The 260478-nt window shown below is 39.8% G+C and overlaps 1 protein-coding gene and 1 pseudogene across 2 annotated transcripts; one reads left to right on the top strand and one right to left on the bottom strand.

Annotated features, from left to right (window-relative positions):
- Positions 1 to 22841: 22841 nt before the first annotated feature.
- On the bottom strand, positions 22842 to 134307 carry LOC144303166 (cytosolic beta-glucosidase). 2 transcript variants are annotated; one of them, XM_077881021.1, is made up of 5 exons: positions 134149 to 134307; positions 95580 to 95807; positions 84383 to 85179; positions 83539 to 83662; positions 22842 to 24008 (listed from the first exon to the last, which is right to left on the bottom strand). In XM_077881021.1, the coding sequence occupies exons 1-5, from the start codon at positions 134288 to 134290 to the stop codon at positions 23806 to 23808; spliced, it is 1494 nt and encodes a 497-aa protein (XP_077737147.1). In that variant the 5' UTR covers positions 134291 to 134307; the 3' UTR covers positions 22842 to 23805. The 2 variants fall into 2 exon arrangements, with proteins under 2 accessions (XP_077737147.1, XP_077737139.1); XM_077881013.1 differs by lacking the exons at positions 83539 to 83662; positions 84383 to 85179 and having other exon boundaries at positions 23018 to 24008.
- On the top strand, positions 117273 to 119036 carry LOC144291571 (tRNA-dihydrouridine(16/17) synthase [NAD(P)(+)]-like pseudogene; annotated as a pseudogene).
- Positions 134308 to 260478: the final 126171 nt, after the last annotated feature.

A 260478-nucleotide genomic window follows, 5' to 3' on the forward strand; every position in this document is an offset into this window, starting at 1 on the left:
GCTAAAACAAGGCTTATACAAAAGTAGACTTATGTAGTTTGGCACAAACTGAAACTTCCATGGGGTTTCTGAGAGATGAACTGAGAATTGTGAACTAAAAAATCCCAGACAGAGGAATATTCTGGGCAGAGGACCTAGGAATAAGCAGAAGCATGACTTCTTTTCTCTTTCTTCGTTCCTGCCTCCCATCCTCCCCCTTGTTCGTTTCTTTCCTTCTTCCAATGGATATTCATTGAACCAAGGATTTCTCTTTTAATCAAAACATATTTCTTCACAGCAAATTGCTTGCAGTTCCTTGAAGTGATACCAAAAGGAGAAACTACCCTGCCCTAATTTCCTCCTAAATCTAATTCCATCTTGTGGAGACAGGAATAGGGCATTGATCGGGGAATAGATCTCAAAAGAGGTGATGCTCAAATTAAATCGTGAAGGAGCCTGGAAGATACTCTAGGCAGAACAATAGCTCGCACCAAAGCAAAATACAGAGTGTGGCATATTCCAGGAACTACAAGGATCTGACTAGATCAGAGGCTTAGGGTGCCAGAGAGGAGTGAGGGGTGGAATCCAAGGAGCAGTGCAATAAGGACTCCCAGGACAGGAGAGAGACCAGGCTCACGGCTGGAGCAGTAGGAGGAAAGACTGAATAGGTCATCCAAGGTCCTGCTGGCTAAAAAACAGCAAACAGGCTTGACATAAACAGGTTCCTGTTAGTCCTTCAGAACTGTGTTTGCAAAGCAATTTTGCACACTTGAAAGCAATCTGGGTACACTTAGGCCTTCTGACTATAGTTGGTGTTACCTGTAATTATTATTAATTAAGGCAGAGACTCGTGTATATGAAAGGAGTGTGGAAATCTGCAGGGTTCATTTTTGTATTTGTCAACTTTTATTTGAAAACAGCAGGTGAAATTCTGATTTGAGCAATGTTTAGCCTCAAACTATCATGCAGATTGTTTTGGTATCTATGTAATTGCAAAAGGCTGCTTTGGTCGAAGCTCCTGAACACTTTTTATTGCTAATTTTGGCAATAAACCTGTTAATTAGTTAATTGTAAAACATTAGTGAATCAAGCAAAAAGAATCCATCTGTTTATAAAATTTCAAAGATCTCTTCTGGGCATAACATTTAAAAACAAGAGCTGGCTTGCACTCTCCTGCCTACTAACTACAAACCATCTCTTTGGAATATTTGTACAGTCTCTACTTAGGACTAAGAGGTGATATTTGAATGCAACCATTTGCCATATTCGAAGGCAATTTTGTAGGCACGTGGCGCTGCATACAATGTGTTTCAGGGACTGTTAGAAAATGAAAAATTAGTGAGGGATATGCAACTTTTTCATCTATATCCCTAGCTGAACCTATAAATAATTAGCCAAGCAGGAGAAAAGCAGAAAGGCATTCCACATAGAAAACACAGTTATAAAAGCAAGTAAGAGAAACAACAGAGGACTACAAAAATTCCTAACAAAGAGAATCTGTAGTCTACATAGGAAAAGCGCAACCGAGAAGACTGGTGGGTTGGATAGGGGCCAGACTCTAAATGACTTAAATTTCTGTAAAGAAGAAACTTCCTGGGGCACCTGGGTGTCTCAGTGGTTGAGCATCTGCCTTTGGCTCAGGTTGTGATCCTGGAGTCCTGGGATGGAGTCCCGAATGGGGCTCCCCACAAGGAGCCTGCTTGTCCCTCTGCCTGTGTCTCTGCCTCTCTCTGTGTCTCTCATGAATACATAAATAATATCTTGAAGAAGAAGAAGAAGAAGAAGAAGAAGAAGAAGAAGAAGAAGAAGAAGAAGAAGAAGAAGAAGAAGAAGAAAGAAGAAAAAGAAGAAGAAGAAGAAGGGGGAAGAAACTTCCTGCAACTTTACTAAGAAACTTATAGGAATCCTTTGAAAATCTTCCATCTAGTGAGTATGACAAAAGGTTTGTTTTCAGGAAATGTTGTGAATCTTCCACTTGGAAAAATGGGAAGAGTCCTAAGGTCTTCCTTGTCCCGATTTCCAGAGGAAAGGGTAGTGGGAAGCTCAGGAGAAGCCTGGGTACCCAAGAATGAAGTAGGAGAAAAGGTCACCACATTAAAAGCCAGAGATGTGGGTTTCTGAGCCAGCCCTCTACTGACTAGCTGGGGAGAAAACCACGTAATTTATCTTTTCTGGAGCTCCACTTTTCTTTATAAATGGGGAAGTCATTGGAGGACACATTTAGTCTGGGTTTAAGGGGATAGATGGATATGGTTCCCTTCGCAGTCCTTTCTGTGTATAGCTAAGTTATTGATAGCCATCAGGACCTAAGGTTGGCTTTAAGGAATTCCTCCCACCCCAAATAACAACTATTCTGATCCCCTGACATGAAGGTGTGGGGCCAGGAGACATATGGCAATATGAGCAAAAGCATCCATAACTGGAAGTATAGAGGTTTGCGTGGAGGAAACAAGGTTTGGAGTGTAAGACTACCAGAAGCTAGTCTATGGTCTAAAATCATATACAGATGATGTAGTTTGGGTGGAAACCTAATCATAATGGAAGTCACTACATTTGCTATAATCCACATTTTTGGTTATAACTTGTGCTCGCTTCAGCAGCACATATACTAAAATAACTTGTGTCTCAATATCAGAATGTTTTCTATTGTTTTGTTGCTGATCTTCATAGATTAAATTTTTTTTTGGTATTCCATTAATTATCTGAATTTGCTCTTGGATCTTTAATAAGTACATTTAAAGATAACAAAGGTACTCTTCAGGTATAGAGTCATCCAAATCACTAGTTTTCTTTCTTTCAACATCCCAAAACATCTTAAACATCTTTCTAAAATGAGTATAGAGTAGCTTCTGGGGAAGAGCATCATCAAAGGATCCCAAACTCTGAAACATTCTCCTTCCTTTATGTCCTCCCTTACTGTGGACATTATGATGTCTTGATGCAACTAGTTATTTTGACATTTTGAGGGTCCCAGCCACCAATAATTCGCATGCTCATATTTCTGGCTTGTCATAGATCACCTAGTTGTAAATCAGAATTCCACGTATTTCCTTATTTTAAGACCTTCTGGCTTTGATATTTCCCCATGGGAGGGGCGTCCTGTGGGCATCTGTTATTAAGTATTCTGATTTGTTCATGAAATCCTCACTTAAATATTCAATAGAACCTGAAGAAGATAAGGTACCATGATGTGATGAAGTAGAAGGAGCACTAAGTTAGGAGTCAGGAGGCTGGTATAATCTTGAGAGCTGGGGGGCCTTGAATAATGCATATAATCTTCTTCAGCCCTGCTTTCCCCACCTATAAAAACAGGGTTGGGCCAGTTCTCATTTAAGATTTCCTCCAGTTAAAACATTCTGAAATTTGATTTCCCAGACTGCTTTTGGGAGCATCCATTTGCTTCCAGCCTGGCAAGCAGAGGCCAATGCTATTATAACCTGACAGCTGGAGAGATAGACAAAGAATAAAAGCTTCCCTAAGTGCTCCTGATCCTCCTTTTCTGTAAATAAATGAAAAGACTTCATTTTCCAGAGCAAATCCTGAGTCACAAATGCCATTTTTTTTCTTCATGGGGAGGTAAAAAAAAAAATTAGCATTTAAAAATATGCCAGCATGTAACATTTCGTTTGTTTCCATAATGTCTGATTTAAGGATAAAGATCTTTTTTCTACACTGAAAGCAAAACCTCCTAATTCATCTGGCTTACAGGATCATTTACATATCCAATGGAACGTTTATTTTATCTGACCAGAATTGAAGATGATACAACATTCTCGGTTGAGATTAAAAATATATAAGGATGGAATATTGATGGCAATACACAATATAGAGAAGAGCAGCCCAGAAGATGCACTGTGGATGATAAGAATGAAACAGTGCCTAGCTAAAGTAAGATGATAACCTCAAAAGATATAGATTAATGACAGTAGTTTCTAAGATTGAAAAAGGAGAGGCAAGGATAAAAGAGGAATAAATTTAAGCATTTCAACAAAGGAGGGAGAAATTTAAAGGATAATGTTAATTGAATTATGTGTTGTAACCAGATAATACTCTATTATACAGAGATGAAAGCCACAGTCATATCAAACCATCTAGTCGCAAGACGCCAACTCGAATCTGCAAGGGTTATTTTTAAAGTGGCAGACTCTAATAGGAGTCTGAGTTTCAGGAGTACAATTTTAGTTTAAGCTTCTTAATTTATAATGGTGATTGACTTAGTTTGATTGCCCAGGAACATATTTCCAGATTTACGACAACACCAAGGTAACTGAATCCATTGTTACTTTTCATCGAGGATTCACTGATTCATTTTATGGCTATTTACTGAGTTCGCCTCTGAGTTCTCCATAATCCCAAATGACCCCAAGGGCCCTGTTTTTTCAACCTTCATTCATGCAATGAACCTCTCCTAAGTACCTTCTGTGTAGAAAGCACCGTGCTAAAGTTCAGAGACTAAACGACATTGATATACTTTATGAAGACAAGAGCCATGTCATCTTTAGATTTCCATGCCTAGCAGGAAGGCCTGACCTATTTTTTTTTCTTAACTAATTAGTATTAAAACAAACATTTTAGGGAAGCAGATATATATGAGACTATGAACTAAGAAAATCAAATAATATTTTATATGCCTAGATTCATGAGCTAAACAAGTTGGAAGAGTTCTTATATGTCATTTTATCTAATGTTACTTAAGTTTGTTTCATGGAATAAGGGCAATGGATGTTACTAAAACAAAAGGGGGTGGGAGGTTCCTCAGACAAGCGAGCTTAGAAGGCAGCTATGCTCACCACTATGCTACCAATGCTGCACAGCACAGGTCAAATAAGTTGGGAAAAAACAGAATCAAGCAAGTTTCTTTACTTCTCAAAGACTTCAACATGCTAAAATTTTGAATTTATCTCAAAATCAGATATAGCACATAATATTTTCAACATTTATAATATTTTTCAATATTTTCACTGTTTTCAGGAGGCACTCTTACTGAGCCACTACTTGTGAACTAACCTGGGAAACTAACCTTGTTCTGACCTGAGAAGGGTTCAACTGGTTCATTTTCTAGACTTTTTCCCTCAATCACAAACACCTTTTATCTAGCAAAAGAGAACTTTGTAACTCTGCTTAAATAATTCTATGAAGTGATTCATTCTATTTTTTAATTTAAACTCAATTTAATTAACATATACTGTATTATTAATTTTAGAGGTAGAATTTAGTGATTCATCAGTTGCGTACAACATCCACTGCTCATTACTTCAAGTGCCCTCCTTAATGCCCATCACCCAATCACCCCATCCCTCCCACCACCCCTCCAGCAACTCTTGTTTGTTTCCTAGGGTTGAGTCTTTTATGATTTGCCTCCCTCTCAAGTTTTATCTTATTTTATTTTTCCTTCCCTTCCCCTTCTTTCATCTGTTTTATTTCTTAGATTCCATATATGAGTGAAATCATATGGTATTTATCTTTCTCTGAATAACTTATTTTGCTTAGAACAATACCTTTTAGTTCCATCCACATTGTTGCAAATGGCAAGATTTCATTCTTTGTGATGGCTGAGTAATATCCCATTGTATGTATATATGTACCACTTGTTTATCCATTCATCTTTTGATGGACATCTGGGTTCTTTCCATATTTTGGCTATTGTGGACATTGCTACTATAAACATTGGGGTGCGTGTGTCCCTTTGAATCACTATGTTTGTATCCTTTGGATAAATACCTAGTAGAGATGCAGAGAAAGGAGAACCCTCTTGCACTATTTGTATGAATGCAAACCAGTGCAGCCACTCTGGAAACCAGTATGGAGATTCCTCAAAAAGTTAAATAGAGCTACCCTATGACCCAGCAATTGCACTACTAGATAGCCATCCAAAAGAGTCATCCTATTTTTTAAACAAACTGTTTCTATCATTGGATAACCATTAGAGATCTTTTGGAATTTGAGCTGAAATCACCTCACAGTCCACTAAGAACAGGTGTCAGCAAACAACAGTCTATAGGAAAAATCAGGCCCATCACCTACTTTTCCATGGCCCTCAAGCTAAGAATGGTCTTTATAATTTTTAAAGACTATAAAATAAAAAACAAGAAGAATATGCACAATGATTGTATGTGGCCCAACCAGCTTAAAATATTCACAATCTGGACCTTTACAAAAGAGTTTTCAGACCTGTCCTCTAAAGTAGTCTCCAGACTTTTTGAACATGCACTCTGCAGTAAGCAACCTCAAAGGTAGTCCCAAAAGATCTCTGCATCCTTTTTTTCATATCCTTGTATAATCTCTTCCCCTTGAGTATGGGCTAGATTTAGCAACTCACTTTTCTTTCTATTCTTCTATTCTATTCTATTCTATTCTATTCTATTCTATTCTATTCTATTCTAATTATTCCATTCCATTCCACTCTATTCAACAGACTTGCTTCTATTCTGTTGTGCTGAACAAAATACGACAAAAGTGATGGAATATCTCCTCTAAGATTAAGTAATAAGAAGGCTCGCTTCTGACCTGGATGCTCTCTTGCCCTCTCTCACTGGTCCACTCTAAGGAAGCCCAGATGCCATATTGTGAAGCACTGCCATATTTCCTACCCAATAAAAGGGCAAGGAAAGGAGAAAGTCCTTCAGCCAACAGCCAACGAGGAACTATTAGTTTCAGCCCAATAGTCTGCAGGGAACTAGATCCTACCTACAGCCAGACAAGTGAACTTGGAACTGATCCTCCCCTAGTTGATCCTTCAAATGTGACTATAGCAGTGGCCAATAGCTTTATTTCAAGTTCATGTGAGACCTTCACCTGGAGGCAAACAACTAAATTACACTCAGATTCCCAATCAATAAACACTGTAAGATAATAAAAATTTGCTATTTTAAGATCTCGTGTTTAGGGATAATTGTTACCTGCCAACAGATAACTAACACACAATCCCATTAGTAAAAATTTTCAGGGTGTATAGTCCAGTCCCAATATGTGTATTATTTACTTATGAGTTATAAACATGCACTCCTATAAACTTTTATTTTAATTACTAGTAAAGCTTACATTCTTTTTAAAAAAAAATTGGTAGAAATAAATATAGAGGTAAATTTAAATAACTTTCTATGGGCATGGACCCTCCTGGATTGGTTTGTCCATCCTCTGATGGGCCCACATCTACTTTGAAGAACACTGTGATAGAAAAACATAAAAGATCATACTAACACAACATTCCCCAAAGTTGTAAACATAAAATTTTATTTGTGTGATCACTATATCCTTTCAATAGAATCAGATTTTTTCTGTCTCAAATATCTTATTTTTTCAGAACTGTTAGTTCTTCATTCATGTTAATCAGTGGACAACTCATCCCAGATGTCACCTTGGAAACCTATACTTCGGTCTGTAGAAAATTTTCAGATGTCTGAGAGTTTGTTCCTGTCTTAAGGGTTGCTTGGCCACTGAAGAGGAATGTTAACAGCTGTGGGAGAAGCAATTAGTGTCCATTCTATCCTGATTGACAATTCTGTAAAACGCCCAGTAGCATTTTCTATGGTTTTACAAAATGGCGACCTTCTGTTTCAGAGTGCTGGGTAGCTATTGAGTTCCGGGTATAGTTATCATCATGTGGGTGCCCCATGTGGCTTCCAATTAGAGAATTGAGCCTAATTTCACTCCCCAACCAGACCGAAATATAAAAGAGACAGATAAGACCTTCATAGTGAGGCATGGGCAGAGATTTCAGGCAAGCAGAATACATGAATATCAACTTTTAGGAGCGTTCGATTAAAAATGCAGAGGCAGAGCTCTCTGAGAAACTGGGAGGCACTGGATGAAAGGAGAGAGATTAGTGAGAACCCTGCAATGAATGCACTGTTTTCATACAATGCCCTAATCAAGAGGACAAGTGGCAGTTGTTATGAAGCTGTGAGATTCAGAACAATGTCTTTCCCGAGGAAGTAGTCACTACAAAACAAGGGCTGCACTAGGACAATACTGACTTGTACACAGGAAAAAGAATAATTACTTTAAGACATTAGGCCTGATATTTGGTGAGCTTCCTTGGTCCGAAAACAAAAATACTAGAAACTGGAAAGTAGGGGGTTATTTTTCCCTTGGCCTCCAAACTTCCTATTTTTTTCTCACTATGCATTTCATATTATCCCAATTATCTAAGTTAGTGCATTAATATAGAAATACTATGATCTTCCATTTTCCCTAATTAAGACTATTAGGAAGACATTTTATGCTCTTATTTTTTTAATGAAATTCAATTTAAAGTCACTGTATCAGATCTTATTAGCTGCTGCATTATAACATATAATATTTCATTGGGGGCAAAATGCCTAAATCAAAAATTAGATCCAAACTTCAAAAATACAAACTATGATAGTAACATAGTCATGGTCCTTTGCATATATTTCATCCTGTATAAAATAAAACTTTCCTTGTGTCAAGTTTTAATCAAGAATGTCCCCAGGAAATACTATGACAGGGAAGATCTGGGAAGAAATTGTACCATTCCATCTTTTTAATAATAGGGTGTCCAAATTAAAGGTTGTGAATATTTTAAGGACAGTCTGAGAGGTGAATAAAGGAGTTGAACCACCCCATATCATTTTATTTAAAAGCAAAATGGGAAAATTTCATGTAGTTAATATAGCAAGAATACTGAAGTGTTATGTGAAGCCAATCACAGTGGGATAGGATAACGTCCTGGAGGAAAATACCTTGTGTGTCCAGCACACAGTAGTTGCTCAATACAAGACTTTTGAATAAATGGATAAAGACCTTACTCCCTTTCCCAAAGGAACACACCATCTAGTTGGAATTAATAGACATTCCTTCATGTAATCTTTGCCATATGTCTGTGAGAAAGGAAATATTTTTAAGCTAATTTTATGAAAGATTTATTTATTTATTCATGAGAGACAAGAGAGAGAGAGGCTGAGACACAGAGAGAGGGAGATGCAGGCTCCCTGCGGGGAGCCCGATGCAGGACTCAATCCCAGGACCCCAGGATTACGACCTGAGCTGAAGGCAGGTGCTCAACAACACTGAGCCATCCAGGTGTCCCTTAAGCTAATTTTTTAAACAAAGAGCCTGAAACTGGAAATCTCAAGGTCAAAGAACTAGGAAGTGGTGGAGCTGGGACTTCAACTCTGTCCATCTGCCTCTGGAGTCCAGGTATTAACTTGGACTTACATCTTCAACTACTGGTGTTTGCTCTTCTGAGAGAGAAGGACTGCCCTCAGTGATCTCCTGCTAGGCCTTCAGTCCTGGACTCTTTCTCATGTTTTCTTCCCTTGTCTATTACTCTCCCATAGAAATACTATAGAATAACAATTCAGTCTCCTGCGGGAAATCTTCCAGCCGTAATTATTAAAACACAAGTAAACATGTACTTCTGAAGCTTGAGAGAAAACCATATTTCAAGTCAAACCTTGGGGGCTACCTGGAAAGCCACTTGGCATGTACCCAGGGCTCAGAACAACTACCACCAGGACAATTGATACTCAGGGATGTTTTCTTTGTCATTGCTGGACAGGAGGGACCTTTTTCAATGATTTTCTGTCACCACATGAAAGTGATAAGTTCTATGAGCAGTTTAATGGCCAAATAAAGGATTTCTGGATACCCCATAGAGGGGATTCTCAATTTTGCCGTGCTCCCAGTACATCTCACAGATATGCTTCGAGGACACATCGATGTTCAAATTTCCACCAAGGCTCGGAATTGTCTATTTCTCTTGGAACAGCTCAGCACTGGCAGGGCTCAGCTGAGACTAAGGATAAAGCACCTTAGGAAGTTGACAGTCAATAAAATATGTAAAATATGAGGCCTTGTTTCTCACTGATGGGGACAAAAAAAAAATTCTCATATAAGTCTGATATTTTTTAAAGTCTTAATAAATTTGAATAAAAAGAATTGTACAATGGGTAAATATGCCAGAAACTCAAATTCCCTCAAGTCATGGGAATGAGTGGCTTCATGCAATCACAATAACTTCTTGCTTGATTTTTATTTTTGTTTTTGTTTTTACAATGTTAACTGCTCACATTATACCATTCCTTCTTAGCACTCTATCACTCTTGAAGAAGAGCAAACCATTCTTGGCCAACAGGCTTCATTCATTCACCCAGAATCGAAACTGACTGAGAATATGGGCAACTATGACCCCCCAAAAATTGACAGATTGCCAACTGTAACAAAGACAGGACCTTCTGGAAACATCACAGAATTGATCACATCCACATTTCTATAATATTGGATTTGTAGCATAGTGATAGTCTGCACTGCATTCTTCGTGTAACCATGGTTGTTGGAGGCTAGAGGTTTGCTCTTCACACCCTCCAGGATGCCTTGACCAATATCTGGACCTCTGTTTGTCCACATGCTAGACAGAGGGATATGATCATGAGAGTTAAGCAAAAGTTTTAAATCTCAGGAATTCTTTTCTCAGTTTACAAAATGCTTTCAGTGTACAGTTTGGTTCTGGTAACAAGTTTGTATGAGAACATGCATTCTACAGTGAGGGAAGAAATTTGGAGACATTCGATGAGAAGATTAAGATGATCAAGGCACTGGGATGATCAAGCTTACTTACTTTGTCCTTGTCGCCACAAAATCCCATGAAAATTACAGTCGGTTAAGCAGCAGACTCTTGATTTCAGCTCAGGTCAAGATCTCAGGGTCCTGAGGTTGAGGCATAGAGCCTATTTGGGATTCTCTCTCCCTCTCCCTTAGCCCTTCCCTCATTCCCACTTGTGCACTTCCTCACTTTCTCTCAAAACAAAACAAAACAAAAAGATCAAGGCATTTATTTTCTTTTTTTAAAAGATTTTATTTATTTATTCATGAGAGACACAGAGAGAGAGAGAGAGAGAGAGAGGCAGAGACACAGGCAGAGGGAGAAGCAGGCTCCATGCAGGGATCCCCACATGGGGCTCGATCACGGGTCTCCAGGATCATGCCCTGGGCCGAAAGCAGGCGCTAAACCGCTGAGCCACCCAGGGATCCCCAGTCAAGGCATTGAAGCAGTGGTGCTGGGAACCTACTTAAGTCTTTTAATTGTTAGGCCAATACTGTTTCCACCTCCCTACCACTAAGGTTAGTTGACTCCCTGGCATACACCAGGCGCTCTCGAAGTGTGAGGCAGCAGCCGCAGCATCTGGAAACTTGTGAGACATGCAAATTCTCAGATGCCTCCCCCAGACCTGCTGAGTCAGAATCTCTCAGTCTGGGCCCAGCAATCCACATTTTTACAAACTCTCCAGGTGATACTGATGCCCACTGATGTCTGAGAACCACTGGCATACAGTTCCTACTTATGGTATCATAAAGTCTTCCCCAAAACGGACCTTCTATCAGTAGTCCTTCTAAGAGCTTCCAGGAGACTTCAAAGCCATGAGGGAGCAGGGTATTTAAAGCTCATCCATAGCATCTCAGGTGCTATGGTCTTTACCTGCAGCTTTTCTCCCCACCATCCCTATCATCCGGAGAAAAAGGAAATGTTTTTTATTCCTTAAAGTCAAGATTGCCCAACTATTCAATTTTGTTAGAGTAAAAAACAACAAAACAAATCTTTAGGGATCCATGGGTGGCTCAGCAGTTTAGTGCCTGCCTTCCACCCAGGGCATGATCCTGGAGTCCCGGGATCGAGTCCCACATTGGGCTCCCTGCATGGAGCCTGCTTCTCCCTCTGTCTGTGTGTCTGCCTCTGTGTGTGTGTGTGTGTGTGTGTGTCCCTGATGAATAAATAAAAAAATCTTTTAAAAAAATCTTTATTCTGGGGATCCCTGGGTGGCTCAGCGGGTTAGCGCCTGCCTTTGGCCCAGGGCGCGATCCTGGAGTTCCAGGATCAAATCCTGTGTCGGGCTCCCGGCATGGAGCCTGCTTCTCCCTCCTCCTCCTCTCTCTCTCTCTCTCTCTCTATCATAAATAAATAAATAAATAAATAAATAAATAAATAAATCTTTAAAAAACATAAAAAAAAATCTTTATTCTATGGAAGTCCTTTCTGTAGGGTCTTCAGGTCATTCTCAGTCTGCTGGAATAGTTTTTAGCCAATTAATGGGCAGCCAGAAGGAGTGACTACTTCTCCCCACCATTCACCCACTCCTGGCACACTGTAAACACCTACTGTTTCAAGGGCTTTATTCCACTATAGTTTAAAATGTGCATGTCTTGGATTTCATCAAGAAAAAGGAAGGGAGGTTAGGCTCCCCTGTCATATGCTCCACAGCACTCTGTACTTCTCCTTTACAGTGCTCATCACATTTCTAATTACTTGTTCAATGTCACTGTCTAATTACTTGTTCCCCACATGTTCTCTATTAAGACTTTTAGAGGCCCTAAGCTCTGACAAGATAATGGTGTCTCCTCCAACACCATATGGATTTTGAAATTAGGGGAAAAAAATCAAAACTTTCAAATAAGTTGAAGGTGTCCAACAGGTTTTGATATTGCCCATGATGACTGCTTCAATGCTTTCTTCCAAATATCATAGACTGAGCATAATTTTGTTTTAAATGGGGAGGGGGTGACTCCTCCTTTGCTGGTGCCTGAAGCACAGGGATCTTCATATTGGGTAAGCCAGCACCATTTCTACATAAATTGAAGGTGTTGTGAGGATGAAACCACATCTGTCTGAGTCCCAGTGTGGTCCCAATACTGGCACGACGTCTGAGCCAAGATAAGTTCTTAAGAAAGATCCGTTGAAAGAACAGGAAGGTCGGCTAGTGGATGGATGGAGCAAGAGGAAGAGAATGAGGTAGAAAAGTTAAAGTGACGGGGAGGAAAGGCAGAGAGAGAGGAAAGTGAGGGTAGAGATGAGGCAGATGGGGGAAAAAAGCAGAAAGGCAGAGGACAAGAAATGAAGTTGGTTACTATCCTAATTTTGTGGTAGTTTAAGAGAGAAGGGGACTGGTACTAAACTCCCTAGTCTGTTGCCAGAGCTCAAAGAATCATCTGTTTCATTAATTGCTTAATTCTAGAATAAATGTTGCCATCACCCTTTTATAGAATTATGAACTGTGTCTTTATTTACTTACACGGCACAATTTTCAAATACGTGACAGCCCATTGCTCATGTCTTTGTCATGGAATTAGGGAAATGTAGCATAAGCTTTAAATTTGAAGCTGCTGTCCAATCATTGAGGAGGCCCCGTCCTACCGATAGTGCTGTGATACATGAAGTTAGCTATTCAACAGTTGCAGTCCGTGGGACTTTTGATTTCTGTCACCCTGGAAAGTGAACAGCATTTGCGCTGACAGCTTTTTTTTTTTCCAATTCACCCCTTTCTAATGAATCTATTCTAAACCATGCGATGCATTTAAATAAATTTTACACGCCGTATCAAAACAGCAATATTAACAGTACTTGTCGCCACAAAATCCCATGCAAATTACAGAGAACTTACACATGCAATACCGTTAGCCAAAATGGGGCTTTTAGATGACAGCAATCTTATAAGGTGTCAACACACAGCAATGATATGCAGACCCTACTTTCTACTTTTTCCTGATGAGAACAAAAGTATGCTTTGGCACAGCATTCAAATTCATCAAATAAGCACCCAAGAACGGATTTATTGCACAGGCTAAAGTTGAGTAAAGAAGACCCATATGCTGTGTAAAAAAGCTTCTATATCTTTAGGTCCCCAGATCCTAATGTGACAAGGATATTATTATCCACTAGAGTCATAAAGCCTTTTATAGAGATATTTTCCCCCTTAGCCCTGTTATTTTAATTTGTGCACAGATTTTAGCACAGGCAATTTCCCCCTGCAAGGGCTTTTCACTAATAGAATTATACTGTCTTAGCTCAAAATGGCCTTTGGTTCTTAGTCCACTGGGCTCAAAAGATTATTTTCTTGTGTGGAGAGCTCTCCACTCCACCCAGGAGCCCACCATTATCTGCGCCGAACACCCCAATCCTCAACATCCTTCAAGAGGCTACACAGCTGGGCCCAGCATGAAAATGACAACCATTCAAAAGCTCCACGAGTTTATTTTCCTCTGGCTGGGCATCTCGGCTTCTGGACTCCCGTCAACGCCATCACAACACATGCCTTTCAATAAAAAGTGATCCTAACAGGATTAAATGTAATTTAGAGTCAATAAGGAGAAGTTTGCCATCGGGCGGAATTATAATAGACAGTATGATCAGAAGGTAGAAAATCTGGAAGGTTTTCAAGGGTGCATTCTACTGTAAAAAAATGAAACGGAGAAAAGAAAAAAAAAATTATTCTCAGCCAAATCCTTTCGTTTGTTCCATCTCTCACGCAAATCAGTTCACAGTCTATTAAGGTAATAAGAACCATGTACTCTCATTTATAGGGAGGAAAAAAGAGAAAGAGAGAGATTTATGGGAAAATGGAAAACATAGTGTGAGCTCTCCACCAGTTCTTTGTTATTATGTAAGTGGTAAGTAAAACGTTTTCGGTTTTGTATGACATGGAGAGGGCAAAGGGCACATAAGGCCTACCACAGATGGACATTTGCTGCAGGACAGTTGCCAAATCATCACCCTGCAAGCAGCAGCGATGGGTAGGCAGTCACTCTTCCAGAAGGCAACCCTCTATCCCCTGTGCAGAGTGGGTCTAGGAAAGTAATGGGAAACTTGAGCATTGGGATGAAATCTAGCCCAGGAAAGAATAATCCTCCACAGCAAGAAGGATGAGCTTCTTTCTTGAAGCTGCCAGTGGATGCCCTTCACTGAATCACTGCTTTAGTACAGATGGAAGAAATAAGGAAGGAAGATAGGCATGTAGCAAGACTGCATTGCCTGAAATTATTTCCCTGATTTAGAACCTTCACATTAGGGATCCCTGGGTGGCGCAGCGGTTTGGTGCCTGCCTTTGGCCCAGGGCGTGATCCTGGAGAGCCGGGATCGAATCCCACGTCGGGCTCCCGGTGCATGGAGCCTGCTTCTCCCTCTGCCTGTGTCTCTGCCTCTCTCTCTGTGTGTGACTATCATGAATAAATAAATAAAATCTTTAAAAAAAAAAAAGAACCTTCACATTACTAGTAACAGAAGATAATAGCTACCCCTTACAAGACAGTGTAATTAACCACTTGGTGCAGGAGGCTCTGAGTTATCTTGCCTGTATCATCTCATCTAATTCTCACAGTAGCCCCGTAAAGAAGCTAGTTTTATTTTATTACTTTTTAAATATTTATGTATTTTTGAGAGAACAAGAGAGAGCAGGGGGCGGTGGGGAGCGGGGAGCAGAGGGAGAAGGAGAGAGAGAGTCCCAACCAGACTCCACACTGAGCAAGGAGCCTGCCATAGGCCTTGATCCCACACCCAGAGATCTTGATCGGAGCTGAAACTGAGAGTCAGATGCTTAACCAACTGTGCCATCCAGGTGCCCTGGAGCTAGTTTTGATTTAATTCTCACTTCACAGATGAGAGAAACAAAAATCAGAGAGATATGAGTGAGTTGCTTGAGGTCATGCACTCCATAAATGCTAGAGCTGCAATCAAGCCTTGGCTTATCTGACTCTTATCTCTGTGCTTAACCAGCACATCTGCTCAACTGACGACTGAAAACGAGGCTGTTCCCCCCCTCCCTTTTTTAAGCTGAAGTATAGTTGACACACCAGGTTATGTTAGTTTTAGGTGTACAACATAGTGATTCAACAGTTCTATACAATAAGCCATGTTCAACATAATGAGTGTAGTTACCATCTGTCACCACACATTATTACAATATCACTGACTATATTCCCAATGTTGTACCTTTCATCCCTGTGACTTATTTATTTTACAGATCTAAGTGTGTACCTCTTAATCCTCTTTGATTAATTGTCCACTCCCCCAATCCCCTCCCTTCTGATGACCACCAACCTGGTTCTCTGTATTTATGATTCTGTTTCTGGTTTCTGTTTGTTTGTTCATTTGTTTCATTTTTTAGATTCCACGTATAAGCGAAATCATATGATGCTGTCTTTCTCTGACTTACTTCACTTGACATACCACCCTCTGGGTTCATTCATGTTGTCACAAATGGCAGGATGTCATTCTTTTTTATGGCTGAGTACTATTCCATTGTATATGTAAACACCACATCTTCTTTGCCCATTCATCTGTCAACGGACACTTGGGTTGCTTCCATATCTCGGCTATTATAAATGATGCTGCAATAAGCATATTGCAAATTAGGATTTTTGTTTTCTTTGGGTAAATATCCACTAGTGGAATTACTGTATCATATGATGTTTCTATTTTCAATTTTTCCATACTATTTTTCCCAGGAGTTGTACTGGTTTATATTCCCACCACCAACAGGGCATGAGGCTTCCCTTTTCTCCATATCTCACCTACACTTATTTTTTTTTTCTTTTTTCTTTTAGCCATTCTGACAAATGTAAGGTGATCCCTCATTGTGGTTTTGATTGTATATGCAGCACCTTTATCATGCGAGTCTTTTATTTTCGTAAGTGCCATTGCTGGGAAAAGTAACCAGTTCTTTAAAACACCGGATTAAAAAAAAAAACATGGTCTGGATGAGTGCAGAAGCAAAAACAATGTTTGGCATGGACAGTGGTCTTAGGAAAGAAAGAAACTGCACATCCGCAACTTTGTGAAATGTGAGTACCTGTGAGGTACGGGAAGTCAGCTGAAGTTTTAGGGACACAGAGGATCTTATATTGAAATGTTGCAGTTTGTTTAAATTATGTGTAAGGGTGGCCTATTTCAAATAACCAGGGAAGCAGGTCTGATTCTGCTGCAACTGAATCAGGAAGGAATACGAAGCAGCTTTTTGAGGTTTGAAAACAGATATATGGTTTGCAATGCTGACTCTACTCTTCACTAGCTCTATGGCTTAGACAAGTTACTTATATTCTCTCTGCCTCAGCTTACTCATCTACAAAACAGAGATAATAACTATAGAATTTACCTCATATGGTTCTTGTTAGGATTAAATGAGTCAATCTAGATCTTAGATTTCCATTGCAAATAAGAATTTGGCTACCTAACATCCATTGCATCAATGACTTAATACACATCTACAAATTGCTTAGAATTTCCAGATACCATGCAAGGTACTGGAAATATTAAGATAAATAAGACCTCAAGTTGTTCACCATCTAGGAGAGCAAACAACTAAAAACATTATGTGCAGCCGAGGTATAATATATTGGTGATTACAGACAAGATGTAGCAATTAATTTTTAAATATCTCAAAACTGTAACAAGTACTTAAGAAATATTTGTTGTCATGATGCGTTTAAACTATCACCTAGATGGAGTAATGCGTATGTTTGCCAATTTTCATCAACTATGCCATTGTTCCCTTACAGCGTCATCACTGGCTTATCTACCTCTGTGACTCCAATATGCAACGAATCACCTTGACTGCTGAAGTTGGTCTTTAAAAATATTTCCTAATAATAAAAGAAAACAGAAGCTAATTAATGAAAACTTAAGAATAAATCATAAAAAAGAAAATTTAACCATAATAGCACAACTTCAAGAGAGAGGACAAAAGGAATTATCAAGACATTAACAGTGGTTATAAAAGACAGTTGACTTTTATCTCAGTATATGTATATTATAATACATACTTATATTAATATATTCTCTGAATGTGTTATTAACATGCACATTTTTAAAGACTTTTAGGAGGAACAATTTCGGATTTGTTCCAGACTCAGAAAAGTTGCAAAAAGAGTACTGAGCACTTCACACAATCTCCACCCAGCTTCCTGTAATGTGAGCATCCTGGATGACCATGTTTTATTTATTCATCAAACCCAAGGAGTTAACGTTGGCAAACCACCATTAATTAAACTGAAGACTTTATGTGAATTTCCCAGTTTTTCCACTAATCTCTTTTTCTGTTCCAGGATCTGATCCAAGCGACCATGTTGCATTTAAGTTCCTGTGTACTTTTCATACATTAATTATAATTATATATTAACTTTTCATATATGCACTTCCTACCTTAAATAGAGTCCTTCACACAGCAACTATATTCTGCTACAAGCAGCTTTCTAACTGGTTCCTACATCCTACTTTCTTTGCCATCTTTCAACAGATTGCTTTTAAATCTTCCCCACCCTGCTCAGAAATCTTCATCTTGTTCTAAGAGAAAACCAAGACCAAGAACATCAGACTGTCCACGTCCAATCTTCCCACTCCCTTCCCTCAGGTGAATGGGCCTGGGCACTACTTCCCATGCCTAAGGCTTCATGTTTTCCACTTCTGTATTTCTACTTACATTATTTATATTATTATATTTTTTAGAATATTTTTTAACATTTTAAGGATACAGTCAACAAAACTAAAAGACAACCTACAGAATAGGAGAAGATATTTGCAAATATATATCAGATAAAGGGCTAGTTTCCAAGATCTATAAAGAACTTATTAAACTCAACACCAAAGAAACAAACAATCCAATCATGAAATGGGCAAAAGACATGAACAGAAATCTCACAGACGAAGACATAGACATGGCCAACACGCACATGAGAAAATGCTCTGCATCACTTGCCATCAGGGAAATACAAATCAAAACCACAATGAGATCCCACCTCACACCAGTGAGAATGGGGAAAATTAACAAGGCAGGAAACCACAAATATTGGAGAGGATGTGGAGAAAAGGGAACCCTCTTACACTGTTGGTGGGAATGTGACCTGGTGCAGCCACTCTGGAAAACTGTGTGGAGGTTCCTCAAAGAGATAAAAATAGACCTGCCCTACGACCCAGCAATTGCACTGATACAGATGCAATGAAACGCCGGGACACCTGCACCCCAATGTTTCTAGCAGCAATGGCCACGATAGCCAAACTGTGGGAGGAGCCTCGGTGTCCATCGAAAGATGATGGATAAAGAAGATGTGGTCTATGTATACAATGGAATATTCCTCAGCCATTAGAAATGACAAATACCCACCATTTGCTTCAACGTGGATGGACCTGGAGGGTATTATGCTGAGTGAAGTGAGTCAATCGGAGAAGGACAAACATTATATGGTCTCATTCACTTGGGGAATATAAATAGTAGTGAAAGGGAATATAAGGGCAGGGAGAAGAAATGTGTGAGAAATATCAGAAAGGGAGACAGAACATAAAGACTGCTAACTCTGGAAAACGAACTAGGGGTGGTGGAAGGGGAGGTGGGGGGGGTGGGGGTGAATGGGTGACGGGCACTGGGGGGGGCACTTGACGGGATGAGCACTGGGTGTTATTCTGTATGATGGCAAATTGAACACCAATAAAAAATAAATTTATTATTAAAAAAAATAAGTAATCTTGACACCCAACATGAGGCTTGATCTCAGGACCCCGAGATCAAGAGTCGCATGCTCTTCCGACTATACCAGCCAAGCACCCCTGTTTTCAATATTATATTATTTCCTTTGTCCATGAAGCCATATTTGCCCAACCCCATCTAGCAGAGAGCTGACCTTACTCCTACTGTCTAGACAATTCACCTCCCATTATCTGTTATCACTTCAGGTCTCCATTCTAGTCTCCTAACCAGACTGAATTTCTTTGGAGAAGATCTGTCTTGGGTGCAGTTGTGCACTCCCACAACCTATCGTGCAATTTAGTTTGATAAATATGCACTGATTGGGCTGCTGAAAAACTTCAGTTCTTTTTTTTTTTTTTTTTTAATTTCAGTTCTAACGATTATAAAAATAATGGCAAGTTCCTGTTTCTGGCCCAATGTAAGGAGCTTGGAGATTATTGCTCTTCTCCTAATAAGAAAAAAGCCGAATGAGCTGAAAATTAGCTATTCTTCTTAGATCAATCACAGAATTGAGGTCACAAGGAAAACCACTGCTACAAAAATTGGAGAAAGAGAAAATTGGAGTGACAGTGAATCCCAACTGACCAGAGCAGAAACCTCTACAGGACATGGAGGTAGAATCAGAATAAGAAAAACCTGAACTGCAATTGACAAATTGTGGGAGGATCAGTGTGAACAAGTCGGAGAGTTAAAAACCATGGCTCACACTAACTGTGCCCTTACTGTGTTCTGGGAACTGTCTCGATGTGTTACATCTATCAGGTTACTTATGTTTTGCAAGAGTTTTACAAGGAACCCATATAACAGATAGAAAAACTGAGGCACAGGGACGGTCAATAAGTGGCTTGGTTAGTAAATGTCAGAGCCAGGATTTAAATCCAGATGAGGGATCCCTGGGTGGCGCAGCGGTTTAGCGCCTGCCTTTGGCCCAGGGCGCGATCCTGGAGACCTGGGATCGAATCCCACATCGGGCTCCCGGTGCATGGAGCCTGCTTCTCCCTCTGCCTGTGTCTCTGCCTCTCTCTCTCTCTCTCTCTCTGTATGACTATCATAAATAAAAAAATAAATAAATAAAAAAAATAAATCCAGATGAACTGGCTCCAGGACCCGCATTGACAATGATTACATTACATTTGCCTCATACCAGGTACCAGTGGCCTTTCAGGCAAGGTCACATAAGCCAGGCATGTGTCAGGTGACACCGATGATGCTGGGAAAACCTAGGACAATAGCACATTTACCCTCTACAAGAAACACTCATTAACGCTCACCATTAGGGACCACTCTTCCCCGTGACCCTAACCCACTACTTCTACAACATCTCCCCATCTCACCACTGCCACAATTAATAAGGTTTATTCTCACCTCATGAAGGCCACCATAAAGTGTCTCTACGTCAAATTTTCTTCTAATTTCATTCTTTAAGGCTCATCATGCTTTGTGTTAAGTACTATATCCCTCCCAGGACAACTAGAGCCTAAAATATTGTCATCCGTGATGAATATGTGTTCTCCAGGTAAGGTGTATTGCTAGTAATTAAACAGTATTAATTCCATCAGCTTTGATTTATTCTGCTCTCTCAGTAATGAAGCTCGGTATTCTATTTTTTCTCTGCCTAGCACTGAGCAATAGAATTGGTGTTTAAGGATTATCATATAAATCTACTTTTTGGTCAGTCAGTGTTGGGGAATTTTTTCAATATATTACAAATGTATTCATTATTCCCTCGTTCATAAAAATAATTAAAAGCTACGGCCGAACACAAATTCCCAGAGCACAAAAGCCTGACTGGCATGCCACTGCCAAATACCAAGGTTGCCAGCTTCTCAGTTTACGGGTTTCTTAATGAGAACTCGTACCTTCTCATTCAATAAAGGGCTTAGGTGGACATTTCCTGCTGGTGTTCACGGGAGTTATAAAACTAAAGACCTACACATCAAAATGAAAATGGGCTTCTGTTATTTTCTGTACGTCCTTAGCAATTCAGAAATAACTTACCCTAAAATAAAAACTATCCTCTCCCCCCAAAAAATACCACAGTTCTTTAAAAGTGATGCCCAGAATGTTAATAACATGTGTTCACATTCTCTTAAAATTAAAAAAAATAAAAAATAAAGCAAGGAAGGAAGGTCAAGAAAAAGAAATACAAGTAGACCCAATCCATCATGATGATATCCAAGTTTCTCCTTAGATAAAACAGACATAAAACACTTCCTTTACAAGCCTCAGATGACCTTCAGGACATCTAAGTACAGTATCTATGGATTTTTAAGTATAATTAACAACTCCTCTGTTTTTCCATTTAAAGAATCTGAGTTCTGTTTCCTTGACAGGCAAAAGCCAATCAATCTTGTTTTCAAATGCTAATACGAGCAATTAAAAATAACATTAATTAAAATACTACAGGAGCTGTTAGATTTGGGGTGGTAGAGACTTTTTTCTTCCCCTAAATTTATGACAATTCTAATTTACAGGACTAATTGAGGAAATACCCTTGGTTTGATCCGTTTCTGGGATGAGGAGCTGGCCCTTGAAATCCAGCTGAGAGCTGCAGAGAGCCGCTGCACTGTGAGGAAGCCCCGGCACGCTGCAGCTCCAATGCTTATTTCACCTGGTAGACCAAATGTGACAGATCATTTTATTTACAGCACGAATATTAATTTTCTGGTTTTGGTAACGAAAATACAGTGCTCATTTGTATTGTTGTAAAACTTGTAAATATGCCCTGTAGGATAAGTAATATTCAAAACAAAATCCTAATTAAAAGGAAAACTCAGTTGTCTTGCAAGATAATATAAAGAGGGCACATAAATTGTAAATAAGATACATGGTAAAAATGAAAAAGACAGGCTGGATAGGAAAGGAATGAAATAAGATTTGGAAATGTGCTTTTTAAATGAACACAAATTGTGAGATAATGTCTCATTGAACAATAAAAATAACAAAACAGTGGCAAAGATGTAATAGAATTTCCTATGTATACCATTTTAATCTTAATATAATTTTCCCCAGTGCATCCACGTTTATTGAACTACTATGACCATTTCTTTTCCACTCTGTCCAAAGTTACTAACACAGTGCTCCGTGCTGTAAATAATTCCCTGATTATGAACATGAAAACGATCTAGAAATTGACCACAGTGTTTTTTAAAAATGACATCGTGTCTGCGTGGGGCCAAAAGCCTTATGAGAATGGCATAGTATGGGTAGTTTCCTCGGGGAAACAGAAAGAGAACACAGAAAAACACATCCCCGCTTCCTCCTGCATAGGCAACCCTACACCTTTGTTTCTTTGTTTTCCTTTCTTCAAGAGAAGGAGAAAAGTCCTCTGTGGCACCTGGACCTACAGTGTGCTGGACAGAGCCCAGAACTGATGCCAAAGAAATTCTTTGTCCTGGCAACAAATACAGATGTGAATTGAGGACAGTTCACATCATCAGTGCATCCTCAGTTTCTCAGTCTGCAAAATGGAGGTGATAATACCTCTTAGCTTCAACCACAATACACAAATGAATGTTGCATAAATACTACTCAAATATGGAGATGAGAGTCCAAATTTGATATATGTGAAAGGTTTGCCAGTGTGGACACCTTACATCCAGAGGAACCCCTATATCTACTACTACTAACCCCAACTGAGGAAGCTAGGTAAAATGTCCAACACCAATCCATCCCCATATTCATCTCAGACATGTATAGACATCTTATACTCACATAGGTCATTCAATCCATGTATATATCTCATGGGTGTCATCAATGGTCTTATAGATACTAAACTTAAAAAAAAAAACCCAAAAGTAGAAAACATGCCCTGTTTATTATTTTGTCTTTCATTTGGTGTCATTCTGGAGTAGGAGTTCAGTTTCTGCTAAACATCAACTCAAATACTTTTTTTTCCATTCATAGTCTAATTTGTTTTATTAATTTATTATTTTTCAAAAATAATCCATCAGGCAAGAGAAAGAGGTACTTGTTCATGCATAAAGAAAATATATGCCAAAAGATCAACAAATCAATGTTGTTAAATGTGTTATAAATTAATCCCTTTGTTGAATAGAATGCATGACTATATAATGTTACTAACTTTTAATTCTGATTTTTTTATACTAAACAGTAGAAAATTTTTGGACCACATGAAAATAGATCTACAAAGCAAACAATAGCTGACATAACCAGAAAAACTAGGCTCATAAACAAGTGTTCTTATAATAAGTGGTCCTGCTGTTAGAGCTGCAAATCATGAGCACACCATCTTTATAAATTTTGCATTATTTTTTCTAGAAAAATTCTAAGGATTTAAATTGAAGTTGCCAAATCCATCTGATTTCTTAATATAAAAATCAATTTCAGTGGTTTTCTACTCTGTTTTTTTTTAAAGCCTCATTGATCCAAATGCAAATAGAGTAAAGGCCATCATTAAATACATCCCCAGGCATTCCATATTCAGACTTCATAATCACGGATCAGCTGGCAGGAGATGATTACAAAGGCAATTTGAGATTGTCTAAAGGATCACCAAAGCAGACTTCCTTTCCAAAACCAGAGGCTTCTTCTCCAGGAGACATGGGCCAGCCATCCTTTATAGATGCTCCTCTAGTCCATTGTTTTGGATGATCTTGGCATATTCCTTGGCTGATGTGTAAGGCACTCGAGGTCTAGCAGGATCCTCAAAATCAACATGGAAGAGACCAAACCGTTTACTGTAACCATAGTTCCACTCGAAGTTATCCAGAAGAGTCCATGCACAATATATTTTAAGATTGACTTTATCAAGTTGGATAGCTGATTTTTTTTTTAATGAGAGAAAAGAAATGAGGAAAAAAAAAGGAGGAAAGTTATCATCTCTGGGAAGGCTTTTTGTGAACATACAAAATCACTGGCAACTATTGCAAGTATCTTTCTCTTGCAGGGATCATAGAAAAAACCTCTCAATGCTCTTTTCCAATTTTCTCTTTTAACCAAGGAGAGGTTCCATTCATGAAGTTAAATTACATTCCATTCTAATTATTTGGTCATTCCTTCATTTGACATATGCTTTATTCATCTATTATTTACTCAATAAATATATTTTTCAATATCTATTACTTTTCATATGCAAAGAAATACAGATACACACACACACAGTTTGTCCCTGGTACCTAAAATTATTCATTAAGGACACTGCTCAGCTCTCACTCTTTGCAGATGTCATGATACTTTATGTGGAAAATCTAAATGACTCCACCCCAAAATTGCTAGAACTCATACAGGAATTCAGCAAAGTAGCAGGATATAAAATCAATGCACAGGAATCAGTTGCATTTCTATACACTAACAATGAGACAGAAGAAAGAAATTAAGGAATTTATCCCATTTACAGTTGCTCCAAAACCCATAAAATACCCAGGAATAAACCTCACCAAAGTAAAGGATCTGTACTCTGAACACTGTAGAACACTTATGAAAGAAATTGTGGAAAACACTCTATGCCATGGATTGGAAGAACAAATATTGTTAAAATGTCCATGCTATCCAGAGCAATCTACACATTCAACACAATCCCTATCAAAATGCCATTGTCATTTTTCACAGAGCTGGAATAAATAACCTTAAAATTTGTATGGAACCAGAAAACACCCTGCATAGCTAGAGAAATGTTGAAAAAGAAAACCAAAGCTGGTGGCATCACAATTCTGGACTTCAAGCTATATTAAAAAGCTGTAATAATCAAGCCAGTATGGTACTGGCACAAAAACAAACACACAGTGGAACATAATAGAAAAGCTAGAAATGGACCCTCAACTCTATGGTCAACTAATCCTCAACAAAACAGGAAAGAATATCCAATGGAAAAAAGACAGTCTCTTCAAAAATGGTATTTGGGAAATTGGACAACCACATGTAGAAGAATTAAACTGGATGATTTTCTCATACCATACACAAAAATAAACTCTAAATGGATGAAAGACCCAAATATGAGACAGGAATCCATCAAAATCCTAGAGGAGAACACAGGTAGTAACCTATTCGACTTTGGCCACAGCAACTTCTTCCTAGACACGTCTCCAAGTGCAAGGGAAACAAAAGCAAAAATGAACCGTTGGGATTTCATCGAGATAAAAAACTTTTGCAAAGCAAAAGAAATGGTCAACATAACCAAAAGACAACCTATAGGAATGGAGAATATATTGGTAAACATCTTATCAGATAAAGGGCTAGTATCCAAGCTCTATAAAAAAATTTATGAAACTCAACATTCAAAAGCAAATAATCTAGTTTAAGAAATGGGCAGAAGACATGAATAGACATTTATTTCTCCAAAGAAGACATACAAATGGTCAACAGACAATAGAAAAATGTTCAACGTCACTTGGCATCAGGGAAATACAAATGAAAGCCACAATGAGATATCACCTCACACCAGTCAGAATGGCTAAAATTACCAAGTCAGGAAACAATAAATGTTGGTGAGGATCCAGAGAAAGGAGAACCCTCTTACACTATTGTTGGGAATGCAAGCTGGTACAATGACTCTGGAAAGCAGTGTGGAGGTTCCTCGAAAAGTGAAAAATAGAGCTACCCCATGACCCAGTAATTGCACTGTTAGGTATTCACCCAAAGCCTACAAATACAGTGATCTAAAGGGAGACCTGCTCCCCAAAGGATACAGAAGATATGGTGTACACATTCACACACACACACACACACACACACACACACGAGAATATTACTCAGCCATGAAAAAAATGGAACCTTACCATTTGCAATTACATGGGTGGAACTAGAGGGTATTATGCTAAGCAAAATAAGTCAATCAGAGCAAGACAAATATCATATGATTTCACTCCTTTGGAATTTAAGAAAGAAAACAGAGGATTATAGGGAAAGGGAGGGAAAAATAAAATAAGACAAGAGTAGAGAGGGAGACAAACCAGAAGAGATTCTTAAGTATAGGAAACAAACAGGGTAGCTGGAGGAGAGGTGGGTGACAGCATGGAGTAACTAGGTGATGGGTATGAAGGAGGGCACATGATATAATGAGCACTGGGCATTATATGCAACTGACGAATCACTGAACTCTCTCTCTGAAACTGATAATACACTATATGTTAAGTAACTGAATTTAAATAAAACAAAAATTTAAAAATAAATACAAAATAAAATATTCCTTAAAAAAAAAAAAAAAGACACTGCTCAGCTTCTAAGTGCAACCTCTAAACAATCCAGAAAGTCCACTAGTAAGTTGGAAGAGGTGATAATAACTGGGCTAAGGCAGTCCCAGCTATTACCTTGTGTTCCTATGACCAAATGGAGACATGTCTTATAATTCTGGAAATAAAACCTTAAAATGGAATGGATCAACACACAACTCTAGTTGTACATGTATCTTAGACTAAGTAGGCATAAAAATGTTATGGCATCCCCTCTGCTCAACATCTAAACTCAGAGTGGTGTTTAAACCCTCTAAGAGCCAAAACGATGGGCCATTTCTTCTCTAAATACACATATGCACATATACAATATTCTATATAATTTCATTTGTGGATACCACAAAGCCCACCATAAGATGTCAAAATGTGGAGAATTTTCTGAGTAGTTTTACACTTATTTCCATCATGTTAGTCAGGGAATTCAACTCACTTTTTAGTATTTTAAATACTTTAACAAATATTATTTTAGCATTAGTATTTATTGATTAGTATTTTAATTTAATATTTCAAGTTCGGAAAAAAAAAAAAGCCCTCCAAGTTTGCATGAATTGTTGCACTGAATATTTCTTTCAAAATGAGAATAATTAACTTCTATTTATGGGACGGACTAATATCTTTTTCCTACTGCAGAAATTAAATAAAAAGGCAAGTTTGCTTTACATGATAGACATATTCCTAAAGTTGGGTGAAAATGAACATTCATATGACATAGCAAATTTTAATGATATTAAGGATCGCTCTCAACCCTCTCAATCGCTCTAGCATTGGCAAAGCAAGATCTACTTTACCTTTTTCTTTGTAAATCTGTATTTTGGGAGTCTCTTAAAGGAACTATACCCATAAACTATGACACATATATACACTCTGAATCATCTGGAAATTTTTTTTTTTTGACTATGGATACTCCATAGACAAAAGGTTCCTGAGAAGTTAATTGGCCCCTAACCCCTCTACCTTTGTGCGTAGTGGCATGCAGAGTGCTGTACCTAAGAGAGCACCTTATGAATGGTGTTGAGACAAGATACACCAAGCTAGATTGGCTCTTTTTTAAATAAAGTATGGTTGAAAAATGAAATATATAACATTCAAGCACATCAAGTTTTGTAGGAATTAAAAACATTTATAGGTATTCCTTCTTCTCCTCACCCATATTGTCATTTGTGTCTCTTCCCATCTCTGTCAACCACAACTGCAAAATATCAATATCATAAAATAATTTTATAACGAATTTAAGTTCTGCATGGCCTACACCTAAGAATTAAAACAGCCTAAACCAAATACCAGGCCAGAAAATAACCATCTCCTTCGACTGCTTTAGAATTCAGTCTGGGGACATGTGAGAATCTGCATAGTTTTTTTCTCATCTGCAGAACTACTGCCCAACAAGAAAGCCTGCCGGGTAGAAAGCCAGACAGTTTCTGAAAACACGCACAGTCCCACGGAACATGTACAAAGGATTGATTCATGTGCTCAACCAGGGGATAAAAACGGTGCCTCGCCTGCTTGCAAGGGAACAAAAGAGAAACGCTGACAATTTCATTGTTAACTGCCAGGAGTTCAGCTGCAGGTACTAAACTGCCGAGTGACACTGGTGGGTGTCTCTGCATTTTCATTGTAGGAACATTCAAATAGAGAATTACCTGGTTAGGGCTGAGGAGCTGGCCTGCTGGAATCCTTCTCATTGTGCTACCACTGGGAAAAATTACAAAACCGTGCTAGAGCCTGCGTACCTTTCCTCTTCCAATCTCCTCCAGAACAGAAAGAGACCGTCATCACATTTCTTGTCAGTGTGATTTATGAGGTCCCAAATCTTAGTAGGGAAAAATCACTTCTGTGAGTTCACTTTCTTTCTTAAACCAGAATTGCGGGCAAAGTAAACACAGACTGACAGGGACTATGGATGGGTACAAAGCACACACGGGATAAAACGACAAACACACAGAGCCAAAGTTTGGTTTTGGACTTAAAAGGCCGGTGGAAAAGGCCTCACAGTCAGCAGCTGAATAAAAAGATGCAAAGAGAAAGATACCTAAGACTTGCTAATGCATTAAAGTCTTAGTCTGTTCTAATGAGGAGATCCCCGTGCCAGTATTGGACTAAACACATGTGCACACACACATACACATACATGCACACACTGCCCTGTTTTACCCAAACTGAGAAGGTTGAGGGAATGGTCTTTCATCAGACCGCCCTCATTTGTGACACAACTACAAGTTCAAGGGATTCCCCAAACCACCCTCAGTTTCAATAATTTGCTAGAACTCAATAGAATTCACTGAACCCTGTATACTCACAGTTGTGGTTCATTACGGCAGAGGATACAAGTCAACATCAGCCAGAAGAAGAGATGGATCGTTCAGAGACTCAAGGGCTCCAACAGGAAGCCCCCCTCCTCCCCTCCCCTAAGAGGCCTGGGATGGACATGTGACAACATGCACGGAGCAGTGGCTATCAGTTGCTCACCTGAGCTTCAGTGTCCAGAGTTTTTATTGGGACTTCATTATATCGTCACACTTGATTCATTGGCTGTCCATGTAGATGAACTCAGACTCCAGGTCAAGTGACACTGTGTTACCCAACGCCCGCAACTTCAATCACACGGTTGGTCTTTCTGATGTTACTAGCCCTCCACCCTAAACAAGGACATTCGGTCACGCATGGCACAGGTTTCCTCCCAAAAGCTGAGGGCAAAGGCCGAGCCATTATTTGGGCAAAACCAAATTCTTAACTACACACACACACACACACACACACACACCTATCTTAGAAGCTCATTATCTCATGCTACTGGGCACAATCTTCTTAACTAACTGGTTTATGAAGCGCTGTGATTATGCCCGTGTTCATCACGGCTAAAAATTGGGCCCTCAGCTTCAGTGGGATTTCCCAACAGTTTATAAACAGAGATAGTCTTTGTTTTCAAGATTACCTAAGACTTTATAAGACATCCCTGAATGTGGCACAACTGTTCAGCTGTCAATCAGCTAATCCACAGACCCAGGCCACCGTGGTGAGAACCAGTAGAAAGGTTCCAGACAGTGCAAAAGGCAGCCCCCCACAGAAGAAAAATGACAGAGATAAAGCCCCGGGAAAGAGTGAGAAGGAAAAATATTAGCATCTCGATTTCCGTGTTCCAGTAATGGCAGGCTACGTTATTTGAGCAAGCCCTCCTAATGAAAACAAGTAAGCATGCTGGATAGAATTTTAAAAGCAAATCTTCAAAACAATGAAAAGCTGACAATTTCATAGAGAATTACCAGGCCAGAGCAGGATGAAGAAATTAAAATTGATAGGCACGGCAGCTGCTTTCACCTCATGGAGTTCTCCAATCTTAGGAAATCAGAATCTTTTCTAATTTTCTAGGGTGGGGTCAAGTGTCAAAGCCCAGAGATACAGAGAAGGAAATCTGAGACCCCACACAGATGGAAACTAAGACCCCAAAAGACTAATCCCTCAGGGGAAGGGTGAGCCAGAAACAAACCAGTCATTAGAAAGTCTCAGGTCATTTTTGGCTCAGAAAATGTCAAATCTAGGGGCACCTGGGTGGCTCAGTTGGGCATCTGCATTTGGCTCAGGTCATGATCCCAGGGTCCTGGGATCAAGTCCCACACCAGGCTCCCTGCTCAGTGGGGACCCTGCTTCTCTCTCTCCCTCTGTCCTTTCCCTACGTGTGCTCTGTCAAATAAATAAATAAAATGTTAAAAAAAAAAAAAAAAAAAGAAAAGAAAGAAAATGTCAAGTCTGGATCTTGGATAGAGGTGATCTCAGATTGATAGTACCCCTGAAAGGTACAACATCCAAATATATTTTGGGAGGAGATACCTCTATTCCAACCCTTCAATTATTACCACAAATATTTTTAGGTATAATCATCAGCACATAATTAATTATAACCAGAAAGGCATGGGAAAACAGTGATAATTAGAAAATTGGCAAAATCAACAAACAGAAACAGGGGCATCTGGTGGCTCAGTCAGTTAAGCATCTGACTTTGGTTCAGGTCATGATCTCAAGGTCCTGGGATCGAGCCCCATGGCAGGCTCCACATTCAGTGGGGAGTTTGCTTCTCCCTCTCCCTCTGCCCCTCCTTCCCCCCACAACCTACACACAGACATCTGCTCTCTCTCTCTTTCTCTCTCAAATGAATAAAATCTTAAAACAAATATAACCAGAAAGTCATGGGAAAAACGATGACAATTAGAAAATCAGCAAAATCAATAGACACCGTACACAAACCCACAAGAGCTCAGTTATTAGAAGTGTCAGACAGACTCTAAAATATCCATGTCATTATGTTTATATCATAGAGATAAACTGAAATATCTTCAAGTTTCAGGAATCTATTAAAAATGATGTGGTTGGGCAGCCCGGGTGGCTCAGTGGTTTAGCGCCGCCTTCAGCCCAGGGCGTGACCCTGGAGACCCAGGATCAAGTCCCATGTCAGGCTCCCTGCATGGAGCCTGCTACTGCCTTTTGCACTCTCTGCCTGTGTCTCTGCCTCTCTCTCTCTCTCTCTCTCTCTCTCATGAATAAATAAATAAAATCTTTAAAAAAAAGTGATGTGGCATATTTGGGAAAGGAAACTAACACTTAGAATCCCAGATGCAGCAGTTAGTAGTTGATGGAGCTTGGAGTTTCTCCTGAGTGCAATGGGGACAGTCATAGCTCCTTGTAGGGCTGCTGTAAAGATTAAGTGGGATAAGCATGGCCCCAGCACAGTATCTCACCCATGTGGGTTTCTATCATCTTCCTCTCTGGCCCCTCTATTAGCACAATACGGAATCCAAAGTTAAACTATACTTTGATGTGCCCTCTCCCCAACAACCCAGATATTTCGATGAAGTTGAAACTGGGTTTAAGTGAGCATCTGCGACAATGTAAAAGAGGAAGAGGAGTCATGAGGACAAACCTTTTAGTCTAAGAAAGTATAAGGACGAAGGGAGAGGCACAGACTATATAAATCTGAGGACAGAGCTCTTTACATCAGTTAGAAAATTCCTTTCTTTTCTCTAGGGTGACATCTTGCTTGAAGGCCTTGCCTGGCTTCCTGCCTCTCTGAGTCCTGAGAAGCAGCCCTGAGAACCCTACGGCACTGAGTTTCAGGTGTCTAAGCTCTTGAGCTTGTGAGATGTTAGTTGAACCAGTGCATCATGGGATTTACTTTTTGAGCAGCAAATCCAATCCCAGATATAGAAAAAAAAAAAAAAAAGAAAGAAAACCTAAAAGAGTGGGTTTGAGTCAAAATCCTTAAGTAGCATGTGGCTAAGTCAATGTAATATAACAAGTACAAAAGGCAGGATGCAAAACAAGCTCAGATTCAGTCACTGAAATGGAAGGGGAATGGATCAAAGACAAACACAGGAGTTGTAGAGCAGTCTTGGGGGTGTCTCTGAGGGTCATGGAGTATTTTCTATTTGCATTAACTTATTGTTGAATATGTTGTATATAGAAGAATCAGGCTGATATAAAGACATGGAGCCAAAAAAACATCAATATGATTACTAATCCAGCAGGGCACTGTTTCTCAAAGTGTTGACTCTGACCACCGGAACCACTGGGAATTACCCAGGGTATATCTGAAAAAAAAGTGTATTAGCCTCACCCCAAATCTACTAAGATCAGAATCTCTTGGGTTGTGTTATGAGCTAAATTACGGCCCACCCAATCCATATGTTGAAGACCCATTCCCTAGTACCTCAGCATATGACTTTATTTGGACATCAAGTCTTTTAAGAGGTAGTAAGTTGTTAGGGCAGACCCTAATCCAATGGAAGGGTGTCCTTCTAAGAAGACAGAAGTCACCAGAGCTGTGTGTGCACCCAGAAGAAAGACCAGTGAGGACATAGTGAGAAATTGGTTATCTGAAAGGCAAAGAGAGAAACCTCAGGAGAAACCAAACTTGCTGACCCCTCAATCTTACACTTCTAGCTTCCAGAACTTCAAGAAAATAAATCACTGTTGTTTAAGCCACCCGGTCTGTGGCATTTTGTTATGGCAGCTCTTAGCAAACTAGATTGAGATCGGATAATTTCTTTTTTTTTAATAAACGACCTGAGTGATTTTTATACTCAAGTTTGAGACTACTAAGCCTAGGATAAGCTCCAAGAGTCTACTGCAATCTGCAACACAAAGGCATCTCTCTTGAGGTTATAAATGTAGACAACTTCCTTAGCCTGTTAACACTCATAGCCAGAGAAGCCCTAGGCCAAGAGACACAGCAGGCCAGGCTTCACCACCTTTCAGAAATAGGGGACCATGGACAGATGAAGGTGGGAAGCCTGCAAGCTCAGGAATGCCACATGCCTGTCATCCACTGTTTAATCAAAGCCTCATGTTACCCCAATGGATCATGAGAAATCGTTTCAATTCACCGAGTGTAATTGCTTGATTGGTGGCTCCCTGTAAAGATCTGTCCATCCAAAACTTGTGACAGTGCCCTTATTTGGAAAAAGGGACTTTGCAAATACAGTTAAGGATCTCAAGATAAGAGGGGCGCCTGGCTACCTCAGTCCAAAGAGCATCTGACTCTTGATATCCAGGTCATGAGTTGGAGCCCCACAATGACTATGGAGATTAGTTAAATAAAACTTAAAAAAAAAAAAAATCTCAAGATGAGATCATCCCAGATAATGTGAGTCCTAAATGCAATGACCAATGTCCTTAGAAGAGAAGAAAAGGGGAGAAGACACGCAGGGAAGAAGGCAACGTGAAGAGAGGCAGAGATTGGAGTGATATGTCTGTAAGCCAAGGCATGCCAAGACAGCCACCAGAAGCTCGTAGACAGGCATGGCATAGCTTCTCTCTCAGAGCCTCCAGAAGGAACCAATCCTGCTGGCACTTTAATTTCAGATTTCTGGCCTCCAGAACTGTGAGACAATAAATTTCTGTTGTTTTGAGCCACCAAGTTTGTAGTAATTTGTTACAACAGCCACAGATCATGCACCACACTCCTGTAGAGTAGTTGCCAACTGGGCTCCAAGTCCCAAACCACCCACCTGATTTTGCTGAGGGCTTGTGAGAATCTTTCCTCAAGGCCTGTCAAAGAGAAAGAAATCCTTCCCAGGACACAGTTTGAAGCAGATTTTCTGGCAATTGCCCCACACACCAACCTTGCAAATGTGTTTCTCTGAGCTTGGTTGAATTGCACAGAGCATTACAATTGGAGGACAGCTTTAGCTGGGTAGCAGTGCCTGCAAGGGAACTGGCACACCAACTGCCTTTCCGTATCTTTGGAAAATAAAATAAAATAAAATAGAACGACATCAGGAAGATCTAAACATAGAAAATGCACAATAATTCCCCCCACCCCAACTCCAGGTGAGTATCAGTGGCTGGACAGCATCTGTGAAAATGTCCAAATAATCCCAACACAGGAGGCCCCCCTGTACATGGGAACTTCTAGTAGCAAAATCTATGACTCTCTGAAAACAGTCTGAAAACCAAAGGCTAAGTTTTAAATATTTTATAGGAAAATGCCAATTAACCAGAAATAAGCTGTAAAGATTTCTTAATTATCTGTATTGTTCCTATTACGTACATTAGATTGGGGGGGAGGGGACCTTGCAAATAGCAAGCAGTTGAAAGGTATAAAAATATGTATTTTTACTTAATTATAAAGCTGATCTGAGAGGAGGTGCCCATTCAGTGTCCCCTTCTATAATGTCTTCATCGATATTACTTTCACAGTTACCTCTGTGAAATAGAGAAGCTGACTGGGTGATGGGCACTGAGGGGGGCACTTGGCAGGATGAGCACTGGGTGTTATGCTAAATGTTGACAAATTGAGCTCCAATAAAAAAAAAATTAAAAAAATAGAGAAGCTCCTATGAAAACCAAAGTTCTGAGCACGTGAAACTCTCTTCTACCAGAAAACCTTCCTTCCTTCCCCGTTTCCTTCTCTTTCCCCTCTTCCTTTCTCCCTTTCTTACTTTCCTTCTGGGGCTTACTTTCCCCTTCTGTAAAATGGGGGCAATAGTATCTTTTCCCTATGGCTGCAGTATTAAATAAATTAATACATATAAAGCTCTATGAATGATACCAAGTTTATACTAAACACAACATATTCTACTCGCCGGTATGGTTGTTGTTACTCCTCTCAGTGTCTGTAAGGGCGATGAATGAAACCTGTTTTCTCTCTGCCTCCCATCTGGCTTCAAACAGCTTTCAGAGGGTAGAGTCAGCAAAAAAAGCTCAGTGCTGAGAACCAGAGAAATCAGGGCGTCAAGGGAAAGAGCAGCATCTGGGCCAGGGCTTGTGCTCTGTAGGAAAGGGTCAGCTGTCGGTCACGAAGAATAAATCACTAAGGACAAGGACCTTAGGGTGAGGCTGCTGGGAGCTCCAGGTGCTACTGAAGGCTCCCTGCCTCGCTCGGTGTGCTGGGAGGGGGACTGCATCACTCAGCCTTTCCCAGATCCTGAGACAACATCCACCCTACATTTATTAAATAAATACATATTGCGCTAGCAATTGGGAATATAATGGAGAGCAAAATAAACAACCCCTCTTTTTGTAGAGCTTAACAGCGCATGTGGAAGACTGGAAGACATATCTTAATCCAATTACCACCCTGTGAGCCTTTAATTGCAATCTGTGAAGAGTATTATGGAAGGAAAGACATGGGAGCTGTGAGAAAGAACGGCATAGCAGCTCACATTTATTGAGCATTTAGGTACTGATCCAAGCATTTCGTGTATGCTTTCACTCATTTCCTCTTTACCTGTAAACCTGGGAGTTAGATATTATCATTGTTCCCATTTTACAGGGAAAGGAATTGATGCACAGAGAAGTGAGGTAACATTTACGAAATTCATGCAGTAAGTGAGAGAACTGGAGTTGGAACCCAAGCAAGATAACAACAGAGGCTGCGTGCAGAGCCACAGCGCTATACCGTGTCCTGACTCACGCTGCAATGGAAGATCTGGTCCAGTCAGGAAGGGTGGGAGAACAAAAGGTGAGCAGTTTCCTGGAGCAAACTAGAGCTGAAAGCTCAGCATTCATTGGGGTTACCTATTGCCATCAGCCAGGTTCTCTCTTAATTGTAACAGAAGCTGACCTTGATTGATGAAGCATAGAAGGGTCAAGTTGGAGAAGTAGGCTCAAACAAAGCTTTCAGGACCAGTGCCCAAAAGCACGACACAGAACTGGTGGATGGAAGAAGCTTCCTTAACTGTTTTTTTTTTTTTCCTTAACTGTCAACGACCCAACAGGCACTAAGTCCTGCAGCTCATGGCTGCCCAGGCCCAACTTTCCTGCAAGCACAGCAGCCGCCACTTCTGAAGCAGAAGCTGGACCTTATAAAAGCTGATTGCCTATGCCGCTGTCCTCACCAGCACAACAGGTTCTACCTTTCTCAAGTTATTCACCTTCAGGTTGTATTCTCACATGGATAAATCTGATTGGCAGAGCCTAGATCACATGTGTGTGCCTTTGCTCTGACAAAACCTGAGGAATGTCATTCTCTACTTCGGCTAGGCAAAACTCCTAAACCTGGACACTCTTCAAATGTAGCAAGGGTGTTCTACAAGCACTAGGCAGCCAGAAAACATGACAGATGTCCACTTAGCTAGATGAACACAGGCAAGAGCAACCCAGGAAAAATGAACCATGTATGTGAAAAATCAGACATGGGAAAGTTCACGGCATATTTAAGGAACTCCAACAAGGCGGTTCAGTGGATAATAAAGACTTACCAAGAACTCACAGAAATGGAGAGTAGAATGGTGGTTACCAAGGGCTGGGACTGAGGGAAATGGGGAGAGGTTGTTCAAAGGGTACAAACTTTCAGTTATAAGATGAATAAGTTCTGGGGATCTAATGTACTGTTTGGTGTCTATAGTTAACAGTTTGATAATCATATTATATAACAGACTTGACGGTTGCTATGAGAGTAGATTTTACATGGTACCATCACAAAAAAAAGGATAGATATAGGAGGTGATGGAGGGTGTTAGGTAATGCTATAGTGGGAATCATTTCACATGTATAAATGTATCAAATAAATACACTACACACCTTAAACTTACACAAGGCTATGTTTTTATTATATCTCAAAAAAGCATAAGGGGGGAAAAAAAAGACTTGTGGAGAGAGACATAAGGCAGGGGACATGCGGGTCCTTCTAAAGATTTTAAGGATTTTGATCTTTATCCCAACCACATTAAAAGTCATTGAGGGAGTTTAAGCAAGGGAGTGACTTTAGCTAATTTGCATTTTTAAAAGATTACTGTGACCTCTGTAGAGAATAAATTTAAGTGTACCAAGAAGGGAATCCAGGACAGTATTTAGGAGTGATTGCAGTAAATCATGAGGGAGATGATGGGAGCTTGGTCTGGGGTGGTATAAGTGAAGACAAGAGAGGATCAGATGGATTAAATAGATATTTGGATAAAATCAACTGGATAGAACAATTCACTGGAGATCAGTAGTGAAGGAGATAAGGAAGCAAAGATAACACAATTTAATGGATATCATTATCGGTCTCTGAGTTAGGGAATACTAGGCATAGAGAAGTTTTGGGAGAAAGGCATAGAAGATAATGAATCAAGCTTTGGTTATGATAACTTTAGGCTTCTTTTTTTTTTTTTTTTTTTTTTTTGATCTCCAAATGAAGAGTTGAAAAAGCTCAAAGTAGGGATCCCTGGGTGGCACAGCGGTTTGGCGCCTGCCTTTGGCCCAGGGCGCGGTCCTGGAGACCCGGGATCGAATCCCACGTCGGGCTCCCAGTGCATGGAGCCTGCTTCTCCCTCTGCCTTTGTCTCTGCCTCTCTCTCTCTCTCACTGTGTGCCTATCATAAATAAATAAAAGTTTAAAAAAAAATTTTGAAAAAGCTCAAAGTAGAGTCTGGAATGGAAATGTAAATTTCAGAGTCATCATGTAGAGGAGGTCACTGAAATCATGGTTGTCGAACTCAATTCAAAAGAGGAAGAAAAGATATTTATGCAAGGCTTATGGTATTCCAACATTTAAAAATAAGCTGGAAAGGGAAATTGAGGAGGAGGAGGGCCAGAAATATTCCATATCCTTGACCCGATGCAACCATAGATGACACTTTCTGTGGGTGTAATTTGACCAGTCACACAGCTAAAGGGAGAGAATTTGGAAATGGACACGAAGCCTGTCTGACTTCAAAGCCCACAGTCCTTCTATCAGAATAGCATGGAAAGATTGTAAATCTAAGACTGTCGGTGATATGCAAGGGTCAAAGCCACTAGGAGAAGCACATAGGCAGACCATGTGAAAAGCATAAAGTGAGTGGATGTAGGGAAGCACCTATAACATCAATACCCTAAGAGCAAAAATCTAGTGCTTCTGATGTTGGGAAAATTCTCAAGGCTTCTCCCCCTTTTCCGAATCCCCTTCTGTCACTACAGGAAAAATTCAGGATCAAAACCAAAAAACTTGCCCCTAGCGAGAAAGAGTAGCACTTAATTTAGAGCACAGTAATTGGTCCAGGTCTTGCTGGGATGATAGTTTTAAAGGGGGTCAGATTATGAAGTTGTGACCTGCATCGGTAGGCATCTCTCTTTCATGCACTCTTGACGTCAGAGTGGTTAAGATGGCAGGGGTTCTTTCCCCTTGGAACACACTTTGCCAAGGCACATACTTTATTGAGTCTCTCTTCTTCCTACTTGTCAATAGGCCCAGAGCTTCTTGGTTTGCATAGGCCCAAGACAGAGGCAGGTTCAGGTGAGGGCGGGGAGGGACGGCAGGGGGAAAGTACCTTCTCCTACTATCTGTTGTTTTGGCCCTATCTCCTAGGGTTTGATATAGTTGTGCTGGTTTTTATCTTATTAGAAGGATAAGTTCAGAGATCCTAAAGTGGGTTTAGGAAAAATTTTGGCCTTTTCGGCTTGTTTTAACCCTGGGCTTTAGACTACCTCTAACCTATCTCATCCTAGGCAAAAGACTACGCCATATGATTCAGCCTAGTTCACTAAAATTCTGGAGAGAATTGAGGGCCATCACCCAATTTAGGTCATGAGGCCTCCGGTCAAATATCATACAATGACTCCAAAATTTATATGTCCAGCTCTGGCATCTCCCTTAGCTGCAAAATCTCTATATAGTTGACTAATTAACTGCTCCCCTTTCAGTCAAAATGACATTTTAAATTTTAACATATATATTTGTACAATATTGTTCAAAGCAGGATTAGTCACAATAGTCAAAAGATGGAAATAACCCAAATGTCCATCACTAGATGAATGGCTAAACAAAATGTGCCGGATGCCTACAACGGAATACTATTTGGTTTTAAAATGGAATAAAGTCTTGATACGTTCTACGATATGGATGAACCTTGAAGGCACTATGCTAAGTGAAATAAGCTAAACATAGAAGACGCGTATTGTATGATTCGACTTAGAAGAGGTACCTAGAATGTCAAATTCACAGAGCCAAAGTAGGATCATAGTTACCAGAGATGGAGGAGCGGAGGCAATGGGGAGTTTGGGGCACAGTTTTGGTTTTGGGGAGATGAAGAAGTTGTAGAGACGATGCAAGTGATGGTTGCGCAACATGAATGTACTCAATCCCACTTACCTGTATGCCTGAAAATGGTTAAAATGGTACATTTTAAATTTATGAGTTTTAAATTTGAAATTTAAAAACTAATTTTAAAATTTTAAATAAATACCATTTAACATGTATAAAATAGAACTCTTGATTTTTAACCCGTTCCTCAAAACTCCCCCCCACCAGCTTCTCTAGTCCTAGCAAAGGGCACCGTCTATCTAAATCTTCCCGTCAAGCACCTAGAAGTCGTGCTTGATTCTCTTTTGCCTTATTCTCTCCCACTGCCAATCTGTAACTGGCTCTGCCTCCACCCACCTCTCTCTATCCCTCTGCGCTACCCACAGTAGCTTCCTTACTGGTTACCTGCCACAACTCTTGCACACAATTTAGCCAGAAATTGTAAATCTTTGAAAAATCAATTTAGCTTATGTCTTTCCTGATTTAACTCCTCCACTTAATGGTTTCCTATGTGACCTAGTGCAAAATTTGACGTCCTTATATGACCTTTAAGGCTCTATATGATCTGGGACCTGGCTGACTCCTCTCTGCCTTCTCCTTGTTGTCTTCCACCTCCGCTGCCCAAGACACATTGGGCTTCTTTCTCTTCTTGAAATGTGCTGAGCAATTTTCCATTTTATGCCTTTTACCCTGACTTTCATTCTGCCTGGATCACTCCTCTAGGTCCTCACTGTATGACTCTTTATTGTTAACAGGCTTAATTTAAATTCATCTCCATAAGCTATATTTTCTGACGCCCCAATTTAAAGATTTGTTCCCAACTACACCATTCTCTCATATAATCCTCTACTATTTTCTCTGTGGCCCTTATCACTAAGTGAAAAGGTCTTATTCATGTATTTATTTATTTTTTTATTGTCTATCTTCCCCAGAAGACTGAAAATCCCATGAGAAAAAGGGACCTCTATTGTTTTCAGTATGCCCAATCCTGAGAACAGTACTTAGCACATAGTAGAAGCTAAATAAACACTTGTTGTAGGAATGAAAAAGAGAAGGAGGGAACGATATATGGAAGAAAGAGGAAAGAAGGAAGGAATGAACAAACGAAAAATAAGTCATCTTAATATGATCTTGATAAGACTCTGATCTCGCTATTACCATCTGGTATTAGAATCATAGCATCTTCAACCAAAACTTCGATGAGTATTGATTTCAGATCCACACCCAACACCTGAATCCCTGTTACTATACTGCTGCCTGTCCCTATTCCATGGGAAACCAGTCTCTGCTTCCAGTCCCAACCTGGTGAGTCCAAGTTTCCATCCATTCAGACCTGAGATTCCTCATCACTTTCCACTGGCCACTTACTCTCTGACATTTCCCCAAAGCTTCTCCATTGTCTCAGCTGCTGCTACTACACTTCACCTCTGATGCCCAATATTTCTTAAAGAATTCTTTATTTGGCTCTTGGTCACATGTCTGGGCTAGTCCTCTGGAGTGTTTTCCCTTCTTGAGAACTCTAGGAGCTCTCAACACTCTTGAGTAATGTCACTCCACTCTCTTGGATATGGTTATAAGCCTGAATGGTGGCTCTTTGATCCCAGAAATCCCATAGGGCACAAGAGTAGAGCCCCGGGAGAAAACATCTCCCATCTTAGGCCCTTATGTATAGGCCTGAAGTACACACTTTGGAATAACTATCACTTTTTTTTAGTCCATAAGAATATGGATCTATTTGTCTATAGAAATAGCTCATCTCTAAAAACTATAGTCAACGAAGAATAGCCCTCAAAGAAAGTAGCTGGTGCCCCAGATAGAAATATCAAATAAAGACTAGGTTCTGGTTCTCTGGCTCTAGAAGTGGAGAAAGAAGCACTATGGCTGAATAAAAGTAGTATAACTGCATGTGAGGACCAAAAAAAAAAAAAAATGTGTAGTTTTGCTCTAAAACTGATTTAGGGCTTTAGAACTATATTTTGTCAAACTGAATTCTGAACATATAGACTAATATTAATACTTCCTTCTTAGCATCTTTCTTTCATTCCTCCCTTATATCCACAAAACACTTTATTAAGTATTTACTATATGCAAGTTAATAGGTAGAGTGATTCTCATATAGGAGAGGAAAATCTGATGTAGACCTTACCTCAAGGTCAAGTAGTAAAATAGAAGAGAAATGCCCCCACATAGTTTCTCTGATTTGTGCATTCAGTCAATATCCTTAACTTCCCTTTTGCAACATCAATAAGACATGGAACTAACTATTTGTTCATGTTCTGGCTTCTACTCCAGACTCTAAACTCCATGAGGGCATTAAACACATGGATCTTATCCTGGTGAAGGGTAGGTGTTTAATGAATATTGCTTAAATGAACAAATGCTACACAAATGGATATAGAATACTGAATATAATGTTACCAATAGAAGAATAAGAATAGAGTTCTCAAGAAGGCAAGATTATTTTCTTGACCACAGTAATAAAATTCAACTCCAAATTCATCTTGTCCAAATATAGACAAAGAAATATCTTCTTCCAAACTGATTAACTCACTGATCAGTTTGCATCTAAAATATTTTCCTGTGATCACAAGGACCAGGTCTCTTGCCAGTTACTGGAATTCCTATACATATATAATAAACATTGAATAAATTATATTAAATGCCCCTTAAAAAGCCATTTTCAAAGGAGTCAATGCCACCTTTTGCTAATGACAAAAGGAGAGGAAGCAAGTGTTAGCATTATCCTCACCACAATAACACCACAAAAACACTTCAAGTGCTTGCAATAGTGGCCACTATAATGGCTGAGAGTCAAGAGATACAGGGGAGTGAGTAATAGAAAGTTGAAAAGAAAAAACAACGGCATCTCTTTAAAATGCTACTGTGTAAGTTTTCATTTTTCTGGCACCAAGTTCAAGCCCAGGTGGGTACACCTCACCCAGACTGCCTGTCCTGGCCTATTGTACAAGTCTCGCTAGTCTGCTTCTTAAGGACAAGGAAGGACACTGCTTGGTGATGTGGCCACAAGCTGTTCAGGGAAGAGACTTTGCTCAGCACATTTCAGCTACTGAGCAAGGCTGGGCTCATTTCAGAGAGCCACATAAAATAAATAATCATGCAAAAGCAGATTCGTTCTGATAGGGCTCTGACAGCTGCTCTGAGAGGTGGATCCTTGCAAGCCCATCTTTCAACAATGAACTGACCCAAAGATCCAGGAAAGCTCCAGACAGGACCATATGGCCTGGAATAAAAACATATTTCAAACTCTGTTTATTATGCATATCTTTCAAAGGTTCACTACTCTGTGATGAAACATTGCACCTGCAAAGCTTTAATAAGCTTCCCAAGCAAGTACAATTATAAAATCACAGGCACCTGAAGAATTTGTCTTCTCTTACACTTTAGCTATGCACTGCCCACCAATGACTGGTCTCATTCTTTTTAATTATATAGGTTTGCAGTATTTTGTAAGCTGCGATCAATACTTATTCAGAAAATAAAACTCCTTATAGACCTCAGCATGAGGGCCATGAAATATCTCTCCTCCTAAATTTTAGGTACTCCAACATTATTGCATATAGAACCTTCCAATCTGCCTGAAAGGAAAAAGCAGCAGCTCAATCATGCAGCCCTGCAAAGACAGGAGAGCATTTGACATGAGTTTAGGCTGGGCTTCATCCATCAGCAATGGCAGGGGTGGGAGGGGCATGAACAGTTTCCCTTTACCAGTGAGCTCCGTGACTGTACATCCGGTCCAAACATTTGAGAAGTGCAGTCTTTTCATTATTCACTCAACAAATGTTCGCTGAGCAGCAATGATGTGCCAGACTCTAAGCTAGGTGTGGTGATTCAGAGAAAAATAGCACATAGTTTCTGCCCTCAGGAGTTGATGGTCTCATTGGGAAGACGGACTCAAAAAGAACTGGCTTGGAAATACAAAAAGACACTAGAGGAACCAAAATGGGGTGACTTAACTCTCATGGGAAGTTCAGGTACAGCTTTCCAGGGAAATGGGCATTTGAATCAAAACTTGAAAGGTAATAATTCACTAGCTAGTTAAGTAAGAGAAGGCATAAGCCGGAGTGTGGGAACTCTGCCCATATGTCAATTCTAATAGCCTGTCCCAAGGCTACAAGCAGCGTGATACAGTTTGGGGCCACGAGTGCTGTTTCTATCCTTACCTCTAATCAGCTTGTGCATTAACAAGACATTATTCCTGAGATCATTCACATGATCCAGTGATGGGTTTAGGATCGATGACCTTTACAGGTCTCTTGGTACTAGAATCCTTCTAAGCTTCTCTCCAAACTAAGAGTCTACTTGAAATTTGGACTTCTAAAAAAAAAAAAAAGAAGAAGAAGAAGAAGAAATTTGGACTTCTTACATTACTCTACCCCAAAACAGTACACAATGGTATATTTTAGGATTTAGAAGTGGATTTTACATAAGATAGCTTAGCCTAATCATTATGCAGTGTGATGGAGTGGCTGAGTCTTACTGCTAAGATCCTCTTTTATTCCCCTTGCACCCATAGTCTTGCATCAAAAGAGATTTTGGATTGTATCATAGAAGGATTATATCATACTCAGCTTTCAAGAATGTAGGACCAATAATGGTAGATGAAATAAAGACTTTGACTCTGAAATTACATGTAGACCTAGAAATATCTGAAAAAAGTCACTGCTGCTTCCTAGAGGTACTGATGATGCCATCGGTAATATGCAAGAAGATGAGCTTTTTTTTGACCACAGATTATTTCACAAGTACACTGAAGGAACAAAAGAGAAGCACAGAAGGAAGAGAGGGAGGAACGGGGGAATAGAGGAGCAAGGAGGCAAAAAGAGAGAGAGAGAGAGGAAATGGGAAGAAGGGAGGAGCAGAAAAAGAGAGGGAGAGAGGAAGGGAGGGAGGAAGGCAGAGAAACATTTACTTACTATAATCAACAGTGTCCCTAAACTGTTTTTATCTCCAGGCTCTCGACAATGAATCACAGTGTGTAGCCAGGGCATTATCTTTCAAGTCTTTTTTAGATTCAAGGAGAACAGCAGAGGATTACCAAAGATGGTACCTGATACTGCCCAGGCACACAGAAAAAGAGACAGCTATGATATATTGCTAAAAAACATGTTGTTCACAACAACCCTTCAAGACTGATGCTGTTATGTCCATTATATGGATAAATAAAATAAAGTTCACAGAAAGTGAAGTGTGTTCAAGGTGAACGAGAGGACAGCGGACAGAGAAAGGAGGAAGACCCAGCAGCCTGCCACCAAAGTCCATGCTCTTTCCAACATCCTATTTTTCCCTCTTCCTAAATCATCTTCCTGACACCCCTGCTCAGGTGGTAGAGAACAGTCATTTTTTTCTTCCTCTGTTTTACCTGTGCTTTGAAAGACTGTTGATCACAGCCATGTAGGTGGCACAGCACATGAAGGGTCAAAGGAATTCCGGATGGGTATCCTGACACTGAGCATGTCACTGACAGGTGCAGGTCCAACCAATGTCTCTTTTTATTTGAACTCACTGTCTGTCATATATCAGTTAATCTTTTCTGGCTTGAGTATTAAAAGGACAAAAATATTCCTAAGAGGTGTCAGCAGAAAGGGAGAGTAGAGAATTGAAAAGTTTTTGTTTTACTATGAACTACAGGCGGAGGAAACCATCATTCAAAGAGAAAATGGAATCAACTGATTCTTGTTTTTCCTTCAGCTTATGGTAGAACTCTATATTCTTTGAACTCCATTATTTTTCTTGATAAATATTGACTTTATTTGAATTGTAATGAATCCTTTCTTTTATAATCTACCTCACTGTGGTCTAGAAAAGCTACAGACCACCTCTCCCACACAACTCAAGAAGAACAACTTTCTTGAATGAAAGATAGGGTGAATTTACTCCTATTTTGAAGCTAACAAGACAGTAGTAATTCACATTTACTGGGTGTTTACTGGATACCAAGCAATATTTACATGCATATAAGAGTTTTATATGCATATTTCTTTTGCCCTTTGCAAAAACAAGGTAGTTACTCTTATTCTCATCTTAAAGCCGAAAAAAAATGAGACTCATGGAGGCTGTTTGTCCAAGGTCATGCATATGATAATACATCTCAAATATGGTCTCCTTTATAAACCTCTGGTAGAGTGGAGTGGATTAGCAACTTGGAAATGATTCTGGAAGGACAACTACATCATCTTATTTTTATTGGATATTTTTACAATTTTGTGTTGAATGTCATATTTATTCTTTCATTCAACCAACAATTTTTTCAAGCCACCAAAAATACAGAAACAAGCAGGATGAGAACAAAGTCCCGAAGGGTTCCTCTGCCTTACAAAGAAAAAAGATACATAAAGGAGTAGTTATGAAACAATGCAATCAGAACAAACACAACGTGTCATGGGGCACACAAGAAAAACTCCTGACTCAGCAAGGGTATTGGCGAAAAGAGACATCAGACCTTATTTAGTGTAGATAATGCTAGAATAATCTTAAAGGGCAGGTAGATGATAATGAGGAAGAAAGGGCCAGAAAGCACAAGAAAAAAGAAAAGGACATGTTCTGAGAACTATATCTAATTTAATATGACACAAGCATTGATAAAGGCAAAAGGGCAAGAGTAACCCTGAGGAAGTGTGTGAAAAGCCTTGTCATGGGAGACCTTCCTTCCCATAGGCTAATAAATTGGAATTTGATGCTGAAGGCAATGAGAAACCACTGGGGGGTTTTCAGAAGGGGAATAAGAAGACTGAGTTTGCATTTTAGAACAATCATTCTTCCAACAGACCAGAGACTGGAGTCAGAGAGGCCAGTTAGGAGGCTGCTACAGCCTTGTAGTTAGGACAATTGCCATGGGATAAGGAGGAACCAGAGGCTAGAGATATTAAGAATCAAATCTTACAGCCAACTAATTGGGAAGAAGAGTAATATGACTCCCACATTTATAGTTGTGTCCATTGCGTTAATAAGAGAGAGGCTTCAACAGAAGGATCGGGTTGGGGGCATTAATAATGACAATGAACAAGGGACTTTACAGTTTACAAACTAAATGGACAGATATGATTTTTATTATTCCTTTAAACAACCCTATGAGGGCAATAATCATCTCAGTTGGGAGCCCTGAGCAGAGAGGACAAGTGACTTGTTCAAGTTCACACAAGTAGTAGAGGGAAGAACTAGAACTTTAACCCTTTCTAAATCCTATTTTCTTTCCACTGTGTAATCTGACACGTGTAATAATATTAGCATAATAATAATCATGATAGCTAATGTGTGTTGAACACCCAGGTTCTCTTCCAAGAACTTTATATTTATCAATCTAGTGACTCCTCACCACAACCACGCCCAGTGGGTATTGTTGTTTCCATTTTACTTCTGAAGCAAATGGGACACAAAGAGGTGCCAGCTGTAAGCTGCATCAGTTGGGATATACCTGTCACCATTTCCCCTATGGGGCGGATCCAATGCCTTGGCAAGCAGAGCCACATAGCCGTAGGTCAATGACTTGACCCCTTTGCATTCTTCACCACACATCAGGTTTCTTTCAGAGCCTGGGTTCTAGGGGAAAAAATCCGGATCCAGGTCCTCACTGTTTTAACCCATATATGAAAGATGAGAACCATTTTCCCCTCAACCCCAATTCCCTGAGTTTACAGGCGAGGATATCCAGGACCTCCTTGCTGGGCAGCTAGTGTTGCCTTTGGAAAACTAAAGCCAGGCTCTGCTGTTGATCCAGTTTGAGTTTTCAATAGGGAACCATTTTCTAACAGCGTTAGTGTGCTGGGCTGAGCTGTCCTGGAGCGGGATAAACAACCTCAGGCTTGACTGCCCAATGCATCAGGCTGTGGAAACAGCCCTCCAGAGGACACTACTCACCAAAAGCCCATTAGCCAATTACTCAGAGCCCGTTTAGTAAATGAGCTCTTTCTGTGTACTAATTGGAGCCCTGTAAAAGTAAATTTGCAGTGAGAAGCTAGCTCTCTGTGGCCAGATTCCTCTCTCTGGTGCACCTCAGAACCAGGGGTCCTAGAGGGCACAATGGCATAATGGTACAGCCACAGGATCTAAGCTCTGGTACCTACCAGCTATGTGGACATCAGCAAGTTGTTCCGGCCTCAGTTTTCTCATATGCGAAAGGAGGATTACAGGGCCTACTTCATGGGATTTGGGGGGCTAAGCTGAAGTCATACACCTGTGCCCAGCACATAGGAATTAGTCCATAAACATTATCTGGTATTGCTTACTGACCTTGCTTATTTATGTGGAACGACCACCTTATTCCAAAGAATGTAATATAAAAAGGTGAGAGAAACCAGTATAAATTTACTCAACTTTGATTACTCAAGTTTGAGTAAATATATTTATTCAGGGTATCTGTGATGTCTGCTATACTCCTTATTTGACAATTAAGATATAATTTATTATCAGTTTGCATTCCGGTGTCACTAAGTGACTTTTCATATACCTAAGCACTAATTATCTCAACAATTTTATTTCATGCTCCTTGAAGACAGGTTCCATGCACCTACATGCCTCCTGGTACCATCGAAACATTAAATAGATATTTGTTTATTATCAATGTCCTTGAGTAAATTGCCATTTCTGATAACAACCCGCTGGAATGAATACTGGTGTGTTACTACCTATGAATACTTAATTCTTCAAGATTAAAAATTTCCAATGAATTTAATCTCTACTCATGATTTGGTGTCAAATTAAACATATATACAGTCAAGCCCATAGGGCAAAATAGTAATAAAATAAAGTAAGGCAAAAACTTACTCTATTCATGAATCATAGTTGTTTATGTTATGAGGACTTCAACACAAAGCTAAAGCAGATGAATACTAAAGTTTTCATGGTCGTAACTCCCCTGGAGCTGGCCAACAGTTAGCCTAAGAACTAGAACAGACTCTAAAAACTAAATTAAATCTCTGCCTAAATTAACTGTAATTGTCATTGAAGCTAAACAAACTTCATCAAATAATCTTATTGTCTGCTAAATGTTAAGTTCGTCTTAGTATACATGAAGATAATGTGTGTGGCATTATTGAAACAACATTAACCCAGCAGCCATTTTAAGAGTTTGAGTACCTTTATTAAAAATTATAGTTTTCAAGGTAAATATTGGAAAAAATTACCTCATAATGTGGTAAAAGCCAATAATTCTATTTAATCTTTTTACAGTTGATTTTAAAACCATAAAAACAATATACAAATTTGTTTAAAGGAAAAATAAGAAAAAAATGTGTCATATTTTTTGTTAAGCATAGGTAACAGATGAGTAGAAAAGTCAGAACCTGCAGACCTGTCATTCAGACAGACTTAGGTGAAAAGTTATTCTTCATTATCAGGCTTCAATGGAAATAACTTTGTACTTAAAAGAAAATCATGAAATAGCTTCCTTTCCTTAGCATGGTCATTTTCCTGATTTCACAAGCAGAAGCAAATACAATGTGACTTGCTAATTCCCAGCTGCATAAAGATTTAAATCTGTGTCTGAACACTGGACAATCAAATTACGTAGAAGTACAGTAACCAGAAATAAACTCAACACATAAATGCAGTTTATTCAGTATTATTAACACAAATAAAATTTACACCTACAGTCCTGTGCATTAAAAATAACTTTTCCCACATCAAATAGCAATTTTTTTGCTATGCCAATCATATTAAACCACCAGAATCATATGGTAAGAAATCAATTCTATAACAAACCTTTGAAAAGTATGGCATTTATCATGTTCAAGACAGGTTAATTCCAGTTCTAAACAAACTTTCTTCCAAGTAGGGGCTTTTGTTTTTGTTCTATTCTTCACTGGAAATGTACTTAACACAAACATTCTGTCAATCTAACCACAAAATCCTTTTTCTTCCACCCTACATGAATTAAATGGAGAAAAAAAATACACACACAAATAATCTTACCAGACAAATTTAACTGTATTGATTTTAGGCAAAAATGGGACTAAAATCCTATGCCAAGAATGAGAGTCTGAAAAATTCTGGTGAGAAATGTTTATAGAAAAAGCCCTGTCCTGTTGTTCCCTGTCAACAGTGCTTTGGAGACTAATTGTGAAATCACCTTAGGAAATGTATTTGGCTAATGGGAGAGAAACCATCTTTAATGGCTTTCAGAGCTCTAAACTCCACAGAGCTCTACAGATGAAAACTGATAGCCTCAAGTAGAGCCTTAACCTGAACAATAACTGCATCATCCATACTACCTGAATCATATTCCTGAATTAGCAGCCTCTGCAGTCACCATTAGCTCATATTTGAAAGACATAGTCAAGACCAGTCTTCCAAATCATGTACCACAATAGCCTCATCTACAAGTTATGAGCAGATGAACAATACAGATGAGGCAAAAAGGAACAGCGTCTGCTCTAACGTGCATACAAAGTGGAATGGAAGAAAAAGAAATGCATAAGGTGCACATTTTAGAGCAAAAAGAGGCCTTACCAGTAACCTAGTCTGGTCTTACAGCTTCCATCACATGAGGGTGTGGGAATGGAAATGTGGAATGCAAAAAGGTTTCCCTCTGGCAAAGAAGAAATGAACTAACGCACGGTGCCAAATGCCTGTGGGGCTTCTCAGGGTTTGTGCAGGTACCTGGTTGTTCTCCATGAAAATGAAAACAGTCAAAAGTATTGTGTCAAAATTAAGAGAGGGGTTGGCTTTTCAGCTGGAGATTTGAAATTTGCACTTAGTTGAAATCAGTCATCTGAAACATCAAAGTGAGTTTCTTTGTTTTGCCTTGATTTTACCATATGCATCCTAATTAATTCATCACACATGCACTTATTAAGTCAACAAATATTTACGGAAAGCTACCTAGAATCAGGCATGGCCTTGGCTGCTGGAGTATAACAATGAACCAAGCAGAGAAAGTTTCGGGGGGGGGGTGTCAATAAACAAGTACAGACATGTATATATCAGGTATTGGTGGATGATATAAAGAAAAGGAAATCAGGAATCAGGGTGAGAGTCAAGATTGTCAGAAGATGCTATTTTATGTAGAATGGTCAAGGCAGGCCTCACTGATGAAGTGACATTTGAGACAAGATTTACAAGAGAAAGGGAGCAAGTCTTGAGAATCTATAATCTAAGCATTTCAGGCAGGGGAAGCAGCAAGTAGTGAAACAACTTGAACCGGAAAACCGGAAACAACATGAAGGCCAGGATGGATTTGAATGAGTAGAAGAAGAGTAGAGGAGCAGGAGTGAGTGGGATGTGGGGACCACATCAGGCAGGGTCTTGTGGGCCACAGTAGGGACTTTGGAGCACATTCAGAGAAAGACAGAAAGCCGTTAGAGTGTTCTGAGCAAAAAAGTGGCATAGTCTGACCTTTCTGATGTGGAAAGGGTGAAGCACTAGGGAGAAAGCAAAGGGTACTTTAGAAAATTGCCACTAGCTGGTAGCAGCCACTGCCCCACAGAGCTTGTTTCATTTGAGACCTCAGTTGATCACCCACCATGGCAGCCACTACCAACACCTCCACCCAACCCAGTAGATAAAAGCAGAACCAGGAGGGGAGAGGTCACTTTATGAGTGTGTAGAGCAGCAAGCATCCTCTCTTCTGACACCTCTCCATCACCTCTTTCTGTAATATGAAGGGGACCCAAATGTCCTTCCTACCTCTGCTAAGTCAGGGACATGATCATTTCTTGCCAGAAGTGCTGAGCAGTAGGATCCTCAGAGTGCCCAGTGTTGCAAACGTGGGATCAAGGGCAAGAGAAGAATGGCAGGAGTATGATAGGCAGTGGTTTGGGGCAGCCTGCACTTACACAGTTTACCAAAGCAAAGATAGAGAAAGCTCCTCTGGGTGGACCAGTGCCAGAAGAGAGATGGACGTAAGCACTTCCAAAAAAGTCACTTAGTGAATGAGGGGACCCTGCAGGAAGAGGCCACAGAGTGAGTGATCCGCCCATGGTGTGGGCTGAAGCTGGCAGGAAGAGGTCAGGACTGAGTCAGGTCTCCTGGACCAGTATACTATGCAGGGCAAGGATGAAGACCGCCCTCCCATGAGCACCCATTAGAGGTAACTCTTTGGTGACCCGCTACACAGAAGAAAGAGTGACAACCAATTGCTAAACAAAGGCAGACTAAAGGACTCTGAGAAATCTTGAAAAGCCCCTTACCCTAAAACTGTTGCTTTTTATGTGATAATATTATCATTTAGGGATATCTCACTGAGGAACTTACAATAGGCTTTTCTACATATAGTTTAAGTTGTGAAAACACCTCAGTGAAAATATTCTACATTTAAAAATGTTATCAAGAGAGAATGATTAAATAGAGCTTATATATATTCACCTTTTACAGAATTAAATTCAAAACAATTCAATGGAAAATTTTAATAGGTCTCTCATAAAGTCATATTCACTTGCACTTGGGGGTTTTCCAGATTTTTGAAAAGGCAAAAATAATACTTTCGAAAATAGACTATTTTTTAAATCATAGATATGATTAACCTGAGAATTATCATCTATGGTAAAAACATTAGAATGGTTCTAGGCTGTCTCTGCCTTTTTAACCATGATTCAATGAATAAGTCATTTTTAGAGATTATACCCTCCTGGAGGAGCGGCGATGTCGAAAGTGTTCCTAATCTGTGGATTTACAGTCCTCTGGAGAGGGGTTCCTCCTAATATTACACCTACCTCCCCTCCTTTTATTGCTGCAATGTACCCTGGAGCCCACTTGTGAAATTTCATGGTCATCTGTCAGTTTTGCCCACCTATTAACATCCCACCAAACACTGGTAAGAACACTCCAACTTTTATGGAGAAATCATATTGCCCACACCCAGAATACATAGTTTGGTTGGGACTTTCCAGATTCCAAGAATCCAGGTGTTGACACAAATACTATTTCTGTCAATCAGCATTTTCCTAAACTAAAGTCACAGTGATGGGTTCAAGGAATCAACTCCTGATTCAAGTTGTCTAATCAGAGCTAAGTTAAGCATTGCCTGGAGAAGTAATAAGAAGTTAGTCTCTTCCCTCTGATCTTGATCCTAGAAGATGGAAGCCCAAATGTTCCAGCAACCATCACAAAGAGAGTCTGAGAGTTGAAGAAAATCCACAGGAAAGTAGAAGCAAGATATGGAGAAGAAATAGATCTCTTTAAACCACTAAGTCCAATTAATTTAAAGAACTATCCTTGAATTCATCACTTAAGCAAATAAATTTCCTTATTTCTGTTGTTTTGTTTTTTTTTGTTTTTGTAACCAAAACCAGTTTCTGTCACATTTTTTTTTTATATATCTGAAAGATATATGTCTGATACTTATGGTCTACAAATTGAAGAATTTACTTAAGTAAATTCATAGATATACCAATATTGTTATTATAACATATGCAAGTAATATGCCAAATCAAATATAAATCATTGTAAACGTTTTCTGACTTTTTTTTTAAAGTTTTCTGATTTTTATTAGGATTCTCTCAATCGATATATAACAAAGGTATAACTTAAAAATTTCCACAGTCCCTTCAGGTTCCAAAACCCTGTGATGCTGAAGAGCCTTTGAATTACATCAATCAAGGTATACACCTGTACACAAGACGGTGCAGGAGACATTTGTCCACAGAGATTAATCAATAAGCAGCTGTGTATCTTTCCCTGATATTGTGAAATGTGATAACTTTGAGACAGACAATGAAATTACATTGTGGGTTTTGCAGATTAGAGACATGGAAATAAGGTTGCGAATTCTGAGTAAGACAGAAAAAAAAAAATTAAATCCAAAAGATGCCTTTTGTTTTGATCCTTCCTTTGGTGCCAGTGGAGATTTCACACTGGGTAATATAAATCACCAACGTGCTAATTAAGCTGTGTTTCTCACTGTAAGGTCTTTCTGTGCTTCCCTCAAAGTGATAACAAATGGAACATCATCATTTTCCTTAGATCTGAGATCACAAAATGTCCACGAGCAATATACAGTTGTAGTGATACAATAGCCAGCAAAAAATAGGCTTTAAATATCACCCGCCACAAAACTTGGAATATAAAATGTGAAATTTGCAGAGGTATGACTAATGGGGTGATTTCTATTTTTCCAGCAACTGAACACCCAGTCCATGAACCGAGCACATATAATACTTAGAAAACAGTCTTAGAGAAAACTGACAGATATATAGGGCATTTTATCTTGCATTATGTGATTTGTAGAAGTAATCTCAACTGGAAGTACTTCAAAGGAAGGCATTAAACAAGTGTAAAATAACTAATCTACAAGTATTTATTAAGTGTTTGCTATGTAGCCAGCCAAATCCAAGGTGATTGAGGAGGAAATAAGAAAGTGCAATCTAAGGACCCTGTTGAGAGAAACTTGCTAACTATGTCCCCCTCTTTCAGCCTCATCCCCTCCACACGGTTCCAAGGCTAATTGATTCAAAGCACAGGATGACTCACTTCACTGTCCAGCTCAAGCATCTCCAGGGCTTCTCTGCTGCCTGCTAAATGCATTCTGGATCTCTTCAGTTGGCGTAAACTAATCCCAACCTAATCTCCTAGCCTCACCTCCCAGTATTCCCCTTTGGGTGACAGCAATACAGGTTAGCATTTTTATCTGAGGAGGAATTGGTTCTAGAATGGCTATGACAGTGCTAACAACAATGATGATGAAGAGGAAAGAGAAGAAGAGGAAGAGGAAGAGGAAGGGGAAGGGGAAGAGGAAGAAGACGAGAATGGCTTTGACTGGTTGTCCTGTGCTAAGTATCAGCCATGGTGCTAAGCACTTAATGGCCAGAAGTCTCCTTATAACCCGATGAGGTGGATGCTCTTTTCATCCCCACTTCTTTCTGTTGAGGTGAACCTGACATCACGTAGACTTAACCACTTTGAAGCGAACACACATTTAGTTCATTTACAATGTTGTGTAACCAGTACCTCTATCTAGTTTCAAAACATTTTCATCATTGGAAACCGCCTATCTGTGATTCAGTGGTTCTTCACTCTTCCCTCCTCTCAGTCCCTGGCAACCACCAGTCTGCATCCTGTCTCTATTTCACCCACATTTTTTAAAGTGAGAAATCCAGTCTTAGGAGAGGCTGCTAGTGCAAATTCTTACTACAAGGAATAATGGAGCTCCTTCCTAAAAAAAATTAAGCTCTAAGGGTTTTTTTTTTTTAATATTTTATTTATCCATGAAAGATACAGAGAGAGAGAGAGAGAGACAGAGGCAGAGACACAGGCAGAGAGAGAAGCAGGCTCCCGATGTGGGACTCGATCCCGGGACTCCAGGATCACACCTTGACTCAACCACTGAGCCACCCAGGCGTCCCAGCTCTAAAGTTTTTGCAGCACAATTACTCGAAGAATAAATTTACCATGAATACAGGAACTAGAAAGAGATTGAATGACATATGTTGGGGGAACTCACAACGTCAAAATAAACTAGATCCCCCACTACCTGGGAGAAACAACATACCAGTCCTTATTATGCCGAGAGTCCCCCAAAGTCTCCTTCTAGCCAGTGTTTTCTCCCACCATTTATGTATTATGTAATATGAATCAAATACCTACTATGAGCTCAGTGTGTAATTCTCAGCTGTAAGCACAGTCTACTAAATTTTTTATACCTTTAAAACTTCCCAAAAAAGGACAAAGTTCAAAACAAAATATCTATAAGCCCATATATGCCGCATTTGGTAAAAAAAGGCAGTTTTGTTTCTTTCATGTTGGGATCCAAGTTCTTTTGTAGAATATAGTATGAATATTATGTAATATCTTATAGAGAAGATGCAAATAACCCAAATTATAATATCATAGGCACACTGCAATTTAACTCTTAAAAGCGTAATGTTCTAAACATCTCACTTGACCTCTAGATGAACCACTACAATGGCTGTCTGATTTATGCCCCTAATCCCACCCTGCTACCTATATTCGTCAGGGTACACCTGAAGCAGAGATACAGAACCAATGCAGGAGGCTGGAGAGAGACAGAATTAAGAAATCACCTTGCATAACTGTGGGAACTAGGAAATACAAGGCCTAGAGGGCCAGGAGCCCAAGAAAGAGTTAACATTGCAGCTCAAGTCCAAAGTCCGTCTGGAGGCAGATTTATTCCCTTTTGAAGGACCTCAATCTTTTTCTTTTAATGCTTCCAATTTATTGGATTAACGCCACGCACGTTATAGAAGGTAATCTGCTTTACTCAAAGTCTGCTTACGTTAATCACAAGTAAAAGATATCTTCACGGTGACATCTAGATTGGTATTTGATCAAATTTCTGGCCACCACAGCCTACCAAGTTAACGCATAAAATTAACCATCCAATGGTAGTTATGGACTAGATTTTGCCCCCCACCCCCCTCGCCACCAAATTCTTACGTCGAAGCTGTCACCTGTGACTGTATTCGGAAATAGAGTCTTCACGGAGGTAATTAAGGTCACATGGGCTGGTAAGGGTGAGGCCCTAATCCAAGAAGACTGGTTCCCCTCCTCTAAGAGGAGGAAGAGACACCAGAGACCTCTTTCTCATTTTCTCTCCCCCATGCACCCAGGGGAAAGGCTATGTGAGCACACAGCAAGAAGGCAGCTATCCCGACACCAAGGCAAAATGCCTCACAAGATATTAACCCTGCTAAGCACTTTGATCTTGGATGTTGGCCTCCAGAAATGTAAGAAAAAAAAAAAAAATTTCTGCTGTTGAAGTCGCCCAGTCTGTGGTGTGACAGTCCTGATGGACTAAGACACAACCTAAATCTCTTCCAACTGGAGTATCCAGCGGTTCGCTGAGAACGCACATCTGCACAAATCCTTCCACCATAGTCCAGGTAGAAGCCAATATCATTGAAGGCCTGCCCTGCCCTATGCGATCTGTCCACATAGGTTTCTTCTCTTTCTCAAGGACTCCTTTTCCCTCACCTATGCCTTTCCAGCCATACTGTACCCCCCCAGAGTGCCACCCAGGGATCCCCAGAAAGTGCTATTATTATCCTCATTTTATAGATGAAGAAACTGAGGAAGAAATGGTGTAATTATCTTGTCCTTGTCCATTAATCCCAGAAGCAGGAGGATACCTGGGTCGCTCAGTGGTTGAGCATCTGCCTTTGGCTCAGGTCATGATCCTGGGGTCCTGGGATCAAATCCCACAACAGGATCCCTGCATGAAGCCTGCTTCTCCCTCTGCCTGTGTCTCTGCCTCTGTGTGTCTCTCATGAATAAATAAATAAAATCTTAAAAAAAAAAAAATCCCAGAAGCAGAGTGACCAGGGTTTGAAGCCAGGCAATCCAACTCTAATTCCACAACCTTCATCACTCAACTAGACTCTGGTGCTGTTTTGGGTAGAAGGAAATGCCACTTTTCCCCAGCTTTACTGACCTATAATTGACAATATAATGTTGTGTAACTTTGAGATATACAATGTAATGATTTGATGTACATATATATTGGGAAACATTGCTTTCAGAGTGAGCTCGGAGCATCAGGCACAGGCCACACTCCCATGCCAGGGCACACTTTTTGCACATGGTTTAATTTAATTAATTGCCAAACAATTTTCTGAAAGTTGGTATGGTTCCCTTTACACAAATGTGGGGACAGCTTTTTAGAAGGGATTAGGTAACACATCAAATGAGAGAATTTTATTCTTCTAAAATCTAGGTATCCACTACTCCACACTATTGTTAATCATCTGTTGTGAAACTGTGCCCCATAGGGTTCATGAGGTTGAAACTTGCAGAAGTTTTAAAGTTGCTTCTTCAGAGAACCGTTTCCCCCTAATCAGCTATAGTGCCTTTGCAGACCCCACTAACAAAACCTGGACTCAAGTTCAACTGATGTGGTTCCAGCCTAGAAACAAGCAAGGCTCTGCACTCTGAAGACCCCATTCAGTTTGTACCAGGTCTAGGAACATGCCCATAGCCCCTTCTGCTTGTCCTAAAATAACCTCCTGACTTCAGGGACTGAATTTTGACTCCTTCTGATGTTGTCTCCACCCTAAAGTGAACATGGGATGAATGTTACATACGTACCTGCCCTATGCACATGCTCTCCAACTTCCATGAAGAATAATCTTAAATTTCCCTAGCCTTTTTTTCAAGATGGATGTAATCTCAATTCCTATAGTTATAAAAACCTTGTTCTCCCCCACTTCAGGGATGCAGATTTAAGGCTTGCCCTCCTATCTTCTCATTTGGCTGCCTCTCAAATAAACAGTTTCCTTGCTATGCATCTGATGTCTCAGTGAGGGCTTTGTTGTGTTTCAGACAGATGGACTTGGGTTCAGTTACAGCTGTGGATAATATGGGTATTACATAAATATGGATCAAGAGGTAAGACTCTCATATGAGGTAGGGTCTTCTCAAAGACAAAAATTAGTAATTTTGGTGTATACTTGTATATAAGGGCTGATGAACATATGCTTTATGGTATTTTTTCCTTGTGGTCAGAGCTAACCTTTATATAACCTACATATTATGAGCAGAGGGATCCTATAAAGTCTGTTACAATGCATGCAATTCCATCAATAAAAATGAATCTTTGTGTTATGGGATTACTATATTCCACTAAACCTTTTAAAATTACAACAAAGCATTTTCTAAGATTCTTTCTTTTGTGACTAATGAAGATCCAGACCTAAACAATAAAGGGAATTTATAGACCTAGGTAATGAAAAGTTGAGAGACAATTGGCTTAAGGTAAGGTTTGACCCGGCAGCTCAAATGATCTCATCCAAGGATCCAGGTTCCCTCCATCTGTTCTGTCTTCTGATATCTGCATCAGTCTCAGGATTCCCTCAGAGACCCTGAAGCTCAAGGCTCTCCCCGCCCCCCCCAATCCCCCCACCCCCCGTGAATGTAACACAGGGCCAGAGTCTCAGACTTCCCTTTCCTATACAACAGGAGGAAGACCCAAGTGTCTTCTTTCATAGCACCAATGGGAGGGAGGAAAACAATCTTTGTGGCAATACCAACAAATGTCTTCTTGCATCTCTTTATCTCTAATTAGGTTATACCCTTTTCTGTGCTTCAGAGTGTCTCTGATTGACTTGAACTAATTAGACCTCCTCTCTGAAGCTAAGCATGGACCCATTCTTGCTGAAATTAGGTGGCTGAAATGGGAACCAAATGAATTGCGGGAAGGAAAGATGGGACAATGTTAGAAATGCTACCACATGCCCACTAGCAAAGAGTAAGTTATAAAACCATTTTAGGTTTTGAATACTTTATCGGGATACTGGTTTATCTACTGAAGGTCAAGTGTGGCATCTCTTTGTCTATAAGACAAAGAGAAGAAGAATATGCAGAGGATGTTAACATGGGAGGGTGCTGGGCGGTGGCACCCAACCAGGGTGAGATGAAAACCCCCTGAAGTGAGAGTTAGTAGAGGAGGCATATGCAAGAACTGGGACAACCTGAGGGGACTGAATGCCTTAGGTCACCCTGGAGTATCAGAAGTTACGAGGCAGAGAAAAGAGGAGAAAAGCAGAGAGGTACAGGAAAGAGGAGGAGGTTTTTTAAAGAGGTTTTTGCCTACTTGACAACTTTGCCTTCTTTGGGAGGAATGAGCTGTAGGACAGGCAGGCTACAGAATGAAAAGAGATAGATTCTGCAAAAATAAGCATACATTATAGAAATTCTCAGATGGGATGATCCTCCCGAGAATTTTGTTATATCCTAGCTAATTAGCCAAGTAGATAATTCATTTTACTCTTGAGAATCCTGTTTTCCCTGAGGGGGGGAAATATTCATGGTCTGCACAAAAAGAGTCCCAGACTAATGTGAGCGTTGCTAAATACCAAACATTTATTCCCTGTGGCTGGAGCCCAGCAAGGACAAAGCAAAGACAAAGGATTTGGCTTTGAGAGTAGCCACTCCCCTCACACTTTGCTCCACCTCCATCCTTCTAATCCTCCTCTTCCCTCCCCTAGCATTTAGGCCTGGAGATAGCTCACACCCTGGGAATGCAGATCCCGGAGAGAATTCCTTTTGTTACTGCCAAAACACACAGGAGGGAGAATCAAGCAGTATGATGTGGGCGGAACACAAGGGAAGAAAAGGCAGGCCCAGTGCTCAGTGAGTTAGAAGAGCCTTCCCATATAAAAATGGGTGATAGCAGACAACTGCAGAGACACTCTTAAGCAACACCATCTCCCCCAGTACAGAACAAAGCTGACCAGAGCCCAAATGAAGGTGTAGTTACACCTAAGGACAAGATAAAGAAGTTCAGCCATGAAAACATAAGAATTGGACAGAATTCTGGACAGAATGTGTGCTCACCACATCCCGGAACTAGATGCCCTAGACAACTAGGAGTTTTTGTGGCCTCTCTTGGAGGAATGCCATTATTAGAGCTGGGTGCATCAGGCTGCAAGATGCTCTTAGTCCTTGAGGTGCCTTGATCCCATACCCAGCTTTTAAGCTTTTTTTTTGTTTCACTTAACAGCTTTCTTCCAGAAAGAGAATGTGTTGATTAATTGCTACAAATATCTTATGTCATTGACAATTGTATTTCAAGTCATAAATTAATAAATTGGCATTTGGGTTTACATATCAGTGTCTTTTGTTGCTAGATATGTGTCTATTACATGAGAAACTGATCTACTCTGGGAATGGTGACAACACTTCATTTCCTGAACAAGCACAGCTGAAGAGCAGAGCCATCACTGTCCAGGGTAACGTCCTCTGAGGGAACTTGCCCAGCTGTCCTGATGGACTCTCTAGGCATCATCCCTTTTGCTCATGCCTTCAAACTGCAACCACAATGCAGGGTGGTCAGCAAAGTCAACTTCGTTGCAGAAGATTAGCCTCCCCTTTAATTAGAAGCTTGGGAGAGACTTTTCTATGTTGCAATTTAAGGGCTACTTCATCCAAAGTAGTCAAAAGTCAAAACCCATACAGAATTTAAGAGCTGTAGTGAGTCCTCATTTTATGTGATGACAAAGTCTCAAAGAAGTCAAGCGACTCCTTTATGGTCACATGTTTTTGACAAAAATAGGACTCAGGATTCTTGGTTCAAATCTTAGTTTCTTTCCACTGCACCACAATGGTCTCTAAAGAGCATCAAAGTTATCACCATATCCACAAAAAGCCTTCTTTTGCACTCACGATTGTTATTAAGCAAATTAAATTTGAAAATATAGCCAATTCCAGTCTATGTCCCTCTCCACCAAAAAGTGTAGAATTTTTTTTATTGCATTTTGAAGATAAAATGCTCTAATTTGTAAACAAATTATAATTGCCCTGATGAGTTTTCCATTTCCTTATTAAAATGATCCTAAGACTTCATATCAAATTTCAATATAGATAAAGTGAAACACTAATTTTAATAAGTTGTCACCTCAACATGAGTTCTCAGTTTTACATGACACAGAGTAAGTTTCTGATAATGTCACAGACAGTCTTGTGTTAATTTTGGTCTCAGAAGATTATACTGCTTTGCTTCTTGAAGAACTGGCATGTATCCTTTTATTGGGTAAGGAAAGTTATACAGCCCATAGTACTTTCCTTTTTTTGTCCTGGCTGAAGGGTGACCCAACAGTAAATGTAAAGTTCAATCACAAGAATTATTTTAGACATGTTTTGATATATTTGCACGCTTTACTCTGGGCCAGTTGTACTGAGCTCAAGCCACATTCAGGCAGAGCTGCCCAAGAGGAAACTATGTAAGGATGATGGAGAGTGGAGATTCTGGTAATAGGTAATCTATGGTTCATCTGGGATCAGCTAAGTAAAATCATAGCAAGATAAACACCCAGAAAATTAGGACAAACTGTGCATCAGACTAGAGAGAAACCACAGATAATAAAATAGAAGTGAAATGCATGTTAGCTAAAAATAATAAAATTTAAAGAAGAAGAGGGCTAACTAGGACCAAAGTCCTGTGAATTCAGTACAAGCACCCTTGTATCTACCTCATGAGTGTCTTGATTGGTTTTCCAGCCGAGATTCCTAAAGAGTCATTTTCCTCCAGTTTAACACCTTTGTTACATATCTATCTAATTGAATATGTTATTTTGTTTTTAGTCACTTCTATTCCTATATGAAAACAAGTAAACAGTCTAAAATATGTGATGGGCTATCAATGACCTTTCTTTAAAAATCTTCACTCTAGACAATCATGTTCCTGGAGTGTTGACGAACAGCAAGAAGGCAAGTATGGCTGGGGTGGAATGAGGCAGAGAGAATAATAGCAGAAAAGATCCAAAAGTTTGTAAAAGAAAGGTTTTCACTATTATGCTGTGTGAAATGGAAAGCCATCAAAGAGCTCTAAGCAGGATATTTATACAATCTGGCTTGTGTTTTAAGAGGATAACTTTGGCTGCTCTAAGAGAAATGGGGAACCAGTTAAGAGCCTCCATCATTAGTCCAGGAAAGTATCATGGCACTTTGCAGCTAGGTATTTGTAGATAAAAGAGAGAGGGGTGACGAAAGAAAGAGAAAAGACAAAATAACTCCAAGATTTTGGGCTCTAGGCATTGTAAGTATGGAGTTGTCATGGAATGAGATACCATGCCAAGGCGTAGGGCATACAGAGGATGAACAGGAGTTCAGGCTCACTGAACTCACAATCTAGACAAGGAGATGGATGAGAAGAAAGATATTAATAAAAGCAAGTTCCATTTCTTATACTCACTTTGTACCAGGCACTGAACTAAATATTCAACAAACATGACATGACTCAGTCCTCATAATGACTTGTGGTTGATACAATTAGCCCAATTTACTGAGGGAAAACTAAAGCTCAACCAAGTAAAATGACTTGCTCAGGATCTAGTAGCTGAAAGAGAATTGGTTTGAACTCATATCAGTCTAACCTCAAACTTCTACTCCTAACTGCTATCTTTTAGTCTACCTCTGGTTCAACTTCCTCTGAGGACGTAAGGTGGGTGGAATATATGAAGTCTGCCCATGAGGACAAGGAGCAGTTTGCCTATGACAGAATGATTGCAGGATCACTTCTAATCCATAAAACAAGAAGGATGGACTCAATGATTTCCAGGGTTCCTCTCAGCCCTAAAAGCCTATAATTTTAAAACATGTGATGCTCCTTTTCACTAAAGTGAAAGTCATTTTTACTCCTTAAGATTGAATAGCATAAAACACAATTCTCTTATTTACACAAAGCTATTCCAAGCCAGGCTGAATTGAGCCTCAAGCCTTATACTTTCCCATTTTGAAATAGAAAGGGCATTAAGGGTAGAAAAAAAAAAAATAGCAGTGAACTTAGAAGGGTAAATGAGGAAATGGAAAAGACACATCTAAAGGCCATATTCATAAAATAAGCAAGGGAAATAAAAAGAAGGTTTGGAAAATTGTCATATTCCAGAAAACTGAAGCATTTTTACATCTTTTATACAAAGACATCTTGATTATTGATGAAAAAATTCAGTGACAACTAAAAAGTATCCTGCATGTGAATAGAAACTGTAAGTTTCATGGTCTTTCTTGTTCCAAATCCCGGTTTGTAATATCACACCTTCAATTTATCACATAGCAAAATCATGTGAATAGCAAAAACATCTGAAATATTTTCACCCAGACAGGACATAAATCATGTATAGCCAGAGAAAGATAATGCAATATAGTTCTATCTGCCTCTGATTTGGGATATGTCTGTGAGATTAAAGCACAAAATTTGGCCTTAGATTTAAGGACTCACAAAAACAACTTTGGGTTTAATTAGAATGTAACAAGCACCATATTTTTCTTCATCATCATGACTAAATTTATAATGGTTTTCCATAACGTATGTATCCCTGCAGCAGTAGGCAGCTATGGATATGCCACTTGATTCACCGACATTGAAGGCAAATAAAGTTATGGTGAAAGGATAACAAAGTGTTCTATTAGCATGAAGAGGAAAGGAAAAAGCTCTAAACTCTAGCTTTTAAACCATGCTTCATGGAATCAGAGCATCCTGGCCCCCATCTCTCCTCACTTCATCATCCTTTAGACGGCTCCATATGATGTCATTTACCTAATGACACCTCAAAATTTCATTTTAGCTTTTAAAAATCTGTAAAACTACATCTAAGATTATAATGAACGGGTTAGATATTAAAGATATAAAGAAAATTGAAGACTTTTCAGTATTGGTTCTGGGGGGATTGCTAGGGAAAATGACATTCATTTATTATAATGGCCATTATTTTCTTAAAACACACGCTAAACATGAAATCTACTACAGAATGTTCAAGTAACATGAAGAGACACCTCACTGAAGAAATTCAAATAACTGGTAATAAAATATTTGGTCTTCTCTGAAATTAATTTAATATAAATGAAAAGAAAAGCACACATGTGAATAGATAGATGATAGATAGATCTCATGTCAAATTAGCAAAGTGTGTGTTGCATGCATGTGTGTGTTTTAAAGATAACACTCAGTCTTAGTGAAGATGTGACTAAATATATATCCTAACAAGAATTAAGGAAAAAATAGTTAATTTCTAGAAATCAAATTTAAAATATAAAACTAAACACGTTAAGAACATAATGCTCACTTAGTAATATTCCATCTAGAACTGTATCCTAAGAACATAAACAGAAGCTGGGCCTAAAAGATATTCTTTAATAAAATAAATAAACTAAATTAAATTAAAATTAAGATAAGCATTCTACAAAGATTTATCATGATTTTAGATAAGCTGCCAGTGTAAGCACATATATCTAATTCTCCCAATTCTTATATTCCTATAGAATATTTCAAGATATACATATCAGTGGTTCTCAGCATTATCTGTACATTAGAATCTTGGGGAAATTGTAAAATCCCTAATGCCCAGGGCACAGCCCAGACACTTAAATTAGAATCTCTGTTCTGTATTTTCTTGTCCATTGCAGCATTATTCACAACAGCAAACGCATGGAAACGAACTAAGTGTCTATCTATAGATGAATGGATAAAGAAGGTGTGGTGTGCGTAGACAACGAAGTATCATTCAGCTCTGAGAAGAAATGAAACCCTGCCAACTGCACCAGCATGGATGGATTTGAGGGCATTATGCTAAGTGAGATAAGTCAGACAGGGGAAAACAAGTACTGTATGATCTCACTTATATGTAGAATCTAAAAGAAAGTCAAATTCATTGAAACAATAGAATGGTGATTGTTAGGCCATGCAGAGTGAGGGGAATGGGAAGATGTTGGTCAGAGGGCACAAGCTTGTAGTTACAAGATGAATAAGTTCTAGGGATCTAATGTATAGCTTGGCGATCACAGTAAACCATACTGTATCACATACTTGAAAGTTCCTAGGAGTAGAACTTAAATGTTCTCACTGAAAAAAAAAAAGTAATTACATGAGTTGATGGAGGTCTTAATTAACCCTGTTGTGGTGATCATTTCATAATATATACATACATCTAATCATCACCTTTACAATTATACACTTTACAATTTACAATTATACAATCGTACACTTTACAATTATACAATTGTATAATTATACAATGTTATTTGTCAATTACATCTCAATAAAGTAGGAAAAAATAAATTAGAATCACTATATGAGACGAGGGATATTAATGAAAAAAATTTTTTTTTCACTGGAGGTGGAATCCAGGTGTCAGTATTTGTTAAGTCTTCCCAGTGTTGCAGGCAAGATTAAGACACAGTGCTCCAAATCTTTGCTCAAAGAAGAGCAAAAAATAGAGTATTAAAAAGGAGTGATATAAGGGTGCCTGGGTGGCTCAGTTGGTGAAGCATTTATCTTCAGCTTGGGTCCTGATCTCAGGGTCCTGGGATGGAGCCCCAGCTGGCTCGCCACTCAGTGGGGAGTCTGTTTCTTCCTCTACCTTTGCCCCTCCCATCACTCCTGTTCTGTCTCTTTCTCTTGCTCTCTCTCTCTCTGTCTCTCAAATAATAAATAAAATCTTAAAAGAAAAAGAAAAAAAGAGTGATGCAGGAGCAATGTTTTCTACCTGGTGAGAATATGCAAACTTCCATTTTAATATTTTCATTTCCCTAATTTTATTTATTTATTTATTTATTTTGTTTTTCCAGCTAAGATCTTTTAAAAATCCTTGCATACAAAACCAAATGGACACTCTAGGCCCTGCTGGCATATGATTCTTGGTAACTTCAAAGCAATGGCTTAGGCTTAGGCTTAGGGAGGAATGGCTTGTCTCCCTCATGAGCACCTTCTGTACTATACCCTTTACTCAGAATACAGTAATCTGAGCAACTTTTGGAGAACATAATTGTAATCTGGATTAATTTTAAGGCCAACAAATGAAAAGTAAGCACATACAAAGAGGCTTCAGCCAACGGAGGAAATAACTAAGTCCCCAGACTATACATCAAAGGAATATTTTTAAAGGACTATTCAAGGGTCCTGTATATTTACTAATATAGTATGCAATCTAATATTAAATATCTGGGCCTGTAAATATGCTCAGGGTCAAGGAGGTTCCCAATGTTCTGTTAAGTAGCCTAAGGAAGCATACTAATCCCTCAGATCACTGTGATAGCATGTGGATCAGTGACTACAGCAGATATTACCTACATTAATGAGGTTCCAACGCTCCTGTTACTGAAGTGTGTGAAAAAGAGAGAGGGCATATCCATGTGACAGCCAACTTCATGTCATTGACAGAAGCCATAAGAATTCAGACCAAAATGTTAGGTCATTAATATGATATCCAAATCTAACCCCAAAATGGCTCCATCCAGACATTTATTTATTAATGTTCTCTATGTGTGGAAGGAGGTTTCCAAGTCAAACACTTTGTGATCGATTGGGGCAGATTTGACTTTAAAGTATTAAGTGTGCTTACTTATATTTCCATAAAGTCTCTACTTTATAATTCATGTTTTTGTCATCAGTTGGAGTCACAGAGACACAATTTTATTTAAAGATTTTATTTATTTATTAATGAGAGACACACAGGGGGGAGGGGTGCAGAGACACAGGCAGAGGGAGAAGCGTGTTCCCTGCAGGGAGCCCGATATGGGACTCGATCCCAGGACCCTGGGATCACCACCTGAGCCAAAGGCAGATGCTCAACCGCTGAGCCCCCCAGGTGCCCCACAGAGATCCAATTCTAATGCAAAAATATTAATCTCAACAAAGTTTGATTAAATAAAGCCAGTGCATGACATCCTGAGGTCAGAACTCATATTAACTTTCAAACCCAGAAGTGAACCAAAGAAAAGAAACTCACTTTCATATTCTAGAATCTTTTATGTCATAAAAACAAAGCCAGAGTTTGACTTGGGGGACAAAAGTCGGACGTGGCTATGAAGTTGTATTCTGCACCATGTCCATACTGCTGGGCCTAAGACTACATGTTAATAGTAGGTTGGCCATGTTTGGGGACTTCATAATTTCAGTCTGCTTGAATGTGGAGGACGTGAGAATTACATTAGGGCCTTGGTTAAAACTTCCTGGAATTCATAGAATTTAGGATTGGAAGGTGATCATGTCCAGACAGCAGCTGTGCCTTATATATTTCTGTATCCTCCACGGAACAAGTGCACTGTGGGTTCTCAATAAATATTAGGCGATTGCACACACTTGTGGAATGACCCTCCCACATGGGGCAGACATCCTCTCAACAGCGTCTTTGACAGATGGGCATCTGGCATCTGCTTCCATGCCATCTATTGACAAGTATCTAATGATCTCCTGAGGACATCCATTCCCTTATTCAGCCCCACTAATTGTTAGAAAGCTCTGTCTCATGCTAAACTGAAACTTGCTTTCATGTAATGGGCCCCCACTGGCCTGAGTTTTGCCCTCCCTAACAACACAGAATGAATCTTTTTAGTCTTATACCTGATAGTTCTTTAACAATTTTAACAAAAACTAAAAGCCCTCTCTCTCACCTTGTTGTGAGATCATCCTAGACATTATCTTCTGGGTAGGATTTAGATTGTTAATATTAATGTTAATACTCAATGGTGTCAAGGATGGAAGATAATATTCAAGGCAAAGTTAAGAGTGACGCTCTTATATCTTATAATCAGGAAATTTGACACCGTGAATGCATGCAAGGCAAGTTTTCGAACAACTACAACATATATGTTTCCTTCTATAAAGCATATTCAATAATGTATACCAAGTTTCTGGTCTTGACTTCTTCCAAATTCCATTTCTGAACTAAGAATCCTATCATGTCACTTCCATGCCTAATATTCTTCAATGATTCCCATGACTTTCACTTAATCAACAAAAATTTATTAAGTTCCTATTATGTACCGGGAGCTATGCTATGTCCTGGGGTGCCAGAAATGATCAGGGAAGCATGGTCCCTTCTCTCATCAAGCTTAGAGTCTATGGAGATGTGTCAGGAAACCATTAAACAACTAAGAAATACAATTTTGGATAAAGAAAACAGGTAAAAACTGATTGGAAATGAAGGTCATACATTAGGCAGATCCTCAGGGAGATCCTCTATGAGGAGGTGAAATTTAAGCTAAGACCTGTTTGATGAAAATGAACAAACCACCATAAAAGTAGCAGCAAGCTTGTTTTTTTTGCTCTTTCTCCTAATGAGCTTTTTGTCATCTGCAAATTGGAAACGCATTCCCTCAACTATTTACCCAAATCATTGATTAAACTGTTGCCTGGGACAGGGTCAAGAAGATGAGAACGTTAGGCACCTCAGAGAGTCTCCTGCTAGCCTGTCTCATGCAACATCTACCTGCAAGGACTTTGCAAAGCAAATAATATGTTTTTAATATTTCAAAAGCAGGGCAGAGTTTGTCCCCTACAAAACTCCCATGAACCACAGAGGGGACATTGCACTGTTTCTTGCAGGGTTCTTTTCCTATCTAGCAAAGCCACCTGGTGAGTACCAAAGAAACATCCCATAAATGCATTTCAACGTATTGGCGTGTAGAGCCAGCCTCAGTGGGAGCTCACAGCATGCACCTCAGCCCAAGACAAGTCAAACTTCCTTTCCCAGAGGAAAAACATGCATACCTTCCCTGGACAGCTTGCCTTCTCTAGTAGCATATTGTGGAGGTACCAGGTGAAGCCTGGTAGGAGCCTGTGCTGTCTGTGTGTCTACCTGGGAGGAGTTTGAGGGCAGGGTTCTGGAAAGGGGAAAACGGAGAAGTGACACCTCTATACAATATCACTTGACCCTGCCACTCGTCCTCTGTGACCTGGAAAAGAAAAGAAGCCTTAAACAGCTTCCCTGTGTTCTTCATTTGCAGCAAATTCTCTCTCAAGAAGATACAGTTTTTCCCAGACCATGCCTTTAGCTGGAAAGATCTCGAGTAAACACTAAGCACCAATCTTATTTAGATTCAGCTGCTAACCTGTCAAGCACACTCATTCACCCAAACTCTTTATATCCTGTGTGTTGTCTTACTTTGCATCGCCTACGTGCAGGTGACTGCTATGATCATGCAAGTTTTACTTTGCACAAGTATGGAAGACACCCTTGAAATAAAGGGATTTGCTTAGTCTTTACGATCATTTCCCAGAAAATGGAAAGTGTTGGAAGGAAAGAGAGCCTCATTCTAAATGGATTAAAGACACCAAGTGGGCTAGCTGATGGCCTGCTTCATAAACAGCCATGTAAGAAGTGCCTTTCGAAATGAGCTACTCAAGGATATTCGGTACTACACTATGTGTAAAAGTGAAAAAAATGTTCATCGTCTGGACTCCAAATGTCTGTCAACAGGAGAATGAATAAATAAATGTGGTTTGTTCACGTATCAGTATAGCATAGATCCACTAAAAAGAATGAATTAAAGCTACAAGTATCAATGTGGGCAAACCTTAAATATATAGTTGAAAATGGATTTGTATAGTGTAACATCATTATGCAAATGGATAATGCACAAAACAATACACAAATGGGGTATGGATACACACATTTGTAGTAAGATGTGGATCTAGCGCACAAGCGGACACACATCAACTTCAGGATCGAGTTTATCTAAGCTCAGGGACGGAACAAAGGAGATTTGGAGAGGAAGGGCACAAAGGAGTTTCACCAGGGTCAATTTTATTTATTATATTTATCCTTTGAATGTAAAATGCATGTGGAAAAATATGAACATTTGTTAAATCTGGGTCACAGTTATATGGGTACCTGTATTTTCCTGTATGTTTGAAATAACTTTTTTTTAAGTGAAAGAGAAAGGCAGTTAAGCTTCATTTCCCCAAAGGAGCTACTATGTTGCTTCCCCTCTGATAATGAGATCCCTGTTATTCACCGGCTTTCCAATTTTTCTTTTTTTAGCATGAGAGCCTTCCTTTCAAATGAAAATTTTGATGGATTCCTAATACATACAACCAATAAAAGCTGAGGTGCCCTGGAGCCCCACTTTCTCACCCTCCCTATATGCAAACTAACAGTCCCCAAAGATATCTCCATGGAACCTAAGGCTCCGCAGAGCACAAAACTTGAAATGACAGATGTGACTAATGGTGCGTCCCCTTTGACCTGGATGCCAGGACACTACGAGCTAGTTTCCAAGCTTTAGGTCAACAATCTATGGTCAGAATGTTTGCATTCCCCCCTTTCCTCTCCTTCTTCAGCTTTACTGGCTGGTATTTCTTTTTTATCTAGAGCCTGAATATAATAAAATGGCCAATCTTCAATAATTGACAAAAATTAATACTTCTCAACAAGTTTCAACTGGCATTTCTTAACAGTCCTTCCTACCATTATTCTCACTACCAGAGTTAACACTGTTTGTGTCAACCGAAAAATATTTTAAAAAATAGAAACACGAAAAGAAGATCGTTTTTTCAAGAAGCAAATCTCCCTTAAATCAAAGGAAAGTAATAAAGGACTTCAGGTAAATGCAGTTACGCATATTTATAAGAGAATACGGCATTAGGAATTTCGAAAGTCAGAAACATAAGATACATCATATAAACACCCTTCAACTACTGACCAACACAAATATTTAATATGACATTTCTGTGACTAATGATGTATCAGTATGGAAAGCTAGTAAAGACATTTAAACTTCAGTTTTATGAATGTTCTTAAATTTTAGCATGAGATTTGTATTAACATATATTGTATTCACTTGTTCTGCCAAATGGTCTTATACCACACTTAGGGAAATGTCACACTTTTGTTCAAGAAGCCTATGAAATAAAATATTGCAACTGACCATTCTGATATACCAAAGTTCAAAGTCATGGTTCCCAAAAGACCCAAAATAGCCCTCTAATGCAAATATGGCTTGTCAATCATGACACACGTTTGTGGTAGCTAAATAGATATAAGTTTGTGTAGCTGAAGAAGCAGTGATGGTGATGCCATTGAGTCGCTGGCTTTTAATATGTCTATCTAATGAGAAAAAGCCACTTTGTGGGGAAATTACACATGGTAGCAATAACATGAAACTACCTTATCAACTGAGCGACAGCCACCTAGTGAGCTGAGTCTCGGATAAATCACAGGACTGCAGTAGAATGCTAATGGTTGCTTTCTGGCTACGCACCCAGGCTTCCTGTCCTTATATAGACCCCTCCCTGGTGTTACCAAGGAGGACTCCCACCATTTTGACGGGAGCATCCTAGCCAATCCTGCCTTCACACCAGGGCCAAGACTTGCCTGGTCTTGGAAAGCAAAATGAAACCTTCGCCGGCTGTTTTTCCCTTGGGCTGCCTCTCCTTTTAAAGAAACCAATTAGTCCCCTTCTACCGACACTGTTGCTATTATTATGGAGTGAGTACTGAGGAAGTTGTCCGGGATATGAAGGACATTATCAAAGAGACTATCCTGTTAGAGGAGGGATTTGGGGGCAAGGCAGGGATTTAAAGGCAGGCAGAATGAGGCCAGACAGAGGCAAACCAATGAATACCATGTCCTATGGTTGATCAATCTAAAATCAATCTACTTGCCTGAAAATGAACTTTTTTAAGAGATCAAAAAACGACAGTAAAAGTGATAATTTTTTGGAGACACTATGTTTAACTCAAGTCAGTTGCTAGGCCATCCTTTAAAGCAGCATATGACCTTCTGTGGGGCAAGATGGAGGAGAGGATTATTGGGAGAAAATGTGGGAAGTTCAAAGGACCACAGAAATGATAAAATGCATAGTGAAGTTTTCATCAGGAAGGTTATACGGCCTAAAAAGCCCAATGAAAATAAGTCTAAAACATGATTGGAGAAGAGTAAAGGTTGATGAAACACCAAGATAGATTGATTACTAATGTCAGTTGTGATGTCCATCTCTAGATATCTGTCGGAAAAGAACAGACAACGCTCAGGGTGAGATTTAGTTACTCATCTGCACAAAATCAGATGGGATGACCAGCATCATGACCTTGTGATCAAAAAAAAAGAAAAAGAAAAAAAGAAATGCAAACAGTCCCTTGTATATTGTTTAAGGATATTTACGGATTAATTCTAGAATTTCCAACAGGCAAGAGGTCAACACAGTAGGTCTAAGAATGGAGATCAGACCAGTGTGAAGCGAATCCATCCGGCAAATGCCCAGTTTATCTGCAGGGCAGAGTTTGAACTCCAACAATATACAATAAACTCTTTATTAGTCTGACAGTCAGGAAGTGGAGTGCTCCAGCTAATCAAATATTTTTTGTTAATTGTTACCACATGCAGAAGGATTACAAATTTTTAAAGAATGAGAATAAATTAAAATACACTTAACACTGAAACTAAACTGATTATAATTTAATCTTTCTCTAATTATTCAGAATGCATTTCAGGGTCATCAAGAGAAGCATAAATTATCAGCGCTTGATGACTGTGCAGGAAGTCACAGTTTTTCTAAAATCCTGGTTAACAAAGAATTCACTGCAATAGTTATCATTTGGGGGATTTATGTGCTAGGCATTTTTCTGGGATATGAAGTATGTCATTAATCCTCACCAAAAATAAAATTTCACAAATGACAAACTGATATTCATAGCGTCAGAATAACTCGTCCAAGGTCACACAGCATGAAAGGGTGTCAGAACCAGGTTTTGAATGCAGAACTATCTGTCTTTAAAGAATATGCTCTTTCACTGTGTCAAATAAGCAAATCCTTGTTGTGTAGAAGTATTCATAAAATATGCTGCCTGTCTGTACAAACCTTACAATGGGTCATGCTGTTTGTTCTTTTAGGAGTGCTGAAGAATATTTCCGAGTCACTCTTGAGATTATTATCATATATTCACGAGGGCAGCAAGCTTTGGCCATGAAATATTTTTGAAGTTTCTTTCTAAATGAAAGGCCAACTGTTCATTCAAGGGATCAACAACATAGGCTGAACATCTTTGGAAGAAAAATATTTTAAGAGGCTAAGCCAGCGTGGTCTCAGCCACAGAACAAAATGATGCACCAATAAAGGTATATACACTTAATGTACACTCATGTACCCCCATTTTATCCAGTAAAATAATTTTTTGTGATATTTGGCTTATTTTTAACTATAAAACGTATTTGACTAGATTATTACTCATGAAACAATGTGGCCATTTAAGATTATTGAAGAATTTAGGCAGTTTAAATCTACTAAAGAAGTGAATTCCACTTGTTAGGGGAGAAAAAAGTTATTTCATCACAGATGTGATGCATCCTGCCTCTCATCATCTATGTTTAGTCCCAAGCTCATTAATGTTTTCACTTGAAACATTTATGGTTTCTTGTTCACCTTCACTCACCAGCGCCAATTAAAATTCTTCAAGGTTCAAATGCCTTTTCTTCCTCCACCCATAATGGTTTCACTTATCTCTAAAGCAGGCAGTGATTCCTATAATGGAATTTCACAAACAAGGGGGGAAATGTGGCTGAACTTTAGAATGGTACAAAATAATCTCAGGCCATGATACTGTTTCATTAGCTAATCTCATTCACACACAGGAGACTTTGCTGTTGCTGAGATGACCCTATTCAGGGAGACAGGTCTCCCTCCCCCTCCTCTGCACAGAGCATTTCCAGATAAGCCTTAAGAATTTCTTTCTATTCTGAAAGAAACTACTTTCATCTCCAGCACCAGGCTGATATTTTCATTGTGTTGAAGAAAAATCCTACCTAAACAGTAACTTGGGGGAAAGAAAAAAAAAAAAAAAAAAAAAAAGACCCTGATTGAAGTAAACTCTGTGCTCAAAAGTTCCAAATAGAAGAGGAGACTTCCCAGCTACAAAGTCTGTCTGCAGAATTATGGTGGGAAGGTAATTTTGAAAATGGTTGCAACCCGAGTCTTCGTTCTAATTCAGGAGCTCACCCAAACACAAAAGTTTCACACTCAAAAAAAAAAAAAAAAAATTTCACGCTCAACTCAAATTTAAGGAAAGTGAAAATCACTGCACTGCCTAACTGAATTAAATTATGCATGTATGGTGAAGCTTGGAAATCATACTTAACTGTCTTAAAACTTGATAGATTAGGTAGGGTTGGCTATGATCATGTCGTGAAAGGTGATTCCACTGCTCGTGATTGTAACTGCCCTGGACTTGTTCAGCTGAGGATTTTATACTAACACTCTGGACTGATTTGTTCATCTGTTTCCTCCCTGATATGTTATGTTCTTCTGCAATAACTTTGTTGAACTTGAATCTGAGGTGACCCTTCTGACTCTGATCTCCAAGGGATAACTTTCTCGGGGGAGGAAAAGTAAGGTTCATTTTCGGTATGAGTGAATAGAAGAGGAAACACCCAGATTGAAGGTCAAGAAACTGTTACCTGGAAACTTAATCAATATCAATAGAAACACTTCATTGAAGAGCAAGGTCTTATTTTATCTTATTTTATGTTCAGCTAAGAAAGGTGTTCACATTTCACATTAAGTAGCTAAATAAGAAGAGTGAAGAAAGTAAAAAAAAAAAAAAAAGGATAATTATAATTATAATTCCTTAGATTTAATTTTATAGCCTAACAAATTATCAAGAGTTCTAATAAAATATGATCCTTAACATATCTGAGTCGAAAGGATATTTAGAGGGTCACAAAATTCTTAAACTGGAAGGATCTCAAAGAATAGCTAGTTCAACCTTTTCCTTTTTCTAATGAAGAAATTGAGGCACGGAGGAGTTAAGTGTATTTATACAAAGAGTTTAAAAACCTTTGGCATGTATTTCAATTGTTGTCAGAGCAAAACCAAATTTAGTATCCAAAGGGTATAATTAGTACCTATGCATAAATACCAAAGCATGAAAATTATCTCATAATAGCAAAAACAATCCACCATTTCTTTTTTTTTTAAGCAAAATAGTGTATAAATCTAATTATTTTATTAAAATCCCCAGGAGTGATTCAGTTTTCCTTCTATTATTTACACTCAGTTTCCTAATCAACCATTACCCATTTACTGACCAGCTACTAAATTTTAAGTATATAGCTTAAAACTCCAAAATTTAATTCTGGTCAGAATTATGTCATTAAAAAAACAGTAAATAAAATCTTTATACATAGTGATCCTGCCTATGAGCTCTTGTATGTTTTAATAATCTCCATCTCTTCTGAAGACGGTTTTCTCCCTTACTTCCAAGGATTATATAATGGGCCTTCAAGACTCAAAGTATCTGTCAACTCCCATCTATTCAGTTGTCTTATTCAACATGTGCTTACTTGCAACAACAAGGCCCCGCAACTGCACAAGGAGCCTATAAATCAGTTTTGGCGCCAATTTTTAATGTCTGTATTCATAATATTGCTGATTTTTTTTCTACACGGTGGCAGGCTTGCTATTGAAAAAATACTGTAGGATGTGGTTAACCAGTTACTCACCCAATTACAAATCTGGGAGAGCTGACAGACGCGATATTTATGTCACTACAGAGCGACTGACCAGCATAAGTAATGTCAGAGTTATAAATAGAAGATAAGACCACAGAGAGGAAAGCTATAAAACTGTGAGATTAGCACTTACAGCCTAATTACCAACACTGCAAATCCAAACACTCATATCTTTAGTGCACCCAGAGCTAATCCCCACTGATGAACCCACAAGACCTTGATTTGCAAAACATAAATGTCAATGTATTAATTTATAATGGGGAATATTCCTTTCCAAGCACTGGGAAACTCATGTTAAGTTTCCTGGGTAGCAATGGCTGACACCTGGCCATCGACTTCTCCCTATCCTTTCCATGAGCCCCCCTTGGGTGTCCGGTAGGATCTTTATTTACACCATTAATAACTTCATTGACACCCCTGCCAATCACACTGAGATAAACCTTACTAGCCTTGTTCCAAAGCAGTGGCTTGTAATTCTCAGGCTAACTAGGAGGCCGAGTAGTAATCAGGTTACTTTGGAGATCAGGGAATAAGGGCTGATGTAAGCAGACGCTTGAGGACCACTCCACCTTGGCCCAAGGAAAAACCTGAGACATTCATCTTCTCTCAATTCCAACAGCTCTCTCATCACCTGAATATTTCACCATCCCTCTCTCCTGAAACATGTTAAAAAAAAAAGAATCATTATCTCTTCAAACCCATGTTGTTATTTCCTTTGGATATTTACCCAGAAGAGGAACTGCTTGATCGTATGTTAGTTCTATTTGTGATTTTTTGGGGAACCTCCCTACTGTTTTCCATAATGGCTGAGCCAATTTACATTCCTTCCAGCAGTGCTTTCCTTTATCTCTACATCCTCGCCAACTCTTATCTCTTACCTTCTTGATGATAGCCAAGAGATATGCACTCCTATGTTTATTGCAGCATTATTCACAATGACCTCAGATATGGACACAGTCTAAGGGTTTACCACCAGATGAATGGATAAATGGTATGTGGGGTAGGTGGATGTGTGTGCATGTATATGTGTGTGTGTGTGTGTATATATATATATATATATATATATATATGAAATACTATTCTGCAAGAAAAAGGCAAATACTCATCTTCAACAACAAAGATGGAACCTAAGGGCATTATGCTACATGATATAAATCAGACAGGGAAAGATAACTACTGTATAATATCACTTATATGTGGAATCAAAAAAGGCCAAACTCATAAAGACAAAATAGAATGGTGGTCACTGGTGGCTGGGGTCTGAGGGAAATGGGGCTATGTTCTTTAAAGGCACAAAATGGGAAGTAAAAATAAATATGTTCTGGAGAGCTAATGCACATCATAGTGATTATAGCCAACAATGCTGTATTATAAACTTTGAAGTTGCTAAGAAACTAAATCTCAGTTGTTCCCACCTACAAAAAAAGAAATAATTATGCAATGTAATAGCTAACATTAGGGTGGTAATCCTATTGCAATATATAAATATATCAAATTAACATGTTGTACACTTCAAACTTACAAAACGTTGTATGTCAAATATATCTCCTTTAAAAGTCATTGTCGGGGAATCCCTAGGTGGCTCAGAGGTTTAGCGCCACCTTAGGCCCAGGGCCTGATCCTGGAGTCCTGGGATCGAGTCCCACATCAGGCTCCCTGCATGGAGCCTGCTTCTCCCTCTACTTGTGTCTCTGTGTCTCTGTCTCTGTCTCTCTCTCATGAATAAATAAATAATATCTTTAAAAAATAATTTAAAAAATAAAACTCATTGTCAAATCCTTCCTCTTTTTTCACCTTTTTCAAGATTCCACTGAGTCTACTCTTCATTTTGGAAAAGTAGATTTTCTCCAGATAAATTATGCTTCAATTATTTTACAGGTCGCTTTTATAGTTATATGAATAAAACTGAGTTTCTATTTGCTGTAACATCACACAAAAAATTACTGGACAGATTGTCATAAAAAAATGGAGAGGTTAAGTTTGAGATAATCTGAATATTTTGGGGGGTATCTGGGTGGCTCAGTGGTTGAGCGTCTGCCTTCGGCTCAGGTCGTGATCCCGGGGTCCTGGGATCGAGTCCCACATGGGGCTCCCTGCAAGGAGCCTGCTTCTCCCTCTGCCTGTGTCTCTGCCTCTCTCTCTGTGTCTCTCGTGAGTAAATAAATAAAATATCTAAAAAAAAGTCTGAATACTTTCTTAAAAGACTTTATAGTAGTCTTAAAATTCACTGAGGGCCTCAGGTAGTGGGGAACCTTAAGAAATTATCCCCTCAGAGCAGGTGAAACTGAATTAAAAAGAAGCACAGAGCAATGTCCATCTGCAGGGGTCAGCAGAAGTGTTGGAACGCTACTGAGGGAGAAGGTAAAGAGTGGATTTTGGTCACAGGGCACACAGGCAGATTCTCGGGTGGGTGATTGAGCTGATCCAGGAAGGCTATTCCCATGAAGCGGATGCCCCAGGTTCTCTGTTTCCAGGATGGTGTGTCTGCTAAACGGTGTACGTCCCTAATTATATCAACATGTGCCTCACCCTGGTAAGCCTGGCCAAGCAGCTTAACAACCACCGCCTGCGTGTGTGTGTGCATGTACGGTGTGTGGGATTCTGAGCGTCACCAGGCTCTACACCAGTCATTTGGTCATAGTACCTGTTCTCTAAAACCCCTAAACCAATCACACCATCACAGCAGTTTAGAAATGTGCAGGAAAGTCAAACCGCAGAATCTGGGATTGGCAGATGTTGAAAGCAACTGGATAATGAATATCAGTCCCTTCTCTTTGCAATGGAGAATGCTGAGGTCCAGATGATGGATTTGGGCCAGAGTGACAGATGTCCTTACAAGTGTAAAGTTAATACATCAATAGAAATATAACGTCTAATATTTTAACGTATTCAGGGCACATAGGGACATAAATCATCTCATTTTATTTCACCACTGACTTTGAGTTAGGCAGACCAGTGATTAGCATTGGTCCCACTTAACTGGTGAACAGGATGACATTCAGGGTCCCCATGGGCGCTCACCCGAAGGCATGTCACTAGAATGGGCCTTGGTGTCTGTCTTCACTCTTCAAGCCCAAGACGTTTGACCCCGTCAGGCTTTATATGGAGAATAGAAGGTAAAGGTAAGTAGGGAAGAAACAAAATAGGAGAAGGTCATCTGGCGTCTGTCTAAGGTGAACCCTGTAATCCCGGTAACCTCTGGCTGTCTGAGTTTGTGTGTGGTCTGCGTGTGGAGGTTGGTGGAACACAAACGTATTGAAAAGTGTTTTCTTTGCGACTTTTCAAATTCCACAGGCCTGTACACTATCGCACGCGAACAATTCTTATGCACGGCCTTCAAACCTTGTTCTTTCCTCTCTATTCTGACCTCGAGTCGCCCTCATGCAGTCCAGCCAAGAGCAAGAGTGCCACGTGGATCTGAGGTCCTACCCCACATGCATCCAAGACCAAGAGCTATGAGATGAGCTGCTTTATTGGGGCTAAGCGGACAGAGATTGGCCTTGAGAAGCAATAACTCGATAGGTAGGGAGTGGAACTCTAGATGCAGGTACCTGGGTCTCTATTCAGCGCTTGCAATGGATTTTTAATCGGTTAGTTTTTCTAAAAGGTCAATGGATTAACCTTTGAGATCTTTCCTTAATTCTTAGGATTTTTTAAATGCCCATTGAGAAAAACACAGGTGCTTTAACACATTTTGTCCAGTTAAATGGGCCTCTGTGATCTGAAATTGGCCCAGGCAGGTGGCTGCCAGGCCTCTGCTACTTCGGGAAATGGATGTATTTCTCCTTTACTGGCTCTCCGTGGGAAGGAGAAGAGGGAAAGGAGGGCGGATGCTGACAGACAACAGCAGGACGATTCTGTGCTCAGCATCTTGTCTTGCTGGTATACCGGAGCTGCAAGATTTATAACCTTCTTGTTACAATGCATCAGCTTCACCACTCTCAGTGAAGTCTTCAATAACTTCGATGACATCTTGCTGAGGGGTTTTGTCATTAAAAGCCTAAAGCTGGTCATTAACAAACCTTCTCTGCAATCATCTACTGCTGTGCTAACTCAGGCATGGATCTGACGGGAAAGTTGGGCTGGCTCAGAAACTTTCCAGAAGTCTGCTTTTTTTTTTTTTTTTTTTTTTTCCCCCTCTCTATGGGGTATATTTCTTTAGGGAAAGAAAATACAGTTCCCAATTATTTAATCATTTATATCTCATTACCCATTGGCCAACTCTTCTCCGATAGACACGTCCAAATTCAACAAATGTGTAGAACACCTACTACACAGCATTTATGGGAGTCAGGGCTGAAGATATAATCATGAAAGAGGCATAGCTCCAGCACTCAGAGGGTCCATGGCCCTGCTCCAAACTTAGCCACCATTTACAGAATCCTTTGTAATGTTCTAGACTTTGTGTTTAGGCTTTATTGGCATCGCCTTGTTCATTTTTCACCACTCTTTAGAAGACAGATGTTCTCATTATCCCTATTTTAAAGATTAGATGGCAGAAGTGTTGTTTGTTTAAGAATCATCCCAAAATTATTGAGCTTGTGAGCAGCCAGAACCAGGTCTCAAACCCAGGTCTTGGGATCTCTGGGTGGCGCAGCGGTTTGGCGCCTGCCTTTGGCCCGGGGCGTGATCCTGGAGACCCGGGATCGAATCCCACGTCGGGCTCCCGGTGCATGGGGCCTGCTTCTCCCTCTGCCTGTGTCTCTGCCTCTCTCTCTCTGTGTGACTATCATGAATAAATAAATAATAAAATCTTTAAAAAACAAACAAACAAACAAAAAAAAAACCCAGGTCTTGTCTGGCTTCCCGCAAGCTCCTGTACTCCAAACAACGGGATGTGGGCCAGGAAGGAGGCAGAGACCATGGCATTCCAGGCTGAGGAAAGTAAAACGCAGGCCTCTGCTGGGCACATCCTCAGGCAGGTGAGGAACGGGTGGAACATAGGCTCAAATCGCCTTTAAGGAGAATTGGGGTCACGGCTGGAGTGCTACCCCTCGGGAGTAACCGCCCCTGCTCCACACCCTTCCTCAGCAACATTCTGATTCCTGAGGCATCCACTTGTGTATGTGTGTACGTGTGAACTTCAACTTTCCTGACGAAGGACCGGTCAAATTCTATGAATATAATAGAGATTCCTACGATGTGAGAAAAGCTTAACTCTTTGAAGATCACTGCTTTCTGAACCTATGCAAAAATTCATGTGGCAGGGCAATTGCAGCCCCCCAGGTGCTGGGTGGTTATTTCTGCTGCCAATGATTTAATTTTTCACCTAATCTGGCAACACTCCTGATGGAAATAATGAATGGACGGAGGCCGTTGCTGCTTTCTACTCCACAGAAGTCAACTGTAGAGAGCCAGATGGCCTACGGTGCAACATTCATTAAGGGGTTCCCCAAAAAGAATGATGGAGAAGCCTGCAGGTATAAGGGAATATTGTGCTATAACTTAAATACTTGGTGGAAAATTAAAAAAAAAAGTCTTAGCATAACATTTTTAAAATAAAAAGTTAAATAACTTGGGGTGATCAATGTATTCTTAAGAGTACACATTTTGTAATGATAATAATTAATAGCATTGGTTGAGAGCCTACTGTGTGCCAGGCAGTTGCTGGTTGGGGGTGATTACACATGAGCTCATTAAATGGAATCTTTCCAACAACCCTGTCAGGAAAAGCGTTAATCCATCTTTATAGATGAACAAACTGAGAGTTTGGGAGGTTGAACGATTTGCCAAAGGTCCCTCATTGAATCACTTGCAGAGCTGAAATATAAGCCTGGTTATATGTTCTTGCAAGTTTTCTGTATCTCTACTGTGTTGCTTTTCTTTAATCTGTATCTATATTAATTAAAACACAATCTATTTAAATAACACAATGATTAAAAAGGCATTAGTTGATTTCTTTCTTTTTTTTTCTTGAAATGACATTTTTCTTTTTTTTCCCCCTTTCCCAAAAGGAAATAAAAACATTAGCTTACTTTTTACTGCTCAATTAATTGCCGTGGGTTTTTCTCTGTAGAGATCAGTAAGACCTCCAGGCAGATGTCATTGATCCAACTATAGTGTCATTATGTGCCTGTCCATACGTGTGATGTTGGAGAGAGGGTTTTGTTTGTGGGGATCACAAAGCCATCATCTATCTGACTCCCTGGGTTCAGGCGGGCTCTCACCTGCAGCACTTCCCATGAATGTCTTCCTTGGCCTGTTATTATTTTTAATCACTCACAGGGTGCTTCTTACTAGTAAAGTTCTTGCCGATCTACATCTTCAGCACTACCTCAAAGGAGTCTCAGGACATTGATTAGTAAATTAAGCTCCACTCCCCTGACGAGAGGCAGGATTGGGGGAGGAGAGGGCAGTCTGAGCTTTGTCCAAAAGGTCATAGGACTTGTTGGCTCCTGCAGATTTCAAGAATCTATGCAAGTTCAGAGTACCAAAGGTGAGGAAAAGGTTCTGTGTGGTACAACAAGCAACCACTCTGAGTCCAAAAGCCCTGAACTCACAGACCTCATCAAACACCAAAATAGTGGTAGTAGCAGTAAAGACGCATATATTCTGCTTGGTTCCAGGAAGTATTTCTTATTAACTTTGTGATCTTGGACAAATGACTTAGCTAGCCTCTTTGAAACTCAGTTTTCTCATCTGTATAATAAGAGCAATGGCCTCACCTCACTGTTTAGAAAATGAAGTGTTATGTCACCATCAGTTAACACTTTGGAGTGTTCACACTCCAAGTGAAAGAAAACCAATCAGATTCAGGTGAAGCAGAAAGAGCACTCAATTATGAGCAAAAGTAATGTCTCTCAAGAGCATGCATGCATCTGGGTCTGAGGAAAAAACTGGAATTATAGGCTCAAGTGTCACCTGAAGCTCTTCCTATTTCTTGCCTCCACTTCCTCGATGCACCTGCAGCAACCCTTCATACTACTCCTTAGCTTCCATGGCAGGACATAGCTACCAACAGCTCACAAAGCTACATTCCCCTGCCCAACCTAGACTAAGAGACAAAGCAACTGGCCCAAATTCTAAATCTCAGGGAAGAACAGGGATTGGCCTAGGTCATATCATGTGCCTACATTTAAATCAATCAATTCTGTGTTAGGAGGAGGGGGATGTTATTCTACTGACGCGACTGTCGCTGTGGTAAGCCTGAGGTGGATATTTCATAGAGAAAAGGGAGTAATTACCAGAAAAGAGTTTCACAACAGATTAAATAATCGGTGTCTACAACAATATGTAAGAAATAGCTATCACTATACCCACTCTAGAAGAGAGAACACGTATTTTTCTCTTGTCAAGAAGTAGATTTCTGCACATTTGAAAGGCTACATCTTTTTAAAAAGCAAAGTAAATATAATACTATGTATTAATTACAATAAATATAGATCACCTAATGTTAAAAGTCAGAAGAGAACATGCATACTGTGAACAATTAATGTCTTAAGTGCACGGTATTTTTTCCATCTGTTTAAAGACACAATTGAAATTCAATAAGTAGAAAAACAGAATTTTGTTTCTAATCCTATTCTCCTTCTCTGCCCTTCAGAAACCCAAATCTTCTCACATTTTCCACTCTCACTTTCAATTACTTTTCTATCTTTAAGTTGTCTTAGTTTGTGGGTCTACTACCACGTTTTTAGCGTTAAAGATCTAAGGGACTATATTAAAGTACTTGAAACTATTTCAAAGAGCAATGAAATGCCCCTATATGTTAGCAGTAAACGGAGCACCAAGCTGGAAATGAAGAAAGCCAATTTCTATTTTTCTCCCTTTTCCCAAAAATACACAGAACAATTTCGGACAAGTCATTTGTGGTCCTCATACCATCCATAAATCTGCCTGTTGGTAACCAGCTTACTTTCCTCTGGGAGGAATGGATTAACTCTAAATAGGGTTTACATTTACAGGGAGAAAGAGGAGTGGAATCTCAGAAAACTAGACATTTCCTGTTGTTGTTGTTGTTGTTTTAATCAGAAAGTGAATTCTTACCTAGAGAAATAATTTGTTTTGCATGTAATACAAAAGAATTATTTCACTTGGATCAAATCGTAGGAATCCAATTGCCCTCTGCCAATAAACTCCACGCCTGAGTGAGGGGCTGAGGACAATATATTTTAGGTTTTGGAAAGAGACCATTTTGTGTCACTTTCTAGAATTCTTTCTAGCTGATTTCAGTATATTACTAATTTTGGAGAGAATAATTCTAGGACCTTTCAAATAGAATGATAGAGAGAAGTGTGCCTATCATAGTAAAAAAGGAAATTGAAAGACTCATTTTACATTGGATTTTGTGTCTCTGATATGATTCCTTTATAGGGAGGAGAAATTAAATTTACGACGCAAGAGTGTTCCAAGTAGATGCTGAAATGGGGAAATTAACTGGTGTAGAAATGTGTGTTACCAGTTGGAGATTATTCCTTCACATTTGTTTTCAAATATGAAGAGAATTCCATGGAGAAAGAACAGTTGCTAGAATAATAATATTGTCTTGAAATAAAATTCACAGATTCTATGTGACAAAAACCTGTTCTTAAATGGGGCTGTTTGGTTACAGCTTAAAGGAAACACATAGTGATGGAAGACTCATTTGAGGCCGAAACTCAACCAAAGCCATTTTAATGTTTGGTCCTTTAAAAATTCTGTCAATTCATTTCTTGGTAGTTAGGATATAAAAAAATATGCAAATAGGCATGATGTAGTTGGTCAGTGCTAATCTTTTTATAATAACTAATGTTCTCTTTCAGCAGCCACTACCCCTTCTGTTCATGTCACCTTCACCCAGGAGTCACAAAATACTGAAGACGGTCGCTTTTACTTGATTAAATTTGGGGAGGTTGAAGCTAGGCCCAAATCCTCACCTTCCTCTTTCCTAAATACTTTTTCTCTTCTCTCTTAATTACATGGCTTTACACTGATTTACATGAATTTCAGCTTTCAAAATCATTGGTCTTTGCTGAATGCAAATTGGCACATGGGAAAATTATATTAAGTTTGCACAATTGATCTTTCATCATTTCAAATGGTACCTTTGAATAGTTCCTGAAATTTCTGTCTGAAATACTCCCAGCGCTGAGTGTCATCAAGAGATGCAGGGTCACCCTGGGAAAACCCATTCTCAGTGATGTAAATTACAGGGTTATTATATGTGTCCTGAAACAAGAGAGCAGAAGTTTTATTCCAAACAGATGTAAAAAGAAAAAAAAAAAAAGACTCATAAAATCAGGTGCATTACCCTCTATCTTCTCTAAGCTACAACCCAAAACTAGTTTTCATCAAATTGCACTGACCCTATTAACTTAATTTTCCACGCACTGACCTTTTATGACTAACAATGGAAAATCAAAACTGTGCAAATGTCCATGAAGACAGTGAAATGACTCTTATCATAATGAGAAGATAGAAATATCTTTCTTCCATCAGCATCTGCTGATTGTCACTACTCTTTAACCCTTTGGTCCCACCAACAGCTACACTCTCTATCCCCCCACAGCAAGGGTCCTAAAAATCATTAACTTAAAATTTTAATTTTAGCCACCTGGACTCCATCCAGCATAACAGAGGCCCAAAAAGGATCCAACAATTTCAACCCTTAATATGCTTTTTTTAATAATTATAATTGTGACATCAGCCTGAAAAATATGCCCAAGCTATTCCTATGACCACAACTGACTTTAACAGAGAATCTCAACTTTAACCATGGTATTGAAGCCTCTTATCAGCTAGTTAACTCCTCACCAACTTAAATCCTAATCTCTCTTCCCAAGCCAACAAAAGTATAACCTACTGCCTAAAACCGTTCTTTTTCCAAGTTCACACATATGTCTGTCTTCCCATACTTCGGCATACATGAACAGAAACACTGTGTTTTACCTTAATGTATTTCAGTAGTTTACGTATTCCCCATGGTACCACGTAGATCCAACCCAAACTTATCCAAGACGGATCTGGAAAAATTTCAATCTCCACATCCTGGAGAAAACCCAGTTCTCCTTTCTTATTCTCCTGGTACTTGACTAAGCGAGTTGTATAATAATTCAGAGCAAAGAAATCAGCAGTGCCTTTAATCATTCTCTTCTCTTCTTCTGTAAATTCTGGAAGCCTTGATGATGGATAGCCTTGCTTTTTACTCATGAAGGCAATCTGGGACTTGACAACTTCCGGATAATCACCATCAGTAAATATGGGTTTAGCAAAGAAATCCAAGGAGAAAGCTATGGCTCTTTTAGCAGCTTCCTGGTCAGACACTGAGTTGGGATCTGCTGGTTCCACCCAGGGAGCAAAAATTGCTAGGGACACCATGCCCTTCTGCTCTCTTCGGAATAAGGAATTATAGCTGTGCCAGGATCTGGCGTGAGCTTTAATCAAATTATGAGCTGCCTGATAACCTCCGGTTCCGATGTGAGGTATGCCAGGAGGAAATATACCAAGATCATATGCCAGCAGGGCAAAAATATTAGGCTCATTTATGGTGATCCACTGCTTGACTCGATCTCCAAAAGTACTGAAGCAAAACCGGGCATATTTGTCAAAGGATTCAACGATTGCCTCTGACAACCAACCTCCTTTGTTTTCTAAGGCCTGAGGCAAGTCAAAGTGGTAGAGGGTCACTATGGGCATGACTCCATTAGCTAACAAATCATCAATGATCTTGTTGTAATAGTCAATTCCTACGAGAAAAACAAAAATGAAGCATGAGAAGAAAACTTATTTTTAGAACATCAACAATAAGTAAAGAGCAGAGAGGATCAGGAATAATTTCCTTAACAATTTTAATCCAAAATAAGGTTTGTTACTTCCTACATACAATCAGTTAAAGTTTGAGAGGAAACATTAAGGCTGCCAAGGAAGAATGGCTGATCAGAAAGTCAAGGGTGTGATGGAAGATGTAGAAGACATATGTTCTAAAAGGGATACATTTGGGCAAATTGCTACCACACAACTCTGTGTTATGGCACACTGAATGAAATTGTTTCTTAGCTTGATTTGTGTCTTAACCTCATTAAGAATATAAGCCTCATAATAGCTGGGGCATTATCTAATTCACTTCTGGATCCCCCAAATCCAGGATCAAAACCAGAAATTCAGTAGATACTCAATAAATATTTGTTGAATGAATGAATGGTTCTCAGTGGTATTAAATATAAAGTAAAGGAATTGAACCAGATGACTGCTTCAGTGCTTCTCCAGATATATCAGTCTTTCAAGTCTAAAAAGCAGACCCACTGAGCGTGAATAAGAGCTCCCAGAATGTGGATTATAAGGGCAGTTGGCCAGAGGCTTGGCATGTTATGGAACATGGTTGGGGACTTTGCTCTAAAATGCTGACATAGTCAAAGAGAATACCTAGCCACCCCTGGCTCTCAGCTAATTTTCTAGCACTGTAAGTATGGTGGTGGGGCGGGGAGATTTTTAGGATTGTGGTAGAGTTCAGAAGAATGTTATTAAGTTAGAAATACTCTGCCTCAGAACCCAATGCCAAGAAGATGTAGAGTCCAACCTAATAATGGCTCCTAATTGGAAGACACCTTCTGGGGAGAAACCAGTATTAGTGCTTCCTGTGATTTTATGTTTAAGATTATGGAAGAAACTTAAGCTCAGGAGAGGAAGTTGTCCTGTTTTGAGATTGTTTCCTGGATAATAACTGTACATTCATATGTAGAATTGTGTTGCTTTCAAAGTTTGTCTAGAAGCAGGGTCCCTTTTTCTGTTTTTAACTTAGTATCCTCCAATTAAAAAAATAATTCAGATTTTTAAATTTATTCATTCAATCATTAATTTGTTCATCCCTTAAATACACATGTATAGATAGGCTACTATATGCTGGACATACAAACGTATGTAAGATAATACTGTTCTGGGTCTAAGGTAGCTTCAATTTTAGTAGGGATTATAGATAAATTTGTAAACAATTATAATACAGTGTTATTGGTAAAGACAAATTGAATACCTTTCAAGCATATGATAAGGAGTACCCATTCCAAACTGAGGACATTTGAAAACTTATTTTGAAAGCAATACACCATCATGATTTCAAAAGTAAAATAGGGCAACAGGCTACCACAATTCTATCCCAATTCCTTCACCTATTTCAGTGACCTTAGGCAAGTTACTCTATCTCTCTGAGTTATCTTTCTCTGTCTGTAAAATTTTTGACAATAATAGAAACCTACTTCAATAATGTATTGCAAGGGTTTAAAGAGTTGATAAATTGAAAATGGTTAGAATAGCTCTTGGCATAAGGTAAGGGCTCAGTACAGGTTAGCTATCATTTTAATAATTATTGTTATTGTTGTCATTAGTGACATCTAAGCTGACACTCAAATGATGAATATAAATTACTCGCATACGGCAAGGAAGAACAAGTGATCCAAAAAGAGAACAAAGAGAAACAAATATGTGAAAGAATAAAGAGGGTGTGGAAATAAATACCACCCGATTGTGAGCAGCCTATTTATTCAGTTTGCTGTAGCAAGGGAGTCAGCCATCACCGCTTGCATTTGACAGATACTCAAAGACTGTCAAGGAAGAGGGAAAGCTTTAGAGTGACAAAAAGGAGGGGAAGGAGAAGGTTCAGTTACCTTCTGATCGAAAGTTGTTGGCACAGGGAGGTGGGAGGTAGGCTAACTAGAAATGGGGCATCCTAAGCAATTGCTTTGGGCCACTTATTTGGTTTTCTTTGGTTGGTCCTAAGTTGGAAGCAGGGAGCAAGAGAATGAACCACCACCACCACCACCACCACCACCACCAACAACAACAACAATAACAATAGAAACAGAAAAGTTTGCAGACATTGACCAAGTTCTGACTATTCTGGACCAATCTCTGCAGAGGTTGTGGTTGGGTTTCCCAGATTTTTTTTGTGGCTCAGAGTTTTATTATCATATATGGACTGGCTATTGTTTGCTTTTATATTGTAATTTAGCCAAGTATAGTTCTGTCTGGGAACTGTAAGTTCAGTATAATGAGAATGTATAGCTGAGCAGAGAAAGAATAAGAGTGGTGAGGGGTAAACAGACACCAAATTATGCAAGGCCATGTGTTGTCTACCTATCTGTCTGTAAGGGTGGATATTTTTAACAACAGTTCACTTGTTTTGCAAACCAGAACATAATGTGAATCATGCATAATAACTCCATACTTGGAAGACCCATTTGTATGCCATTACTCACTTGATGGAATACCCTAGCTCCAAAAAGATGTCATGCCCTAATCCATGAAACATGTGAATATGTTACTTTACATAGCAAAAAGGATTTGCATATGTGATTAGGGTTAAGGATCTTAAGATGGGAAGATTTCTAGATGATTCAGATGGGCCCAAACTAACTACACCCTAGAAATGAATGATTAGAGCAGAGAGGATCAGAAAGATACAATAATAGAAGAAGGAGTAGGAGAGGGTAGTAGCATAAGAAGGACTCAACCCACTATTGCCAACTTTAAAGACAGAAGAAGGAAGCCACTTGCCAAGGAATGCAGGTGGCTTCTAGAAACTTAAAATTGCCCTCAGTTCATACCGATCAAGGAAATAGGACTTCAGTCCTACAAGCACAAGAAACTGAGTTCTTCCAGCAATCTGAATGAGCCAAGAAAGACTGTCTTCTAGATCCTGTGGAAAAAAATGCGACCATGGAGGCACCTTAATTTTAGCCTACAGAGACCCATGTCAGACTTCTGGCCTTGATGACTCTAAGGTAATATATTTGTGGGGTTTTATTAAAATATAATTAATATACAATGTTATATTATTTTCAGTTATAAAATTTATGCTATTTTTAAGCAGCTAAGCTTGTGGTAAATTTGTTGCAGCAGCAATAGAATACTAATATATTCACCAAAATGTATAGTTTTTCTTATCTCTTGCAATAAAAGAACATCCCACAATCCCATCCCTGGGCCTCTGTAAGCCCACATATCTTCACCTGTAAAATGCAATACCCAAAGATGGTATGATGGAATCAGTTGGGAATTGGTATGTGTTAAGATTTTCTTTTTTTTTTTTTTTAAGATTTTATTTATTTATTCACGAGACACACACACACACACACACACACACACACACACAGAGAGAGAGAGAGAGAGAGAGAGAGAGGCAGAGACACAGGCAGAGGCAGAAGCAGGCTCCACACAGGGCGCCCAGCGCGGGACCCGATCCCGGGTCTCCAGGATCAGGCCCTGGGCTGCAGGAGGCGCTAAACCACTGAGCCACCTGGGCTGCCCTGTGTTAAGATTTTCATAACCAATTCCTTCCATTGGCTCGGAATATAAAAATAATATCAGCTTTTATTTATTGCATTCATACTATACATACCAAATGTCACACATTTTGTTTAATCTTAGCCCTAAGCCCTAAAAGTCGGCATTCTAATCCTCACTAAGCATCTAAGAAAACCAATATTCAAAGAGAGTGAATACCAGACTTAAGTGATAACGTTGTCATATGGTTGTCATATGGCACTACCAGCATTTAAGCCCCTTAACTCAGCCCATCTCACTACAAAGACTGACCCTGTCCTACCATGACATTCCACGTCCCATGAATGTTTCAGAACCAGAAACATGGTGACTCTATTTTACAGGTCTTCACAATCACCTATTTTGGAGCTGATTCATAATATCGGATCCCCTCCCCCCCCTTTTTTTTCATTTTTGGAGGAATCAATGATTTGTCTCTTGTAAGCATCATTAGATATGGCACAATCATTAATGATAGCAATCAATGTAATTCAAACACATGATAATCTTTAGTTGAATTGAAGATTTAAAATTTTTTAAATAAGATTTTTTTCTCACTCATCAGCCTGGCAGAGCAACAGAGCATTGCATAATTAATATTTAACATCCCAGAACTGAGTGCTTCTGGTTTGTACAGAGCACTTCTGGTTTGGTGCTGTAACGCAAGTTTCCCATGAAGCGGTGAAGTAAGATTTTTAAGAGCAGAGCTCCAGAGTCAAACAGTTCCACCAAAGAATCGTGGACTTGTGGATAAAACACTTGGTCTGTCTACACCTAAGTTTCCTTCTCAGCAAAAAGGGCATATTAGTAGTGACACCTCATGACCATTTTGAGTAAAAAATGAGAACAAACCATGAAAGACTTCTCTAGCTTTATCAGCACAATTCAGTAGTAACTAATTCTCTGAACAAATATATATTTTTAAATGATCATTTGCTACCAATCTAGGGATCTTGAAACTTTGACAGGATATTTGGACCCTGTTTTGCTTCTGGATATTTAGGGCATAACTGATTAACCATTAAGACTCCCACAGCCTTCTTTCATACATACTACCTTTTTTTTTTTTTCCTGATTTAATCAAGCCCATTCCATCTTGTTTCATCTTTAGACTTATAAAGCAAATTTGAGTTAAAGATCTTTTAGATATAGAGACAAGTAACCCACTTTGATTAACTCAACTATAAAGGTAGCATGAGGGGCAGGTGGCTAGTCAGTGTGGGATACATGGGCATTATTCAAAATGATAGAGAGCTATCAGATACCCAATGATGGAAAATTACAACTGAAACTCAAGGGAATTGAAACTGGAGGCCAAGAAAGTGTTTGCCTCTCCAGAAAGCTGGTCTCACTCATTCAATTTCATTCAACACATCTACTTGATTCTTTTCCTTCTCCCAGAACCCATTTCCTTAGCATCCAATTCGCTATGATCTCAAAATGGCATCCCATTTGCAAAGCTACCTTATAGTCCTGGTTCCAACACCAACCAACTCAGATTCTCAACTCCTTGATTCCAAACATTCCTGAGAGGTGAAGACAATTGAGCAAGATTCTCCTTTTCCATTAGGTTACCCAATAATACGTCTACAAGGAAAGAGGTCTTTCCCTTGTTCAGTCAGCTATGGCCGGGAGTGAAGCAGGTTTATGTAGAACAAAGAAATAGGGAAATTCCCTTAGAAGAGGGCATGGCTAGGACTTGCACAGATGATGTCTCAGTACAGAAAATTACTAAACAGGAATCTTGCTAGTCAAACTAAAAATGTCTTAATGTAGAATTAATTTTGGTCAACTGCCTACCATCTATCACACGTGATAACGAGGTCACTCTCCTCTAGACTCATTCCACCAGTTAATTTCTTTAATTGCCCTACATTCTCTTAGCACACTGCCTGCATTAGTCTCCAATTGCTGCTATAACAAAGTACCACAAACTTAGTGGCTTAAACCAACACAAATTCATCATCTTATAGTTCTAGGCATTAGATATCCAAAATGATTCTTGATGAACCAAAATCAACATGTCAGGAGGGCTAAATTCCTTCTGGAGGCTCTCAAGGAGAACCCATTTCTTTTTTTTTTTTTAAGATTTTTTATCTATTTATTCATAGAGACAGAGAGAGAATGAGAGTCAGAGACACAGGCAGAGGTAGAAGCAGGCTCTATGCAGAGAGCCTGACGTGGGACTCAATCCAGGGTCTCCAGGATCACACCCTGGGCTGCAGGTGGCACTAAACTGCTGCGCCACCGGGGCTGCCCCAGAGAACCCATTTCTTTGCCTCTTCCAGCTTCCAGAGGCTGCGTGCATTCCTTGGCTCATGGCCCCTTTCTTTACCTTCAAAGCCAACAGTGTACCTCTTCTCTCTGACTTCCTTCAGTTCCTATATCTTCTCTCTGGTTCCGATCCCCTTGCCTCCCTCTTGTAAGGGTTCATGTTATTACTCTGGGACCACCCAGATAATCCAGGATAATCTCCCCATCTCAAGATTTTTAATATAATGACAGCTCTAACGTCCCTTTTACCATGTCAGAAAACATATTTACAGTTTCTAAGAATTAGGATGAACATCTTTGGGGAGCCATTATTCAGCCTAACAACACTGTTCAATATGGAGTAGGAGGTTAGTAAATGTTTCCTTGGTTATTTACTTTACCATTCCTGCTAACTGTGCTCATATTTTAAATACTAAAATGAATAAGAAATTCTGCATAAACATTCTTTTTTTTTTTTTTATTTCCAATACTTGGGTCCCTACTAATCATCTGAAACTTGCATTTGTGGCAGATATGAAAATTCACTTGAACAGTTGAGAATTGCAGAAATATGTGATTTCAGTTGCCAGCTCAATCTCTTCTTGTTAAATCTTGAAAACTTGACATTTGAAAGAGAAAGGCTGTGGAACAATTCCACTTCATAAAATATTCTTCCAGTTTGGGAACATAAGATTTTACAAGTTTCCAAATGTCCTCTAATCACACTTTAAAATAGGGAGTTGAATACAAAAAAATGGAGGTGCCTTGTAAAGGATAGTGACATGGGTTTCCCAATTCTTTACATGCTCTTTGAGAAAATGCTTAAACAGAAAAAACAAATGATGGCCTTTCTAAGTTAAAACAGTTCCAGTTGCTTCAACAGATCACTGCACAAGAGTGAACAACCCCATATTGAAATCTTGCCTACTGGAAGCACCTCCCATGCCCTCTTGTTCATGGAAAAGTCTGTAATATTAATGAGTTATGACTTTACAAAAGCTGGGGCCAAACATGAAGAGCTCAGCTCTGGGGCACATGATCCCCACATGAGATGTAGATAAGTGATCTCCCTACATCATTCAAGTGGTCCCAGTATCTCCAGTCTCACCACCACCACCCTCATCTTTTCCGCTGCCCTGCTCCTGGATTACTGATCTACAGAGTGCTCCATGAACTTCTGTATATCTCAAGTTCATTTTAAATAGTTTCATATATTGACATAGTGGTATGGTAATCCCCTATCTGAAAATCTTGGGGACAAATGTGGTCAGAATTTCTGGATTTTTAGAAAGGAAATACAGAGCAAATAACATATATTAACACTCCCAGTGGGTCTGGGTCACTGTCTCTTAATATTCCTGCAGTAAATTATGTAAATATTCTTACCAAATGAAATCACTTGAGATTAAAAAAAAAAAAGTTTCAGAAGGGTTTAACATCCAAAATATATAAAGAACCCATAAAACTCAATATCAAAACGCAATCTGATTTAAAAATAGGCAGGGAACCTGTATAGACATTTTTCCAAAAAAGACATACAGATGGCCAACAGGCACATGAAAAAATGCTCAATGTCACTAACCATCAGGGAGATGCAAATCAAAACCACAATGAGGTATCACCTCACACCTGTCAGAATGGCTATTATCAAGAAATAACAAGTGTTAGTGAGGATGTGGAGAAACGGGAACCCTCATGCAGTGTTAGTAGTAATGTAAATTGGTGTAGCCACTATAGAAAACAGTATGCAGGTTCTTCAAAAAAATTAAAATAGAACTGTCATATGATCCAAAAATTCTGCTTCTAGATATTTACCTGAAGAAAACAAAAACACTAATTTGAAAAGACATATGAACCTCTGTGTTCATTGCAGCATTATTTGTAATAGCCAAGATATGAAAGCAACCTAAATGTCCATTGATGGACGAATGGATAAAGATGTGGTTTATGTGTGTATGTATGTGTGTGTACACGTGTCTGTGTATATATAATGGAATATTGATCAGCCATAAGAAAGAATGGAATCTAGCTATTTGCAATAACATAGATGGACCTAGAGGGTAATATGCTAAGTGAAATAAGTCAGAGGCAATTTCTGTATGACTTCACTTACATGCAGAATCTAGGAAACAAATGAGCAAACAAGACAAAATGGAAACAGTTTCATAGATATAGATATAGATATAGAGATACAAAGATATAGATATCTATAGGTATAGAGAACAAGCTGATAGTTGCTAGAGAGGATGGAGGAGTGAGGATGAGCAAAATAGATAAAGAGAATTAAGAGGTAAATCTTCCAATTGTAAAATAAATAAGTTAGGAAACCTGGGTGGCTCAGCAGTTGAGGCTTAAGATGACTAAAAAAAAATGTTATAGGAGTGCTTGGGTGGCTCAGTCAGTTGAGTGACAGGCTGTTGATTTTGGCTCAAGTCATGATCTCGAGGTCATGAGATCAAGTACTGCTTTGGGATCTGTGCTCAGCAGGAAGTCAGCTTGGGATTATTTTCCCTCTTCCTCTCCTTCATCCCCTCCCCTCCTCAAATAAATAAATATTATTATTATTTTTTAATCTTGCTTTGTTTTTAGCAGGAGATGATGCAAGCCAACACAACTGAGACAAAGCTTTAGGCAAGTTGCTGGGGCAGCATTTTGTCCAAGGGATTAAAGGACAGAAAATGAGTGAAAATAAGTAGACCCAGCAACTAAGATTACTCTTAGGTTTTAGTCCTTGGGGATGTGATGGTGCCTGAGAAAAGAGAAGGTTACAGATGACGAATGAGCAAAGCAGAAAATTATTAGTTCACTTTTAAACTTTACAACAAATTAAATTCTGTTCAAAGTCAGGAAAAAACAAAACAAAACAAAACAAAACAAAAAACAAAACACAAAACAAAACAATACAAAAAACCCTGGCCAGTGATGTCAAGAAAGTAGACATTCAGCCAAGAGCAGTTAGTCAAGGGAGCTACTGTCTTTGGAATCGAGCAATGGACCTGCTACCCTTGTGTTTGGAATCGAGCAATGGACCTGCTACCCTTGTGTTGTCCCTATCTTGGGAGAGACATAGGTTGCAGCTGCAGTTCCCAATGTTCAGGTCACCTCAACTTACATAAAATGAGCCTAGCAAGTACACAAGCCCACCTAGTAGTTGTTATCACAGATTGTTCTTACTATGAAGGAAATCCGACAACTTATTCAAATAGAACCCCCGAGGATCATTGAAGGCACCACAGCTGAAAGTAGGGTGGGGCAAGCAGGTGCCTTCACTCAGGAGGCTGCAAGTGCCCATCTTGCACTTCTGAGACCCTGAGAGCCAACATTTCTTTAAATTTTGCACCTTAGACGTATCACTTGCCTCACCTAGTCCCAACCGTAGGAGTAGTGTGAAATATTTTCCAGAACAAAGAAGCAATAAAGGTTCTTTATTAAGAAGCCCTTAAGTTGTAGTATGGGGGTCACAAAACTTCTTGTTAAGTACCAGGTAGTAAATATTGTAGGCTCTGCAAGCCCTATGATCTCTGCCCCAACTACTCAGTTCTACCATTGTGGTGGGAAAGCAACCACAGACTATATGTAATGAATGGGCACAGCTCTGCTGCAATAGAGCTTTATTTACAAAATTAGGAAGCAGGCCAAATTTGGCTCTCAGGTCATAGTTTGCCAACCCTGTTGTGTGGAAGGAACTAGCCAGGTGTTAGGCTTAAATTCCAAATATACTATTTACAAAATATCTGGATTTGGATATGCACCACTGTAAAATGTGATTAATTATACCTTTCTCACTGATTATGGTGATTAGAGAAAATGTATATAAAATGCCTCATAAATAACACAAAGAGGGCAGTAGTCCTTTTTTTTTTTTTTTTGGCAGTAGTCCTTTTAATGGCAAAGCTTAATAAGAATAATAGCTAACACTTTTTGAAAGCTTTTATGATATACCAGCTACTGTATAAAGCGGTTTACAAAGATTATTTCATTTAATTTTCCAGCAACTCTCGGAACTAGGAACTATTAGAGTATTCCTTTCTACTTGTGGGGAAACTGAGGCAGAAAAAATGCATAAGGGATGCTTCCACAGATAGTAAGTGATGTAGCTGGCCCTTAATCCCAAATTAAGTGGACTCCAGATGCTTTGGTGCTCATCTCTGTGTGCTACTTAATTTGCTCCACTAACTCAGCTCCAGTTGAAACACTCGAAATCTTCTCCAGTTCTCCAGGGCTTTTCATAACTCTTCGCAGCATACTGCAACTGAAAATAGCTCAATACATAAGTTTCGGAGATTTACCTTTAGGTTAATACTCAAGAATATCTTCCACAAATGAAACACTTATTATTCCCACCCCCTTTCCTACCCACCTATTTGTCCCTTCCCAACAAATATCTCCAGTTAAGGGAAAACAGAATATTACTAAGAGAGCTCATGCAAACCCATTTCAAAAAATTCATCCTATAATCACCCTAAAAACGTGCAATTTCAAAGCTCCACTGCAGAATAGCATACTGGATTAATTATGCCAGACTGCAGCAATAACCTTGAATTAAAGCTGCAACCTTCTATTTTTAAGAAACACTTGCCTTTCTGGTTGATGAAACCTGTCGTCCCATCAGGTAACAGACGTGACCAGGAAAGAGAGAAGCGGTAATGAGTCAATCCAAGCTGTTTGATACATTTCAAATCTTCCTCCCACAGAGTGTAGCTGCCACAAGCTACATCGCCAGTCTGGTTCTTGAAAACTCTCTCTCCTCCCTGATGGGTGAATGTGTCCCAGACACTAGGGCCTTTTCCATCTGCATCCCAGCCTCCTGAGAAAAAGAAGAAAATGAAACAGTTACACTCTTGACATCAAGAGGCATATGTGGAATGTAAATATTTGTCGCCAAAAGAACATACCTCATTAACTCAATGTACCATATTTATAACTTTAAAATATGCCTTTAAAATAACATGCATGAGCGAGTTATGTGTTTAGCTGTCCTTGATCCCTGAAGCTGACTGGTGGCAAATGAAAAATTATTGCATAGTGCTGCCGCATAGCAGGCTTTCATGGTTCATTTTCTGAAGATTTCCCAGCTGGTAAACAGAGGCAGGCCCCAGCTTATGAATGTCTGAGTTGAAAATATCTCCTCCTGGCCATGACTGACAAGCCTTGCCCTTGGGGTGCCTGTCAGAGTCTCAGGACCTTGTCCCTGGCCCTCTACACTTGAACTCTAGTCTCCTGTTAGCCAACAATGGAGCCTGCAATGGTCCAGTCAATTATTGTGGGGAGGGCACGAGTTTCTGCCATTGTTGACATGATATTAGTGTCCTACCTTCATTCATTCATGCCTCCATTAATTCCACAACTGTTACGTGTCAGGCTCTACGCTGAGCACAGAAGATAGCACAGTGCGCTCTGCTGCACTTCCTGTCCTTGGAGAACTTAGCTATGGGCAATTGCAAAACAGCCGAAGTACAAGCCTTGCCAGAAAACCAAGGAGGGGCATTTATCCAGATGTGGGCTAGAGTCTCAGATCTCTTAGAGAAATGGCTTTCAGACGGACACCTAAAGGAAAAATTGGGTCATCAAGGTGAATTGCTGGGAGGTGGGAGTGGGAATAAAATAGAAAAAAGAGAAGCTAGGATCCAAATAAGCCCACAGGAAAGAGACTGTTGCACATTAGAAGAACAGAAAGTAGAAATTACATTACATGTGGAATATTTGTACACACAGAAATCTCGTTTAAAACGTAGTTAGAATCCATCTTATGGTATAACGGAGTAATTTGAAAAATCTCATGACTCCCTCATTTCACTTCTAGGTACACATCCTGGAGAAATGCTCATGCATTTTCACAAAGAGATTATATGAGATCATTGAGGCAGAGATGTCTGTAATAACAGACTCCTGGAAACAACCTATGTTCTACCAACAGTAGAACAGATAATTAATTTGAGGTATAATTGTACAGAAGAAACACTAATGAGCAGTTAAAGGAAAAGAACTGGAGCATCAATAACCCTCTGCTACAGGCTGAATGTTTGTATCCCCCCCAAAAGTTATGTTGAAATCCTAATGCCAATGGCCTGGTTTGAGAAGGCGGGGTCTTTGGGAGGTGCTGAAGTCAGGAGGGTGGAGGCCTCAAGAATCAGGTAGCCCCTTATAAAAGAGACCCCACAGAATTCCCCACTCCTTCGTGCCATGTGAACACACAAACGTCTGTGATGCAGAAGAGAGCCCTCACCGAGCCATGCCAGCACTCTCACCTCAGACTTAGAGCCTCCAGAATTGTGAGAAATAAATATTTGTCATTTATAAGGCATCCAGTTTATGATGTTTTGTTATAGGGCTCCAAATGGACTCAGCCTCAAAACAAAAAAGCTATACAACCAAAAAAATTGAGATTCAAAAGAATGCATAGAGAGATAAATGGGTGGAATTTAGGTTTTTAAGGCAATTAAATTATTCTACATGATACTGTAATGGTAGGTACATTTATCAAAGCCTATAAAGTATGAACTTTATTTAATAATATATTGATATCCATTCATCAGTTGTAATAATTGTCTCGCAGTAAAGCAAGACATTACCAGTAGAGGAAACTGGGGGAATGAGGTATATGGAAACTCTCAGTACTTTCTGTTCAATTTTTCTGCAAGCTTAAAATTACTCTAAAATATAAAATCTACTTATTTTTTTAAAGAATATACACAATATGTTCATCATGTTTTGTATATTTTTGAATATGTAAAACAATCCATATGTATTCTGAATATATACATATGAGATAAGCATACAGCATGCCTGGAAATGATCAGTTCAGGCTAGTGGTTACATTTAGGGAGAAAAAGGGCTAATGGAACCAGAGAGGGGTTTGTACCTTTTATATCTCATTCTTTAAACTGGGTTAAGGGCATATGGAGAGATGTTTATTATATTATTCATAACCCTTTTGATATGCCTAAAATATTTCATAATGATTTTTATGTAAGAAAGAAAGCCACAGATAGAGTAAACTAAAACAATTACAGTAAAGTCTTTTAGGTCCTCATTTAGCAACTAGTTACTCATATTTTGTGGACAATTTAAGCAGAATTAGGTATTCGTTTTCAGACCAAAAAAAAAGGTCAGTATAGGCTGTAAATTATGGGAGGGGACCGTGGGGAGACAGGAGAGACTGGTAAAAGGAAGAGCTCTGACAAAAGCAAAAATGGCAGTTGAAATCAAGTTGGATACTAAGTATGTATACAAAGAAATCATACCTATTAAAAATTATCATACTCTGGAGTCATAATTTAGAGGCAAAAGATTATATACATTCCAATGGCTCTCAGTTTATGTCTATATATAGGATTTGGAAGTTTGGGGAAAAAAGAATACTGACATTCAATCTTAGAAAGAAAGAGGCATAAATATTAAATATTTAAAGAGGCATAAATATTATAAATATTAGAAAGAAAGAGGCATAAATATTGACAATTTTAGTCAAGTATGGTGCTTATAGTATCAGATAATTGATTAAATATATGAAGAAGCTTAATATCAGAAGGCTTAAGCAATGGTGTTCTAGAAAATATTAACTGGCTATACGTTTAAAAATGTAGGGGCACCAGGCTGGCTCGGTTGGTAGAGCATGCAAGTCATGATCTTGGGGTCATGAGTTAAATCCCCACTTCAGGCATAGAATAGGGGTTACTAAAAAAAATTTTAAAAAATAAAAATATGTATACATATGTTTATTAGAAATTTTATTGACATAAAAGATGTGTAACACACAATTTCAAAATAATATGCAATACTCTTTACTATAAATTCCATATGGCCAACTCATTCTCAGAACTCTTTTACATTTTTACCAAATCTTTATATTGGTAGCCAACCTATGGTTGCAACCTGACAAATGAGCGTAGTACTCATGTGAATGTTAGCCAATATTTTTGCTTAAAATAACAGGCAATATAAAAGGAAAACAATAATAGTGTACTAGAATTTCACTTGTTCACCAATGACATGAACTACATCTTCACTGAACTAGAAGAATATTTCCTCAAATGTTTGTTCTACTCACAATGTAATCCTATAGACATGACACCCTTTTTTTAAAAAGATTTTATTTATTTATTCATGATAGACATAGAGAGAGAGAGAGGCAGAGACACAGGAGGAGGGAGAAGCAGGATCTATGCAGGGAGCCCGATGTGGGACTCGATCCCGGGACTCCAGGATCATGCCCTGGGCCAAAGGCAGGCGCTGAACCACTGAGCCACCCAGGGATCCCCTACACTTTTAATTTTATTCTGCATTATTAACATTTTCTCTATCACTTTCTTAGGTCTTGACAATCAACAAAATAACAATAAAATACTGACTTGCATCACTTGCCATTTTCTACAGTGTAAATACTTCCGCCAAGGCCAATTTCAAGCAACCTATAGGATAGCACTAAAGGCTGAGTGGGGAAAAGATGAACAGTGGGGAAAAGACACACCATCACATAGTGTACAGATAGAAGAATAACCTCAGTGACCTTGGATTATTTATAAGGAGATAGGGAATAATAAAGTTTAATAAAATTATAAGGAAGTAATTATTTTGAGCATTTATTACCTTTGATTTTAATATAAATGATATACTAAGTTTCTATAATTTAATTTTTAATAATGGATATGTTGAAGAATCAGCTCACAAGGGGCACCTGGGTGGCTCAGTCCGTTAAGTGTCTTACCCTTGATTTTGATTCCATTCACAATCTTAAGGTTGTGAGATCGAGACCCGCATTGGCTCCTTGCTCAGAGCAGAGTTTGCTTGAGATGGTCTTTTACTCTCCCTCAGCTCCTCACCCCACTCACACATGCTCTCTCTAAATAAATAAATAAAAATCTTAAAAAAAAAAAAAGAATCAGGTCACAAAATTACTGAAAGCTTAACAATATGTACTGGTGAACCTGTATAAGCTGGCTTCCCCAACCACTGATAGGTGACTTGTGTAAGAGCACACTGTCCGTTAGCAGCAAAGCCAAGATGTGTTTCCAGATCTGTATGATGTTGAAGTCCAAGTCCTTCCAATGAACTACGTTACTTTTAGAGTGATGAAGGAAGAGTCAACTGATGCCCATGCTACTCAGTTTATGAAGCCTATGATGTGCATAACATCATTTATTATACCTTTTGGAAAACATTCCATTAAAAGTGCCTAAAACAAGTTATGACAAGTTTAAAAGGTAAATGTCAGCTAGCAGGAAAACATACTTCTGTAGAACAACTCATTCTACATGTATACTAGCTCAACAGAACTTATCTATTCAACATTGTTTCCCCAAGAAAGTAAAATTTGAATTAAAATTAGCCATCATAATTGATATTTTGATATAAAATACAGTGACACATTAGTACTTTTAGTACTTTAGTGTACTTTAGTGTAAATTTGGTGAATTAGTGCTATCAATAAGTTACTTGTTCATTAGAGATTTTCTCTAGATGCTATTATATCCATATTCTAAAAGTATGATTGTCCTTTATTTTTTTTTATTTTTTAAAGATTTTATTTATTTATTCATGAGAGACACACAGAGGCAAAGACATAGACAGAGAGAGAAGCAGGCTCCCTGCGGGAAGCCTGATGTGGGACTTGATTCTAGGACCCCTGAATCACACCCTGAGCAAAAGGCAAATGCTCAACCACTGAGCCACCCAGGTGCCCCATGATCGACCTTTATGAGGAGCTAGACTACTATTCCCACATGGACTACATACCCCTAAGCTATCCTTCAAACAACTACAACTGCTGGATGAGATATAGGAACTACATTTTCAAATGTGTCATTGATCTAGTAGGATGATAGGTAACTCAAAAACAAAGTGAGAGAGGTAATTCAGAGGCACAAATGAGTAGTGATGCAGGGTTTTTTCCTGAGATCATCTGCCAAACCCAGATGATGTGACCTGCCATTTTAATGGCCTGTGGGACAAAGCAGAAGGGAGATAAAGTCTAAAGCTTACCAAAGATGGGAAGCCTACCTGAACATGCTTATATCAGGCTAGCAATGCAAGGACTCCACACTCTGTGCAAGAATAAACAAGCAACAAACTCTACCTGAGAAAGAGACAACAAAGCAACCAACTTGACACAAAGTTGGGTGGAAGGGGGAAATGACTCCTCAATATTTGCAACAACAATCCAGCCTTCCAACCATTAATTGTGAGAATTAAAAAAAAAAAAAGGTATTATCAGACATATGAGATCTCATTGGATACTGAGAAAAAAATTTCTTTTCATTGGATATTATAGGAGGATAAGTTTCACTACAACAATCATGTAAACCATGAAAGATAAAATCTAGGATCCAGGAAAACAGGAATTCAGCAGGAAAAAATAAATCAAGAAAGGGAATCTCCAGGCAATGGCAAAAGGAGACCTCTAAGGATACAGCTGTGCAGCAAACCTAGGGACTAACCAGCCAATGTAAGTACATCACAGGCTATAGGAAATAGTTCTTCAAGAAGATTAAACTGATAGAGTTTCTAGTATGATATTTTTAATTGTGAAAATTTGTCATGGGGGGCACTTGGGTGGCTCAGTTGGTTAAGCAGGCAACTCTTGATTTTGGCTCAGGCCATGAATCTCAGGGTCATGAGATGGAGCCCCACTCATCCTGGGCGCTACACTGTGTGGAGTCTGTGGGAGATTCTCTCTCTCCCCCCATCTTTGCCCTCCCTCCATTCTCTCTCTCTCAAATTTTTAAAAATTTATTATGGAATTGTCAACATGCACAAAAGTAGACAGAATAATACAGCAAAGCCCTGTGTACCCTTGGCTCTGCTTTACCAGTTTTCAACATGGTGCAAATCTTGTTTCATCTGTTAACTACCCATGCTCCTTCATTCAATCTATAAACATTGCAGTATGTGCTCTGACAATAGTATTTTTTTAATTGTGGTAAAACACACATAAGACTAACCATCTTAACTACTTCCAAGTGTACAGTTCAGTGACATTAAGTACACTCATGCTGTTGTGGGACCATCACCATATCATCTCCAGAACTCTTTTCATCTTGCAAAACTGCAACTCTATACCAAGTTAGCAGTAACTCCCCAATTTTTATGGTATTGGAATTGTCCATGGGGTCAGTGAAAGTGGGAAGGTAGAAGGAAAGAAAGTGGACAAAATGGTAAATCCTCACTTTTCACAGTGAGAAGTCAATGGATTATGCCTACAACAGGACTAAAACCAAGAACTAGTAGCATAAACTTGTTTAAAATATAGTAGTCAGTGCCAAAAGGATTAACTAAAGAGTTAAAGGAGTTTCCTCTAGAGAGAGGAACATGGAAGGGTACCAGAGATTAATGGTCTCTAAAACAGTTTCATTTTGATTCTTTAAATTATTTTATTATATAAGCTTTAATTAGCATGAACATTAATTTAAGAAATAATATTAAATGAAACATTAGAAGAAAGAGGATGATAAATACATTAATAAATATATGGATAACCTAAACAAGGTCTTAACATATAAAAGGATAACAAAATGTATATTTTATGAGGATTAAAAAGAATAACTAAAATACTGGACCAAAACAACATATAGGCACAAAAGTGAGAAATCAGCAAGGAGTCTGCTTCTCTCTCTCCCTCTGCTCCACCTCCACTTGTGCTCTCTCTCTCTCTATCAAATAAATAAAATCTAAAAAAAAGAAAAAAAAAAGAAACTTCCAAATGTTTAGAAATCTAAAAAGGTAGGCACATCTGAATAACTTAAGATTCAAAGAAGGCATAATGATGGTCATCAGAAAATATTAAAAACTTTGTAACAGAAAGATAAATATGAAAACATTATGGTATGGGGTTTAAGTGGTATTTAGAGAGAAAGCCTTAATTCATGTATGAGAAAAGAACCAAGTCTCAGAGTTAATGTGCTAAGTATCTCATTTAAAAGTGTAAAGCAGAGAGAGAAAGAGGAGGAAGAAAAGAAGGAGGAGAAGGAGCAAATCAGGAGAACGGAGGCAAATAAATAGAAAAAATAAGGTAATATCAGAAACAATAAAACAGAAAACAAAGCAGGATAGAGAGGATTAACAGAGGCAAAAAAGTGGCTTTTAGAAAAGTCTAATTAAATAGAAAAACTCCTGCAAAATAATTTTTTAAATGAGAGAAGATAAAAATAAGTATTAGTAGTGCAAAGGGGAATAGAGCTATAGAAACTGCAGAGATTATAGTGACGAAATGGTATATTATTCTTAAAACCTTATTAAAATATGTTTGAAAAATTATTTAGAAATGACACATTTTAGGAAATTAGCCTTAACAAAATTGGTTCAAGGAAAACTCAAAAATCTGAAAGATCTTTTAACAATTTCAAAATTAAATCAGTAGTTAAAATGTTCCACAAAGAAAATGCCATGCCAGTTGGTTATAATACTGAGTTCTAACAAACATTTAAAAGCAAACAAACACACACAAAAAAGTCCACTGTTGTGTAAATTATTCCAAAAAAAATTTTTTTTAGAATTTCTCAATTTATGTAGCTAAAATATCCTAGTTACAAAACCAGAAAATAACACTACATGAAAGAAAAAAATAGAAGCTAATCTCACTCATAAACACAGTTGCAAGTGTATATAGAGACATGGAAAAAAAAATTTTTTAAATCTAAATTGAACTTCAAGAGATAAAAACTACAATGCTTGAGACCAAAAATACACCAGATGGGATTAACAGCAGATGAAACATTGTAGAAGAAACAATTGGTGTACTTGAAGACATAGCAATAGAAACTCTCTAAAATGCAACATGAGGGGAAAAAAAAGACTCAAAATGTAAACAAAGGATCAGTGACCTCTGAGACGACTTCAATCAGCTTAATATACGTATAATCAGAATCTCCAAAGGAGTGAACAAAGGAGGGGACAAACATATTTTCTGAAGAAATGATGACTGAAATTATTTTTTAATTTAATGAAAACAATAAACGTAGAAATCCCAGATCAATGAGCCTCAAGCACAAGACAAATGAAAAAAACTATGCCAAAGCATAATTAAATTGCTCAAAACCAGTCATAAGAAATATCTTAAAAGCTGCCAGAGGAAAAAGATATATAATGTCTACAGGAACAAAGATAAGAATACTGTGGATTTGTTGTCAAAAACAATGCAAGCAAGAAGACAATGGAGTAACATCTTTGAAAAAAAATGAAAGGGACAAAAATCTGTGTAACTAAAATTTTATACTATTAAAAATATATTGCAAAAATGAAGGCTAAATACTTGTCCAGACATACAAAAGCTCAAAGAATTCATCACCCGCAAATCCTCATTACATTAAAGAAAGTCATTCAGGTAGACAGCAATGGATACCAGATGGAAGTATGGATCTACACAATGGAAAGAACACCAGAAATGGTCATTACATGGGTAAATACATAAGAATTTGTTTTTATTATTCAAATCTCCATAGATAATTTATTGGCTAAAGAAATACAGTATGTAGCATAAAGTTTATAACATATGTAGGCATAAAATGTATGGCAACAGTACACAAAGGCAAGGAAAGGAGAAATAGAAGTATATTGTAAGAGTCTTTAGCTATGCATGATAAGCATTATAATACCACTTGAAGGGAGACTGTAGCAAGTTAAAAATATATACTATAAAACCTACAGGAAACACTAAAATAATAAAACAAAGAATTACAATTAGTAAGTCAGCAAAGAATATATAGTAGTCATTAAAAATAAGTTATCTGAGAAAGAAAAAGAGGGAAATGAAAATAAAAGACAGAAAAAATAGAAAATAAATAGCAAGATGCTAGATTTAAACCCAACCATATCAATACCATTAAATGTGAATGAGTCTAAACAACTGAAAGACAGAGATTATCAGATTAAATAAAAACATCAGACTCAACTATATACTGCCTATAAGAAATCCACTTTAAATGTAAAGACAAAAGAAGGTTAAAAGCGTCGGGAAGAAAAAACAGACATATACCATGCTAATTTTAATCCAACAAAACTAGAGTGGCAAAAAATAAACAAAAAACAAAAAACAAAACAAAACAAACAAAAAAAAACCTAGAGTGGCTATATGAATACCTATGTAGATTTCAGAGCAAGAATATTACTGGGGATATGAAAAGTCATTTCATAAAATTAAAGGGGTCAATTTATCAAGAAGACTTAACAATCCTAAATGTTTATGCACCTAATGATAGAGATCCAAAATACAAGAAGCAAAACCTAATAGAACTGCAAAACCTAGAAAAATCCACTTTTATTAGAGTATTTCAATTAAAAAGACCAACAAGACTATAGAAAAATGGACGAAAGATGTAAACAGTTCCTTCACAGAAGGAGAAACACATGGCTAGTAAACATTCAAAAAAATGTAAGAGATCATTAAAAATCTGGAAAATGCAAATGAAAACCACAATGAGATACCATTCTACACCCACACAGTTGGTACAAATTTAAAAATTGGGCGATATCCAGCATTAGAGAGATTGTCGCATGGCAGCAATGTTTATCCACTGCTAGTAAGAGAGCAATACGGAAATATTTTGTAAAGTTGAAGAAGCGCATAAACCAAAACCCAATAATTCACATAGCACCATATATCCTGTTTCTACAAATGCAAACCAGGAGGCATATATATCCATGACTACAACAAACAACAACAAAAACCCCATAGGAAACAGGCCAAATTTCCTTTGGCAGAACAATTAATCAATAAATGAATAAATAACCTAGAGAAGAGTCATATAGTGAAGACTATACAGGAGTAAGAATAAATGAACTACGTCTATTCAGATCAACATGCATACTCTCCCAAATATAACATTGAGACGCAGAAAGCAAATTGCAGGAAAAAAAATACATGATATATTTCCATTTATAAAATATCCAAAACATGTAAAACTCACAACCCAGTTGCTGTCAGACAAATAAATTATTAGGCTGCACCAGAGAAGAGCTGAATTAAGATCATTTGAAAACACTATGGGGGAATCAAGAAGAAAGCATTGAGTTACTTTTGTCATTGGGAGTTAGATAGACTTGCCCAAGAGAAACATTTTAAGGCAGGCGTCGAAAAATGAGTAAGAGTTGTCACAGTGGACCTGATAAGGGGAAAAGCAAATGCATAATTCAGTGGCAATGCTCAGGCTGACTTGCAGGAAGAAGGTACTAGGGACCCAAGGACCCCGCTGGCAGGTGATTGCAATATTTTTGGTAGGAAACGATAGGTTTCTAGATTTTATTTTTTAATAATTTGAAAGAAAATAAAATAGTCTCTGAAGTCCTTACCATGTTAGGACCTGGGGAGGGATTCCCACAAAAATGTAAAATACAGGGACGCCTGGGTGGTTCAGCAGTTTGGCACCTGCCTTCAGCCCAGGTCGTGGTCCCCAAATTCCGGGGATCGAGTCCCACATCGAGCTCCCTGCATGGAGCCTGCTTCTCCCTTGCCTGTGTCTCTGCCTCTCTTTCTGTCTGTCAAGAATAAATAAATAAAATCTTTTAAAAAAATGTAAAATATCGATATTACGTACCAGCCTAAAATCAAAGATTCCAAGACTGAAAAGTATTATGGAAATAGCACAAGCTCTCGATCCAGGAACAGGTAAGTTCAAATCCCGTCTCTGCCCCTCACTTCACTTCTCTGTACATATGAAGTGGGAGGATGAGACCTGCTCTGTGGGGTTCTAGTAAAAATCGACTGAGCCAAAGCAAAGGTGCGAGCAAGGTACATGGTAGAAGGTGTGCGCTCAACAAGTGTCCTTTTCTTCTCTTCTAGACTCAACACAACAAACACTAACAACAATCACACAAAAAGTGACCATTTGCTCTTTTCCCTTCCCTCTGTGGCCTGCTCTTGATACGGTAGAGCATACATAGGAATGACTCTAACCAAAGATGTTTGCAAACTTGCCTGTGATGAAGATCTGGTGTCCAGGCTTGCATGACTTGGTCTGTGGGGCCCTCAGCTGCTGGAATTGGGAGTCATCAATACACGTGGAGCCGTGTCACTGTCATTTTTGCTGTGACAATGCCGTTGGAGAGGACATAGATCTATGTAGACCTCAGTCCTCTGCATAAAGGAAATCACGTCAAATAAGAAGTAAATAAGTATGTGAGCGTGTGTGTATGTGTGTGTGTACTCTTCCTTCAACAACCCCCCAAAAAAGCACTACCACAACACCTCTTTTTGGAAATATTCCCCGACTCCCCATCAGAAGCGCGCCTTTCTGGATGCACACTCAGTACGATTAACATATAGTGTTGAGTCATCTTTAAAAATATCTTTGCCTCCTTCACACTTGGAGCTCCGTCCAGGCAGGGACCAGGTTTCACTCTTGTCTGTGTCTCTCCAGTACCACGAAGACTGTTTGGAAATAAGATTTTTCGGCTCTCTCAGAGGAGAGCGTTCCTAGGAAACCTTTCATTACCTGAAATGGCATAAAGCGAAGGTACCCCCTGCTTTCCTAAGGTTTGCATTATGCCACTTGGCTTTTATGAATAAAGCCATTAGCATACTACTGCAGATAAGCGGCATAACATGAACTTTAGGGAAGTGGGGGGTTGCCTGTAGTATGTGCTGAGTAAAATAGTTTCTGTGAGGTGTGTTTAGTATAAAATATAAATATTGATGTTTGCTATCTCGTCGCTACACAGAAATATGCAGAAGTTATTTTAATGCTTGTAAATGATTTAAGAAATTAAATGTGGCTAGAAATTCAAGCAATTGCCATTTATAAGTTACGACCTGGCGTACTTTCAGACAAAAATGTTTATTTTTGCAATTAACATTCAAATGTATTAGACATAACTATTCTACGTGGAACTTTGAGGTTATGGTAAGCCAAGATTCCCTGATCTACTAACAGCTTCTGTGTCCAAAGCTAATTCAGAGAGGACAGAGCCTCCAAAATAACAGGGAAAGCCACTATACTGTTGGAAACGCATTTCAATATCGTGTCACAGGAGGATAGAAGGTTCCAGAAAAGATATCTCCGAGAATAAAAAAAAAAAAAAAAAGAAAGAGAGAAACTGACAAAGCATCCTATGTGTTTAAACATATCAAGAAACAATTTACATTTCTGCCGACAGCATGGGGATGAATTAGTGAAAGGATCCTAGAATGGAAGCCACCACCAAGAGACAATTATTAACTCCCAAGCAAAACAAAAACTGTACAAGAAAAACTCAATCATAGGACATTAGGTGGCTCAATCGTGCACAATTTTTACATAAAACAGTGATGTAAAAACAGCAAAGATTTTAAACAAAATTTGTTAAATAACCAAGTGGAAAAAATGGTGACGAAAGAGTTTGCTTCATGAGTATGGTGCTAGAGCAGGCTAAAAAAAAAAAAAAAAAAAAAAAAAAAAAATCTCATCTTACAAAATGGGAAGTCAATATGCTGTATTTTCAACTAGGTACCAAATAATGACCATATATGCATGCTGCTTAGAAATATAGAAGTAGATACTAGAAAAAGATGGTGAAAAGACACATATGTTGGTTTAAGGGAACTATAATAAGTTGAGAGAAGTGACATAAAAGGTCTTTCTCTGTTGTTGGGTGTTATAATCCTTGCAGTACTATTTGAGTTTTTAAACCATGTACATGTTACTAAGATAAAATTAAAAATTAAGTCAGAAAAATAAAGATGACCACAAGAGAAAGGAAATTACAGACCAAAGTCGACACTGTTTCGACTAGGTTAGGAGTGGTATGTGAGAAGGTGCAAGTGCTTTCCATCATCCCAGAAACGAGGCTGCTCTGGTATTTAGTGGCAGGGCCAACAATGAGGACCTGCCACGCGCAGGGCAGCCACACACAAAACCAAGAAATGAACACCACGCTCAGTGGGAAAAAGAGTAAAGAAAAATAAAATGGCAGTGGGGGGGGGTGGGAAAGAGGAGGGGGAAAGCAAAAGGAAATTATCAGGTTAGAAAATATAAAACAATAATATGGCAAAAAAAATAAAAGCTGAAATCTTGGTAATCAGAAACCCACTAAATAGTCCTGTTTGAATACAGTAAAGGTGAAGAGGAAAATATATCTGCCATGTAAATCCTGATAAAAATAACATGGACTCAGCAATATTGATATTATATAAAGATGAAGGTTATCTGGTTGGTTCCTCGGAAAATCATGCAACTCTTGATCTCAGGGTCTTGGGTTTGAGCCCCGCATGGGGTGTAGAGATGAGTTAAGTAAATGAAACTTTAGGAAATAATATATAAAATGAATATAAGGAAAAAGCATTACATGGGACAGGGCAATATTCTCACATTAATAAAAGTGACAGCCCACCAAAACCCTATAGCAATTATGAACTTCTGTGCATCTGACAATAGAGTCTTGAAATATAATATTAGAGATATTAGAGATAAATGCAGGGGTATACTGAAAACTCCACTAACGCAGGAGAGACTCTCTTGGAAAATGGCAGAGAAAGAGAGAATTTGATGAACATAGTTTATAAGCTTATGCTCCTATGGACGGATGTCCCTGTATGACTTTCTACATATAGGTACACATGGAGGTATGATACACACAGGCACACGAGAGACAGAGATTGTTACTCAACTACAGAAAATTATTTTCAACCACCTTGAAGTATTCACGGATATTAGAACTCACGCAGGCCCATTTCATGATTGGATTGTTTGTTTCTTTGCTGTTGAGTTTAATAAGTTTTTTATAGAACAAACATTATATGGTCTCATTCGTTTGGGGAATATAAAAAAATAGTGAAAGGGAATAAAGGGTAAAGGAGAAAACATGAGTGAGAAATGTCAGAAAGGGAGACAGAATATGAGAGACTCCTGACTCTGGGAAACGAGCAAGGGGTGGTGGAAGGGAGGTGGGCAGGGGGGTGGGGGTGACTGGGTGACGGGCACTTGATGGGATGAGGGGGGCACTTGATGGGATGAGCACTGGGTGTTATTCTTTATGTTGGCAAATTGAACACCAATAAAAAATAAATTTATTAAAAAGAAAGAACTCACGCAGGCTACATTCTCTGACAATTGAAAGCAAAAAAAGAAGAAAAGAATGGAAGAGAAAATAAAGGGAGGGGGGAGAGGAAGATTAAGAAGAAAAGAATGTCCATCTACCCACTTGGATTTTTTTTAATTTTTTTTTTGAAATTCTAAGTAAATCTAATAAACAGAAGATGAAAGCAGAATGATTTTTAAGGGGGAAAAATGTGTTATTAAAACTATGTTAAGAAAAGGCAGAAACCTGAAAACGAACCTCTTTGATGCAGCTAAATGCTTTACAAGCGACTTCCCCTGGACAGATGGAGGGAGGTGAAGCGCTGGAGAGAGCAAGGGGTGAGCAGGAGCACACAGCTTCGGGGGCATCCGGGGTACTCGGAGGCATGTGCAGCAGAAGAAGTCTCCGTCCTATATACCTGCCAGAGTCAGGTGTCCTGAAACCACCTTAAGAATGTTCTTTTTTATTACCTCGCCTCAAACGGGGTCAACCAGGCTCGGCCAGGTCAGAGGCCTCAGTAAATACGCAGAAATAAGAGAAGCAAGGAAAGAAAGACGATTGGCCAACCGTCTCCTCCAACAGCACTGAGACATCCAGAGACAACAGCACTGAGCCCTCAGTCATATTTGGGGTTTAGCTATTTCTTGGTCTCATTATTCTAAGCACCCAAGTGGGACTGTGCTCTGTGACGGGGAGTGGCCGTGGGTATGAGCCGGGGTCCCGGCAGGAAACAGATGGCACTCAAACTGGGAAGTTGAGGCGGGCTTCATAAAGGGCTCTTTGCAGTGGGGTGAGCCGGGTTTGGAGAGACCCAACGAGGGATGCTGCGGCACCCCCGGGCTTGCAACAGCAGGAAGGCATCAGCACCCCCGGAGGGCAGGTGCAGGATCAGTTCCCAGGGCCTGTCAAGAGAAGCCACCTGCCAGGGGTGGCCTGGCCGACGAGGCCTGTGGCTCAGGGCCACCCAGCAGGGCAGGCACCAGGAGACTGAATAGCCCTGGAGAGAGCTTCTCTCTCCTCCCACCGGACCCTCCCATCTCCTGCCAACACCTGCCCTTGATCAAATCCAAAGCGAGTCAAAGGACAACGGCAGCAATGCGGGGTGACTCCCCGGGGCCCAGAGGCGAGGCGGTGGAGGGTAGCTCTGCACAGGCAAAGGAAAATACCCCGCACACAAGGGGCCCTGAGCCCCCCGAGCCCACTGTGCTGCCTTCCAAGGGCGAGAGAAGAGCCACCCCCACCACCTGTGAAGGCACAGCGGCGGGAAGGAAAACAGGCAACCTTTCAGAGCGTGGCCTGAGTGTCCTATTTGTGGGCGGCACCGTGAAATGAATAGCGAGAATGTGGATATAGCTTCTCCACTCATTTAGGAATCCAGGGATGTGATAAATTTTCCCAGAAATAAATAGCGAGAGGAAATAGTTCAGTCCCGGTTGGGGGCCTCGACCCTTGGGCTTCAACTCTGCACTGTCGTGTCGTCGTTTTCTGACGATCCTAAGGCGTTTCGCCACACAGGCTTCCCAGACTCCCTTTTTCATGGACTTTCGTCCTGTTTAACATGTGCGGCTTTTTGTCTTAACTGCTTCTGCCTCTGCTATTCTGCTGTGATTATTCTCATATCTTTCAATTAGGTCTCTTTGCATTCAGCCATCCGTGCGTCGAAACACGCTATCTAGTGAAAGCCACTTTTCTCTGTCTTTGGAGAAAAATCTCTACTCTTCTCTTCATCCATCAGAGCATCGCACTAATCTAAACTGGCTTCAGCTTCTGATTGCCACTATGCTAATCTGAGCCCCATTTGGAAGGATGGAAGAGTATACTGAAAAAAAAGCATCATGATAATAAGAATAGCTATCATTTATTTGGCCTTGCGATGGGACAGGCACTTTGCCGAGCCCTCTACATGTGCAGAGAAGGAAAAAAGTTTTCCTGGACTCTCGTAGGGTCCCCGGCTGGGGCTAAAAATTAAACTGACCAAGACAGATAAATATTGCCAAAAGCATGCAGATTTATTTCAGCCTTATATGCCCTGGGGGCCTTCGTGAGGAAATGAAAGACCTGAAGAAACGGTTAAGCCTGAGTGTTTTTATGCCGGTTTGGTGAAGAGTGGACAGTTGTGGAGGAATACGATAGGCCGCAGAGCATAAGGTAAGAGGAAGATATTGGGGGACACTTGGCAAGGCCTGTTTTTCTCCGATTCTGCTCGGTGTCCCTCTGTCTTCAGAGATAAGGATGCTCCTTTCGTCCAGGTATAGTGAAGGCACCTCTCGCATGGGTGCTTTAGGACCTCTTTCCGGGGGCGGGGGAAGGAGGAGGTCAGGGTGACCTTCCCACTTGGGCTGTTTTCTCCAACTCCTTCAGATTCCAAAGTATTAGACCATGTCTTGAACCTCATGCCATACTCTACACCACCGATATCACCCTCCCCCCTTAAACTGGAGGAGCCTGCGGTTTCCTTGAGTTTGAGGATTTGGAGGAGAGCATAGGTAACGGATAAAAGTGAGACTGTAAGCCCAGCGTCACTGAATAGACTGCGCTCTTGTTCACATTTCCTATAAGCATATCAATTTATGTCTACGCCTCGCTACCTCTGTGACCTCAGGCAATTCACCCAAACTCTCTGTGTCTCCGCTGCCTCGTCTGCAGAAGTCATAATACCCCCTGGGTCTTCCTACTAGATGGTGTTGTTGAGAAAACTTATAGGATGTATTAGGGGAGTTGATGCACTTGGGAATGATGCTCTGGGAGGCAGCGTATACTTGTTGTTAATAAATGGTTTTTGAACCCAGTGCTCCAGCCTACACTGTCTCTCCTCAGAAGAGACCTCGGAGTATCCAGTCTTCTTAGGGGCCCACCTTGTCTTGCTGGGCTCCTCCAGATTCCCTACTCTGGACTGGCTGACTGCCTGGCTGCATTGGCTTTTTGGGGCCAGGGACGCCCCCCAAGCCTGCTGGCTGTGCAGTGCATCCTGTCCGCACGGTTCCTCTGATGCCTGGACTCAGTCGTCGCTCTGGACTCTCAGCACCTTGAGAAGGGCATTCTGTTCCAGAACTTTGGGGCAGGAAGAAGTGGCTCCTGAACAACATGCACTGTAAAAGCTGTCTCCCAGGGGCAGGTATTTTTCCCAGTGGCCTTTTTTTTCTGTTTCCCTTTAAAAATAATAATAAAGTTATTTTATTACATAACTGTGGGACAAGGGATCAGGCATCCGCGCTTAAAATGCAAAAGGTGCCCTACATTCAAACCTCTCCTGCCTAGAAGAAATACCCTTTGCAACACTTAAATCCTTTAACTCTTTCCTCCCTCTGCTACGTGAAAATCATAAAGAGCGCCATGCTATTATGCTATTAATCTATAACTCCCTAGTGACATCATGGCAGACATAAAAATACCCCTAAAAACCTCAACCCCTATGGGTTGGTCTGGCCTGCTTCCAGTAGCAGATCCACTCAGAAATTTTATGAACACCAATTTGCTTTTCATTATTTTCCTATCAATCACCAATCAGATTTTCATTGTCCAACAGAACTAAACAGAAAAGGAGGGGGTGCTTCCTAAATCTACTCTATGAATTGCACCAGGTAAATTGATTCCGATTGCCAGTTAAATACAAATGTCTTATTTTAAATAATTCCATTTTAATGTATGTTTTCTAGAACACCTCTATAAATCTGGTATTCGTGAAAATGGGCTAATGGCATCCTTTCCTTGACTAATGAAAATCACTGGCTTCAGAGTCAGCTGAGGCTTTTATCATACCAACAAATATTTATGGGTCACACAATGCTACAGATACTGAGGCATGACTCTGGGTTTAAATCCTGGTTCCCATTTCCCAGACAAGTGAGAAGGGCTAGGGGTGAGCAGACTTGGAGAGGCTAAGCTGAAGAGTGGTGGGTCGTGTCCAGATATTAGTACCCTAAACATTCCTGAGCCCACCAACTAATAGGGTCAGAATTTCTGACAACTTGCCTCGGCAGGAATTTGGGTTGTGTGTTTCTTTTTTAGATTAAAAGATTTTTTTTTTAGAGTTTAAAATTAATTTCTATAATTAAAAAAAAAATTCAGAACTCCCACACACTAATTCACTCTGGATAGCTTTACTTCTTAGAGTCTGTGTCCTCATCTGTAAAGAGGGGATAATTATATGGGAAGTCTGTAAAATGTCTGGCATGGTGGTAAATAGTGGTTGTTTAAAAAGGCAGCTATTGGGGCACCTGGGGGGCTCAGTTGGTTAAGCATCCAACTCTTGGTTTCCACTCAGGTCATGATCTCAGGGTCATGAGATCAAGCCCCAAACCCACACATCATCCCCCTCCCTGTCTGACTCTTCACTCAGCATGGAGCCTGCTTGGGATTCTCTCCCTCTGCTCCTCCGCACATCCTCCCCCCACCCCACACACACACACCCGTCACCTTTTGCACACACTCTCTCTCTCTTTAAAATAATAAATAAAATATTTTAAAAGGCAGCTATTATTGTGATTTTTATTATTCCTATTGTTCCTGTGATACCAAGCTTTTTTTACATGTGGTTTTCATGGTTTCAAACATCTCATTAGACTTGCTAAGGTATATTTAGACCCATGCAATATACCCAAATACATCTGATGACAGGATATGTCATAAAGCAGCTCTGCTACAGTTTTTCTCTTTTAGACAGATGCTCTTCAGGACCAATGTATCACAGAAATTAAAAGCCCAACTGGAGGTATTACTGAGTCATAGTCCATTGCCTGAGGAGAGCAGAGTCATCCATCCCCTCCCAGACAGGGCTACACTTGGTATCGCCGGGTCTCACGCAATCTGTATGGGATCTAGGTTTTGTTATACACTTGAAATGGTTAATTGGAAGAGGAAGGGCATCTGAAATGTCACAGCAAGCTCCTCCTGGCCCACTGTCACGTTTCATGAATCTTCGTGCTGAACCCATCCAGATTAAGCAGTGACCCGCTCCAAACACAATGCTTCTGTGCTGCTTCTCTCTTATCACCTATTTATATCCCAATACATCTGCATCGTGTGGCTTGGTAAGATCCATTAAGTCCTTGGGCTGTGGCTACTGTTTTTATTATGATTTTTTTGAGGCTCAGATTTCTCACATAAAGTGGAAGAAAACTACTATACGGACCGTGAGTAAAACACTCTTTAAAAGAAAAGGGGAACAAAGAAGTATGTATAAGATGCGCAATTTCCGTCTGAGAATTCTCAGAGCGACCCTGTGGGTGAGAGACAATCATTTCTTGTAGGTTTTAGGTAAAGATATAATTTACCTTTATTTGCAGGTACAAAACTCTAAGAAAACATGACTTGCCAGCGATGCCTCTGGCTTTAAAAATATTCATGAGATCAACATAGTTACCTGGAGGCAGACACTTCCTTTCAATGTCATAGGTCAGGCACATTGGCTAACACCCCAGATAATATTGATGTACCTTCAAAATGTAGAATAATGTTTATTCCATTTATTTATTCATTCATATATAGAGCACCCACCCTGAAGTATCTGGGACACTGAACAAGGTTTACATAAATCTGACTGTTTTTTCCTCTGGGCCATTTGGCTCAGTCTGGTAGACCATAAATATTCAATAATACTTTACAATGACAAAGCATCTTTTATGCAAACATCTCTAAGCACATTATTCACCAATATTACAATCTCCTTTTTAACCTACTGGTAAAGTCACAGAAACTAATTGACTTTCTTCAAGGTCCCACCACAAATTGTTTATTTTGTAGATTAGAGTCCAGGTGTCCTGATCCTAGCTATAACTAAAGGGAGAGGGGGGAAAAAATTAAAAAAGAAAAAATAAACACATTTTTTAGGTGCGTAAGCTGATGACCTACACTAAATATTTCTAAATTGAATCTATTAGGCAAAACGTCCTCCTTAAAGATGTTAAATGTTGTGATGCATCCCATTGAATTTTATAACTTTTGTTCTAATTTGCCCAAGGCCAGTTCCCATTTTCAGAGCCCCTAGAATGACCTATTTTAATTGAATCCTGTTACGAACACTTAAAAACTCTCAGTCTTTAATCAAATCAGGTCTCTAAATAGAAACTGAAGTTGGAGCTCCACAGCAGAACTTTTCACGGCAAGGCCCCAGACAAAATACCGCAGCAGCGAAGGGAAGAGGCCGGGAGCCACCGGGAGGCTGGGGCAGGTCTCTAACCCGCTCGGTTACCCAAGCTCTGAAGTCCTTATTTCACACCTTCTTGAGTTAGAAGCAGGCAGGCGTGTCACCTGCCACTGGTGAACCGCGGGGTGGAGGCACCTGCCTGCATCCCCCGCACGGAGCCCCCGGGGCGCGCGCTGGTCCGGGAGGAGCGACCCGGGCGCAGGTGCTCCGGCTGGTTTGGGGACCATCTCCGGGGGACCTCGGGGTCCCTGACCTGCCCGACTCCCAGGTGCACCCTCGGGATGGAGGGCGGGGCGGGTGCAGGTGCTACGGCGGCTTCGGGGACTATCCTGGAGGACCTCGGGGTCCCTGACGTGCCGACCCCCAGGTGCGCCCTTAGGGTGGGGGAGACTCGGGCGCAGGTGCTCCGGCCGCTTCGGGGACTATCCTGGGGACCTCAGGATCCCTGACCTGCTGACCCCCAGGTGCATCCTCGGGGGTCGGGGGCAGGCAGGGCGCAGGTGCTCCGGCCGCTTTGGGGACTATCCCACTATCCCGGGGACCTCAGGGTAGGTGCCCGACCCCCAGGTGCGCCCTCGGTGGGGGAGCGGGAGCAGGTGCTCCGGCGGCTTCAGGGACTATCCCGGGGGACCTCAGGGTCTACGTGCCCGACCCCCAGGTGCTCCCTCGGGGAGGGGTGGGGGCGGCGCTGTGCTCCGGGTGATCGCCGAGCTCGGTGCACGGGCTGCGCCCCCCCAAGCCCGGTAGCCCCTGGGGCCGGGATGCCCCTCCGGGGTTCCGCTGGGGCAGGTCCGCCAGGGGCTCCGTGTGCAGGCGATGCCCAAGCTGCAGGGCTTCGGGTTCTGGAGCCGCACCTTGGGGTGGCGGCGGGGGTGCTCGCCACGGGGTGCAGCCCATGGGGTGTTCCCCCCCCCCCCCGAGCTGGCGCGGAGGCTGCAGGGGCCCAGCTCTGCTCCACCGCCTGCTGCAAGCCCAGGGCTTCGTCCGCGATGCCCACCGTGCGGGGGGAACCTCAAGGGGAGGGGTCAGGACTGCGGTGACGCCCGCGACCCCAGGGCGGGCTGCCCCGGATGACGGGCGGCCCCGGTCAGTAGGGTGCCTTCCTGCGGGGGCGGGGGCACCTGCTGCGGAGGACGGAGGACGATGCTGCGGGCCGTCTGGGTCATTCCAGAGTCTGGCCAGACCGTGCAGCACGCCCGGACGCCGGGGGCTGGCTGCCCGCTGACGGTGCGCGGGTGCACCAAGCTGCAGAGGGGCCCTTCCCCGGCTCGGCATCCCGGGAGCACGTCAGGTGCCGTGTTTGGAACATCCCGCGTCGGTACAGGTCAGGATGGCCGAGGGCAACCTGCACAGCCTCACCCTGTCTGAGGGCCGCAGCCCTGCCCCGGGAGCTGGCCAAGGAGCGCCTGGCCGTGCGGGGCAGCACCCTGCCCCTTGTCCCATGTCCAGGCCCACCTCTTCCAGCTGCAGGTGAATTAGCAGCTTCCAGAATTGCCGCCAGAGTGAAGCCCCTGGAGGATATTGTGGCCACGAACCAGGAGCTAGAGCTGCGGTGTCAGGAGGACATATCCAAGCAGAAGGAGGGAGAGAAGCCAGGGCCCAGGGGAGGGAGCAAGGAGAAGGGGGGGCGGGTGCCTGCAGCAAGCCGGCCCTGGAGGAGGAGGGTGACACAGACGTTCTAGCCAAGAAAAAGCAGCAGCAGCAGCTGAGGCACTCCCACAAGATCCCTGGCTGAAGCCCAAATGCACAAAGTGTGATCAGTGTGGAAACCGAAAGAGTGACACATGTGTGTCCAACCCAAGTCGGGGCCGCTGCGAGAAGCGAGCTTTCAGAGATGCTGCAAACTGCCCAGGTCACGGATTGCTTTTTAAAACCAAATTGGAGCTGCCTCTGGCCTGAAAGGGGGCCCAGTCCCAGATGCAGAGCCTCAGCCTGCAAGATCTGGGGAGCCGGGGCAGCTTTCCCGAGGTCATGGCCAATGCTCTGACCTGAAGGGCAGCTGGAGCCCCACACCCCACCCAACTAGGCCTCACGACTGCTGCTGAGACCTCGACACATCCCACTTAAAGAAAGGCCTTTACTCAGGGATCCTCCTGCTACTCAACATAGAAGGATGGGCTGGTCTTCCCCTCGCCTCCACTGGGAGCTCAGAAATGCTGCACCAGGGAGCAGGCTCCCAGGCTGGACCTGCCCCCTCCTTGCAATATGTGTGTTCAGAAGTGAGCAATAAATGCTTTCAAAGATGAAAAAAATACCAGAAAAAAAAAAAAGATTTTTTAAATGACTCACAACTACGACGGTCATTGCCAACACATTTGCAAACCCCCAACCTCGGGGAGCATAGATGACTGCAGGGCCCCAGCTCTGAGCCCTGAAATCCACCACAGGTGCTGGAGTACACGCTGCGGCCACACTTCCCCGACTGACCCCAGGCAATGCTGAATGTGGTGACCCTACTGTGACAAGTCTGTACCTGGAAGACGTGGGACTTCCCAACAGTCAACTTTTGACTTCCCTGAAGACTTGGCTGAGCTTTCCCTTGAGCTGACCTGCAGTCTAAATGCTTCACTCAAGCTTCCTTCTTCCTTCCCTCTCTCCTTCACTCATCAGACCTGCATCCCAGCCTCTCTTGCTCTCACTTGTTTCTGTCATGAAGAATAAACTTCTTGCGCACTCAACGCCATCCTGGCTACTGCTTCCTGGACGACCCAGTCTAACATGCCATCTGATGGCCATGATGGTGGTGTCAGTGATGATGGTGGTGTTGATGGTAGTTGACATAATGATAAGGATTAACATCTTTTGCATTCTTTTAAAAATGCCAGGCCTTTGAGGGGTCTGGGTAGCTCAGTCGGTTAAGTACTATACTCTTGGTTTCAGATCAGATCATGATCTCAGGGTTGTGAAATCAAGCCTCCATCAGACTCTACACTCAACCCAGAGTCTGCTTGGGTTTCTCTCTCCCTCACGCTCTGCCCCTTTCCCCTCAAAAATAAATAAATCTTGAAAAAAAAAAGCCAGACCATGTGCTAAGGAGTGGCCTAAATTATTTCATGCACTATTCCCAATAACCTCCAAAAGATAGATATTACCCACTTAAGGGAAGTAAATCTTTAAAAAAAAAAAAGATTTTATATATTTATTCATGAGAGACACACAGAGAGAGGCAGAGACACGGGCAGAGGGAGAAGCAGGCTCCATGCAGGGAGCCCGATGTGGGACTCAATCCCAGGACCCCAGGATCACGACCTGATGCTCAACCACTGAGCCACCCAGGCGCCCCAAGGGAAGTGACTCTTAAAGAGGTTCAATAGCAAAAACAAGCCCACATTGCTTGTGAAAGTCAAATATGAACGGGTACTCTTCCTCAGCCAGTAAAGTGAAGAGGTATTGGTGCCAGTAACAACTATATCATGCTACTTCTATATATTAATATTTTAGTATAATTTTTAGTATAACCTTCCAGCCCTTTTTCTAGATAAGTATTACAATTAAACTCAAAATAATAATGTATTAAGTTAAGCCGTTTTTGGTAAGAAATTGAATTTTTATTTAAACTTTTTGATTACTTTAGCATTTGCATGGTTACCTATTTTACTTTGGTTGTGTAGACCTGACTAAATCACTCAAACACTGTTAGTTAACTTATAAATATTTTTCATATTTGTAGCACATATATGAAGAACCACTACATCAACCCTGGGGAGTTGGGGGAGTTTTTCCAAGCCCTTAAAACAAGCAAAGGTCAAGCAAATGACTCTAAGCCAAATAACTTAAACAATTGGGACCATTAAAACATCCAAAATAACAATACCCAGTCTCCAATTTTAGAATTTATTGACACTATTAAATAGACCATTTAATAACAAACTAATGGGCTTTTTTCTAAATGAAACAATTGGTACAAAAAATGTACTTCAAAAGATTTATACCTCATAAGCTTCTTTTTAAGAAAGAACACCACTTGGAACTCGTAGCAGCTTGCTAATTCAAGAACGGAACTTTCTGATGGCACAAACGCCTTTTAGAATAATTTGAGGTTTCTTTGACTCATAAACTAATTGACTTTCCTCAAGGTCCCCCAGGAATCCCTGGGTCAGTCTTCAGTCTCGGCAGATTTCTGCTGATGTCTCAAAACAATTCCCTTGAGTACAGAGTTTTCTGGACCTTTCATGTTAAAGACTGTGGCAGCTACGTTTCCACAGTATGTCAACTGTCAGTGTAAAGGGGTATCCCACTGGTGAACGCCCCAAAATAGCCTTCTGAAAGAAATATGCCTTCTAGTAAGGAGAGCATGTTTGCCTTGCAAATACACCCTCAAGACAAGTTACCAAGACATTGCCCCCCCAAATAAGCTGCCTCTCCCAAAGTCCCTTCTGCATGGAAAGGAAAGCTACTGTTGTCCTTCACTCTGACTCTTCAGCTTGTCCCCTCGTTAAATTTCCACTTCTATGGAATTGGAATAGGGTCTGAGCAATAATGATGATGTCACATACATAACAATTGCCTCAATTTTCTAGAAGTTGGAAAGACTCACTTTCTTTCTCCAGCCCAGCACAAACTTTAAGCTCTGACTTTTAAATGGGCAAGAAACTAAACCCCTAAATGTTTTCTGAGCCTCCAAAAAATCTACTACCTCTGCAACTCCTTCCCTGAATATCACAAGGCAGAATGTCAACCCCCTGCCTGGACACCCATATCGTCTGCACCACTCATTTTGGCCATGAATCCCACATTGTCTTTTGCTGCCCTGTTTCTCATGGACCTTATCCCATCATGCTTGCCCTCTGTCACTAATGAGTTGTGCAACATTGATCATATCAAGCCATCTCTCTATAAGATGTTTGAAAAACATCTTCTCTTCTATAAGATGTTTGAAAAACCATGTTCCCCAGCATGGAATCCAGAGTTGCTACTTGGGGAAGGAGCACTAAAGAAAGAAATGCTGGATGGACAGGCAAAGTCTGCCGACCTTTCCTTCAACCAGAGACGCTCCATCGGTATCTCTCTTGTCAGAATTCTGAGTTAGATTTTCCTAGTTCTGCTGCTTTAAAAAAAATTATATTTTGAAACCATTGGATTAGAAGGTTTCTAGAATTCTCTCTAGTCAGTGTGACGTCCTGAAAGGATGTCAGTTTCATGTGGCGGTCCCTCTGAGTCTCCTGAGTTCTTCCACAGTGCTCAGTCTAGACTTTGCAACCCCTTGTTCCTCTTTTCACCTCCCTCTATGACCTTATTTCAAGCACTCTCACCCATCGTGACTTCAACTATCGACTAGATGCTGGTAACTACCAGCGAATCTAACCTGAAAAGGAGATAGGAATTTCCAGTCACCCATTTAAATACCCTAAGGAGGGCAGGGGGCACCTGGGTGGCTCAGTCAGTTAAGCGTCTGCCTAGGGCTCAGGGTCTTGGGTTTGAGTCCTGAGTTGGGCTCCTTGCTTAGCAGGGAATCTGCTTCTCCCTCTCCCTCTGCCTCCCTTCCCCAGCTTGTGCACTCTCTCTCTCTCTCTCATTCTCTCCCCGTCAAATAAATAAGTAAATAACCTAGGGGAATCTCAAGCCCACGTTGAACCTATCCCACTTTTACCACCACCAACTCCAAATCTGCTCTTTCTCCAGTGTACTGTGTTCCTATTCATAGTGCCATCAGCCAGCTGGTCACTTAAACTATAATGACAAGGGTCACCTTAGTCATCCTTCTATTTCCCTCCTTCCCTGCATTATATTCATGAACACATCCTTTCAATTCTCCCTCAGTGATGTCTCTTTATGCTTTCTCCTGCATTGACCCCTCCACCCGAATGTAGGCCTTCATCATCACCTGCCTCATCTCCCGTAAGAGCCTAAAAACTGCTCCCTAGCTCCCATGTCTCCTTCCCTCCCCCCCAGTTCATCCTCCACACTGCAGTCAAAACCCCTTCTAACATACAAACCTAATCACATTATTCCTACTGCTTAAGAATATTTTATGGCTACCAAGAACCTATTGCATATGATCCTAACACCAACTCCTTAGCCTGGTACCTTATATATATCATGACATGGACCTGCCCTACCTTTCTAACTTCAGGTCCTGCCATTCACCCTATCATCAGAAAACAGACTGTGGCAGGCTTCCTCAAAGCATGAGCCATCATAGAAAACGCTTATTAAAAAAAAAAAGTAACTTCCTGGGCCTTATCTATAAATAGTGGTATTATATAGCCTCACGTGAAGCCCCCAAATCTACATTTTAACAAGAATGCTAGGTGATTCTAATAGATTTAAAATATGAGAATCCTAAACCATTTACCTACTTTACTAGGTGTGACTATACTGTTCCACAAAAACTACATAAATATTCATACTTCCGAGCCTTGGCTCAAAATGTTTCCCCTGCTGATACGCCCTTCCTAGTGTCTATCCCTGAAAACAAAACAAAGCAAAGCAAAATGAAACAAATTTCTCATTAAAACTTAGATACCCATCAAGTCCATCCCATTTTATTTTTGTGTCCCCACCCTTCCCACCAATGTTCCACTAGCATCTTGTTTGATCTACTATTAGGTTGTCACATGATGTCACAGTTCTGCATATGCTTCTCTCTCTCACTAGAATGTTGGATTTGAATGATCATTTTATTTGCTTTTTACATTTCCAGGCTCCAATGCCACAGTGAATAAATGTCTAACTGGGATGGACTACATAGCAGCAATTCAAATAAATATTCATTAAATTTAATTTAATTATTAACTCATGTGAAGGAGCCAGGTCTTCCAGCACATCATGGAAACAGATCTTTTCTGACTCTTCTGGCACAATTTCTCTCCAAAGACATTATCCAAAATCAAGCCAACTTCATCACAGTTTTAGTATGGCTGCACCTTGTCTTTATTTGAGTCGCAGGGAGTGTACTGGGGTGACCCTGGCAAATGTTTGGCCTCAGCTGTACAATATCTCTACTGAGAAGCCCTTGGTTCTCCCTTCAGCAAATCAATCGAACAATGAGAATTTATTGTGTACCAACATTTGCCAAGTTCTCAGCATTGCGAGGAACCAAAGGATACATTAGATTCTCCATCACCCCCATTTCCGTATCTTGTTCTTCACGCAAAGTAGGCAATGGCCAAAGCCCCTTGTCATGTTTCACTGTGTGAAAGAGCCTTAGTATCCCATACTCTGTTACAGAGTGGTTGATGTGCATCTCTAACCTGTGCCTGCAATCTAGACCTGAATAATAATTTCTAGGACATATGAAGTAATGGATCATCAAGAGAAAATGTTGCTCTTTCAAAGATCCCCAAGTATGCATCTGTATGATAGACTACAATGACTCCAAAGGAAGATTATTGTCTTTAGAGTAAATAATGCACTTTTCCCCCCAAGTCTCAAAGCCTGTATTTAAATGATTATTCATGGGTGTTGCGGGAGACTTTAAACCTTAGCTTGGCAATTCCCAACATAAGAATGGGTAATGTTTCAAAAACCTTGTTTATGAGTCACTTGCCCAGAAACTCACCATTGCCTCTTATATTACATTCCAAATTCCCAAGCAACCCCCAAAATCTATTTATCTCATTACACACCTGAAGGGTATTCAGTGACACCTACCCCTATTTACAGCATTGTTCCTTGGAGAAAATGTCCTCTAAATTCCCAGTCAAGTGACACGTAAATACCTTTCTCTCTGCATTCAGAGGCACATGGGAAAAGATGAAAATGAGAAGTGAATGAGCACAGACATTCAGACAGGGATCAGAACCCTGTTAATCTTATACATACATCCAAAAAATGCCCTTCTCTACATGATTATTGCTCATTAGGGGCAAAGAATTATAGCCTCCACTATCAAGAGAGAGATTTTCAATATTTGAAGTGACTACCACCCTCTACTTGCTACCTAGTTGAAACATAAACACAGTTATAAGAAGATTTGACATTGACTCTGAAACTGTCCAACCTCTTGTCTATATTTTCAATTTTCCTCTAGCTCCATTAAGTGCCTATTATAATTAGTATACATTTTAAATAGGTTTTATATGGGTACATCACAGAAAATATTTTTCCTATTTTGAATCAATGTAAAAGTAAATAAATTTACAGTTTCAAAATATAAAATAGGCCCTTTTAGGTTAAGAAAGAAAAAAAAAAGAAAAGAAAACCTAGCTTGTTTTTTTTTTTTCTATTATTAAAATGTAAAGGATTTTTAAAATCTCATTTATTTTGTCAATTGGTTCTGCTTAACATTCTTCAGCCCAGTCCACTCTCAATTATCCATGCTAAGGAAGGGGGATCAGTGGCCTGGATAATCTAAAACAGCAGACAATTTTAAAAGCCCTTGTATTTGGCCCGGGCATACTTTACAATCAAACTCTGATTATCCACACTAATGAAAGGAAGAACAGGCACCTTGAGAAAGATCCAAAGCCAATATAGATGTGCTCAGCTGGTTTAGGGCACTTCAAGGCAGAGGCCCAGGTAGCAGAACAGAAGGAAAACAATAGGGCCCCAGCTACTACCAATGTTGACTACCTATGCCATCCAAAACACCAACACACAGCTACAGTATCCCTATCAACACCTCTCAGGATTGTAGTCATCTTTAGAAGCATGGAGTTATGCCCAAATGCCTCCCAGGTACAAAGGCAGGTTGTTTCAAACAGTTACTATAAGAATCGATTTTTCACGTACACTAAAAACCTCTTTTAGGTGTTCCCTTTGCCTCACTTCACTCCCCCGCCTCTACTCCTCTACCAAGTTCGTGGTAACATACTCGGAAGAGGGGTATAAAGGATGAAGATGAACAAAGCAGTATGTTGGAGTAGCAAAAGCTCCAGCTTGGAAGTTGGGAGGCCTGGATCTTTGTCCCCTGTTGGCCTCTGCTCATGCCAGCAGTTAGGTGTGCACCCAAGCAGAGGGAACAGTGTGTGCAGCAGGACATGAAGGTCATGGCACATTTAAAGAATGACATGTGCTTTATCTTGGTCAAAGAACAAGATACAAATGAAGAAGCAAGAGGTGAAGCTCGGGATGTAGTCAGAGGTGAAATTACAAAGAGCTTTTTCATGCCATGCCAAGAGTTCAGAAATTATTCTAGAGAAGGTAGGAAGACAATAAAAATGTTTCTAATCAATGTTAAAATTTACTGAACACAGTTTGCCCAGGACTGCTCTAAGCATTTGATGTTAATAAACACATTTAATGTTTGCAACAACTATTACTGTTGTTCCCATTTTACAAATGAGGAACCGAGATGGCAAAGCTCAGGGATCTCCCAAGATCATAGAACTGATAAGTGGTAGAGTCAGGATTCAAACCTGGCCTGTTTGATTTCAGAGTTCTTGCTATCTCTCAAGAAATGGAACGATGTGGTCAGAATTTTAACAGACCACACTATAAGCAACATCCTGGAGAGATTGGAGGAGTATAAAGGAGGGAAGAATATTTCAAGAAGACAAGAGCCAGTGAGTCTCAGAACTAAAGGAAAGATAGTAATGGAGAAAAAAGTGTAACCAAGGGGCTAAGAGGAGATATAAAAAAAATAATAATAATAATTGGTTAAATGAAAGAGAGAGGAAGAGGAAGAGTCTAGCATGAGTCCCAGAGTGCTGACTTGGGCACTGTGTGATGGCCTAATAATTTTTAAAGAACCACTTGACCTTGTGTACCAGTGAACTTACCTGGAAAGCAACCCTACCAGATGGGCAGGCCTAGGAAGGAAGAGCACAAGTAATGATTTTTATTTTCCAGTACAATGCTGGCACATACTCATCCAAAGAAACAAATGTCCCATCTTAACTGATGAATTTGGTGGTAACAAAACAAAACTCATGTACAAATATGTAGGCTAATATATAGAACCCATACTCCAAAAAAATGATTGAGGCACAGCAATTTTTTTCTTATTTTTCCAGGTTAAATATATTGACTCACATTTAGCTTTCCATGCAACATCCATGAGAAAGACAGATAAGAGAGAAAAAGCACAGGATTAAGATAGAAGATGCAGACATGTTATAGCTTACTAAGAGAGTTGTTAAGTGTCATAAAAAAGCCAAAACCATTTATAGAACATTCTTATTAAGGCGAAAAATATAAAAGGGTGTATGTGCACGAAAGTCTGTGGATATATGCAAAAGACTGGAAATGTATACTCAAAATTTGAAAATAGCTCTCTGAATGATTTTTTAAATTTCTTGCTTATTTATACATTTTAAGTGTTCTACAATTATCTGTATTACTTTCATAATACGATCAAATTTTTTTCTAAGCATATATGATAGGCATCTATATCCAGAATCCTGCTGATACAAAATAATACACAAGTAGGCAGACACTTATCCATAAATAATCCACACAGGCCAGTAGTGATGGTGGTGGGTAACTTTCAGCACTGTCCATGAAGCCAATGGAAATACTAGAAAATTTGGTACATGAAGAGTCTGTGTGTTGAGAATAAAGGGAGATAATAAATGATGAAAAGTGCAAATGGCTTAGAGCAGCTGACCTCAGAAACAGATACCTGGACATGGGGCACGTGTAGGTCATAGCATTCCTCGTCAACCACTTTTCTCACATTACTTGAATATTTCACTTTCTCCTGTTACATTGTCTAAAATTCCATCAATTCCATGTTATTTCATCTTCTATCTAAAAAGCACAAGACTAGACATTGGTTCAAAGGTTGGTTGTGTTAGTGATAATGAGGAAAATGATAATGGTAAGGAGAAGAAGAGGGAAATTCACTTGTTAACTTGGAACAATGCTTCATGGTTTATGAGGTGCTACTGTATATTAACTCATGTTAATAGATTTCAAGTTCAAGATGGGGGATGGGGTATACCTATTTAATTTCTATCCCTTACAACCCCATTGAAATGAGAGTAAATAAAAAGAAAATCCACAGCTGAACTGAAAACAAAAGAAAAAAAAAAAAAAACCTGTCCCAATAGAGTACCACATTTATTAAAGTATTTCCAGATAATAGAAAGAAAATAGAATTGTCTGAGAAACTAAAGCAAAGAATTACAAGACAAACTTAAAGTTTGATGACTGGTAAGGATTAAGAGGTCATCCTCTGGGGAATCTCTGGTTTAACCAATGCAGAGAGAAGACCAGGCCTCAGACAATTAATTAAAGTATTATCTGTCATACTGCTGGCTTCATTGGTTCCTTTCCCCCATAAACAGAACAGTTGGTACCCCCTTAGCCCATGTTGAAATCCTAAGAAATGTCTAATAAAAGTGAGAGATGTGGTAGGAAACCTCCTTATCAATGGTACTGAAATGGCCAAGAGAAGTTGAACAAACTCAACCTAATATGAACTTGAAGAGGAATAGGGACAGGAGACATAAAAATAACAAGAAACAATTAGAGAAAGACAAACACTAGATGATCTCACTTATGTGGAATCTTAAACAAACAAAACCCACAGGAAAGGAGTTTAGATTTGTGCCTATCAGAAGCAAAGGATGGGGCATTGGGGGTTGGAGGAAGGTGTTCAACAGGCACAAGCTACCAGGTATGAGATAATTAAGTACTGAGACACAGTGGATGACGTGACGACTATAGCTAACTCTGCTGTATGGTGCATTTGCAAGTTACTAGGAGAATAGATCCTAAAATTTCTCATCATAAGAAAAAGACCTTTTATTTTAGGGGAATGGTGGGTATCTATATGAGATAATGGGTGCTAACTGGCCTTATTGTAGTGATCCTTTCTCAGTATGTGTAAGTCAAATCATTACGCTGTACACCTTAAACTTATACTGTATGTCAATTAGATTTCAATAAAATTGAAAAATTAGACTTAATAAAAAACCAAACAAAAATATTCTTCCTTAAAATCCTTGAAATCTGGCAGCTCTTGAGCTCCAAATCTTGGCTCTTTCCCCTCAGATATAGTCTTTTATGAAAAGATTGCCAATAGGTCCCACTAACTTATATAGAACCCTGCTTCTTATAAAGGTGACCCTGTTTCAGTTAAATAGAACTCTTTAATTTTAAAAAACAACTTAACTCAGATACTGATATCGACATACTCTTTCATTCATAAATATGAACAGGCTCTCAAGGATCACCAGACTTTGGACAAAAACAAACAGCATGAAAGATAAGGTCCCAAATAAGCAAATAACCCCAATATCTCAAAATAATAAAGAAAGATAGAGAGAAAGAGAAAGAAAGAGAACTTAATTTTTTAAGCTAGCATTCTTAAAAAGATTTGAGGCATGATTACATCCAGAAAACAAAACACGGCTTCCTGAAAATGAAGCAATCAAAGAATAAATTTGAAAACCTAAAAATATGATTGCCACAATTAAATATTCAATATTGGAGTTGAAAAACAGAATGAATGAAGCTAAAGTCCAAATTAGTAATGTGGAAGAAAAAGTTGAGGCATCAACCAGATCCAAAGAAGCAAAACATATAAGAAAAATTTCTCCCGTATTCACCCAAAGAAATTCCAATAAAAAGAGATAAGCATTAGAAATTCTACAGGGGTGTGGTGCCTGAGTGGCTCAGTCAGTTAAGTGTCCAACTCTTGGTTTCAGCTCAGGTCATGATTTCATGATTTCAGCTCAGGTTTCAGCTTTGATTCAGCTCAGGTCGCGATCTCATGATTTCATGAGATAGAGCCCTCCATCAGGCTCAGTGCTCAGCAGGGAGTCTACTTAAAGAGCCTCTCCCTCTGCCCCTTTTCCTACTTGTGCATGCATGTGCACACTTGCTCACGTGCTCCCTCTCTCTCTCTCTCTCTCTCTTAAATAAATAAATAAATCTTAAGGAAGAAGAAGAAGGAGGAGGAGGAGGAGTTGGAGGAGGAGGAGGAGAAGGAGGAGAAATCTGAGTCTTAGGGAAGTTAACTGATTTAGTTCTCCAGTAGTCTGGAGTCGGATATATTCCAGATGTGTCCCACTCATAAGCCCAAGGCTAAATCCAATCAGTACATGTCAATGTGGTCCCAATGCTTGTTTGCAGCTGGCACCCACTCCGATTGGTTCCCATGGGTCCCAGCCTGGTCAATATCAGTTGTTTAGAGCTGAGATCCGCTCTTCATGGTCTTAATGGTCCCATACCAGTTGTTTATGGCTGACACTCTGTCTCACTAGTCAATGCAAGTGCCAGTCTAGCCTACATCCATTGTTTACTGTTGGTATCTGCTTGGGTAGTGAAAATGAGTTGATGAATATTTGAGTATCATTCCTGCCTAAGCCCATACTCTAAATGATGCCTATATAATTCCATGACAGAGTCAAAAAAGGGAGATGGATTAAATAGGTGTTGGGATTAAGGAGTGTACCTGCTGTGTGGATGGATTGAATCACTATCTTGTACACCTGAGACTACTATTGCCTTGTATGTTAGCTAACTGAAATTTAAATAAAAACTTAAAGGGGGCAATCACTGAGATTTTTCTGGACCACAAATTTGAACCTGGGGGAAAGAAATAAAGGTGTTTTTTGTCATATCAACCTTTAAGCTACAAAAATTCCATGGATACATGCTTCCTTCTCTTCTTCCTTTCTCCTTGCACACCACAAAATGAACAATGATTGATGCTTTAGTCTATTTTCCTCTTCTTCTTCCCCAGGTGGTCCAGACTATGAGTAGATCTATCTGCTGAGTCCTGTTCAAGAAGACTTCCATAGGTAGTCATCCCAAAATGGAATGTTGAATCTAAGGGATTTAGCAGAAAACAGGAACCAAGATACACAGGCCAAGTTGCTGGAATGGAGAACACAAACAGGAAGTGACCTAAAGAAATATATGGCCTGTGCTGACATCTAAAGCAGGCAGATGAAATGTGCCTCCAGCTCAGGTTTGTGTAGATTATGAGTTTTTAAAAGGGACTAGAGAAGAAATAATCTGACTAGAAATCACCACGAATGGGATCTAAAACCAACTAATCTGCAGCCTTGTTTACTGTCCGACTTTTTAAATGCAAAAATAACTCCAAGTTCCTTAACTATAGGATTCCATCTTTGGCATACAGAGGCAAACAGAAGGCCAGAGTTGGAGCCCAGCCTCAATTTCTGCCAACACAAAGCCAAAGTCAAAATCCAAACATTAAAAAAAAAAAAATCCAAACATTATATTGGTATCTAGTGTGGCATCAAAGTTTGATAATGGCACTCATAAAACTGAGGTCTTTGCCTCCCTAAGAACCACAAACTCAGATCCCACCAGGAAGTGTTAATGGAGTAGTTTAGACTTTTCTTAGGATTTGTGGGATTTTACAGAGCATGTTCACCCCTTAAGAGCCTTCCCTGAAATCACTGGGAGTTATAAGCTCATAAGAGCTGTAGAATTGGGTCCTAAATGTCATTTTCATAGCTCCTCCGTGGCCTACCGAGGAAGTAAACAAAATGCTACTGAGCTACCTGCTGTTTCGGTTTCACATCCCCTCCAGCCAAAAACAGAGGCAAACGTGGCTTCACAAAGGGTTAAAACTCGTGAGAACCGCATTTGTCATTTAAAATATTGTGTAAGGGATCCCTGGGTGGCGCAGCGGTTTAGCGCCTGCCTTTGGCCCAGGGCACGATCCTGGAGAGCCGGGATCGAATCCCACGTCGGGCTCCCGGTGCATGGAGCCTGCTTCTCCCTCTGCCTGTGTCTCTGCCTCTCTGTCTCTCTCTGTGTGACTATCATAAATAAATAAATAAAAATTTAAAAAAAAAAAAAAAAAAATAAAATAAAATAAAATAAAATATTGTGTAAGACTCACCTCTGTAAGACGATGGTTATCTACATTTTTTCCCCTGCCTCTTCATCTAACAAATACATTTTACAGGTTTTACAACGTTCTTTACAACTCACCTAAAACACATAATTTTCCTCCTGCTTATATCACTTGTTTATTATTTATTTATTAGATTTATACTGTGCTTTCCTCCAAAAGGCTCAAAGCACCGCACAGCCAACTCTTACATAATAAGCATTTCATTAAACTCTTCTTAAAAACCATGAACAGGGAAGTAGCCAGAATGGAAGTAGAAGGGATATGAACCAGGACAGGAAAAAGGAAGAACCATGGGTCTGGTGAAATATGCAACCAAGCAATCAATATATTAGGAGGCCCAATGATCATAAAAATCCTGTCCTGCCCCTTTCCGTCAGCCCTTGCCATCATTCACCTGCAGGGAACTGACAGTGCCTTCTACTCCAAGTCACAGAGCCAAAATATCTCCATTTCTGTGTAGGAGTAAAGCTTGGGTATGCAGGGCAGTGGGGAGGTGGAGATTTTGCTAGTTATCTGTCAAGGCTCTCTAGAGGATACATGAAAACAAAGAAACCTACACAGACAACTGTGTTTTGGAAACCAGTGGAAAGATATACATGAAGATGCTTTATAATAAATCACCAAACTGTTAGATTTGGGTTTTGGGTTCATTTTTTTTTGGGGGGGGGGAGTGTGTTCGCAAATACAATCCATGTTCAGTCCTCAGTGCTGCTGAGTGTATGTGACTTCTGATGGTTCTGTAGACTTTCAGAGCCAGGGCAAACTAAAAGTTCAGAGATTCTCAAAATCAAAAAGTGACAGGATGACCTCAGCTTTTAAATCCCTGGCCACACTGATTTGACAAAGCCACTGACAGCCTGCGTATGTGATCTGCACAACAGTGGAGGGGTAGCTAAATGGTAACTCTCCCACCAGCTGCTGGTAGAACCAGTCCAGACGAGCAAAGAGGGAATATATTCGAACATGCAGAACAAAGAGGAGATGATCATTCCCACTATGTGGAGCAGACAATGTCACTCTCCCGTCAGCAACACAGTAGGAGAGACTATAGCCTGGATATATAGCCAGCCACACTAGTATTATTGTTGCTGTTACTGTGCCGAGCACTATGCTGCTCTGGTTACGCATACTAACCTCTGTAATCTCCAGAACAGACCTACAGAGTGGGCACCATCATTTTCCTGATTTTACAAATAATGAAACTGAGGCTTAAGCTATTTGTCCAAGGTCATTTAGTTAGTAAGTGCTTGACCTAGCATTCAAACCCAGCACAAAAGAATAGGTAAGAGCTCCTGGGTGGAGAACAGCGGACATAAAAAATTTCTGTGACTTGACAAAGAGAGGAGACATGTCAGATCAAGTCTCCTCACTTCCAAGCTGCTGAGAGAGAGTTAACAGCGCAAGAGCAGGTTAGAGGTCACAAATAAAAATCTTAAAATAAGGCTGCAGCAAGCCTGGTGCAGAAGAGCGTGAAACAATCTGATAGAACAAGTGTGGCCGGGCACCTGGGTGTCTCAGTGGTTGAGTGAGACAGACACTTTGGCTCAGGACATGGTCCCAGGGCCCTGCATCGGGCTCCCTGCATGGAGCCTGCTTCTCCTTCTGCCTGTGTCTCTGTGCCTCTCATGAATAAATAAATAAAATCGAAGAAGAAGAAGAAGAAGAAGAAGAAGAAGAAGAAGAAGAAGAAGAAGAAGAAGAAGAAGAAGAAGAAAAGGAGAAGAAGGGAAGGAGGAGGAGGAGGAGGAGGAGGAGGAGGAGGAAGGGCAACCCATGAAGAAAGGAGGTCAGATTGGACCAGTAAGGGTATCCCAGGGTGCTGAGTGAATGGGACTGGGAACTGGTACCTGAAACCCACAATATTGTCTTCTATAACTAATTGTAGATTTATGCCAAGTTAACAGCTGAATTCCATAGAGTCATCCTCAGAAATCCTTTTATGGCCCCCTCAGTACAAATGCCATGCATTGAGCACTTACTAAGCACCAAGCATTTGATACACATCATCTTATTTAAACCCCACAGCCACTATAATGTAGGTCCCATGATTATCCCCATCTTACAGATAAGAAAGCACAGAGAGGTTGAGTAGTTGAGTAACTTGCCCAAAGTCGCACCGAACTAGTAAAAAGTTGAGATGCGCACCAAGTCTAGGGAGTCAAGTGGCTTGTTCTGGCCCCAGGAACAATGAGAAAATAAACCTCTCACTATATGTGAGTTGCTACAGCAGCTCTAGGAAACTACTGCAAGAAACTCTCTTAGAAAAAAAAAAAAAAAAAAAAAAAAGAAACTCTCTTAGTTTTGTTTACAGCCAGGGCTTCCCACATTTATTTAACCAAATAAGGTTAATCAAAAATTTAACCAAATATTGTTCCCATTATAGGCATTAACAACCCTTAATTCATTAGGTGGGAAACATATATGTTTTGGGAAAGCCAAATTTTCCTATTTTACAGATGAAGAAGCTGAGACGTGGGGAGGATGATGGATTCTCACGCTCATGCTCACGTATAGTAGGATCGAGACCAAACCCAGACTTCTGACTCCAGGGCGCTCTCCGTCATCTTGCGGTTCTTCCCCGTACCTCTCAGCGGCCCAGGAGATAGGGTGGCACATGAGATGGGGCTCTGATTTGTGGCCACCAGAAATAGAACAGGACACCTCTCTCAGTGGATGAACATCCTCCAATCAAGTCTCTTGGATTCCTTGAAGAGATTTACCCAATATATTTCCATCCATTAGGGAAATTATATTTTTTTTGTTGGGGGAATTGAGGCAAATGTGTTCAAGAAACCAATGACAGGGATCCCTGGGTGGCGCAGCGGTTTGGCGCCTGCCTTTGGCCCAGGGTGCGATCCTGGAGACCCGGGATCGAATCCCACATCGGGCTCCCGGTGCATGGAGCCTGCTTCTCCCTCTGCCTGTGTCTCTGCCTCTCTCTCTCTCTCTGTGACTATCATAAATAAATAAAAATTAAAAAAAAAAAAAACCAATGACAAAAGCAGCTAGTCTGATGTAAGCCGATGTCTCAGATAAACTTGAACTGACGGAAACTAGAGGGGCGGTTTGGTCGCCAAGACCTCACCACCACCACCCTTGGGTAAGAAAGGGACGAGGGAAGCTGAGCCTCTTCTGTGTAAAGTGACAGTTTCACTTGTACAGTTTATGGACTCGTTGATCCCCTTCCTTCTTTTCCTTTTGCCTCCTGGCCCTCACCCTCTCCCCTAGGCATACAGAGCCCACCAGAAGTCATTTTCCTCCCAGCCCTCGAGAAAGGGAAGGAGCTTCTCCTACCTTCCACTTGATAAGCTGCAGTGGATGCCCCCCATCCAAATCCTGCCGGGAAAGCCATGCTGTCAGAAGGTGGCCAGCTGGAACACTCTGCCAAATGGGGACTTGTGTGTCCTTTATTCAGAGGAGCCCAGTAAACAGTCATTGGACTCACCCTGACCAAAGTCTGGAATACAAATACGTACGCAAACAAGAAGGGAGCCAGATTAAATGATCACACTTGACTGGCCATGGCCTTAATATAAATCCAAGACACTTTTGTAAAGGCAAGCATTTCCACTTTCTTCTCCGGGCACTCCCTGATTCTTAACAGAGCTGGACCGGCCTGGGTGCTTGGGCCGGGCACCCATTCATCTAATATTATCCATTTTAATAAAATACATGGACCTTGTTTTTTAAAAGTCACATAATCCTTCTAGAATTTTCCCTTAACCGGTTCCTCCCAATTCCTAATCCCCACTCCTCAGAGGTAACCATTTGCAACTATTTCTTCTAAAGTTTTCTCCCATGTTATTTAAATAATAACCTCAGGTTACTGCTTCTTAATTTTTTTTTAATTTTAGATGATAGCTATCAAATTCTGGATATAGAGGTAGAAGATATAACTCACTCTCTCGTCTCCTTTCTCTTGCTCCCTCTCTTCCCTTCCCTCCTGTTGTCTCTCCTCCTCCCTCAACATGATGAGGTTCCCTTTTTTTGTTTAAATAAATACTCGGTATTTACATTACTACCACTATGTATGGCTCAAAGTTGAGCCGTGTAAGAATAGACCATGCTTACATGCAACCTTCTATTTTCTCTGGGATTAATCAACTGTCTGGTTTTTATATTGAATTTTCTATATACCTATCCCTAATTCATCCCCAAACACTCTGATAGAGCTCTACATCTCCGATGTGCACACGCTTCTGTTTCCCTTGCTCATCCTGCACTGTTTTTCAGGCCAGCACAGTTACATAATCTGCGACCTCCGTCACCTCTCTTTTGTGCTTTCTTCCTCTTTGTCTCTTCCTTTTAGAGAAGCAGATCCTTGAATGACTTTCTGATAAAGGGGACGTGAGAAGTAACTCTGTGGAATCTCTGTGTTTCTGGAATTGTCTTTATTCTAATGTCACACTTGATATGTAGCTTGACTACTATGGGATTCTCTGACGGAAGTAATTTCACTCCGAATTCTGAAGGCTTTGGTTCATGCCCTTCTGGCTTCTGATGTGGCTACTGAGAAGTCTGATGACAATCCAAGTCCTAATCTTTTATATATAACCTGTTTTGTGCCCCAGCCCACTTTCCCTGCTTTCCAAGCTTCTATTTCTGAAACCTCACAGCCGTGAGCCTTGATGTGGGACTCTTCCTCCGTTGCGTCAGGCACTCAGTATAGGTACCACAGTAATGCAGAATGTTGGCCATAGGGGAAACTGGGTGGGGGGTACGTGGGAATGCTCTGTACTACCTTTGCAGCTTTTCTATGCAACTAAAATGGATCCTGAAACTAATATAACACTGAATACTAACTAAAATGAAAGCAAAAACCTTAAAAAATAAGGCAAAATTAAGATTTTTTTTTTAATGCCAGTGGAGAGAGGAGTTAGGCAAAATCACAATGGGGAAAGTTACTAATTCAGTCCCCCCTACGACAGTGTTTAAATCCTCCTACACTGTGTAATGACAGGAACACAAGATTGGAACGGGGTATAACTAGATGGGAATCCTACCCTGTCCATTATCCTAACCCTAAGAAGAAAGAAGAAGAGGTCAAATATAGAAAGAAATGAGAGAAGACACTTCAAATATTTAAAGGTACATGTTTGGTGAAATAAACCCACACAAAAAATTACAGGGCATACTATTCAGATGAGTCTCTATAGTCATTCGGTTCTGAAGCCATCATCATAAATTGAATGAAAAATAAATAAATATTAAAATATTTTCATTATGAAACACTAGATGGCAGTATTGCAATTATTTTAGGTTTACACGTTGACGTATGAAGTGTTCTGAACATTTAGTTACCCCAACAATGACCCTCTACCCCTGCAACCTCTGGCTAATTGCTACTGATCTTCTAAGGATTTTTCTCCAGAAGGAACAATCTACTTTCTCAGCACTCCACAGCCTCTGAGTTTACTTGACCACAAGTGGAAGAATTTAATTTTTCTCACTCCTGATATGATTCTCTACGATAGCATTCTGAAGCAACTTGATGTCAGGACCTCTTTACATTCTTAAAAATAATTGAGGCCCCTGAGGAACTTTTTAAAATCTGGATTATGTTTGTCAATATTTACAGTTTTGGAAATTAAAACTGAGACTTTAAAAAAAAATTACTGATGACTTGATTTAACATAGCAATAGAAAGCAGGGAACATAAATAACATATTTTATGAAAAAAAAATCGTATAATCCAAAATAAAAAATGTTTAGTGGGAAGACTGTTTTACATTTTTGCAAATCCCTTTATGCCTGGTTTAAGAGAAAACAGCTGGATGTTCATATCTGCTTCTTATTCTTCGTTGTCTCCATAGAACTTCACTGTACATTCATAGAGACAAGAATAAAATGGGAAAATCATGTCTTTCTATTTATGAAAGTAGTTTTGACCTTCTGCACTTCCAAAAGAGTCTCAAGGATCCCAGGGGTCCATGGACCACACTTTAAGAACCATGATTTTCTTAGAACTCTCTTCCTTTCTCTCTTCTAGTACCTTGCTTTGCTACCCACAATCCCTCTGTATTCTTCTGCCCTTACAGAGAGCTCACCCTACTAACATTCTCTGCACTGAAGTCCTAATGGATGCAAGACCTGTAAATATGCAGCCACACACAACCTTGAGTAAGAATTATTTATTTTCTTTATACAAAAAGAATTCTGATTTTATAGCCCTGTCTAGCAAACTGGCTAATAATTTAATTTGTCATATAATGTGGGTCCCCTCCACTCCATTCTAGGGCCATTCAAGAAAACTTAGATCATGTAAAGATCAAATTTTATTTTATTTATTTATTTTTTTTTTATTTATTTTTTTTTAATTTATTTATGATAGTCACAGAGAGAGAGAGAGAGAGAGAGGGGCAGAGACACAGGCAGAGGGAGAAGCAGGCTCCATGCACCAGGAGCCCGACGTGGGATTTGATCCTGGGTCTCCAGGATCACACCCTGGGCCAAAGGCAGGCGCTAAACCACTGCGCCACCCAGGGATCCCCAAATTTTATTTTAAAGATGTTTAGGGTCTCCTTTCTTCCATCTCTCAGTTTTGGCCCATCTTCGTTAGTGCCAAGATGTCCACTATCCAAAGCTGCCTTGGGTCCTTCAAATCCACTTACTCTTTGCTCTTGAGACACAGAAATCCCTCTCTATGGGCATAAATCCGAGACCTTGGTCCAATTCCCTCCTCAAAACCACACAGTAATTCCTTTGAGATCCTGCTAACTTCCCAGGGAAGAGCTTCAGGATAGAACTCCGAACCTGCTGTTCATGAGAGCCACCGACCTCTGTCTACCTTCCAACTGGATGGAAATTGGTTACTTGCATTATGGTTACTCACGTAATGGTTACCATAATGTATGCTGTCACCAGAAGTCCTAGGAGTACCAAGAGGCTGTATGCAGTGATCTCTGGGGTAAAAATACATCTTGTAGAAACTCTTCTTTTTTTGTTAATTGCGAAACAAGCTGTTCTTCAATAAAGATTCAGCTCATTTGTTATGATCCTCTTGCTTTAAAATGCTGAAATTCAAAAACCCTGGCTTTCAAAATGTTCCTGTGTACCTGTGTCAGGAGAAAAGTAAGGTTCTAAATCAGCATCTTTCTGTCTACAACAAAGACTCCTCTGCATTAGCCAAATCTTTTTCCATCTGGGAACACACTCAGACCACAATCAGGCCATGTCAGATCCCTTACAGTTACATGAGGCCAGAGGACTATGTCTTTGACCCATGGAATGTGGGCAGAAATAATGAGCACCACTTCTAGGCCAGGTTGCTGAGACCTGCCCACACAATCACCTGGGTTTCATCCAGATGTCATCATTTTCTCTTCGTTCTCTGATCAGATACACAGGCTCCACTAGAAAACTCTGAGGCTGTAGGGGCTCCTGAGATGGAAGGAGCCTGGTTCCCCATATCACAGCATGGAGCAGGGCCCATACAGACTCCATGAGCAAACTTCTCTGGACTGTTCATATGAATGAAAAATAAATATTTATTTTGCTAAACCACTGATATTAGAGAGTTACTGATAATCACACTTTCTGAATAGTGACTATGTTAAAAATTTTTTTTAAAAAGGTCCAAGGAAAAAGTCTAATTATGTGAAGGTATTTTTTTCTTCTAGCAGGGAGAGTCTTTGGTAGTATCATCACATCACTGGAGGGAAAAGGCAGTGACAGGGAAAGTGAAGGGGGTGGAGCTGGTGTGAGGTACCAAAGGGCAAATCTACCCCAGGTTGTTTGTGCAATGGATTATTCATCTTGATTTTCTGCATTTGTCAAGAAAGATCTAGTCAAAACTTGACCTGAAGAGGCACATTTTACAAAAGTGCTTCCCAAACAGAGCCCTTGATTCCTGAGAGTCATCAAGCTGTTTTTAATATTTCAATTATTCTAATTGCAATTGTACATTTACTTCCTATCAGGTCTCCCAGTCTTTCTAAAAGCTTAATTTTATTACTTTAGCCTGGAATTATATGAACTCATTGTGATAATACCAGTTTCTCATGCATGAAAATGCAAAAATGAATTTGTTATAACAATGCTCTCAGTTTCCTTAGTAGATAGAATCTGTCAAAACATGAAGTCCAGAAAGTAAATCCACTATAAAAGGAATCTTGGATTGTGAGATTCCTGACCACCGTGATGTGTGAACACACGAGTGTGGGAGACCAGGCGTAGGGGCATTTGTTAATCTGGACCACCCAGGACTCAATCAACTCTCAGGCTCATGTTGGTAACAGAATCTGATTTTCCTTTGACTATCTGCTTTCCCCTATGTAGCCCACAGGTTTCTGGAAGAGCAGACACTGCACCCCACGCACTAATCCACCAGCTCTAGGGATTGATTTTAGGCATCTTCACAACTCTCGCTGGCTAAAGGATTGGATTAAAGGTGGGCTTGAAATCCAATCAAACAAGTAAGACATGAGAAAAAGTACTTTTAGGGGTTCTGAGAAAGAAGCTTTTTCACTCTTCCATAGACACTACCTTCCTGCTACATTTAAATATGGCAGTCTTGGGCAGCCATTTCAAAAACATAAAGAGGACTACCTTTGGGATATGGAAGAAAGATGGAAGGAATCGTACCTTTGAGAACCAATAAATTGCCTTTATGGTTTAGGCCTGTTTGGGTTGGGTTTCCTATGACTTGCAACCAAAAGATTCATGCACAGTACACATATCTATTTGCAGTGTGTGTGTGCGCCTATGTCTATCTCTGCATATACGTGCATATATATGCACATGTGTATATATGTGTGATATATATGTGCATGTGTTTATATTTATCCACGCATGTGGTTTGATGTAGACGTCTATGAGTGAGCACAGACATAGATATATGGAGAGTAGATGTGTGTACACGCACATGATTCATATGTGTGAGTACACATCATAAATCCCCTCCAAATAAAGGAACTTTACTGGATATTTTTTCTAGGTGTCATGAATGTTGGCTCACATCACCAGCCTGGAAATGAAGATATATGTGAGATAATTAATGGCACGCTGAAGTGGGATTCAATTACATTATTTGCATTTATTTATTAAAGGCCATACACTCTGTAAGATTTAGCATGAATGCAATATAAAACAACAGCAGTGCATCAATCAATATTTCAAAAAGTCATACTGTTTTATAATTAAGGATTACTGTTGAGTCATTTCCAAAACAAACAGAAAGATGCTCTGTCCCACTGTAGTGTTGACAGGCTGGTACTAATGATGTCATACAGGTAATCACAAAAAAACACCCAATACCACTCAATGTTCAACCTTTGAGCTTAGAAGCTCTAATAATAAAAGGCAGAAGAAGCAGAGAGAACCCTTAAGGTTTTTTATTTTTTATTTTATTTTTATTTATTTGTGGGTTTTTTTTTTTCTTTTTTTTAAGTTGAATTCACCACTTGGTAAAGGACACCAAGTGTATATGACAAAGGAAATAAATGCCCTGGGATTAAAAAGATAATAGAAATCGAAAGACCTTTAGTTCTCAGGAGCCAGTGTTAGCGAACTCTGATTGACAAACCCCCAGAAAGAAACGAGGCAGGAACCACAGATGAAATGTTTCAATCGGTGTTAAAAACACACACACACACACACACACACACACACACACACACAAAACACTGCATCAGAAGAGAAAACACAAAAAACAGCTTTGCCAATTTTAGGAGGAGGAGGAGAGTCAACCCGAAACAGAATTCACCACATTTTTCTTGGAAGGCGTGTGGACATTAAGCAGGACTTAATGAACTTTTCCCCTAAAAATGGCCCAACCACAGGACGCCGTCTGTAAACAATGGGTCACCTTTTCTCCTACGCTACTGTAAAAAGTCAGAGCTCAAAAAGATACTTTTTGACACTTTTTGCTGTGCTAAATTACAGGATTTTAAACTTTTTCTATATAATACAGCATCACGTACATTTTTATCTAAAAGCAATGGGTTCAGGCCTGCTTTAGGCTGAAAAAAAAGTCCTTAACTTAGTGGGGACAAGCGCCTACCTCAGCTCGGTCGCACGTCACTTCCCATTACTGTTTCTCAAAAAGCACGTCAGAGTGGCTTTTACACAGGTGGTAGCGATGCTGTTTAAAGCCACCCAAGACTGGGCCGCACCTGCTCCTGGTGGAGAGGAGTCGACAGGTGGAGGAGAGATGACAGTCAGGAGTTGGGGTCTCCTGGGTCGCCCAAGCCACACGACCAGTGGGCCAGGGTCTTGCTACCTTGATTTCTTTTCCACCAAAGTCCCACCGTCAGATGCTTTTCACTCCTTAGAAAAGCTCGATAAAGCAGTTGGTGAAGGCAGTCGTGGTGCAGCCGGGAATGCCCTACCTGGACATCGAGCGGGGGGTCAAGGACAAGCACCCGGAGCCCCCCTGGCCGCGCCCCACGTTCCCGGAGCCTGGGCCGGGGCGCTTGGTCCCAGGGCTGCTGCCTGCAGGCCCTGACCGCCTCCCGCCGCAGGTGCCCGCACATCACCACCTGCGCCTCAGCTACTGCAGGGGCTGGAGCAGGATCAATGGACACCGAGCACAGGACCAACAGCGAGGACTTTTAAAAGGTCCTGGGGCCTCAGAGAAGTGAAAACCAAAATAAATGCTGCTTTTGAACTGTAAAAAAATAAATAAATAAATAATAATAATAATAATAAAAAGGCTTCCAGCAAATACCCACAGCTACAACACCAGATTCCAGGAGCCGCACACTTCAGAACATTATTCACGGTGCAGCTGCCCATGATTCTGTCTCCCTCACGGATGTTTCAGACTCACCAGAATTATTGTTACACAAATTTGGATTTAGCCACTCGGATCATCCTCCTAAAAGACTCCTCCACCAATGCCATCTAAACTCCATTTATAAACCTATGGATCATTTGGAGAAGTGATAAACTGAGCTTGGAATTGGGGTACAGCAAGTGAGGTGCCTAGGAGCAAAATTTTTTTTGTATATTTTTTTACTGGAGTTCGATTGGCCAACATATAGCATAACACCCCGTGCTCATCCTGTCTAGTGCCTGCCTCAGGGCCCGTCACCCAGTCACCCCGTCACCCCGCCCACCTCTCCTTCCACCACCCCTTTTTGTTTCCCAGAGTTAGGTGTCGCTCATGTTCTGTCTCCTTTCCTGATATTCCCCAAATGAATGAGCCCATGTAATGTTTGTCCTTCGATTAACTTACTTCACTCAGCATAACACCCTCCAGTTCCATCCACGTTGAAGCAAATGGTGGGTATTTGTTGTCTCTCGTGGCCTAGGAGCAGAACTGAGGGAAGGTACTTCTCAGTCCTGACCCTTGTGTTCAATGTCAGAAACAGACCATTCAGGTTCAAATGTCTTGCTACAGACCACGAACTGGTTTTCCTTCTGAACGGTTTGTGGACATGCACAGGTGTGCCCTCTGACTCCAGACTAGACTATAGCTAATTCACCTAAGTCCCGTGAGCATTTGCACATTTGAAAGTATCTTTGATTGTTAATCTTGCTTCAGGGATTGGGTTTAGAACTTCAAAAGCATTTTCTTCCCACAGTGAATACAGCATTGGATGCCCACAATCTGAAAAGGAAGCGTAAAAGGGTGGAATCAAGCCAAATAAAATGTAAAACCAGAGTGAAAGGAACAATTTCAGGCATCAAAAAATTGTTTTCCATGACTTGTATTGGAAGAGCAAGCACTGCCTTCTGTATACCATGTGATGATCTAGGAGCTCCTACCCAGACTTTTGTCTCTTGGGTCCTTCCTCAAAGACCACTGCATAGCCTGGACACCATTCTGAACCCTTCTCTTGTCCTCCTCCTACTTCCTGCCATGTGCAGCCCACCTCCAAATATCATTGATTCCACTCCTTGACGTGTCTTACACATGTCTATTCACCTTTTGTCCTTGTGGCCTCTTCTCTATACAGCATCCATAGAAATCCCCTCAAGCCTATGAAGTTTCAAATATACTAACTCCCAATGTCCAATTCTGTACTCACTTGACAGATTTTACTACAGTCTGAGCCATCATTCTTTATTTTTTTTTTCTGAGCCATCTTTCTAAAATGCAAATTGTTCAGATTGTTGCCTGCCCCTGAAGTTCAAACTTCTTGACCTGTATGAAGCCTGCAATGATCTGGTTCCTGCCTCCCTTCCATTTGCATCCACACCAGTGCTCTTCTCATAAGCTCTTCTAAGTTTTTTCTGCCTTTTACTGGCACAAAAACAGACACATAGATCAATGGAACAGAATACAGAACCCAGAAATGGGCCCTCAATTGCGGAGAAAAGGGAACCCTCTTGCACTGTTGGTGGGAATGTGAACTGGTGCAGCCACTCTGGAAACTGTGTGGAGGTTCCTCAAAGAGTTAAAAATAGATCTGCCCTACGACCCAGCAATTGCACTGGATACAGATGCAAATGAAAGATACAGATGCAATGAAACGCCGGGACACCTGCACCCCGATGTTTATGGCAGCGATGTCCACAATAGTCAAACTGTGGAAGGAGCCTCGGTGTCCATCGACAGATGATGGATAAAGAAGATGTGGTCTATGTATACAGTGGGATATTCCTCAGCCATTAGAAACGACGAATACTCACCATTTGCTTCGATGTGGATGGAACTGGAGGGGATTATGCTGAGTGAAATAAGTCAATTGGAGAAGGACAAACATATGGTCTCATTCATTTGGGGAATATAAAAATAGTGAAAGGGATCATAGGAGAAAGGAGAACAAAACGAGTGGGAAAAAATTAGAGAGGGAGACAGAACATGAGAGACTCCTGACTCTGGGAAACAAACAAGGGGTGGTAGAAAGGGAGGTGGGTGGGGGGTGGGGGTGACTGGGTGACGGGCACTGAGGGGGGCACTAGACGGGATGAGCACTGGGTGTTATGCTATATGTTGGCCAATCGAACTCCAATAAAAAAATATACATATTAAAAAAAAAGAAAAAAAAGCAAACCAATCTACCATGTTCCATCTCTTTCTCAACACTAATTCTTAACAAACGCTGCTTCCTCTACCTAGAACATCTTTCTCCCTTTATCTGGGCTCCTCTCACTTCTCTTCCATCGACCAACTTAAGGTTCCTTTTCGAAGGACATACTCCCCAGAACAAGCTAGTTGCCTGCACCATGCTCCCAGTGGACCTGGTTCACCCCTTATCGTACACTCATGGCATTTTATTTTAAAGTGTATTTAAAAAAAAAAATAAAGTGTATTTAGTTGTCTGACTTTTTGAACAGTTTATAACTTTTCAGGAGTAGAGGTTACCTTACTCAGGCAAGTTAGGAATGAGAGGCTCATTTGGTATATTTTTTCCCTAAATTCATCAAGCTATTTGCCAAATGAATGACGAGTATTTGCCATGAGTAAGGCAGTGTACTAAACCCTAGGAAGAAAGTGGCAAACCAATCCAATCAACACAGTGTCAGGGTTTGAATCACCTTCCAATCTACTAATTAAAGCTCCACAACTTTGTTTGAATGGCATCCCATCTTTACCCCAAGGTACTAAGGGAAGACTCAAAGACTAAGTAGGGAGTTACCAATAGTTTTCCTAAGTGTATTATTGCCACTCCCATCCCAACAACGGACAATATTTCTTAGGATTTAGGCTCATGTAGCAGACAATAAGGATGCTCCTCAGAACCCTCCACCAGAAAAGCTCTCTATGAAGCTTCTCTGTCTTAAGGCAGCTGGCATAAAAAGTCCACCAGCCCAATCTGGGCTACTCATGGTATGGGGCATCTCTCAGCCTCTGCCCAAGCCAGGAGCTCCTCCTCCCCGTCCCACCCAGGCAAGACTGTACTGTACTGTCCAAGAATGTATTGTACACCTTCCCTTTGTTTGGGAATCCCTGCATCGAACAATACCGCACGGCACCACATCAGCCCTCAACGTCTGTTTTGTTTCATAACATTTAGAGCTAAAATATACTCCGTTCATTTTCAACAATTAGAAAAGATTATTCCCATTTCATGGGTGCATTTTATGTGGTTGTATCCTAATGATCTCTTGCGTTGCAATCTCTCTATATAACAATCAAAATGTATAAAACATGAGCAACACGTTGATATTATTCCTGAAGTCAAAGGGAGGTCATTAAAATATGCCAAGGCAGCTAAAGTCAGCATGAAGAAGCTTGTGACAGATGAGAATTTTTCCTGAAAAACCTCTTTTTATCACATTCAGTTCATGTGCTTAGAGTTTCTTTGAAAAGACAGACATTATACACACACACACACAACAAAAACCCACAAAAATCTAATTACAACTGCGATAGAAAACAGAAGTTCCAGCTTCTGATATCTGAATTATCCTGTTACCAATTTCAATTGTAAACTCTAAATATAACACCAAAGACACCTGAAGATAATACAAAAGTGGGGAAGATACTGGGGAAGATTTAAACCGTGAAAGAAGGGAAGTGAACCAGAGTGTGATCTATTTTTAAAGGTTTTTGTCCTGAGAACACTCTTCACAGAACTCAAATAGGACACCCCTGTCCTCTGGCCTCAAGGGAGACAAGGGAAGAAGCCTGATGAAGGGGGGTGGTGGTTAGAAACTGAGGGGGAAATCCAAGAACAGAGGAAGCTAAAACAGTAAAATTGCTATGTTGTCATTATAAATATTTCTTGGTACCTCTTATTTATAACACATGACAGTAGTTTTCCATATGCCACCATGACATAAATACATTTATAAATCCTTTTCTGGTTTTAAAAAAAAATAAATAAGTCAAGATAAAGTAAGTAGTAATACAGGTATTACAAGGCTACAGCAAAAATTTTAAAGGCAGTACCCAAAGTTTGAAAACTGGGAAGTGCTCTCTTAGCTCATCATTTTCCCCCATTTTCAACCCACGCACAAGTGATCACTCCCCCTCCGTCTTACAGGTACTCTAACAGAAAGGAAGACATCGATGGGCTTAGCCTTCACCATTTTTATTAGAAAGGAAATTAGAATACGGAGTATTTTTAAACTACAGGTGATATCTGTTTTCTAGAATAGCAACTGTAAGAGGCCTCTGGCTTGGGGGTCAACCAACGGGCCCCATGAGACGCACAGCATGGCTGTTCCTTAGATGTAAGCTTGGGGGCATTTCCTTGTTTTATTATTTCTCTTTTTTTCTTTTTAAGCAGTCTCTACACCCAATGTGGGACTCTTATCCACAACCTTGGGATGAAGACTTGCACACTCCACTGAGTGAGCCAGCCAGACACCCCTCTGAATGCATTTCTTGACCTCTCTGAACAACAGCTCTCCTGCAAGGGAGGGATCGTCATTCTTAGTTCACGGGCTTGCTGTTGCAGATCAAATGAGACGTTACAGGGGAAGCCCTGGGAAGAGGACCAGGCCCAGACCGGATACGCTCTTTCAAAAACAGTCCTGTTGTAAGTTTGGGCCGGGATTCTTGGCCGCCGACTAGAACGTCTAAAAGCAGTCAATTCCTTAAGTCAATGTAACTCGGCAGTGGAAGGGGCACAGGTGGGAGACAGAGAAAGTGTTAAAGCAGACAGTTATGGGGGGTAAGGGAGCAGTGCTTTGCCCAGGCTCACACTTGTGAATGGCTGCTCTCAGGAGACACCGCTCCTCTGACACGGGTTCTCCCACTTTTACAAGTACCTGCTTTTATTTAGGCAAATCCAACAAAGGAATGGAGTCAGAACAGAAGTCACATGTGTCACATGTGGGTGGAAAAATGCATCCTGCTAATTCTTTCCAATGTGCAGTGTGAGGCGCCCCCTCTTTTGCTGGACTTGTGGCTTTTTGCCATTTGTTATTTCAACTGAGACCCAGTGTCATCCAACAAACACTATGATTATAAATCTTAACTGTCCAGGAAAAATATAGTTATCCATATTCTTATACTCACCATATATTTTTTTTTTTTTTTTTTTTTTAAGTAAGCTCTACCCACAGCCTGGAGCTTTAACTCATGGCTCTGAGATCAAGAATCACATGCTCTTCTGATTGAGCCAGCCAGGTGCCCCTTGCACTCACAATACTTCTGATGCCAGACGTGTGGGTTTTTTTTTTTCCCCCACACTGACCAGTTCAACACCAGCAGGCGGTCCTACAACTCAGCTCAGTTTTGACACTATCCACTTAGACTTTGCATCAGATACCACAAGTTACATGCTCAATAGTAGTTCAGAGGCCAGTTAAAAGTCCCACGTTGTCACCTGTACTTCTGACCAACCAGCTAGAAGTCAGGGTTCCCACCCCCCACTCCTTGTTAGATAATTTGTAAGAACAGCTCCCAGAACTCAGGGAGACACTCACGTGTGTTTATCAGTTTGTTGTATAATAAAGGATGTGATAAAGGGCACAGATGCACGGCCACATGCAGAGATACCCAGGCCAAAAAGTCTAGTAGAGTCCCGAGCACAGGACCTTCTGTCCCCATGGAGTTGAGATGCTCCATCTCCCAGCTTGGATGTGTTCACCAACCTGGAAGCTCTTTGAACCTCCCACAATTAGGATTTTTATGGAGGCTTCCTCATGGAGGTATGATCAGTTATTAACTACAGTTCTAGCCCCTTCACCCTCTCTGGAGAATGGGGGGATGAAGCTGAAAGTTCCAACCCCACCCCCCCACCCCCCACCCCGCTATGGCTTGGTCTTTCTTGTGACCAGCCCCACTCGGGGACCTACCAAAGGTCCCCTGGCTAAAAGAAAAGATGCTCCTGTAACCTTGGAAGTTACAAGGACTTTAGGAGCTCTGTGTCAGGAACAGGGGCCAGAGACCAACATAGATATGTCTTGTCAGCATAAGCTGATAAAAATCCTGACAGTGTAAGAAGTTCTTTATGTAATTTTGTCATGAGGTTGGCCTCATATTTTTTTAAAGAGGCAATCAGAAACTATAAAAATGAGCAAAGAAATACAGAGTATTAAGGATGGATGAGACTTGGCCCCTTTCACTTTAGTGCATGTGGATATTACTTTTGTTAGGACAAAATACCAGCGTGTCTTGTTCCATCCATTTCTAGATCACTTTACCCAGATTTTGTTTTATTTCTGTTATTTAGGAGCCTGGAGGCTTCAGTTAAAAATAAGGACTTTTATTTTATGGTATAATGGCTAATACATGAGCCAAATATTTAGTTTGGGTTGGGTTTTTCCCAAACCGATCGACCCCTAAATAAGTAACTTAAAAAAAAAAAAAAAAGGATTCTCAATGACTGAATAGCAAACATTGTTAAATTTCCCCCTAATGCCTTTATTTCCCTACAATGTTAATTTATTTCCTTTTGCCTCTGGTCTATTGAACTATATCTATGTTAATTTTTTTTTCCCTCATTCTCTCTTATGCTCTTCTTTTCTCTTCTTCTCAACACATTTATCTAAGTTTCCAAAAACTCTAGTGCCTGGGATTTTTTGGCAGTGAAAGCAGGACACTCACCAAAGGTCTTTCTCCTTCATGGCCATCACTCATATACATCCTACTAAGAATAAAAGCTCCACCCGTTTAAAAGAACTAGAATCTGGGGCTCAATCCGTTAAGCATCTGCCTTCGGGTCAGGTCGTGATCCTGGGGCCCAGGGATCGAGCCCCAAGGCCATGGGGGTCCCTGCTCAGTGAAGAGACTCTTCTCTCTCCCTTTCCCTCTTCCCCCACCCACCACCCCCTGCCTTATGCTTGCTCACTCTCTCTCTCTCTCTCAAATAAATGAATAAAATCTTTTAAAAAAAGACAACTAGAATCTGTATTTTACTAACTTTTCTGTTCCTTAAACAGAGCTGTCAACCTTGCCAGCCTAAGGAAAAAAAAACATTTTTATTTGCAATATTCTTCATAAATATGCTATGTTTGGCTTTTATAGTTAAAAACGCATCATTTCCTCCAAGTGTAAATATTTTCTTGGGATGAGAAATCCAATAAAACCACAGGTCCCTGGCCTTTGTGGTTTGGTATAAAAAGCTCCGTTTTTAGAGCTTTCAGTCTCAAAATGTGACAGCCACGATTTTGCTTTAAAGGTTATACTTTGCATTTTTTTTTCAAGTGTTTGCAAGATTTATTCATATGTGGTTAAATGTTTCCACATCTCTGAAGTCACCTGCTAGGATCAGCCCCACTTTACATATGGGAAATCACTTATGGGAAGTGAACAATATTTCCTTTGTATCTAACCACAAGCTGGATCAGCCTCACCTTCACAATTAACTGAGCTTCCAAAATCATTATCCTGGTGTGCACTGTGATTCTTTTCTTCCCTAAGAAATAGAAAAAGATTGCCTTCTCTCAGGACCTTACTTTAGCTTTTGGATGTCAACAGTGCTTTCATTCCTCTGAAATGGTGAGCGGAGCCCCTGAGGAAGTGTGGTAAGTAGAAAGAATCTGTAGACGTTGCAAGGTTCCTTGACTTCTCCAGTGCCTATTTCCATATGCCTACATCTGTGTTTCTTACCTCCCGTCCCCCTTTGGCTTCTTATTGATGTATTTCTTACAAGATACATTTCCTACATTGCCAAAAATGGGGTTATGTCTTGCCGTCGAGGTTATGGTATGTTCCCAGTAAGTATACATTATATATCAGAAGGGGGAAAGCATTTTCCTTAAAACGAGACCACATGAGGAGTAGATGAATTCTACTGACCAAGGACAGACCCTGATTCTAACCACCAGCACTCTTCAAAGCAAGCTGTGTGTGCATTCCACTCCGCCCCCACCAGAAAACGGGAAAAAACAGAGCTACACAGGCCTACTGTTCTCTCCTGAGCACTTGCAACAACTGTTTTGAATGACAACATAGACGCATTGAGTAATAATGTCACAACTGGCTGCCAATCATTTGGGGCTAAATAAAGCTAACATTCCAGAGGCTCTTGCCCTTCTACTCTTTGGTCTTTTTTTGTCCACTTCAGAACATCTTATTTTTTTAGGATACAGGCATGCTTGGAGTACAGCTGTTCTTTGTGCCACATGGTAGAGCAGTTAACTGCACACAGTCCCCTTCCAAATCTCTCTCCTCTTTTTCCACAGCGGTCAAGTGGAAGCAAGACCTTCATTCAGCATCATAAAACATAAAACTGAAAAGGCTCTATTCATGGAATTTGGAGAGGAATCCTTGGGTAAGGTCATAGAGTCTTTGGAGCTAGAAATAATATTAAAGGTCATTTGGTAAGGAGCAATCATTTATAAATGAAGAAGAGAGCCAGAGCATTGCCTGGAAAAGCACTGTGATAAGTCAGCAAAGCCAGAACTCAAGTCCAGGCTTTTCCATTCCAAGTGCTGTGTCTTTCCAGCATTTTCATTCCATTTGAAGGTCCAGTGATTATTCTTATAAAAGGCAGAACACTTTTCTACTACAGAGCCCATGTCCTAGAAGAGCTTTTCCCAAAATTGCTTTGATTTTTTTTTTTTTTTTTAGCTTTTTACAAGCACTTATCTTTACTTGGTAGTTCCACTTTTCAACAGGCATGTATCTAACAATAACCAAAATGATCATGAAAATTCCACTCCCAGCCAACATCTCTTCGATCTATGTTTTGTTTTGTTAATAACCCTCTCTACTCTTTCCCCCGCTCTCCTATGTATAAAAGTAAAAAATTGCAATTGGAGGGACACACCTAGAAATACGTGTCGACAAGTGCTTGGCACTGGGTTTTACACACGAGAATAAAAGAAACTCATGACCATGGAGCACACTCGAAATGAACTGGTAGCACCCTGACTAGAAAGCGTTGAACCAGGAGGGTTATTTCAAGAGCTTGGTGTATTTGGGACAAATGTTTCTTTCCAGGGTGAACATACAACCAGAATTCTGGCAGTTGGCTCCATTTTGTTGGATCAACACTACACTTAAAAAAAAAAAAAAAAAAAAAAAAAGTCCACAAAATGCTTTTTTAAAAAATCTTCCTGCAATTTAAATCATTAAAAAAAAAAAAAAAAAAAAGGTCAAAGAACTTAGTTGGGTTAATTTATGTAGATGAGAATAATACTTTTTGAAGATAGCAAGGTAACTTGCCTTTAACAGGGAGGAAAAACGACATGCTTCCCTAAGTCAGAACAATCAGCTCTAACATTTGAGCTTTCTACTTCAGCCTGGGTTTCACATTCCAGAACACAGCCTGATTCTAGAAACCTGTACTACAAGGTCCAGTCTGGGTAGGAGAATGCGGTGGGTTTTCCAAGCGGAGGATCGACTCTTTACCTCTCCTCTCCTTTCTCTCTTCACAAACCCCTACCATAAATGTAAATAGTTCACAGATAAACTTCAGATGTCTGAGAAAAAGAAATGTCCAAAAAGCAGACACATAGACATGTTATTCTTTCCATGACTATTGGCCACACATATGGGACTGTGTTCCCCATGCTCAGATCACAATAACTGCTTCACTATGTCTTAAAATGTTTCCCATTTTTCATGGTGAAAGTAGGTATTTGGGGAGACTGGTGAAGAGAATCAACAGGTGTAGACCAGGCATTATCTTAACCACATTGCCAAGTCAATGTAGTTCCTCTCTACAATCTTCAAGGCCAAGAAGTCTTACTCTTCTTAAAGTCTTAGAAATGGACGGTTATCAAGGTTTAGCAATTTGCTCAATTCAAAGCTGGGGAAGAGTGGCATGGGGATTTATCTGACAATAAGACCTATTGGCCTTAACCCAAATCATGACACTCGAAGCTAATATCCAATGTGTGATTTTAGCTCTTCACCCTTGGGCAAAAAGACAAGCCTAGAAGCCCCGACCACTGATTCCGTGAAACTGAATTCCTCAAATATCATCATTTTCCATTTAGGCAAAATTTAGGCTGTTCTAGACAAATGATGCCTAAAAAGGAGGAGGTTTAGCCCCTGGGGTAGGATTGTGTATTCATGTTGATAGATGAAAGAAAAGCCCTGTGGAGTGTGGGAACTGTTCTGATTTACAGTTTGGTAGTCACTGGAGACAAAAGCCCCAGAAGGCCATCCTCCCTTTTTTTTATGGGACACCAGCTGTTGCAGAAATCATCTTTGTTTGGAGCTCTGACTTCTGACTTCCTGGACGGGTAACACCTTCATTTAAAAAGCTCTACCTCCCAGAGACTTCTTCCTTTGTATAGGGGGGGCTTGGAGTCTCTCTCCAAGGGTGGATTTTAAGCTTCTTGAGTACAAACTGACCTGTCTTAACTATTTTGATATCTTCAATGGACCTGAACTTGCACTCTGGTTGTTTTCTTGAGTAAAGTAGGCAAGTAAGGGAAAAAGGATTGGATGGAAAGGGATAAAGTTTTTCTAATACAAAACAAACAGGAAAACACACAAACACACACAAAAACCCAGACTGCTGCTTTTCCCAGATTTCTGAGATCTGACACATTTTTTTTTTTTTCAAATCCACTTGCATATATCATCTTGGTCATTCGTCTCCCTTTATCTTTTTAAAATCATATTAGATAGATCATCACTCAGGCGTGGCTCAAATGTATTCCATCAGCAAAATTTAATTTTCTGTTGGTGGACGACATCAGACCCTAAGACCTCCTGATTTGTGACCTGTTGATGATGTGCATAATAAGTACATAGGAAAATGTTTCAACAGGCTAGATCTGATGCCTCTGGCAAATATCACATCAGTGGGTGGGTGTACCTATTGATACAACCATGTAAAGAGAAAGCAAAGAGCCAAGAAAAAGGGAATATTGGTTCCGAGAGATTATTTCTGTTTGTCTTATTTTATAAATGAGGAATTTAAGACACTGGCTTACAGCCTGTAAAACCAATGCAAGTTGATCTCATTGACTTCAACCTGCTTTCTCCACTGGCTCAACTCTAGGTCAACTAGAGATGTTCATAAGAGGATCGGAATGCTACAAAGGTCATTTTAACACCTGTAAATTTGAATTGCTGCTTTCAAATGGATCACATATAGATTTATACTGTGGTTGCTTTTACAAAGTGTTATTACAGATATCTGGTCAGGCCGAAAAATAATTCTGTTGTCTTGAAAAGGCTGCTTATTTTGCATTTATATTAACCAAACTCCAAAACAGCTTTTGGTCTCGAGAAAATGGTGGAGTGTGGCAGTTACAAGGTCACATGTTCATGCCCTACGTCATGAGTTCAGATCCAAGCTCTGTCACTTACAGCTGCAAGAACTCGAAGCAAACTATGCCTCAATTCCTTTATCTGTGAAATGTAATGGTACCCACTTTGGATAATCGTTACCATTAATATATGTTATTCACGGGGAACATTTAGGACTGTGCCTGATATATAATAATCATTAATGCTAGCTATTATCACTCATGCTGAAACAGACATCTGTTTCATTGTGGGAAGAAGAACAAGATGGTCTAAAGAAGAAAACAAAGAAATGTAAAATTCCAGGCCCTACTGTGAGGATACTCAGGAAATATTGAGCCTGCAATCCAAAGAGCTGAAGGCATCCTGTAAGAACAGGGTGCACTTGGGAACATCTTCGAAAATCTCTTTCTTCAAGGTACCTCATCTGCTTGCCTTGAATGTTGAACAATCTAATGAATTCTTAGCTGAAACCTGTTGTAAAATGAAAAACATGATATAAATGTCAGTTTGGTTATTTATCTTAGTGTTCTTACCAAAATTAATCTGACTATAGTTTTTATTAAAGTCTTATAAATTGGGGCTCCTGGATGGCTCAGTTGGTTGAACTTCTGGACTCGATTTTGGCTCAGGACATGATCTCAAGGTCCTGGGATAGAGCCCCGCATCTCCCTCTCCCCACCTCCCAGCTCATGCTCTCTCTCTCTTTCTCTCTCTCTCTAATCTCTCAAATGGATAAATAAAATCTTCTTTAAAAAATTTAATAAATAAATAAATAAATAAAATCTTAGAAACTAATTCTGTATTAACTGGCAATGTCTTAAAGCCCCTTTTTTGTTTTTTTGTTTTTTTTTTAAGATTTTATTTATTTGAGGGTGGGGAGGTAGAGAGAGGTAGGTGGGACAGAGGGAGAGAACCTCCAAGCAGACTCCCCACTGAGTGTGGAGAGCCATGTGGGGCTTGATCCCAGGACCTTGAGATCATGACCTGAGCCAAAACCAAGAGTCCAGAAGCTCAACCAATTGAGCCCCCCAGGACCCCCTTAAAGCACAGTTTTGATTATATCTTTTCATCAAAGTTTCCTACAAGTAAAATAAAATTCCTTCTCCTGGAAGTCAAGGTTTTCCCAGATTTAGTAAAGCATTTCTTTTCCAATCTTATTTCCCTGAGTCTCCTCAAAGTGAATGATTACTCACGATTCCTATCCACAGACTGGGTATTTATTTATTCCTTCTCTAATGCTATTCCTGCCATTTAGAATGCTTTTCCTTCTCTGTCTTCATCTGCCCAATCCTCTCCTCATTCATCCTTCAAGATTTAAATGTCATTCCTGTGAGATCTTACCTAATTTCCCTGGGGTCAACATTATTTTCTTCCTTCTCTGAACAATGCTGGTGCTTTATTAATAACATTGTGGGAAATCAGAGCTCATCTGACATGCCACTGCATCTCAACAACCATGGCGAATGACTTTCTCTCCCCCACACCATTCTGCTCTTCTCTCCCAGGCGTGTTTTGCCCATACTGGCTCTACAATCTGAGATGCCCTCCAGCATCTTGTTCACTTAGTGGACTTCTAATCATGCAAACCACAGTCCAAGTGTTACCTTATCAGTAATAGCTCTCCCAGGCAGAGGTAGTTAAACGCTTCCTAATATCTCATAGCACCCAACAGACTCTGAGCACTTCATGGGCCAGTGGAAGGTATACAGTTTTTGACACCTGACAACCCTGTGTTTGAATCCTAGCTTAATCACTTATCATTCTGATTATTTTTATTAAGTCTGTTAAACCTACTCTAAACTCCAGTTCCTTCACCAAAAATAGAAAAAGAGGGGTGCCTGGCTGGCTCAGTTGATAGAGCATGCAACTCTTGACCTCAGGATTGTGGGTTTGAGACCCACATTGGGTAAAGAGATTACTTAAAAATATAAACTCTTAAAAATAAAAACAGACTGAGAGAGAGAATATTAGTGTTGGGGAGAAACTACCAGAGCAGATTACAAAGTCTTGAGAATTTGCAGTATGGTAAACAAAGCACATGGCACATTTGGAGAATAAATATCAGAAATATTTTCACATTACTGTGTGCTAGGTTCTATTATAATATACCACAACTGCTTTTGTATTGATGTTCCCTTTGTACCAGGAGCCCCTGGAAGTCAGATACCATGGAGCATGGGAGTCTTAAAGCCTGACAAACACACACCTGGTTCTATCAGCTGTTACTTAAGAGTGGTGGGTCATTAAATGAGATCTTTCATCTCTGTCTCAATTTCACTCCTGTAATATGCAGGTAATATTAGCTACATGGGCAGGTTGTTTTAAGGATACAATGCATATAAAGAGTAAATTCAGAAAAAAAGTATGACAGAGGAACTTCTCAACATATGACATTTATTATTTATTTTAACACTAGTAGCTAAATGCAGAACACAACAGACACAAAATAAATGGATTTTTTTAAGAAATGAGCAAACTATAAGGTACTATATAGATATTAGCAAATATTATGACTATTGACTTGATGAGATTATTTCAGATCTGAGATCCCATTCCCAGGTGGGCTGAACAAAAAACTTAATTTCATCATTTCCCCGAGTCCCTGTGAATTGAGCTGCAGGATACAGATAAAAGAGATTCCATTTTTACTTTTAAATATGCTGGAAAATATGCCTGGGCCAATTGTCAAAATTTATTTTTATGCACTGCGATAATCTATCAAATTATCTATTAGCAGACTCTCTATGGGTCAAACCAAAGAATGTTGCATCTTACATTCTTCTGGGATTTTTTTTCCTATTTTTTTTTTTGGACTAACCTGGATTTTCTTGGACTAAGTGTTCTCTAAGATTGCTTCTAGGATTCTAAGTTGCTCAACACCTTGTTGGATTCCATGGAAAGATGACGAAATATGTGGCATGTTCCCTTCCTTCCAAGAGTACCTGGTATTCAGAGCTAGTGTTTTTAAGTTAAATGAGGAATAAAGAGAAACTGCTGATTAGAATCAGAACTCATTGGCTCTTGGCTTAAGGCTGAAAACATGACATATTCTTATTCTAGGCCACTGTTTTCCATTATGAACAGGATATTCTGATTCCCCTGTATTCTGTGCATTGCATATCACATATATAATTTCAACACCAAGTTTTACAAGAAAGACATCTCCTGACTGCTTCTTGCTCACCTCATGGGTGTCAGTCTGACCTGTTACACTTTTTGCCAGATTCTAATGTCTTTTCCAGCATCCACATTATCTTGGACATTTAATCTGTCCATTCACCTCAAATAGGGCAACATTAAAGATGATGGTGAGTTTTGGTGTTAACAATAGAGAAATGAAGCATCATCATCATTATTATTATTATTGACTTTCATTGGAAAAGCTTTTAGGATACTAAATTTAGTTTTGAATTTTTTGAACTCTAAGCGTTACTAAATTCCAAAAAAAGTTACCAATGTCATAGGATTTATGCTATTGTGTGTCTTTACGTTTTTCTTAAGTGATTCTTGTGGGCTTTTATTTTCATCATTTTTCATTAATATCATGTTCATTTTATGCTCAACTATTTAAATGGTTTATATCTTTACCTTCGCTTCCGTAAAAACAGTCAATATTTTGAAGTGCTTAATATGTATCATACACTGTTTTGTGTCATTTAGTCTTCACAGGACAACTGTATGAGAAAGGTATGGTTAACCACATCTCACAACTCTGAAGATACAGTAAGGGTATAAGATTTGCCCAAGGACCTATAGCCAAAACAATAAAAAGCAGGATTGGAACTCAGTTTTTCTGACTCCAAATCCTGAATCTGTAATTACTCTGTCTTAGCAGCTCCCGAACCAGACTGAGTATTTCTTTGGAACAGAAACAGTATCTTGCTCTGATTTCTGTATCTCTTCCTAAAACCTAATATAGGATCTCTTATCTAGTAGCTTCTTCATACATATTTGTGATGAAGAAGAAAAGGAAGGAAGAGGAGGAGGAGGAAGAAGAGGTAGATTGTAAGATGTAAGGTGTAGTGACTGCTCGGAGAGTTCTTCTTTCCAAAGGCATCTCCCTGCTTCTCTGAAAAGCCCTGGGCTCCAGCCAACAGGCCCCACTTGCTGTGTGGGGGATGAAGATGATGAGAGGTGGGCGGGCAATGCATTTCTAATTTTCTGCATGGATGCCTTAGTTACTATTAAGATATTGTCAAAGGGAAGTAATTTCAAAGAAGAGAAGCTAGCCTGATTAAGAGGTTCGATTAAGATTGACTTTTGAGAAAATATTAAAAGCTCAGAGGAAAAAAGAAAAGATTAAGATTGGGAGCCTTTAAAGGGAGCCCTCAGATATCAAACGGCAGAGGACAGCTGCTCAGTGCTATAACACAGTCTTTATATTGATGCTGCTTTTTTTTTTTTTAAGATTTATTTATTTATTTATTTATTTATTTATTTATTTATTTGAGGGGAGAGGGGCAGAGGAAGAGTGAAAGTCTTAAGCTGCCTGGGTGCTGCTGACTCGGTGCTGAGTGAAGAGCCCAACTTGGAGCTCAATCTCACAACCCTGAGATGAGGACCTGAGTCAGGCCCTGAGCCAGGTGCCCCATATTGATGCCTTTTATGTTAGTAATCAACACAAGTGTGAGTTGTCGTTCCACTCACCCCATGTGAGCTGTGATTCTAGTAAGTTTGGAGTGTCCACTCGGAGCCGGGAGGTCCTCCATTCAATCATGTAGCCTCTCCGCTTACCTTTTCTCTTGCTGGACCACCCACGCCTTAGACCCTAATCATAGCACATGGAGCTTAACTTAGTTCCCCTGCTTAGGTTCTGCGAATTAATTTTTCTCTCCTTAGAGATCTACTGAGACAAAAGTAACCAGCCCAACCACCTCTCATTTAAACAAGAGATATACTACTTTTAACCAACCATCTGACCTTAAGTCAAGCTCCTAGCTTGTGGAGTCCTCGGCAGACTGTCTGACCCCTCCAAACATCCTTCCCTTCTAGCCAGTGGTGGCATTTGGCCTCAGGAGTGAAGTCAAGAAAGGACGTCAACAACTAGTCTCCTGGGGAGATCTCAGGAGGAGATCCTCTAGGGATCCTCTAGGGACAGCTGACACATAGATCCATATTCTTTGATGTCCACAAATCCTACCTGTTCCTCTGCCTGGGTTTTATATCTTCGGCAGCATTTTGGAAGCTGTTACTCAAATGGACTCTGGCCATCCGTTCTCTGGTCAATTCAAATGTACTCCAACTAAATGCTGTTAATACTAGCAAGTCAGGAGAAAGCTGTCAGGCTGGCTATTCACAGAACCAGAGCAGCAGGGAATGCCTAGAAAACTACTTTAGTGAAAACACTGGGCGTCCATGGGAGGGACAAGAGCTAAGAAACTGGAATTACCAGGAACTACAAAGTCCTTTTCATTTTGTTTTTCTTCCTAATTTTACTTCAGGATAAGAAACAAGGTCCTGAGTTCCAAACTCCCACACTTTTACAGCAAAAGAGGAAATGGTATTGCCACCCTAGGAGTTTACAATGGTAAGTTGAAAGCTTTTGTGTTCCTGTGCACATGTGCTTAACCTTTTTTGGAGTAGCTCACTTGCTGAAGCAGAACAACAATGTTTACCTCAATTTACTCAGAGATATGCGAACCTGAAAGGGACAACAGTTTACAACCTGCTGCCCCCATTCATCTAACAACCTTCCACTTTTAGAAACCCCAGAGTACATATGTTTGAGAAATGAAGGGACAGGATAGAAATACATAATACGACTTAGAATTAGACAGTAGAATCAAGTTAGGTTCTAATGTCACATCTGCTTTTCTGAACTCAGTAAATCCCCAAATAATTCTAAGTTAACAGTTTTAGGTTTCTTTCGCGTGTGTATTTGTGCTATGGTGCCGAATCAGGTGTGTGTATGTGTTTTAGTCAACTTTAAATAGCTTTACTTTTCTCTTCTTTCTTTCTTTCTTTTTTTTTTTTTTTGAGATTTTATTTTTAAGTAATCTCTGCACCCAATGTGGAGCTTGACCGCACAACTCTGAGATCAAGAGTCACACACTCCACCAACTGAGCCAGGTAGGCACCCCTCCTTTTCTCTATTTCTAAAAAAAAGAAGAAGAAGAAGAAGAAGAATTATTATAGATATATTAGAAAAAAATAGAGAAGCAAAAAGAAAAAGAAGAAAAATCCCACAAACAGAGGTAGTTAGGATTTCTCATCTTGGAGTATATCCTGTCAGTATGTTATATTTTGTTCTTTTAAACATAAGAAGCCCATTTCATTACATCTTTCTTCAGTGTCCTTCACTAAAACACAAAATGACTGCTTTTAAGCCCATTTTTAATGTCTACAGGGTAGATCCAAGGGAGCAAAGAGATGAGGCAAGTCATCTATATATATTTGCATGTGTTCAGTGAATCAAAGAGAACATTTTAAACCTAAAGGAGACTTACAATTAAATATGGTGCCATGAGTATGTGTTTACTTTGCACTCAATCCATGCTTCTTTTAAATATTCTATTAAAATAACAATGTAGGGATAAACTCACAAAACCAAAAAAAATGGGAAAAGAGCAACACATTTTGAAAAGATAGAAGTCAGATGATCAAGTAGTAACAGACTTAGCAGAACAGAGAAACACAGGAGAGGCAGCCCAGAAGCAAGCTGATGCGGTCCCCGGAATCCCAAAATCTAAAAGTGAGGTTGTCAAGGGGGCTAAAAACTGGAGAGTTTATTGAAGATCTGTCTAATATGGCACGAGCCAATAGTATGATGGTCCCCACCTCCCTAACCGCCCCACAAAAAGCCATTTTGCCAATTTCCATGGTGTAAATACCTCCACATAAATACCATGACTAACGAATAGAACAACGCTGGACACAGACTTGGGGTAAGAAAGCACAGTCATCTACTGAAAACTGGTTCAAGCTGGCTCCAGCACATCTCCAATTTGACCTATTAAACCGCAGGGAAATTATCCTTCTCCTTCTGCAGCTAAGGAATGGCTACTTAGTCTATGGAGAGATCCTGAGAGGGACATAAGACCCAGGGACCCAAGGCTCAATTAAAGAGGATGTGCAATACAGAAAAGGGAGACCACAGGGAAATGCAGTCAAGGTACAGTCCTTTTCTCTTTTTGGTTTCCAGAACTTCTCACTGGCTGACTACTGGAGAATCCCTTCACAGAGAAACAGAAACCCAAGAAGGAGGACACGTAGATATGGCATTAGAGAGGTTCCTCAGTGACAGTCCAGCAACGTCACACCAAAGAGAAGAGCACACCTGAGATGCTCCACTCTTGTCCAGAGCTTCCAGTCAGCTTTTCAGAACATCACTTTCAAAAATGGACAGAAAATCATGTTGGTATTGGTCATATTCGTATTGCTATCCTGAAACTGTGTATAATGCAGGAAAACACACAGAGTTTTTGATGTAACAGAAAGAAGATTAAATGTAACAAATAAAGAGTTAAACCCTCACAATTATGGTCAATTGGTTTTGGCAAAGACTCCAAGGCAAAACAATAGAGAAAGGAAATTGTGAAGACAATTGGATATTCATATGCCAAGAATATAGGCTTTGATTCACACTTCGCACCGTGTATAAAAGGTAACTCAAGATAGAACACAACCAAAATGTCAGATGTGAGATGACAAAACTTGTAGAAGGAAACAGAGAAGGTGATCTTTGTGACCTTGGATTAGACGAATATTTCTTAGATATTGCACCAAAAGCAAAATCTATAAAATAAAAATTTGACAAAGTGGATATTTTTTTAAATTTCATCAAAATTAAAATCTTTCACTCTTCACAACATACAGTTCAATATTGAAAAGGTAACACAAACTGGGATAAAATATTTGTAACTAAAGTCTGATAAAGAGCTTGTATCCAGGGGGATCTCTGGGTGGCTCAGCGGCTCAGCGCCTGCCTTCGGCCCAGAGTGTGATCCTGGAGACCTGGGATCGAGTCCTGGGATTGAGTCCTACATTGGGCTCCCTGCATGGACCCTGCTTCTCTCTCTGCCTGTGTCTCTGCCTCTCTCTCTCTCTCTCTTTCTGTGTGTCTCATAAATGGATTTTAAAAAAAATCTTTAAAAAAGAAAAAAAATGAGCTTGTATCCAGGATATAAAAAGAATTTTTAAATTCAGTAAGAAGTCAAACCCAATTTTAAAAATGAACAAAGGAGGGGTGCCTGGGTGGCTCAGTGCATTGAGCCACCAAAATCTTGGTTTTGGTTTAGGTTGTGATCTTGTTCATATCAGGCTCTACACCCAGTGTGGAGTCTGCTGGAGACTCTTTCTCCCTCTTCCTTTGCCCCACCCTGCTTACACACTTTTTTTTTTTAAGATTTTATTTATTTATTCATGAGAGAAACAGAGAGAGAGAGATTGGCAGAGACACAGGCAGAGGGAGAATCATGCTCCTCACAAGGAGCCCAATGTGGGACTTGATCCCCGGACCCGAGATCACACCCTGAGCCAAAGGCAGACACCCAGGCGTCCCTCACAGACTTTTTCTCTCTCCCTGAAATGCATAAATAATATCTATTTTTAAGGATTTAAGAGAGGGAGAAGTAGACTCCCCACTGAACAGAGACCCTGAGGCAGGCTCAACCCCAGGACCCCCAGATCATGACCTGAGCTGAAGGCCCAAATGACTGAGCCACCCAGGTGCCCCAATAAAGTCTTTAAAATAAATAAATACATAAGTAAATAAATAAGTAATAAATAAGGACAAAAAATTTGAGTGAATACAAAGATAAATATACACGTGTGTGATAAGGACATAAAAAGATGTTCAACATCAGTAATCATTAGGGAAAAGGCAAATTGAAACAAAATGAGATACTACTATGCTGCAGCTAGAAATGGCTGTAGACCAAAGCACTATACCAAACATTAGCCAGGATATGGAAAAAACTGGATCTCTTACATTTTGCTGGTGAGAGAACAGTTTGAAAACTTTGGAAATCAATATGGTAGTTTCTTAAAAAGCTAAATATAAACCTGCCATACTACCCAGCATTCGTAGGTATTTACTTGAGAGAAATAAAAACTTATGTCCACCCTAAGATGAGAATGACCACCGTGGCAATATTCATAATTGTCCAAAGCTGGAAACAATGCAAGTATCCATCAACTGATAAACAGATGAACAAAAGGTGATACATCCATACAATGGAAGGCTAGTCAGTCATAAAAAGAAATGGGTTATTTTTACAGACTACAACATGGATGAGCCTCAAAGACATTATGCTTCTTGAAGGAAGTAGACACAAATGACCGCATATATTGTAGGAGGTAAATGGAATTACCTGAAAAGCAAATTCAGAGACAGAAAACACATTAATGGTTGCCTGGGACTAGGGTTGGGACAGTGAGTGGCTGCAAGAAGACACAAGGGAATTATTGGGGTTGATGGAAATGTTCAAAAGCCAGATTATGGTGATGGTTGCACAACTCTGTGAATTTATTAAAAATCACTGAATTGTACACTCGTATTGAGTAATTTTATGATATATAAATTATACCTCAATAATAAAAAATAGAGTGACTCAAGGGCACCTTTTCTAAAAGATTTATTTATTTGAAACAGAGAGAGATTGTGAGAAAGAGAGAATGAGCAAGGTGGGAGGGAGAAGCAGGCTCCCCACTGAGCCAGGAGCTTGACATGGGATTCGATCCTACGACCCCGGGATCATGACCTGAGCCAAAGGCAGGCACCTAACCTACTGAGCCACCCAGGTGCCCATCAAAGGAAGATTTAAAAAGTGAACAAGGATGAACTGTGGTGTCTAGCACAAATGCTGTGGCAATAATCTGGAAAGAAATATAAGGAAGAGATGCTTATCCTCCTTTTTCACTTTATGTTTCTTCTGAATTCTCTTAGTATCCTACTATCACCTGGGTACTAGCAGATGGCCCAAATTTCCTAATTTTAGAACTACCTATTCCTAAAGGATTTACTGCCTTCTGCAAAATCTTCCATAGTTAATTCAAGAAATGTAAGCAAATGTCTCATTGGACTCTTATTAAACTGAAGTCTCAGCTCAAATTACCTCATGGGATCAACTATGTTCTTCCTCTCGTTGTCCAACTCCCTTCACTAACCTACATGCACAAGCTATAAAACAGATTGTGTAATTTTGGTGATTCTACCCATGAGATAAATGCTCTTACAATTGCCTTTAAGACCGATATTGTATAATATTTAAGGCACCTGGCTGGCTCAGACAGTAGAACACGTGACTCTTGATCTCAGGATTATGAGGTCAAGCCCCATACTGGGTGTAGGTATCACTTCAAAAAAATAATAAAAAATAAAACTGATACTGCACAATATAAAGATGAACAGCAAAATCTATGCTAATAATTTAAATGTTTACTCTTTCTTTCCTTAGAATGATATGAATTGGAAAATAAACACTATGAAGTTTCAAGAGAAAGACTATGGGAGAAAAGAATCAGATTTTAGCACATTTAACACCTTTTTTTCAACCTTTTCAACTTTTTCAAATGTAAGAGACTACATTTTCATTTTGCAGTGAATCCCATAAACTATGGAGCTTGCCCTGATTTGAAGGCACCATTTTGATTCAGACAACGGTGCTAAGGCATGATGAGAGAGATCAGATAGGAATAAGTGGAAAGGCTACCCCATGATCTTGATTTTTTTCCCCTGAGACCATGTGACTCATTCATAGGTCTGATCACTACATTGGCAGGTTACAGGACAAGAGAAAAAAATGGAAGACCCATGGATGTCTAGGTTGAGTCGATTAAGTGTCCAACTCTTGATTTCAGCTCGGGTTGTGACCTCAGGGTCATGATATCAAACCCATTTCAGGCTCCGCCCTCAATGGGGAGTATGCTTGAGATTCTCTCTCTCCCTCTTCCTTTGCCTCTCTCTCTTCCTCTCTCTCTCTCTCTCTCTCTCTCTCTCTCTTTCTCAAATAAATAAATAAATCTAAAAACAATAGAGGGCCCTACACAATATGGCCAAATATTAGAAGTTGTAAGAAAGGGTAACAAACTCTTAAATAAAATAGGTAGTTTCTGCTCTTTCACCTTGAAAAAGAAGTATTCCTTCATAACAACCAGAAAGCAAGATGCAAATTTAGATGTCTAAGACTTCCTAGAATTCCATCCCAGGATGTAAAGCTGTACGGATTGGTGATCCTGGCCCCCAGTTCCCGGCTGTGCCTTGATTCCATTTTCTTTCCACCTCCAGCTTAATCTCATACCCGAAGGGCCTCAAGCTAAATGTGTGTAGACACCACAGCTCACACATTTAAGCTCCATCCACTTCCCCAGAAACAGCCACCTCCTGCCTTCCTCTGCAACCTAACCACTCAGAGACTGAGTCATACAGACACTGGCCAGGCCAGATATAAAAATAGAACTTTGACCCACAGCCTGCCCAGAAGACCAATCCCCTTATCAACAATAAACAATCCACCCAGCCAGCCTGCTCTGAGTCAGACTTAAGAGAAAATCAGGTTGCTACCTTCGGTGGTTATCCAGGAAGCTAAACAAAATCCTTCATAACAATTGAACCCAAGTGACCAGGACATAATTAACAACTGACAGTTTCCCTAATTTTTGTCCCCACTTCCAACTTAGGTCCAACCAGAAAAAGCCCAGTAATGCACCCCTAACCAATCATATAGGATGTTTTCAGCTTTCCCAGGCCAACAGCCTCCAATCAGGGAACACCTGGAGCCTACCATTTTCTCCCCTATAAAGCTTTCCCACTCTTCTGTGTCTTTGAGTCTCTGCCGGACACAAGCGATAGTGGCTGACTCTCTTGCTGATGCAAGTTCGGAATAAGTAGTCTCTGCTTTTCTCATTTGGTTGGTCTCCATTTATTTCTATAACACACAATCGCCACCCAGTCCAGCCAGGATTGACCTGGAGGAGAGGCCTACCAAGCCCTGGAAACAAAAGCCAACAATGCTGTGTCTGGAATGCTTCTAGGAAAGCAGAAGATGGGGTTCAGATTGGGGGAATCTCCTTAGCCTGCCACTCCTTGTCTTCCGAGCACAGACGCAGCAGTGAAGAGCCATAGCCAGTCTCTCCTAAGCACGGGATCAAGGGCAGGAGTGCTCTCTTTCTCTACTGCTCTGAAGCAGGTTTGGGGGAGATTGTTTTTTTTTTATGAGGTCAGAGGGGTAGGTGCTTGAAGTCAAAATCAGATTGCCTTAAAGAAAATAAATTGTCTTTTACCTAGGCATCCAACAGTGCTTTAGAATCCATCTGAGTTTTTGTGACAGTCTCAGAATTCTACTCCCCTGTGAACTCGGGAAGACAAGAGCAGTGGCTGCTCCCGAGCCTGGGCAATGCTCCCTGCAGACGGTGCTCCCCATCCTTGTGTGAGCTGTATCCAGGTAAATCTAGGAGCAGAACCAGAGTTGCACTGCTTGCCACCATGTACAAGGGGCTACCAGTCTGCATATATGGGGCTCTCTATCTCAGTTTCCCACTTCCTTGATGGCTTCATATCTCCACTCCACCCATCTCTCATGTTTATTTAGACCCTCTCCTCAACACTGACTATGCCAAGGATTTCCTCATAAAACCACAGCGTTAGCCCATTTTGGTGCAATTTGGTTTCCAGTCCCCAATGCACTCTGGTGGTTCTATTTTTAATTTTAAAGAAAAAAAGATTATTTAGGGCACCTGGGTGGCTCAGTCGGTTAAGTGTCTGCCTTTGGCTCAGGTCATAATTTTGGGGTCCTGGGATCGAGCCCCCACTGGGCTCGCTGCTCAACAGGGAGTCTGTTTCTCCCTCTCCCTCTGTGCGTACTCTCTCCCTCTCTCTCAGTGTCTTGTGAATAAGTTAATAAAACATCTTTGGAAAAACAAAAAAGAAAAAATTATTCAGACACTTGTTGAAGACAGCAAGGTGGACTGTTGAAGAGAAAGTACTGTCATTGGGGCTCTGCAGGAGGGGAGAGAAACTGGACTCAAATCCAAATACAATGAGGACGAGCGGAGATTTATAGCCAAGGAGCAGAATGGAAGTCAGTGGATGGATAATTACCAAGACAAAACACCAAGGCTAGGACTCTTGGTAGACCAACTAGGTAGGATTCTTGCTGAAGGCAAGCCAGAATGATAAGATATTCACGATGGGGATAAGGAATTTGATGAGCTGTCAAGCTGATGAGCTGTGAAAGATTTTTACTAAACTGATCCAGGAGAATTCTCGCTAAAAATGGACTAAGGAGGCCAAGGACAGATTCCCAAGGTCAGGGCCTAAACGAAAAAGAGGACTCAGAGGAGCCCAACTCAAGGGTGCTCAGGGGAATGAATCTTTCCCAGGTGAACTTCATTATTTATTTATTTATTTATTTATTTATTTATTTATTTATTTATTTATTTCTGACAAAATGTATAAATATTTAAAGTATAAAATGTGATGTTTTGGTTTGTGTACACATCATAAAATAATGACCACAAATTGACATACTCCTCACCACCCACAATTACCATTCTGCGTGTGTGCATGGTGTGAATACTTGAGATCTACTCTCAGCAAATTGTAAGTATACAATGCATTATTATTAAGTTTTCAGTCCTCATGCTGTACGTTAGGTCTCCGGAATATATTTATCTTTCTTTTTTCTTTTCTTTTTTTTTTTTTTTTTTTTTTTTATATTTATCTTATGACTAGAAGTTTGTACCCTTTGACCAACAATTCCCCATTTTCTCAACCCCAGCCTCTGGTAACCACCATTCTACTTTCTGTTACTATGAGTTTGAATTTCTTTTTTTATTCCATATGTAAGTCAAATCAATATTTGTCTTTATGGCTTATTTCCCTTACCATAATATCTTCGAGTTTATCTATGTTGATGGTAAAGTTTCTTTCTTTTTAAGACTGAAATACATATATATATATGTAAATATTAGTATATATAACATATATGATATATATAAGTAAAAATCATTATATATCCATACATATATGAATATATATTCCATTTATATTGTACACCGCATCCCCTTTACCCATTCATCTGTTGATAGATACTTAGCTTATTTCCATGTCTTGTCTACTGTGAATAATTCTGAAATGAACATGAGGGTGCAGATCTCTCTCCATGATTTTGTTTCCTTTGGCCATATACCCAAAAATGAGATCATATGGTGGTTCTATTTTTAATTTTTTAAGGAACCTCTATACTATTTTCCGTAGTGGCTGCGCCAATTTATATTTCCACTAACAGTACACAAGGGTTCCCTTTTCTCCACATCCTCACTAACACTCGTTCTCGTCTGGCTTTTTGAATAGCAGCCATCCTAATAAGTACGAGAGGATATCTCAGTGTGCTTCTGATTTGCATTCCCTGGTGATTAGTGATGTTGATCATCTTTTCATATACCAGTTGGCCATTTGTATGTCTTCTCCGGAAAGGTGTCTATTTGGGTCACTTGCTCATTTTTACATCAAGTGGGATTTTTACTATTGAGTTGTATGTAGGAGTTCCTTACATATACTGGATATTTATCTTTTTATCATATTGTTTACAAACATTTTTCCCCATTCCACAGATAGCCTTTTCACTTTATTATTTCCCTTGCTGTGCAGAAATTTTTCAGCTTCATGTAGTCCCACTTATTTTTTGCTTTGGTTGCCTATGCTTTTGGCATCAATCGCAAAAAGTCATCGCCAAGACCAGTATGTAGGAGCTTTTCCTTTATGCTTTCTTCCAGTAGTCGTACAGCTCCAGGCCTTGCATTTAAGTCTTTAATCCATTTTGAGATGACTTTTTCATGTGGCATAAGGGTCCAGTTTCATTCTTTTGCATGTGGATATTTGGTTCTCCCAACACCATAAATTGAAAAGACTACACTTCCCTCAACATATATTGGTGACTTTGCCAAAAATTAGTTCATTGAATATGCATGGGTTTATTTCTGGGTTCTCTCTTCCGTTCCCTTGTCTGCTTTTATGTGAATACCATATTGTTTTAGGTTACGATAGCTTAATAATATAACTTGAAATCAAAAAGTATGATATCTCCAGCTTTATTCCTCTTTCTCAGAATTGCTTTAGCTATTCAGGATCTTTTGTGGCTCCATACAAATGTCAGGATTTTTTTTTTTTTTCTGTGAAAAATGTTAAGGAAATTTTCATAGAGATTGCACTGAATCTATGGATCACTTTGGATAAAATGGACATTTTAACAATATTAATTCTTCCAGTCCATGAACACAAGATATCGCCCCATTCAGTTACATCTTCTTCAATTACTTTCATCAATGTTTTATCATTTTCACTGTACAGATCTTTCATTGGTTCAATTTATTTCTAGGTATCTTACTCTTTTTTTCTTATTGCATTGGTTCAATTTATTTCCAAGTAGTTTATCCTTTTTTTATTGCAAATGGGATTTTCTCTTTTTTTTTTTTTTAAGATTGTATTTATTTATTCATGAGAGACAGAGAGAGAGAGGCAGAGACAGGCAGAGGGAGAAGCAGGCTCCATGCAGGGAACCTGATGTGGGACTTGACCCAGGCACTCCAGGATCACGCCCTGAGCCAAAAGCATAGGTCAACTGCTGAGCCATCCAGGTGCCCCTGAGATTGTTTTCCTACTGTCTTTTCACATACTCTGTCAGTGTGTAGAAACACAACTGATTTTTGCATGTCTACTTTATATCTTGCAGCTTTGCTCAATTCATCTATTAGTTTTAAGAGTGTATTGATAGAGTCTTCAGGATTGTCTATATATATATACAATTGTCATCTGCAAACAGAAATGGTTGTATTGGCAGTGCAGGCCATTGACAGAAATCGGGGCCAAATCTGGGCTCGTGAGCAGCTGGTGGGTCCTGGACTGTCAGCATGCACTCAGCAGCTGCTTCAAGTGCAAGCACATAGTGAGGACCAGTGACAGGAGTCAGGGCCAGCAGCACCAAGTATCTGGCCGTAGTGGCTACCTCTAAGTGTGAGGCAGTGCAAGCCCATATGAGAAGCTGGGCCCATCTTCTGGTGCACAAGCAAGCTTTGGGGGCTAGAGCTGTTGGTGTGTATTTGTGTGGCTGCAAGGATTAGCCACAGGCAGACATTTGGCATCGGGGGTTAGATGTGGGAGCCTGGACTGGCATCCTGAATGCACGTAGCCACAGACACGGAGGCTGGCAGCCTGCAGCAGAGGGAATGACAGAGCTCAGAACTCAGAGTGTCTCTGGGCATTCCGGCAGGCTTGGGGATGGAGAGGGACTCAGGTACCTGGAGTCTGCAAATGCAAAAGCTTGTGGAGGTCTCAGGAGTGAAATCTGCAGGGGGCCCATGGTGGCTTTGATGGCCACGGGTTTCTTCAGTGGCAAAAGCTGCTGGAGTCTTCTGTGGGGCAGTCCCTTGGGGTCTGTGATGGAGTCCTCAGGGATGACATCTGCAGAGGGGTCACAGCGTCCACGCAGGCTATTGAGTGTTCAGCATCAAAGGCTGCTGAGGTCCTGTGCAGAGCAGGCTACTGGGAACTGCGATCACGCCCACCCTGGGACAGGTACTACTGATACCTCCGACCTTCTTCCTTCTTCCTGTCTCTAGATGGCTCAGCTACACATTCTCTGAGGAGGATGACACCGAGCGAGTCTTCTATCCTGCCCCAAAGGCTAGGGAAACTGGGAGTTCACTCCAGTAAGGAGAAATCTTTTTCTCTCTCTCTTTAAAAGTTTTTATTTTATTGGACAGAGAGAAAGAGAGAGAGAGAACAAGCAGGGGGAGCAACAGCAGAGGGAGAGGGAGAAGCAGGACCTCCCCCCCCACCCCCCACTCCGAGCAAGAAGCCCAATGTGGGCTCAATCCCAGGACTCTGGGATCATGACCTGAGCCACAGGCAAACGCTTAACCGACAGAGCCACCGAGGCTTCCGAGGGGAAATCTCTCTCCCCAGGGAATGTCTCTTGCCACTCTGGGGGATGAGATGATGCAGGCAGAGTGAAACTGCTCTTCCACCCCTTTTGTGTGTTATTCCCAGGGCTTTTTTTTTTTTTTTTTCCAATTGTGCTCTGAAGCTTTTTATGTATATTCCTGAGCTCCCCCAGAGCCATTCTCATTCATGGATGGCTATATAATTGTTATTCTTTGTGGCGAGCTGGAGTCACCAGACATGACTCTCTTTCTGCATGAGGTTGTGGGCCTACCCAGAAGCTACTGCTGCCAAAGGCGTCACCCTTCCCCTCACTTGTACTGTGCAGGGAAAGCCCGGGCCTTGGAGGCAGGGAGACTGGAGTTTGAATCTGGACTCCACTACTGATAGTTGTAGGATCTTTTATGAATCATCTGTCCTTGATTAAATCATTTACCCTTATTGATGCCATTTCCTCATGTATAAATGGGGGTGATAGTATCTGATTGGAATGGCTGGTGTTTATGTCGGAGATGGCTCTGCTATAGCGACTGGCATGTAGTTGGTGACCTACAAATATGTATGGCTGCCGCTACTGTTGTGGTCATTGTGCATTCTTTCACTGGACTTCCTAAGAGGGCTCTCTGATTTGCTTTAATGTTTAGTTCCTTCAAAATGTTGCTACAGAAGGGTATCACATTGTGCACTTGTGTAGCAGAGAGAATTCAGCCTCACGCCCCTTCCACCAAGACACACACACACACACACACACACACAGCATGTTGGGAAACAATCTTGCATTGACAGCAGGAAGGATAATGATACCCAATGGGTCATTTTCATTTCTAATTTCAGTCACTCTATGGTTCTGCGATTACTATAGCCAACTAATCAACTAAACATAATCATGCGCTATTCTAAACATATTATGAAGTAATAAGGCCTTTATTTTTCATTGGGCCCTGAATGCTTGTATCATTAAAGATGTAAAAACAGAATTTAATTTGGGCCCACAGAATGAAAAGTCAAAGGACTGAAAGAGAAGACTACAAAGGCTTAATTTTTTTTTCCTGTTTAGCTCTGAAGTATATAAACGCCTGCTCCTGCACAAATTTTGAAAGTGTGTGAATAGCCTCACAGCTCCCAGATCATATAGGAAACTCACCTTGAATTCAAGTCAACATTGTAGGAACTTTATCCTGGAATCTTTGGGGGACACCTGTAAGGAAGTGTCAGAAGTCTCTGATGCAAATGATCAAAAGTGTCCTGGGAAAACTAAACACATGTATACCAGGATCATCAGGATATAGCTCGATTATCGTGCAGCCAGGCAAACATGTCTATTTCCGCAGTTTTTGGAGTTCAGACTGTGTGTATAAGCTGACAAATTAGCTCCAGAAGCATATTAATGAAAAGCAAGTAAGAGAATAGGTTTTTACAAAGTAGTTATGATATAACCCTTGTAGCATATCATTAAATGAAATAATGAATGCCACCCTCTTCTGTAATCTATAATATAGAAGATTAGGTATAGTCATTATTATCTGTAATGATGAAACCCACTAAAATTCTCATAATGAGAACAGAACTAAGTTATGCATCTTACTAGCATCAATATACAGCCTCGTATGATAGCTACCAGTATATGCTTTGTACAGAAAACCAAACGAAATAACGCATGCATTTGCAAAATAGAAAGAACAGAAAATATCACATGTAATTTAGAAATTATCTTAATAATTCGTTTCTGAATTAGAAGCTGAAATACGGTAATACAGGGCTCTATCTCTAAAAACTCACAAAAATCGTAAGTTATTCTAAATTCTAGATTTACTATATCCCACTGTTTCCCCTGCAACCTGCTCTAATTTTAATCAGCATAACACAAAACTTTATGCAGTGTCCTCTCCCGTCTCTTTCTGTATTTGCTATTTAAATTTTCTTGGAGGACCCTGAGCATAGCTAAACATTCATCATTTCTAGGCAAAACCATGCATGAATCGGATTCCATATTTTGTCCCTTCTGTTTTACCCTATATGGACAGACATTAAAATTCTAACTTTATGAGGTACCATCATGAATAAAATAGAAAAAATTAGAAGCTTTTAAATCCAACTAGCTGGAGCTGATCTTTCAGAATCCAGGGAGGTAACACATTGTATTTTTCTTTCAGCTCTTTACTCTTCTACGTCTTCTATTCTCTTAGAAGTTAAAAGGAGAATGTTGAGCTTAACATCAAAGATAGATTACTCTCAAAAAGGAACATTTATCAGAGAAAATATTAATTGGTTGCTGGAAAGCAGAGCTATGAGAATTAAAGAATCTGGGGTGAAATGGGAGATAAAAGCTAGAAAACATCACTAATGAAGAATGGAATTCCTTTTATGCATGTGGGAGCCTGCAAGCACATGCTCATTTCTCCCAAATATCTAAGATGTTTAGATGAGCAACAACATGTCATTCGTTTTGCCAGGCGAGTTTTACCCTCGCCTCTTCTGGTTTGCGATGTGAGACTTTTTTCCCCTTAGCCTCCTGACAAAGTCTTAGAATTCTTCTCGGTGTTGCAGTGTCCACGCTGCTGTGCTCCTGCTCTGACAGCTGCAAGCTGGGGACCTAGGGCAAGTACACCCCCACTTGGGATCTGGGCTGAAATGCAAGAAGATCACCTACACCCTGGCAAAACCTGCAGGTGTGTCAGCAGGGCTTACCTGGCCCCACTCTAACCCATTGTGATTCTCAGCATAATAGCCTCCGAGTAAGGGGTAGTGGTTGGGGGGAAGCGCATGCGGAGGCAACACCTATTAGAAGTTGTAGGGAAGGTGCCACAGGAAGACGGGTGTCAGCAGCCCTTCCTGCTTGTTAGTCTCAGAATCTTTTCCTAATAAAGCCTAAACCTAAGGAAGGGGTTAGAGATCAAAGAATGAGATATATAATAGGACGGAGTGTAATAAATGACATCCTTTGCCATCCTCCGCCCTTCCCCAAACTTCAGACCACCTATTTCCCTCCTGCTCTCTTCAACTTCATCCAGAACACAAACACATGCTGATAGAGTTTGGGGGACACAAAATCACTTGAGAGTTTCACCTTGCCAACGCGTCTTTCCACTTGCTGGCATTCCTCTCTCCCAAATTCTGGAGGTTTCGTGCCCCAAGGTCTTGCCCCAAGGTCTTAGCCTCAATACCCATGATAATAATGGTAGCTAATGTTTATTGACCGTTTACTATGTGTCAGGCACTATCCTTAGTGTTCTTTACCCTTTCAAATCACACACGTACACCACAACCACAACCCTGTGATGTACATACTATTAGAAGCCCCATTTTATAGATGAGAAAATTCAGGTTGAGGGTTGCCTGAGAGTAAGCAGTTGTCTGTGCTGCTACATCTCACGTGCGGGGCAAAGATGTGACACTGGATCTTCTGACCACAGAGTGCAAGCTATTAATCACTACTCATATTATCACTATGGCTACCCCTTTCCTGCTGGTCAAAACCAGTGTCCTATTGGCATTGTCACAATTGAAACTAAAGTCACATAGAGATCCTAGACAGTGGCCAGCCGTGCCAGCGACACTATTAATATCGATTGTCCCTTCCCCTTTTCTCAATAGCAAATTACAGTATGAACCAGCTCAGACATCTTGTTCAACTGCAAACTACCCCCCACTTCCCACAAATAACATTGCCCTAAATGTTTAAGGAATGGGAGAAGTACAAAGACGCTCAGGTTTCCTGGAAATGGGAGGAAAAGAAAGCTTTTAGGGCCTCAGTCTAGTCCTGGTTATAGTTTTCTCTGGGGGGGGGGGAGCACTACAGTCAGAAGTGCGAAACCAAATGCTGTGGAGCAACACTTTCCTACTGCCCTCTAGGCAGGACTGCCAACGTCACGATGGAAGCTTAATTCTGGGCCTCTATTCAATCACGACAGGGTGCTAGATACGTTTATTAATTAACATGGTATCTGGGCTCAAGTGATTTCTCAGGACTGCAAGACAGGTAAAAATGCAATTATGGGGCCGTGTGATGAAGTCCAAGGAAATGCCAGTTTTCATAAACTACATTACAGTCATCCCCCCTGGTCTGCAGGGCGGACGTTCCAAGACACCCAGGGACCCTGGAAATCACCCAGAGTCCCGGATCTGTATACGCTGCTTCTTCCTGAACATACAGACCTGTGATAAGGGTTGATTTATGAATTAGTCACAGCAAGAGATGAGCAGTAACTACTGATAACAGAGAACGCTTACAACCATATACTATAATAAAAGGCATGTGAATGTGATCTCTCTCTCTCTCTCTCTCTCTCTCTCTCTGTTTCTGAAAACACCTTAGAGTACAGCATTCACCCTTCTCGGGAAGATGGGAGATGATGAAATGCCCTCGTGAGGAGGTGGAGGGAGTGCAAGGTGCTGGCCCACTATCGCCAGGCAGGTGCTTTGGCAGGTGCTTCAGGAGGATGGGCTCCCTCCGACCGTGGCTACCGGCAGGCAGGCCTCGTTTTATTGCGCTTCGCAGAAATTGCATCTTTTTACAAGGTGAAGGCTTGCGGTTGAGCTGTGTCCAGCAAGTCTACCAGCATCGTTTTTCCAAAAGTCTTTGCTCACCTCGTGTCGTTCTGTCCCATTTTGGTCATTCTCCCAACATTTCCAACGATTTTATCCTTATTATTTTTGGTGCCACGCAAGACGGGGAGCTTGGGGATGACTGTGTGTGTTGTGGCCGCTGCACTGACTGGCCACTCCTCTCTCTCCCTCCCTTCCCCGTGGCCTCTCTATCCCCAAGATGCAACAAGGTCAAAATCAGGCTAGTTAAGACCCAACAATGGCCTCTAAGTGTTCAAGAGAAAGGAAGAGTCGATTGATGCCACAAAGTTTATTGTTGACTTATTTTAAGAAATTGCCATAGCCTCCCCAGCCTTCAGCAACTACCTTCCTGATTGGTTAGCATCCATCACCGTCGAGGCAAAACCCTCCACCAGCAAAAAGATTGTGACCTGCTGAAAGCTCAGATGATGGTAAGCATTTTTTAGCTATAGAGTATTTTTTAATTAAAGTATATACATTGTTTTTTAGACATAATGCTATTTATTACACACTCAATAGACTACGGTTTGGAGTAAATACAACTTTTATATGTATTGGGAACCAAAAAATTCATATGACTCACATTATTATGATATTCACCTCATTGCAGTGGGGTTTTTTTTAAGATTTTTTTTTTTTATTTTTTATTTACTCATGAAAGACAAGAGACACAGGCAGAGGGAGAAGCAGGCTCCTCACAGGGAGCCTGATGCAGGACTCGATTCAAGGACCCCAGGACCATGCCCTGAGCCAAAGACAGACTCAACTGCTGAGCCACCCAGGTGCTCCTCATTGCAGTGGTCTTGAACAGAGACCAAAATATCTCTGAGGTGTCCCTGTAACTTTACTATTTCAGCACTGATGTCAATTCTAGATGAATTAAAATAAATATCAAGAGCAATTGTTAGGAATAGCCAAGTAAAGAGAAGATGGAGTTTTTCAAACAAGAGGAAAAAACATTCAATGGCTTGAGGTGGGATAAGGATGGCACCTCCAGAAATAAGGAAAAAAGCCAATAAGATTAGCGTATGGATGCAAGTGGAAGGACGGCTTATGGATTTTGTTGTTTTCATTGTTTTAATCCTTATCTTTTTATATCCACAACTCATACGTACTGACCTTGGATATAAAAGCAGCCCTAGCTTTGGATCTCACATATATTGGCCTGGATTAAAGAAGTTTATGCCAGTATCTCCAGGAGACAGTTTGCGTGAAACATTTTTAACTAGAGGATTTGGCTCATGTGCTCAGATTTAAAGGTGCTAAAAGGGACAGTGCAGAATTTCCCTCCAATTACTTTGTGGCTTGTCTCTTCGACTTATGCCTAAGATGCAGAAGAATGAAACTAGACCACTCTCTTTCACCAGAAACAAAGATAAACTCAAAATGGATGAAAGATCTAAATGTGAGACAAGATTCCATTAAAATCCTAGAGAAGAACACAGGCAACACCCTTTTTGAACTCGGCCACAGTAACTTCTTGCAAGATACATCCACGAAGGCAAAAGAAACAAAAGCAAAAATGAACTATTGGGACTTCATCAAGATAAGAAGCTTTTGCACAGCAAAGGATACAGTCAACAAAACTAAAAGACAACCTACAGAATGGGAGAAGATATTTGCAAATACCTTGTCAGATAAAGGGCTGGTATCCAAGATCTATAAAGAACTTATTAAACTCAACACCAAAGAAACAAACAATCCAATCATGAAATGGGCAAAAGACATGAACAGAAATCTCACAGAGGAAGACATGGACATGGCCAACATGCATATGAGAAAATGCTCTGCATCACTTGCCATCAGGGAAATACAAATCAAAACCACAATGAGATACCACCTCACACCAGTGAGAATGGGGAAAATTAACAAGGCAGGAAACAACAAATGTTGGAGAGGATGTGGAGAAAAGGGAACCCTCTTACACTGTTGGTGGGAATGGGAACTGGTGCAGCCACTCTGGAAAACTGTGTGGAGGTTCCTCAAAGAGTTAAAAATAGACCTGCCCTACGACCCAGCAATTGCACTGCTGGGGATTTACCCCAAAGATACAGATGCAATGAAACGCCGGGACACCTGCACTCCGATGTTTATAGCAGCAATGGCCACGATAGCCGAACTATGGAAGGAGCCTCGGTGTCCATCGAAAGATGAATGGATAAAGAAGATGTGGTTTATGTATACAATGGAATATTACTCACCATTTGCTTCAATGTGGATGGAACTGGAGGGTATTATGCTGAGTGAAGTAAGTCAGTCGGAGAAGGACAAACATTGTATGTTCTCATTCATGTGGGGAATATAAATAATAGTGAAAGGGAATAGAGGGGAAGGGAGAAGAAATGTGTGGGAAATATCAGAAAGGGAGACAGAACGTAAAGATTGCTAACTCTGGGAAATGAACTAGGGGTGGTAGAAGGGGAGGAGGGCGGGGGGTGGGAGTGATTGGGTGACGGGCACTGGGGGTTATTCTGTATGTTGGTAAATTCAACACCAATAAAAAACAAACAAACAAAAAAAAACACTAAGATTTATGGAGATAACTCCAGAGGATGCTAAGAAACTATTTATTGCAAGGACCCAGGTCTGAGTGCCCAAAACATACTGCAGGGCTTTGTAAAGAAACAATACTCCAGGTACAAGGGCTCCCCCATATACAGGATATCCATGAGGAGACATCACAGTATATTCTGTGCCAGTTGAATAATATATGGCCCTTTTTTAGTGTGAAAAGGAGATCTCAGTGAGAATGAAGAGAAGTTCCAACAGCATGAGTCTCCTTTGAGAATTGTCAATAAATAAAGGAGCCAGTGCAAGCTTAGACGGGAGCAAAGGGGATCTCTACTCTGGGTCCAGTGCTTTCAAGGGGGTCCTCTCACATGAATTCACCCTCACAACAACGTCTAAAAGAAAACAGGTGTCATCAAAATAAAACAATTCTATTATAAGGTGTCTTTAAAAAATGAAAGAAGTCAGTGGGAGAGAATATGCACATGACACACCTCAGATAAAGGACTTATATCCAGAATATATAAAGAATTCCTACAGATGAATAACAAAAGACAGATTACTCAATAGTTTTTATATGGGCAAAAGATGTGAACAAATACTTCACAAAAGAAGATATACAAACAGCCAATAAGCACATGCAAGGTGCTTGATGCCATTTATCATTAAGGAAATGAACATTAAAACCAAAATAATATGCCATTTAGTATCCAGGAGAGTGACCACATTTTTGAAAGATTGAAATTGTGTGGATGAAGATGAGGAGCAATTGGAACTCTCATACCAAACAATGCAATCCCTTTGGGAAACTGGAAGTTTCTGTAAAATTAAACACACCCAATAATTCTTCTCCTTGATAGGATTACCAAAGGGAAATGAAAACATATGTCCATACAAAGAATTGTGTAAGGATGCTTGTAAGTAGCCTTGTTCACAATAGCCCATGACTAGAAACAACCAAATGTTCATCAGCGAGAGAAAGGTTAACTAAGTATATATATTACAATAAATATTTTGAAACATAAATATGTGAATTAGCAATAAAAACAACTGTAAATTACACAAAATAAACTGGACTAATCTCAAAAACGTTACATTGAGCTAAAAAAGTCAGGCACAAAATAGTATGCACCACACAATTTCATTTATGTGAAGCCCTACAACAGGCAAAATGAATCCATGACAAGAGAAATTGGATAGTGATGTCCTCTGGTTTGTGTTAAGGATTGACTGGAAAGGGACAAAGAAGACATTCTGCTAGAATGGGACGTTCATTATCTTGAACGTGGAGGTGTTTATACAAGTGTATACATTTGTCAAAAATTAATTTTACACCTCAAATATGTATATTTTATTAAAGTAAGTCATGCCACCTTTTTTGAAAAAAAATGAGTTCAGGATTTTTTTAAAAATATATTATATATAAGAAAAAAATATCCAAATCCACATTCCACTGCATTTCTCTCCTGAAACAATGAGTGCCTGTGTCATCCAGAAACTGGTGCTCAGGGCTGATAAGATGCAATGCATTACCTCCGTAAGGGAGGAAAATCTTTCCCTCTACCCTCTTAGGTTTTGAGAGTGAGACCAGCAAATTAAACTAATGAGAGGTTAATAGGAGATAAAGGTTTATTTGTGTACATACAGACCCCAACAGAAAAGTAGCGGACTTCTTAAATGGTTGAAGTTGGGGTCTTACACCTCGCTAACTCAGTAAGAGGGTTACTTTAGATCACTGCTGTCAAGAGAACACAAATTATGTATAATTCTGATTACAAAAGTATAATTAGTGATTTTGCCGAAATGCAGACAAGAAGAATAAATTTTATAAAATAAATATGTCTATATTATTTGTTCATAAATCTCTGCTTCATCAACAGAACCTCCAGCCATGTGCAAAAGTAATAAAATCAGTCATCCGTATACATTTTGCCAACTTGCAGTCATCTGAAATTCATAGCTTTACACATATTTTTCCATTTTGTCTTCATGAAGTCACATTTCTCCAAGGTAGAAAACACTACATATGTTATTTAATGATTTGTTATTTGATTTATACCTTTCAAATAACTAGACAATGGTATTTGGGTCTCAGCTTTTACTTATGCCCGGGGCTCAGTACGTGTAAGGAGAGAAGAGATAAGCACTCCCATATGCCTGTAACCCTGAGACCTGCCTCCCTCCTGCCAAGAATCACTTGGTTGGGACTTTGTGGAACAATCTGGTGTTTGCTTTGCCAGGATAGGTCTTTCTCTCTGTGATGTCTCTAGACTACTATGGGGTAAGATAGCTCTTCACTCTTCATGGTCTTCTGGTTTCCTGTGGGTAACTATTGGCCAAAGCAAATACATGCTGAGGAGGAAGGACATGGGGCTGCAGAGAAGGAAGCTTTTTTTTTTTTTTTTTTCCCACTTTATGGCTTTCTATACTCCACAAGGTAAGCAAACAAATCATTACATACGAAGAAAATTACTCACAGAACAAGTGAACCTCCAAAGGCTTCCCAGCCACAATGGAGAGAATGTTTCCATCATTATGTACAGAATTCCAGTTCCCATTTCTTCCTCTTCTATCTCTAACTTAACATGGGGCTTTTTTTCTAGGACCAAGAAATCGGAGCCATGACAATGACTTCCATTCTCCCCTGTCCAGCATCCTTAATTCTAGAAAGTGTCAAAAGAAGGTTGAAAATTTGTTTTTTTTTTCTCCTGTCATTATGAATTTTCTCCAATTTTCCAAAATCGTATCACCTGATCAAGAATCAGGAACAGTTTTCTCTCTCTTGCTATTTATATCCCTACACCTACTGTGCCCAATATTCGTGCTTCTGGCCTATTACTGTTTTATGTTGGCAAATTCATCATTTCTTCAGAGGCAGAACATTGCCTACCATAGAGTGGATGCAGGAAGGTGCTGGAGCTACTGGGAAACTAAAGAAGCTTACTTTAGGACTCCTCACTTGCACCCATCTTTTCAGTGCCCTAGAAAAGGCCCTAGCCATATAGTCTCATGGTCATGTATTTTTGTGAAACTTGCAAAAAAAGAGGCCAGCACCTTTGTCCAATTTGACTTCTCCATTTGCATGTGCACTTGTGTTAAGGTGATGTCAAAATGGCGATGGGCATTTAAAAAAAAAAAATCCAGTTAAGGGAGAGCTGACTTTGGACCCTTTTAGTTTACGTTTAGTGGGATACGGTTATGTGGTTTGCAATCACCTTCATCTACAATTAAGCCCTTGCTATCTTTCCAGTGAACAAACCCTCCTTTTGCTCCCCTTGTGAATTCACCCAGCATGATAATCTGAAGGTCAGCCTGAAGACTATCGTGGCATGATGGTGTCATAATTGTTTTTTTTCCTCATTCATAATGAGTAGTTAATTACATTTCTAATTTTACATGTATGAATGTGTATGCCCTATCCTAAAGAAGATCTCCAAAATTATCTAAGTTCTGGCCCCATAAGACTCAGATACATCTGTAATGGATGTTCAGTCAATGTTTGGTGCAGGAGTGAATGACCTTCCATGATCAGATAAATTTCAATTCATCTGATACAGCACCTTAATTTTATTAAAAAATTAAAAATTTAAGATAGTAAATTAAAAGCCTGAATCTTTAAATACCACTTCACTATATCAGGAAAAGGTTAGAAAAAGCATACACTTTAGAGTCAGAAATGAATTTATATCCTTCCTTCCAGCAGTTTAAACTTGGTCAAGTTATTTCATTTCCCTGTGCCTCATTTTCCTCATCTGTAAAAGGCGGATGATGACTCCTACTGTGCGGAATCATTCAAGGGGAAACGAGATGATATGGGAATAGCACCAGATCAGGATGCTGAGCGTGTGAAGGGTTTAGACAAGCGTTGGAAGCGCGGTGTCAGGGTCAAGCACTCAGGCTGGGAAATCAGATGACCTAGTTGAAATCGTGGCTCTGCTGCTAGTTACCCATGTAGTCCAGACAAACAGTTTCTGTGTTTCCATATCCTCATCCTTAAAATGGGAGCAAAAATGATTCCTCTATTATAAGGGGGTTATGAAGATGAAGTGAGTTAATATTTCTACCGTACTTGGAGTGGTGCCTGTGGCACCAGGCATGCTATATAAGTAGATATTAAATTGCCAGCTATTTATTTATTGAAAATCTTTATTCCACTAGACCAGAACTGTTCTATTAGGTACATGCTATAGAAGGATAACCATAACATTATCTCTGATAATGTGAGAAGTTTATTCTAATTAAATCCACACTTCATCGTTAAGGGTTTCTTGTATCTGCAGATGTATAGACAACTTTTTAAGAAGCCAAAGTTTTGGACCTACGGCAACATGTCCTACCTTGTTATTATACATAAAGAGCCCAATTATACTACTTGGTTACTGCCTTCAAGGGTATTTTTGGTAACAGTTAAACAAAAAGAGTTCCAGGAAAAAAAAAAAAACTACTGTTTTCTCTGGGATCCAAGAAAGTTTAATTAAAATGCCAACATGATCAAGCAGGCTAAGAATGTTTTCTCATTATTCCAATTAAGAGTCAGTAAGATTTGATTAATATTATTCTAACTGCTTTGGGCTCTGGCAGATGTGTATATTTTCATTCAGTTATTCAACGTCAGTATATCCCATTAATTATCTTTCTTTTTCTCTCTGCCTTCCTCTTCTTCAATATAATCCTTTTGTTGTTGTTGTTCAAATGGCCCCAGGAGCTTTTTGCTTAAAATAGTAAGAATTATTTTAAGTGTTACAGTTAATTTTAGTCAAAACCTTAAATACCATTTTGAGTTAATTCATATCTCAGATTCTTCATGTAAAGAGAATATGTGAGTTTAAAAAAAATAGAACTTTCCCAGGCTTGATATAATTTACTATGTAATTCAGTGTCTACCAGAGAATTAAAATGATTATTTATGTTCCCCATACTCAGAAAATTAGGGAAACATTGAACTGTGCTGATTTTTTTAAAAACACAGTTGGAATTGTTTGGTAATGCTTCATTTGTATGCAGAAAGCCCAACACATATTAAAGTAGGCACACGTCTGTGTTGGTTTCAAAGAAATGAAGGTGAGCCAGTTTATCATCAAAGCTAATATATTCAATACCCACCCCAAAATTACACAAATTGGTGCCATGTTTGAAATATTAAATGGACAGAAGTCTAAAATCCAAAGTTATGACTCCCAAAGAAATGATAAGTCATTCTTTTATGTATTTGCAATATTAAATTCTTGGCTTTAATATACAATTCTGAGGAGGTGTGTGAAATGGTTTTCTATGGGGAAAATGCCTAGTTAGTGCTCTTTTTCAGTCTAGTAATTTTGCTGGTATTTTTAAATATGTTATGATACCCAGAGGTTTTGAAAACGGTCATATGTTTTATAAAAATTTGAATAAATGTGAGATAGAATTATGCTGCAATTTCTGTGAAAACCATAATTCTAAATTGAATGCCTTTTGTGTTTTTAAACATCACCTGCAGAAACATGCAAATAAAAGGTGAGTATTAAAGAGAAGGGCATCTATAATTATATTCTAGTTCTTTTGTGTAATTAGTTTCATGGGTTTGTTTATATACATAGTTTTTGGTTCCTGTTCTATGAAAAAACAATTGCCCCAAATGACAGTAATATTAGGGCATAATACATTAAACATGATTGCAGAAGGAGTTCTTCCTCTGTATACTTGGGTTCGTTTGTTTTCATACTTTTTATTTCTTTATTAGGGATCAGAAAGAAAAAAAATAAAATATACTTACTCTTCCCCATCTGCCCACTACCGTTGCAGCAGGAAGTTATTGCTCCTGGTTCATTCCATCCTCCAATGTGGATTTATGTCCCAGGAAAGTAGCATCCTTGATGGCAATTTTATACACAAAATGCTTTTCGACCTCATTTACCCAGACTGCAGTAAGTAAAAGGTGGAAAGAATTATTACAATTTTAATTATTATAATTTCACATGATTAAAAAGCCTTAATTTATGCAGCTCTTTACTGATGACAAAAAGAAAAGAACTCTAAGTGATGAAGTATATCTTACTTAAGAAATGAAAAATTAAGCTCTTGAATGACAGTAGTGGCAAGGAAAATTCCTCCATGAAGAGAATTAAATGTAGCCTCCTGATCTGCTCTTTGATGGCAGAGGAATAAATACGATGTGCTGTGCTAATGAAATGATCATTTTATGGCAAAATGGCCAAGAGCCAATCACTAGCTGTGTTGTATCCCAATTCTTTACTGTGCTGTGCATTTTTTAACTTGTGTTTCAAGTTTGAAGCAAAATGAAAAAATATATATACTACTTTTTGTGTTGATGGCCGACTTCAGTGAAATAATTCATATAAACTAGTTAATGTCTAGTGTATAATGGGTGCTTAGAAAAATGATAGTTCCTATTTCAGGATCAGATTTCAAAAACTTACTTTTTGGGGAGGCACCTGAGTATCTCAGTCAGTTGAGCATCGGACTCCTGATTTCGGACGAGATCTGACCTCAGGGATTGAGCCCCATGCGGGCTCCTTGCTCAGCGTGGAGTCTGCTGGTGCCCCTCCCTCTGCCCCTTCCCCTGGCTTGTGCTTTCTCTCCCTCTCTCAAATAAATAAATAAAATCTTTAAATAACAAAAAACAAAAAAACTTACTTTTTCTGACCTTCACTAACTATTGATGTCTTTTTTTTAAAAACTCATACCCTACTCCTATATGCTTATAATAAACAACAGTGTTATCTTCATAAAATATTTACCATCACTTTTCCATGAATCCTCTTAATTTTACTATTTACTTGCTTTTGAATTTAAATGATCAAATGCACTTTTATTTCCATTCCAAAATTTTATATTCAGATTTAGTTCTAAATGTTTTTTGAAATCAAGTTTCTCTCCTTTAAATATGAAATATTTTCATAATTTGCATAATTGGTTTTTCTAAGGAATTACCTTGTATTTCATCAGCAGCTGCAGTACCTACAAATGGAATAGCGTGTAAATCACCATTTTTTCCTTAACCTTGAACCGAGAACATAAGATTACATAGTTTTATTTTCTTTATAAATTCTTCAGTTTTGTTTCCAAGAAATAAGCGACACCCACTCTTCTAGCCTCCTACATACTGGACAATTAAGTGAAAACTCAGACTTGAACATTTTGGAAAGAAAATGAAATGATGTTTAAACTTCAAAGTTACTTAGAATTAAGAAAGTGAGAAAAGAAATGAGGAATAATTTGTACATTATCTCAACTACGTGTTTTCTACAAGGAACCCATTTTTAAATATAAAAACATGTACAGATTAAAAAGAAAATGCTGGAGAAAAATATACCAAGACAGTAAAAATTTGTTACGGTTGAACTTAAATGTGTCCCTTTGTGACGGTGCTTCCTTTTAACTACACAAATTGCACTCAGGATGCATGAGTTCCGTTATCTAATCACGGGCTGCCAACAATCTGTTTAGACATTCACCTGGGTTAATATGCATATTATTGTTCTTCAGTTTGGGAAATGAAGCTTCAGACAGAAGCCATTATCTATGTGTGTTGCTTTGCTGGAGCAATTGTTTCCCAGATGCATATTAATTTTATTTTTATTATTTTTAGCTCTGATCCATCTGAATTCTATTTAACTTTGTTTGATCCGAAGCTTTCTAAATTTATTTGAGGTTGGAACCCTTTAAACAAAACAGCCATGAAGACTTTTTTCCCTTTTTTCTTCTGCTTTCTAAGTTTTCTGCAGTGAACAACACTTACTAGCACAGAAAGCCATAAATGTATGGAAATGAAACAAGGGAAGTTGCCATAGTCACCAGTACAACACCTGTGAGCAGTCTGGGAGATCCTGACCCCCCCTCACTGCGTTTTCTCCACATACACAGCACAATCAAAGTCACATTCTCTGACCTGGTTTATTGTTTAGAGTCACATTTCTCAAAGCATGTGCTACACACCATTAGTTCCCAGACATGTTAGTGAATGCTCCACAAAAAAAAAAATAGAGTTTCCAAGTCAAAAAACTTGGGATCCCCAAAGTTGTGACTGGGCTTCTCAGAACCTTTAATATCCTGACATACTTTGTGCATCCCCAAGAGGGATGACACTGTCATGTTTCGCATAATTTATTTGCTCATAGGTCAACTTTTTGTTGGTAATATCTTGCTGTACTTTTTCTTACCAAATACACTTTGGAGAATTTCAGCTAAAGAAGTGTGTGAATACACAAAAAAGGGCAGGGATTAAAATGGTTTTCAGGAGTTGACTTAAGACCCTGCCTAAGCCCTGAGGTCTTGCCAACAGAAAACAATATGGAGAAATTTGCCCAAAGATGGATGGCTTAGAAATCCAGGGACTTTGTTTCTATTATGTCAAGGAAAGATAGATTTTATTTTCATAAAAATGATAAGGAAATATATATAACCAAATAGATTTACCCCGCTGAATAGAGATTGGGGTGTGTGTGCGTGTGTGTGTGTGTGTTTCTCCTTTCTTTTGGCTAATCAATCTATTGGCAGTTTTGTTCCAAAAACAGGCATAACACCAAAGATACAAAAGCATTTAGGTATATCCATGACCTCTGAGAGTTTGTAGTCTCGTTGGTGAGGGAACCATGCATGTACAGCCCAATACTGTGATAACTGTAGCTTTGATAACAAAGCTATGTCTAGACAGCCATGGTAGAAAGAAAAAAGACCCAGGGCTTGCAGAGCTTCAGGAAAGTCTTTGTAGAAGAATATATTACTGAGCTGAGCCCCTGACCCACCATTCCAGACACTTCCCACCACTGTCCCTGCTTGAGGATCTTATAAAGCATGAAATTGTATCCTGTGAGTTTATCTTTTTTTTTTTTTTTTTTTTTGTACCTCTGACAAGATTGGCAATCTCTTCAAAATTTGAATTGAAAGCCATGTTTACCCAGTGGTAATAAAATTGTGTCATTAAGATAGTAAATGTGACCCTCCTGTGCTTTATATAGAACAAGAAATTATCTCTAATGAAGACAGAAAAAGGCTCCAAAAATGAGATGAGACTATCATTCAGATCACCCACGTTGAAGAAATACTGAAAATCCTCTCTTTTTGCTGACTGCAATCTGCTGCTGAATTGAACCTTTGAACCATTGAATCATTAATTTTAAAAAATCGCATTTTGCCAGCCAATTACTCAGCATTCCGTGACATGATCAATGATGTTAAAGGTTTTCAGCTCATTGTATTAATCAATTAAGCACAGAATATAAACAAAAAACAACTGTCAGCTGATCTGGGTCCATTGCTGATGAACTGCTGCTTAAAACAATTAATAATGAAGTAATGCTGCAAAACTAAGGGCAAAGGCCTAATTGATTTTTCAAAAGTAAGAACACTCTAAATGCTCAATTAGTTAATAATTTGCCTACTCATTGATTTCTTCAAGGTGTCTGACTGGCAAAATTGAGAAAGATTCTATAATCGCTGTCCTTCTACAAAAAGCTCATTTCTAGGCATCTAGGAAGGTTAGAAGATCAATTTAGACTCCTATTAAGAGTGTAGGAAACTTTCACCAAGGATGAAAAAGCAACTATCAAAAACAAAGAAATCATCAACTAATAAAACTCTGGGGAACACTCTGTGAAATGAACCAATTTCATGAAGAATATTAATACATTAAATCGGGAAAAATAATGAAATGATGCAAATATCTATCAGAAATAACAGACATTTACCAAATGCAAAAGGACAAGTTTGAGACTGAGAGACTTGTGATTAAAATGCTTTTAATTGCTGGTAATGAACTCAATAAAGAAAAATGAACATATAAGGATACTGAGACTTCCTCTAATTATTTTTTTTATTCTCTAATTCTATCTTTTCACTGCACAGGGCAGGTTTTGATAATGGAACCTGATGCATGGTGCGTAGATGGTGTAATAGAGATTACTGGTGTTAAAAAATAATCCAAAAGCATCCTGAGGATAGATTGCGATGCTAGCAGTTTGAATATGAGTAGCTGACATTTTATTGAACATCTGCTATGGGTCAGCCATTTTTCTAAATATTTTACACAAAGTAACGCATTTAATCCTCACAAATTCCTATGAGAGGTTGTCTTCCCAGAAAGTAAGTGGTATTTCCAGAATTTGAGAACATCTGACAGTAAGGTCCAAACCCTTACCTTCCTACTCATCATGAAACCATGCACCGTTTTAGCACTTGAAGTAGGTTTTCTTGCTCTTTCTCACAATCACACTATGTATTAGTTACTGTTCTATCTGTATTTCACCAACTAAGAAATTTTGATCAAGTAATTTGCTCAAGTCTTGGGAAATTACAGAATTAATATCAGAAGACATGAGCCTTGGGCACAAGTGTGGACAGACAGGCCAAGCTTCTACCACTAAGTAGCTGATGACTTTAGATTCTTTTTAAAATATTTTATTTATTGATTTGAGAGATCGAGAGACAGAGAGAGAGAGAGAGCACTCGAGCAGAGGAGACGGGCAGAGGGAGAAGGAGAAAGAATCCAAGCAGACTCTGCAGTGAGTGCAGAGCCCAACACGGAACTTGATGTCATGACCATGAGATCATGACGTGAGCCAAAAGCAAGAGCTGAGCACTTAACCAACAGAGCGCCCAGGTGCCCCAACCTTAGATTGAAGGAATTTTATCCAAACTCCTTACTGCCTCTTTTTCTCCTCTTTCCTACCACAATTTTAATACAACCATCTGACTCTACTCCTTTTTCAGAGGTGCTGTGAAATCCTTTTAACAAGAACAAATTGCACGTAAAAATTATAAAATAGACATTTGCATGAGTATGAATACATAGGTTTATGTGTGTAAATCTTCTAAGTTCATTACTGGAAATTGCCTTATAGAATGGACAAAAAAAGTAATACTAGCTAAAAATATCATGAATATGTTAGTTGCTGAGCTAATGGCCAGAAAATAATTTCAACCTTAAGAACCATCTGCCAATCAGGGATTCAGAGGACCAAGAAGCTAGAAGAAGGAGGAAGATGAGATCCACCCCAAATACAGGGTCAGGAGCTGGGACCCAGGATCCAGGCTTTGGTATCTGACTTTAAGTCACCCACGAGGAGCAGCAGCTTTACTAGGTTAACACCAAATGATCACCAGTTAGTCCCAAAGAAAGGTCTCAAGTCTTCTTCTCCAGCCCCTCCTCTCTCTTGGTTTATCCTCTGGGTGAATACAGATGGAAATAGAGTGAAGCAATAAGCATATTTTAAAAAATCAGAAGCATCTACCTTTCTTCTTGGGTTATTCCTTAATAACCTTGGACTGGAACTGTCTTCCATGAATAAAACATAAGGATCCTTCAGTAGGATTTTTAAGATTCTAATCCTAGGCATTCTTCTTCTTTATTTCTTTATTTTGGGAAAAAAATGCTGTACCTGAGTATTGAATTACTCACCCAGATCAAATCTTCCAAGCTACACACTTGTTCACCATCTCCCTCCCTCTCCCTCTGTGGCTCTTTGAGGGTTTTCCTTTCCTGAGTGAGTATCAAGGGTCCGTTCCTTGTTCCCTTTAACATTGCCTCTCTGCCATCTGCATCATTTGAGGGGAGCGATTATGTGAAATCGAGAGAACAAAGAGTTATCCTGGCTTTGGAGTTCCAAAATTTGTTCCTGAACTTCATAGTCTATACAATCTGAAAATAAGTTTTTAATTTATAATATTGGGTTTTTTTTTCTCTTTCTGCTCTATATCTCTCTCTTTCTCAAAAAAAAAATCCACAAAAATGTGGTTTTATGTATGGAAAGTCAAACCTCAAAGGACTTAAGTCACAAATTGTGCATCTAACTCTGGATTGGGAAATAGGTAGCTGAGGAATCAGAATACAAGCTGAGTAGCTAGATGAGGGTTTTCTTCTAAGAGAAGAGAATAGTGTTTCTAGGACTAAGGTATAAGAAGGTGGGGCATGCATAGTAGGGAGGTAGACAGGGAAGGAATGACAGAAAGCACAGGTAGGTTCAGAGGGGATCCCAGGACAGAGGGACCTCAGCCAGTGAAGCCCAGTTGGTGGCCAGTCCTCCAAAGACTTCACCCTGACAACCAGCCGTGGCACCAGTGTGGGGAGGCAGCCTCCGAAACAGGGGCAGGGTATGTCCAGGCAGAGAGAACCCGGTGCACCCACTGAGATTTCTTCAGCCCTAGAGAGTATAAAAAAGAATATAGAAGTGACTCAAGTCTACGGCCATACCACCCTGAACGCGCCCGATCTCGTCTGATCTCAGAAGTGACTCAATATCCTGAGAGGATCAGAGACATGCCCGAGTGGGCACACCAAGTCAAAAGGAACCTTTTATCAGGAAAGGGCAGATATTGAATGAATGTGTTAATCTGTTACTACCAACAATGATGAGAAACTACATAAAGTTTTCTTCATCAAGGATGATAGTTCAGGACAGAATTCACACATAGCTTTTACCTCCTTTAAAAGTGTATATTTTTATACCCAGGTTTATAGCCTATAAACTATGATGCTGCCCCTCAATACAAGGAGTCTATTTTAAGAGATGTCTAAACCCCATTTTAGACTCACTAAAATGAATTAGAAGTTTTGTCACAAAGAATTGAAAAACGGGTGTGTTAAATAAGAGTAGTGTCAGCCAACAAAGCTTTAGTATGCCACAGAGGATGCCTGAGTAGCTCAGTTGGTTAAGCAGCCAACTCTTGGTTTTGGCTAGGGTCATGATCTCAGCATCCTGGGATTGAGCCTCCTGGAGGGCTCCACACTCAGCAGGGAGTCTGCTTGTGGATTCTTTCTCTCCCTCTCCCTCTGCCTCTCCCTCCACTTGATCTCTCTCTCTCTCTCTCTCTCTCTCCTCTCTCTCTCCTTCAAATAAATAAATATTTAAACCATTTGTATGCCACAGATAAAAAAATTTGTGTAGTGTACTCATGTTCAATGGCCAAAAAAAGGTAGAAACAACCCAAGTGTCCATGAACGAATAAACAAAGCATGCCTATAATCCAGCAATTACACTGCTAGGTATTTACCTGAAGAATACAAAAATACTTATTCAAAGGGATACATGCACCCTGATGTCTATAGCAGCACTATCTACAGTAGCCAAACTATGGAAACAGCTCAAGAGTCCATCAACTGATGAATAGATAAAGACGATATGCAAGATCACTCAGAATGCATGAATGAATGAATGAATGAATGAATGAATAAATAAATAAATAAATAAATAAATAAATACAAAATGTGGTGTGTACACAATGGAATTAACATTGAGAAGGAAGGAAATTCTGACACATGCTACAGCATGGATAAACCCTGGGGACACTCTACTAAGTGAAATAAGCCAGTCAAATACTGTATGGTTCCATTTATATGAGATGCCTGGAGTGGTCAGATTTCTAGAGAAAGGAAGTAGGATGGTGGTTGCTAGGGCTGGGAGAGGGAAAGGGGAGTTATTGTTTAGTGGATACCGAGTTTCCATTCTGCAAGAAGAAAAGTGTTCCACGGATGGTTGGTGGTGATGGTTGCACAACAATGTGAAGGTACTTAATGTCATTGAACGGTGCACTTAAAAGTAGCTCCAAAGGGTGGGGTACCTGGTTGGCTCAGTCGGAGGAATGGGTGATTCCTGATCTTGGGGTCATGCGTTCGATCCCCATGTGGGGTGTAGAGATTCCTTAAATAAATAAAACTTTAAAAAAAGTTCCAATGGTAAATTTGTGTTATGTGCATTTTACAATTTCTTAAAGAAACTTTTTTTAAAACTCAAGGAAAAAAAACCCAAACATTTTGGGGCAAGACAAGGAACTTCTGTTTGCCCGTCTCCACACAGCTCCTTCACAGAAATCTTTAAAACATAGCTCTGCTCTATTGAAGGTATTTATGAGGCTTCCCAATGCAATATAAGTGCCAAATTCACATCAAAGCCTCCTGAATCCAAATCCACTCCTGTCTCCCTTAACTCTAATATACTTACACTTGAATATACGTGAGCAAACAGCATTTGCACAGTGATACAAATACAAGTCTAGTGTATGTTATTCTCATTAGGAAACCAAACAATCAATGCATTTTGCTGAGCATTGTAATATTACCTTTGATTTGTGAATTTTAAACCCATTTATTTTTAAATAAAACGCATTTTCAGAGTGCCTTTGATGCCCAATTAATTCTACGTTGGCTTACAGACTTTCTTCTTTGGAATAGTAAATCAGGGTTACTAAGTATCTAAATACTAAATGGCTCATTTTCATTGTCTCTAACTCTAAACCAACAAGAACTTCTCTTTGCCTGCTCCTTTAAAAATGTATCTGAATTTCATACGCTTCTTATTTTTATTGAAGCCCAATAAAAACATCTATTTATTGTATATATACTTAAAATTGGAAATAGGTGGCTGTCATTAAAATTAGAGACTGTTTTTATGTTTTACAACATTTAGATGTCATTAAAAAGAACTCACAAGTTCCAACTGGCTAAAAGCTCGCGTTTAAAGTGGTACAAAGGACAAACCTATATTTATGACTATATGCTTAAGTGCTTATTTTATAATGTTTTGTATTCATCTCAAATTTTATTGTGCCATAGATTTGAAAAGAAATAAGACTCTTTTTCTTTTCTCTCAAAGTCATACTTGGAAGGGAAGCAGCATTTTACGGTGGAAGAGCATGAGCCTGGGAATAGAGGTGTCCAAGCCCTTCTGCTGTGCAATCTTGAGCAAGTAACTTTACTTCCCTTGAGCTCATTTTTCTCCCCAGTAAAGTAAGACAGTGAGAGTAGTTGGACTTAAATGTTTTTCCATGTTTCATGTTCCAAGACCTCATGCTTCTGAGACTGTTGGGCGGGCCCATAGCAGCAGGGACTGCATCCAACACTTACACGGTAAACCGCTCAGTTCTTTCGACCGAGTTAGACTAAACCAGCTCATCTTAACCTATGATTGCTGAGGGCCTTCGGTGAGGATGATGAGAATGACGGGTAGGATTTATTGAGCACTCGCTATGTGCCAGGCACTGACTATGCTAGATTGATCATTTTAAAAAAGCCCAATTTTCCAACCCAATCCCACATCTCTGCTCTTCGTAATGTGCCCTTACAGCTCTTCCCATCACGACGTGGAGTCTCCCTCCTCTGACCCTGGGCTTGCCCTGTGACATACTTTGGCCACTGGAATCTGACAGGCAAAACAATGGGCCGGCTGGGAGCCCAGTCCTCCACTGCTTGCTCCTGGAGCTCTCCCACCACCGGCAAGCAAGCTCAGGTTAGCCTGCCAAGGAAGAAGAGAACATGCCAGACAGGGTTCTCCTGGTCAGGACTCCAGAGGCGTGAGAAAGCCCAGCCAAGAGGAGCAGGGCTTCCTAGGTGACCCACAGCGAGCCACAGACACACGGGAGAGGCCCCTGGAATCCAGCTCAGGACGGCAGGACCACCAAGCAGGAATAATAAGGGGTTATCACAAGCCACGAAATTTCGGTGTGGGCTGTTACGCAGCATTTTTGTGGCGACAGAGAACTGTAACTCTGCTCTCAGGTCATGTGGTTTTCTCATTTACTCCTTACAACAGCCTTATATGAAAGGTGCTATAATTACCCTACTGTAGGGGACCCTGGGTGGCTCAGTCGGTTCAGCATCTGCCTTCGGCTCGGGTCATGATCCCAGGGTCCCTGCATCCAGCCCTACGTGGGCTCCCTGCTCCGTGGGGAGCCTGCTTCTCCCTCCGGCCCTCACCCCACTCATCTCTCCCTCTTGCTCTCTCCCTTGCTCCCAAATAAATAAGTAAAATCTTGTTGAAATCACCATAATAATTACCCTACTCGAGAGATTAGGAAACTGAGGCACAGAGAGATAAATTAATTTGCTCACAGTCATAAAACTGCTATATTTTACCTATTATAAAACACTGTCAGTTATAAGATGCACCATTATTTTATAGAAAAAGATCCATCTTAGTTTCAGAGATATCAAAACACGAAAAACAGGGGCGCCCAGCTAGTTCAATTGGTAGAGCATGTGACTCTTGGTCTCGGGGTCATGGGTTTAGGCCCCATGTTAGACATGAAACCTACTTAGAAAAAAAAAATAGAAAAGAAAAAGCTGAAAATTAAATTCATCTTTTGTGTTTCAGTGGTTCCCACGGTTCAGGGGAGACAGAGATAAATAGGTGAAGCACAGAGGATTTTTAGGGCAGTGAAATTATTCTATAAAATGTATAACACCAGGGCAGCCCGGGTGGCTCAGCAGTTTAGCACCTGCCTTCAGCCCAGGGTGTGATCCTGGAGTCCCGGGATCGAGTCCCACATCGGGCTCCCTGCATGGAGCCTGCTTCTCCCTCTGCCTGTGTCTCTGCCTCTCTCTCTGTGTGTCTCTCATGAATAAATAAATAAAATCTTTTTTAAAAAAATATATAACACCAGGATTAGACCCTAAAATATAAATTATGGACTATCGGTGATAAGAATGTGTCATCATGGGTCCATCAATTGTAACAAATGTAGCAGGCTGGGCGGGATGCTGATTATGGGGAAAACTATGCATGTTGGGGGCAGGGAGTATTTGGGAAATCTGTACCTTCCCCTCAATTTTTCTGTGAACTTAAAACTGCTATAAAAAAATGAGTTGTCTCTGTTTTGTTTTTTTGTTTTGTTTTGTTTTGTTTTTGAGTAAGCTGTATACCCAGCTTGGGGCTTGAACTCTGGACTTCACTATCAAAAGTGATGTGCTCTACCAACTGAGCCAGCCAGGTACCCCTACATTCTATTTTTTTAAAGGAAACATAAAAAATGCATCTTAGGGTGTCTGGGTGTCTGAGTCAGTTAGGGGGGCTGCCTTCAGCTCAGGTCATAACCTCAGGGTCCTGATATCCAGCCCTGCGTCATCCATCCCTGCTGGGCAGGGAACCTGCTTCTCCGTCTCCACCTGCTCCTCCCCTCCCACTCTTTCTGTGTGTGTGTGTGTGTGTGTGTGTGTGAAATGAATAAATAAATCATTTTAAAAGAAAAAAAGAAGAAATGTGTCTTAGAATTGATGAAATAAGGAGTAAGTGGTGGAGGCCAGGCCTTTGGGTTGGGCATTTTCACTTATTTGAAATAACTTAAGACACTGGAGTGCGTAACCGGTAGTTTGTGAACTGTATCCACTTTTACAGCTCTCTGGAAGAGCAGACCACGTGTAAGGGACCTGCTCCTCTTAAAAATCCTTCGTTAGTGCTCTGGGATTAACTTTTTCTCTGGCCAGTTCTGTGAACTGTCCTCTATCCCCATGCTCTAACCAGGACTCCTCTTCTTTGCTGTATACTTCATTGCTTGCATTATTTCATTAACATTTCCTCTTTCTAAATCTCTCTCTGGTTGGTTGATCTCCTCAAAATTCCTCCAATTTATCTATGTCTCTTAAAAGAAATTAGATGCTCACTTACTAAATATAGTATTAACGAGACCTAATCACTAGTGCTGAATTAGATTAATTACCTTGCTTGTTTGGAATGTGACACTCATCAATCAATTAATATTCCACATATGTGTGGTTCCCTCATTGTATTTCCCAAGACAGATTAGTCTGAGGAGGGCTTTTGGAGGTAGATAGACCAAGTCCAAATATTGCTTCTTTCTGCCACTTGCTATTTATATAACCCTGGATAGGGTTTTTAACATCTGTGAGAGCCAGCATCCTGATGTAAAAATGTGTAAGAACACATTCCAGCCTGAATCATTCAAGGTTTGTTCAAAGAAGCAGAATTACTGAAGGAAGGGAGAAATAACTAGATATAGACGTGATTTTTAGTATAGTAGATATAGAAATATAGCGTATGAGATTCAGAGATCTTAACTATAGACCTCTATCTTAACTATAGAGATTCTGGATCTTAACTATAGTCTCTGGATCTTAGACAATTGTGGGTCGATTGACCATTGAGGTGAGGCTGCTGCTTCTGTGTCTGCTGCTGTAGCCCAAAATCAGAGGGCCAGGACTCTAGAAGAGATGAACATGAAGTAGGGAATAAGGACAAATAGGAAACTTGGAGGCTCAGGAGAATCCCCAAGAATGTTCTGGATCCCACATTGGTCTCTCTCTATCTCCAAGCCTCCAACATCAATGATGGGGGTATCCTGCAGAAGAAGCTGCTCCTTACATCCCTTCCTTAGAGTCCTCACACTAGTCCACTGTGTGTGTATGGCACATTGTCTTTACCCATTCATCCATTGATGGACCCATTAGCTAAACACACACCCGACCAAAGAACCAGTGTAAGGGAAGGAGGAGATACAGCAAGAGTTGCTGGATTTCCTGCACATCTGGCCACTTTCTTTTAAAGATTTATTTATTTGAGAGAGAAAGAGAGAGCTTGGGAGGCGGGAAGAGCAGAAGGGGAGGGACTGTGCCACCCAGATGCCCCAGATCTGGCTGCTTTTGTATACCAAAGGGTGAACCCATATACCTTCAGAGATGTGCACGAGCCACAACAGCACTGGGTGCCCTGCACTTACTGCTCTCAGATTTAGCAAATAAAAATATGGAGTGCCTCATTAAATTTACATTTCAGTAACAAATAATTTTTAGGTATAAATGTGTGCCTAATACTGCATATACATACTTCTTTTTTGCATATAAATACTTCTTTATTTTTTATTTTTTTAATTCTTTTTTTTGCATATAAATACTTCTTAATGTAAATATGTTTCATGCAATACTGGGACTTTTTATACTAAAAATTATTTTTTTTTAGGGGAACCTGGGTGGCTCAGTTGGTTAAGTGCCTGGCTCTTGGTTTCAACTCACGTCATGATCTCAGGATCCTGGGATCAAACCTGGCATCAGGCTCTGTGCTCAGCACGGAGACTGCTGGAGATTCTCTCCCTCTCTGTCTCCTTCTGCCCACCCCCCTAATAAATAAATCTTCAAAAACATATATTTTTGCTTATCTGAAATTCAAAAGTAATTGGGCATCTGTATCTTCTTGACAACCCTACCTGCTCTGGCCTTCAGAATCTAAAAACATTGTGCATGTTACTTTACTTTTACTTTCCAATTCATACAAAAGTCTCTTGTGGGCAAATCAAAACCACAATGAGAGATTGCCACAAACCCATTAATCAAAAGAACAGAAAACAAGTGTTGTTTGAGGTACAGAGAAATTGGAAGCCTTGTGCAATGTGGGTGTGAATGTAAAATGGTGCAGCTGCTATGGAAACAGTACAGGTATTCCTCAAGATACAAAAATAGATCTACCATATGATCCAGCAATCCCCTTTTGGGTATGTATCCAAAAGAATCAAAAGCAGGAAATCAAAGAGATATTCGCATATCCATGCTCATTGCAGCACTGCTCATAATAGCCAAGAGACGGAAGAAATGCAAGTATCCACCCATGATGAGTGGAGAAACCAAATGTGGTCCATCTGTACAATGAAATATTATTCAACCTCAAGGAAGGAGTTTCCTGCACGTGCTACAACATGGATGAACCTCAAGAACATTATATTAAGTGAAATAGACCAGCCACAAAAGGGTAAATACTATATGATTCCACTCATATGAAGTATCTAAAGTAATTAAGTTGAAATAGAAAGTAGAAAAGTAGCTCCTGAGGACCTAGGGAGGTGAGAGGAAGGATTAATGTTTAATAGGCATAGTTTCAATTTTGCAAGTTGAAAAAGTTCCAGAGCTCTGTTGTGCAATAATGTAAATATACTTACCATACTGAAAGGTGCACTTAAAAATGTTTAAGATGATGGGGCACCTGGGTGGCTCAGTTTGGTTTAGCATCCAGGGGTGAGTAGATTATTGTTGTGGTGCTGGTGGTTGCTGTTGTAATGGAAGAAGCTGGGTTTTACCTTGGATTATGAACAAAACAAAGAGAGTACCAATTTGGAGAAGGAAGGGGCTTTGGGAATATAGGTCATCTGGAAATTCAAAGAAATCTAGAATAAGATATTGGAATTTTGTACATGGATTTGAGGGTAAGTTTAAGTTGGATTCATCTAATCCTCGAGGAACTGGGAAAATCCAGCTAACATCTGAATTCTGCTTTTTTTGTTTGTTTTAAAATTGCCTTTCTCATTCTGCTCATTCTCTGTGGTAGCTGACTGAATATAAAGTTGACAGATGTATTTCTTCCATTTTTCACTTCTCTCTCATCCATGTTCCACATTCTTTGTTCCTACCAATAAAACACTTGCACATAATAAATAAATAAATAGATGATAGATGATAGATAGATAGATAGATAGATAGATAGATAGATAGATAGATAGATAAAAATTACCTTTCTCCATGAAATGGGTATGACAGTCATCCCTATTAAAACATCTTCCTAGTGCAGTCTCCTGACTAAAAAAAAATGATAATACTTTCCAAGAAAAGACACACACACACACACACACACCCACACACAAACATGCACACACCTAAAAAACATTATAGAAAAAGTATACACCAGACTGTTAATGATTATGTGGAAATACAGAGGATATTCCCTCTCAACTTTTTTTCTGTATCATTTGAAGGTTTTTTTTAAACTATTGTGTATTACTATTGTAGATGGAAGAAATAAGGATTTATAAAATATTTTTGTAAAAGATTTACAACTGCCTTACAACTTGACAAGTACATCATCACAGTAAGAAACTTGAAGACAAAAAAAAAAAAAGAAACTTGAAGACACCTCTCTCAACAACTGATAGTGAAAGGGATCAGGATTTGCCACCCCAAAATGTGACATTTTGACATAGGAATTATTTTGTGTTAATAGCATTTGAGTTCCTTAAATCCCTTGCATGTTTAAGAGCAGAGCTTCCCGAAGGACCTCAACTGGATAAACCCCTCCCCAAAGTAATTCTAACCTTCCTTTCTTGGAGAGAGAAGTTGGTACCTACACCCAGACAGACATGGCACAAATGATCCCATCTCCCACCTATTCTCCCAAAGGCCCATTTCTCTTTCCAAAAAGTCATTTGCTTTTCCACAAGTGCTCTTTCTCCTCCTCCCTTGCTGCTATTAGTAAGGTACATAGACCTCAAATTCTAACCACTCTTTAAATTACTCAACTCTAAAAAAAAATTAAAAAAAAAATAAAAAAATAAAACATAAAAAAATAAATAAATAAGTTACTCAACTCTAAATGCTTCCGTGTATATGTGCAATGCACATACTAATAAACTTTTGTTCATTTTTCTCTTCTTAATCTGCCTTTGCTAGTCTAACTTATAGAGCCCCAGTGAATCTAAAATGGGTAGAGGAGGGGCTCCTGGGTAGCTCAGCCAGTTAAGTGTCTGCCAAAGTAAGAAAAACAATAGGAAATACTCTCTCCCAAAACTGAGACTCCAAAGAGCCTCATCTTCAAAATAAGGGTGAACTAGAAATAGAGCTTCTATTTTATATCCTCAGGTCTACAAAGACCAATGCCTATACGAAGTCTATTTCCTTAGCAAGGGGGAAAAACATTCTTAAGAAATTTTCACTGTAACCAGTTCTTACATTAGCCTGCAGCTTTCATAGGTTGAAACTGGGTGGTCCAAAAAGCACTTGAGCAGAGAATTTTGTTTCAAATTAACCTAGGAATGGGCAAAGGGCTAAAATGATGTTAGAAGATGGAAAGGACTTGATGGTGATTTATATTACCAAAGGGTAGGATGGAGTCTGGAAAGAAGGAGAAGTCACTTGAGCCACAGATAAAGGGGTTACAGAGGGGAGAATTTGAGAGGCAAAATCTACAAGCAGGGGGGAGCATGATAGAAATAGATGGAGGTGGAAAAAAGAGGATATCAATTATTGTTGGGGACAAGAACTATATAAAAAACCCACAGACTCAGAATTTTAATACAAGATATGGCTGTTTATAAGAATTCCATTGTTTCAAGGGAGAAGAAAAGGTCTCACCGCCCTGTGGCTGGAGACCATCACATGCCAGTAGGTCAATGTGTAAAAATAAATGGCTTTCACTGATACACGTAAGCCACTCCCCCTGCAAGACCGCCTTGTGGCCAGTAGGGAGGCATAGGACCTCTCATCAATCAGAGAAGATGAAACACTTGGATGTTCAGCAGGGGAAGGAAAGATGGATTTTGCAAGGTCTTAGAAAAGCTCCTTGAATGTGGCATTAATAACATACACGGTATCTCTCTGGTAAAACATTTAGGCTCTCTCAGTTTTGTGCTGAGATGTATAACATCAAGGATTTGTTTGATAATCAAGATTTTGTTTTTAACCTTTAGAACCCGTGGCAAGAATTTCTGTTGGTTGTGGAGGGGGCGACTTTCACATCATTATTCTATTATCCCCCAAGTGTGTCCCTTGGTGGAAGGCCTGGAGTAGGACAAGGAGCAAGGGATGAGGTCATGGGAAGCTAATCTGCATACAACCAGAGCCTGTGAGTAGCGTGCACTAAGTCACCTATTGTGTGTAAGTAGCCTTTTAAGAATCAGGGTTCTGGGCACCAGGTTAAGCAACTGACTCTTGATTTCAGCCCAGGTCATGATCTCAGGGTTGTGAGATGGAGCCCCAGGTCAGCTGGGCTGCACACTAGGCATGGATCCCACTTAAGATTCTCTCTCTCCGTCTCCCTCTCTGTGATCTAAGGTCACAACGTATGATATCATTCTGCTCACTTTCCCTTGAATCAGAAAACACATTTGCCTCAAGTATCTACATTTTTTTTGTTTCTATACTCTTTAACAATACGATAAATTAGTCACCTACACCAACATGACCGAAGAGTAAGAGTCAACACCTCAAGTTAGTTTTTCTCTTTTGTACAAAATTATGGACTAACAGTTTTTCAGCCTTAAAGTGTGTCAGTTGACCAGAGTCATTATCCTCTTTGTGGTGTTCAGATTGTCTCAAGTACAGTTTAAATGGGTTCCTGTGGTCTTTTGACACAACACCATTAATCTTCGGAAGCTCCCGAGCTTTCTGGCACAACTAAATGCTCAGTCGCACATTGAATCTTCCAGCGCAGATGTAAAATCAACCATTTCTCCAAGAGGTCCTGTGCTCCTGAGCACTGAGTGTGCATCACAGAATGACCTTGCTCCTGGGCCATATCACTGAACAGGGCTAAAAATCATGTATTCCCCCCCATGGACTAGTATGGAATTTTTTTTTAATCAGCTTTGTTAAGGTAAAATTGATAAATAGAAATTGTATATAATTAAGGTATACAGCTTAATGTGTTGATATACACATACATTGTAAAACAAACACCACAATCAATATGATTAATAAATCCATCACTTCACTGTTACTATTTTCCTTTTTCCTTCTTTCCTATCTTTTTTCTTCCTTCCTTCCTCCCTCCCTCTTTCCTTCTTCCTTCCTTCTTTCCTTCCTTCCTTCCTTCTTTTCTTTCTTTCTTCCTTCCTTCCTTCTTTCTTTCTTTTTCTAGTGAGTATGAATAAGATCTACCTTTTAGCAAATTTCAAGTATACAATAACCTTTGATCTTACAGTCTTTGGCCAACAGCTCCTCATCTCCCCCTCCACCTGACCCCTGGTCACCACCATTCAACTCTCATTTTAGATGCCACATATAAGTGGGATCGTGCAGTATTTACATCTCTATGTTTGGTTTATTCTCTTAGTATAAAGTCCTCCAGGTTCACCCATGTTGATGCAAATGAAAGAATTTCCTTGTTCTTAAAGACTGATAATATTCCATTGTATACAAAGATGATATAGATGTAGATACCTGTACTCCTGTGTTCATCGTCACATTATTCACAATAGCCGAAGTATGGAAACAATCTGAATGTCTACTGCTGGATGAATGAAAAAAGAATAAATAGTTAAAATAGGAACTTTATGTCATTGTAAAGATTAATCTAAATTCATGCCATTCCACCATGGATGAAGAGAAGGACAGACTTTTGTAGACAACTAATAGTCCCTGTGTTAGTCTATTGCATCTGAATGATTATGAGTGAAATCAAAGTTGCTAGGTTACTTTTCTTGAATTTTAATATAAATTGTTCTTTAGGTGAAGAACACCATATCCAAATATTGTTCTAATAATATGAAAATAAAGATAAGTTAAAATTCCTGACATATCTTAACTTAATATATCTTTTATTACAGCATAACATATCTTTCTAAAATATTTATTAGTATGTTCCTTAACTAATGTTCAAAATTTTTCAACTTAGTGAAAATTAAATATCAATTGCAGACATTTGTCACAAAAAGTTCTCCTTTCATACCTATCGAAACCAACAAAATTGAAAAATATTTTCAAACTTTATGTGCTAAAAACAATAATTTATTTTAATTGGCTTTATGTGGGTAGTATAATGTCAATTGTTTAGAAAAACCTTTATGGCCTATCATTTCCATGTAAATTAGGTGAACCATTTAACAAACTGAATATATTATCCAAGTAAAGGAAGCAAGAATGCTGTGATATGACAATGGAAATTGGTGATTGAGTACATCAATTCCCTGAGAGCCCTAAACATGCCAGTTTAATCAAATTTCTGTTTCTGCAGCAACATAAATAAGTAGAAATGGTAAAATAAATCAAAAAGGCCTAAAGATTTAATCCAGAAATGTGATTGATTAAATCAGGCCCCTGATTCTTTGACATCCCTACCATAGACATCCAGGTTCTCCTCTTGAACCTGGATGGGCTAAAGGGCTGTTCAACCAATAGAATATGACACAAGTGACAATGGGCTAATTCTCAGATCAAGAGATTGACAGTTTCTACTTCCTGGCCTCTTGGAGCAGTGGTTCTCAGAGCCCTAAGTTACCATGTCAAAAATCTGATGACTTTGCTGGAAAGATCCTGAAAATAGATCCTGAAACTACATGGAAAGAGAAAATAAGTCAACTGAACGAAGACATCCAGCTATCCCCAAGAGAGCACCAGATATGTGGCCTTGAACCCTCCAGACCAGACTAGCCTCCTGCTGAAAACCACTAGGTGAACCCAGTTGGCACCATGCAGAGTAGAAGACTCACTCAGCTGAGCCCTGTCCAAACTCCTGACCCCCGAGGTCAGGAGCGTAATAAACTGATCGTTTTTACAAACAACTAAATTCGGAATGTCTGTTATACAGAAATAGATAACCAGAAAAAGAGTTTCGGGTATTTAAAATGGGAACTCAACTTCCAGGAACTTTGCAAGCTACATATCCTGAAAAACCTCCCATTGCAAAACACTTTAAAATACTAGATAAGACATTTTTTGAAAGATCATTTTAAATGCATAGCTAAGCTCACAAGAGGATAAAAAAGTATTCAGAAGTGAAGGAGCCCCGGATGAATCTGGACTAGTAAGTACGGTTAATGCTGGCAGCTGTCCAAGGACATGGGCTCCAAAGAGTGAGGGCCTTGGGTTTTAGTGGCTGCGGGAGAGTCTTGGGCCTTCACAAAATAGAGAATTGGAAAGGAAATACTGAGTAAGCCAATACCCCACAGGGTTGTGCCCTAAATGAGAGGCTGAATAGAAAAATATCAGCTCTGGAAAGGGATATAACTGGGAAACTATTTTTGGCCTTCAGTGAAGGAAAAGACGAAGAGGAGATTGCTTCTGAGAATCTGTTAATAGAATCAGTCCTCAAATGGATTTGGGGCTCCAATTCAAAACTACCTGCATGCTTCAAAAAAGCTAAGAAGTTAATTTAAAGTGGTCTGAAATTGGGAACAATTCCGGGTACCTAACAAAAATCAAGGCAGATCTGCTCTAAGGAACAGACTCTTCTTCATGATCTAGTTCAAATTCTTACAGATAAAGGAAGTAGTTGTGCCAACTTGCAAGAGCCACATCTCTTCCCAGCTCCATGTTCAGCAACACCACACTGGTAGTTTGAAATCGGCTGTGATGGATGTACCTATGTCACGGAAATTGGCAAACCCCCCAAGTTAGGTCTTTTTTGGGTTAAGGGAGCCACTTATCAGCATGATACTAGATAAAGGCCCATATCCATAAACTTTTGAAAACTCCACAACAAGCCACAAACAAGAACCAGGAGAAAACATCGCAGTTAGATTCCTAAAGGATTCATATTGTTGAATTTTAAGACAGTAAACAAAGTACGAATCTTTCATATGCTTGCAGAATCACAAACATGGGCAAAGAATAAGAGACCATCAAAAGGGATTCATAGGTTTGAAAAAGAACTTAAGATTTTAGAACAATAATTCTACAGCACTTCCACCGGCTACAATGCTGCCATTGGCCCCTTACCCCGTTCTAGAAAATAGGCGTCTTCTGTGACATTTTTTTACTGACCGGTCACATGGCATTATAGTAGCCATGTTTGATGGATTAAAATAAATCTTGCTAGACTTTTTTTTTTTTTTTTTAGTATTTCTGTATTTTTAATGAAATATATCATCTTTAAAATATTGCAGAACTATGCACTTGGTCTTTATCCCCCGCTCCTGAAACCCTTCATGAGCAAAAGGAAGGATAGAAGTGATTTGTGCTAACAAGACAACTCCTGCGGGCCTCTAGATAGCGTTGGGGTGGAGGGCTAGGTGCCAGAAAGAACAAGCCCCCATTCAAAGCTTAGAACGCTCAGCTACATGTGTCAGGAGTACGATTGCTGGCCCTACAGTAAATATATACCCAACTCTGAAGAGCCTGACAGTCTCCCAGAGAGCATCATTTTAGAGCGTATCCTCTCTAGCATGCATGTGAGGGTCACAACTGTTACACAACCCTGCTTATACTTGCTATTGTTGGCATATTAAATTTTAGCCATTTTGGTGGATGCAAAGTGACCTGTCTCTCATTGTGGTTTTAATTAGCATTTCCCTGAGGACTAATGATGTTGAAGATTTTTTTCATGGACTTGCTGACCTTGGCCTATCTTCTTTTGCGAAGCTTTCATTCAAATCTTTGCCCACTCTTTGTTGGACATCTTTTATTGTTCATCTTCTTATTACTGAATTAGAGTTCTTTATAAATTTATATATTTATATATTCTGGATATACATCCTATGTATATCAAACATATGCATTGGAAATATTTTCTCCTAGTTCATGGTCTACCTTTTTATTTTCTTAATAGTGTCTCTCAAAAAGCAAAAGGCTTAAATGTTAATGAAGTCAAATTTATCCCATTTTTCTCTTCTGTATTTCATGATTTTTATGATTTAACTAAATATTCTGTCTATCCCAAGAGTCGGGAGGTTTTTTACTATGATTTTAGCTTTATAGCTTTCTATTCTACATTTCATTTCAAATAAATTTTTGTGTATGGTATATGATGAAAGTTGGGTTTTATTTCTTCCATTATACCTATCAGTTATTCTAGCACCATTTATTGAGAAGACTGTTCTTTCCCCTTGATTCCCTGGCACCTAATTGAAAATTATTTGATCATATAAGTGTGTGGACATATTTCTGAACTCTCTATTCCATTAATCTAGTTTTGCATCTTAATATCAACAGCCCATCTTGATTACCGTAGCATTATAGTAAATCTTCACAGTAGATAATATTAGTCTTGCAACACTGTTCTTTTTTCAAGGTTTTTTGTTTTGGCTATTTCAACTCCTTTTCTTTTCCATATATATTTTACTAACAACTTGCCCATTTCTGCAAAGAAATCTGGAATTGCACTGAAATGAGGTCAAATTAGGGAAAATTGTTGTCTTAACAGAATTCATTCTTCCAACTTATGAATATAGTATCTCTCTCAATTTACTTAGGTCTTCATTATTTTTCCTCAACAATGGGAACTACTGCACAAGTCTGGCAGATAGTTCAACAAATTTATGACTAAATTTCATGTTTTGGAATCCTATTGAAACTAGTACTTTTAAAATTTATATTCCAATTGTTCATTGCTAGTATCTGAAAATATAATTCATTTTTTGTCTCTTGACCTTATATCCTCTCAATTTACTAAACCCCTTTATTAAATCTATCCCCAAGTCATTTGATTTTAGATGCCTTTACAAATGATTTTTGTATCTCAATTTCCAGTTGTTCTATATTGATATAAAGGTACAACTGACATTTATAAATAAATTTGTATCTTGAGAATTTGCTAAATTCACTTATTAATTTTAGAAGGTTTTGGTAGATCCTTAGGACTTTGTACATACAACCTTCTTGCTTTATGATCATGACATGAATAATATAGTTCTTTTCTGATTTATATACATTTTACTTATTTTTCTTGTCTTATTTCACGACTAATTCTTATAGTACAATGTTGAATTGAAATATTAAGAGTGAGGATTCTTATTATATCCCCAATCTTAAGAGTATGTGAATGTGTGTCCTTTCACCATCAACAATGTCAGTAGGATTTTTCGTCAATCTCTTCCATCAGGTTAAAGAACTTCATTTCTATTCCAAATCTGCTGAGATATTTTTCCTTTAAGATGAATTTTGTCAATTTTTTCTACATCTAGTAACATTGCACAATTTTTCTCCCTTATTTTGTTAATATGATGAAAGTGATTTTCAAATGTTGATATTAAATCAACCATACATTCCTGGCTCACACTCTATTATACCCTTATATATTGCTAGATTTAATTTGGTAATATCTTATTGAGAATTTTCTGGTCTTTGCTCATGATGAATATTGGCATGTAGTGGCCAATACTCACTCTCTTTTAATCACTTCATGTGGTTTTGGTATATGGTAATGCTGATTTCATAAAAATCCTCTTCCTTCCTAAAAGGTTTTCTATAAGATTGGAATCTCCTAAACATTTGATGGCATTGTGTGAAGCAATCTGTCTCTGGAGATTATTTTGTGGAAAGATATTATTTGTGGAAACAAATTTAGTTTACTTAATAGATATGATGCCATCCTGCTGTTTCTTATTAAATCAGTCTTGGTAGCACGTATTTAAGGAATTTATCCATTTTCATTGCTTGTTCAATTTATTGGCCCAAGATTATTTATAATATTCCTTCCTTTATTTTTGTTTCAATGTCTATATTTTTATATTGCTGTCTTTGTGATATCTCTTTTCTTTTCTTGATTTATCCAAAGGTCTTCCTTGATTTATCCAGAGATTTATCAATTTTACCAGTTTTTTTTTTCCCTAAAGAACTAAGCTTGGTTTTATTCAGTTTTTATTTTTTTTAATTATTTTTTTTTTACCTATTTTATGTATGAGTTTACTTAGTTTTGGCTTAATTTGTTCTTTTTCTAGGTTATTAGAGTGGAGGCTTAAATTATTGATTTTTAAGTTTTCTACTTTCCTAGTAACTACGCATGTCATTGTACTATGTTAATTACATCCCACAAATTTTGATATGCTTTTTTCTTTTCCATTCCTTTCTAATTTTTTTTGTGTGTGATTTATTCTTTGGCCCATGAGTTGAACTTCCATATACTTGAGGATTTTCTAGATCTCTTCTATTATTGGCCTTTAATTGAATTTTGTTGTAGTCAGAGAAGATATTATGTATGAACTATTTTTACTCACATTTCTCACACCAAACGTGTGTGATTTTTTTTCCATACTAACTAATTCTCTAACTCTCCTGACACCAACAGGATATCCTACAATTCAATTCAATTCTGACACTAACTACTCAGAATTAGCACAGACCCAAGTAAAGGGCTAATCCCACAAGACCACTCTACTTCACTTACCTATCCTAAATTTTCAGCTTCCTATGCTTATTACAGATCAACTATAAATCAGAGGTTCCCATGACCTTTCCTCAGGTTCAATAATTTCCTATTATGGCTCAGAGAACTCAGAGAAATATTTTATTTATTATTAATAGTTTATTGCAATGGATACAATTCTAGAACAGCCAAACAGAAGAGATGAAGAGAGCAAGCCAAGATATGAGGGAAGAGACATGGAGCTTCCATGCCCTCTCCAGCTGCACACCACTTCCAGCTCTTCAATGTGTTCCCCAACCAGAAACTTTCCAAACTCCAATATTTAGAGAATTTTGTGGAGGTTTCATTATGCAGATGTGATTAATTTAATCATTAGCTATTGGTGATTAACTCAATCTCTAGCCCCTTTGCTCTCTTCAAAAGTGGGAGTGTGGAACTGAACGTTCTACACCTTCTAATCATGTCTTGGTCCTTTTGCCCTATTTATTTTATTTTTTATTTTTCTAAAATAGTTTCTACACCCAACGTGGGGCTTGAACTCGCAACCCTGAGATCAAGAGTCGCATGCTCTAGAAAGTGAGCCAGCCAGGTGCCCTTTTGGTCCTTTTGGTGCCCAGCCCCCATCCTGAAGCTATCTAGGAGCCCCCATCCACCAGTCATCCTGTTAACATATGACAGACACCCATCACTCCTGAGCTTCCAAGGGTTTTAGAAGTTATGTGCCAGGAACCAGGAACAAAAGCTAAATATATATTTGCAATTTATTACAATATATGATGCTAATTCATTAAAATGTATTGACAGCATAGGCAACAAAAGCAAAAACAAACCAGTAGCACTACATTAAACTAAAAAGCTTCTGTACAGCAAAAGAAGTGATCAATAAATGGGAAGGCAACCTATGGAATGGGAGAAAATATTTGCAAATCGTGTATCTGAACTCCCACAACTCAATGGCAAAATATAATAATAATTTGATTAAAAAAGGGCAAAGGATCTAAATAGACATTTTCCCAAAGAAGATATACAAAAGGCCAACAGGTATATGAAAAGATGTTTAACCTCACTGATCATCGGGGAAATGCAAATTAAAACCACAGTAAGATGTCACCTCACACCTACTAGAATGGCTATTACGAGAACGATGAGAGATAACAAGTGCTGGCAAGGATGCGAAGAGAAGGGAACACGTGCGCACTATTTTGGGAATGTAAATTGGTATTACACTCTGGAAAACAAGGTAGAGCTTCCTAAAAAGTTACAAATAAAACTACCCTATGATCCAGCAATCCCACATCTGGATACATACCCAAGTGAAATGAAATCACCTTCTCGATGTGATCTCACTCATATGTGGAATCTTAAAAAAGCTGGACTCCTAGAAACAGAGTAGGCTGGTGATGGCCAGGGGCCGTGGGTGGGGTGAAGGAAATGGGTGAAGGTGGTCAAATAACTTTCGGTTATAAGAGGAAAACATTCCGGGGTCAAATGTATAGTGTGCTGACTGTAACAATATTGTGTTGTATACTTGAAAGTTGCTAAGAGAGTAAATGTCAAATTCCTCACCACACACACACACACACACACACACACACACACACACACAAGGTAATTGTGCGGTGATAGATGTGGTAACTAACCTTACTGTGGTGGTCACTTCACAATAGGTACCCATGTCAAATCCTCACACTGTGCACCCAGAACTTACCAGTGTTCTGTGTCAGTTGTGCCTCCAGACAGCTGAGACCCCTTTTAGTGAATGCTCTGTGAGCATTTCAAGTGATTTGTCTTTGGATTCTGTTGGCTGAAGTCTTCCACAAATGTCCATCGGGTAAATTTGGGTAACAGTGATTAATAGTCGTGGGTCTCCTGTAGCCTTACCGATTTTGTCTACTTGCTGTCTCAGCTAGTGGGAGAAGACAGCTGAAACCTCCAGCGGGGATCGTGGATTTTTCTGTTTTTCTTTTCAGTTCTGACAGTTTTTGCTGCATGTACTTTAAAACTCTGTTGGTGTTATATACTTATTGATGATTTTTATGTCTTTTTGTTGGAGGGATCCCTTTCTTATCATGATAAAGTGTCACTCTTTATCCCTGGTTGACATCCTAGTTCCAAAGCTTATTCTATGTGATATTAACATAGCTATTCCTGCTTTCTCATCGCGCTATGTGCCAATTCTTTTTTCGTCCTTTTCCTTCAAATGTATCTACATCCTTATATATGTTGGATTTCTTACAGCCATCATCGTGTATTGGGTAATGCTTTTGCACCCAGTCTGACAATCCCTGCCTTCTAACTGTATAATTATATTTAATGTAGGTGTTGACATAACTAGACATATTTACTTCTTTGCTATTTTTACTATTATTCTTCTCTTCTTTACTCATTTTGTCCTTTTATCTTGCCTTTATTTGGGGTTAAGAGTATTTTAGTATTTCACCTATCTTCACTGTAGGCTTATTAGTGAGAGCTCTTTGATTTTTTGTGGTTCCGTAAGGTTTAAAATAAGCATCTTTATTACAACTGAACTTCAAATAGTATTTTATTATTTCATGTACAACAAAAAGTATTTCACTACTTTATTTTGTGCTATTGTTGCCATACAAGTCATACATAACTCTAGATATACTCCACAGTATATTGCTATGGTTTTGCTTTAAAAAGTTAATTATATTTTCAAGAAATTTAAAAATGAGAGATAAGTATTCTTTCCCCACATATTTACCACTTTCAGTGTTTTCTGTTTTTTTGTGCCAATTCAAATTTCCATCAGATACCATTTATGTTCCACCAAATAATGTCATTTAATATTTCTTGCAGTACGCATCTATCTATAATGAGTGTTTCAGTTTTTATAAAAAAGAAGTTTTTATTTTCCTCTCATTTTTGAAGGATACATTCACTGGATACAGATTTCTAGGTTGAAAATCTCTTGTCTACACTTTAAAGATACCAATCCATTAGTCTCTGCCTAGGGTGGCTTCTAATGAAAAGTCTGATCAGTCTTCTATTTGATCCACTGTGTGGACACTATCTCTTTTACTCAGATTGCTTCTAAGATTTTCCATTTCTTTTTTTTTGTTTAATATTTTGTTTATTTGAGAAAGAGAGAAGACAAGTGGGGATGGCAGCAGGAGAGACAGAGAAAGGCGGAGAGGGAGAAACAGACTCCTCACTGAGCAGGGAGCCTGACCTTGGGCTTGAGATCATGACCTGAGTTGAAGACAAATGCCTAACCAACTGAGTCACCCCAGGAGCCCCAGATTTTCTATTTCTCATTTGTTTTTGGCAATTTGATTATGAAGTGCCTTGGGATAAGTGAGGTGATGGAGTGCTTTTATCTTTTGGGGGGGTTCACTGAGTTTTTCATGCTAATACTATTTATCATCTTTGGAGCTTTCCTTTATTGTTTTTCCAAGCATATTTTCTATCACACGCAGCCTCCGTCCCACTGAAGATATCAATTAGTAGGTTAGATTGCTTGGTATTTTCCCACTGGTCACAGAGACCCTGTTGGTTTCCTTTTTCAGTTTCCTTTTTCTGTGTATCATTTTATTATACATTCCATCACTAAATCATAAGTTCTCTGGTCTTTCTGAATTTATTCCCGTTAATCTCATACAGTGAAATTTTTATTTCAGAGATCTGACTTTTCATCTCTAAAATTTCCATTTTTAAATCTTTAATTTCTGTTCACATTTTTCTTTTTTTATGAGAATTAAATGTTTAATTTCTTTTTTGTTTAATTTCTTTCTAAAATATTGAGAATAGTTTGAGCAGTGCTTTATTTTTTATTTTTATTTTTTTAATAAATTTATTTTTTATTGGTGTTCAATTTACCAACATACAGAATAACACCCAGTGCTCATCCCATCAAGTGCCCCCCTCAGTGCCCGTCACCCAGTCACCCCCACCCCCCGCCCTCCTCCCCTTCCACCACCCCTAGTTCGTTTCCCAGGGTTAGGAGTCTTCATGTTCTGTCTCCCTTTCTGATATTTCCCACACATTTCTTCTCCCTTCCCTTCTATTCCCTTTCACTATTATTTACATTCCCCAAATGAATGAGAACATATAATGTTTGTCCTTCTCCGATTGACTTATTTCACTCAGCATAATACCCTCCAGTTCCATCCACGTTGAAGCAAATGGTGGGTATTTGTCATCTCTAATAGCTGAGTAATATTCCATTGTATACATAAACCACATCTTCTTTATCCATTCATCTTTCGATGGACACCAAGGCTCCTTCCACAGTTTGGATATTGTGGCCATTGCTGCTAGAAACATCGGGGTGCAGGTGTCCCGGCGTTTCATTGCATCTGTATCTTTGGGGTAAATCCCCAGTAGGGCAATTGCTGGGTCGTAGGGCAGGTCTATTTTTAACTCTTTGAGGAACCTCCACACAGTTTCCAGAGTGGCTGCACCAGTTCACATTCCCACCAACAGTGTAGGAGGGTTCCCTTTTCTCCGCATCCTCTCCAACATTTGTGGTTTCCTGCCTTGTTAATTTTCCCCATTCTCACTGGTGTGAGGTGGTATCTCATTGTGGTTTTGATTTGTATTTCCCTGATGGCAAGTGATGCAGAGCATTTTCTCATGTGCGTGTTGGCCATGTCTATGTCTTCCTCTGTGAGATTTCTGTTCATGTCTTTTGCCCATTTCATGATTGTATCGTTTGTTTCTTTGGTGTTGAGTTTAATAAGTTCTTTATAGATCTTGGAAACTAGCCCTTTATCTGATACGTCATTTGCAAATATCTTCTCCCATCCTGTAGGTTGTCTTTTAGTTTTGTTGACTGTATCCTTTGCTGTGCAAAAGCTTCTTATCTTGATGAAGTCCCAATAGTTCATTTTTGCTTTTGTTTCTTTTGCCTTCGTGGATGTATCTTGCAAGAAGTTACTGTGGCTGAGTTCAAAAACACATTTTCCTTTTAAAAAATAAAATATTTTATTTACTTATTCACGAGAGACACAGAAGGAGAGAGGCAGAGACACAGGGAGAGGGAGAAGCAGGCTCCCTGCAGGAAGCCCAATGTGGGACTCAATCTCAGGACCCTGGGGTCATGCCCTGAGTCAAAGGCAGACGCTCAACCGCTGAGCCACCTGGGCAACCCCCACATTTTCCTTTAAATGCTTGAACATAATCATATTATTCTTTTCATGTTCTCCTCCACTAGTTCCATCATTTGGTCATATGTATTTTTGTTGTTATTGACTGATTTTCTACTCTATGAATCCCAATTTCTTATTTCTTGGAATGTCTAAGAATTAATTGTATAGTGGATCTTTTGAATGTTACTTTTTGAGTGTCTGAATTCTGTTGTCTTCTTAACAAGATTCAGGCTTGGTTTGGGCTTTTAAATGCCCATTTTTAAATTCTGATGGAATGCTGGGTTAATTTATAGATTGAGCAAGGCCTTTGGTAAATGGCAATTTTCCTTAGTCTCTCCATACTGCACTGATCAAAATTTATTAAAATTTATGAGATCTGTGTTTTTACAATAATTCCCATTTTTAATTGAGCATTTTGCCTACGTTTCTTTTTCTTAAAAAAAAAAAAGGAAGAGGAAAGAGAAGGAAAAGAAGGAGAAATTAAATAGCTAACACTTGTACAGAGCATATTATGTGCCAAGTACTATTCTAACTCCTTTACATATAATAATCTATTCATATCCCTAAGCAACTTAACAGGAGATAAATACTACCATTACGTTCACCTTCCAAAACGTGAAGGAGAAGTACAGACAGGTTAATTAACCTGCCCACATTTACACAATGAGTGAGGAATGAATGAAGTAAGAATTTTAACCCAAGCCATAAATTATCTAGAGTCTATGTTTCTAATCACAACATTGAAGTCACTTTCTACAAGTGTCCTCGTATTCCTTTGCTCTGGCTGCCACAACAAATACCACAGATCAGGTGGCTTAACAACAGAAATTTATTTCTCACAAATCTGGAGGAGGCTGGAGGTCCAAGAACAAAGTGTCAGCAGATTTGGTTTCTTCTGAGACCTGTCCTTGGCTTACAGATGACCATCTTCTCACCATGTCCTCTCATAGCTATGTGCACACATATACCCAGTGTCACTTTATTGTCCTATAGGGTAAGCAGTCATTTTGGATTAGGGCCCCACTTTTATGACCTCATTTAATCTTCATTATCTCTTTAAAGATTCTATCTCCAAATATTGTCACGTAGGGTGGTAATGAACTTTGAGGGAAGGTAAGTCAGTTCATGCCAGTCCCTAAATCTTCAGATGAAAATTTAACCTCGGGAAACTGGGTTCCTGATGCCAGAGTAAATCTCTTAGATAAAACAAATGCAAAAAACTGTGGAAAACACCCCTCCCCCAAAAATCTTAATTTCAGATGTCAATGTTAGAGTAGCTAATTTTAGTTCTATAAAAGGTAACATCATAAGCAAGCTATATACACACTAATAACTTACAAGAGGTTTGGGCATCCTTCAGCACCTATAACCAGAAATGCATCCTTGTTCTATTTATATCATTGTGTTTTTGTAAAGATGAAAATAATTAGCTAATATGTATTTAACATTGTGTGTCTTTCTCCACCCTTCACCCTCCAGTAAGAAGCACTAATTTCTCTTCCATGCCTACAAGAAGAAAAAAAGAAAGAAAGAAAGATAAATTAATTTCATGGTCTACAAGATATATTGCACTGAAAATTTGAGTCAAATTGTAAGCTTAAAAAATTATAATAAGGTTCATAACCCTATTATTACCCTGAGTTATTGCCTTGAAGCATCAAATTTTATTTTTCTAAAACTCTGCAAGGTATAAGGGATATGTCAGAAACAACCTTACTTTGTGTGTAATTTTTTTAAATGTATGTATTGTACATATCTTCACTTTACCCATTGTTTTGCAAATTAGTCATTTATAGATTCCCAAAATGTGCTAGTCCTAAGGGCTGAGTTTAGCACTCTGATCTTTGTGAGCCTCTGAAAATGTCATTTTCAATAGAGATTTTCTTTTAAATAAATGTATAATTTCTATTTTAAACAGGTAGTGCCAATTGCCCAAAAATGACAAGGAAAAAGACAACTCTTAATGTATCTATTAAAAGCAAAGCTTGGGAATATATTATTCCAAAGTCATCTCAAACAGCTGGTAACTAAAATTCTAAAATTAAGTAAATTTACACAGTCTAACATCATTTTCATTCTTAAAAGAGTTATATAAAGAAATTGACTCTGAAGAATGTCATGCTTTGGACAATCATTTAAATTAATGTTCCTTAAATCACAATTAATCTTATTTAGCAGATTAGTTCATATAATTAGTTTACATACACACAATTAGAACAATAAAATGCCCTCAGTTATGTAATTGTTTATAATTAAAATGTTAAGTTACTGCCCTAGTTTTTAAATTTCCAAAGTGTCTAATAATTATTTGGCATTTACTTAGCTTATGTTTTTATTGCTAAATGTGGATTTCTACTTGGAAAGTTCAAATATCATTTGTTTATCGGGGAAAAAAGATAGCACTTTTAAGCAAATGTCAGTTTAGTTGAATATGTAAATCTTGGAAATAGAAACAAAGGATTTGAGTCTTTTTCTGACAGCATTCTAAAACTGAAAAAATGGGGAAAAAAAACACATATCATCTTAAAAGCCTTATCCATGCAGAACACAGACTTATTAGAGTTTTGCTCGAATCTGACTTTAAAATCTATGGTAATTCTCTATCATTTGTCTCTGACAGTCATATCACCAGGAAAGAATTAATCTATCAGAGTTACTGTCTCTTCCTCTTTTTCCCCTCCTCTATCTGCTGCTCATATTCTTTCTTTCTCTTCTACCTTTCCACTTTCTTTTTTCTTTTTTTCTCCTCATGCCAAAAAAAGCTTACTTAATTAAACCACTGCTACTACATCTGACATCCTAGAATTCTGTAATTATAGTCTTTTCCTTCATAGAAATATCTTTCCCAGCCACGGCAGGAAATAATGGGTTTTGCATTATATAGCAGTTAGTTCTAATCCAGGCTGTTTCCTGCACCAAACAAGAAAATTCAAATAAGTAAGAATTAGCCATACTCAACTTGATTCCATGAATAGGAATTAAATACTGAAAATTTAGAGATGTCATTTTCAAGTTTATTATTTTAAGATCTTTTTGAAGGCTTTACAAGAAGGCTTTAGAAAACAATTATACTCACTTCTCAAAAGGTAGTTCTTATAGATTCAGTTGTGTCCCCCAAAATTTATATGTTGAAGTGCTTACTTTAGAATGTGATCTTATTTGAAGATAAGGTCTTTAAGAGGTCAATGAGTTAAATGAAATCATTTAGGATGGTTCCTAATCTACCTGATGTCCTTTTGAAAAAAGGAGAAATTTGGAGACCAATACCACACACGTAAGGAGAACTCTATGTGAAAATCAGGCAGAAATCAGCGTGGTGCATCTATAAGCTAAGAACAGCAGAGATTACCTAAAAACCACCAAAAGCTGGAGGATAGACATGGAATAGATTCTCCCTCAAAGCCCTGGAGAAGAACAACCACAGAAAAATATACCACCACCATGATCTCAAGCTTCCAGCCTCCAGATCTGTGAGAAAATAAATTTCTGTTGCTTAAGCCATTCAGTTAGTGGCACATTGTTATGGCAGCCCTAGCAAACTAATACAGTAGCTAACTTTCACATTATTTCCATCTTTTACTTTTAAGTTTCTCTCTTTTTTTTTTTTAAGTTTTATTTTTAAGTTATGTCTACACCCAATGTGGGACTCAAACCCACAAGCCTGAGATCAAGAGTTGCATGCTCTGGGGCAAATGGGTGTCTTAGTGATTGAACATCTGCCTTTGGCTCAAGTCACGATCCCAGGGTCCTGTGATCAAGTCCCACATCAGGCTCCCCACAGAGACCCGGCTTCTCCCTCTGCCTATACCTCTGTCTTTTTCTCTGTGTCTCATGAATAAATAAATAAAATCTTTAAAAAAAGAGAAGAAGAAGAAGAAGACTGTATGTTCTACTGAGTGAGGCAGCCAGGCGTCCCGACGCTTCTAATTCTAATGTTTTCATTTGGGTTGAAGACTCATGGACACCAAGGGTGAAAAAAATGAGAATGACAGCAAAAGCAGGAAAGAGAATCTCTATTCACATCTGGGTAATCATGATGTATCATAACTTCAGTTTGGAGAATCTCAACAATCTAGGCATCATAGAATCAGTTCTACCCCATTAGAACAAGCTATCTGGCCTTACTGATGTATTTTACTATAATTATATCAAAAGAGCACAAACTCAGAACTTTAAAACAAGATTTTCTGCAAAATGCAAGGTTGGTTATAGCTTCTAAAAACAATTAATGTAATATATCATGCCAATAGAATAAATGACAAATGCTATAAAATTATCTTCACATGCATAGAAAAATAATTTGATAAAAATCAGTAACTTTTCATAGTAGAAACCATTAACAAAGTAGGAATAGAGGGGAACTTCTTCAACTCAATAAAAGGTACTGATGATAAAAACAAACAAATAAACAAACAAACCTGTAGCTAATACCATACTTACAGCGAAAGAATGAATGTTCACACTGACACTTCCCAGTTTCAAACTTAGTACACAGCTATAGTGATCAAGACAATGCAATAGGGATCCCTGGATGGCGCAGCAGTTTAGCGCCTGCCTTTGGCCCAGGGCGTGATCCTGGAGACCCGGGATCGAATCCCACATCGGGCTCCCGGTGCATGGAGCCTGCTTCTCCCTCTGCCTGTGTCTCTGCCTCTCTCTCTCTCTCTCTGTGACTATCATAAATAAATAAAAATTTTAAAAAAATGTTAAGACAATGCAATACTGTAACAATAGATATATAGTTTCTTGGAATAGACTAGGTAGTCCAGAAATAAACACTCAAATCTATGGTCAATTGATTTTTGACAAGGATTATAGGACAATTCAATGGGTAGTGAATATTTTATGAGCATATGGTGCTAGGACAAATGGATACCCATATGTAAAAGGATGAAGTTGGAACTACTCCTCGCACTACATACAAAAATTAACACAAAATGGATCATAATCCTATATGTAAGTGTTAAAACTATAAAAGCCTTAGAGGATAGTGTAGGCATACACCTTCACGATCTTGGGTTAAGCAAAGCCTTCTTACATACGACATCAAATCATAAGCATGAAAAAAATTTTTAAAAATTAGATTATATTAGTCAATCTTGTCTAGAGAGACAGTACCAACAAAGTCAGTTGAGAGAGAGAAAGGGAGAGAGAGAAAGGAATTGGCTCATGTAGTTATGAAAACTAAGAAGTCTCAAAATCTGCCTTCAGCAACTGAAGACCCAGGAGAGCCCATGGTGTAGGTTCCAGTCCAAAATTCCACAGCCTTGAAACCCAAGAAGAGTTGATGTTTCAGTTCAAGGTCAAAGGCAGGAAAAGACTACAATCTTACTCTAGTAGTCATGCAGGAAGAGGGCTACCTACATTAGGGAGAGCAATCAGCTTTATTCACTCTACTGATTTAAACGTTAATATCATGCAAAAACACCCTCACAGATACCTCTAGGATAACGTGTGACCATATATCTGGGCACTTTCTCCATGGCCCAGTCAAGTTGATACAAAATTAACCATCTAGACATTAGATTAACGGTTAATGGTCTAGACATTAACCAGATAGACATTATTAGAATTTTAAAATTTTGTGATATGAACATTACCATCAGGAAAGTGAAAGTCAACTCACAAAATGAGAGAAAATATTTACAAATCATATATCTTGAAAGAAGACTTATATCCGGTTGAGAACTCATATAACTCAATAACAAAAAGATAAGTAACCTAAATTTAAAATAAGCAAAGGAGGACACCTGGGTGGCTCAGTTGGTTAAGCAATTACCTTCAACTCGGGTCATGATCCCAGGGTCCTGGGATGGAATTCTGCATCAGGCTCCCTCCTCAGCTGGGAGCTTGTTTCTCCCTCTCCCTCTCCCTCTGCCTGCCATTCCCCCTGCTTGTGCATGCTCGATCTCTCTCTATCTCAAATAAATAATATCTTAAAAAATAAAAAATAAATAAAATGATAAAAAGAATCTGTACAGGGGTTTTTTCCAAATAAGAAACCCAAGTGATCATAAGCATGTGCCAAGATCAACCTCATTAGCCATTAAGGAAATGCAAATCAAAACCACAATGAGAGACTATCTCATACCCACTGAGATGACTATAATAAAAAAGAAAGACAATAAGGATTTTGAGAGGATGTGAAGACACTGATGGCATGAGCACTGGGTGTTATACTATATGTTGGCAAATTTAAATAAATGTTTTTTAATTTAAAAAATAAATAAGAAGATGTGAAGAAACTGGAACTCATATGCTGCTGGTGGGAATATAAAATGATGCAGCTTAGTGTTCTTCAAAATTTAAACCAAGTCACACCATGTGACCCACCAATTCCACTCCTAAGTACATCCACACAAAAACTGTACACGAATGTTCATAGCAGTATTATTCATAAGAACAAAAAAAAAAAAGGAAACAACCCACATTTATACCAACTGATGAATAGATAAATAAAATTACTGTATCTATACCATGAAATAGTATTCAGCAACAAAAAGGAATAGAGCACCAGTATATGCTACAACATAGTGGGATTCTTAAAAACACATGTTAGGTGAAAAAAGCTAGTCTCAAGATTTCACTCTTTTCTTTCCTGTTTTTTTTTTTTTTTTTTATGGCTAAGTGATATTCCGTTGTGTGTGTGTGTGTGTGTGTGTGTGTGTGTGTGTGTGTGTGTATGCCACATCTTCTTTATCTATTCATTAGTTGATGGACATTTGGGCTCTTTCCATAATTTGGCTATTGTTGCTAATGCTGCTATAAACATCGGGGTGCACGCATCCTTTCGAATCAGTATTTTTGATCCCTTGGGTAAATGCTCAGCAGTGCAGTTGCTGGATCATAAGGTAGTTCTATTTTTAACTTTTTGAGGAATCTCCATACTGTTTTCCAAGGGGGCTGCACCATTTTGTATTCCCACCACACCCTTCCCAATCCCTGTAGTTTCCTGTGTTGTTAGTTTTAGCCATTCTGACAGATGTGAGGGGATATCTCATTGCAGTTTTGATTTGTATTTCCCTGATAATGAGTGATGTTTAGCATCTTTTCACGTGTCTATTAGCCATCTGTACGTAAAGAAGCTAGTCTGACAGGACACATTATATGATTCCACGTATACAAAAAGTCCAGAAGAGGAAATCTACAGATGAAATGTAGATTAGTGGTTGCCTAGGGCTGAGGTGGATTGAGAGGGAATGAGGAGTGTTGCTATTATGTAAGGGACTTCTTTTGTGGAGGATGAAAATGTTCTAAAATTGATTGTGATGATGGTTGCATAACTCTGATTGTACTAAAACCCATTTAGTCTTGCACATTAAATGGATGAATTGCATGATATGCAAATTACATTTCAATAAAGCTAAGAGTAAATTTTTTAAACATTTACAATTGGCTTGTCCCATTACAAGAACTGTATTGCAGAAAAGGATTGTTCTTCTCACCCAGGCCCATTTCCTGGTTCCTTTACCACATCAGATTGTAAATGTTTATTTATACCTGAGTATATCTTCAAGATTTGTCTTGTAGTTTGGGAGAGAGAAGGAGTCCTGTGTCGCTAAGGGAGGGGAGATGAGACCATAATGATCATCAGGGGAGAAAGTTAATCTTCTCATCCAAAATAATTAAACCTCTAGAGAGTTATTTTAAAATACATTTGAATTTATCCAGGGTACTAAACCATCAAGAATCTCTGCATTATTTGAGATATTTACCTTCTAAAATCTTGTATTTTGAAATTTTTAAATCTTTCTGCTCTTTATGAATATTTTATGAATAAAATAAAGAGTATTTCTGCTCTTTATGAATAGACTGAAAACCCTGCCAGTTTCTCCTCTAGAAATGTACAAATCCACATATTTCACTGTATAATCTTTTTTTTTCCCCACAGTAGATTCTTTAACTATAGATACGTCTTTCCAAGGATGATCATTTCTCACCATCATTTTCAATGTAACTTGAGGAAATCAGACCTGCTGAAAGGCAGTAGGAGAGACCATGTATGTAGAAAGCAGCAGACTACACATGCAAGCCAGGTAAAGGTGGTTATGAAATCCACAGTGATTTTCTAGTTTATGTAGTAGTTCCGAGGTTATTTGTGCTATGTCAACATGCAGGTCTTTGAAATTTGGGGTAACTACAAGGCATTCTTTCTTCTAGGCTGTGTGCTACACAAAGGTGAAAGAAAGCATAATGAATTCTCTTCCAGAGCTGCCCTTAGGCCTAGGCAGTAATGGCCCTTGCCCCTGGACCCATGGTTTAGAAGGTCACAGTAAATCACAAAATACTCCAACCTCCTCCAATGGCATTAAAGAGCACTTGGGCTCCTGGGTCTTTTTGGACCAGACGCTAAACAGTATCTCTTGTGAATAACACTCTTCAGGGCCCAGAGAGATGCTTTTCCAAGTCTCTTCCTTTGTGTCCTTGATGGTAGGGATAACGTTGAAAATTTGTGATTGTGAAGCTAATGATATCGTAGCCAGACAATGCTTCCGAGCGCAGGAAGGATATCCTGTAAGAGAGCCAACAAATTAATCTATCAGCTCCTTCCTGTCATCATAAATGCCATACATACTTGCATAAGAAAGTATTATTCACTATCAGTGTTCCAAACTGTGCTTCAGGAGGTACTTAGGAATTAATTAACATAATATTTGCAACATTGCACATGGCAATTGATGGACATTTTGTAATAGTAATTAAGATTGCCCTCACATCTGCATTGTGTAATTTGAGACATAGTCTCATGTATGAAGCTTGACAATCTTTGCATGAACAATTTGGTGGACAATGAATACAAGGATGGGAATGGTTTTATTTTTTGTATATTTTGCATGTATTTAATATGACCATTATATTTTCAAAAATGAATGCACTTCAACTTAACAATTTTGAGTTAAAATGTTGTTTATTGTCATTTGTATTTGTGTTTTAGCCTTGAATCATCTAGAATAAAAATAATTTTTTGAAAACTTATGAAAATTATCTTAATTTTTTGACATTTTTTGTTTATTTGTATGAAAATGTATTGAAATGTATTTGTTTTGAATACAATGGAATTGTTTAATCATTTATATAAGCACTATTAATAGAATATAACCCAAGGGAAAAATAATGATTATAATAACATAATTATTGATATTGCTGAAATGGAAGCAAGAAAAACAAAAAAATGGAATAAATACATAACAATTTATGCATTTTTATTTTATCAGTCATCCAAACATCAGTATTCTGTCAACACAAGACCCAGACATATATAATTAATAATTAAATTGAGTTGTCTTCACTATTTTGCTACCACTCCATAGTTTTCCACATATTTTTGAGTTTATTGTACAGCTATATCTGTGAAGGTAGGCAATTAGAACATGCTTTACATAATAATTTGTTACCCTGATTTATAACCTTTAAATATTTAGACCTATGGTAAATAGGCTTGAATTTGTGCTTTTGCTTCAGGGCTACATAAATATTAGGGGCAAGACAATTCCCTTATAACTTTGGAGATCTTACAGATCATTTTTTATTTGCACCTTGCTTTGGAGGCGGCTGTAGCACAATTTGCCTCATTTTCCATGGCTCTCTCATACAGAACAGACTTTCAATGAGATTTCTGTATCCACAGACATGCTCTGCTGCACCATGCAGTTCTGGGAGTTCTGGGGGTACAGAGGGCCCAGCTAGCCAGTGCCAGGTGAGTCTATCTCTGGAATTCCTCTCTATAGACCATGGCAGCAGAGATGTGTTGATATGGAGTCCAGTATTGGCCAACCCACACCCACACTGAAAGTGAACTTGGAATGGCAAAGCTTTTTGGGGGGGGGCGGGGAGGATGCATTTTTAACAGTAACAGCAACCTGCCCACCAGGTGGACAGGTAGGGACTGTCCCCAGAGGGAGACAGTAGGAATGTAACCTGGACGCAGTGAGTCCCATCTTATAATGGTTTCATATAGCCTGAGCCCTATGGTCCTTTGAATTACAAGTCCCATGTTAACCACATTAGTTGAAAGTCCTTCAAACTCTACAACCCATTTTGTTGCAAAGTCACTGTTAGTTTCCTATGGCTGCTATAATAAATTAGCAACAACCAGTGGCCTACAACAGAAATTTATTCTTTCACAGTTCTGGGGGCGAAAAGTCAGAAATGAGTTTCATTGAGCCAAAACCAGTGCCCGCAGGGCCACGCTTTCTCCAGAGGCTGTAAGGGAAAATCCATTTCTTGTTCCTTCCATTTTCTGGCAGCTGTTGGATGCTTTGGTTTATGGCCATATCACTTCTGGCAAGGCCAGTTGATTCCCTGTCTGCTCCGTCTTCACACAGCCTTAATCTCTGTGTGTTGTAAAATCTCCCTCTGCCTCCCTCTTCCAAGATACACATGACTGCATTTAGGGTCCACTGGATAACCCAGAATTCTCTCCCTGCTTCAAGATTCTTAACATAATCATATCTACAAAGCTGTGCCATATAAAGTCACATTTATAGGTTCTAGGGGAGCTTATATATTTAGAGGGACTATTTTTTTTAATCAAACCCAGTACATAGTCATTTTATTATCATAGTTTTTTAATACTACTTTTTCAGAGTTAATACAATGAACCTAAATTCCCTTAGCTATTTCATTGCCGAGAATGACTCGTAAGATTTTACCTGAAATCACAACTCTGCATCTATTGCTTAAATGCACACTTCAAATTAAAGCTAAAGGGCTATGAATATAACAAGCCACTACTACACATTATAACACGTGAAATTTCAAATATTCACAGATATTTTCTTAATAAAAAACTGTTAACACATGGCTCTGATCCTCTTCCATGTATTAATACTAATTTTAAACTTTTCCAGTCTTAGAATTTTAAATCTAAAGGTTGAGAGTAACCATCCTAGTTAATTGATGTTGTCACTATTAGTGATTTAACAGTGCTCTTTTGGGCGGCTCCCCTTCACATGTTACTCATGCTCTGGATTATTATACAAGGTCTGCAGTAATATAAATCCAAGTAACCCTCCACATTTGTATTATCTTTACCCACATTTGTATATGTGGTAGGTTTTTTTTTTTTAATATGTATTATTTCTTTAAGTAATCTCTATGCACCCAACGTGGGGCTCCCACTTAGGGCCCCAAGATCAAGAGTCACTCATTCCACGGACTGAGCCAGACAGGGGCCCCATATGTGGTGGTTTTAAAAATACATCTGCAAAGTCTTTGATTCTCCTTCCTTTAAAACCTGAAGCTCAATTTCCTTCCCCTTGAGTGAGGCTGGACTTCGTGACTCACTCTTGCTCCAAAGATTAGTCATCAAGGCTTGTGGCTTTTTGCCTGCTCTGTCTTGGATGACTCACTCTGGGGGCTGTTAACTGACCTGTTGAGGTGATGCTCGAGCAGCACTACGGAGGGCCTGATATGGCCAGGAACTCGGGCCCCCTGCCACCAGCCAGTGAAGAGGAGGTGTCCAGCCCAGAGCTCCAAGAGCTCCTGGAGGGAGCTGTCTCAGAAGTGGATCCCCCAGGGGCTCCTGGGTGGCTCAGTCGGCTGGGCATCCCAACTCTTGACTTCAGCTGAGGTCATGATCTTAGCCTCGTAGAGTCAAGCCCTGTGTCAGACCCCGAGCTCAGGGAGGAGTCCACTTGGGATTCTCCCTCTCAGACTCCCTCTGCACCCTCTTCCCCTCCCCCACCCCTGTACATGCTTTTTCTCTCTCTCTCTAAAATAAATAAATAAACCTTAAAAAAAATAAGAAATGGATCCTCCAGCCTCTGTCAAATACACAGATGCCTCCCAATCAGGCTGACACTTTGACTCAATTTTGGAAGAGACCGTGAGCCAGAACCACCTGGCTAAGCTGCTCCCAGATTCCTAACTCTCAGAAACTGGGAGATAACATATGTATGCCATCTCTAGCCTTAAGATATGGGGTAATTCATTAAGCAACTCTAAATAATTCATATAACTTTTCCTGGTGGAAGAGTAAGGATACACCTTGCATTTTCAAACTGCACATGATTAAACAGTGCACAATTCATGTAAATGTGTTTGACTCAGGATCAAAATGTAATAATTATATATGTGTGAATACGAAATAAATATATATTTATAGACATAGATACACATACATACATATTCTTACTTTAATTACAAATAAAGCAGATATAGGACTCAGAGGCTGCTGGATATATACAAATATTTATTATATTAATGTTATATACCAAATCATATTTGACAATTAAGAATGTCATAAAATAGGGATCCCTGGGTGGCACAGCGGTTTAGCGCCTGCCTTTGGCCCAGGGCGGGATCCTGGAGACCCGGGATCGAATCCCACGTCGGGCTCCCGGTGCATGGAGCCTGCTTCCCCCTCTGCCTATGTCTCTGCTTCTCTCTCTCACTCTCTGTGTGACTATCATAAATAAATAAAAATAATAAAAAAATTAAATATTAAAAAGAATGTCATAAAATATTAACCAGAGTATTATTAAAATAAAATACATTTAAATAAATAAATACATAAAATACAATTAAACTTTGAAAAACTGGAAATTATGTGAGATATTACACAATTTTGACATACCATGGGGCTGAACTGTGTCCCACCAAAATTGATATGTTGAAGCCCTAACGCCCAGTACATCAGAATTTGACTGTATTTGGAGAGAGGGCCTTTGAAGATGTAATTAAGGTTAAATACAGTCATGGGGTGGGCCCTAATCCACTCTGAGTCTGTCCTCATATGAAGAGGAGATTTGGACATACACACTCTGTGCACAGAATGAAGGCCACGTGAGGACGTAAAGAGAACATGATCATCTGAAAGCCAAGGAGAGAGACTCTGGGAGAAACCCATCCTGCTCACATCTTGATCTTGCACATCTAGCTTCCAGATTGTGAGGAAATCAAGTCTGTTGCTTAAGTCCCCAGCTCTGGTATTTTGTTATGGCAGCCGGAGCAATCACACACCTACCCGAGAAAGGTCAAGGGAAACTTCTTTACACATTCGTTTCCAGATGACCTGGGCCATGCTTGAATTAATACACAATATTAATTTTAGGGCAACATTTTGAAATGTTGCATGAAACCAAATATACAATACCCAAAATACACATTACGTTTTGTAATAACTGTACTTGCCACGGTAGAACCGATTTTTTTAACCAGAGTTTTTAAAACCAGAGTTTGAAATACAAAACATATTTATTTCTAAAATCTCTCAATTTGAAGTAACTGCTGGGGGAAATATCAGATTCCAAAATGAGTCTCTTGAGCAAAAAGGAAGTTTGTTTGATCCAGCTCTCCATTTCACTCATCTTTTACTCTCTTCATTCTAAAATCTGGGCTTAAAAAAATAAATAAATAAAAAATAAAATAAAATCTGGGCTTTTGTGGTTACACAAGATTTCTTCTCTTTGTTTTCTTTTATTGTGATAAAGTACACATAATACTTACCACCTTAACCTAGATGAGATTTTAAAGCATCATTTTTTTTTTCTGGAATCATTTTATGACCCTCACATTTATCAATCAATTGGTCCATGGTTTGCTGTTAGCCATGAAAAGTTATATTTATCATTTTTAGTTTAAAATTCTGGAAGAAGAAGCACCTGGGTGGCTCAGTCGGTTAACTATCTGCCTTCGGTTCAGATCAGGATCCCTGGGTCCTGGGATCCAGCCCCACATGGAGCTCCCTGCTCCACAAGGAGTCTGCTCTTCCCTTTGCACCTGCCTGCCGCTCCCTCTGCTCATGCTCTTTCTCTGTCAAATAAATAAAATCTTAAAAAGAAAATTCTGTGAGAAAAACAGACAGTTGTTTCAAAAAGTTTATTTCCCTTGCTTTTTTAGTGTCATACAGAGACACTCAGGATCTTACCATGTGTACACTCTTCTGTGTTCTTTGCTTACCTCACATTCCAGTTTCTTTTTCTTGCAGAGAATATCCCAGTTTTTTTTTTTTAACACGTCAAAGCCAGAAGCTTTTTTGTTTATTTGGTTGGGTTTTTTGCTTTTGTTTTTGTCTTATGTGCAGTATACCCAAGAACTCCCACCCGCTTTAAGCTTTGCCTTACAGTCGGTACAGAAGGAGGCTTCAGGACCCTCAAGAAAGTTGAGATAACATGGCGCTCGGCAAGGAATAGGGAACGTAGAACTTACTGTCTTGAGTTCGTAAACTGCAAAAGGACATTTGAAAAGAGCATTGATGTTATATATTTAGAAGAGTTTATAATACTTATAAGTTAAAACATTTAGAATCAGGGACACTTGGGGCTCAGTGGTGAGTGTCTGCCTTTGGCTCAGGTCGTGGGCCTGGGGTCCTGGGATCGAGTCCTGCATCAGGCTCCCCACAGGCTCCCTCTGCCTGTGTCTCTGCTTCTCTCATGAATAAATAAATAAAATCTTAAAAAAAATTTAGAATCATACAAGAGGTTACAGTATTTACCCACTGAAATAAAACATTGATGATCTAGGGGTGCCCGAGTGGCTCAGTCAGTTGAGGGTCTGACTCTTGATTTTGACTCAGGTCATGATCTAGGGGTCCTTGGATCAAGTCCCACTTTGACCTCCACACTCAATGGAGAGTCTGTTTGGGGATTTCTCTTCCTTTCCCTCTGTCCTTCTCTGTACTCCTGCTCTCTCTTTCTCTAAAATAAGTAAATTAATCTTTTTAAAAAAAACAAAACACACTGATGATCTAGGAATTGCATGATTTTCCAGAAAGCAAACAATTAGGGATCTCTTTATTCTCTAAGATGTCTAAATTTTAGGGGCCCCTGAGTGGCTCAGTCAGTTAAGCATCTGACTCTTGATTTTGACTCAGGTCACGACCTCAGGGTCATGAGAGTGAGACCTGCATTGGGCTCCACGCTGGACATGGAGTCTGCTAAATTTTTCTCTCCCTTTCCCTCTGTCCCTTCTCCTTAAAAAAATAAAAAATAAAAAAATTCTAAATTTTAGAATATGTGACGCCAAGTTTTGTTGATTATGTAGAGCAGCTGATTTCCTCCTGAGCAGTGCCTGATGAATTTTATTTTGCCATGTAAATCATAACCCACTTAAAAGTTTTTGAGTCTAAAAAAAAAAAAAAGTTTTTGAGTCTAAAGGTTTCCAACAAGGAAAAGCAAAATCTACAAGTACAAAAGTATTCAAACTGTGGGTAACATAATTTTGGTTCATGATATTCCAGATACTCATACACAACATCATGTAGTATTTATGAAAACTCTCAGGATCTTAATCTGGTTTTCTCTTCAAGGGGTCCAGCTCCTGGTTAAAAACAAAGTGTGATTTTCAGGCCTGATCATAGCCAATTACAAAGGCCCCATCTGGCAGGTCTCACAAGGGAAAGCCGCCCTCCCATACCAGACTGCTGCACAGTCAGTGCATTGCAGTCTCCAAAGGGACTTGTAGTCCAGGTCCCAGGCTCCCCTGGCTGGCCGTGCTCTTACGTCTATCTGCATTCCTAGCTCAGGCTCCTAGGTTTCTTTATCGGAGGCCTTGGGCTGAGGGCCTCTTCAGGCGCCTCTGCCAAGGCCTTCTTATCAGCAACAGAGCAAACCTTGAAGACATTTTTCCCCCTTCTCAGTATTCAATAGTCCTTCCCAGCCACCTGGGGTCTGCAAAAATACCAGTCTTTTGCTCAGGATTCTGTCAACAGTGAGACAACCCCACACCACAGTGATCTAACAGACCCTGGACCAGTGCCACGTTCCATGGGGGACGATGGAACAAGGGGAGTTGGCACTTTCTCTGATTTTAGCCTCTTACACTCTCTCAGTAAATGGTTAAAAACTTAACTCTTTCATTTTTGGCTTGTTGCTCGAATCAAGCTGATACCTCACTGCTTGGCTTTCTTTTTCCCAGCTCAGTTGACCTCCTGATACTCCTGTTAAGGCCACCACGTTCTCATATTTCATAAGTGATTTAACTAGGTCAACTCTGAAATCCCCTACTCTTGAATTTGTCAAGGGTGATTCTTCCTAACAAAGAAGCCAGAATGGACCCCGCGCAAGAGTATGATGAGCAAATCCAACGAGATAGTCTATGGAGTTAAGACTTCCTAATGTGGCTTTGTTAATTATTTTGCAATACTATGGATCAAACATATCTGTATTCAAAAATAAGTACCAAAACACATACCTCGTAATCAAAGAATTTTATCCATTCTGCCACATGTGAAAATGCATATATCAGAATGTTCTTGATTTTGAGTAAGAGAAAACTTAACACAAAGTGACTAAAGTAATAAGAAACTTTACTGGCTGCTCTAAATGACAGACCAAGACATAGGGCAGGCTTTAGGCAAGGCTTGGCTAAAATGTAATCAGTCCATGTCTCAGTCATTTTTCCACCCCTTTCTGTGTCCCCTTCTTATCCATTAGCAGGTTTTGCTAATGAAACAAAGTGGCTTCAGGAGTTCTAGACTTCACATCTATGGATCATCCTGTGTGAGGCAAAAAAAAAGGTCTTGCTTTTCCCAGGGTTCCCTCTCCTGGATTATGCCAGCTGTGCTCACATGCCAACTCCTAAACCAATCACGGTAGTTGGAGGAGTGCATTGTTCCAATAGCTTGGTCTAGGTCATATGTTCTATCTTTCAAGCCGATGGGTATAGTTATTATCTTCCCTAAAACCACATGATATCCCAAATAGAAGTCAGAGTCTATTGAGAAGAGGTGAATGGATACTGGGGAGGGAATAAAAGGTGTCAAATAAACTGTGCAATACAGAATTGACTGCCCCTTTTTATTTGGTCCCAAAATTAACATACAAACCACGCATTTTCTTACTACTCCCAGCTTGCTTAATTAGTACAACATTTGCACAATCACTATTTCAGGGCCATATTTAAAGTAGTCTACGTCAAAACTCTTTAAGGACAATTTCTTTGCCATCAACAAATTGTAAAACACATCATCAGTGTAATCACTTTCGGGACAGGGGGAAGTCTCTCATTTTTTTTTTAAAGATTTTATTTATTTATTCATGAGAGACACAAAGAGAGAGAGAGAGAGGCAGAGACACAGGCAGAGGGAGAAGCAGGCTCCATGCAGGGAACCTGATGTGGGACTCGATCCTGGGTCTCCAGGATCACACCCTGGGCTGAAGGCGGCACTAAACCGCTGACCCACCCGGGCCGCCCCAGTCTCTCAATTTTTAAATCACTACTGGATAAATTAACCTGAACAAGCTTATAGCACCTTCAAAAAGTATCTCAGTTGTTCCCATTCCTAAAAATAAGCTGGTGACAGGAGATGACTTGAAATACTCAGTAGACGATCGTGTCGGTTTTATGTGGGCTAGCCTATTGACGGATTTGAGCAAAAAAGTAACAGGTGACATGTTGGCAGTATGTCAAAGGCAAGGGGAAAAAAAAGAACAACAGAAAAGAATGGCCTCGAGACCTCCAGTTTATTAGCCTTCCCTAAACATTGAATAGTTTCTACAGATCTAGGATCTAACAAATGAATTTCTCAGCTACTTGTTCTAGTCAGTGCTGACGGCATGACATTTAACCAATTTTAAATTGTCACTGGTATAGTATTTGTAACTTAATAGTGTTATTCTTATCTATCCAATTCTTTCACGCTGAAAGAACAGAAGGGATTTCTACCTTACAAAAAGTTTCAAAATATACCTTAGGTGTATATAAGCAAGAATGACTAATACCATCCTTACTGGAATCTATGGAATACAGTGAGGACGTAGTCTCCTTTCATACAGCAACAGCTCATCTGTACATTTTTAAAAATCTGAATCAGATATATGGATGGTGTTATCATCTGTAAACACAGATATTTGCAGAATGCCTCAGTGTGGTAGCACTGGGAATATAAAGATAAATAAGACAGTCTCTGTATTTAGAAATCTCAATGTCTATGGTTAGAGGCAGGGATGTAAGCAGAAATTAGCCCCGAGAGCCCAGGAGATGGAGAGACTAGCTTTACCTAAATTTATAAAAGGCACACAGAGGAGGTAACACTTGAACTAGATCTTAAATTATGGGTAACAGTTGTATAGTTAGAAAAGAGAAGACTTGGCACTCTAAGAAGAAAGTCAAACACAAGTGAAGAAAAAGAAGTTTGCAATTTCCAGAGCAGAGGGTACTTGGATATTTCTGAACCTGGAATTTTTTTTAAGATTTTATTTATTTATTCATGAGAGACCCAGAGAGAGAGGCGGAGACACAGACGGAGGGAGAAACAGGCTCCCTGCAGGGACCCCAATTAGGACTCGATCCCAGGACCCCAGGGTCTCAACCTGAGCTGAAGGCAGATGCCCAACCACTGAGCCACCCAGGCTTCCCTAAACCTGGAATTGTATTGGAGTCTGCAAAGGACACTGAGTCTGAAAATGCTAAGGCTTGAGACTCGATTTTACATGATGTGAGAGTCAATAAAGTATTTACGAAGGGCAGTAATGCAACTGGTTTTGCTTTTCAGAAGGATGGCCCTGGTAGAGTGTGGCTATGAGGATGGAGGCCAGCTAGGGCAAGGTTTTTAAGGTCCAGGCAAGAGATAATCAAGTTCTGGATTAAGTACATGGTGAAAGTTCAGAAAGGAGAGATTAAAAAAAAAAAAAAAACTTACATTATAAAAAAGAAATACAGTACGTGCAATACTGACTTTTGTATACAAAATGGAGTTCATTATTAAAACAGCAGCATATGCTCCTTAAAAAAAAAAAATAAAAGGAAGAAAGAAAGAAAGAAAGAGATTCAAATGTAGAGCTGCTTCTGAATTTACAATTTAAAAAACTAGGTAAGGGGATCCCTGGGTGGTGCAGCGGTTTGGCGCCTGCCTTAGGCCCAGGGCGCGATCCTGGAGACCCGGGATCGAATCCCACGTCGGGCTCCTGGTGCATGGAGCCTGCTTCTCCCTCTGCCTATGTCTCTGCCTCTCTCTCTCTCTCTCTCTCTATCATAAAATAAAATTAAAAAATAATAAAATAATAAAATAAAATAAAATAAAATAAAATAATAAAATAAAATAAAATAAAATAAAATAAAATAAAATAAAATAAAATAAAATAAAATAAAAAACTAGGTAAGAAGCAACATTTAAAAGGACAAAGAGGGGAGCCCAGGTGGCTTAGTGGTTTAGTGCCCCCTTTTGGGCCAGGTCATGATCCTGGAGACCCGGGATCAAGTCCCAGGTCAGGCTCCCTGCATGGAGCCTGCTTGTGTCTCTGCCTCTCTCTCTCTCTCATGAATAAATAAATAAAATCTTTTAAAAATAATAAAAAATAAATAAAAGGACAAAGAACACCAGATTTGTAGCCTGGAAGAGCTGGGTAGACTCTGTTCTGCCATTAATTTTCTTTCTGATCTCATAAGTTAATTTACCCATATTATTTATAGGATACATATAACCAGGGGTGCCTGGCTCAGTCAGTTAAGCCTCTGACTCTTGATTTCATCTCAGATCATGATCTCAGGGTCATGGGATCAAGCCCCACATCAGGCTCTGCACAGCGTGGAGTCTGCTTGTCCCTCTCCTTGTGCTCTTCCCATTACTCGTGCTCAAGTTCTCTCGCTCTCTTTCTCTCTATCAAATAAGTAAATTTTTTTTTTTAAAGATATGTATAGGGGATCCCTGGGTGGCTCAGCGGTTTAGTGCTGCCTCCAGCCCAGGACCTGATCCTAGAGACCCGGGATCAAGTCCCACATCAGGCTCCCTGCATGGACCTGCTTCTCCCTCTGCCTGTGTCTCTGCTTCTCTCTCTCTCTCTCTGTATCTCTCATGAATAAATAAATAAAATCTTAAAAAAAAAAAAAAAGATCCGTATAACCACACCTACCCAATGGGTTATTGTGATAATTAGATATAATTTTTTTAAAGATTTTATTTATTTATTCATTCATGAGAGACACACACAGAGAGAGAGGCACAGACACAGGCAGAGGAAGAAGCAGACTCCATGCAAGGAGCCCGACATGGGACTCGATCCGAGGTCTCCAGGATCACACCCTAGGCGAAAGGCAGACGTTAAACCGCTAAGCCACCCAGGGATCCCCTAGATATAATATTTTTAAGTCTTCTCCATATCATTAGTTTTCATGATTATTAGAGCGTGAGAGAGAAGGAAATCCTGGAGCCCCTCCTGGATTTTTGACATCAGGCACTGGAGGGCTGATGTCATGAACTGAACAAGTGACAGGATAGATCCTGGGAGTTAGCATGAATTCATCTTCAGTCTCCATAAGACTCTAGGCCTAGACACCCAGGGGACAGCTGAACATATGGACCAAGAACTTGGGAAAGAGAGTCTGTGGTTTAAAAATATAGATTTTAGAGCTTGTTAGTATGTAAATGACTTTTGAAGTAAAAGTAGTGAACGGAATTGGTCAAAGATAAAAGAGCCAGAAAGAAGTATTCCAAGAACTGAACTCATTTTAAATGACCTTGAGTCCTGTCTTAAAAAGAAAAGAATTATCTCTGAAGTTCTTTTAAAGTGTCTACATTTCAAAACTTCAATGTTGTGTTAGTGCAGTCTTGCTTTTTGAAAAATTATCTGTCTCTCTATTTCCAGTATGACTAACAGACAGTGTTATATTAGTTTCAGGTGTACAATATAGTGATTCAACAACTCTGTACATTCCTCAGGGCTCATCCGAAGTATACTCAGTGTATACTCAGGCTCGCTTTTCCCTTTGAGAAATCCAGACTTTTGCTTAGGGTGTGTAATTGACTAGGAAAAAAAAAAAAAAAGGAAAAGGTAGAGCCAAAGTCCTGTCCTGAAAGTTTAGACCCATAGAAAAATAGACTGAATTGCATAATGAAAAAAGTTGTTGCTTTCTTAGGGGCAAAAAGATGAGTACAGAGATAGAACCTTTCTTCATCCATGACTATCTCTCACCAAGGTGTTCTTTCCCAGTTTAGCACAGTCTCTGGAACTTCTGATGTACCCTCTCACTTAGCAATCATACCTAGTATCACGGTTTTAAATACAACGTAAATAATGATGACTTTCAAATTTTTATTTACCGCTCCAACCTTTACCCCGAGCCCCAGACTCGTATATCCCACCGCCAAATCAACACCTCCACTTGGATGTCAAAAGGGCATCTCAAAGTAAACATGCCCAAGACGTTACTCCTGATTTCTTTCTCCCCTTGACAAATTCGTTTCCTCCCAGAGTTGTTTCTAATTCAGGAAATGGCAGTTCCATGTCTCCCGTGGCACTGACCAAAAACCTCAGAGTCATCCTTGACTCTAGTCTTTCTCCCACACCCTCTATCTAATCCTCAGTAAATATTATTAGTTTGAACTTCAAAATACATCCATTAAGGAGTGCACTTGTGATGAGCACTGGGTTTTGTGCGTAAGTGTTGAATGACTATATTGTATAGCTGAAACTAGTATAACTACACTCTGTGTTAACTATACTGGAATTAAAATAAACATCGAAATGTGTACATCCGGAATCTGCATAAGAAGCAAGGCTTTTTGGAACTGCTTAGCACTCCACACCATAAATAGCCATAGAAGTATCAAGAGCCCTTAACAATATCCCAGAAACATCCTAACTGATCTGTGTCTGTCCTTGCCTTCTGTGACAGGCTGCTTCTGACATTGCTCTCAGTGATCCCACCTCCTGGTAACCGTGTCCTCCTCTAACCCTCCTCCCCTTGAATGTGGGCTGGACGTAATGACTTGCTCTTAATGAACCAAACATGGTAAAAATGATGGGATATTACTTCTGTGATTAAGATACAAAAGACTCTGACTCTCATCTTGCTGAGATCCTGCTCTCTGTTCTTCATGCTTGGTAGCTCTGATGAAGAAGACTACCTGGAGTGGCACAGAGGACAGCCTCTGGTCATCAGCCAACAAGGATCCAAGGCCGTCGTTCCAATAGCCCATGAGTAAATCAACTCCACTAACAACCACTCAGTGAGCTTGGAAGCAGATCCTGCCCCAGTGGAACTTGAGGTTACTGATAACCCAGCCCACACCTTGAGAGCAACATTGTGAAGCCCTAAAGCAGAGGCCTCAATCATGCCTGAATTCTTGATCCATAGAAACTATCTGAAAACAAATGTGTGTGTTTAGCTCACTAAATTTTGAGGCAATTTGTTAACAGAGCAATAGCTTACTAACACACCTCTTCAAATCAATTCTAATATAGCAGTCAAATGACTCTTTTAAAAGTCAAGGCACTCCTCTACTTAAAATCATTCAACAGTTTGCAATCCCACTTGGAGCATAAGTAAAAATCCTATGACAGCTTCACATCGGCCCCCTGGCTTTTGTTTCTTTTTCAGAATATTTGCACTTACTGATTCACCTGCTTGGAAGACTCTTCTCCAGTAGCCATGGGGTTTGCTCCTTCACTCCTTTTAGTCTCTGCTCAAAAGTCTCCTCATCAGTGATACTTTCTCTGATTACCCTATATATTATCAATGATTTCTCTCCCTAATACTTCCTATCTTCCTTCCTTACTTATTCTTTCCTGGCATCTGACCTATACCTTTACTGGTGTACTCAGGTATTTCCTCCTCCCCTTACTAAAAGAAAAGCTCCAGGAAGAAAAAGGACTGGGCAGTCAGGGTGGCTCAGTGGTTTAGCGCTGCCTTTGGCCCAGGATGTGATCCTGGAAACCCAGGATGGAGTCCCATGCCAGGCTCCCTGCATGTGGCCTGCTTCTCCCTCTGCCTGTGTCTCTGTGTCTCTGTCTCTCTGTCTCTCTCTCTCTCTGTGTCTTTAAATAAATAAAATCTTTAAAAAAAAAGAAAAAGGACTAAGTTATTCATTGTTATATCCCCAGCACAAGAGCAGAGCTTACTACAGATACAGAGTAAGCACTCAGTTTGTCGAACAAATGAATGAACTCCTGGCTCTTTAGAGGTGGAGCTGGTACATTTAAAAGTTGAAAATGTTCAATGGGAGGAAAACAAGAATGGGACCAGGCCCTACTCAGGAGCTATATAGCAAACAACACATAAATAGCCATAAGAATATGAATTGTTATTAACAACCTACCATTGGTTAGGATATGAAGCAAAACTATAATTTAATGCTATTATAAGCTAGTAATTTTTCACATAAAGAAAAAAATCTGTTCCATAATCACAGACTGTACCCCTAACCTTGGCTAATCATCTTGCAAATGCATGCGATTAGTCACAATGGATAATGTGAAAGGGAGTGCCAGTGGCTCAGGCAGCACAATCCATCACCAACACAGGGGAAATAACTCAAATTTCGTGTCCTACTAATGGCGGGTCAGTAGCATCAATTTTGTATTTGAAGGGCAATCCAAACCAAATTCCCTAAAATGCACCAAAATTTTGATAACTACCTTCTGCTAAAATGAACATTATCTAGCAAAATAACAGATTTAACATTGAAAGAATTTGTAGCAATTGGAAAAGCGACTGAATTAAAAGCATAAGAGCAAATCATGCACAGCAATCTTGTTGGTTGTTTTGATAGAACGTCTAAATGTATGGCTATTTAAGGGAACAGTATTTTATCAAAATGTCAGAAAACCTCACTCCTTTTTTATGGAATCTAACAATTTGACTCAAATCGCCCTTCGATACAAAAAACACATATTGAAAATGAGTCAAAGGTACAGTATATGGCCCTGTGTGGAATTACCATTGCATTAGTCTTATGATAGAATGTTTTAAGACCAGCAGGTGAATATAAAAGAGTAAGAAGAACCTTTAAAAATAGTCAGAAAGGCAAAAAGCTAAGTAAATTAGGGTATCAAAAGACATTAAAGATGATAGAAAAGGATTTTTCAACTGTTTGGAGCTAGAAAAAAATGAAAGGATAGGCCTACCCTGTAAAGAATATAATGCTAACAGGTGATAGAACACTAAAATATTTCTATAATGCTAACAGGTGATAGAATACTAAAATATTTCTATTTGGTCTCTTTCGGGTTGAAAAGGTCCAATTTTTAAAAAGGAATTATAGCCCAAGATAGTTGAGAGGATAGTAAAAAGGGCACATGGCCACTTTCAGTGAATTTAAGTCTGCAAGACCAAGCAAATTACATCTTCAGAAGCTGAAGGAATTTGTAGATGGAATCTCAGCACCACTGTTTGGTATGAAGAAAGGAGTAGAAGCCAGAAATTGAAGATAGCTCTATGGTGCTCTGTTTTTTCAATAGGAATATTGGAGTGTTTCTGTTTTGTTTTAAGGAGCAGACATAGTTTGCAGCCAAATCTAAGAGTGGATTTATTAAGCGCTCAAACGCTTAGCAAACCACATAGTGATGGTTATACACCAATAAAGGCTTATAAGCACAAAGTTTAACCTAAACTCATTTGCGTTCTTATTTTGCTTTGGGTCTGTTGCTTGTCTTTCTTCTTTTTAGAAGGTTCAGATTCGCTAGAAAGAAGTCCTGAGCATCGTAGGGCAGGGACCTGGATATAGATTGGGATCCTGGCTCTACCCTTTTCTTCCTGGGAAATCATAGGGAATTCTCTCCCTCATTCTGTCTGTCCTGTTTACTCCTAAGACTGCCTACAAGGGCTATTGCAAAGATCTCATTACAGGCTAATTGAAATAAAGCACCTTGCCCAACTTGGGACACATAGTTGACTTAGTATTATGTGTTAGTGGAAATCCTCCATTTCTCTAGTTCTATATTCCTTTTCTCTTTTGGAACTAGCCTGTTTGAAGGATATGTGCATTCGGGTTGCCTTCTATGCTGAGCAGAAAGCTTATCCAGGCAGTTTCGGTTCCCACGAAGGGGAGCCGGATGATTGCCCAACACTGCCTACGACCAAGTAGATGCAAGGATCTAATGTAAGAGGATATCAGAAAGCCCCAGTGGCCACAGATTAAACCACATTCTTCAGTTTTATCGACAAGAAAGCTGATATTCTGATCTCTATCTGACTTTTGCATCTCTGTTTTTAGGGGGGAAATGTGGGGTCTGGGTGAAGAAAAAAGTGTTACCAGCCAATGAGAACCTCAACGAGATATGACAATGCTGATGAGAAAACTAGGAAATCCAGATAATTCTTAGACATTGTACACTTGGATCTTAGTTCCTTAAATGACAAAACCTTTGACTGCATTCCAATGAAGAAAATGGCTAAATGTACATAGATAGGTAAGCAAAAAACTATATACCAAAAGAACATTAATTAGTAATAGTTAATATTTCCTTAGCCCTTAAAGCACCTTAAATACTTAGCTAAGAGCTTCATCTTATTCTTCTCAACAGTCATCAGATGCAGAGACCGTAATTCTCCATTTTATAACTGAGGAAATTAGACCTCAAAGAGGTTAAGTGATTTGCCCCCAGTCACACAGTTACATAGAAAATAAGGACACAAACTCAAATCTGCATGATTCCAAAACTCATATTCCAGCCCAGAGCTTGGCAAGTTAACTCCCTCAGGCCCAATTCAGCCTGTTGCCTGTTTTTGTGAATAAAGCTTTATTGGAACACTCATGTGTGTTTGTGTACATATTGGTTCTGGCTGCTTCTGCACTACAAGGGCAGAATGGAACCCTGTGAAAGAAACCATATGGCCCGCAAAGCAAAGAATGTTTAGTATCTGTGTCATTATGGCAAAAATTTGCAAACCTCTGCTCTAGTATAAACCATTCTTTCAACTTAATAACTTGAGGGTTTCCATCTCATGCCATAACAATGACTCAAATCTGGCCCCTCACTTAACAGGGGGTGATGAGAAAAAAGCTAGGGAGTCGTTCAGGTGTACTCTTTTATTCAGAAACTGAAATTGAACAAAAGACTCCGTGGCCCCCATACTGTTCTTTTTTACTTTTTTTCCCCCCTCCCTAGAGCTTAAGCATTGTTCTCTAATCACCATAAATTCCTTAAGTGGTATCACTTGACAATACTGGATTTGACCTTTTGGAAGAACTAAGACAGTTCCTAACTGTTACAACTGTTTCAAACTGCATGTGGGTTTTTTTTTTTTTTCCCATTTTATATTAGGAAAAATTCAAATATAGACAAAGTATACAGAGTGAACAGCATACTAAAATTCTACACATCCATCACTTGGCTTCAAAATTATCACCTTTGAGGCTAATTTTATTTCATCTATAAACTCTACTTCCCTGAGTCCCCACCCCCAAACCATTTGAAACAAATTGCAGACATCATTTCAACCACAAACACTAAAAGTGGTTTTCAACACAGACCAATAGGTTATCAGGGCATAAAAACCATACACTCCTTAATATCTGCAGACCTGTAACTCTGCTCAAATTCAGATATTTACACTAAGTCTCTGCTTCTAGCATGATAATGTATACTACATTTTCTGTCAAAAAAAGGGTCACTTTAAGAGGACATGCTGTTCAAAAATCCATTAGGAAGAGTTCAGAAACCATTCTAGTGGTTCATATCGTGTGGTAGCAGGTGATCTCAATTACTCCATCAGTGCAGCTCCAGGGGGTCGCAAATAAGAGTCTATGTAATAAATGAACATAAGGGAAGAAAGAAAGCAATCCCGATCTTGATGTGCCAACCAAAATAAAAAAATATAGCATCTGCCATATATTCTCAAAAGATCCTATCCCTAAGTTCCTGAGACCATTATGTATTTCCCAAGACCTCAATGATGATACAGCTGTCACTGTTGGAAGCTGTCTTATAAGTGTGCAGGGAGAAGTTATATTCTATCTTTTAAGGAAGCCAGCACAATTAACCATTTATAGTTGCGCTTGAGAGCTAGAAGTGTAGTTTTGCTCTATGCAAAGCAACTAGAAAAGATCCTCAAATAACCCCAAACACAACTAGTGGATAAGACAAAGCTAAATATGTTGCTTATATATTAGCGAAGAACATACCTTTGGTTATGTCTCCATGGGGGAACGGATTCAGAATTAATTGAGAATCAGAGATTTCATTCAGTGTTTCAGTGCAAGGGGGTTTGACATAGGATTAAGAGACCATAGTCCAGGATTGTCAAAAACAGCAGGCAAGGATTTTTGTGGCAAGACATTCAAAAAACTCTTAGGATGCAAACAGGAATGTCGACATTTTCCATGGAAGAATCAATGGGTCTTTTGGAAGTCATATCAGTGAAGACAATGGAGGACAATGGGAGACAATGGACTAGGCATGTTAAAGGAAATGGTTAGCTAAACTGTGGAGCAGGAGAACAGGCATTTTAATCCCTCAGTGTCCAAACTGTGGGTAAGGGTTGGAAGTTTGAATTCTCGACCTTAATCTTCAAGCCAGTAGAGTTGTCTTCAAATCAGCCATAGATAGGAGAATGAGCTAGACGGTGGATGAATAGATAATCTGTCTATACGTGTATGTTTTTAACATAATGTAATCCATATAGTGTTTAATTGCTCTACCAGGTTTGTGGTCACTTTTCAGTAGAGACTGAAAATGATTCATTAGATACCTTTCTTTCTCTTCATTTTGGAGTTCAACTAATCTTTCTTGTGTTTCCTGAGGCATGGTCCTACTTAACTTTCAATATCCTTAGTCAGAGGTCTCTTAGCAATTCCAGAGAACTTCCAATGTCTACACATGCAACTGTTCAAAGTTCAGATGCTTAATGCAGACACATCATCAACTGTAATAAAAGTTTGGCCTTTCATTTAATTCTTGCCACTTAATGCTGGCCCCTAGTTACTAAGGACCCACAAATTTTTTTTTTTTTAATTCCTCTGTGTTAGACCTACACATGGCCAACAAGCACATGAAAAAATGCTCCACATCACTTGGCATCAGGGAAGTACAAATCAAAACCACAATGAGATACCATTTCACATCAGTAAGAATGGCTAAAATTAACAAGACAGGAAACAACAAATGTTGTCAAGGATGTGGAGAAAGGGGAACCCTCTCACACTGTTGGTGGGAACCCTCTTACACTGTTGGTGGCTGCAAGCTGGTGCAGCCACTCTGGAAAAGAGTATGGAGGTTCCTCTAGAAGTTAAACATAGAGCTGTCCTATGACCCAGCAATGGCACTACTGGTTATTAACCCCAAAGATACAGATGCAGTGAAACCATAGGACACCTGTACCCCAATGTTCATACAGCAATGTTCACAATAGCCAAACTGTGGAAGGAGCCTCGATGCCCTTTGACAGGTGAATGGATATAGCAGATGTGGTTTATATACACAATGGAATATTACCCAGCCATCAGAAAGGACGGATACCTACCATTTGCATTGATATGGATGGAACTGGAGGGTATTATGCTGAGTGCGATAAGCCAGCAGATATGGACAATCATCATATGGTTTAACTCATATGTGGAATACAAGTAACAGTGAAGGAGACCATAAGGGAAGGGGAGAAACTGAGTGGGGAAAAATTAGAGAGGAAGACAAACCATGAGAGACGCCTGACTCTGGGAAACAAACAAAGGGTTGCAGAAGGGGAGATAGGTGGGGAGATGGGTAACTGGGTGATGGACACTGAGGAGGGCACATGATGTGATGAGCACTGGGTGTTATATGCTGGCAAATTGAATTTAAATAATATTAAAAAAATAATTCCTCTGTGTTATGCAGCATTTCTTGGAGGTCATGGACATTAACACTATTAAACCTACCCAAGAGTAGCAGTGTAAGGCATAGAGTTTAGTGCTTCTCCTTCCTAGCTTTAATCCAATAGTTTTACACCATATTTCTGGTATTCTTGAGATATAGAAGCAGAAAAATGTTCACATTTAGCCCAGAAAGCTGACCTATAGCCTGCAGTGTTCTGATAAGGATCAAATACGTGCTGGTTGCTCCATCCTTAAAGGATCTTATGACTGCCTCTATATCTCACTGATAGTTAATATCGAATTGAATGACAAGCATCAGAGAAATCTTGAGAAAGTTGTTTTCTGAGTGGAAATTTGAAGAAGACATTTATGATCTCCTACTCCCTGCAAGTTCCCTCCCCCTCAAGCACTAAGCATATAACCAATAACCACCAGCTTCGTACCTTAGAAGTGTGGCTCTTTCTGCCCTCAGGTCTTGTCCCCATGCTACTCGAATGAACGTACTAAAGTTGCACTGCAAATGTCTTAAGAATTCTTTCTTGGCTATAGTGCTTGATGACCTCAGCACAGGATCAGCAGATGATGAATTACAGAGACATCTGGGAGGTCCTAAATCATTTTGCAGTTGTAACAGTGGGGAAAATGTGAAAACTTACATTTCCAGTGCCTCTTCCTTAAGCGATAGTAGAAATGTGGCTAGTGTTCACGCATCCTGCAAATATTCCCCACCTACCCTCGATGTAAAGAGAAAAACCCAAGTGTTCTTCAGGTTGGTAGTGTTTTACTTAGTCCAATTCACCTGGAGGATTTGGTCTCTTAAATCATGGGAGAACTAACCCTGGAGGTGAGACTCTTCCTGAACCTTACCCTCAAGGCTCCAGTGCAGTTAGATCCTGGTTAATGTGAACATCTTCCACAGCAGGCCCTCGCAGCTGCCTTACCTGACTGATCCAGCTTTTAGCCTTAACAATCTTCTCCCATTAATAGACCATAGCGTCTCAATTATCTGGCCATCTGTTCTGTGTTTATCTTGTACAACCCCTCCATCTCCCTGTTAGTCAGAGCATGCTTCCAAACCACCACCATTCTCCTGTTGATTGGATGTCTCAGTCTTGGCTTTCATATTAATGCATCTTCTGTATAAGGGATCACCAACTCTGTTCTTTTCTTGTGTAAGGAAACTGCTTGTCATGAAATCCAAGCTCAACTCATCACAAATTGGCAACTCAGATAGAATATCTGATGGGGAGAGAGGCAGATCTCAAAGACTTTGGACTTGTCCTTGGAGATTTCTCATTAAATTCTTCTGCTACTTAAAAAAAGTGTTACTCCCGGGGCACCTGGCTGGATCAGTCAGTAGAGTGCCTGACTCTTGATCTCAGGATTGTGGGTTTGAACCTCATGTTGGGTGCAGAGATTACTTAAAAAGAAGAAGAAAAAGAAGAAGAGGAAGAAGGTGCTTCTTCCACTTTGGAATTTTCTTCCAAGATGAAACACTATGGACTCTCCATAGTGCAGCTAGCCCCAGATTGAAAAATTAAAAAAGAATTTACTGGGTAATTAAGAGTGAGAAGACACTAACAGAGATAGAAATAGCAGAAGTAACCTGCTACAAAATAATCAATTTTACACTATGTAATTTATCTATCTTCTACTGGGGGCTTCTTGCAGAAAGTTCTCCTTGATGGGTTTCTAGTCATTACCTAGCCCCAGATCTGACTCAATGGAGCAAAAGTCATTTTCTCCTGACTATGTGGAAATATACTAATGCATGATCAGACTCTTTGGAGATCAGATGCAGTAACATTATTCCCAAAGAAAGATGAAATGCTCCTTCCCACCTGCCTGAGCTCTGTCAAAGACAAAAAGTGAACAACTAAAGAGAATGATTTTATTCATCCTATTGCAATAAAGAGGGCATCTAGATCTGAAGATGAGTTCCTCAGTCGGATGGTTTCACCATACACTTTTAAAGGGAGAAGTAGCTAAGTTACAGATGGAGTGATTTACTGTTGAAATGGTTTTGCAATCAGAAGTCTCAGTCTGCTCAATAGGAGATGTTATGTCTGTGTCTCTCTAGTTTCAGGGGACACACATTTTTAATGTTAGCTAATCACTCATGAGACTGAGAGTTAGAAACTGGCTAACGGCAAAAGGGGAGGGGTCTGTGTCTGGCCTTTTTAGGAGGTTCAGGCAATAGGTGTGTTTGATCTTGTCACACCTCCCTTGCCTCTTACTGAAGACAACCACAAGGTTGTCCTTAAATAACTACAAGGGAAACAAGGCAATAGGGAATGTCTAGATCTACCCCTTTGTCAGTCCAGATTTGATCTTGGTGTTTACAGCTATCAGCTCAAAATCAGCCTCTGTGTGAGAAGTTAGTTGGAAGTGCAGTTGTTTTGGGGTCGGATGGATCATACACATTGTTAAATCATATTTTGAGGCAATGACTGCATAGTAGCATTTAAGACTGTGGACAGGATGTATCACTTACCTGTATGGCATAAGATTGCAAGCGGAAGGATTAGAATCCTTGCTATATACCTCAAATCCAGGTCCTGTTTTTCTATTTCTCATCCAGAAAAACATGCCTGATAGGCCATTTGGGTCAACTTTAAGAGACCCAAGTAGTTTTTTCCTTGAGTTTAGTGGTCGACTATTCTTGTCTGTGATCTTTATCCAAGTGCAATAAGAAGTATTGGCTATGGAGCAGATACCTCCCTAACTAGCTGGGAAGAAGTTGAGAGCTATGTGATCTCCTGAACAACACTAGCCAGCGAGTTTAGGGTTATTAGTTGTTTCTATGGCAGAAATGGTATCATTTATTACTTCTGCATAGGGTAGGAGAGCTTTCTTTTTCCAAATTGTGTAATTCCCATGGTGGAAATAATGGCCTTTATAGCACACATAAAGAAGCAATTGATGATCCCCTCCCCAGGAGTTCTGAATAGCTTATAGCTGCCTCATTTTGAAGTGACCATTTAAACCTCCAGATGGACACATGACCAACAGGTAGCCTGGTGAATTTAAACAATTGGAAGTCTCAGATAAGATTCCCAAACATGTAGGGAAAAAAATTAGTGTGGGCAAGGCAGTGCAGGCTTGCTGCCACATAAAAAGTAATATTCTTGGCAGGGGGGCAGAGGCACTTTGGGGGGTGCAGGGATTAATAATAATAGTTGGAGTCCACCATGCGGTAGATCTGGCAGGAGGCCATAGTCATGGCTTAAAATTCAACAAAGACTGCAAGGTTAGTTGAAAAGTAGTGAAGGAGAAGATGGTTATCAGAAACAAAAGTGCTGATGTGTTTGGGTTTTTTTCTTACACCTGTTCCTGAGGAGGTAGAGTCGTGAATTCTGGAGATTTTAAGAGAAGCATTATTTACGCTGGGAATTAAGTTCCAGTTAGAACATGCTGAGAGGCTGAGGTTGATGTAGTGGAGTAGTTCAGTCGCCAACATAAACCACGAAGGGGAAAGACTCCCTCGGATGTGTTGAGGTCAATCCTGCTGGTCAGGTGAGGGATGGCTTGAGCACGTAGGGACATTTGGAAAAAATGGAAGAAACTGAATGAAGGAGCTTTGTTCTCTTTTTGTTTGTAGGCTAGGGCAGGTAAGGACTGAGAACAAAGAGGAGCGAAATCATTTTCAGATATCAAGTGATAAGAGGAACATTGGTTCAAAGATTGACAGGCAAGAAGAAGCAATTTGACCAAATGTAGACAAAGATGCCAGGGTGTAAGCAGAGAAACCCTGCAGGGTCTTGTTTGGGCAGCTTGGGTAGAAGCCGACCACTCTGTGATACTGTGTCTGCTTGGTGAGTCTTGGGAAAGCAGCGTACTTCATGCTTGTCTGCTTCCTGGGGCTCTGGAAAGAGCCTCCATTTAAGGCCTTCCGGTAGATCGGATCTCTATTCAGAGTGAGGCTGATGTTTTCCTTAATGGTGCAACATGAGCCCAAGGCTGCTCCGCAGCAGTCCCGTGGTTAGGGGGACAGAGTCAAGTCCCTTCTACGTGGACTCAGGGTCAGATTTTCAGTTCTGTCTTTTCCAGAAAACGAGGTATCCAATTGGAAAACCACGTAAGCTCTGTGCTGAGATGTCTGGGGGAAAACAGAGTTGGCCTGCTGGCGAGAAGTAGGAGTGTGTTTAATCAGACGTTGGCAGCATTTAAGTTTATTGGATTGAATCAAATTAGATCTCCTAAGGTCCAAGAGGTGTAGTGGATCCTCCCTGGCCTGCCTGTAATTATTTCATAAAGGCCAAAGTGGGAGAAGCAAATAAGGATCAGAGCTAAAGGCATGACTCTGATCCCAGGCAAATGTGAGTTCTTCAGGGAATTTGGCTGGTTTGGCCCATTCCTTTTTTCCAGAGGACTAAGAATGGTAAGAAGAATGTGGAAGTACCTGTTGAACATCCTGAATATCTTACCGGTGAAATGAGTGGCTCTATTGCTAGAGAGGAACAAAAGGGTTGTCCAAGTGGGTCCTCTTAGCTACAATGGTGGCGGTCGCTGTTTGCAGGGAAAAAGCTTTCAACCATCTTGCAAATATGAAGACTATGGTTTGGAACATATTCCTATCTGCGAAACATTGAGTTGAATGAAAACCATTTACCAGTGAAGAAATGAGCCAGAAGGAGCTGGCTCTCATCCTTGTCCCACTTTTATATACTTACCAGGATTGTGTTTCTGGTAGATTGAGCAAGTGGAGGTTACTCGCTCCATATGAAGGCAGGTGCACTCCTGTTGATATTTGTGCAGGAGAGCTTTACTTCCGCAGTCATGGTGTGTAGTCCCACAGAGGCTGGAAACTAAATTGTAGGCAAGGGAAGAGCACAGACCAACCTGGGTGTCTCCAAAGCTCTTTGGAGTGGGTAAAAATCCACCATTTCCCATTAGCTTTATCAGCTTCAGGTGCTACCAGTCCTTATGCCTTAAACTCCTGGCTGCCTCAGTGGGTAGAGTATGCGACTCTTGATCTCTGCGATGTGAGTTCAAGGCCTACGTTGGGTGTAGAGGTTACTTAAAAACAAAACCCCGAAAAAAATTCCTTAAGTGGAATTTCTGTGTCCAAAGGAGACTGAGCAAGGGAGAGAGTCAGTGGTGACTAAGGAAGAAGGTTCCTGGGAAGGAGCTGCGTTAGTGTGTTTGTCAGCCAAGGAATTCTCTTTAGCTTCAGGAATCTGGCGACTCATTTGAGGTTTGATTTTGAGAATTCTCCTTGGAATGCTTGGCAATTACAGATTTTTATCTTCCCCTTGTCATCAATGCCTGAGGGCCTCTGAATGTTTATGTCTTTCGGCTGATCCTAATACAGAATTGTCTTTCTAGAAGGTCCCATTTGGTCTCCGTCTCATATTAGGTAAAGAGGGGGAATGTGAAATAAAGACTTGATCCCAAGTCATCACCATGAGTTAGTTTTATATAAAGGATGCATTCTGTAGAGAAATAATATTGATTTTTTTGACAGGGGGTCATCAGATCATCTTGGGTATAAAACACATAGAAGAAATTTGCATGACCTCATTGCTTAAATTCAGGCCAGGTGGCCTGGGGGCAAAAACAGCTAATAATAGTCTGTAAAAAGAGTTGTACCATGTTCTGGCCTACTTGATGTTATTGGCCCAAGGTCACTTCAGGCTAAGGGCTCCAGAAGCATTCAAAATGCATTTCAAGAATTCATATTGATTCTGCAGGCTGATACCAAAAGAACTTCTTGGGTTAGACTCTGTCTCAAAATGGCTCTAAGTGCTTATAATTACATTTCAAACATCTGCTGCGACAATCAGCTCTGTGCTAGTTTTTGCAACACATGGATTGACAGACAGCGTCCTTACTGACAATAGTTCTGATTCAACCTCAGCATGAGTGGTGAGAATTTGTAGCTGGGAACCTTATCTGAGCTGTCACCATTATGTCTTATCAACCCCAAGCAAATGGCCATCCCTGGATGGTGCAGACTACTGAGATTGCCTTAAATAAGAATGTTGGAAGAACTGGACTCCAATATTTGCCAGACTTTTTTTGTCCCCAGGGTTAACATTTTCATTTTCAACAACTGGAATTGAATTTTATGAATTAATTATTGGGGAGAGGGAAGGAGGGGAGTGACACTTCAAGACCTGCTATGATGGCCGTCTAGAGCAGAAGTCGGTCTACCATCTATTCTTATGAAGTCCACAAGCCAAGATGATTTTTGCATTTTTAAATAGGAAAAAGAAATCAAAAGAAGAATAACACCTCGTGACACATGAAAATTATCTGAAATTCCAATTTCTGTGTCTGTAAGTAAAGTTTTCTTGGAACACAGTGACACTCATTGATTTATGTATCATCTATCACTACTTTTCACCGTGGTAGTTGTAAGAGACTCCATAGCTGGCAAAGGCTGAACTATTTCCCACTTGGTTCTTTACAGAAAAAGTTGGCCGACCCTTACTCTAGCTCGCAGATGATAAAGAAAAACTCCCTCTGGAAGTCAGTCCCATATTTTTACCTATTTTTGCCAAAGGGAAACATTTTGCTGGAGACTATAGAGGACTAGACTAGGTACTTGTCTTTAAAAGACATAAGTGGGCAAAAGGCCCCACTTCAATGATTGAACGATCAGGTCTTCGTCATTATGACTTGGTGACAACAGTATCCTTAGATGAGCCTCCCTGGGTGCCATCTGGCATGGAATTTTTAGCTCTGTCTTCTAAAAACTGAGCGGAGACACAAAGAAAAAGAAAAGAATAATTTTCCTTGATTCCTGCAATAGCTGCAGAGAAGTCAGCTGGAATTTCCATACTTATTAGTAAAACTCAGAGACACACTCATAAAAAGCTGTACCATAAATGGGAAAAGGACTCTGTTAACTCACTGCTGGTGGGGAGTGGGGGAGGACAGAGTGCAGCAGGTGTGGTATGTGGGACAGGTGATTTTGTGCTTTTAGTGTTAGTGCTCTGAGTTCCTTTGGTGTTTAAATTGGTGTTCAGCATCCTTTGTGTTCCAGAAGGTAATCTAAGAAGGGTTCATTTAAAGTAGATAGGGTTCTTGATAAATAACAAATCCCACTTGTTGCTAAGTGGTCTCATTAACTTTGTAAAACAAAGAGACATTAAATGATTATAGGGGCTAATCAGCAATCATTTATTATTATATTATTTGTTTGGGAATGGGTTTATTCTATTTGTCTCTCTTTCTCTGCTGGCAATTCCTCCCCTTATTCCTTCTCTTCTCCCATCATTTATTTTTTTTAAGCTTATATATTAATTTATTTGAGAGAGAGCAAGAGAGAACACGGAGGGAGAGGAAGAAGCAGACTCCCCACCAAGCAGGGAGCTCGATGCAGGGCTCAAACCCAGGACCTTGGGATCATGACCCGAGCTGAAGGCAGAAGGCGGACACTTAATGGACTGAGCCACCCGGGCACCCCTTCTCCCACCATTTAGAAGTTGATTTTCTTTAGGATAGAAGATCACCAATCCCTTTTCCTTTCTCACTTTAATTTTTCAACTTAGGAAATCTTAACCTCACTTATGCTTCAAATAAAATGTTTATGTGCTGGCTTTTAAGAAAATTAATCTCCAGCCCTTGCTGAAAACTCCGGGCTATACTGATGCCTACTCAACACTGCCACCTGAATGTTTAAAATGGACTTCAGGAGGGCCTGGGTGGCAGTCAGTTCAGCTCTGACTCTTGGTTTCAGCTCAGGCCATGATGTCGAGGTATTGAGAGCCAGCCCGTGTGGGCTCCATGCTCAGAGCAGAGTCTGCTTGGAGTTTCTCTCTCCTGCTCCCTTGGCCCTCCCACTGCACGCGTGCTCTCTCTCAGACAAATGCATACATCCTAAACAAATAAAAATAAAATAAGATGGACTTCAATCTCCGCATGTCCAGTGAATGCTCCCAATCCTCCCATGCAAACGGGTCTTCCTCTAGGGCTTCCTGTCTCAATGAATGTCATCCCTGTGCAGTTGGGCAAACCAGAACCCTGGGAGTCATCCTTGCCATCGCCCTCTCCCTCATGCCTTCCATCTAAATGACTACAAAAAATGAGTCTTGTAGTTTTTAATATATTGTACCATTCATATATACCTACTTCTCTTCATCTCCATCCCCATCCTCCTCGTTCAAGCTGCCAGAATGATCTCATCTCTGGCTATAGACACCTAGTTGTTCCCCAGAATCTTCCTGCATGCTCTCCATTCCCTTTCCAACCTCTATGGAGGAGCCAAAAGAAGTATATGAAACTGCAACTTCTATGTGTCTTCCTTCTCCTGTAAACCCTTCAGTGCTTCCACACGTTATTTAAGGTGAACAACATCCTCAACTACCAAAGCCACAACCCCTGCAAGATCTGACCTTCGCCTACCTCACTCGTCTCTCTGGGTGGCAGGCTTCCCTCTGTTGGAGTCCCTGTCAAAACTGGTCTTTTCTCATTTTCCCAAATGTTCTATTTTCTTGCAGGCTGCAGGAAACTTCCACAGGCAGCTCTCCCTGAGTTTAGCTAAAATGCTTCTTGCAGTAGAACCCTCTGAAGACCATGAAGTCCATCAGAGACAAAAAGCCTTGGGCCTCAGAAGGGTTCTAGTCCTTGGTCTCCAACCCTAAACTCCCAGGAATCTCCTTTGTTCCCAGGAATCTCCTTTGTTCTCATGCAAATGTACTCACCTTGTCCTCAAAGGCCTGATCTACATTGGGGGGAATATTAAAAAGAACAGTTTTGTTCAACCCATTAAAAAGGGGGAGAGAGGGGACTCCCTGGCAAATGGATACCTTCTTGCTTTATAGTTTTTACACATGTATCATTAAAGAGTCTTCCTTCAAGATATTCTTCTTGGAACAAATATGATGATGTGTTGTCTACTGCTGCCAAAAAATTGAAAAATGTATTTACGATGCTTGCTCTCAGTCTTTTTTAAAATCAGTCTTTTTAATAAAAACTAAATGCGTGTATAAAACTTGTAAAAATCAAATAATAAAAAAGCACTACAGTGTGAAATGTAAGTTTCTTCACTGCTGATCCCTCTCCCAGAGGTAAGATTTCATTATTTACAGTTTCTTTATATCCTTCCAGAAATACTCAGTACGCACAGTACAAACGCACACACACATTTATTTATAGAGGTGGGGATCTACTATATCTCTCTTTTCCCTTAACGAGGAGATCATCCCAGATCACCACATAGGGCTCCTCTCATTCTCTTTCCTCAAGTAATAATTTGAAATGAATGACCTCCATTTGTAGTTTACCGTAACTTATTGAGCCGACTCCCTTTTTTTTTTTCAACTTAATAGACATATAGGTTCTTTCCAGTCTTTTGTCATCACCCCCCAAAAAAGGCAGCAATGCTCCATGTGTGCTGTCGTGTTATAAAGGTGCACAACATGTGGGTCCTGAATCTGAGAGAAGAAGTCCAGGGAATGGAATTGCTAGGTCAAAGGATATTTGCTGTTAACCTTTCTGAGAGATGATCCCAAATTGTCTTATAAAAATGTTGTATCACTAATTTACCACATGGTGATTATAGCTAATAATACTGTATCCTACACTTGAATGTTGTTAAGAAAGTGAATCTTAAATGTTCTCACCACACACATCAAAAAAGGAAATTATGTGATGGGCTGGAAGTGGTAGTTAACACTATGATGACAGTCATTACACAATTCATGAATGTATTCAATTAATAGGCTGACACCTTAATGTATATAATGTTGTGTGTCAGGTACATCTCAATAAATAAAGCCAGGGAAGAAAGCAAAACAAAAACTATGGTATCAATTTATATGGCACATAATCACTTACGTGAATGTTGGCTTCTCAACACTTAGAAGTCACCAAATAATAACTAACTCTGATTTTTTTTTTTAATCTGAAGGGTAAAAGTTATCATCTTGATTTTTGTTGGTAGGTTGGTTCATTGGCTTGCATTTCTTTAATGATTTAGTGAGGCTAATCATGTGCTCATGTCAGACTTTCATATCATTTTTATTTTTCTCTTTCTGGGAGCTAGCTGTTCATATAGCTCACCTGTTTTTCTTGAATAGTTGAACATTTTCTCTGATTTCTAAGTTTCAAAAAATATTTTAATTATTCCTGTACCATATATATTGCAAAGTTTTTTGTTGTTGTTTTTTTTTTAGAAACTTGGCTTTTTATTTTTTTATGGTATTTGGGCAGAATTTAAATTTTTATGGGACAAAATGTATCATTTTGAGCTTTGGGTCTTGCAGTGGCATATATGTGGACACACATATCATCTAGATGATGATATACATGCATATAAATATTATTTTTAAACATATTCTATGATTATATTTATACATTTAAATCTTTGATCTCTCAGTTATGAAAGAGGGATTTGGTGATAAGCAGTGAGTAACAATGACTGGTACCTTTTAAATAGTAATTATCCCTTTGCCAAAGGAATTTAATGAGCTCCACAACAGTAATTAAACGAGTACGTGTTTGTCCTCATCTGACAACAAATACCATGATGGTAGTGACCAAGCCTATTTTATTCATTTAATTTGTCCTTAGCATTCAGAAAAGTGCTTTACACACAGCAGATTCAGGAATTACATTCATTCATTTATTTGATAAAATGAATACATTCCTAAAACAATATTTAATTTTAAATTCATATTAGTAACTCATGGACACTATAAAAATGGAAAATAACAAACAATATAAAAAGAACTATAAAGAAGATGTTAAAATTTGCTTGCAAGCCTCCCATCCAGAGATATGTATGACTCACAGTTAGTGAATCGTCCTTCCTATCATTTTCTCTATGTAATATACTATTAGTGGTAAAGATAGCACAGTGGGAAGTTTTCTTTTTCTGCCATCAAATATGTACTTGGGAAACTCACTTTATCCTACACTTGTTCCAGTACATGTATTTTCTTTCTTTCTTTTAAATAAGTTGTTCTAAAGCTTGATTTTCTTTCTTCTTTCCTCCCTCCTTTCCTCCCCCTTCCTCCCCTTTCCTTCCTCCCTTCCTTCCTCCCTCCCTCCCTTCCTTCCTTCCTTCCTTCCTTCCTTCCTTCCTTCCTTCCTTCCTTCCTTCCTTCCTTCCTTCCTTCCCTCCTGTCTTTCTCTCTGTGCTTTCTTTCTTTCCTTATTGAAGTGTAATTGACGCACATTACATTAGCGTTAGTTGGGGAAGTGTATTTCTAACTCAGGCCAGGTTAGTTACAGAGGACTTCTTGCCCCCTCTTTTTTCTTCTCCTGTGACCCACAACAGGCTGACCATATCCCTCACTGGGAATGCCGGGAAAGGGGATTGTTATTTTTATTTTTTACTGGGATTTTACAATGTGAGAATGACGTAAAGGTGGAGCTGTTGGTGGCTTTCCAACTGTAGAGTGAATAAATAGTTTTTGCCAAATAACAAAGCCAACAAAGTGCAAAGAGATGGAAAGGGAGAGAGATCTGGGAACACTCCTTCAGCACCTAGATCCACCTATGCCTGAAACAACTTCCTATTTGTATGACCCAATATGCTCCTTTTTGTGTTTCAACTAGTTGGAGTTGTGTTTCTGTCACTTTTACCTGAAATAATTTTGACTAAAATAGAACTTTCATGGTGTAATGGGCAACGACCTACAAACACCTCACTCTTGACTTCCTCCTCTCGGAGTTTTGCAGGGAGAAGGTTAGGGGTACAAATACACAAACAAAAGAAGACAAAAATCAGAAAATACTCTTAGTTGATTGAGTAACAACCCCCAAAGGGATCAAGTAAAGGTAAATCACAGCACTGGACAGTGCCCTAGACGGAATCTCTCTTTTCCCTTAAGACTATATATTGCAATATTAGCTGCCAGAAAGTTTGTTTTTATTATATATCGCCATCAGAAGGGACTGGGTTTTATATAATGAAGATTAGAGAAGCTAATTAAGTGGATTTAGAATTTAATATACAGAGTTTTTACAACCAAACAGGCTTCCAATAGATGGGTAAGTTTTCTTGACAGGGACAGATGCAGTCAGGCTGCTGGAATTTTATCATTTATAATCTAGCAGTGATAGCATCATATATTGAAATAGGTTTTTTAAAAAAATATTTATTTTAGGGAGAGAGAAAGAGAGAGAGAGAGCATGAGTGTAGGGAGGGGCAGAGAGAAAGGGAGACAGAGAATCCTAAGCAGACTCCATGCTAAGAGTGGAGCCTGACACGGGGCTTGATTTCATGATGCGGAGATCATGATCTGTGCCAAAATCAAGAGTTGGACACTCAACTAACTGAACTACCCAGACATCCCTAATATTCAAATAGTTTAAAGAGGTAAGTTCAAGTATGAGAAATTTCAATACATATTCAACAGAGGTAAGAGTAGAGTTCATAAATAAAATTTTCCTTAAGTTACTGTACAGCAACTACCTTGGGGTTATTTGGTCATCATGAAGAGACAGATTAATGAATGGAGAAATGCTATCCATTCTTTTATTTACTTTTTCATTCATTTATTCATTCAACAAATATTTATGGAGAGCCTATGGCATGTTAGGCACTGTCCAGGTGCTAGGGACATAGTAAGAAATAAGACAAAGGCTTTCCCATCATGGAACAGACATTCAGAAGAATTTCAGTTATGTTGAACAGAACTTAGAATGCACAAATATCTGTATGGTGGTGGGTATTCACATGCAAAAAGATGAGGTCAGTTGAGGTAATTACCTGGACAAAGAGAACTGTAGAGGTCTGTCTGAGTGGAGAATATGGGCTTGCTTTTTCCTGAATTGTGTGTATGATTGCTTCAATTCCCCATCTCGCCTTCCTAGGAGAATCATTGCCCCAGGATGTCCACAGCACTAATTTTCTTGGAATTTAGAGATCTAGAGATGAAAGGAGCCGTACTTACAATTGCAATGCAGTGTTATTAAAGATGAGATGCTTTTGCAATTTCTACTGTTTATAATGATATGTTATGGTTACATAGAATGTTTTCCTCAGTGATTTCGTCCATGCATTACTTCTTTGCCTTTCCAATATCACTAGAATATAGGGAGTAATTATTAGTCCCTTGATTCTTCAGGTAGGGAAACAGAGATATTTAGTAGGTGACATAATTTAAGTTATAACTCATGACCAGATTATAAGAAAGTCTGATTACAGGTTTATAAGAGAAACCAGCTCTACCTGCAGTTTTCCCAGCTTTTCTGTTCTGGCTTTCCCATGAACTAAGAGTATGACCAGAGTTATGACCTTAGGTACCTTCACATAACCTCTAGGTTTCATTGTCATAACCTTGGTTGTGTGCAAGTCGTGTGCCAGGAACTTTCAGTGTTGTCATATTAAATGAAATTAAATTTTAAATTTAATTTAAATTGAACCCCACAACAGGAGCACCTGGGTGGTGCAGGCAGTTAGGTGTCCAGTCATGCTCTCTCTCTCTCTAGAGTAAATGAATCTTAAATTAAACCTCACAACAAATGAGAAAATCCAGGCCCCAAGAGGTTAAGTAGCTTTGCCTAAGGGAACCCAACTAAAGGTAGAGTCAATTTATTAATCCAGATCTCCTGACTTTAAAAATCAATGCTTTCTCCTCCAGATTTTTGCATTTCCTATTTCAGCATTCTATGAAGTTATATAAAAATATACATGCATTTTGATTTATCGGCATATAAACTAAAACAATCGCGTGACCCAAAATACTTGTAATATCGTGTGAGAAATACTTAACCTATCTAAATTAAAAGTCAAAAATGTAACTAAGTTTACATAACCTAAGTTTATGAATTAGCATTATTCAAGGTTCTCGAATATTAGGAGGGTGTTAAAAAATGTCACAAAAATTCAAATACCAAGATTCAGTATGTTATCAATATACTGATTCAGAGGTTGATTCAAAGAAGTGATTACTTTGTTGAGAAATGTATAATTTCAAATATACCTTCCCATTCCATACAGCTCAACAAATGGATTTTGGTATGTTAATTGACACTAAGGAAGAAGGAAGCTACTGGGCTTTTAAAACATATTGATAGAGGTTTTTTTTTTTTAAGATTTTATTTATTTATTTATTTGAGAGAGAGCAAGAGAGCACAGAGGGAGAGGGAGAAGCAGATACCCTGCTGAGCAGGGAGCACGATGAGGGGTTTGACCGATCCCAGGACCCTGAGATCATGACCTGAGCTTAACTAACTGAGTCACCCAGGTGCCCTGGAAATTTTTGATTGACATATCTGGTACTATGTCTATAGCTAATAGTTACTAGTTGGTCGATAGATTGTGGTTGCTATTGTTGGTACATAGGACTAAAACTTACAAGAACACAGCTGATATAACAAGACAGGTTATTTACCTTGTCTTTGGGACATACTCAGGCAATACTGCTATTTGGGGAAGCTAGCTACATCTCTGGTGTGCATCAAATTTCTAAATTTCCGTAAAGTCTGTTGTTTCATCTGTCATGTAATGTGTTTTCTGTGTTATTTTAAAATATTTAATTCTGCTATAAAAATAGGAAAAAAGGAAGGGGACTAGATGACACTAAGTAGAGGAGCAAATAGCTTATGACACATGGTATACATTGGGAAAGAAAGTAGGACACGTGTGTGCTAAACAGATAAAAATGATGGGGCATGTGAGAAAATGACCCATAGGTAGGAAAGGATGGAGGAACCGCTACGCACCAAGTATTGACAGCTCACTAAATACGCATAAGGCATATGAGGCACTCAATATGCATTGGGTTGGAAATGGGCTCTCCATTCGTGATACCCAATCTGGCCCTATGTGTCCTCTGTCCCAGACGCACAAATAAAACCCATGGCCGCTTCTCAGGCAGGTGATAATCATGGTCAGGCACGATGGCCCCTGCATCTAATAGAGCAAGTGAGATGTTGGCCCCAGATACCTTCCGTCTATTGGATCACCTTGCTCAAACCTCAGCTCTGGTCCTTGCAACCATATCAGCAGTGGGGAAGATTGACGTGTCTGAGTTGGAAGGGAGAGAGACAGATAGATGGACTCAGATAGTTCAAAGGAACACCAGGTGGCCCAATGTGCAGGTGACGTGATCTTTCATCTACATTCCATCCTACGTGCCTTAGCCAACCTCACCTCTTTCCTCTGCTTCTCACCAAGTGCTTTACATGGATGCGATCAACTGGCCGATTTGAGTATCTTTATTTGAACGGTGAGCCCATCTTCTGCTCCACAACCTCTGTGTAACCGGCCGGATCGTGCACTTGGAGGCTACTACTGCGTTGAGGTAATTCCCCATGTGGCGCCGCAGGACAATTCTTGCCTCATTTTTCCTCTTTACATTTAGAACTAATGGTGATTACACGGGAGTGGGCAAAGAATATACTGTTTCGGAAAGATATTTGGTCATCCAAAGAGAGCATTTAACTGTCACAGGGATACATTCCAGTAATAGTCTGGCTGCAGCAGACAAACAAAAAGAGAATTCATGGTTCGGCAGAATAAAATCATAGTGCTTAAGAGATGGTTCTAGTTCAAACTCATTTTGAAAGATAAGATTTAGTGACTTGTCAAAGATCACTAATTCTAGCAACTAGTCAGTCTGAACAGGAGCCAATGCTGTCTAAAGAGGCTGGGGGGTTGTTTGAGATATCACTGCTGTTCCTATCTGGGTCCTGGGTAATGAGTGAGCATGCATTCTAGCGCATGCTACGTAACAACTAAAAATACAAACTACAGCTGTTACATTTAATAGATTAACACTAAATGGTGCAAAAACACACACAGAATGTTTGTTTACTAACAGGGTTTATAGAGGTGTCGCTGAGACATTTCGAGTGCCGAAAATTGCTCTTCTTTCCTGCTGCCAATTTAATCATGACATTACATGGTGCCCTTTGATTCTAGAAGACTGAACTTCTATCATTCGTCTCAAGTTAGTTGACTTTAGCTGGAAGTTCATGCCCAGTTATCGAAAATATTTAATTCATCAAGGCTTTTTCTCACCAGCTAATATCTGTGAAGAACTGTGTTGGATATTGGGAACTTAAAATGACCAAAATTTAAACTCTGTCAATCAACCAACACTTTGGACTTCCTTGCAACGTCCACTGTTCTAGGAACTAGAAAACCATAACAACGGGGTGTTAAACCAGAGAATATGCATTACCAGTAAAAATGAGTCCACAGGCTCGATTGCCAGCTCAAGAATGATCTCAGTGACCCAGATGGTGTTTTTTGTCCTTCCATTCATTCTTGTTATTTTTTGAATTTTCCTTTAGGCTTTTTACCTGGTGGTCACAAAATAACCTGCTTCAGATCCAGATCTCCTGTCCCCACATTATCATCTCCAAAGCAGGGCGGATGGGGGTGGTGGGAGAGACATCTTCTTATAAGAGAAAATTTTCTATCTTGAGTCCTCTCTGCAGACTCCCCCTCAGACTGGTGTTGATGAGAAGAGCTTTCTGAGATATTGAAAGTATCCTATAGTTTGCGCCATAGTATCCTATAGTGGGTCCAAAATGGTACCCACCAGCCACGTATAGTTAGTGGGCACTTGGCTTGTTTACTGTGTTGAAAGGACTGAATTTTTAGTTTTATTTAATTGTAATTAATCTAGACTTAAATACTCATATAAAGCTAACATCTATCATATTGCACAGTATAACTTTTGGTTCTTTTTGGCTAGAAGGCCACCCACGGTTGCAAAGGAGGCTGGGAAAATGATTAGCTTTTTCAGTCTTTAAGGGAGAAAAGGTTTGGCAATGGCTCTTTGGTAGATGCAACAGTGTCTGCGATAAAAAGTAGATAAGAGTGTCATAGAGCTGGTGTTGTGGTGTGGGAGGCTAACAACATAAAAATGTAAACAAATAAATTTTAGAAGGTAGCTATCTTCAGGTTTGAACAAGCCATGTTATCTAGACTCAGTCCAGATGATCGGTCTAGATTTTCGAGTAACTTAATGGGGAGTGATCGGAGGTGGGAGTAATTTAAGAAGGCGGTTGGAAAAGCCTCTAGGAGCTCGTGGTAGAGAAAGAAGAAGACAAGCACGTAAATAAGTTATTAACAATAAACAAGGTGGCATATACGTGTATCACACCCCTATTTATTATATTCCTACATACGTAGTTGTACCCTATCCCTAATAGGAGGGACGATGCATTTGGAACACTTCTCTGGTGTCTCCTACAAGCCTTACATAATACTGCACGACTAGATTCATAGCATAGAAGCTTTGGAATGTGGTCCATCTACCATCCTTAAAGCAACAGCTGGTGCAACGCAGCTTTCCTGGATGATGTGTACACAAATACGGTCAATGAGGGATTTCTCAAGGTGTTTCTATCGGATGTTCTAACGTGGGACAATCACAAACACGGTGAAAACTCTGAAAGGACCTATTAGGTCCTACAACTTCAAATGCTAGGATGTTCGCGATGCCTGAGGGGGTATCAGCAGTAGATGGACCTGTCTGGCAAGAGGCTGTCAGGGCTGGGGTAGCTTAATTAAAGCGAAGTTTCTGATTTCACTGAGGGTAAGCAGTCACACAGAATCATCCTCTGAGGTTTTTCTAAGCGTGGAAAGGATGATGTGCCGTTTTTATGAATCCGTACCGGTACAGAAAGGATGATAAAGGAGGGTGGTATGATTCAAAGGGGAGAGTGTTGAGAGATATGCTCTCTAAAGTTCTTTCTGTCTTTCAGATACCACTCTCTCGTGATCTCTAAGGAGTTTTATTTTTCAAAGATAGCATGAATTCTGTGCAAGAATGGCTGAGATCACCTATATAATAAAACATTTCATCTCTTCCATGTTTCTTCTTGGATTCATGGTACCACCTGAGATTCTTTTTCTTATAATTCTATGCTTTATATAACTTTCGTGATGGTAGTGAAGTAAAAAGAGGATATGTACCTAATTGGTGCTGGTACTCGTGGCACACAAATATCAAAACAGACACGCACAGTTTCAACTATAGGCTGAGATAGAACATGTGAAAATATGCACAGATTCTAAGTTCACATGACAATTTGTAGCCATGATGCTGGTAATATGGCTATTGAAAACTTCCATTTCGCTTCTATTTTTTTATAAAGAAAATGGATGATGACAATGATAGTTTTGTTAGTGGATAATAACTCTTTACATGAATTCAAGAGAAATCTGAACAATTTTGCCTACTTAACACAAACATTTATTTTTGCTTTCTAGCTGATTTACAGATTTACGTATTTATTTTTTATTTTTTGTTAGGCTCCACGCCTAAGATGGTGCTTGAACTCCACAACCCTGAGATCAAGAGTCCCATGCTCTTCTGACTGAACCAGCCAGACACCCCCGACTTATAGATTTAAAGCTATTTAATGGTAATGATGATCTCCCATTTTTTCTACCCATTAGTGTGGAGGTCTATGGTGTTCAATGAGGTAGCCATTGGGCCCCTTGGGCTTTTTAAACTCTAAATCAATTAAAATTAAATAAACCAGGGACTCCTGTGTGGCTCAGCGGTTGAGCATCTGCCTTTGGCTCAGGGCGGACCCCGGGGTCCTGGGATCGAGTCCCTCATCTAGTTCCCCACAGGAAGCCTGCTTCTCCCTCTGCCTGTGTCTCTGCCTCTCTCTGTGTGTCTCTTCATGAATAAATAAATAAAGTCTTTAAAAAATTAAATTAAACTGAAAAATTATCTTACCTTACATTGGCTACCTATCAAGTGTTAAACAGCCACCTGTGGCTGCCATATTGGACAACACAGACCTAGAATATTTCTATCAGAGAAGGTACCATTAGCAATGGTTACTGTTGGGTTTATGTAGTTGAATCTCAAAAAATGTTGGTCAAAGGAAGTGCTATTTAAATATTAATGCAAGCGGGTATGTTAAATGGAGATCATCTGTTTACTATTGAGAAAATTCTAATCATAGATTCCTGGGAATTGGTCCCTTTGACCAACTCTGCCAAGGCCTCAGGCCCACACAAGAAAGACTCTGCACTGCGCTCTGCATTTTAGGGGGCACCATTTTCGCTCCCCTCTGCAAGAGGTAACATTCTCCAGGGCCAAGGGCTGTGTTCCCCAAGAGCTCGCGTCCCTTTCCTGCTTCTTGCCCTTATCCAATTTACCCAGGACCCAGGAATTCACTGATCAAAGACTCCTGGGGTGCCTGGGTGGCTCAGTGGGTTATGCATCTGACTCTTGGTTTCCGCTCAGGTCATGATCTCAGGGGTCATGAGAGAGACCCCTGGTTCCTTCAGCAGAGTCCCCGTCAAGATCGTTTCCCTTTGCTCCTCCTGTACTTGCCAGCCCTGTGGGCAGGAGAGCTCGCTCTCAGATAAATGCATTAATTAAAAAAAAAAAAAAATCCCCAGGGTATTTCCAGGTCCTGAGCAGGTCTCTTTCCAGAATCGTCCTCCCAAGGGAAGAGCAGACCACTGCTGTGTGCACTGCTAGGCCGAAGGTGACCATCTGAGGGCCTGGATAGAGGGTGGTTGGGGGGGTGCTCAGGTTGCATACTTGGGCAGAAAGACCCTCCTGCTGAGGAACAGAGCTGGCCCAGGAAGCAACGCGGCTGGGAGCGGGAAGGCTGAGCACTGGGGTCTGGCTCTTTCCTGCCCGCTGGGTTTCAGGGTGGAGCTGCAAGGGATCTGTAGACACACTTGGACTTTGGGGTGTGTGTGTGTGTGATTAAGGTGTGCTTCTCGAGGTAAGACAACAGAATAGGTTTTGTTAGCTTGGCGTATTTCTTGTATTTAAAGGTAGAGTTTGTCAGCCCTGGTCTTGCAAACATGGGGGGGGGGGTGCGGAGCTGGAGCCCTGCATAGAAGAGAGCCGGATTCAGCTGCGGGTCTTGGCCAGTCTGGCCATTATCACTGCTCTAACTGGTCACAACTCCGGTATCTGCGGATGTCAGGGGAACGTTTCTTTCCAAGGGCTGCTGGTCCAGCGCCCCCCCCACCCCATGCATCCTTCCCAGGGAGCCCAGCTGGAGTTGCTGAAAGCCAGGAGCAGCTCCTGAGGGTCCAGGTTCCAGGAGGGGGGGCCTGTGCCTTGCTCGGGTGCATGTGGGACAAATGAAACTACGGTGTTCCAAGAGAAGGCGTGAAATCGCTGGGGGGGGGGGACTGCGATGCACCCCGTGAAAGTGTGATTCAAAAGCAGGTGGTGTGCAGGAGCAAGCACGGCCGTCTATCATGAGGTTGGCAGGGGCATGCATTCCCTGAGGATGCTGGGGGGGTGACGGAGAGGGCAGTCCACAGGCTGACAGCCCGTCGGGGGCCGGCTCCCTGTCCCGTCCGTCTCCCGGTAAATTCCCTCCCGCTCTTCTCAGTCCGGCCCCCGGGGCGGGGCGGGGCGGGGGGGGGGGCGCACGGGGCGGCTTTGTCCGCGGGCGGCGGACGGATGCGAGGGAGAGCGGACACCGTGGCTGGAGTTTGCAGTAGAACTTTCTTCCGCGCTCGGCGCGGCTCCCGAGCTCCCGCGGGGCGCTCCCGACTCCCGCGCGGGCGGGGGCCGGGGCCGGGGCCTGGGCCGGGACGGGCGAGCTGCGCGGCGGGCCGAGGGGGCGGAGGGGGCGGGGCGGTGGGCGGGGCTGCGGGAGGCGGGGAGGAGGGGCGTGGCGGCGCCGAGGGGGCGTGGCGAGGAGGGTGTGGGCGTGTCTAGGGCGTGGCGATGGGGTGTGGGCGTGGCGAGGGCCCGTGG

This window comes from Canis aureus, chromosome 2 (assembly GCF_053574225.1).
Source record: "Canis aureus isolate CA01 chromosome 2, VMU_Caureus_v.1.0, whole genome shotgun sequence".
Taxonomy (NCBI): Eukaryota; Metazoa; Chordata; class Mammalia; order Carnivora; family Canidae; genus Canis; species Canis aureus.

Excerpts from the sequence above, each read along its gene's own strand:
- LOC144303166 (XM_077881021.1), bottom strand. The coding sequence starts at position 134,290 with ATGACTGTTTACTGGGCTCCTCTGAATAAAGGACACACAAGTCCCCAT. Across the intron at positions 95,808-134,148 it reads TGCAGCTTATCAAGTGGAAG|GAGGCTGGGATGCAGATGGA; the intron begins GTAGGAGAAGCT and ends TCTTTTTCTCAG. Across the intron at positions 24,009-83,538 it reads ATTTCAGGAACTATTCAAAG|CTATCCAACTTGATAAAGTC; the intron begins GTACCATTTGAA and ends AAAAAAAATCAG.